We start from the raw sequence: 252,433 nt of genomic DNA on the forward strand, positions 1-252,433 counted from the left end.
ATTCCAAGCGAATTAGAGACTGTTCCAAAAAAGTTATGGAGCACAAAAGGGACCAATGTGGGATTATTGCTGTCAGCAGAACCTGTGTATATAGAAACAAAAATAGGAAAGCCTCCTGCGGTAAAACACTATCCAATACCCCATAAGGCTGAGCGGAGTATTCAAAAGCAAATTGATACTTATTTGAAGCAAAGGATTTTAAAGTTTTGTGTTTCTCCTTTTAATACTCCCATATTACCAGTTAATAAACATCGTTTAGATTCTGATGGGGACCTGGAATACCGTTTTGTACACGACTTGTGTGCTATAAATCAATATGTAATACCCCTCCCCCATTCTGTATGTAGTACCTGATCCTTTTACTATTTTAACACAAATACCAGTTTGGGCAAAACGGTTTATGATAATTGATCTAACCTCTGCTTTTTTTAGTACTCCCATAGCTGAAGAGAGGCAACATTTGTTTGCATTCACTTGGAAAGGAGAGCAATTAACATGGACTAGGCTTCCTCAAGGATTCACTGGCTCACCGACTATCTTTGCTAGATTAGTGCAGAAAGATTTGTGTGATGCAGTAATATCATTTGAGTCTGTGTTAGTACAATATGCGGATGATTTATTATTAGCTTCAAAAACAAAGGTAGCTTGTATAAGTGATACTATAATTTTGTGTACTGCTTTAGCTGAAAAGGGTCATCGGGCATCCTAATCTAAATTGCAATTTTGTAAAGAAGCTGTTAAATATCTAGAATTTATTTTAACTGAACGAAGTAGGTCTATTGATCCAGAACAGATAAAGCCAATAGAAGATTCACCTCAACCAATAACAAAAAAAACCAAGTAAGGGGCTTTCTAGGAGCATTAGGCTTTTGTCATCCTCGGATCCCAGGACTAGGGGAATTGACAAAACCTTTAGTAGAGGCAACTGAGAAAGAAGAATTAGAACCTATTAAATGGACTCGACAAAGAGATTTAGCATGTAGAAAAATTAAGGAAGCATTGAGTAAAACAACAGCATTGAGACTTCCTAATTATGAAAAACCCTTTCAACTATATGTCCATGAGCATGGAGGGGGGCTGTGAGTGGAGTACTGACCCAGTTATTGGGATCTGTACCACTTCCAGTGGCATATTATTCAGTGCAATTTAGTGCTGTACTTTTAGGAACCTCCGGATATGTCTTACTAAATAATCAAATGTAATCATCACTATTAAGAATAGCACCAATCAGCATTATGTATTAACCAATAGATTTGTTTAATCAACAATGATGTAATGCTAGCAAGCATATAAAAGAAGGAAATAAAAATCAACGGGGTCCCTCTTCAGAGGTACCCAGCTCGAGCTCCTTTTCACTGCGAGTCTGATTCTTTGTACTCAGGATCCCAAATTTTTCTATTACAACCATGCATTGTGTTTTACCACATTGTTGTGTAATATGAATATCCAGGAATCGTGCAAAATCTGGGAACCCTAAACTAAGAATACATGCAAGACAAAGATCGTGGTAGGGTCATCTTGAACCACACCTGGAAAAACATCACACAGATGCCACATCCTGAAAGAATATCAGTCTGCATCTAAAGTAAATAAACCATGTTATCTTGATTAGCAAATATGCATGAAGACTGTTAACTATCTTGATGGGTGGTCTACAGATAGATAGGATGCATGTTAAAGAGAAAAGCAGCCACTGTAGGAAAATCAGCCATTTTTAGAGCAGAGATGGAATCACCCCTAGGCTGTCTCTGTGAAACTGCAAGAAACACCACTTGGTTTCCTGTGTTCTTCAGAACTGGGTATGCAGAACTGATCCCTCTGGTATCCTGATCAGTACAGCTAAGTACGTAAGTATTGTCCTGTCACTGGAAGGGAAATGCATTATTAGTATTTGGTCTCACGTTCTGCTGTTCATGCTTGGTTGGCCTGGTTATAAAGTTCAGACACAGCACTTTGCTTCCTGAACTGCAGACCCTCTCAAGGAGGCAGCACAGTGTCCTTTTCATAGAGATGAGGTTGATACATCAGTGCCTATGTATTGACTATATAATTCTTACATGCAACATACTGCTTCCTTTTTGTCCACCTTCTCTCACATTATGTTCATGTTTGGTGCGGTCGTTCCCTTTTTAGTTACACAGCCATCAGTTTCTCTAACCCACAACTTTTTCCTGGGTCATGGGTTGCAATTTTTAAATAAAAAGTGATGTTTTGACGGGTCTGATATATATCCCTTTGTTACTTCCCCTCCCTTGAGAGCTGGTGACACTAGCTTTTATATCCTTTTTAATGTTATAGGTTTTCAGCACTTGTGCCCCTGATCCATAGAGACAAGTTCCCTCTTCTTGGTTATTCCAGACCGAGAAGCATGCGCTAACTCATACCCGAATTCTAAATTTCTATATAACCATTCTGTTTGTTTAGTATCACTCTTCCCATGTGTCACAGGCCTGCAGGCAAAAGCACACCTCTTGGGTAGCACGGCCCTTAATACAGCAGGATGCACTGGTATATCCCACCAGTCGGCAATCACCTGAGGTGCCTGGGGCCTGAGGCACCACACTGCAGAGCTATGTGAAAATATAGTGACAATAAGTGAGATGACACTGCAGAAACCCTCAACTCCAGTAGTGCTACATGGAAATAGACTGATAAGAAGTAAAAACAAAAGAATCGTAAAGGAACATCAGAGCCTGATTGGATAAAAAGATAATCAGGCTTGCGCTTGGTTTAGCTGGTGCTTTTGTGGGGGAACTATAAGAGATTAACGCCATCCTATCCAGTATGGTGGACCCTGCTCTGGACGGCTGGTTTGAGCTCAGGACCTCCTACCCAGTGAGGAGGGGATGCCTGCACCATGATTCCTCCGTGACTCTGATGGGGCATCAAAGGACCCAAATTTCACAAGACGGCAACTTAGCTGCCAAGCCTGAAGCATGTGTAGAATAATATTTAGTGCCCGGCTGTAGTGAGTTAGGCTGAGAGATTTAATCTAAGAGTGAGTAATAAATGCTTATTTGCTAGGGGCTGTGCAACGCCTGGAGTCCTTGCTTTTTTACAGTCCCCCTTAAGTTAGTGAACATTCAAAAGACTCCTTGGCACAGCACCACCTTGGTGCAACACCACAGACAGGATAGAAACATCAGTCACTGTCGGCTCCAAAAGGTTACAACAAGGCATATCCAAACCCTGCCCATGGTTGTGAACCTAAAAAGAAACCTAGAGAAATGAGGAACATTTGACAGCTGGTATTACTTGTCCTTCCTGTCATCGCAAGAGACCTTGGACCCAACATCCGGACACATGCATTGTGGTGCCCAGCTGCTGGTCAGATGGCTCTGGCACCCTTGACCTGTGGCATGACTGGTGGATAGACTCCTTGGCCACCACTCATCCTGGTGCTTGTGACTGTGAGAGCATGTGAGAGTGAGACCGTTTGTTTCAAGTTTTATTTTAACAGAAAATCACCTTCCCCTCCTATGAGGTCTTGCAAAGATATTTGCTACATTGTTCACACAGTTTTGCATGAGTATTTCCTACATAACAAAGCCTCTTGAAGTCAACCCAATCTTTTTACTGTCTTCAACGTAATTGGCTTTTGAGGAGCCCTTTCCCATCCTGATGACACTACCATCATTCCTACAATGATTAGCTTTAGCATATTTCTTGTGTCATCACTGCACTTTCTCCATCATTATCTTAGTAGTATTCCAACCTAAATGCAACTTTCATGTCTAATATTCAGGTAAAAAAACTACAATTAGTGAAGGAAGCAACATCCTTTGCCAGGAAAAAATGCCTAGCATAGAAAGGAGAGAAGGGAAAAAAAAAGACCTAAAAGCACAAATCCTCTTTTAATTTCCTTTTTTTTGGAATGTACATCATCTTTAACATATTATAACAAACACACAGGAATATTAGAGCAGCCATACCACTTTGCTATGACTTACCATGCTTCTCAAGTATTTGTAATAATTTAATCTCCTACAAGGCTGATTAATAGCCATCAAATCACTGCCCTGACCTTTTACTCCAAAATCCCATTGTGAGATGATCTCGTATCTATTAGTTTCCTTGGTATTCAAGATATCCACAAGTTGACTTTAAGCTTTTTTAGCCTTTTGTTAAGAGTTTGAAATGAGCAAGGAAAACATGTACAACGTTGGCTATACTTGCTCCAATCAACGACTTTTGTTACTGTTCCATTCCTTTAATGGTGATGCATAGCTGTTTGATTGAAATTATAACATGTAGTAAAACAATAAACTAATTCAGTTAGAGCATTTTAGACAAGGGAACTCTTTCCTGGAGACCAACTCATACCTTAGATGACCTTGCTCAAACTGCAAAACTTATTCGTTTTAGCCCCACAGCAGTCAATAACACTTCCTTCTGTGTGTATTTAACATCTAGTTAAAAGTAAATGTCAGTAAATATGTAAATTAATTAAGTGGACTTTTATGAATTCGTTAGGTCTACTATGCTCTATGTTTTTCTTCATTTACCTATTGATGACAGTATAATCTTAATTAAAGCATTTTCAGCAACTGATATAAAAATATCATTTCTGCAATACCTTAAACTCTCTTGCTTCCCATTTCACTGCAGGGAACAGAGAACCAGAGCCCAGAACTTGCCTTCTAGCTTAAAAGCCTGCCCAGCCCAAGTGGCAGGAAGAGAGAGCAAGTGCTCCCAGAGAGCAAAGCAATGGAAGAACAACATCAGGCTGCAATTTAAGCAGAAGAAATGCTCTCATGGGCACTTCAGTCAAGGCTGCCGAGGTAAGATTTTCAAAATTCCTGTCACTGGTTCCACAGAGAGATTATGAACACGCTTAAGTGGGTTATTTTTCCCCCCTGGACATGCTTGGCGAAGTAATGTCTAACAATCTCTCGTAATTAACTAGAGCAGAGGATAGATTAGTAGGTAGACTGGTTTAATCATCTGGAACTAGGCTTCATATAAATTGGTTTAAATAATTTGGTTGCTACGTTTTGCTATTATTAGGTTTTTTTCCCCCTGGGAAAACAATGCCTGTGCGAGAAACTAAACCCTGGGAAGATTTCAGCCTCCTGTACATGAGGAATGAAGAAATCAAGGTTGTTCCAAGAGCACGTGTTGGATCTGTATATTCCACTAAAAGGCTAGACTTGAACAACACTCTTGGTATCCTTTTTTAGGGCAGTAAAAGAAATAAGCTCTGTCAAGTATGTGCTTGAGAGCTTTGCAGAGGGCTATTAAGGAGAGGAATTTAAAAGATGTTTCATAGTGCAAAGTTTTGGATAACTAGGACATTAGCATGCCTAGTCTATATTAAGCTAGCAAAAGTAGATCTGTTGGCAAAGCAGTACAAGACCAGCCCTCTTATTTCCACCTTGTTCACTTCATTGCAGTGACTGGAAAGCTATCTTACGTCCACACAGATGCAAGAAGCAGAAGTACTTGAAGGATTAGCAGAAAAACAAAAAAACATACTCATTCATGCTATGATAACAGTAAGCCTCAGCTACTCAGTGGTAAATGTTAGTACAGCTACATAGAAAACAGAATGGGTATGAAAAGGACTGATGTATCATTTTAAATATAAGACTGAGACACAGTTTTTGTGGTGTTTTTCACTCTACTCACAATTATGTTTCTATTCTTTTAAGAGAGTAACTGTGAGATAGAGCCATCTGGAAGGAAGAGGAGATATTCTTACTGAGAAATTAAGAATAAAAGAAAATGTTCAAATTGTATTACTGCTAAAATTCCATCAGTTCTGTTTAATTACAATGATTTTTACACTCACCCGCTGCATTACTACCAGGGCGCTGCTCTGGGCATGGAAACTCCCCGAATGGAGCAGGTTTTGGGGCCCTCATTGGTTTCCCCAGGCTGAGGCTGAATTTATATGTTTGTGTTTTTAACATAGAATGAGACATCCACCAGCCAAGTCCAAAAGGAAAAAGGACAAGAAAAGGTATTCTGTAACTTTATACTCAATCCTTATGAGTTCCTGCTTTTGGATGAGGGAAAGAGGTACATCACATTATTCTATACATCATATCAGTGGAACTGTCTGACTGAAAAATATATGACATCATCATTTACCCTTGACTTCTGTGTTGTACAGCAGGTGCCATCTGTTACTAGTGTTGACTCCTGGTGCTTTACGTGACTTGTCAGTTATTACAGTTTAATTGGTATAAGCACAGGAGATCAGATAATGAGGCCTAACCACTTCCTGAAATTCAACATTTAAAGAGAAAGACTTACCCATTGCATACCTAGCAAATCCTTTTGCACTAGCTGCATTTTCTTTCCGTTCCAACCAGCGATCTCAGTTCTGCTCAGACATATGTTACTCATGTTCTCAGAAACTGCAAAATTGCACAGATTCCTGTGTATCACTGCAAACCTTACCTACCTTCCTAAAATCTAATTTCAGATATTAGCAAACAAGCACAAGACAGGGAGACCACAGAGCCTGAGAAGAACGTAGACCTTGTCTACCTGTGTGTTCTGCAAGGTTTCGATGTAAAGTGTAAGTACAAAGGTCTTGGGGCACGTATGATGCTGGCCAGCAATATTAAATCAGAAAGTAGAAGTGGCAGGCACATTCCCAAGTCCAGCACTTAGAAATAGGGGATGGGGTACTGAAGGAAAGTCGTTTTCTATTAATCTATCTGTGCAGTTTTATGAATAGCTGTTTGATATTACAGAGAAAAGCAGCAGAGAACCAGTTGTACAACCTTTCTTTCTCACACACAACAGAAACAGTGTGATCAAATAAAGTCTTTCTCAGCCAGAGAAAGAGACTGAGCCCAGAAGAATCCGTCTCTGATCTTACAGGGAAACCAATACATCAGGACACCAGCTCCTGGCACTAAATCACTTTAGCTTCTCCTATAGTAAAGTTCAGATACGATCGATAAAACTCATAGATCTTCCTCACACTATCAGATGCCAATTGTTTGATTCAAGGTGACCTAGGAACTAAGGAGCGTGACTGAAAAATGGCTCCCCACTTTTAAGCCATTTTTACTACACATAATAACTGTTAAAAAGTAATTAAGTAGACTTACAAATAAAAGAGTAATTCAGATACCCCAAAAAACTCTGCTCTGCAATTCAGTGATTATAGTTTTATCGATTAATCTTGCAAAACTTTATTCAGCAATGGAGAATAACCATTTTAATGGGTGAATAAAATGTATCTAACTTCATCTATTACTTTTTATTGTGCTCATAATAAGTGTCAAGTTAATTCATTTAAGTAAGAACTGCCCAGCAAGTCAGGTCCTCTTTCTAAACTGTTAAACGTATTTGAAGATTTTCCCATTGCTGCAGGGTAAATTAGAGAATATTTGAGCACACAGTATTTGTTTTCTCATAATTTAAGAATAAATGTAGTGTTTTTCTCCAAGTTTCAGATACAAAACAGTGTGTCTAAATAGGTAAAGTGGCCTTGTATGTGAAAAAACTAGGCAGCAGGTAATAGAGCAGTGTGTGAGAAAGTCTGTGGGTGCGTTCACTGAATCATAATACTAGACTCTTCTGTAAAGAGTTTCGCAAAAAATCTATTCTAAAGTAGAAGTAACCTTTTTCGATTTTATTTTTGTGGTCAATTTCGGTAAGCTACGTTTAGTTCTCAGTTCCCCTCCCCCCCACAAAAGAGGAAGACACTTAAAACAGATTCTTCTCATGCCACTTTCACTACTGTATAACTGTGTACTTACATGAATTTGCTCCTGATTTAACCTAAAATAAATTAGGCTAATTCTTACAGATCTCCTAAGTGTGAAGTATTCTTGAAATGAGGAGACCAGAAGGATTGGCAAGAGACTGGATATTTGAATAAAAGAAATATCCATATTTATGTTAAAGTATACATTTGTAAGTGATGAGAAACCTTTGAGCTCTGCTGAAAAAGCATCAATTGTCTGAGAAAGATAGGGGAAAGATTTCCCTTCAAGGCAAATTATTTGTGAATTGTTGCAAAGGGATTTCTTCCAGCCTTCCTTTGCAATAATGAACACCGACCACTGTCCCACTGTCAGAAACAAGATCTTGATTAGATGGACGATTGCTTTAGCCAGCTGCTAAACAGAATAAGTGCTCTGGACACTGAGAAAGGATTTCTTTTCTTTTGGAAAACACTGAGATGACAAGGAACAGTTAACAATTTAGAGAGAGACAGAAGGTTTAATCACCTTGATGTGATAGCAACCTTAGAGGTTATGGTCATGTTTCAGGAATAATGGCAATATCTATTAGTGAGAAAAAGGTAAACTGGGGATAACAACAGGTTAATGAATGCCAGGTCACTGAAAGAAGACCAGGAGCTTGAAGAGGTGCCATTACATGGGGTGCTGTTATGCTTGTAAAGCTATCAAGGAACAGCAGCTGTGGGCGTGCTTATGATGTTATATTTAGATAGTTTAAGATGATAAAACTGATGAAACAAAAACAAACAAAACTAATTCAGTAAAATATTATTGCTATTTCAGTTGAGAGTTGTGTTCTCAAGCTCAATGCTGTCAAATGTATACGCAGATAGGACTGCCTAGTAACCAGAGACGTCTTTACTTTGTATATTTGGTATTCTCGCACATTCACAATTCAACAGTAAACTGTCAAGTTTTAGGAGATTTTTGCCGTATCTTACATTTTTTCTGAAGACTATACGCTGAATTTTACCTCTTCTTTAATGAAGAATAAGATTTATACTCAACTCTCAGATTTACCTAAAGCCACAACTAAAAAAAAGTAGGAAAATATCAATCCTGAGCATTTTAGTAGTATTAGAGTGTCCTTTGCATTCCCAGTTGCTAAGCAATATTAAGTAGATGAGAGAAAAAAGTATTTTTTAAGCATCAACCTATGGAGACAATGATCCTTTTACCTCTGAAACCATAAAAGCCAAAATATGAACACTAATCACTTGTTGCTTTTCAAGCCTTCCCATCCTTGTATGTGCCTCTTCCAGACCCTCAAGTTTCCCAGCACTCGCAACATCCACAGTGTGACCTAATGCACATGTACAAAGTTCAGAGAATCACATTCTCTGAGTGACTGTTTCTGTACATGGCCTTAAAAGCTGATTGGACCACTATCTCAGATCTTACATATGTCTGAAGCGGGGTGAAATGAATCCTCTCCATGTATCTGGCAAACCTTGAATTCATGGCATCACAGAATAACACGTGTTGGAATGGGTCTTCGAAGATCATCTAGTCCAACCTCCTGCTCAGGCCAGGGTCAGCTCTGAGCTCACACCAGGTTTCTCAGGCCTTTATCCACGTGGCTCCTGAAAACTTCCAAGCACGGAAGCAGCACAGCCTCTCTTGGCAACCTGTGACTGTCCTCATGATGAAAAAGGTAATCCTTACATCAGGTCAGAACCTCCCCTTTTTCCGTTTGTGTCCACGTAAAAATCCACACGAAGTAATCAGGAAGACTGCCAAGGAACTTCAGATAAATATCTTTAAAGCATGGGAAAACTAGAGACAATCGAAGGTGTGAAGCTGGAGTAGAGTGAAGTGGTGTTTGTGATCTATTTTAAAAGGCTCAGAAGATCAAGATGACCAGCCTCGATTAGTTTAATTAATTCAAATGCTAAGCAGTCTTCAAGACAGATAACATCAATCCAAGAAATAACCCAGCAGTTGTAGCTAGCCAAGGAAGCCAATTGCCATATTAGCATTGCAATTAATATTGCGATTAAAGTGATTATTATCCCTTTGACATATTAACACCTTATGATCCCTTGTGCCTCAACTGATTTGCCACTCTGAATGGTAACTCAAAAGCCACAAAATTCACAAGTCCTTTGTAACTTTGTAGTGGGAGCAAAGCATTATCATCTCTTGTTGCTTGGGGAATCAACAGCCTCTGAGGACTTGAGGACCCATGACCAGCCAAAAGCATCTCTTCTCAAGAGCTACATCCTCAACTGTCTGCCATCTGTTATCTCTTCCTCTGAGAGATGCACTACTCTGAAGTCTTCTGTCTGGTGTAGGATAAGCTACATGGTTGTTGACAGGTATCCCCCAGCTGCTTTTCCTCCAGTAGACTAATGAAATACTCAGTGAAAATCTTTCCATAGGGTTTTTACTTTGCTTTAAATAGAATACTCTAGAAATTCAGCAAAGCTTAGAAATATATTAAATTATTTCTATTAAAGCTTGGCACAAGATGGTTACTTTTGTCTGGCATGACTACGTAAGATCTTCCATCTCTTCCTGTCTTTGTGGAAAGGTGTCCCGTCCCCCTCACCCCTTCCCCCAGCAACAAAAATATTACAAGCTTGCCAACTTCATAGTAACACCGATCAGCTGGAAGTTTGGTGCTTGTACAATTTAACTGAAGTACACAACAGGAGGGGCTAAAAGGACTTCGAAGAGGAGGACAAGGGTGTGATATTCACAGACAGGCTGGCAGTCTCAAAGCATTAAGCTTAGCAGAAGGAATGCTGCTGTGGCAAAGCCGAGAGAGAAGGGGAGTGGAGACACAAATGCAATGACTCCCGGCTGATCCTGTCCTCACAGAGGCAGTGAGGTTACAGATCATGTTTCTCTCCTTCCCATCTGCATCCAGCATCTCCATCATGGTCAGCCAGCAGAACACTTGCCTGTAATAGCCCTGAAATCACTGGTAAATGCCAGGACGTTTGGTAAGAATTTGGTTTATGTTAATTTTTCAAGTTTATTTGATCAAAGAACAGAACTTTATTTGCAAGAATTTTCAAATATTGCCAGTTTGACAGAGGTTCCCAAATGAGGCACAAAGAGCAGAACAAAGTCATTGCAAAGTCTTCGGTTGCAAGAGAGTTACTTTGAAGAGAGAAACTTGAGAACCTGCTGTTGATGAACAGTGTTCCTCCGTGTTGCTCTATAATTATATTTCTTCATAAGAAACTTGCATCGCTCCAGTTACTCTCCCCTTCCTTCATATATCCGTGTGCTTTACATACCCTTCAGATTTTAATTCATTTGAGAGTCTTGGTACTATATAAGCCAGCCAATCATCCTTGACTCATTCTTGTACAGTTCCTAGCAGCAACCTGGTACATCCTTTTCCCAGGAAACGTTTATCTTGTATATGGTCTGAGCAGCATTCTCCCGCTCATCTGTTTTGCGGGACTTAAAAACCACCCAGAAGAATTACATATGCCTCACAAAAGTTTTCATAACTGCTACCTCTTCTGCTCATCATTCACAAACACCTGAGCAGCAGGGACACTTCATTCAGCTGAAATTAATCACTTCAAAAAACAGCCACAAGTATTTACATATTGTGCCTATGCTAGCAAAATTAGGAAGCTTCCACAGATACTTCTAAGGCACAAGCCTTTAGTTGTTTATTATTCAGCCCTGGGGCCATACGTTCACCTGTGACCAAGCCACTTCCTACTAAGAGGAGGAACAGCACATTTTGGAGCTGGCCTCATACTGGCCTGGGAATGTGACACAAAGCCCCAAGATTCCCACCACCGCATGGAAGGAAAGAGATACATGTCACCATAGCCTCAAGCCCTCACTGAGCACCACAAGTCTTTTAAAGCTCATAGAAATTCACTTTTACCAGCATGGTACCCCTTCTCACCTCTACTGTCCCATGTACACCATTTTGTTTCAAGGTTGCTGTCTTTTTACAGCACGCACAATTAAGTTGTCATTCTCATTCTCACTGTATAATAAGTAAAGTATTACAGCAATACAGCCTTATTTTTTCCCTCACTTTATTACAATTCTCAAGATTTGAGTGGCTGTACAGATCAGTTCACAGAAAAGAGTGAAGATAAATCTAAAAATCTGCAATGCAGACCACTCATAAGAGGATAGCTGTCCTCTTACATATCATAATTTCAGAAGATACTGTAATTTGCTGAAAGCAAAACAATCAATGGGCGCCTGAATCAACAGATGCTCGTGGTCATGAAAATCAAAGTCATATTATTTGTGCATATCTAGACAAAGGAATTAACCATTTCTGACTATTTTTGTGAGTGAGTAACACTAAGGCAGACATTCAAGAAAGGCAGAATTTCATTTTCAATATGTAGGGTCTACAGCATCTCAGAGATCAGCAAACATCTGTAAAATAACAGGAAACAGATGAACAGCTGGAAGATATCTGTTAAAGAGGAGACAAAAGGGGCCATAGATGTTGATTGGATCATTACGAGGAGATTAAGTAAAAAGGCAAAGTGTGCGGGGGACATCTGTGTGAACATAAAACTGCAGAAAGGAGACAGGACACAACATATCCCCCTGCCAAGGAGCACTGGGGAAAAAAGGTGAAAAGAAATTGAGAGAAAAGAGCTACTCTGGGAGCCCTAACTCCATGTATTCTGGAAACATTTACCACAATGGCACCCCTCACTGCATAAGGACGGCTCATCAGCTCTGCTCAGCAAAGCCTTCACTCGCTCCTTGTTTTAGTCCTGCCCTAGACCTATATCAGTGCCCACTTCTGGGCCACGCTCTCGGTCTTGCCTCAGTGCCCTTCCCCAGACCAGCCTCAGCTCCTTGGCTCCCTAAGCTACTCCAGCCATAAACTTCATAGCTGAACTCTATCTGCAGTCCAGGGTTAGACAGCTCATTACTGAGAGGTTTCCTATTGTCTCCTATGTACTAGTCAAAGATTATAACATTTTGGCCTAAATCTCTTCTCTACAGAGCTACTTTATTTAAATAAACTTGTAGAGTAAGTATGGACTGTATCTGTCATCTAACACCCATTGCTTAGGATTCACGGTATACATACTTGGCCATGTTACCAAATAACCACAGCTTTCAAAACTGCAGGCTTCCACATCCACCTACAAAAGGCTTACAATCCTACAGGAGCTTCAACCCTGGTGACATTATATTGAGTCCTCAAAACAAATGTTATTTACTCACCAATCTGACAGCAATTCTCACCCCCATATTGAGTCTCACAAGCAAAATCTTCTAGCCACCCTAAGCAGCAGCCTCTCAGACTTCAAGCCCTTATCTTAGGGGCTAAAGCCTCTAGCATTATATATCTCTGATACTTGGCAACTGGCAGCAAACTGCTTAGACCCACCTTCCCTGATTCTAAGCTTCTGGCTCTGGGTATCAGAGACTTCAAACCAGGTCTTGACAGTCCCATGCAGGATATATCACATTTGCTAGCAAGTCTTGCTTTGCTGATTTTGATCTCCTAGAAGCCTCCTGCTGTCTGTCAACACCTATCCATTTCCTAAAGGCTCATTCCATTAACAATCTGCAGCTGCTTAGACTGTAGCTGAATGGCTTTTTTTCTGCGATGCAAGTAGCCATTAACCATGGTAACAGAGAGCAGGCACAATCCTCAGCAAAGCAGTGATCAATCATTCAGACCAATTTCCACATTAATCAAATAGAATCATACACAACACACAGTCTGCCATCAGCAACGTTATGTTCCACCCCAAATTTCATATCATCACATTTTCCTTCTCCACATTTTCTCCTCAAAGGAACTAATGAGGTTGTGGTGTGCTCTTTGATATAATTGTGCCTACTTTGTCTCCCCACGTTAGACCATTTCTGAAATTGCTGGAGAGGAACAGCAGGAGACATGTTTTTTAGTTCAGTCACTGCAGAATTCACTGTATCTCAGCACTGCTTGTGCCTTCCTAAGCAAACTATACATCAATTCCAGTTGTGAAAGGGGGGCCATACAAGCCATTATCCCCTTACCTCTCTGTTATCTGTAATTTGGACCTGCAGTAAACCAAACCAGGAGATTGATCCATTAAGACCTTAAGGTGATCCCTTGAGAGAATCAAAGCAGGACACCAGGTCTGATTTCTTACTGACACACATCAGTCCACTTCCAAAGGAAGTCCACAGATCAGACAACGTGAATCATACTGGCTAACAAACAGCATGAGATACTTTGGCCTGAGAGAAACACTGTGCTTGTTAACATGGAAGAAGAGTCATATAGTTCATACAGGCTAATGAACCAGACAGCAGGAGGAGTTAATGACCGTTGGGCGAAGAATCCTTCCGGTGTTAGAGATAAGGCACGTGCAGCACCTCTTAACTGTAGTGGGAATCAAGGTAAGCCAATCTAAAAGAGCACCCTCAGCAACAGACGATCAAGAATTAATTGCTTGATTATTTATGGTACATATTGCTGCCTTATTCTTAGCTTATGGGAACGTTCAGGAACTGAGATGATTTAGTTATTTGGGAAACATATTATCTAACTATTGTAAGCTATTAATATGGGAAATAAATATAACTCAATTCAATATGAGACCTTATGGAAGGGGAAAATGTTTTTTTTTTTTTTAAACAAAAGTGATTTCACTCGCACTTACACTCTCATAGATCTCATTCACTCATTCTCCCATATTTGCAATCACTGAAGATGCAGGTATCAAAGTGGCTTGACCAGGATCACCTATGTGTGACAGAGAGGACACAAACAACAGCCACCAAATGCTCAATCCTTTGGGATCCTCTTGACTGGGTATGAGGGAAGAGTTTTGGTTGCTTTTTAGGGCAGGTCTTGTAGGAGTCAGCAGTAATTCTGGTGTGATCATTTGCCTTGGAATCTTGCTTCCTTCCACATCCTTAAATCTTTGGCAAGGCCGCTGTCCTTGGCCTTCTTTGCTACATTTTGTTTATCTTCAGGCTAGTTGTCTAGGCTATGTCTTCCTGTTGGTCTAACAGAAAGAGAAATGTCACGTACGGTGTGCCATAACCTTGTTGCCATTCCTATGCTGTCAGACTGTGGGTCTTCTCCTGACGAGTCATCTGTGCTGTGGCCACGTTAGAGCACAGGTCTTCTAGGCATGATACAAACAGCATACTCCTCGGTGTTCCTCTACAATTTCTTCTGGTGCTTTCACATATGTATATTGCATATATACATGTACAAATACATATGTACATATACAAATTGCAATTCATTCATACTAATCTTTAAATTTTTATTACAAATCTCTATGTTAACAAGTCATAGCTATAAAACTTGTATGTATGTTTAACTTGCGCAAAACAGATATAAAATGGAGTATCTACCAAAATCCATATGCCCTGTATAAGGGTAAGGTGGAGACAACGCCTGGACTCCCAGCAGGGACAGATACACAAACACAAGGCACACTACGGTCGATTCTGAGCGTTCATTACCTCTGCGTCTGAGCAGGGGTTCCCCAGCAATTTCCCAATCGAAGCAATAATGGAGCAGGAGAGTCTCTGGCACCACTGAGCGTCAGTCCACAGTGAGAAACGCCGGGGGGGGCACTATGTGAGGTATTTATGGACTACACACATGTGTGGCAAGCATATTGAGCTCATCGCTAATCTCAGTTCAAAGCCCAGGTGTAGCACCATGCTAGCACGGGCTCAGCCACGTGACTATGGCACGTGCATGCCCTGTAGATGCTCCTTTTCCCAGGGAACAGTCTGGCTAGCTTGCTTCGCCTGTCTCCTCAGCATTCTTCCACATTTTCCCATACACTCCTCCCCCATGATGGAAAGCTAGTTACAGGCGGTCCCAGTCTTCCGAAGGGTGCGGGGTATGAGGGCCAAAGAGTTCACAAAGCAATGAAATCAAAACATAGCATAATACAAAGTAAAAGATAAACAAGAGTCCTCCTTGTATGAGATGGCCCAGCAATTCTGTTAGGGAGCCAAACCAGCCAGGCAGGCATCTCCACCATTCTGCTGGATATGTTGGATAGTGGCTTGTAAGAGACTGATACTGTTCTCAACAGACGCCAATTCATCAGTGACGTTAAAACAGCACATCCCAGTAAAGGCATGACATCTGTGACTATGTCGCGGTAGGAGATAGTCAATCACTAGATGGTTTTGCAATGTTCTTTGCCATACTGCTCCCAGCTCTTTATTTAAAGAGGCAATGGCTCTAGATGTCCAATTTAAGCCTTAAGCTAAAGCACAGTCAACATGCTCTAACTGTTTATAACTATGTGCCACCACCCCTGGGATCCCAGCTAGGCTTAACAATAGGCCTAAGGTTTCTGCATGAGACAATAAATTTATATGGGGGTTACAAGTGGTATCCGGGATAGGCCATGGGGTCCTTCGCTACTCCATCATAAAGGGAAGCACGCTTAAAGTAACACAACCTATGGTGCATGGGCCACCTGTGGTGTTGGCCAGCACATATGTATATGCTGTAGTGCCACACAGAAGAAACCATCCTAGTGGTAGTATAAGATGAGCAGACGCATAGGTAATATTCATAGTGTCATTACAAATTAACTATGTATTGGTTACACTCTGCAGAACAGACGTAGCATTTACAAAGCGAAAGCAAATATCCACTTCAGATATGTCAGAAAAGAGTAAGTCCAATATGTCAGCTTTTGGGAAACAAATATTCATAGTGTCATTACAAATTAACTATGTATTGGTTACACTCTGCAGAACAGACGTAGCATTTACAAAGCAAAAGCAAATATCCACTTCAGATATGTCAGAAAAGAGTAAGTCCAATATGTCAGCTTTTGGGAAACAAATATTCATAGTGTCATTACAAATTAACTATGTATTGGTTACACTCTGCAGAACAGACGTAGCATTTACAAAGCAAAAGCAAATATCCACTTCAGATATGTCAGAAAAGAGTAAGTCCAATATGTCAGCTTTTGGGAAACAATACCCAAATCATATAAATTCATGGGAGTAACAGAAATATCAAATTGTTTTAGAAAATTATAACTCTGCAATACTGTGAGTGGAGTTGGTACACCTATGTAACACGTAGTTAAGACATCATCCTGCAATACAGAAAGCAGAGAGGTTAGCTGATCTTCGTGTGAGCTGAATTCATGTATTTACATGTGAAGTTGGATGGTCTTGTAGATCAATGGCATCTGTTGTGGTCAGCAAGAGGCAACATTCCAACAGCAACTTACAGTTGCCAGCATGATAACCAACAGGAAGTTAGAAAGGCATGATATTACCATCAAGAAGAACTAGAGCAGTGGCTCCTGGACCATCTGCTAAAACAAGACCAGGCCATTTTTCCTTTTGAGGAGTTAGTATCCACACACTGGCTAAAGAGTGTATTGAGGGTGTTTGCTAAACTTGAGGCACTCTGGCACTGTGGATCAGAATTCCTTACACTCTTGGAGCTCCCTGTGAGACACTCACTGGTGTGGATACAGATACCTGGAAAGATAAATCTTGAGAAGTCAGTAAGAGTGTGACTATTTGAACAGGTATTAAAGGTGTCAATGGTCATACATACTGTGAAGGGCAGGCAAGTCTTAAATGTAAGCTTATAACTTTTTGTTCAGTAATCATAAGTTGCTCAGATATACAGAATTCTACCTCCCCGGCAGTGAGTATGCGGGGGGCAATCCCCCCTTCCATTACTGGTATCTGATCAAGGATTGCTAGGGCTGCTTTGGCTTGTACTCGCTCATAGGGAGTAAGCATTCCAACATGCCTATTGTTAAGCATACGCAGAGCTTGTGGGAGCATGCTCACCCACCCCCTTAATGTCTGCATGGTGATAAGTTTTCAAATTTGTTCTTTTAGCAGGCCATTAATTCTCTCTATTAATCCACTTGCTTGAGGGTGGTAGGGTATATGCAAGACCCAGGTGATCCCCAAGTCCTTTGCCCATTCTTGTACTACATGGCCTGCAAAGTGGGTACCTTGGTCACTCTATATTTCTTTTGGTATATTGTAAGTATACATGAGTTGCTCTAAGCCCCATACAGTAGAGGATTGATTTGCATGGGAGGTCTGCCATGTTATTTCCATACCATTTGGTCTGTCTTCACCTGCTAACCCAATTGCTACCCCTATCTGCTGCAACACATTCATCCTTCCTCAGAAGTACATCACACCCCCACTGTAGCAGCTAATTCACCTGTGGACGGGTAAGCACCTACCATAGCAGCACATAAGCATTGATATGATGTTGGAGCTTCGATAACATTTCCTGCCCCATCTTGCACAGAAGTTAATTGGATAAGATAATACTGTACTTGAGCATCAGTTGATAAGGGTCTCGTTAAATTCAGCTCCTCTCTTAAGAGGTCTTAAGCAATCCACCACCTGCATCTCATGGTCTCGTTAACCAGGCTAACAAAGACTCCCCGGGCTGCTGCTGGAAAGTAGTTAAAAATTCACGCAGCTCTTTCTGGGTAAACGTCCTAGATTGCTCCACTGTATTCCCATCTATTTGCCTCTCCCCTTCAACTGCACAAGAGGTCAGACCTGGGGAGTAGCCAGTTCTCCTTCTAATCCAAATTCAACCTCTGAGTCAGATGAAGTAGTCCAGATATTACCATCCCACTCCTCTGGGTCCCAGAAGGGTCTAATTATTATTGTTCTCACCCGGGCAACTGTAGCTGGGGCTTTACCATAGCATGCATGGCATTTGTCAGCCACTTACAAAGCCACTCTACCCTGCGGGTTAATTCCTGGCTCTTTTCAGTTTGGGTCGTAATTAACTCCTGTGCTACCACCTTTGCATCATGCAGATCTGCAATCACCTTCTCCATATCTGTTACTCATTGCTGCAAAGGTGATACCTCATTATCTAAGGCTCGGATGCCTGTCATCAGTGCCCACCCTAATAATCTGGCTAGCTTCCAAGCTGCTTCCAAAGTGGTGTGGAATGGCATAGCCCATAAAGTGGATTCAGCTGCCTTCAGAGTAACATTTTCCCCCAGTGCCAACTCTAGCCAGTCCTTGGGGACTGCCAGAGTGGCAAGCAAAGCAGTTACCAGCCTGCACCACTCAGTGTGGGGCCATCCTGGCAGCCACAGGCGAGCAGTCCCTCCTTGGTTCTCGCCCTCCCCCTTCGCTCTTCTCCGTCATTTGTGTATCCTGCCAACTACATCAATTGTAAGGGGAAGGTGGGGGCAACGCCTGGGCTCCCAGCAGGGATAGATACACAAACACAAGAGGGGAGGAGTGTATGGGAAAATGTGGAAGAATGCTGAGGAGACAGGCGAAGCAAGCTAGCCAGACTGTTCCCTGGGAAAAGGAGCATCTACAGGGCATGCACGTGCCATAGTCACGTGGCTGAGCCCGTGCTAGCATGGTGCTACACCTGGGCTTTGAACTGAGATTAGCGATGAGCTCAATATGCTTGCCACACATGTGTGTAGTCCATAAATACCTCACATAGTGCCCCCCCCGGCGTTTCTCACTGTGGACTGACGCTCAGTGGTGCCAGAGACTCTCCTGCTCCATTATTGCTTCGATTGGGAAATTGCTGGGGAACCCCTGCTCAGACGCAGAGGTAATGAACGCTCAGAATCGACCGTAGTGTGCCTTGTGTTTGTGTATCTGTCCCTGCTGGGAGTCCAGGCATTGCCCCTGCCTTACCCTTATACCCAGTCATTGTTTTAGTGATAAATATCTATTACTCTAGTGAACTTAACTCAAACAGACATTTATTTTTGCAGTTAAATGTTAATTCTGTATCATGGTATATTGCAATAAAGAGGCAGGTACTTTTGGAAAGGACTTGACACTTTCAGATATTCCTAGACTGCATATCACACGATATACAGTCCAAGGCGCACGTCCATTTCCTGGACAAGAAATGCAAAGGCTGATGGTCAGGCAAAGAAAATGTTTGAGATGCCTGAGCCCTGTTGGGAGATCCATACAAGCCAGAGTGAACAGAATGCACTCTGAATCTATAAAAGCAGCTGGGGACCAAAAGCTGAGCTTTTGGTAAAAAGATCATCATATCTCACTGCAACGCTTGTAATAATGGTGAGAGAGTGGCTGGAGAACTGTAAACACTCTTTTTCTTTTTTAAAAGGGAAAAGGTTTTACTGGAGTTCTCTTTCTTTAAAATCGCTTCATAGCTGAGCAATGCCTGTCTTGAAGCCCAAGTCACAAATGTGGATTCAGTAGATGTAGTGTCATCAGGATGAATGTGGTTTTATCTGGAATGGAGATGGTAGGACTAAGAAGATATTGGAAGTGAAAATGGATAGAATAAGGAGACTGATACTTAGAGGTACCGAGAGTAGGTTCATTGGAAGTAATTAGGCAAAGAGTGACCTAAATCTATTTTATATTATAAAAATAAAACTAAACTGCCTATTTCAACAATTCCTTTAAGCATTGTTTTATAATGACATTTCTAAGGATGGTGAGGACCGCCTTTTAGAATTGTCAGGCCAACAGAGCCACAGCATGTGACCTGCATTAATAAGAAATGTGGTGAACTGTGCATTATAATGTTATTTTCACAATGAAATCATGCATCACCCTGCTTAACCTCAAAGCACATAACTGAACATATTAACTGAATACAGTGCACCAGTCTGAAGAACTCAGTGTGGTTTTATATGAGAGAGTCAAAGAAAAATCTAAACTTCTACAGGAAAGTAGAAGTTCCTTCATATATGCTGCGGAATGAAAGACACTACCTAAGAAAAGTGCTGTAATATGTAGAGAGTGAGCAATCACAACATCTGCAGTATAACAAAATGGAAACAATTCTGAAGGTTTCAAGTTAGGTATGACGAATGAACAAAATGCAATCTGCAGTGTAATGACAGTCTGCCAGTTGTAAATAAATGATCAATTGAAAATTACTTTGGGATATCCAAATGCATCTTATTTTTTTTACAAGGCTATTCAGTCAGATGGGCTTATCTGTATATCTTATTCTGAGACAGGAAAAGATTTCATCCTTTACAATGAAGTCATTCAAGGCACCCTGTACGTGATACACTAACTATGTCTGAAGCCTGTAGTCTCCCATGCAGAGATGTCATTGTATCAATCACTCTGAAGCTCTGCAGCTATGCTGGCGTGACGAGAGCACACCTCTCAACACCCCACAGTTGCTTCACAGGCTCATAAGCGGGTACTGAAACCGTAGGTTTTTTTAAGAATCCAGATCATTGCTGTAATCTTGCTATCTTTCTCATCTTTACTGTCCTACTCTAATTGCTGGATGCCCTGGCTGGAGATCTGCAGTATAATACAAAACATCTGCATTAGAGATCATTGCTATTTGCTTTCCACTCCTCCTCACTGTGGAAAGACCGCAAGAAAGCAGGCGTACGACTGGGACGACAAAACCAAGGGGATTTGTCATGTGTTTCTAATTATTTCTGGAAACCAGAGACTCAGCTGCTGCCACCATAGTTTTGAAGTGGTGCCATCTCTTAAAGAGATGGTCATAGGACAGGAAGAAAGGAATCATGGGCTATTTAGTAAGTGGCTCCTGCATAAAGATGGGAACGCTCCCCAGTCACTCCCCGAGTGTATGTTCAGTCCTTGCTGCAGCAGCCACCCCACAGGGCCTGACGGACAACAGCACAAGTGACCGCGGATACGCACACAACACCATGAGCACCTGATCTGGGTGGTGAATTCCACCCACATGTGAAACAATGATTTGTATGTGAGAACAGATACAGCCAGTTGCATGTGGGTGTCAAAAATTTGTTTATCAAGTTAAAATTGAAACCTCTGAAAAACTGAATCTCTGAAAGATGCCACTCATTTGTTACTACATCTAAACATGTCTGAACTCAAATATGCAATTCTTTCTAAATAATACTTTTGCAGGAAAGGTAGAGTCTCCCTGACTTCTTCTTAGGTCTGTGGAAACCTGTGAAGTAGACAAGATAGTTGATATAGTAGCTTTGTACAGAATCATCTGTTTTCAGAAAGGAAAAGCAAATGGAATTTACAATTGTTTACTAAGGCACACATGACTCCTTGCTAGAGTTATATAAAGAACATAGTTTAGGAAACATCCTCTGGTATCTCCCTCATCACAGAGCATGTATTTTCAAAATCATTGAAAATAAAGTCCTCACTGAGAGAATCCCGTCGTTCGATATGCTTAGAGAATCAAGTCGTCACTCAGGGGAGAGAAACTGCTGTCGTGAAAGACATAGTAGTGTCATGGATGAGTGAGGAGTGATGCACTTCACTCGTAAGAGAGAAGCAGCAATATGTCTTATTGAGATAAGACAGTGATTTAACAAAGTTCAATCATAAAATAAGACAGTGATTTAGCATGGGTCAATGGCAAGGTTCACTCGGTTATTTACTGTGTGGAGGATATAGTAAGACAAAAGTGTCAAGGAGACCCTCCTGTTGAGTCACAAGGTTCAGAATGGACCCCCTTGCTTTCTAAACTCTTTCTCAGAGGAGTCTAGGTGTGGCTGGATCCAATCTTAGTCCCAGACTTGGTCAATGGTTTATGTCTAAGGATTAGGTGCACAAAGAGGTAACTTAGCAAAATTACAAAGTTTCAGCACACTATTAGTCACTCATCGAGGATCTGTCACGGGTAAAGAATCTCTCAACCTCAAGGAGGAACCTTGAGAGGTGTCCCTGCGCAACAGGGGATCCTGGCCTGCAGCCCGCTGCCATGCAGGACAGCTCAGCAGGCTCTGGGCTACCCCCTATTTATGGGGTAAGATAATTGACTTCTAGTCATACTTGCATACCAGCCGTATTTTGATTGGTGCGTGCTCGGTTAGCCCTTGGTGATTGTGCTGTTATCTGTCTCCCCAGATTCCACTCTGAGTTGGATGCAGCCATCACGACTGGATGCAGCCATCACGACCGCTGCTGATGGTTTATTGCCTAAGCAGGGTTATGGGTGAAAGGTCAGGTTGGGGGGGAAGGCAAGGGGGAAGCACACTGTCACAAGAAGAAACTATAAATTTTTTTTACTGCTATTCAAAGTCATCTGTCAACCTCTTTTCTTACAGTTCAGTGACCTCCTGGATCCTTAAGCACTAGCAACAGCTCTGAGGTGCAAGTGAAGTAAGATTTATGATTACTTACTTCAACATAGGCCCATCTAGTGCTGTAACTGAAAGGGAATCAAATTCATTTAAGTAAACCATTTTAATCAATGTAACAGTAACAGTGACATAATTAGAAAGATATTAATAACAAGCAGTAGCAGTAGCATTATGTATATATATTCTCTGAAAGAACCATTCTTTCGCAGAACACATTTTTAATGGTTCTAGGACAGGAGTGTGTACATGACCTATTCAGTGACCCTAGAACAAGAATGTATACTATGCATGAGTAGAATGTGCTACAGTTGTCAGGAGGCCACATCTGGAAAACATTAGAAAACTGTATCTTGAAAGATAATGAAGAAAAACAGGAACCGCCTGCTGGAAAATCAGCCAGCTGCTGTACAAGAGTTGCATATCTTTCACACATATACAATTGCATACATCTATAAGTTGCTACCTATTGAAGCAGAACCATCTTTAGACTGCATGCAAGGCTGCAACAAAATTAGCTAGTTGTGTGGGTGTCATTGGCTCAGAATCAGGTATGCAGAATTCGTCACTGGTAATCTTTAATGCTACATTTGTAAGTTCATCTTACCATTATTAAAGAAAACAAATCACAAATGCTTCTGTAGGATCTAGTATCCTACTCTTTAGGCTTCACTGCAGTGTGGATTATGCAGTGTGGATGGCAACACTGGATTATAACACCTTGGGACTATTGTCTAGTTTCACAAAGCAAGTAAATGTTCTCTTATATCTGTAGGTCCGATCTCATCAATTTTTCCTAAGAAAGTCTTTCAGAATCATGAGCTCTACCTTAACAAATGAAATGCAGAGATTATTTTGGAAACCAGGTTTTAATCAAATAAAACTGATCTTACAAAAGTTAAACACAAATCTTCATGAGTAATGGAGCAGAGAAAGTTGGTAACTGTTGATAACTCTGTCAAACAAAATATTGCATTGTCACAAGGAGGAAAGGAGCACCAAACAATGTAACTCTGCTAAGTGCAATTTATTAAGAGGACTGAGAGAGGGTAAGCTAGGCCAAGGAAAACTTCTCAGTCACCACGCACTCACACACGCAAGCCTTGTCATCTGAGACTCAGCCCAGTTACCACTTGACTGGATGGCACAGTCGAGCCCAAAGGAATGTGACACTTCCTCTGTCCAGCCCAGCTCAGTGTCAGGCTCTTGGGTGCCAGCTTGACTCCAATATGCAACAGTTCCACCTCACACCCTCTGCACAGAGCCAGACATCCACCTAAAGTTCTCTGCTGCTGCTGAATTTTATATGCAGATGTCAGCACAGGCTGCCAATCAGATCAATTCACAATGATATCATGATGCACCTTTAAAACAGTTTCTGGCATTGTTCTGTAGGAGGAAATTCAAAAGTAGCAGGAGGTCATGGACCCAAGGCATGGGAACCATTGTGTTGAGATGGGACAGTGACCAGATTGTCAACCCAGCGCAGATACATTTAGAATTGTTGCAGTGAGACAGTGACTGAACCCAATTTAGCATAAATGTATTTAGCATTTGGCAAGCTATAAAGTAAATAAAGTACTAACATAACAGTTAAGTTGGCTGCACGATAAGCTCTAACAAGCTCTGTCAGCTGTCCTTGATCAAAGGTGCTTGGAGCAAAATTTTGTTCCAGCTGACCCCTGATTAGGGAGGGTCAAGCACCCTTTTAGCCATTGCTGGGGAGAGGCATATGTAGGAGCTGGGCCCAAAGTATAGTAGACAGGTATAGCTGCTGGTGTAGGAGGGGGCTCTGGTGGGGCTGGCGGTTTTTTTTTCTTCTTCTTCTTCTTCCTTCCTTCTTTCTTTTTCCTGTAATGGCATGTGCTTCCTCAACAATGGTTAACAGCACCATGGGGCACAGTCTCCAGTAGACTTTGAGGTAACTTTCTCTGTAATGTCAAATGCCTCAACCCAGATAGAGCTCCAGAAGGAGAATGCAGGGCTGGGGCTGCAGGGATCCCTGGGGTCTCTTGCTGTGGCTGTAGCAGACGATCTTCTAGCTTGTGTGATTGTTGAGGATCTGTGTCAAGCTCAGGAATGGCCTATCCTAATGAGCAGAAAATCCTGCCAAGGTGGCAGGGGGCTTGTGTGGATGAACAAGGAGCTCTTGGCTATGCTCAAACATCAAATGGAAGCATACAAGGGATGCAAGCAGGAATAGGTGACCTAGGAGGAATATTGAGACACTGTCTGAGCATTTGGGGGTGGGGTCAGGAACTCCAAACCTCATCTGGAATTGAATCTAGTATGGGGTGTGAAGGGCAACAAAAAGGGGTTTTACAGGTTTATCAGCTGACAGGAAGACTAAGAAAAAGGTGGGCCTGCTGCTGAATAGGGCTAGGGCCCTGGTGATAAAGGACATGGAAATGGTTAAGGTACTGTAACAGAAAAATTTGGAATCTTGGGAATAAAGAGTCAGACTTGTAGTGAAAAGCAGCTCTGAAGAGGGACCCTGTTTTTTATTCCCCTCTTTTATATGCTTGCTAGCATTACATCACTGTTGGTAAAGCAAATCTATTGGTTAATACATGATGCTGACTAGAGTTGTGACAAATTCATTGGTTGGTACATGATGCTGATTTTGTGGTTGCTGATTACGTTAGATTACTTAGTAATGGATGTCTGTCTTATGTTTTCCTTCCTTATCAACAGTCAGTTCTGTTTGTTCCAAGTTGTGCAGTTTGGTTCTTAATTTATCACATCTCCCTTCTCTAGAACATTTGGTTTGCTCTAAGTTGACCACATTCTCTTCCTCTGGAACATTTCAAACTTCCTCTTTCTGTGTCAGCAGTTCTGTTTGCTCTTAACTTGCATCCGAAGCTTGGGTTAAAGTTAAAAGTTCATTACACTTATCTTGCAGGTACTGAATGCTGCTTTCTCCTTGGTCTTTACTGGTAAGATGTGGCTTCAGGAATCCAAGCCCCTGAGATGGGAAGTCTGGAGCAAGGAAGGCTTACCTTTGATTGGAGGAGCATCAGGTTAGGGAACGCTGAGGCTGCACATTAATAAATCCATGGACCTGATGGCATGCACCCATGAGAGCTGAGGGAGCTGGCCAATGTCACTGGGAGGCTGCTCTTGATTCACTTTGAAAGGTCATAGTGATCAGGAGACGTTCCTGAGGACTAGAGGAAAGCAAATGTCATCTCCCCCTTCCAGATGAACTAGGGAACTATAGGATGGTCAGCCTCACCTTGATCCCTGGAAGGATGGTGAGTAAATAATCCTGGAAGCCATTTCCAAATGCATAAAGGACAAGAAAGTGATTGGAAGTAGTCAGTATGCATTTATGAAGGGGAAATTCTGCTTAACCACCTCAATAGCATTCTATGATGAGATGACTGGCTTGGTGGATGAGGGGAGAATAGAAGATATTGTTTATCTTCATTTTAGCAATGCTTTCAACACTGTCTTCCATATACTTCATCAGCTTGCCTGAGGATGTTATGGGCTAGATAAATAGAAGTGGACTGGAAACTCTTTACCCTCTCTCGCTTAGAGGGTGGTGATTGGTGATATGAAGTCCAGCTGGAGGTCAGTCATTAGTCCCTCAGGGGTTGATATAGCTCCAATACTGTTGAGCATCTTCATCAATGATCTGGATGATGAGATGAAATGTACCCTCAACAAGCCTGCAGGTGATACAGAATTGGGAGGAGTGGCTGATACACCAGAGGATTGTGCTGCTATTGAGAGTGACCTTGACACGCTGTGGGCAGAGAAGAATCCTGTGAAGTTCAACAAAGGAAAATATGCACCAGTAAAGGCTGGGAGCTGACTGGCTGCAAAGGAGCATTGCAGAAAAGACCCCAGGGGATTGGGGGGGAGGGGGATGACAACAAGTTGACTGTGAGCCAGAAATGTGTCCTTGTGGCCAAGGCGGCCAACAGCATCCTGGGCAGCATTAGGCAGTGTTGCCAGAAGGTCAAGGGAGGTGATCCTTCTCCTCTACTCAGCACTGGTGAGGCCGTATCTGGAGTGCTGGGTCAAGTTCTGAGCTCCCCACCACAGCAGAGACACGGAGCTCCTGGAGGAAGTCCAGTGAAGGGCTACTAAGATGATTAAGGCACTGGAGCATCTGTCACACAAGGAGAGGCTAGGACAGCTTAGCCTGGAGAAGAAAAGGCTCAGGGGATCCCACCAATGTGCATCTATACTTGATGGGAGGAAGTATAGAAGATGGAGACAGATTCTATCACTGGTGCTACTGAGGACAAGAGACAATGGGCACAAAATTGCATTTTTAATGGAATTTTTGGTATTTCAAACTGTTTTTGGGTGGCTGAACACTGAAACAGGTGCCCAGAGATAGTGGAGCCTTTAACCCTGGAGACCGTCAAAACCTGTCTGGACATGGTCCTGGGCAACCTGCTCCAGGTGACCCTGCTTTGAGCAGGGGCGGTTGGACTGGAAGGTCTCCAGAGGTTCCTTCAACTGTCAATTTTCTGTGATTCTGTGCATTCAAGCTCTTCCTGAATTGCCAGTTAGTCTGTTTTACTGGTGTATTTTCTCATCATATTTAGCAGGTGTCTGCAGGAGAGCATCATGTAACTGTTTTCTGAGGCAAGCTGGTGCAAATTCTGGTTTGACATATAGCACTGGTATGTAAGGTTTTGCAGTTCATGAGTTACTTCAGAAGCAACCTCCATCTGAGGTGATCAGCTGAAGGCTATAATCAGGCTAGTAATTATTTCCAACACACAAGCTGTGGAGTAGTAAAACTGATTACGTGACAATCATGTAATCAAAAGAAGCCACACACAGCATGTGTACGCATGTGCACGCACACTTCATGAAGTTTCTCATTCCCTTCACAAGCACCAAATTTTTCTCTTATCAACAAATGTGTCTTGCCCTTCCCAGAAACTCGCTCTCAAACTACCAGCAGACCAAGTGCTGTCCTGTGCTGTTACAGGTGTTAGAGGAGGAAGCTGTAACTCATTTAGCTTTAACTTAGCATAAGCCTAACTCCTCCTGCTTAGCACTAGTATCTAAAGTAGATGGAGCATGTAGGCCCAAGGCTGAGCTGTCAAGGAACTCAAGAAACATTGCTGATGATGCAACTGCAAAACCAATTAAAAGCAGCTAATGAGGATGCAAAGCAGGATGCAGGAGATGAGATGGGATGCACCTGGGTTTTGGCTGACCTTCAAGTGAGATAAGGGACTGTGGAAGACAAAGACATGGTAACCAACCTGGGATGTAGGCCAGGACCAATCAGAGAGACCACTGACTCAGTAAAGAAGACTGAAAGAGACCTTCCCTGGCAGGGGGGAAATAAGACTATAAGGGGTATAACTACTCCAGAATTTCTTTGTTTTGATGTCCCTCCGTGGAGGCACCCGGCTCGAGCTGCTATTTTTCCCTGTACTGCCAATCAATAAATAATTAATTTTGCTGCTCCACTTGTGTGAGACTCTGCTCCTTGGAAACCCAGATTCAAACTGTTTCTGCCATGCAGGTGAGCGCCTGGTCTTCACAGCTGCTGGGGGTGACTGGCGGGCTGGCTGCTGTGACCTCTGCCGCTCAGGGATCTCACTTGTGCTGCAATGGGGGGAACAAACAAAATGGGCCCCTCCAGGCTCACTCCACCTCCTCCCTATCCAGGCAGAAATGTAAAAAAGAAAATGTTTTAAAAAAAAAATGGAAAAAATAAATTGCAATGGGAAAGACTCAGAAGACGGCAGGCTGTAGTCTCAGCAGAGCACCAGCCACGAGGGGAAAACCAGCCCTGTGTTCAACTGACGCTTTGCTGACGGTGGCAAGGATGGAAACTGCGGTTAAAACAGCTGCGCCCCTCTGCCCGAGGGCTCCTAAGCTACCCGGGGCCGACGTGGAAGAGGGGGTAGACCCCCGCTGGTGAGGGATTTGACGGTGTTTCTGGCCGCTCCCTCCCCTTCCCGCCGGAGGCCTGAGGCGGCGGTGGCGGGGCGGACTACACCTCCCATGGTGCCATCGGCCTGAGGAGGCGCCGCCATTTCGGCGCTGCCCCCGGTGGCGGCGGTGCCGCGCTGCCCGTTCCCCGCCGCCATGAGCCGCCTCAGCGGCGGTTGGGACGGTGCCGGCGGCGAGGTCCGACTCCTCCTGGACCTGTGAGTGCCGCCGCCGCCGCCTCCTCCGCCCCTTCGCCGCTGGGCTGCGGGCGGGCGGGTCCGCCCGCTGCCCCCTGCCGGGCCGGGGCCGGGGCCGGGGCCTCGAGTGACGGTGCAGCGGGGCCGCGGTGTCCCTGCGGGGAGGCGGCGGGAGCCTGGGCTTGGCGCGGCGGCCGGGAAGGGCAGGTGGCAGGGCCTGGCAGGAGTAACGGTCCGGCGGGTGGCGGGGCTTGGCAGGGCAGGTGACAGCGCTTGGTAGGTGTGACAGAGTGAGGCGGGTGGCAGGGTCGAGGTGACAGGGTCTGTCAGGGGTTTGACAGGAGTGACGGGGTAGGCGGCAGGGTTCGGCAGAGTGACAGAGTTTGGTAGCTGACGCAGTTTGGCAGGGTGGGTGACGGTCTGGTAAGTGATGGGGTTCAGGAGTGATGGGGGACAGGGGAGGTGACAAGGTTTGGTGAGGTGACAGGATTTGACAGGGGTGTCAGGGTTTTGTGGGGGGACAGGGTTTGGCAGGTGTTTGACAGGAGTGACAGGGCAGGCAGGGGTGGCAAGTGACAGGGTTTGGCAGGGGTGACAGGGTTTTGCAGGGTGGCGGAGTGGCAGGTGACAGGGTTTCGTGGAGAGGACAGGGTTTGGCAGTTGTTTGACAGGGGTGGCAGGGTTTGGTGGGTAGGTGGCAGGGTACTCCCTGACAAGTCTGGACGTGAAGGGGTGGTTGAAGGCCACTGGCTTTTCCTGGCTGTAGTGAGTCCGTTGAATAATGTTTGACTTGAGTTTTTCATGATGTCAGGTTATGTTTGTGTTTAGGAGGGAGTCAACAGTCAGCATAGGGATAAAATCCTGGGTTTTCTATGTGAAAAGTGTACCAGAGATTTGCTTTCGCGAAATTGCTCACAAATGGTACAGTTAGACCTAGACTTTTACTCATATTTTAAAGAAAAAAACAACTGCCCTAATTTTTAAAAGGGGATTATGTACTTCCATGGTGGAAATCTACCTTCTTTCCTTGTTTAAATCCATGCTGCACTTCAGGTTGCAGCAGTAAAAATATTAATGTTCTGTAGTGAGTTTTTAATCAGTATAAATTTAATTTGCTATGATTTGATGACGTTCCGGTTATAGACAGAGTTCTATAGCAAAAAAAGTTAATCTTTAGGGACACAAAAGCTGTGGTTATTTGGCCAGGCTGCAGTTACTCGTAGCCCCCGGCCACATGTACTGGCACCATCATTTCGGTGACTTCTCAGTTTTAATTGGGTGAATTTATGTTCAGCTCGGTTGCCCAATACAGCTCAGTGTGCAAATCTGTGAATTTTAGAGCCAGCATGAGGGAGGCACTGTAGAAAGTGGTTGGGGAGGCAAGGAGGATGAAACTAGTCTTTTCAACTTCACTCTTGACTTAACAACCAGTTGGAGTGCTTTGTAATGACAGCTGAACACGCTACTAGAAATTAATTTAAAGGATTCTGTTTCAGTAATAACTTTGTGCTTTTGCAAAGCTAAAAGAGTACCCATACTTTTCTATTTTACGTGATTAAACTATTAAAATAATGTTTAAGGCCTGTATTACACTACATACAGAGTTTTGACCCCCCCCAAATGACACTCTTAGAGCAACACAAATGAATGAACAAATTTAAAGGTGTTTTAGCTGAGATTGTAACTACATGGTGAAGAAGTTTCTGCACATGTAAGTCATAATGAATGAATGTAGTTAGATGTTGCTAAGGTTTGATTGTTCAGTATGTCACTTACAGCTCCTCTGTTACTGATATCATTAACAGGTGGCCAGCCTGTTACAGACTAAGGATAACCTAGCCTGTTAGTCTTTTTGAAAGCTAAGGTGTTAAGGAAGATATCAGAACATCTGCAAATGGGTACTTCTGCATGAACAAGAAGTGAGGACAGAAACAGAGCTTCAGTTTCAGATGAGAGCTCCCTTTTATGGTCTTGCTGCAAATATAAATTAACCAATCCTAAAGAATGCAGGAAGATATATCTATTTTGTTGTTTGCTATCAAGTCTATTTTACTATCTGCTCTTCTGATTCATTTCTTCTGACATTTCTCACTTCTGACAACTGTTCTGCTATTCTGTTTCATGTGACATAACTTAGCGTAAGCTGTACTTTGGTGTAAGTTAGGCTGTTTTAGTACAACTGCTTACAAAGATATGGACTCGCCTGTTAGGTTTCTAAGTGATGGGGTGGGAGGTATCTTCCCTCCCCCATTTCAGCTCCCTCAATTTTAGCTTTGCTGTGCTGTAGTACTTTTTAAAGTCTTGGCATTTTCTGAGAAGTACCTTAGGAATCTAAAAAGATAGGACTGAGTAATTACTGTCCCTCTACAGTACTCTGTAGTAATCAATTGTACTGAGTTGCTTGATTTAAGTCCTGTGTGTTTGAGATTTGTTTGGGATTTCTCATGCATCAGTATCTTGGAGTGGGAATTCTGAGTAAAACAAGTTTGAGTATCTGGAAAAGTGAACAAATATCTCAAAACAGGGAAACAATTTTGACCCTGGAGACAAAAGGTGCCCAGAAAGCAAGATGTTTATGATATATAGAAGAAGCAGGTGAAACAGTGTACGTTGGCCTTATTGTTGATTCGAAATTTGTAGCCCAGTGAGTATGATAACCAAGCTGTTCCCTTCAGCTTGATGAATCATTCTGAGAAATAAGCATTATGGGGGAGGGAGGAGCCAAAATATTGGTCTTAAAAACAAGAATGGCTGCACTAAGTCAAACCAACCAGTAGTGCTGGTTGCAATAGGATTTTAGTCAGCTGTTCCTCCGTGTAAAGACCATCCTTCTCATGCCAGGGCAGCTCAGTTCCTTCAGCAACCACTGCTGATGAGTCTGGCTGAATGCCTTGTAGAAATCCAAATAGATTATATTAATTTGAGCTGCGTTGTTCATACTTTATCGATTGCCTTTACAAAGTGTGTTCGCTTTTCCCCAATATATTGTATTTTCCATGTGTTCACTAATTCTGTCCTTTAGCTAGTTTGCTTGGTGAGGCTACAGGCTGGTTGATCTGTTATTTGCTGGACCCCACTAAGAGACTTGAGAAATTTCTATCGCAGGTGCCAGTCCTCTGCTATCAGGTCCAGTTTTAAGCACAAGGATACACAGAACCTTTCATATAAAGAGAGTATTACAGACTAGACTGTAAACAAAATATTACATCTGAAAACATCTTCTTAATGTTTTTGTTTAACGGAGGTGAAAGAGAAGTGTCCCTTCTCTGGAACTAGCTATCCTAACTGAAGATTTTTGCTCTCTGCCAACTAGAGGCTCAGCTGGTAAAAGGGCTCCTCTTAGTGCTCACAGATAAACTACAAGCGAAGTTGTTTTGGTGAGCTGGATTGGTGATCAGAGTGAATATGGCTAATTTTTGCTTACTGTTAACTGGGCGTGAAAGATTAGGTGATTGGCCTGAAAGGACAATAACTGAGCTGGTGGTAGCATGGAACAGCTGGAACTGATAAGGTTTGGAGCCAGCATAGCTGGATGCAAAAGATGACATCATCTTATGGCTCGAATGTTCTTGTTCTACTATGCAATACCTTTTTTTGGTTGTTCTGTAACTTTCCTTTATTTCAGATGCCTGCAAAGTTTGACAAAGAACCTTTCCAGATACACTGCGGATATTAAGTCATTGCCACCCAACATAAAGGATGAACTGATTAAATTAATGAGTAGACAAGGGCAAATAACTGATTCAAATATCAGTGAGGTAAGAACCAATTCAGAACTACTCTCTCTGTGCTAGTTTAATACACAAAGGTGAGCCAAACTGAAACTCTGTAAATGAGTCAACAGATAAATTCAGGACTGCTTACACTGTCCACATCTTTACAGTTGATTCTTTTATGTATTTCTAAGCTCCGTAATACTAGTAGTCCTGTATTAGAAATAATAAGACTGTGCCTTTAGTGACCAGTAACTTAACATATTCTGGTCAGTGATGATTGACTTCTGTTTAATCAGCTGACATACCATCCCTTTTCAGTCTGGGAAACTAGACTCTTGCAGATCAGTCTCTGTTCCTGAGTGTAAGATACTGTGCAATTTTTAAGGGGCTCAAGCCGATATCGGATTGTACTGCAGGCTACATTATCAGTTTCTGGTAACTTATCTGACGCATAATATACAGTATACTGCAGAACTGTGGCTATAGTAATGGTATTTGGAATTCGTTTTATTTGTTTTTGTTATTTTATAATTTATATTTAATCACATTAATTAGAATTTTTCGTATAAATATACATTATATGAAATAATTTCATATTATTATTGGAGATATTTAATATCCAGGTGGCGGCTGGAAGGGTTGCTGATTTTTGGTTGTTTTTAAGTGCTTCTAAAAAAACCCCTTCTTGCACTGTGGAAATTTGTTTCTCTACTCAGTGCTGGTGACAGAGAAGCTGCCTCCCAGCAACAACAGCAGATTGCGCCCCCAGATATGCTACTGTTTCCTCTGATGATGACAGAAGAATAGTGTGTTTCAAGAATCAGTGGATAATGGAAAGCTTTTAGAAACTTGTTAGATTTCTTTTAGGCTCTATGGACTTTAAATACATGATCTCAGTACAGTGTATTTAAATTTTGATTCTTTTAAATATGATGATGCTAGGGCTAGAAATTGATAAATCCAAATTCTCTCATCCTTGTTGCTCACTGATGTCTGTCAGCGTTTCAGAATGAAACTGGTTCAATGACTCTTCTTCAGCTGCAAATTGAGGAGTACAGCCATTTTGGTATCTGTCTCCTGTTTTCTTGTTTAGTCTCTAGGGAGGCGTGAGAACTGAGGAAAGCTAAGGTTGGCCTTGGTGAAACAGGGGAAATGAATGACTCCCTGTTCATTCCTGTTTTGATCTATAACTCGAAACAGGCAAATAGTGCCAGTTTCTCAAAGTTGTAGTAGTGAAATTACCGCTAGAGGCAGAATCGGAAGTATTGTGGAAAACTTTATCTTCAGAATGGTCCACATTTTAAATAGTGAAAATAAGTGTTTACGTAAAAAATAGAATCATTGTATTTATTTATCTTGTTTTAGCATGTTTGAGTTGACACAATTTGTTTTTAGCTATTTTTGCAATAAGTGAGCCGTCCTAAACATCTTGAGAACTGTATATAAAGAAAAGCATGTGATTATGTATGTGCAAACACACAAAAGCTATTAGGTTAGACTATTAGGTTAGATTATCTTTGGTCTGGGAAGAAAATAGAGAGTTTAAGTTATAATCTTTTTCCTCTGGCTCTCTACAAATCTCAGGTTTCCTTATCTTCATTCAGCAGTTGATCAGTGCCTTCTCTTGGAGCCTGTTTTCCAACGAATACTTGGATATTCTAATTTTGTTCTTTCTTGTGTGTTTTTCCTTTCTTTGTTTTCTTCACACTTCCTGCAATTCTATCCTTAGCTGTCATCACTTTTGTGACATTGAATTTTTTTGTGACTTAAATTGTGACTTCAATTTTGGTTCTAACAGTTTTCAGGTTTGTCTCATTTGCATTTTTTAACTGATAGACACCTTTTAGGTTTTGAATACATACTGTTTCTCTGCACCGTTTTGCTCTTCAGCTTTCCTGTTCTTTCATCTTGCTTTTGTTCTTCTTGTTGCTCAGTGCAGCAGAAATGGCGTATGTTGCTTAGCTCTCCTCGTTATTCCTTGCCCGCATCATGTATAACTAAAGTGTTCTACATACTCCACATTTGCAGCGCATCTCAATTTGTCTTCCATTTAGATAATGGAATTTTTTGCCTTGTTATTGCTTCTGTCCTGCCTTTATCTTTCACACTCTTCACAGTATTACTGCTGGATCTATTCTCTTCCCAGTTTTCTAGGCTATGCTATGTCATTGGCTTTTGTGCACATTCTTTCCTTGCTGTTGTCCCACCTTTTGCTTAAATTTTAAATTTGTTGCAGTCAAAATACTATTCATCGCCTCTTATGTATAAGCTTCTGTTTCATCTCTTAACCCTGTTCTTGGCCACATTTGTGTTATCATCCATTCTTTTCTCTTCTTTCTCATCTGTGCTTTTTGCATGGAGTGGCCTCCAAGACATGTGTGCTAAACTCCTTATTCAAAGTCACACATGTACCATAAAGATCTATATAGCCTTTCAGCGTTTGTTGACAAACTATAAACCTGTACTTCCATCTCTTGTCCTCTGCATACAAACAATCCTTACGCTAGCTTAAATTCCACCTGCTTTGAGACATAAGAGTTGTATAAAAGTATGTAGTGAATGTGAATCTCTGAAGAGCAACAGAAAACAAACCTTTAAGTAATAACTCAGTCATTGAAAAATCATTGGCTGGGGAAGCGTAATGCTCAAATTGCGCTAAATAAACAGTATTCTTATAGTAGTGTTACTTGTCATGTAGAATTCCTTGCATCTGAAGCTGTCTCCGCACCCTTTTTTGCAGTCCTAACTTCTAAGATTTCTCATGTGTCTTCAAGATTGGCAGCTTGCTCACTTTTGTTGTGCCTTAGGCAATCAGCAGTTGTAAAAGAAAGCCGGCAGTCAGGGAAAGCGTCTTCAATGGATTTAGATGGTCACTTTGGCTTCAAGTAGGTCATCTTTGGGTTTGGATGTATTATTTCCTTAGATATGAATTCAGAATTATCTATGAAATAAAACTTGGGTGTCATTCTCTTGAAAATTGCTCACAAGTATAGTATGGAATGTATTGGTGGTTTTATGAGATAAAGGGACATGTTTGAGGCTTTTAGCTTTGACAGCTTTTTTTTTCCCCCCTGAATGACTTCTGACATGTCACTCATTTTGGCGAAAGGTTACAATTGTAATCTACTAGAAGTTGTTACTTTTTTCAGAAGGCTTTTTTGACTCTTATCAGTAAAGATTTTAGTCTCTTCTATATTTGTGTAACAGAAGAACAATATCTTTGCCATGACTGTTCACTGGTGAACCTGAAAAAGGAATAGGCTTTTAACAAGCCTCTCAACCATGCTGTTATCTCTTGTGTATGGAAATTTACCATAAACAATTACCTGTGTGAGGCAAGGGAGGGAATGACAGGCCGAAGAAAGATATTTGGGTGATACGATAACCGGCTCCAACGTTCGATCTGACATTTGACTTGCTGGTCTGAAGGACAAAAGGTATGCAGTCATTCGCTTGCAGTGATACTTGAGCTGAAGAGAGGAGGCTATAAGTGTTTCTTACAAAAATTAGCAAAACTAGCAAGAGGGAGCTATAAGTGGTTTTTATAAAAAGTGACAAGAGTCCTTGAAACTGAAATTAGAGGCAAGGTCTGTGGCCTTCCATTGCTTTGGCTTTTAATTTCATAAAAGCTCTCTTGGGGAAGATTTCACAAAAACTCCAACCTTTGGTCTTGTGGGAGTGAAAGAGCCTGTTTAATGAGGATTGGATACCTCTTCATGGTATGATAATGAGGTTACTTGTTTATGAGAGAAAGACTGTGTGTGTATTTTGTGTGTAGGTGAGAAAAATGCTCTGGGGTAAAATATTTTTCAGCTCTTACCTATGTCTGTTAAACAGATTGAAGTTTTGACCAAACATAGCCGGTATTTGTACTTCAAACTTCTGCCATTGTAGTTGTTTGAGGGGTTGAGCCTAGCAGGTTTGAGGGGATGAGCCTTGGTAGACATATCTGTGCTGGCAGAAACACCAACCTCGTCAAGTATACCATCAGAGTAGTATTTTCACTGACTAAATTTGTCACTCTGGTAACAGCTGATTTTGGCTGGAGAGGTTACAAAGTACAGCTTTGCTCTTGTTGTAGCTAAACTAGGAATGCTTTGTCAAGGTAGTATATCAGTATGCTGTAGTTTTATATCATTTAAGCTGCGGGAGATGAACTGTTACTGCAAATATAGCATATCTGCTTCAGAGATTTTAGTTGCCAGGTCTGGTAACTCCATCCTCTAGTGAATGTTTTCAAGTTCTATGTGATGTCTAATATAACAACTATTTCGGATTAAAATATGCATGCTTCATAACATAGCGGTGTTGACTGAAATACTGTTTTCATTACAGGTATTGCACCCTGCTGTAGAGTCTCTAGACCTCCGAGACTGTGACATTTCAGATAATGCATTGTTACAGCTTTATAACTGCAAGCAACTGAAAAAAATCAACTTAAATTCTTGCAAAGAAAACAGATTGGGAATCACTTCAGAAGGTATGTTATCTGTGCACAGATAACCCGGATCTTATTTGTGTTTTATTTTTCTTGTAAGATTGGAATAAATTGCAAAAATATGTAGGGTAAGTATCGTTTTAAAAGTTCCCAATGCCACAGGCATATATTGCTGAAGTGACTTTTAATTAGTCAATTATAAATGTGATATCTAACTGATTGTCTTATGAAAGAAAGAGAGCTATCAGGTTACTCTCATGTTAGGTTTCTGGGGTAAAACTGGTACATTTGATCATATTTTCAACTTCATCTTCTTAATTATTCCTTGCTCAAAATTGGTTCCAGAGCCTTGCCAGTACCACTGGGGCTCAAGTTTCTGGCTTGTGGTTTCCTAGATCACTTTTACCCGCTGTCTCATTTAAATGTATTTGTTATTCTGCAAGCATCCCCTGACTTGAACGACTTCCTTGCTTTGGGACTTCTGATTTCAGGTATTACTCGTAAACTCTGTTCTAAAGTCAGGAGTTATTGACTTAAGAGCATTAAGCTTGCTGAGTTTTATTTCCCATTTAAGTTTGGTCGTGTCTTTCCATTACACTTATTCCTTCGCTCTATCATTGTCATCTTCATTGAAAACTGAGGCAAAACATTAGTTTAGTTTAGAGTTAATATATGCCTTATTTTAGATCAGCCTCGGTCTGTATCTGGTTTTTTTTTTAAACCACTGCATAGTGATATACTTATCTTTTTAGTTATATATTTGATTAACCTTTTGCTAAGTGATTTATTTGGAAAATTTCACCTCATCCTTATGCTTTTTCACTCTAAAATATAGATTGCAATGGTCTTCCCTCCATACCTTCATCTGTCTGCTAATTTCTGACATGGTTCATAAGGAGCTGGCTAAGCCTAGAGCTCTGTGTATATTTTTCCTCTATTTGGATACAGATTCCTGATCACTTTGCAAGTAAAAATGGAAAGTCTGGTTCTTCTTTATTGGCAAGTTCCTACTTGCCAATCCAACTTCACTAACTTTCCTACTGAGCCCCTTTTAAACTGAGAATCTACATTACAAAGCCTTTACTTTTAATTTAAGCTGAATCAACTCTTAATTACTCATCTCAATTACATACACACACAAAACCAGAAAAAAAAAAACAGTTTAAATTGGTGTTGTCCTGTACTAACTCACTAGCGGTTTCTTCGGGCGAAGGGGGAAACAAACATTGGCTACCACATCTAGGAATATCTGGGCCCTATCATTACTAGTAAATACTTGTTCTGTAGGTAGCTTGTGGGACATTTATGCTCCTCTAATACAATATCCAGTAGTATTTATTGCTCCATCTAAATTGATTTCCCGGTACTGTCTTTTCGACCATTCTTTCCAAAGTGGTTTTGACTCAAGCAAGTATTCTTTGCAGTTCTTGCACAGTAACATATTTTAGCACATTCAACTTTTTATTCCTATCTTTCCAGGAAGTGATATAATATTCTGTACTGCTGAAATCATCGTGTTTCCATAATCCCTGCAATAAATTCCTTTCACAACTTAGATCTATAGTCCATGTTCTCTTATTTTTTTGGCTACCTCCTGACGTTTCTGTGCAAATATTTCCGTTGTTACTAACTTTCAGGGCTCTGAGAGCACCAATAGACCTTAATGGCTCTGACCAGCCCCAGCTGGAACCCACGCCTCCATGGACTCGGGTGCTCCATTTAAGCTCAGGCCTGGGCTGTCGGTCCTGTCCTGGTCAGAGCTGTGTCATAGACGTACCTGGTCTGAGTCCTACAGAAGTAGGAGGTTTTTTGGAGTGACCTTGGACCTCACATGTTGCCTTGCTTTTGCCTGGTGATCACTGGATCACTGGACTGTCATGGGATCTGTTGCTAACACCAGTCTGCTCAGCTCACCTAGTTCAGGCGCTGTGAGACTGTGGCAGGTCAGTGAGGGCACTGCCTGGCCTGTGTTGTGGCCACCCTAGGCCCCTGGCTCATCTTCCCTTGTGGAAGCTCTTCTCTTGCTGCTCCCTGACACTAACCACACCTTCATCCCATGCTGGTTAGATATAGTCTTCTTACTAATTGTAGTGCCACCCTGAATATTGTTCATATCAGATTTTATGCTCATTTTCTCTTCCTATCTGTTGATACTCCCGTATACACTGCTAAACCTTTGTTTACCTGAAATGAAGACTGTGTATATGAAAACCTGGTGAAAGTGGAGAGAACTGGAATAAGCTGATGCAATAATTTTACAGTGTAAAGCCTTTTTTTGCTGACCATTCCCAGATACTCTTTCCCTAGTCGCTTGAGCAGAGTCTATTTTAAGGAAGATCACTCTTCTGATGAACATGTCCCAGTGTTCAAACATTCCAGGCCTTACAGCAGATGTATTCTTTCAGGAGCCAGTAAAATATTGCTTCAGTTTCGCTGAGCCAGTGCTTCTTTCTATGTCTGCCACCAATCTAGCATAGTTATTCTTGATTTGTCCCAGTAAGGGTTTTGTAGTTTCACTCATCCCAGCCTGACTAGTGGATTTTTCCCTCCTACCGTTTGGAGTTTTCTTCTACTTCAGATCCACGTTTTAGGTCCATGCCTCATTATACATTGCATGCCTTTCTTTTTTACAGATATGCTTTGGTGACCACTTTCTTGGTGCTTCTTGGCAAGGACTTTCCATGCACATAGATCTGCCAAAATAATTTTGTTGATATTATGTCTGTCCTTTCCATTCTGATTTCTCTAGAAAATTATCCACTCTTCTTTTACTGCCTCTTCTTCTCCTTTCTTACTCTTCCTCAGGTTCCCCAGTCTCTGCGTATCCTATCGACTCCTTTCTCTTCCAGGGCAGTTCCCTCCACCTTCATTCTTACTGTCCCAGGATGTTACTCCATATTCTTTCTGTAAGTTTCACAAGCCCATTTTCCAGCACAGCCATAGTATTCCTTCACTTGATTTCTCATCCACTAGCTAATCCTTCCGAGTTGCCCTTATGATCACATGCTCTCATGAATCATGTTTTACCTATTATCTTTGTAATCTTATTGACCAGATGCCCAAAATAGTTCAGTTGTATGAATGAACATCCTTCTTTGAAAGATTTTCCAGATCTTCAAAACCATGACACAACTCCAGAATTTCCAGAGGCTTCTCAAGGCATTGTCTAGTTCTTCTTCTTCTTCTTCTTTTTTTTTTTTAATGCAGTCGTTGAGGTGTTACTTCATGTATACAGTTTCCCTCATGTATCCCTCTACACTAAGGAAGGGAATTCAGCATTTAGAAACCTTTCTTACCTCTGGCGTTCTTCAGTAGTGCCATTTTCCAGGTCTCCATGTCTATTTGGTATTGTGATTTTCTTTTTCTCACCATTGAATTAAAAGAAACCCGCCACAAAATGATTTCCTCTTACAGAATCCCACTGGCTTGGCATAAAATGAAAATTGAGCAGAGTGTAGCGTATTGAATTCAGCATGGTGGTTAGTTAAAAAATGTTTTTTTCTTTTAATTGGTGTGTTTCTTTGACAGGTGTCATAGCTCTGGCCTTATCCTGTCCTTACTTGCGTGAAGCATCTTTTAAAAGGTGCTGCGATATAACTGACAGTGGAGTTCTTGCTCTTGCGCTAAACTGCCAGTTCCTACAAATAGTGAACTTAGGCAGCTGCTCGGGCATCATGGACGCATCCTTGCAGGCACTAGGAGAGAACTGCAGATTTCTTCACAGTGTGGACTTTTCATCTACGCAGGTAAGCAGGGTGGCAATGGGCTAATTGAAATTTATTTATTCATTAAGACTGACATAATAGAATTGAAAGAAGATCTTTTTAGCTGTATTTTTGACAAGTTTTTAGGATCCCGAACCACAGTTGGTTTCCGGTTTCCTCCTCTCAGGGAAGAGATAAGTTATATTTTGCACCTTGATAAGAAAAATACACATTTCAGTATTGCAATATTGATTGTTGATCAAAAATACATTTGTTTCATTAGAGTCTACTTATTAATGAAAGTGTTTTTTCAGTGTGTTTTATTTAGTTTTATTTTCTTCAAGTTGTAAAACATGCTGAAATATTTCATATAAAGAAAGTGGAATCTTGGAGAAATCATTATGCGCTTGTGATTAGGACAAACTGACCTGAATAATAAAAATATACGTTGTCAAACAATATAAGCCCGTGAAAGAAGTAAACACCACGTAAGTGGTTCTAGTTCCAGAGTAACTGTGCTTTCTGGATGGCCTGTCATAGTCACGTAATGGAGTCAACAGCGAAAGAACGATATTAAAAATGTTTGAAAGGATAGAGGAGTTAGCACCAGTTGGTATTTAATATGAGGAGAAGGGGGGCATCAGCTGTAATAACAATATTACAACAGACTTTGTAACTGCAGTAAGATAATGAAGTTGAGGAAGGGAATTCTTGCGATAATGAAGTATAGCATTCAGTTGACTCTGGTGGTAAGTAATTATTTTATGTTGAATATGAGCCAGGCCTAGAGCATTCATAGCAAAGTCTCAGATCTGAAAAGCACACAACAGGTTCTATATTTTCAGTGCTGTTGTTCCCCTTTCAGTTTTTCCAGAAGTAGGGCATCAGAAGTCATTTCAATCTTGTATTTGTTATTTATTTATTTATTTATTTAAACTACTTCATGACTTTTTTGTTCCCTTCCCTCTCGCCCCTCTCCCTGTGTCTGAAATAGATAAATTTCCTACTATCTGTTTTAGCTGAGTTGAGAACTTCTTGAATAATTAAATGTGTCAGTGTCTTTTATTCGTTTCTGATAATCAGTCTTGTGGTGACAGTACACTAGAATTCAGAATTTTGTTTGGCTAAGATAAATGGAAATGTGTATCAGACATCAATGAAATAATTTTACAGTACATCCCTGTGACATTGTCCATGCAGACTGAAGCAGAGAAACTATAGGTGCTCATGCCTGTAGAGATTGCAAGGCTTAATCATGTGCTTGTGTTTGAGTGCCATGATGCATATTAAAAATATGAAGAGGAACCAGCAAACCTGTATGAAGGAGTAAAGTAAAAGAAGGGAGTCAGAAATAAATGAACGTGCAAAGAAGGTCACAGCTCACTAGAGGAACAAGGAAACAGATGTAAGCAAAACTAGAAAGGGGTCAAAAACCAAGAGATGATGAAACCGGTTTTAAAATAGGATCATGTGGTGAAGCCAGAGAGAAGAAATGTAGTTAAGTGGAAAGTGTAAGGAGTGGTGCCAAATAACTGAAAGTGGGGCAGTGTGGAGGGAAGGGAAGGACTGAACTAGGAAGGAGATATGGCCTCGTATCCTGCTCCCCTGTATACACAGAGTGTGAATGGGAGCTTGGCTGAAGAACTCTGCTGCATTGGCCCAGGACTGCGTAAGAAATCCATTTATGCTTGAGTGTATATGTAGTATGCTTATGTATCGGTACGCTTATGTTACTGCTCTGAGGGGCACGTTTTATAGGTAAGCCCTGTGCCTACTGCTGTACTTTTAGTCTGCCCTGTGTACCTGTAAATACTGACAATGTTGTAGGTAGAAACCCAGGTTCAAGAGTCCAAGTTGCTGCACTGATTAAACAGCACTTTTTTTTTTTTCTTCTGTGTCCGTTGACTTAGGTTATGGCAAATAATTGTAGGAAGACTGTAGCCTAAATGGGCTGTACATGCTACAGCAGTGTATTTATGTAGGATGTGGGGCAGTTTAGCGCTCTGCAAAATGCGTTAGCAAAAGCAGGAGGGTTGTGCCTTAGCCGCTGTCTGACAAGACACACTTCTCCTGTAGAACAGAGCCGAGTTGCTTGTGCAGTTAACCGTGGGCACCTGGGTATGTAAGCCTTTGTTAGATAAGGAGTTTCATCACAACTTGTCTCTGTCAAAAAGCTGAGGAATTTTTGGCTTAATACTACAGGTGGTGTATACGAATTATAAGAATGTATCCCTTAATGAAGCTGGGCAGATGTGGATTGCAGAGAATGCAGATAGATACTTGACAATACAGGAAACAATGTTGCAAGGCTGTAGTAACAGTATAGCAATGCTTAATGTGTGCCCTTAGGGGAAAGGGAGATCATTTTGTTTTAATACGGAACTGGTTTCACTTGCTCTTGCTGTCATAGCCGTATGCTCACAAGTGTCAAAGACGCTGGTAGCTAAGTGGCTGTCCAGTGTTCAGGCATCAATCAGGCAGTCTGGTCCAGGTTTCTTTTGCTGACATGGACAGTAAGGGACACGGGCTATATCAAATCGTCATCGCATCACTTGCGTTCTTCCTAGGTTGGTGACCATGCACTGGTTTTGGATATGCCTTTTTTTATACCCTTTGTCTCATGGCCTGGGTTCCCTGAGGAGCTAGATGCACTGGCATCTTGATGACCTACTGATCTAAGTACTGTCAATACCTGCCATTCTCATAGCTCTTCTGCCTCCACACCCCGGCATTCCCATTCATTTTCCCTTCACTCCAGTCTTACCCTTTCTATTACACTTCTGTACAATAGACTTGCGATAGGAGGCCGGAAGTCAATAGGATACTCTGTGCAATGGAAACAATCGTATCGTTAGAGAGAAACGGAGGTTTTGGTGTATGGATTCTAGCTGTCAAATTTTGCTGAGTATCCCTATGTATGTTTGATAAGTACAATCAGCATGATGCTTGACATTTGATATGAGGTCTGTGAAAGAAGATCTGATATCCAAGTCAGCTTTTGAAGTGGGGAGGAGGCTTAATGAATTTGGTTCCTGGAAGAGGAAGAATTATAAATAAATGAGCAGCTGACTGTGGCCAGTGATTAACCATCTATGCTTTGCAATGCCATTAGCAGGCAGAGTCCTTAGAGAGCTAAGAATGGCCAGTGAAACATGTCAATTCCTTGACATGATGTGGGGACCAAAAGGAGTCCAAAGAATCTGTCTCAAAGTCAAAAAAATAATTTAAATGATTGCATGTAGAAGAACATACTCTAATCTTTAATCATTTAAGTTAAGTACTGTAGTAAGTATTTGTATTATATTTCTATTTTCTTTTATAAACTTAACAGACATAAATTAGGTTTAATTTGACCTTAGAGTGTCTGTTAAAGATAGTGCCTTATTCAGAGCTCAGGGATTAAGTCACAAAGAAGCAAGGGTCATGGTGGACTTTCAAGGGGGACCTTAACATAGACAGTGTTCCTCTAATACTGAACTTATGTGCCAGGGAAATGTCCTCCTTTGTCATCTGATTGCTAATACTGAAGTGTACAAATGTGGCACACAGATATGCCTTTTTTTTCCTGCTTAGTCCCAAACAAATAGAATCAGCTTCGGCCTAATTTTTACTTGTGGTGTTTACCAGAATCAGCTTGTTCTTTAAACCCTGCAGTTAGAATTAACTATCGAAGATGAAAAGTCTTGCTACTTCTAAAATTTTTTTACCTGTGAGCACTTTCTCTAGTCACAGAATCACAGAATCGTTTAGGTTGGAAGGGACCTCTGGAGATCATCTAGTCCAACCTCCCTGCTCAAGCAGGGACCTCTAGAGCATATTGGCCAGGATCACATCCAGACGGGTTTTGAATATCTCCAGGGAAGGAGACTCCACCACCTCTCTGGGCAACCTGTTCCAATGCTCTGTCACCCTCACAGTGAAGAAGTTTTTCCTCAGGTTTAGGTGGAACTTCCTGTGGTTCAGTTTGTGCCCGTTGCCTCTTGTCCTGTTGCTGGGCACCACGGAGAAGAGGCTGGCCTCATCCTCTTGACACTCCCCCTTCAGATACTTGTACACATTGATGAGATCGCCTCTCAATCTTCTCTTCTCCAGGCTGAACAGGCCCAGCTCTCTCAGCCTTTCTTCATAGGAGAGGTGCTCCAGCCCTCTAATCATCTTTGTAGCCCTTTGCTGGACACTTTCCAGTAGTGCCTTGTCTCTCTTGTCCAGTTCTGGGCTCCCCAGTACACAGTGCTCCAGGTGAGGCCTCATCTGAGGCTGAGTAGAGGGGCAGGATCACCTCCCTCGACCTGCTGGCAACACTCTGCCTAATGCACCCTAGGATGCCATTGACCTTCCTGGCCACAAGGGCGCATTGCTGGCTCATGGTCAACTTGTTGTCCACCAGGACTCCCAGGTCCTTCTCCGTGGAGTTGCTTTCCAGCAGGTCAGCCCCCAGCCTGTCCTGGTGCATGGGGTTATTCCTCCCCAGGTGCAGGACCCTGCCCTTGCCTTTGTTGAACTTCAGGAGGTTCCTCTCCGCCCAGCTCTCCAGCCTGTCCAGGTCCCTCTGAATGGCAGCACAGCCTTCTGGTGTGTCAGCCTCTCCCCCCAGTTTAGTATCATCAGCAAATTTGCTGAGGGTGCACTCTGTCCCTTCCTCCAGGTCACTGATGACTATATTGAGCAAGACTGGACCCAGGACTGACCCCTGGGGGACACCACTAGCTACAGGCCTCCAACTTGACTCTGCACCATTCACCACAACCCTCTGAGCTCGGCCATCCAGCCAGTTTTCAATCCACCTCACCGTCCACTCGTCTAGCCCACACTTCCAGAGCTTACCTAATCCTGCATCCACTGGCCTCACTTCCAGACCAACTAGACTAAAAGTATAAAGCTGTAGAAGAAGACTTACAAAGCTTCCTAAGCCCTGCTGAGAGGACTGAAAATAGTCTATCGGCTGTTTCACATCTCTTCTGTCTTTCTTTATGCATGTATATTGCTTCCTCTTTGGAAGAGGAGTACTCTGCCTGTACAGCGTTCAGCACAACAGGGCCTTGGAGCGTGACTGACCCTGTAGACTTCTGTGTGGCTCAGAGGGAGACCAGACTCAGTGGAGAAGTAGACCTGGCATGGAACATCCACTAGGAATTAGTTTGGATGATAGCATTTCTCAAACCTTCTGGAAAAGAGTTCTTGGATTATTTTAATGGAATAATATAAACTTGGTCATGTTTTGGATTCTTTCTCATGTTTGTAAAATAGAAAATCTGTAAAACTGTAGGCTAGGAAAAGAATACATCTTCTCGCAGGGTCTTCCCCTAGGAAGGGTAGAAATCTGTGCTTTCCCTGTCTTGCCTCATCTGCAAGCATCTGCTAGCTTTTTTCCAAAGTTATCTTCACTAACAACTTTATGTTCACTTGGGATTCTTTTTCAGAGACAAACACAGACAAAGTTCCAATGCTGAATAATAAATATTAAATAACGAGCTCAATTGGTTTGACTAAAAGCTTTCTAGAGATAACTTAAGTCTCTTAAGAAGGTTGGGTTAGGTTTTTTTCTTCCCGCGGGTCTTATCTCTGCCAAGAATTTTCAACAGCTTCCCTAGAGCGAGTACAACTTCTTTTGTTTATCAGCAGCAGAAGCACAAGTTGAGGACCATAGCCAACATTTTTGCCACTGTGACGCCAAACTTATATAAACTATATCATGATTTGTGCATAGGTGTATTTGGGCAAGGCTAGTGGTGAGAGAGACCCAAATGCTTTCAAAATATATGCAGTATTAACATTTCCTCTTGCTAAAACATGTTGCAGGAAATCTTTATTCCATTTCCTACCTGCTTTTCTGCCAAAATGTTATTTGTATGTATCAAAACATATAGTTCCCAAAACACTCATGCTTTCTCTTCTCCTCTTCTTCCCATCCCAAATTAGCAAACTGGAGAAGTTTATTCTTCTCTCAAAGCTATGGAAGAGAACATCATCATGAGTGCTAATTCTTAAAATGAAAAAATAGACTGGAAAAGCTTTTTCAGAGTTGTCAGCTCTCAGAAAAAAAACAGGCATTGTCTCAAGGTAATCTGTAAGGCTAAGCTACAGAACGTTATTTTTATTTTTAGATAATGTAAGCTGTGTGACAAGAGAGTACTTGAATTACCATGTTTAATTTTCTCACTTATCATATTTTCACCCATTAGGCACTGTGGGTAAGATTTTGCAAACCCTTATATGGTTGCAGGCAGGAAAAACACAAACTTTTATCCAGCAGTTGCCAGAGGCTGCAAAATAGATGTTAAGAGTAGCAATCACTGTACTCTTTCTCTGTATTACAGATGAGGAATTGGAGAACATCTAGGCAGATGGACTTACAGAGGTGCTAGGCAACAGGGACCTTGATAGATCAATGGAAGTACAATCCATTGCTATGCTTGTATGAAATGAGGCCTTGCCTGTTGTTAGGCAAGTGGCTAAATACTATTATTTAGTGTTGTATCAGAGAGTTTTTCTGGTGGCATAATTCTTACAGCTCTATTATGCAAAATGTATCTCTTCCTGAAAAGTTGCGCCTTACCCTTGCGGCTAGATCCTTCAGGTTAAATTAGTTTTAACTCTGGTCTGATGTATTTTCATTTGAGTACAAATGTGCTTCATGTTATAGGGTTTCTATGCCTGCTCAATTTCTGTGTCGTACCAGCCTCACTTTCCCCAGAGTATTGTTTCTCCAGGGCCAGACTTTGTAGCATCTGTCTTTGCTCAGACATAGATCTCTCTAACTAGTTGTACGCATAGGAATTAGGAATTTAAGAAGGCCGAATTAGCTTTGCTGTGTAAGTGGGGAAAAAATTCAAAACATTCGGTTAAATGGAAATCAATACAGTCATACCCTGTATCGGTCTTGTTCTTTATTTATACAGAAACTCCATTTGTGTGTTGCGTGATCAGTGTTTTAAAAGATAAATATGACGACTGTCTTCTTCAGGTTTTTCTCTGCTTTGTCTAGGTTAAATTAAAGGATAGACTATATACATTCTTCTAAAGTCTTAAATTATTGTAAGTTGTCTGAAGAAGTACGTTCTGCTTGTCCACAAGTAGCGGAGCTGATCTGATTGCTCTCTGCCACTGAAAGGGAGAGATCTCGTCCTGTTTCTTTGGTCCTTGCTCTCTTCTCCTCCACTCTGCCATGTGGTCCTGCCTCTGCGGTGCGCTCTCTGGCGGTTGTGAAACCTCTCTGAATCAATTCAACTCACTAATCAAGAAAAAACTTTTCTGTCAGAATTGAGGTCATAAGCAGCTTACATTTTATTGGGCAGAGAAACAAAATGGGAAAAAACTAAACACCTTCCTCGTATCGATGGAGGCTTTGGCCCTATGTCACGAAAATCTGGCACATTTCCCAACTCTTTCCAGGAACCAGCCCAGGAAGAAAGGCTTTTAGTCACTGAAAAAACAAACATAGAGCAAGGTTAATACTCTGTATATGACTAGGGGCTTAATGTCTGGACAGTTTTGAAATTCTTTATTAGGGTTTTTGTTGTTGTTCTGTTTTCCTATTTTTTACTCTTTTTTTTTTCATGGCCAAGGCCAGTTGTTTTTCAGTCCACACAAGTAGTCACACCCTGTTCAGAAAAGCGTCAATAGATGTATATATATTTGGCCTTTCTTGCTGTTCTAAGGAAAGGGAAGTCCTTTGTCTCTCTCCTGTCTCTTACGGGTTGTCATTGCTTCATGGCTGTCTGTAGCCACTTTGATGTGCTTTTTAGTGCCGATATACGACTGGTTCTGTAAGACTGCTTGTTCGGAGGAATTTTGGCATGTATAACTGGTTTACTTCAAGAGTAGAAGTAAGACTGTAGATACAAGACTCCTGTAATTAATTTTCTTTCTGCACCCGAGACACAAGCACGGTTCTGGCAGTCCTGAGAACAGGAGGAAAATTAGTCCAGGTAGAGCACAAGTGCTTTAAATCTTATGAATTAGACATGCCTGTGCCTTCACCACTATGGTGTACCCACTAGTACGTTATTGTAGCTACACAGTTGGAGTTACCCCAGTAGAAAGCTAGGCTAGATCACATGGCAATAAAACGCAGCAGTGTTTAGTAGACTGAAAAAAAAAATACTTGGATAATCTTTACAAGCTTAGTTGGGAAGAAAATATTGTGATGTTAAATGTGGTCAGTGACTGCAGGGAGAGAATACATTAGTATAAAAATCTTTCCCAGGTAGCCATTTTCAAAAAAAAATTTGAGCTTTAATCTACTGTACAAATAACAAAATTGTGTTTTTCTAGGTAACAGATGATGGCGTTATAGCACTAGTGAGTGGAACATGTTCAAAGAATTTAAAGGTAACTTATCTAACCTAATACAAATAAATGCAAAAATCAAATATTTCATTTTTTAATTATTATTTCTAAGGGGTGGTTTTTATTGAGGCCTTTATGTTTGTCTACGTGTTTGCTCTGATTTTGGTCATGACTTGAATATTTTCTGTCTCTGTAGCAGTGCCCCAGACAAGCCTTTTGAGAACTGCAGTCTCTTTTCAAGAGGAATTTTCTTTTACTGAATGTAGCATGCTCATTTTAACTTATATTGTTTTAGAAAAGTGTATGACATGCAAATGGTTGCTTTTCCATTGGTTTGTTTGGAATTGTTTCTTGATTCTATTGAATCATTCTATTCAAGCACAATTAGTAATGTGGAGAATTTCATGGATGTAAGAAATTAGCAACTCTGGGTAAAAATCTAGCTCATTAAAGCAGCTGTGAAAATGAAGTCCTCTTTGCAGAAGGATTCTCTAGACACATAGACAGTGATAAAATGATGGAGAAGAGGCATCCCAGAGTCCCATAAACGATCTACTTTTCTAAACAGTAATTTTGTTGCCTGTCTGCATGTTTTTGCTTTCATAAAGAAATCTAATCTAGAAGTTAAGATGGGAAACAAGTCATACTCTTGTTGTTGTTGTTTTTTACGCTATAAACCAGCAACAACAAAACAAAGTAGAAAATCTGGATCAACTGACAGTATTAACAACCTGGAAAAAATATCACTGTTCTTGTTTTATATGAAGGGTGTACGTATGTGATTTTTTTTTTTTAAGCTGATGTTTTTTCTGGACGATTTGTTTAGTCTTGGTAAGTCTTGTGGTAGAGATGAAAATACCATTTTTCAGAACGTGGCAGTGAGATAAATTCTTTTTGTCCTAGAAATGACTTGAAAATGTCTTTGTCTTTTAGCTTGTTACAGCATTAGCCATAACAAAGCATTGACTCCAGATTTTCTAAACAACTCTGAGAATATTCGGAAAGCCTTCGTATTACCTTTCTCTTATCCGGTCTACAAATATGAAGCAATGTGTATCACTGTAATGTGGATCAGGTCATTCTCAAAAGCCTTTAGCACGTTTTTCTTAAAATGCAAAGATTTCTTCACAGAATTTTATCATAATAAGTTTTGATTAAGCCATTGACTAGAGTGAGGTTCTATAAGGATTTAGAGAGTCTTGAACTGTTTTCAAGCAATGTTGGTGTAATTACTTTGACAGTATTCTCTTCCCTCTTGTATATTATCACTGCCCATGTTTTGCAGAGGATTATATTCTTGCGGGTAAGCCCTTTTTCTTCGAGCCATAGAAATTAAGTTATTTTTAATAAAAATGTCCAGCTTGCAAAATGTGTTCCTGGTTGCATTGCTATAGATACCATTTCTTTGAAGGTGCACAGGTATTTTTATGGGCTGTGGATGGATGCCTGTGGAGCAGTGCTCTGTCAGGGAGAGCAACTTGGGTAGCTTCCATAAGACCTGTCTCATGTATAAGGGATCAAGAAAGGTACCTGGTGAACGCAGCTAAATTCAGAAGCAGCTAAGCAGCTAGGAATTCCAGGGACAGGAGAAAATGCCTCTAATGCACTGCAGAAGGAAAGAGGCAGACACAAAGTATTAGAAAATAGAGCGAACGAGTACAAGACAGTCCCTTAGACCTGTAGGGCCTGAAAAATTCTCAGTGGAGAAGACTGCTGCATGGCAAACTTAAGCAAGCCTATTGTCAATAGGTTTTATCTTAGTTACATTTTATAATAACTGAAATATTTCATGGACTACCATGAGTCTATGACTTTTGGGAGACAGGCAGAGAGAAGCAATTTTGTGGTAAAGAAAGTAAAAGACAGTAGGAATTTGTTTGGAAGAGAAAGGATTTTAAAATGAAGAGTAATGATTGGTATCAAGAAGAGATACAGTGGGATCATAAATATGACTAACAGTATGAAAATCCTCAGTTTATCTAATAAAATGATTTATATCTGCTAGAGCTTGAGGGCTCCTTTTATCAGTTGTCTTATCCTTCTTTAATTTCTGTTTAATTTATATGAGGATTATTTAAAAAGTGACCAAGTGTACAGGCTGTGCAAGTGAAGTTGTATAAAAAATAAACTTTCTTATCCCTTGCCATACAACGTTAGAATATTAAAATGCTGGCTTTGATTTTTTTAGAGGAACTAATGGAAAATTTCAGTCATGCCACTTGCTTGATTGGCTTCCCTGTCTGCAAGACTGGGGTCATACCAGCCTGATGACATTTTTAAAAGTCCTTCAGGGTGGAAGTGGTATGGAGAGAAATATGTTGAAGAATAGTCTAGATTTGGTTTGTTTGTTTTACTGTGCTTAGTACTGACTTCTTTCTTAAAAGCTGTATTTTTAAATGCTTTTGCATTTAGCTTATTTTTGCAGTTTTAATAAGTCAAACATTTTAAGTTTTTATGTGGAATGGCATAATTTTAGAAACCAAAGCTATGCGCTATCTGTATAAATATGCAGCTGGAAGGGTTTATATCCCTGATTTATGAGCAGTGGGAAGAAGAAACTTAATACAGAACATCAAGATATTTGCTACAAACTCCTCTTTTTTTTCTATTCTAGTCTAGTCTTTTTTTCTATTCTATGTCATTAACATCTAACCTCTGCTTCGTGCCATCAAATTAAAATGCAAATATATAAACAGTGATCTATTGTCAGGTACTCGGGGGAAAAAAGTAGTATCTTAAACTGTGACTACAAGGCAGATTTATAACACTTTTTACTTCATTCAGAGGTGTTCAAATCTCGCATTTCACTTATCCATTATAGTGAACTAAAAACGATACATACGTTAGCTTTTTGTATTTCTTGCTTTTATGAACACAGTTCTTGTTTTCTGTGTCATCATTCTGTATGATATTATATTTATTACAAAAGGTCCCTTTCATTCATATGCTCTTTAAATATCCTTGAAGTTCATCATTTGAAAAGGTACTCTTTCACAATAAAAAAAATTCTTATTTCTTTACCTTGGGCTACTCAAAGTACATTTTCCCAGATCTCGTGTTCCACTAACTTTACGCTTCTCTTTTTGCATTTTTTTGGTATGTTATATATATTGATATAGGAGGCAGTTTAGAAAGCGCCCATTCAGCACCCCTCTTCCGCCCCCCCACCCTCCCCCCCAAAAAAAAAAGTTAAAGTATACAGATGCACATTACCAGGGAGAAGAAAGATGACTTTGGGTGTGAGTAACAGACTAAGAGTAAGGGGATTGGAGTCTACTACTATGTGAGGCTGGAAAAAACATTTTCTTCCTCCTTCGCATCCATAAAAGAAAGATAATAATCCTTCCTTTTTTCAGTCCTCTGTTTTTTCTTGCATTGAGACAGCTGACAGAGGCAAGGAGTGTTGGGTGGGTTTTTTGTTATTTTTTGCTTTTTAAACCTGGATACATGCTTACCCTCTCAAATTGCATGTGACTAAACTTAAATTTCTCTTTGAAAGCTGGAATTTTCATCTGTGAACATTATATTGAAATAAACGTGAGTTTTCTTCTGCAGATAAAACTAGCCACTCTAGGAATTACATCTGCGCATAAATCTTTAAGCTGTTAGCCATTTGGAGAACCACATCTGATCAGCAGAGAAAGGACTATAGTATCAGAGCATACACGTTTTAAAATCTCATACATTGCTAGGTGAGGAAGAAATTTAGCTTAGCTATAGCTTCCAAGAACAAGCTTCCCAAGTCAGCAACCACTCTCAGAAAAAAATTTTGAGGGGCCTTGTTAAAAGTATGTTGTACTGTTTCTCAAGATCTTTTTATAAAAATTAAGTAGCAAATTTTTTTTTATTGAATAAAATTCTTGATCACCGACAACTGCTGAATTTATTCTCTCTTTACTACATGCAAAATGTATAGTCTATTCTTGGAAGAGATCTTAGTCTTCTTTTAAGAACTATATAAATGTATATTAGGAACCTAACAGAGACTCATGAGTCCTGGCTGTTCTGGGAAGCCCCAGGCTTCAATTGCACTCTATCCTCTTGGACAAGAAATTACTAGGGGAGCGTGTGATGCAGGAAAACTGATGGGACTCAAACTCTGTAAAATGTCTTTGAAGAATTTTTTCATTTATTTTGAATGATATATGTGTTTTGGGAAAACTCAAATTTGTGTTTTTTAGTGTTGATTCTTCATAAAGAAAGCTATCTTATTTTTCTTAAGGGTATCTGTACAGGACCATATATGGGATCAATGCACAGAGGAGTAGAAGGTCAGAATTTCTTCTGGGAGGGAATCTCTGAAGTGAATAATAATAATGGTTGGTAAAATGAAATGATACCTCCAAAACTATGGATGCTGTAACAGGCTTGTATTTTTACTATTTTTGTAACAGGAGATCCACATGGAACGCTGTGTGAATCTGACTGATGTTGCTGTGGAAGCAGTCCTCACTTGTTGTCCAAAGATACATATTTTTCTGTTCCACGGATGCCCATTGATAACAGGTGAGTCAAATCACTTCTGACCGTGTCTTCTTGCTGTCTGAAAAAGCAAATTATGTTTTGTAAATACTCCCAAACAAATAATAAATGATTAGACAATGTGATCATCATACACTGGGGTTTTCCAAAGCAAGGTGAGAGCTTTGTCTTGAAACCTGACAACCTTCAGAGGTTCCTTTCTCAAAATGTTGATGTAGACTCAGATTTACGAGGAGACTTCATAAAGAGATTTAAGCACATAAAAACCTACTGTATTCAGAAAGTCTGGTACAGCCTCCATTCAAGAAACAGTGGAATAGACTAGGACTGATCAGCCTGAAAGAAAACAACTTCAGGGTTTTATGATAGAGGTCTGAAAAAACAGTGAGGGTATGGAGCAAAGGATAGTGAACAGTATTTCTTTCTATAAATGAATGAAGGATATCAAATAAAATCTGGATTTAAAAAAAAAAAAAGGATTTAGAAAAAGCAAGAACTCTTCATGTAGCAGATGACAGACCTGTGGAACTCATTACTGAAGGATGTCGTCCATGCTAAAAGTATACAGAACTCGGAAGAGAAATTCATGGAAGGTTAAATACAGGGAAACCGCGTCCAGCTTAGGAAATTCCCCTCAGCTGAAAGTAATTGGAGAATGGAAGGGACCTGGGGAAGGTGTCTTGCATGTTCTGTTCTTGTTCTTCTCAAGGCATCTACTCCTGATCACTGTTCCCTTACTGGTCATTCTTTTAGCCACAGGGAAGTCCATTCTCAATCAATCCTCAGCCTTCTCCAAGAAGGAAGGGCCAAAGAAGGCAGGGGAAAAAAACCAAATGAGTTTGGGAAAAAATGAATGGAAAAAGAGAGGAGGGCGAGGGTCACTCAAAATATAAAAGGAGTGATGCCAAGGCCTTTGGCCACTAACTTCAGCACAAGCAGTAGTCACAAGGGCCATGCTGACTATTTGTTTACTAAGCAGAAAATAACCAATCAGATGAAACAGCAGTTGAGAGTATAGTGGTTTAATGTTGTAATGGGATTAGAAATAGTTAGGAGGAAGCAGATATTTCCATTACTTCAGATCACTATTTTAGCATAGCGCTGTGTTGCCCAACATTGTCAAATGCAGTGTTACCACAAGATCTTCATCATGCGTATCCCAAACAGTGCTGATACCAGTGGTTAATGTGCAGCCCCATGTTTTCTTGCAATGAAACATTAAACTTATGCCTGCCTGGTATACAAAAATGAAGCCCCCGAGACTGCTGAAGAAAAAAATCAATCACTTTGGACTACATAAATCTATACTAGAACAGAAAGAACTGACCACCAGGATCCTACTTCTCCTAGTGAAGAAGACCGCACCTAGCCAGTGATGTATGTTTGCTCAGTTAATTCAGTATGTGGGCATATTAAGCATCAGCTGCCAGATAGGCCAGTCAAGACAGAGGAAAGTCTTGAGGACCGTGGAGCTGAGATGGCTGCACAGATGGCAGTTCTTGATGCACTCATTACCTGAAGCCCACAGGCTGAGTCAGGAACTGCTCAAGCTTCACCAGGTGCTCTTCAGGTGTGTACAGCTCCTGAAGGAATCCCACAGAGTGAATATCAAAACCGGATGCCCACAGGGAACCTGTGAGGTGTCCACCCTGTTAAATGCCTTCTCCTTTTTGAGGGCAGGAAGGGAGATAACCGACCATCCCCTATATACCCCTAGTAGACGTCTCTGGCCTGATAAAAAGTTGTCAGAGATTCTGCGGCCCGGAAGCTTATGCAGAGAGACTGGGACAAACTCTGGTGGTGTGGTCAGGGAGTGGTTTTCCCTCAGCCTTTTTCCCATATCCCAGTTTCCCTGCTATTTCTTTGCCATGATACTGGGTCTGGGAAGGGAGATCTGAGGAAGGGTAGTTTTTAGAAGAGTTTCAGCTCCTCAGACAGCACTGCAAGAGAGGCCAGACTGGGGATAGGTGTAGAAAGGAGCAGGGAAGAGACTGAGGGAGGGCAGTGCATGCTGTATATGGGAACCTGCGCAAAAGGAAGTGGGAGAAGGAGGGTGGAAAAGCACCTGTGTGCTGCATCTTTTCTGTTTCTTTTTTTCCCCTTTTTTTCTCTCTCTCCCTTTTTTCTACCTCTATTCTTCTTAACTAAGGGGGAGAGGAAGGAGGATAGAGGAGCAATAGGCGTTGGGAGGAGACTTCTTCCACTCGCTCTGGACAGCTGTTTGTGGGGCTGCAGCTAGCTATTGTGCAGTCTGGGGCAGAAGGAGCAGGGAAGGTCCTTCTGCAGCTAAAGGCATTGGATGTAGCAGTGACCACGGAGCCCCTGGGGTGCTTGAAGTTATGGGGAGTGCAATCAGGTATGCAAGGGGAGGCCTCCATGGTGACAGTGATTCTTATTCTTTTTTTCTTCCCTTCCTTCTGGAAAGGGGAGAAGTTGGAGCTGGAGGGGCAGGGAGAGAGCTTCAGCACAGGAGCTGCTCCTCGGGCTGTGTCCAGAGCTGCCTGCCTGCTGACTTGCAGGAAGCTGCCGGAGCCCCCCTTCTCTACCTACTGGCTCCTGTTGGAGGCAGAGTACCAAGGGGGATGAACTCCGGTTGTTTTTATGCATCATATAAAAGTGATACTGTATCTGAAGGGATTTACAACCTAGTGAACCTGTACCACTGCTCTAAACTGTGCATTTTTATGTCACTAACATAAAGAGTCATTACAGTATCATTAACAGAGGTTGGTTGACTGCAGATCCACAAGTAGATCAGCTTTCTCGGACTGTTCTGACTTTTTCACCTCTTTTATTCTCGTTTTTCCAAATATAGGATATACTTACCCACTTTTGCTTGTTTGACAACTGACTCTATAGAGATTGATAAATACGTTCACTATATGAAACCAGATTTTTGATTTTCACATCAAAGCAAACTATAAGAAAGTCCAAGGAAATCGGAGAAAAAAACGGGCTATCAGTATTACGTACTGCTATATATGCTCAAGAGAGCTGAATTACAGCTGCTTTGGTAACCATAACTTTGTCTTTCCTGAGCCTTACGTGATTAAAGCAGCCATTTTTTTAAATTTGCATTAATGCCATGGCCTTGCATTTGTTGAAACTGATATCAAGAGAAGCCGCTTAACCAGGTGTGAATAAGCAAACTTGATTTACGATGCAATGGTAATCAATGTTGATCCAATTTACCTCTTCCCTGAGAAAGATGGGGAAAGAAAGGTTTTTTTCAGGGAAATGATTTCAATCTTCTCTTTCTGATTTAGAAAAATACCCTTATGCAAGGAAGTGTTTAAACACAGGGGTTTTTTATGTTTATTTTCCTTTATTAAGGCCAGACGTGGCTTACCTTTTTTTAAATTGTTGCTTAGTCTGTTTTTATTTCCTTTTATCAGATTAAATTTCTATTTTGAAAATAAGACCATGAGATTATTTTCCCAATGTTTTAGCTGTGAGTGTAGGAACGTCACTTTTTCCTTTGTGGGCGCATCACTTGGACAACATGATCCCCATGAGTGCTAATTTGAAGATACTTAGCCATCAAACAGCGGTGATCTCTGGCCTTTTCATACTCTATATTTAAAAGCAGATGACTTGCAAAAAAATGACCTGTTGTTAGTAGTCCAAAGAAGTTATTTACTGTTTTAAGTTTTAATACAGTCTTCTTGCCCATCTTTCTGTATCACTCCCATTGCCATCCTTATGTTCTGTGGCTTTTTTCCTTTGCTTCAACTTCAAGCTTCTTGTCTTCGTTGCTAAGGCTATTTGTAGCTCCATACCCCTTTTGTCCTCTCATTTCTTTGTTTTCCTCATTCTTTGCCACATCTTGTCAGATAATCAGTTGTACTAGCCTTTTTTCCAGTTTTCTTGATGTTTTGTCACCATCCCCATGCTTTCTTTAATGGCTGTCCTGTATATTAATGTTGTCTAGTTAACTCATATTTCCTCTTTTTTTTTTTTTTTAACCTCTGAAAGATGTTCTGCTTCTGTGATACCTACTAAATGTAGGCTAGCTAGAAAGGAGCAACCTGAATAGCAGCTAATCATAGCTGAGCGTACTCATGAAATTCTAAAAGGAAGAAGAGACATTACTCTCCCAAAATCTGTCTTTTTTTTGTTATGTTGGGTTAGGTGATGGTGCTTTACAATTATGTGATTGAAGAAGGAACTGAATGGTTTTGAATTATTTCAGCTATACCTAAAGCGTGTCCTTCTAATGGCAAGCTAAGCATAAATACAGATACAATTGAATGCTTTTGTTGTTTACCTAATTTTTGTACACCACTTATTTTTATATATTAAAAAAAATGTATATAAATGTATATATTCTGAATGAATAACAAGCAATTCCTTGTTTCTTTTGCAGATCGTTCCCGAGATGTTTTAGAGCAGCTGGTTGTATCGAACAAAATCAAGCAAGTGACATGGACTGTTTACTGATGGCTATTTGTCTGTGTACATACAAGTGTGAAGTTTACAGATGAGAGAGCTGTTTCAGAAAACAGCCACCTCTGGAGAGTAGCTGCCCCGCTGGTGACTTTTGTATCAGCAGATGGCTTCACTCCCTGTTCCCGCCAGAGGTCTCTGTTGCCATTCCAGTCCTCACTCTGTGAGTCAGGGCTTTGTAGTGTCTCTGCTTAGAGCCTGGTCTTTCTTTGCATGGCTGGTCATACTGCATTAAGAAGAAAGTTAAATTATAATTAATATTACTATATCATCTCTCAGCCTCTTTGAAGGATCAGATTAGGCTACTACTTAACATCTTACTCTTAGCTACTTATACAAACACATTTTAAGTAAGTTCCTGTCCTGAGTTTATAACCTGAGAGGGTAGTCACAATTAAAAATATCAAGCCCAAACATAGTATTAACACTTACACAGAAGTGTTTGTAAAATTGAGGCTTAAATCTGAAAACGGTGAGCAGACAAAACTAATAAATGAAAGTGGCATTACCAGCAGTGCAAGTATATTTTAAGTAGTAACAAGTAGTCTCCTTTCACTATATACTTTCCTGGGTCTGGAGGAAAAACAGTAGATACATTTATTTATGGTGGTACTAACGCTGCAATTTTGTTTTTTATTTACCATCAAATACTTACTGGATCTTTACAGTTCCAAAACTACAGTCTGTGAACATATAAGCATAAAATTGTCTTGAAATTATCATTGTCATTTAAGGAGTTTCAGAATAGTAGTCATGACCAATAAGGGAATTCTGTATATTAGCAAATACTCATTTGCTTGGGTTTTTGCCTGTATTTCTATGTGAAAATCTTCAGCAGGAACAAAATGCTGCTGCTCGTAAGCATAGCTGAAAGTGAAACAGGACCAGACGTAGGCTCTGCGCACATGAATCTCAGGATGGTAGAGTTCAGTTCAGTTCATTACATCTACAGTGGCCTACAGAAATTGAAAATATATTTATCTGTATTGTTCAATTATAGTCATATTTAAAAGCAAAGTTCAGTTTCTGAAGTATAGATAAGTTTATTACATGATGTAGCAAGGGTCTTACCAAAATTGTAAGTCATATTCAGCGGGTCTGTTGAAGCAAGAAACAGCTAGAGATCTTTTATGATTTCTACATTAAGCTTAAAAATGCTAGTCATTTTAGTGTTACACAGGGTGGGGGGTAGCACACTATGTTGATGTTCTGCATCTGGAACTAGCAGGACTTAGCTAGGGAGGTTTTACATGGATCTGGTGACACTTAGAAACCCATGAGTTTAGGTAACCATAAGGAATATGTTTACTTTATAATCCAACACTGTCACAGGCCACACTCACTTCAGGTGTCACAGAAATAAAACAGTCTTCTAATCTATTTAAAGTTCAGGTCAAACTGCATGGAAGATAGTAATACATATACATATACATATATATATATATGTAGTAATACATATATATACATACACACACACACACACACGTAATATATATGTGTGTGTAGTAACACACACACACACACATATATATGTAGTAATACATACATACATACATATGTATGTATGTATGTATGTTGCATCCAGTAATATTAAAGGATATTATGAAGTCTGACAACAATCTCTGTTCTTCTCTTGGTTATACGGGTTATGGAGGAGCAAATTCTATTTAGTAAATGTGCTAATGCATAATCTTCTTCAAACTCAGGTGCCTAAATTCCTAACTCTGGGTACCATGCAGTACTATGGCTTAGTGCAGAGAGGACTGTGTTCTCATGATAGCTATAGGTAAATTGCACCAGTGCAAACCAGTCCTGCAGACAATAGTTGGTTTTGCTACAGTCATAGCAACTCGCACCTAAAGGCTGTAACTGCAGCAAGTCCTTGGACCAAATAAAGACCTAAGAACCTAAATATATATTTAGTTTTAACCATCCATGTTTGAAAACGGGTTTTATTCCTTCTTTTTTGTCTAAAGACAAATTGCACTCTTTCCATAGTGGTGGCTGTAGTTCAGTAGGTAGCACCACTGACACGCTCAGTAGTCTTCTCAAACAACACACAAAGCTAGCTGTCCTTGCCGCAGGAAGTGTGCTGCAAAAAGAGTAAGTAGACTCATAAGATGGCTGAGGTTGGAAGGGGCCTCAGGAGGTCTCTAGTCTATCTTCCTACCCAAAGTAGAGCCAGCTCAGAGCTCAAACCAGGTTGATCATGGCTTTATCCAGTTGGATCTTGAAAAACTGAAGAGGACACAGCCCTAAGCAACCTCTCCCTGCAACCTGTTCCACTGCTTGACTGTTCTCACAGTGAGAACTTTCTTCCTTGTATCTAGTCTGAACCTCTTCTGTTTCAACTTGGCCCTCATCTCTCGTCTGTGCACTGCTGGGGAGAGTCTGGCTCCTCCTTCTTGATGACCTCCTTGTAGGTATGGGCAGGCTGCTGCTGGGTCCCCCTGAAGCCTTCTCTTCCAGAGGCTGACCAAGCCCAGCTCCCTCAGCCTCTCATTGTAGGGCATATAACCATACTATGGTTGCCAGATTGCCATTTCAGGTGCTGCATCCAGAAGTAAAATTACAATTGGAGATAAAGTAAAGCAGCTAAAGATGGAAGACCACCAGAGTTTCTAACAGCAAAGGAACCTTAAAAAAAGAAATCCTATCTGCAGTGCTACGTGTAGTCTCACAGCCTAAGGTGGCCTTTTTTCTCCTTATTACCGGAACCTTGGTTTGTTAAGTTGGTGGCGAATACAGTTTACATTCTTTCCTTAAAAATGCATGCAGATGTACTGTGTTCTCCTACCACCCCCTTCTAAAGGTAGAACGTTGTGGCATATCTTCACCTTGTGCTTAAAAGCCTGTACAACACAGACATAAATGATAATGCTGTATTCTTAGGTTTGGAAGTTTAATCTGGATCACTTTAAATCCTGCACTTCCAGAGGCTGAGTCTGCTCTCTCATGGGTTTGGTACTAGCTTAACTCCACTAGATTTTTTTTTTTTTTGATTCAGGTTAAATCAGAGTCAGTGTCAACAAATGTTTACAAGTATTGTTGGAAGTGGGAGAAGAACATCATGTATACCCTTACCACTCCATATTCTGTATTGTATTTGGATGTTGTTACTATTGTAAATTGGTGGATGAGAATATTTATGTGTTGTTTCGAAGATTAAATTTTGTCTCTGACTGTTTTGGATAGTTTTAAAAGCTTGTTAAATTATATATTTGTGGCCATGTACATCAGCGTGAGTTCATAATCCTCCCACCTCATAAGCACCATGGTTTTCTGAGTGACTGTCATAAACTTTCTCACATCTTTAAGCTTCTACTGTATCACCTGGTATGTGGATAGTTGTAGATGCAGTGTGTTTCATTCTTCAGTTATTAGTTCTTCATTTTTGCTTGTTCAGTAGTTTACTGCAAAGGTGCTAATTATTGCAAGACTGCTCTGAAAACTTTGGTTTCTTCACAGTGTGGTGAGGATGATTCTGGAGGTGGTTGTTCAGACTCTCTTCGGGAAGAGAAGAAAAAGTAATTATATTTGATTTTTTTTCTTCTCATTCCCTGTTTAGAAGCATCATGGAAAGAAAGATTTCTTCATTCTGCACCAGTTCCCTATCATGATAGGTTGCCTTTTTTTTCCCTGCAAGGTTAGGGAGCGTAGATCATTTGAATGTCCTGTCTAAATGCTAAAGTTACCCTACAGCTATTACTACTTAGTAAAAGTTACTAACAACTGGAATAACTAACACAGTCAAGAAGGATGTCTTAGAATTATGCATGGTTCCTAAATGATCACTCTGGGGCTTAAAGGAAGAGTTGACTTTATTTTAGAGGGGAAAAGGGAGATCCCAATTAGTTACATTCAGAAGGGATATCCAGGTAAAGAGCAAGGCACTTTGAGTTGAGTATGATATGAGCTAATAATCGAGCAGAGAGAGTTTCTTGAAGGATAGCAATAATTTTCTTTGTAAATGAGCTGCAGAAGTCTGAGAAGGGAGCGCAGTTATCTTTCAACCACCATCCTCCTCCCTCCCCACAGGTGTATAGTGGAAGTCTAAAACATTTCACAATACCATCAAAGAGCGAGACTAATACATTAACATACATGAAAAACATCAAGCATGCAAACTCCTGAGCATAATTTATCTGTGGATTGGCACTTCAGTGCAGGTCAATTCAAATAAAGTTTGCCTGCTGTTTTTCTCAAACGGAGCCAAAGTCTTGACAAGTATAGCTGAAATCAGTACAGGAGAGGAACAGTAATCTACTGTGCATCAACAGATCTGTGCCAAGTTTAAGTCCCGTTTTCATTTTATACACTTTAAAAAACAAAACAAAAAACAACAACCAAGTGAGACCAAATTACCAAATTATAAAGTGAGCCTTAACAGCTTTTAAAGCTATCTGAGGGCTGATAACTCCAGACAATACTTGATGTTAATCCATTGTTTTCTTGTCTAGTAGATTCAGGAAGTGAATATTCTACAACTTTGTGCAATTGACTGTGAATTCTGTGCCGTAAAAACTCATGCCTGCCAGGGTCACCGATCAGCACTTTAGTTTGCCGTACCCTGATGCATTTCCTCAGCCAGTGATGAAGATCATCAGCAAGTTGTTCATCATAAAACATATCCCCTAGAAAAATGAGGTCCCAGTTGCCCACCTCTGAATTAATGATGTTCTTAATGGTGATGGGGAAGGGATTCAGATGGTTCAATTCACAGTTTAAGATCATTGCCATTCCTGCAACTGAAGAAAAGTACATGAAAGTTAAGTTTTAGGATTCTGCCTTTCAGCCTCATTACAAATTTCAAACACTTTGACACAACTTTCAGTTTCAGTGCTTAGAGTATTTTTGTTTATCCTGTCTCACGGCTTCCATAGCCTTCACTATGCATCAAAATCTAGCATAAAAAGGTGGAATTTTATCCTCATCACACCACTACATGGGAAAGAGCTATCTCATATTGGAAACCAGTGGCACTCCTGGATCAAACTGGGATATTCAGCTGCCTTATCTGTGGATACACTTCCTGCCTAATCAATGAGTAATTAAATTATGGATAGACTGAACGCAGAAGTCATTTAAGGGGAAATAAAATCTGAGAAAAAAATAGCAAAATCTAGGCCCTAACATATGAACCTGCAGCAAAATGCTCTGCTCAGGTCCTAGGGAGAAACTAATTTATCCACCCGCTCTTGGAGCTCTCTTCCAAACCAGCTGTGATGAGGTGTAGGAAACGTGGTAGACACTTTGCTGTTTATTCTTTCTAAAGAGCTGCTCACATGGAGATACACTTCGTGTAAGGGAGCCTGGTACAACCCAGCTTCTAATACTGGCAAAATCCATTAATCTTTTTAGCATTCTTAGAACTCTATTTGGAAACCAAGTTTCTCCCAAATGGGTCAAAGAAAAGTTAATGCTAAATGTGCTTTAAAAAAATAATAAAGATCTTTGCAGAGATTAAAAAAAAAAATACAAGGTCTTACTAGGGTCAATGTCGTTAGCAAGGACTTGGGATGCGCCACTCATCACAGCAGCTATTGCTGTTGCTCCACATCCACTTCCAAGATCCAAAACTGATCGCCCTTTAACAACACACGGATTGTCTAAAATATACCTGAAGTCAAAAGGAAAACTGTTAAAGCTATGAACACATTTATGCAGATTTCTCAGCTTTGTATTACACTGCACGAGCTTTCCTCTCATACATGTAATGAAGCATGATATTCTATAAGATAGATTATTATTCCACATATGCTGCCGGCACGTAGCTCCTTGTTTGTCTCTGCTCATATAAAAAACAAAAAAACTATCCTCCTCCCTTCCTCTTCCCCCACAAGAAAAAAATCCAACCAAGTAAACAAGTTTGATTTCAGTCAGCTCAGTCTCTGACAGGTGAGCTTACGTAATAAATGGACACAAACTGTAAGGTGACTAAGATGCTTGGTATCAAAAGCAGGAAATGGAAAACTGTTGATAAGCATTTGTAGAAATTGCAAGCAATCGGCCTGAAGAAACATGAAGATGGATTTGCAGTGAAGGTTCCACCCTCAAAAGACAAGGCTTCCCCATGCCCTACCATACTGCTTATACAGCTACTTGGAAGAAGATGATTTTCTCCTCTTTCTGAGTCATGCGCTTACATATGCAAATACTTCTAGTCTGCTTAATGTTCCTGAGTAGCAACAAGAAAATGAGACTATAGCAACGGTGAGCAGAAAGAATATCTTGACCTAATCACTGATACCCACCCGCCAAGAGGAATCGGCGAGCAAAGCCTCTAGGCTGGAAATGCACAGGAGGAACAGACACAAGGCAAGCAGCGGTAACTATGAAATACTGTGGGTCATATTGCCATTATTGTGGGTTCAGAACTTAACCAAAGGCCTAGAAATTCAGTCTTTTGTAAGGGTGCAGAGCCTTAGGTGACATAAATTACTGTAAATTGCCATTATGTCTGTTAAACTGGAAACATGAAAGGAGTCTACATTTGTGTCATCTCCTAGCATGGAAGCTGATGGCTGACTTGAAACAGTCACAGGCTGCTGGTAAGCACAACTTTCACAGATGTTCTAACGTAGAGAACCGTAACCGAAACGTTAAGACTGCTGTAAATGGCGAATGAACGTAAATGTCCAGGCGTGGAATCACCAGAAGGAATGGCAGAAGTAGGCCTAATAAGAACGTCAGGTGTTGCTGGCACTGAGATCCCAGCACATCTATATGCAGCTTCCCAGGAAACCCCGACTGAGAAAGACAAAAAGACACCCTACCCTCAAACTAAAACAAAGGTGCAAGGCATTAAGAGATAATGGCAGGGAAGCAAAAACCAGGACTAAAGCTATAGAATACCCAGATTAGGAATCCAGGAGACATGATGAGGATTCAACATCGCATGCCTCTTGTCTTCTGTGTCATCACAGGGAATCCTCTCTGGGCTGTGTGCTTGGACACTCACTACTTGATGCTTGTGAGTATGTGGCTATGAAATGAGTGAGTGAGACCGGTTTAGTTTTAATAAAAATCTCCTTCTCCTCTAAGGTCTGGCATGGGGCTTTGCTGCATTGTTACCCCAATGTTGCAGCATTATTGGCTACTCTTAAGATGTACAGATATGCCCTCTGATTCTGAGGGTACTCAGGAAGGGCATTTCTGCAGAGGCTCAGCAGCTCACCTGTCTGACAGTACTCCTCCTGTGGGTTTTGGTCCTTTGAGGACAGCACATGGTTGAAACAGGTTGGAGGAGAGGGATGGGACCTCCACGGGAAGTGCCCTACTTCCGCTTTCCATAGAAAGGGGCTGTACTTGCATTTGCAATGACTTTCCTGCAGTAATGTCTTTAGCCTGTGATCTGACCTAACGCTCTTAAGTGCCCTGTTTCTAGCGGAATGGTTCTCAAGTTACCTCTAATGGTTATGGTAACTCAAAACAACTGGAATGTACTGTATACCCTGGCATGAACAGCGTACCTTATGCTGATGTTGGAGGCTGTTGTCAGACATGCTAGGTTAACAAGGGGTCTTAGGTTACTCTCTGAGGAATAGTCTGAAATAAATAGTAAATTTTTGATGCTGTGGAAATGCCAACTGTGAAATAAGCATAGCTGCAGAAACAGCATGTTTTCATGCTCCCTTTTTTAATTTTTAATTTATTTGTACTTTTCCAGGTTATGCAAGTAATTTCTGACATTCCCATGTCATCGTAACAAGTGCATAAGCAATAGTCAATCATTTAGTGTTGCTACCAAACTATCTGGGCCTATGAATCATATGACAACAAAATGTGTAGATTACCTAATCCAATTATATGATATTTAAGAGCACTCTAATTCATCTAAATGGCAGGGTAATCAACTCACAATTTGGAACTGTAAGACTCTTTCCCGGTGGGAAAAAGCCTTCCTGTTTCTGCTTTCTTGCAGAACAGTAAAGCCATAGCTCAGATATTCCCCTTTCATCTATGTGGGGATGACTGACAGCTTGTGCTCTTCTGTAACAATTAGAAACTTTTTCAGCTGCTCAAAGTGAGAGGTTTGACTTTACCAGAGAAAGGAACTCCAGCTAATTCCTGGGAATCAAGAATATCAAACACATTTTGACAGTAAGTGGCCAGAATCAAAATGCAGATTCTTACGTGACTAGAAGAAAAGGAGGATTCTTCAAAAACTCATTTACTGTTGGTCTATGAGCACTGAAACAATAGAGCTGCTGAAATCCTAAATGAGGAGACTGATTCAGGCTAATCAGCACTACAGAGTGCATCAGCATAAACCTACTTTTCCCAACAGAACCAGATACACATTCACACTTCTGTTTGTCTCCTACAAAAAAACGCCTTGTGCTATCACAAAATAAAAATTTTCCATTTTGTATTGACCATGAATGATATAATTAAACAGCTTGCTCAGTTTTGATGGCAACTGCATGGCTCTCCCAGAGATCCAAATTCAGCCCTGTTGGCAACACATGCAGCTCCACTGAAGACAACAGGATTTCAGAGTTACTCTGCATATGGCAGGTGCTGAAACTTCACTGCCAGCCAGGAGAGATTGCTTCTCTACTGCATAAGGTCTGACATGCTCGCCAGCAGTGGACCTTACTTTATCAACTTTGGTGGTTTGTGTGCTGCATACCTGGACAGGGCTTGGCCTCCTGGCCAGTAAATCGCCCAGAATGGGTCCCCATAAGGCCACAGGTCAAGTTTTTCATGCCAGAACCTGCAGCGAGGGGTGAGGAGACGCAGTCGTATCTCTGGCGTGAGGTTCCCGCTGCTGGTGACCTCCGTGTTCTCCTCCAAAAACGCTCTCACCTCGGGGTCCACAGACCTGCCAGCACTCCAGTGGCAGCAGCGTTTCCAACCCAGAGAAGGGCTTCCCTTCCTGCTCCTCCAATCTCTGGCAAAGGGGTTCTGCCTGCCCAAGAAGAGGAACTGCTTCCAGCCTTGGCAGGCCATGTCTCCAGCAAGGATAACTGCCCCTGAGAACAGCTTGGGGAACAGATTATCTGAGGCCGGTGATGAGGGAGAAAGCTTGAAACAAACTCATAGGATGTTGTTTTTCACAGTAATGGGTGAGAACTCCTGAAAGGAGAACAAGGTTGTGTAAGTGATGTTTCAGTGACTTCAAGGCTATGTACCACCTTTAGGAAGAGGAGGTTGACGTGCGGTTGTACAGTCAAGAAAGGGTGCTTTACCCCTGCACTAGAGAGCCTTTGAACACGTTCAATGAGAAGCAACTGCTTAGTGGGAGAGCTGACGGAGCTGCAAATTAAATATGCAGTCTTTTAACATTCACCTCCTTCTGCCTTGCAGATATAGCCAGAGCAGGCTACTCCCATATAAGGTTTTTCCACCAAATCCTTAGATTTTACAGTAGGGCTTTGGTATTGCTGGGGCTATGGACATAGCAAAGGCTGTCAGGAGGTTTTTGGGGAGGAGTAATTATAGGCTTTATAATAGTGATAAGTCTTATATTAAAGCATCTTTTTGTATTGAAGGCTAGCAAACAATTTCCTCAAATGACTTTCCTTTCTACTTCATATGTGTCAGGGTGCCAGCTCTGACCCAAGAACTGGTTTCATCAGAACACTCTAATTGGTTGCATTTCAGTCTATGCTTTAAAGGATGAGATAGACTTATAGCATAGTAGTGTCATATGGATGCTCTCAGCTGTAGTAGAAAGTAGACCTCCATCTACTGCTACCTCTCAGATAGTTTCTCCCGTTCCCACAGATAAACATGCTCCAAGCTCTCTAAAGCAACAGCAAGTAAATCCAACACATTCCAAGTCTTTAGAAGCTGAGGCTTTAAGGCTGGATGAGTTCAGACTCAAAGGCCTTCTGAATCCACTTAAGGCCAGCTTTAAAGTCACAAGTAGTGAAGAAAAGGAGAAAGGAAAGCCAATGTTCCAGAGTTTAGACTCATTTAAGAAACAGAACAACTGACAGCTACCACATTCGGGTGAGAGCAGAATGAACAAGCGCAAGCTTTACCATGCTCTTGTCACCTACCCTCTCCTGAAGTCTCTGGGTCTTTCTTATTCTGAACCTGACAGCGTCTTTACCAAGGGGTGGCCAGAAAAGAAAAAAACCAACTTTCTGCATTCCTGCTCAGATCTTCTTTATCCACCTTTTCCTCTTTCACTGTCTTTTCTTTCTCCTCTTGCTCTGTGATTTCTTTTCAGTAACTGGGACTTAATTGCTCCAGGGCACAGCTTTTCAGCCTCCCTCCCCCCCCCCCCCAGCTGATGACCAGGGAAGTAATTAAAATCCATGCTTTAAACAGTACACTGGCATATGTTTTCCAGGTTTTGGGACATTTGATAAGACAAGGGGAAGGGCCTCTGTTTCCTCAATAGCAAGACTACAAGTAAAAACAGACATGAGACAGAAACTGTACTCTGTGTCTTTCCTGTTGTTTCCCCTCTTCCGCAGGTTTTCAAGAAAAAGCAGAACGATGTACGAAGAAAGCTAACTTCGGCCCATTTCAGCCAACTTTTTCACAATGCAAACGTTGTGACCAGCTTCACCTTCTAAAACAGCATAGATTGTCCTTACAAAAACTAGACAGATAAATGGATAACAGCAAGAAATATTAATAAAATAAAGCCTTCTTTAAAACTTCATACTTCATATGATTTGACTTTTACTTTCTTTGCCTGTATCGCTTTTAAAAGTTAATGCAATTTTAGTGGCACTTGTGTTGTGTGCTGACTTCCGCTTCAGGTGCCAATTCTAATCCGACTGCTTACTAGAATAGTGAGTTGCGAACTAAACTCCCGCCATGCTTTGGTGCTCAGGCCAACAGTCCAGCTGAGTCTTTGCAAACTTCTGCTTGCTTGACTGTTTGAAGTTGATTAAACCACAGGGCTATAAAGGCTTTGCCTCTTGACTAAAAATAAATATACGTGACTGAACGTTTTGCATTTTCCCACATTCGAGAAGGTCATACAGCAGAGTCCCTGTAATGGACGAATGCAGTTAACGAACGCTTGCCTTCAGGAAGGCAGAACTACATAATCCCCATCTGCTTAAGGAAAACATGATGTTAACTGACCTCAGTCAGGGTGTATAAATCTTGTCAGCTAATGCCGTATGCTGTTCCCCACCCTGACACACACACACACACACAAATTGCTGCAAATGAGCAGGGCTAACATTTTGGTAGCTTATCTTTTGCGTTGCCTGTCGCGGTAAGTCTTTCATAGCCTTAATCAGCAAAATTGAGGAGCTGGCTGATTCATAGACCGACACGTTGGGTTTCCGCTTTTAAATTCGTCGTCTGCAGAGAACAGACCAGCCTGGAGCGCTGTACGCAGAACGCCAGGCTGGATTTAACCGTTTAGCGCAGAAAGGTGTCAGGACAGATATCGTTACGCTGGACATTCGCGGCCACCGCATCTTATGCGACTGGAATCAACGGGCAAGGAGAATATTCTCCTTGGAGGACCAAGGAGAACAAGAACAGGCAATCCACCTGCAATTTAAGCTTTTTTTGGGGGGGGGGAGGGGGGTAGCAGCAGGGGCCCCCCAAGACCAGACAGGGCGCGGCGGGCGTCAATCCCGCCCCGCCACACGGCGCCGCGTGGGCCGTCAGTAAACCCGCCCGCGGGGGGCGAGCCACCGGGGAAAATCACCCTTGTCATCCCCAAATCCCTAACTCCGCACCCCCGCGAAGGCCAGCGCCGGCCCTCGCGGGACCACTGGCGAGCCCCAACGGCCCCCTGCGGGCGCGCGCCCCCCCCCCCCCCCGCCGCGAGCCCCAACGGCCCCCTGCCGGCGCGCGCCCCCCCCCCCGCGAGCCCCAACGGCCCCCTGTGGGCGCGCGCCCACCATGGCCACGGCGGGCGGCGGGGCCTCTTCCCGCCCAGCCGCCATGGCCGCCCGCGCCGCGCCGCCCCCCGCCGGGGCGGGACCGCGGCCGGGGCCGGGGCCGGTCCACACCTACCTGCTGCCGCTGTCGCCGTCGCCGTCGCCGCCGCCGGACGCCGCCGTGCACGCAGGCCGGGCCGGGCCGGGCTCCCCTGTCCCCTCCCTGCCTTAAAGCGGCAGCGCCCGGGCGGCCTGGCGCCCGCAGGCTCCTCGGCGGCCGGGGCCCCGGCGCGAAGAGCAGATCACTTTTCTTTTTTTCTTCTTTTCCACATCGCCTCAAGGCCGCTGCCAGACGAGCCCCGTGTGGCCCAAATGAAGTTTCCCAATCTTTCCGGAAGGACAGCAGCCTGTGAAGGTGCCGACGGCTAAAAGACCAGCCAGACAACGCACCCGGGCCCAGCCTGTCTGTCACGCAAGCTAAACCTCTGTTTTCCTTTCTGTCTGTTTCTCTTGAATTAATATTTCTGTTGCTCTAAAAATCCCTCCATTTCTCTCCTCCCCGATCTCCCTCTTCAATATGCACATTTCAAAGGTGGTGGTGGGGGGGTCTTTCCCTTAAAACACTGTTATTATTGTTACTCACTGAAGCACTTGTACAGCTCTGCCAAAGCCATGCGCCTGATAGCTTAACAGGTGTTTCGTTTATTTATTTTTTCTCCAGCATTTCTCTGAGGCAGGAAAGTGCGTTTCCACCATCGTGGAAATAGGGACTGGAGCCAGGCAATGACCGAGAGACTTGCCCGTGGCTGGACAAGGACGCGAACCTCGCTGCGTCTCCCCTCCTCGCCCGGCCTCTGTCGAGGGGGGATGGAGGATGGATGGGCACGCAGGGACGTGTGCGTTCTCCTCCCTTTCGCGTGGGTCCACCTCCCAGGGCCAGGCCCCAGCTGGCGGTGCTGCCCGGCCAGGCCAGGGGTCGAAGGTGATTTCCGGTTTCTCCTCCGAGTGTCCTTCCCTGTGGGGACTGACCTTGCTCCGTTGATTAGCAAGTCCCACAGAGGGGCTGGAGAGCCTCCCAAGGTTCTTTGATGGCACCCACTGGGTCTCTGCCTTCTCTCCCAATCCCATCTGCTGGGGTTTTGGGAATAGAAGTGGTTTCTGACAACACGAGTGACAAACGTGGTTTTCTCAAGCATCCCCTGGCACTAAGTGTCCCAGCTTTCAAACACTGGCTTTTGAGAAGGCCCTTGTGGGAGCCGGATGATTATAAATTCTGCAGCTTTTTGGGTGCCAGTTTTTAAAAATAAATCTGGTGATTACACAGCCTAAGCCTGGATCTGCCCAAATCGCTTAGGCTGTGAGGCCATCTAGTGACCTGCTGGCTTAGTACAATTAAATTGCACTCTCCAGGGTGTGAAAGCTGCTTACAAAGCAGGGCCTTTCATTTCGATGTGGATGATCCCAAGTGTCCTGAGAGAAGATGGCCCCTCCATACAGGGCTGCAGAGAGGTCAGGACCCAGCCAGAAGCTGGTGTCCCCTTGCCACATGAAGGGGCATGAGGTCCACTGACGTGTTAAGCTATAGGGACGCTTACATGTCTTTTACGCTTGCCTTTTGTATACCTGTAGTGCAAAGCAGAATTTACCCTCAGTCGTTTTAGAATTGATCCCAAAAGTTGACATGGAAGTGTAGACTGATGGGGATTGGGCTCAGGAAGGACACTACTGCTTGGACCCTTAGAGAAAACCACAGCATCTCAAAACTCTTGAGTCTTTCAGCAGCTCCAGCTGGTCCGCTCCAAGAAGGGAAACGTTGAAAGCACTGATGATACCCAAAACTGCATTTAAAATTCAGGACTGAGGTCTTTGTGCCCTTTAGATACCCACAACTACGCTAGGGAAAAAAGAAAACATGCATGTGACAGAAGAACCGTTGCCAACAGCTCAGGACGCCAGGCTCATGTAAGGTGTGCTACTGGCTTTAGGAATACTGGCAGGTGATACAGGTCTATTGCACACATTTTATTTTATGCCTGAAAAGAGTCCTGCAGAATAATACTGATGCTATTTGAGGATTCTCAGAGAAATTTGAAAGGAAAGCTTTTTTCACTTTGATCTTCAGTTTCTTTGATTTGGCATTTTAACAAGTAACTTCTCAGGTCTAGTTTTTCTGAACTCCTGATATAGATAGCTCTTTGAACCTCCGTGAAGTCACTACCATCTAACTCAGACCAACACCAAACAGGAGCAGTTAAAAAATATCTTCCCTAGCTCATTCCAGCCCAGGGACTGCTTTGCTGAAAAAGGAGGAGTGAAGTCCTTGCTTCCTAGTAGTATTGTCTGGGGCATTAAAAACAGAGATTTGCTCTTTCTTGAATTTAACTACAGATAGCTAATTAGTATTTTACAGACTCCTAGTATGATATAAAAAAGTTATAATTACTAGTGATAACTGCCAACCCTCACACAAAAGTCCAGGTAAATCACTTAGACTTTCAGGCCATGCTTTGTGATGATTATTTCAGGGAAAGTTTCAAAGCCCGTTCCCTGTGGAAAAAAAAAGTTTCATTTGCACAGGCTTTTGGTTTAACTTGGAGGGTAACATCTTGAGAATCTCTGCTGATCAAATGTATGATGTAATTTGCAGCCAACTGACATAACTGCACTGGAATTTGCTCTGAGGACAAGGAGGACTTTGATCACAACTTAAAATGGATTTTATCTGTCATAGAGGAGTGCTAAACTTTCAAAACGCAATTGTAGAGCAGCACACGGGGGACTCGTGCGTGTCCAAGGGAATTACTGGATTACTGACTGATGATCCAACTCTCCAGGTCTCTGGGGAAATTTGGTTTGAGCTAATTAACAACAAAGAAATGTAACTGCACAAGGACAGGAAAAAAAAAGACAGCGCGCAAAGCTACCTTTGCATTAATTAGCCAATGACTCATGATTCATTGTAGATCCAAAGGTTAAACAGAAAGGAAGAAAGGCCTGCAGTTCAACTGACAGGCGACCACCTCAGTTTTGTTCCTTCTCTTCTAGCTTTTAAAGCTGAAGCTCCAGCCTTCTTTTCCAGATCTCTTCGCAAGGCCAACTGCCACAGCTTGTTGCGTCAAAAGCATCTCAGTGGAAAGTCGCAGAAGGGGAGGATGGATGGATCCAGAGTGCTGTTGATTGGTTAAAAGCATCCTAACAACTCAGTATTGACAGTCGGTGGTTTTGCACATCAGGATCAATTTGTGGTTAGCTAGAGGCTGCAGAAGCAAGGCATTATCAAAATGTAACTAACTGGCACATTAGCTGGTAGCTAAGGCAAAGTTGGAGATGAGTCCTCTGGCCAGGTAAGAGAGAGACAATTCAATTATTCTGTTGTGCCTTCAGCTACAAAATCCACACCTACTCATTTCGGAATCACTGTACATCTTTTGCATTTGAGGAGTAAATATCCTGACAAAACAAATCGCACATTACATATAGCGTGCCCTGAAAGCATTAGGTGTGTCTTTCATAGGTTTACCTTTCCCTGCTGCTTGGCCAGCTGTGTCAGGTTAGGAGCAAGAATGAGCAGCAGCCAGCAGAGATGAAGGCACTGGGCATCCTCCGGCAGCGGGTGGGAGCAGGGGAACTGCAAAGTGCTGCTCGCCACTGGGTGATATGAGCAGAAGCCACATTAATCTGACCCTTGCTCCTCAGTCCTCCTGAGGTGAAAACTGTCATCTCTGAAAATGTCCTGGACACATTTCATCCTTGTCCACGCATGCAGCTAAACCACACTTGGCCTCCGCCAGCTGCTCATGTTCACACACAAGCAGACGTGAGAGCATTTTTGTAGCACAGGTGAAGCCTTGGGCACAGATGCTTTGTGCTTCTCTTCATATTCACTTCTTTTCAGATAAAAGTATTTATTGCTGATACAGCTGTGTGCTATTCCAGATGTAGTCAACTCAAGTGAAGGTATTGTCATATTAAAAACTAGAGGATACATATTTTCAAGAGCAGCTTTTTGAACAGCTGAAGTCTCCGTGGAGTCCTGGGACTTTGACTTCCATATGTCTCTTAAAATAATGAAACAGACTCCTAAGTTAAAGGTCCCACTACTATTTTGTGACAGTCTGCTAGCATATATTAAACCTCACTATAAAGGGAAATTAGGCTGAAAACAGTCAGTCCAACCCAACAAACATATCCATAGCTAATGAACATGTCCAGAGCTGTGTCCTGTGAAAGCAGGTGCTACATATCTTCTGGTGGTTGTAGCTGTTCAGCAAGAAGATTGCAGCACAGGCAGCAACTAACAGGAATCAGTCACAACATTGGCACAGCCATGTCCAATCAGCCACAGGTGATACAGCTGCCTGTATGAGTACACTAACAGAGGTGCTGGAGGTGGATAGTTAGCATTGGGTTTTGTTTGTAGCTCTCTTCACTCTTCCACAGACTCAACTGTCCCTGCTGTACTTTTTATATGGTTGTGATGTTACTGTAGCCACTTGTAAAAGCTTTCTTTATGCCAGGCTCCCACAGGGGGCAGTCAGGGATCTGGAGACATTGCAGCCTGTGGGAAGATGTAGTGGTAAGGGGTTACAGGTCAAGGTAGCTGGGTGCCTATGCAGGTTTTTTAGGTGTGCCCTGGGCCTGGGCCAGCTCAGGAGCCAGTCCAAGGTGGAGCAGAGCCGCTGGGGGAAAGGAGGACCCATAACTAGAGCTAAATGATGGATATGGCTGGTGCCCCATGCCTTTGGTCCACATCCCCCCCACACGTGATATTCCAAGGACGACCTACAAATCCCATAATTTCAGTGTATTTATTAAGACCTTAGCTTCTCCCAGATCAGGCAGAAACATTGCCAAACAACTGAGCTAAACCAATATTTTGTTTGGAGCAGCAAAACACAGCCCAGGTCAGGGGCCCTAATCCAGTGCTTCCCAAGCATAACTCTTGCGAGGTAGGCTGTTTTCACTAGTGTGTTTAAACTCCTGGTAATTCTCTCTTCTCTAGGCAGTACAATTACTGCAGAAATAAAGCCTGAAGCTGTAGCACATTTGGTTATGAGAGTTTAAGGATCATGCCAAGAGCTGTTAGCACCAGGGATAAGGTGAGCAGATCAAGTTTTTGAGGAGCTGCATTAGTTCACAACAGCAGATTGATTTTATAATTCACCAGTGCCAGAGAGCTGTGTAGAATTTTTTAGTTCCTCTTAGGTGCTTAGAGCCTGGCCTAGTTAGACATCACCTGACCTCTTCCTTTGACTTTCCTCATGGTAGCCTGCCAAACATTTGGACTCTCACAGGGGTCTCGGGACAGAGGAAAGGATGGAGATCTGAGTCAAATGCAAGACTGACAGGTGGTGCTAAGGCTGTTTGCCTAGGACTTCATACAACTTCTTCCTCTTTGTGCTGGTGTTTGCTATTGCAACTCTGGAGAGTTTCAGGATCCTCAGGAAACTTCGTTAGGAGTAAGGGTTATGCTCTGTCAGGAACTCTGCTCTTCACTGTTTTGCACTAGTATCCGTAGGTTGTTGAAAACAAGTGATATAACAGCAAGAATGCCCAGAGGAATGGAAATAATAATTCCCCTGCCACGCCAGGCAGCTCATTCACATGATGAATAGTATGGAGCTTAATTTCAAGGTAATTGAGCGCAGAAGAGCTACTATTTAGGCACATGGAGGCATGCAATGGTCAAAAGAGGCTGGAGAAAGACTCAGTCTTTGGCCCTGCTATTGATTTTCAGTGGTATCCTACAAAATGTTAGTTCCACTGGCTGCACCATCCTTATTTAGTCATGAAGGCGTATCCTCTAAAAGGCATTTGGCACCCCACTTCTTAGGATATAGGCAACTGTGTCTTTATTGTATCGGTAGGTTTCACATACACACACAACCAGGTCCATGGAGATTGCTCACAGAACAGGTTAAACTGACATTAACACACATGTGATTTCGTTATTTGTTTCAGGCTTCTTTAAGTTGGCTCTGTGCATTGGCAACACACTGCAACTTCCTTCGCCTTGGCAGCGCACGTACACCTGAGTGACTCGGTGGGAGCTGGCTTGGTCCCAGCACAGCCTGTTATCTCGGCACCCACTGTCAACAGGGCTGGGCAGTTTGCATGTGGAGCCACTTGGATGTCCCCTTGTTATAGTCCCCAGGGCTCCTAATAATGAACACAACGTAAGAGACCTCCAGCTTTGCTCTCTGAGGGGTCATCTCACATCTAGGAGTTTTTATCAGCTCAGGTGTCAGGTTTCGTGGAAGTGGTTGTGTCCTGATCCGAGCTGAGTGTGGAAGCAGCGTCGCTGTGACCATGTAGCACAGCTCCTGGGCTCAGATGCCCTGAACTTGCTCTGCAGGGAACCAGGATAGATGTGTCCACACCTGCAGGGAGCTTAATCCTCAGTCTGAATAAACGGCCCAAAGATAACAGAGCAGACAGACTGCTATTTTCCAGACAAGAAATGAAGTGCTTCAGTGGGTGAGATGTTGAATCAGCACATCCCAGCTGTATATGCTGGGTGTCAGAGCCCTGAGTGTACTAATGGGCCTTGATGGCCCTGACTAGCCTCACCTGAGACCTCCCCCACCCTACCTAGGCCCAGGAGCTCATGTCAGCCCAACCCAAGGCCATCAGTCTCTGCCCTTGTCACTGTAGTGGTGCTGGTCTCCAGCTCTGCCATGGCCTTGCCTGGCCATGGACACCCCCTGCCTGACTGGACTGCTTGACCTGGCCCCATCCCCATGGTGATGCCCAGGGCTGGGGCTGTCCTGCTCTCTTGTTAGTGGTGGAGTGAGTCCTGGCTGTGAGGCCCAGCCCTGCCACCATGGGGAGCCCCTGCTGGTACTGGCCCTGGGGAGCTGCTGGCCTGTCTAGTTAGCCTGTATAGTGCCCTGCGGCTGGAAACAGCACATGCCACTGATGCCCTGGGGGAGCTCCTGCTTCATCCATCACCACTGCCCTTTGGTGGGAGCCAGCAGCAGGATGGAGTCAGTTGGACCTGCTGAGAAAGGCTTGGAGTGGCTGGATGCAGTGACAGGGCTGGGCATCAAAGACTGAGCTGCTGCTTTCCTGCCTTCATTCCTAGCAGGTAGGGCTGAGCGCCAGCAAGTTGGTGGCTTTGGTTTTGACTGGAATGAAGCTTTATTGGGATTATCCAGTAATACCTGCATTTAAACCTACATAGAGGCACTGAGGGTGAAGTTCGCCACATCAGGTGGTATGAAATGCTCGCACCCCCAAAGGATGTGCTTGTGAGGAACTGGCTGGGAATTGCTCAGTGTGGTTCCTTAAATAAGCTGCTGGTATAGCCCACAGGAAGCTTCCCCCCCCCCCCTCCCCGAAACATGATCCTCAAGCACAAGCAAACCACTTTGATCTCTATCCTTCTGTTAGATCTGACCTGGGGCTAATTTCCAATATTCCTAAGCTAAAGCATGAACACAGTAAGCCAATAGAGAAAACCTACAATCTAGCTGTCATCAGTAGTAAGAATCCTAAGCAGCAAATACTTCAGAGCAATTCTTTGGTTGATCTGGAATGAAGAATGAGTGGCAAAGAGATGTGGCTGAACAACAGGATATAAATGTTTAGGCTTCGGCTAAGAAACGCTACCTGTAACAGGGAAACTGAAACGGGCTCTTTAATGCTTTTATCTGCAAGAATTGCTTTTATATTCATAAATTAACATAATTGACATAATCGGAGCATTTTTTTAAGCACACGCACACACACATGCACGCACGCACAAGCACAAAGCAGCAGCCCTTCCTAAATGGGGAAAACAATTCACTGTGCATATTCATTCCAGGAAATACTTTTCATCTGTCCTTGATCTCATGTTGTATATTGGCTATGGATTTGAAGGATTTGGATTTCTTTAGCGTGCCCTTGGGCTTTCAAGTGTGCTAGGATGCATTATAATGTAGATGTGGGGTGTCTGGCACTTCTTACTGAGTAGGGCTTCAAAGGGAAGCTGGGAAATTGAAATCAGGAAAGTTCAAATCAGGCTCTAATTATGCTTGTACAGAGGCCAAAGGCATTTTGACAGAAAGCTTGCATGCTGCTCATGGGCAGGTTTTGTCCAGAGTGCATGAAAACGTAAGGTCGGTTCATGTTCCCATTGGTGTCGGCAGATGTGGGACTGGGCTGATTTTGGGGGACAGAGATAATGGAAAAAAATGTTTTTGGCTAGGCTTTGAACACAATGCTTTTACTGAGGTACGCATGGCATCTTGAGTACATCTTCTCTGAAAGCTTACCCTGGGCTAGAGATCAGTTAGCCAGGAACACAGACCAGCAGCACAGCTGTGGCCAAACCCCCATGCTATTGCTATAGATGTGTAATCCAACCAGCTACACAGAAGCTACTCGTCCAGGCTTTCCCCTTGCCTCAGTGTACCTACGAAGCTTAAAAAGCTCTATTTTTTTTTTTCTTAATAAAAAAACAGGGCCCTTTTCTCAGGCTTTTATTTGGGCAGAAATTCACATGGGTGGGTTATTTTGCAAGACTCCTTTACCTCCTTAGGGCTTTCCCAAGCAAACGAACTCTAAGATACTGGGGTCTTGCTGCCTTGAAACCAGAAGAATAAGAATTTAGAAGTAGGCAAACAAATACCTTCAGCAGAGCGTGCACCCTTAGCCCAAAACTTGCAGTCAACTTCAGAATGAAGAATAGCCAAAAGTTTACTATCCAGATCAGAAGGCTTGCCTCATCTCAGGACTGGTGTGAAAGGTGTCTGTCAGCACACTACTACGTTGAGTTGTGTGCGCTGGAAGGACTCGGCACTGGGACTCCTGCCTGTGTAGAGGTGCATCTGCCTCGCGATGCGACGCCAGCAGGGCTAGCTTTGGGAACAATAGTGCTTTGTCCTTGGCAGATGTTAGGGGAAGCGGAGACGCAGCATTTGCTTTATTTTCCTAGGGGCAGTTGAAGAACAGGCAGTGCGCTGACCTGATTTCCAGGAGGCTGATGCTTCTGAAAGTCAGGCTACGAGTGACTTGACCAAGGTCGTGCAGCAAGTGAGTGATGCTGTCAGAGATGGATGGAAATCTCTGTGTGGGTGGTTTTGCTTGATGCTCACAGCACAACACCTCCATTAGTACATGACATGCTAGTGATTTATACAAGCAGCATACTTTGCTGATTAGGTTTTATCGCGGTAGCAGCTGGAACAGGCTGTGCGCCTTCTACGACCAAAGAGAAGAAGGTGCACCTTGCTCTGAGCAGAGTATGGTCTTTGCCCTCCACGTGTTGGCACTGACTCAGAGGAAAGGTAATGGCTGCATGTGATCCTATTCCTGACCTTAGCAGGGGAAAAGAAAAGCCCATATAAATGGTTACTCGGCAGGAGAAGGTGTGTCTTGGAAGCTTGTATAAAATCAAAGATGGAAGTGGAGTGAAATGGTGGACAGCAGACAGGGATTTTCGCTGTTCTGCGGCCCTGAACACGTGCGGGGGAAAGGGCAGGGCGGCCGCAGAACAGCCATTGGGAAACTGGGCATGGCAGTTGCTGGGCTTGCCTGGGCATTGTTTCTGAGGCAGTGTTCGAAGTCCACGTGTCCTGCCTGCCGGGGACGTCCTTGCCACTGCTCCTTTGGGATGTGAACCATGGAGGGTGCCGGTCAGGGCTGGGGAGAGGTTTTAAATGTAGGTGCTCAGGCCAGCCCTGGAGAGGAGGTGCCCCTCAGTAGAGGGCCCAGCTGAGTGCTGTAAAGCTCGGCTTGCAGTACAGAGACCACATGAAGGAAAACAGCAACCAATTTCCATCCTTGCCCACGCTGTACAGTCACTCAGCTATTAGTCTAGAGCCCAGTGGCTGTGGGAAAGCCCACAAAAGACTGTTTGCTGCTGCAGTTCATGCATGTCTGAGAAGAACAGCAGCGTCCCAGTCCTCATCCAAAAGCTGAAGTGTCCATTCTGCGTGCCACAATTGCAATACAGACCCCGAGAGCCAAAACTCCCTACCATCTCACCCTTTCCTGAGGGGGAGGTCCTGCTCCCAGCCACATGTTTGCTATCTTTCCTTGCTTATGCGTTTGACCCTGCAATGACCCTGCCAGACTAAACTGGCAGAAACTGTTCATTTGAGGGCAGAGGAAGGGCCATCAGTTTTCTGAAGGTGAACTGGACCCATTCATCAAGGAGGCAGACCAGGCTGCAGTTTTCCTGTGAAGGGAGCAGCAGGAATGCAGGGCTGGTAGTGGGGGGCAGCGGGAAAGAAGGTGCTGTTAGATCACTACAGTTGCCTTGTGAAACCTCTCCCCAAAGATCCTCTTTGAAAGCAGATAGGAGTGGCATGTGTCTATATGTGTCTGCAATGTAATTGCATGCCTATGATGGATGTACATAAAATGAATAAAATGCAATGAACTGTAATAGGGAATTAGAGATTTTGTATCTAAATTTTAAATCACAGAAGCTTCAGAGATCCTATGACAGAGGATGCAGGAAAGTAGTCATCTTTTACTTTGTTATCTATAATGCTGCTGTAGGAATAATTATTGCACAATGAGACAGAGGAAAGCCATGTGCTTTTATTCAAGCTTAATCTTTATAGATATGAGGCCAGTATAGAAGATGAGCTACTTGCTTTAATGGTATTATAATTTGATTTAATATTAAAATATGTGCCTGCAGTATCTGCTTTCTAAGTAACAATGAATTGTGCTGGAGGAAATGTTCCTTGTCTTATGGCTAGTGATCTGGTTTGTTTGGTTTTAAACCCTAAGGCAGCCAATACCTTTGCAATACTTTAAGAAGCTTTCTTGCATGAGCTACTGCTCAGAGAATAAAAAGCGCTTTCTTCATGAACCTTGCTAGAAACTCTTGTGCTGTTCTTGTTTCTTTCCTCCTCCTGCTTCATGCCTTTTTTTCTGCATAGAATGACTTAAAGACTTTCAGTCTTAAAGTCTGCCCTTATAAGCTGCCCATTGCTTTCAGCTACCTGTTTTAGCTTCTTCTGAAGTAGGTCACAGCACTTTGAACTGCTCAGCTGAAAGTAAGTCCAAAGTAGAAAATTGTTATCCTGAGTGTTATGCACATTCACTTTGCATCTTACTTATTTTGGCTCTCTGTTCCACCCTACAGGACCTCATGACTACATAGGTACCGGAGCAAAATAGGGCTTTCGATGGAAAATCAATGTGGCTTGGCAGCTGGTAAAATTCTTCTACAGAAAAGTGTAGAGCTGTGTTAAGGACTTGGTCAATCCATCACCAGCAGCACAATTTCCAATTCATTGAAGAATTTTGAAGAAAATAAAAATATGAAGCAGCAGAGTCATGGCAAGGAGAAGCAACGTAACCTTTAAATAGCAGGATTTTTCCACCTCTCTGACACATCAGACATTGGCTCCTTGCAGAAGTAGGACAAAGAGCTTGACAGACCTGTAGTCTGATCTTTTATGGCAGATCCTAAGGGCAGGGGGGACTGACACGCTTGTTAGCATTTGACCCAGTTTAAACTAACAGATTTTTGAAAAACAAAGACTCACTGTGAGATTAAGCAGAGGGAAAGCTGAAACAACTTGATACTGCAGAAAATACTCACTACAACTGAAGAAACAACTATCTAGGGAAGAACAAACCCGCCAAGCCAAAAAATCTTCCTCTGCTGTGTCACACAGCTAAAAATCCAGCTGGTAATCGGACAAGGCTATTGCCACAGGAGAGCAGAGTAAATTGAAAAGGTCCCATGGCAGATCTGGTCTACAGGATAAGGTTGGGTTTTTTGTGCTTTTCTCAATCCCACCATATCCCTGTTCCCAGGAGAGTTCCCAGGGGGAAGAAGTAGGAAGCTCCCACTGCTCTGACACTGCTTTGAATCCTGCTGTCCAAGGGACAAACCTAATAAACCCTGCTATTACTGTTAGTTTGCTTTGAATGGGGGACACCCGTCACCTCTTGTGGAGCTTTAATGCGCTTTGATGGTGAAAGGAGAAAATACTCATAATCCTGCTCTGATGCTACCTCTGATCATCCCAGATGTGCCTCCCAGCACAATCCTACCATGCACTGCTGTTTTCCAGGCCAAAGAAATGCTTTTCCACAGCATTTGGTTGGCCAGTGAATATGCGCAGCAGCTTATGCTGCTTTGGAGCCTCATGTTCATTATCCTCTCACTCTGCAAGAAATTCCATATCTCCTTCATGGACCCACCTGCAGCTGCTGTGAAATTTCAACGGTGGGTAGAGAAGAGCTGTTTGGCCTGCCTCTGGAGCCAGGCAGCCTCTCGGGGCGTTGGGGAGAGGCACCTGTTCAGAGTGTGTGTAGATGGAGAAAAGAAGGCAAAAATGGCTAGATCCTGGAAAAGACAAGTAGCATGAAAAGGAATCTGTGGTATGAAGAAAAGGGAAGTGTGGATGTTGAGGGAACACCTCAGTGCTGGCATGGTGTATGTGGAGATGCCATCCCACTTTGCTCGACCCGATATGGGAAGAATCCAAGGCACAAACAAGAAGACTGGGTAGGCTCTTACCCTGGCAGCACAACATACTGCTGGGTGCTGTAAGGCAGTAAAATGCAGCCTGGCACTGCTCATCTGGGCAGGCTTGCTGCAGTCACAGGCAAAGGCAGTGGCTCCCCGTTGCTTTTCCCTGTGAACAGTTATTTATACCTGGATGGAGGAAGGAAATGGCTGACAGCGGACTTGGCTGTGTTGTTGTCCACTTAAGGCATAACTGTAAAGGAAGAGTGAAAGAAGTCAAATGAAAAATCAGCTGTAAAGGGAGTATCCAGTCTCCCTCCTGGAGTGGAGTAAGGTATTGCCATTGGGCAGAAGTAAAAGGGTCTTGTTGCAAATTAAGATCCTGCAATCAAGATCTGAAATTTTGTATTACGCTTGACATTGTTGTCCAGTGAACCAACTGTCAGCTTACTTTCACTGGTAAAATCTTCTAAAAGTTACCAGTGCCTTGAGATGAGAGACATGACCTGGGGGGCCCAACTGAATAACAGAAGCTACCTGAGGGCAGCATGCTTTGTCTAAAGCTAGGCCAGCTTGGAGGGAAAAACTGGAACTTAGATGGAGAAAAGTGCAGTCTCAGGGACATAACATAACTTAGCAGAGCCCACACACACTTGGCACAAGCGAAGTCTGCTGGCACTGCAAAGGAGCTAGGCGGCCTTGTTGGGATGATGTTAGGCCCAAAGATCTGTCTTAGAAGAAGAAACCACTACCCATATGAAACTCCTTGAGGAGTGTCTGTGGGAGCTGTAAATAAAAAAGCAGGAGTGATGGTTTAACCTTAGAAGTGCTCCAGGAAGAAGAGTGAGTTTATTAGATTTTTATACCTGCAATTTCATGTGTTGTGCTGCAGGCTCATGTTTAATGCTATGTTTATTACTGATCTTGTTGAGATTGCTATATCTGTGCATTAAACTGTGCAACAAAAAAAAAATAAATACTGTCCTGCACAGGAGACAGCTAGAACAAAGCAATATAAAACCACACTCTACCCAAGAAAAAAGACCTGGACTGTTGTGTTAAATCTTGGGTTACTTTTGGAGCATCCTATCTCGGGCATCCTTCAGGGAGACTGATGCAGCCCATATCCTGGATTTCCAACTTTCTGAAGACACCCAAGCAATCCTGTCTGCAGTGGAGAAGCCTACAATAAGAGGATAAGATGGTGCTTCTCCTCAGTAAGAGCAATTAGTTTTGAATGAGAGTCGGAGATGACTTTACTCTAGTAATCTGACCTAGAGCTGAATGAGCACATAAATACAAGTTAATAAACAAACTAAACTAAATAAAGCAACCTAGCTATCAGTGCAAAGTCGAGAAAGTAACCAGTCTCTCAGCAAACTCCTGCTTGGGTCTAGCAAAGTTCAGCTTGTTATTCTGCAACCTGCAGAAAAGTGATCGTGACAGAGGACTCGTGTCCTTTTTTCCTTGGTATTTGTAGAGGGGAAACTGGTTCAGTTCTCATCTGCTTTCCATAGAGCACTATAGGAAGCTGAAAAGTAAAATGATGTTTAGGAGGGCATATAACTTATTAATTCAAAGGGAAGAGGAGAGAGAGATGCAATTCTGGGTTGCCTACAGGTAGGAAGGAACAGTTCTTCCACGTGCCTCCCTATGATGGACAGCTGAAATACCAAGTCTTTGCAGGCACTTCATTATCAAAGGGGGCATGTTGAATAAGGACAAACGACGTAAATCATAGCTCACATTGCTAAGTGATAACTGAAAGGGGTCAAAATCCACAGTAAGCGAAGACTGAGATCGTCATTATTGCGTACTGCGTGGATCAAGACTAGCAAACAGATAAACGCTGAAGGCTGAAAGTGCAAATGCAGTTCTGCAAACATCCTCTGTAAAACATGCAGCTGGTAGAATCATCCTCTAACAAAAGCAGGGGGCTCATCAGTTTGGATAAGAGGTCTCAGGACCTCAAAATGATCCTATCTGCCTCTTTAAAAGTAGGTGCCACTCCCAGACAGATCTGCTAGTACTTTGGCTTCGAGTAATGATAATGGGAAGGGTTTACAGAAACGGGGATAAAAGAATACTGACGCTTTCCCGGACATGGCAGAGTGGTTACTGAGTCTTTAGGAAACTGTGAGCGGAGAAACGTTTGAGATTTTGCTTTGAAACAGAGTGCATGTAACAAAGAAATAGTTCCCCTTCTAGTTCTCCGTAGTGTAAATTATGTGGCAGGATTCCCATCAATCACGGGTCACTGAGGGAGGCTCTCAGCCCCCCTCCCCGCCCCCAACCGTTAGCAAGATCCTCGCTGCTTTTTTGTTTCGACAGCCGCTGCGGGAGCAAAGCAGTTTCTCCCTGTGTGATCCCCGCGGGCAAGGCAAAGCGCAGGAAGCGCGTTGGCTCCCTCCCGGCCGGTGCTTTCTGGCTTTTGTGTTTCAGGCGTTCCTGCACAACCACCAAGTGGAAACGTACCTTAAAAAAAAAAAAAATATATATATATATATACATACGCACACACATATATATTTAAATTCAAGCTACCCTCCCATAGGCACAGCTTGGCGGGGGGAAGAGGGGCTTCGAGCACGCACCCGGGGGCGCGCACATCGCTACGGCGGTGCGAGGCAGCCCGGGCGCCGCTCACCAAGAGCCGCGGAGACAGCGCGGGGCTTTAAACGCCCCGCGGGGGCGGGCAGCTACCGGCGCCGCCCGCCCCGCTCAGCTGACGGCGCCGCCGCCGCCGCCGCCGCCCGCCCCGCTCAGCCCGGTGCCGCCTGCGCGCCGCCGGCTGGGGGCGGCGCGCCGTGAGCCGGCCGCGGGCGCGCCCCCGCCGCCGCCGCGCAGAGCCGCGCCGCACCGCGCTGCCGCAGGGAGCCGGAGCCGCCGGGATGAGCGGGAGCGGCGCCCCCGGGCCCGGCGCGGCGCCCTGCCGCTTCGCCCACTACTTCGTGCTCTGCGGCATCGACGCCGAGAGCGGGCTGGAGCCCGACGAGCTGGCAGGTGAGCGGCGCGGAGCGGCGCGGGGGCCTCGGCCGCCCCCGCTGCTGCAAAATATCCTCCCCCCCCCTCTCCAGCCGCTCTCCAAAACGAGGTGTCGCCTGGGAGCCCCCTCCCCCCCCCCAGCAGCATCCCCGCCGCCGGGCGCGGGGAGGTGCGGAGGTGCCCGTTCCCCCCCCCGCCGTGAGCCGGGGATGCCGGCAGGACGGTGCGGTGGTGCCGCGGGGTGGGATCGGTGCGGGGAGGCTGCGGAGGGTCGCGAAATTAAAAGGAGCCCAAACGATTGAGCTTTGTGCCGGAGCAGCTGTGTGGTTTTTTTTTGTTTTTTTTTTTTGCTCCTTCGCGATGTGGTCTGGAAGGGAAGGGGGGAAGGGTCTGGAGGAGCTGCATAAATGAATGGAATCGCATCTTAAATTACGTCTCTTCCCCCCCCCCCCCATCTTATGTCTGTTCAGAAATACTCTTCTAGCACCTTCCCCTCTCATTTTTTTCCCCGCAGAATCCTCCAACGGAATTGTTATTCTAGGGTCTTGGAGATGCTCACTCGTTTTCTAAAATGCTTATTTTCTTGGAGAGCCTGTGACTGGGTTTGAGCTGATTATGTTTGGAAAGTCAGTGTTCTTCCCTGGATGTCACTTGTGTTTATCTAAAAGGAAGTGTTTAAGTCAATTTTTACACACAAAATTAGATTGGCTATAAGCTTAGCATAAATTAATTGCATAAAAGCTAAGGATTTGTCCAAGCTGTGAGTTTGAAAGCGCTTAAGCTCGTACGCTTGGCTGTTTGTGCGTGCTCACGCTGAAGATGACTGAGCTGTATGTGAATAACGCCGAGCCTGCATGTAGCTGTCACTGTAGGAACCTCTGCCTGATGATGGGATCCCAGCAAGGTCTCCGCTAGTATTGCGTTGAGAAGTGTGTCATCTTCCCATTATGTAAGGGAAGGACTTTGTGATCTACATCACTGATCAAGCAGAGCTGTGTACTCTGGCTGAAGTTAAGGTTTTTGTCTACCATAAAAGCAGTAGATACAAGCACCTGGGGTTCCAAGGAGCTTTATCTTAATGTAAGGTACCTGAATCTCTTCCTGGGAAGTGTATTGTCTTTGCACCAAGAACACACCTGCAGTTGTCTGGGATCTCACTTTTGAGGCATTAGCCAAGCATGCTTTAAACACTGTTGGCTTTTCACAGGTACGTTTCGGTTATGCTACTTTTAATAGAAAACTCTGGTCATGAGCTATCTCACAGCTGATGGCATACAGCATTTCTCATTTGCATAATATGACTTACTGGGGTTTTAGTGACTTAAACTTTGAGTCATCTTGAACGCTTCTTTCTGAAAATAAACTATTTTTAAAACCATGTTGGCTAGCAGGTTGTGCCTTCACTGATGACTACCTTCACTTCAAAATTTGTCATTTGCTCACTTCTCCTCTGTTTCACAATAAGATGAAGAGGAGTGTTCTTGAGGAGCGCTGTTCAAGGATAGACCGAAAGCAATGGGTTTGTGTAACATACTGGCTCAGTTAAAGGTCTCGTCTTTTATGGTAACTTAGTAGGATCAGCTGAATAGTTCCAGCAATGTTAATGAGATTTAAAAGCTGAAGGAATTCTCTTTCCCTTTTCAAAATGAAACACTTTCCAGTAAAACAAAGAGGTTTTGACACATTTAAGATATTCTCATGTACAGAATTGAGTGCAAATGTGAAAATACTTTCAAAGAGAATTTACCAGAAGTGGTTGTTTCTAAAATAAGTGAGGCTTCACTTTGGATTTTTTCCTTTACTAGAAAATAAACAGTAGAAACGGCTTTATAACTGGCCTAAACTAGGTAAGGTCCAGCAGTAAGGTTTGAGCACATGAAAACTGCTGGAGATGCAAATCTGGGAGGCGTTCCCTATACCTAGGAGGGTATAGGGAATCCTAGGGTTGGGATATCACAAAGGAAGAACTGGGATAATAGAAATATGATAGGACTTCATATTACGACTGAGCAACGTTATATTTTTAGAGACTTGTGACAAGAGCTTTCTGCTATCAGCTGGGAGCTCAGCAGCTGGAAACATTAGAGAAGAACAGGGAGTGCTGTGAGCCGCAAATACAATGCAGCCACGGAAAATTTAACCCTGGTTCTAGATGTAACTGAGAAAATATTTCTGCTAGAGCTTGGGGACTATTAATGTCACTGTAGACTGTACTTGTGAGATCTCATCTCAAATTCTGCATTATAGGTTTCAGAAACCAAGCTACCAGAATTGAATTCTTATCTGGAATAGGTAGGGAGAAAGATGCTAAAGGGACCAGAAGGGCTATTATGTGACAGGAAACCCGTAAAGGAAGACTATTTATTTCTAAAAATGCTTTCACAATGCTTTCTAGAAATGATCCTCCTATTCCAATACCGAGTTACGTAGCTGTCCTAGCATCTTACTATCTTTGTGTTTAAAGAGGTTGTTGAGGTAAGTCATGGCTTCAAATGAAAAGTTGTCATGACTTAAGCTGCCACATAGATCAGCCTAATTTAGCAAAAAGTAATTAAGAACCTGTTTAACTCTAAACATGCGAGTCTCTTAGCAGCCCCTGTACACCGAGTACCTTGCCTAAATGCAATTTGAATAAACTGAAGCGAGCTGGGACCAAGTACCGAGTGTGCAAGTTGGAAAGTAGACGAGGGGAACTCTTCCGTTGCGTGGCCCCTGCGGCAAGCGCAGGAGCAGAAGTTGCAAAATCCACAAGGATTTCCAGCTGGAGTGGCTCGTGCCCAGCTGCGGGGCGGACACCTCGCTGGGGTGCGTGGCCAGCTGAGGAGCTGCCAGGCTGCTGGGTGAGTCGGCTCCCGCGGCTCCCCGACGTGCTCTGGCCGCCAGGCCAGCCTGCAGGCAAGGGCTTCCAGCGTGACATGCTTTAAGCCTCTGTTGTCTTTGCATGCAAACCTTTTGCAGTAATGTAAGGCATCAGGCATGTAAAAGGTTGCGATGGCACTTTGGAAGCAGTGCAAATAACTGTCTTTTGAGACTTTTTAATTCTTATTGTAGGGTTATTAGGTTTGATCAGTAAAAAAAAATGAAGTAAAATCAAAGTTTTAAAGGTTTTATAAGGTCTTGACCTGTTTTCAGGGAAACGACTTGCTTTGCAGTTCTCGTTCCTACAAATGCTGAATGCTTAAAATACATTTGGGAGATTAGAGTTTTCCACCATGCAAATACTTCATTTTACCTAATTTTTTTATTGTATGTATGCTTTTTTTCTAGTATAGATTTTTTTCCTAATTTTTATTACATAGGAGGCTAAAGTGTCTATTTACCTAGTGCTCAACTTGGTAGCATATCCAGGTGTGTTGCAAAGTACTGTATGGTTTATAATACCATGATATAGTGCTCGCACTACTGCAAAGCTCTTGGTTGAAGATGGGAGAAAAACAAGTCCTCTTTCTGGGGACATGAGGGAGGGGAGGAAAAATACTTAAGAATTGCCTGGCACTTAGTATTTGAAGAACTCAAAAAAAGGAAAAGCGGTGTACTTGATGTGAAATATGTCTTGAAAAGCAAGGACATTTCGGTATTGATTTCTATGCCTTGCTGAGGCCCACCAAAACAGGGCAAAGGAAACTCTTCTCATGTTAAGGGCTGATGGAAAATACAATTCAGTTCACTTTCATTTTCATGCCTACTTCTTTCAGGTAAAAACTAAAGCCGTTTTGAGACTGTCAGCCTTGGAGTTGCGTGGGCTTAAATGAACTCATTACAGGAAATATTTAACACTACCTTAAACAAAAAGACCTAATAGTTCATTAAATTGGTTTTATTACATATTTTGTGATACTGTATGAACTTCATAAGTGTGTGTGAAAGGCACAAGATTTATCTGGTTTTACTTTGATAACATATTAAGTTCTGTGACGCTCTGTAACAAGATATTACAAAGTACAGCTTTAAAAAATCCAGAGCATGCATGAGTCAACTGAAAGGAAAACTACACTTCTTTCAGTAGAGAAAGTAATTTGGTGTTCTGGAGGAAAGCAGGGAGAGAATTACAGATAGATATTGTGGTTACAAGTGGAAGAGCTGACCTGAACTCAGCAGAGGGATCACCTGTTGCCAGGATGATTTGGAGGGAGAGGGATTATTAGAGCATGAGGATGCTCTAAGTCAGCACTGGCACTTGGGCCTGAGGGACTATACTGAGTGATGCCTTCTGCATTTTGAAACGTGAATATTGCTGTAGTTGTATTAGCCCTCTCTCTGGGCAAAAGAGGAAGTGTTTTATAGCCTTTTCCAAGTGCTTTATGTGTTTTCCATAAACCTTAAAATATTACCTTAATGCTGTGCTCATAGTGAGAAGTTCTAGTTTTTACACCTCTGCTAGGAACATATTTTGCACTGTCTAGTTTTGGCTGTTACATAAAGATTGACACTGTCTTATTGTCCTGGTTCAACTTATACGTTGGCGCATTAGAAAGCTTCACTACTCGTCAGACTTACTATTATTTTGCTAATATGACCAGCAAAGCAGTTGCTGAGAGTGCTTCCTGGGCATGCTTATCAGAAATGTTGAATGTCACGGGGGAAATAAACACTACTTCTGCCTCTTGCGGTTTCCCTGTAAACAAACAGATACTGGTAATTAATTTTCTCCTATCAAGGAAATGCCACTACAGTTCGTAATAATATTGAAAGACAAGCAGTCTGCTTTACTGTCTGACTGTGCTTCTTGTCTAGTGGGCTCCTGTTTGTTAGGAAGCCAAACAATTTTTTAGTTCTTAAGCGGCACCTTTAGTTCTTCTTGGCACCTGAGCGCTCACTTGTTGCAGTCTCATTCGATTGAGTGCCGTAGCGGGTTGCTGACTCCCTTCATGCCGAATCGGGCCAGAGAGCTAGGATTCATGCTGAAGAGGAAAATTTGATGGCATCATTACAGCAATGCAACTTCTTGTATACATGACTTTCCCAAAAATAAGTGATTGGGGTTTTTTTCTAGTTTACTGGAAATATATTAAGAAATTTCCCTTAACCAGGGAATGTCTAAGTAGTTGCAGTTCCTGTTCACAACTTACTCAGTTGCCTCGGATGAAAAAATGGGCTATAAAGTTTTGCTTTTTGGTTTTTTGAAGTACAGTCCAAAGTGGTGTGAACCATTTGCAGAGGGACTCTCCAGGTTAAGTAGCCCAGATACAGATGAGAGTGGGATGGGCAGAGGAAAAGGTGGCTGATGCTGTACAGCTTGGCAAAACTTAACTTGCACCTTAAAAGCAGTAGGCTACTTAGGATTTTTAACCGTTATATGGCTTCTGGAAGGGGTGGGAGTTGAATATTTCCCTCCACGCTCTCTCTCCCCTTAGCTAAGAGGAGATGCTCAAATGCAACACTAAGTCTTCTAGTTTTATGGCTGGAAGGAGAACGTCTCATTGATGAGGGACTGAATGGAGTATTTGGCTCATTGAAATAGCTGTTTCATAATATAAATGTACAAGCAGATATTGGAAATACATTTCTGAAAACTTTCTGATAGAAAGCTAAGCTGGGTTAATACTTGTTAGTGTGAAAACAAATCTTTTGATTTTGATATGCGTAAGTAAAATGTTGCTGTTTTAGTTCAAGGAAATATGGAGATAATCCCCACTTCTATGTAACCTTGACTCAATGCTGAAACAGAAATAATGTTTCTGCTCTCTCCTACCGCTTTAAACACAGAGGCATGGACAATTGCCATAATGACTTATTATTAAACACATTTTTTTTGCTACTGGGGAAAAAGAGAATTACAGTGTAACACAACACATTGATTTTTATAGTTTTCTGAATTATATGTTAAAGACTTTTGCTTCTGTAGGGAAAACTCCTGCAGCCAAAGGAAGCAAAGTGATCTTTATAGAAAGCTGTCAATATTATTGACAAATACAATATCCAGCTACAATAACTTTTAATAAGGAACAACTTTCTTGTTTAGCTGGATAACAGATCACTTGTGGAGTTGCTAATGGCTAGGACATTATTAATAAGCTTTAACGATAGCACTTTCATTCTCTACCTTTGTATGTGCCAGAGAGATCCTGGATTCAAATGCCCCCTACGCTTCCCCCCTCCCCCCCCCAATGTGACTATCCTGTCATGCGTTTGCCTTCATCCAACTTTTTATATTGTATTCCTTTGAAAATAAGGCATTGATTGAGTTGGAAAAAGTCATTATTTGTATCAATATCCCTGAATCACTAATGCTATACCAAAGAAAATTTCATATACTTTTTGCCAGCTAAGCTGCTGTTTTAACTCCTACTTAGAAAGACAAACATTTGCGTGCTCTCAGAGGGCTGTTTAGCTGTCAGCATCTGCTGCCGTAGTACAAAAGCACAGAGCACCTAGCAGTGTGTGTGCTGGTGCAGGTGACTTCTCAATTACAATTCTAGTGACTCTTGTAATATCGGGGTGTGTGGCTGCTTCCCTTTGCCTGATGTGAACTGCAGTTGTAACAAAAGTGCTTGCAGGCAAAGCATTTGAGCTCTGAATGAACTTGCTGCAAGAGCTTAGCTCCATGCCAGCTCATGGCCAGCTGGCACAGGGTGGCATTTGTGTCGGCGGGATCCTGGCCCCGGGGCTGGAAGCGGATGGCCTTCAGGCTGAAGGATGGGAGAGCCTAGATGAGGTGAAGAGCACAGAGAGGCAAAAGGTGCAGGACGCAAACATCCTGAAGACTGAAGCAGCGCTTAAAAGCTTGCTTGCAGTTATCAGATCCCATCAGATAAACGTTGGAAAGGGGAATAAGAGATAGTGTTTTGAAGCCTACACTGAAAGTGAAGATGCCTGTGGCCAGCAGAGGGATGATCATATCATGGTGGAGCTCTTCATGTGTCTGGGGTCCAGGGGGAAGAGGTGGCCCCTGCTCTGAACCTGAGGCCTGGTAGAGCAGAAGAAGTAAATTTGTCAGAATTGCTAAAAGTGGTGCATGGCTGCAGTATTGGTTTATTTTATTATTATTTATATTTATTTTATTAGTATTATTGGTGTTCTGGTATTATTGGTTCTATTTTATTAGTATTATTGGTGTTCTATATATTATTAGTATTATTAGTATTATTTATTTATTATTGGTTTATTTTATTATTATTTGTTATTATTATTTATTTTATTATTATTTAACAGCTCAACTGTTTGCCTGAGAAGGTTTCCTGTCCTTGCCCAGTAATGATGGACCAGTGCTACAGGACCAGCTCTGGTGCCCAGAGCTCTCTCCTATTTGAGCATGGAGCTTGCAATGGAAGCGCCTCCAAAATGCACTGTATCAGAACAGGTTGAGGTGCCTGCAAGCCCACAATGCAAAGACATGGTGGCTCTCTTGCCTTTTTTTTTTTTTTTTTACCTGTTTTTCATGGATTAATAAAGCAGTCCTCAATGTCAGCTAGTCTGTGAAACATGCTGGCAAGCACACAAGTTGCAAAGCCTCTGAGTAGTCTGACCCTGGATGCGCAGCTGGCATGCTGCTCCCTGCTATGGCTGCTGATACAGTGTGATGAATGTTGAGGTGAACGAGAAGGTATTGAGAAATGTGAATGAAAGAAAAAATAAATAGCCCGTGCACTTTGGTCCAGCTAATGCTCTGACTTAACAAGCTTTAGTGGTGCTGTTTGGCTGTTACTACATGTTTGGCTGTTTGGATCATGACCCTTTGCATACCTGGGAATAAGATTACAAATAGCTTGTTCAGCCGCATCTTGTGTATATGGGGAGGAAATGTAGTACCTCAAAGTACATAAAGCTTCATATAATGAAAAGCCTTTCCCCTCCCCCCCCCCCTAGAGCTTATTAAAGGTGTTAAAGAAAAGATTTGAAGTTCATTTTATCTACCTCTTGACCAGGAAATAGCAAAACTGCTTATGGTATATATTACGTGGAGGAAAAATTTGGTTAGGAAACAGTTGTCTTTCAACTGTAGTATTTTGGTCACATTAGCCATATAGATGATCTCAAAAGTAATTAGGGAAGATACTGTGAGGACCCATCACCATTAAAGACACTAGGGCAATAACTAATGTGTGGCAAATTCGTGAGGTGTCAGACACTGGGATGGTTGGAAGAACCTTTTGTTATTTTTTCCAGGATGAAAACATAAGCAACTTCACCTGTGCTCCGTGCTTGGAGTGAATGATGGTTTCACTGAAGCTGTCTGATTGTTTTATCTAAAGTGAAAGCCAGCCTTCTTGTTAGGGTATCTTAAGCTTGATGAAAACACCTGACTTGAAAATGGGAAGCCATGCTCCTTCAAGGTTTTGGGATTTGTTTCTTCCTCCTCCCTCCACGTACCGAACCACTATGGTTGTCTTGTTAGTGAGCGTGCTGTGAACTTCTATTTTATAACCCCTTTAATGTGAAACAGTCGTCTTGTGTCAAATCCACAAAAACTAACTTCAAAACATCTAAACAAATACCTAAAGGGTAAAATGGAAAGAATATTCCCTTCTTGTGTCCACTCTGTGTACAGTAGGCTGAAAGGCTTTGCTAGATCTCGGTGACCTGTTTTGAGTGATAATGCAAAAATTAACTCTTAGCTGAATGTAATACAAGGGGAGAGGAGTTGTTTAGTTTTGGTGGATCTGCAAAGAAAACTTGCTCCCTGGCTAGAAGACAACCTTCAAAACTCTGTATAAAAATGTCATCATTCTTGTTTTGTGTTCAGATTCAATGTTTAAATATGTCATTCTCGGAGAATGAACTTTTTTCCCTGAGAGCATGAACTTGGCTTTGCTTTACAGTTGTATTCATCAAATTGCAATAACTTCGGGAGCTAGCAAATCTTGTGGGGGTTTTTGTTTCTGTGTGTTTTTAACAAGCTGCATGTCAAATAGAAGTAAAATGTGCTTCGAAGCTATGTGAGTGGTAGGCTGCACAGCATGAAGGCTGGAATCCTCTCTCCACCCTCTTCTTGGTATTCCCTTGTCATGTTAAAGACTTACATATGGAAGGGTGAGGGGGCTTAATCTGAAACCATTCTGCGTTAACAATGATGGGATTAAAGAAATGCAAAGCTAAACTGTCATGGGTATGTAGTGGCTGCTGCTTTTCATGGATGGCTGAAATTATTTGTATAAATTTGCATTTTTTTTAGTATAGATATAAATTTGTGCTCATTTCCATGCATAGCTATTTTCACCTACAAACTGATTGCATTACGTTGCATACCATTGCGTTGCCAATGTTACCTATGTTAGCAGCTGTGGTTACAAGAAAAAAGCAAGTGTCATTGTGGATGCCTCTTAGATTGGAGCACCCAGGTGTAAAAGGTGCTTGCAGCGTCTCGTGCCTAAGAACAAGAGGCCAGAGCTGTTTGTAATGAAATCATGGAAGTAAGCACTGGCTTAATGGGTAACCTGTCAATGAAATATTGATCGAATGGCCTGAGCAGTCTGCTTTGGACTGAGGTTGTGGATATAGTTGGAGGCTGCTGGGACAGGAGAATGCTGCTACTGTTCAAATATGTATTGCTTGTACTGATTTTTGGCTATCTAACAGGATCCAGAGTCCAGATTCGCTAGCCTGCAGATGCCCTGGAGGGTCCTGTCAAACCCCCACCTCTCCTGCCTTGTGTCCAGGTTGCTGCTGAGATGGATCGAATTCGGTGGTGTAAATTCCCCTTGCTCCCCCAACAGACGTTCTGGAGAAAGCTGAGAGCTTTTATTTGTTTTTAAAACTCAAACTATGAAGTATGTGAGCAAAGAATGCAATATATAACTGAGTAAATATTTGGCTTTTCATTGCTGAGGGAGGGGAGGATTTGCTGATCAGTTGTTTATTCATACAATAGTGTTTTTTCCATCTGTATTCCTACTTAGTATTCTTCTTTGCTTTATGCTGTCAATACTTTGACATGAATTTAAAACTAACAACAATTTTGTGCTTAAGCAGCTCTGTTAACTCAGACTTTGTCTCACCTGTGTTGCTGGCTCATGTAAGAGCGCTGAAGAGCTGTTTCAGTCTCTAGGAAGGCACCTTTCTGTAGTCTGGATGGTGTGCTTTCTCATTTTGTTTCTTCCAGTATATCAGTCTGTAAATACACCAGAGCAAGTATTTGGGACAGAACCCTCACATTCTATATTTTAAAAAAATAAATAATAATAATAAGTGAAGATGAAATGGTTGGACATGATGCAATGCTTAAATTCTCAGGTACTTTGTAATGCTACTGAGCATGTGTGTGTGCTCTGTCACAGAGCTGCATATAGCCTACTCTGCCATACGCTTTGCCTTGTAAACATTTCACGAATGTCAGGGCTGGGAACAATGGTACTAAAGTGTCTTTATTGCACCACTTTGCAGGTTGTCAACCTTTGCCTCTAATGACTACTGTTATGAATCTGTTAAGGGAGAATATTTATCTCTAGAAATCAGGATAGCAGTTGTTTGGCACAAATGAATCGCATCTTTAGCCTTTTCCCAAGATGATGCTACTCTGAATAGGTTTGTCTAACTAGTATTTGCAGAAATGTTGACTTTCTCTGGCCTTAGTGAGTGCGATAACAGATGTTGGTTGACTCCCTTAATGCAAGCAAGGATGTGTGGTCTAAAGTTTCTATACTAAATTGAGGAATGACTAAGAACTAAAGGATTTCAATGTGAGCAATATTATTAAGTAATAATAATAATCTTATGTAAATATGAACATCTGCAGCTGTAGTGCTGCAGTGGGACAGCTGTAGCTGTGATCTTATGTCATACTTAGAAAAGGTGGCTGGAGGTACTTTTGGTGGCTGGTATTAACTTTAACAATAGTAGATGTGGTTAATGACTTCATATAGTTTCTGTGCTTGTGACTTTTTTGTTTTCTTCTCGGAGCTACCTATAGGGTAGTGAGGTAGAAGGCGAAGAGTCCTGCTTAAAATTGTTCAGTCTAACATACTGTTTTTAAAAAAAAACAAAAAAGAAAAACAAAAACCCCACCCCTATAGCTCCCTGTGGGGAGTCCCATGAAAACCCGACCTGCGTGAGCTGGGACCCCTCGGCCGTGCTTTGTCCCAGGCAGCGGGTGAGAAGAGGCCGAGGTCCCAGCGCCCTGGCTGTGACCCAGGGCTTGGGCGATTGGTCCAGCTCGCCTGCTTTCGGCCGGAATAAGAACGAACAAACGTCCCATCCTGCAGCCTGACACATCCACGCTGTGCCGGCACCGCTAGGTGCGTTTGTCCAGGAGCGGGGAGAAAAGGCACAAGTCTGGCTCTTTCCTAGAGCTACAAATGAATTGCTCAGAGTGGCTGGCACAGTGGCACATCCAAGATAAACCATATGTGTTAGTGGTTAAGATCTGAAAACTACTTGTGACTCAGAAGTTTTTCTTGGGTTTCAGTTACTGGTTAATATTTTTGTCACAACTTTGTGACAATGACTTCTGCCTGCCTCCGAGCATTCACTTGTGGTGTGCTGCCCAGCTTGAAAAAAGGGAAGTTCAAACTAAACAGGGGCCCAGCTGTTGTTAATATTGCAGTATTATCACACTCAAAACTAAGGTTTGTGTGATAATGCAATCACTCTAGACAGGTTTCCTTTTTTAAAAAGTGTTTACAAAAAGAAAATCTGTTTTTTTTACTGACTGTTGAGCCCATAGGTCAACTTCACTCTCATGTGCCAGTGGTAAAATCTAAGAGATGTGGGGGTGTTTTTGTTTGTTTTGTGAAGTTCCTCTAGTCAGAAGAGAGATCCCAACTAGCCTCCTAGTAATACAAAGCCTGCAGAAAAAGCAGCGCTCCTTTGGAAAGGCGAAGAAGGGCCGTCCGCGTCGGGACGCTGGTGGGCTTATTGGCAGCTGTGTAGCTCGGATCCAAGCAGAGCGTGTGTTGTCCCTTGCCCATCTGCTAGTTCGGGGAGTGAAGGTGAGCTGGAGGTATTGAGGGGCAAGGAGGAGAGATGGGAGCTAGCAGGCTGGTGGGAACAAAAGGCGCTGAAGATGAGAGGACTCAAGTTGCTGCCCCCATGTCCTGCCATGTAGCCCCTAGCGCGCTTCGCCGAGATCTGTGAAAACACACTGCTGCGTCTCGTGCCAGCTTAGTCTCTCCTGCGCCATCGCAGCCCCAAGCGAGGAGTATACGTTAGGAGAGCAATATCACTACGGTGCCTACGGCGTGATAGCAGGTGGTGGGAGCAAAGCTAAACTCGGCAACAGATGCCGATGCAAGGAGAGTCCCCTGCTGGAGCCAAGTCCTACCTCCTCGTGTAGCTGAGGCCGCGCTGCGGGGCCGGAGTGGGGAGCTTAAAAATGCCCCTGCAGTTGCACCAGCCCATGGGGGCCCCGGGGGCCAGGTTGCCCCACCGGAGGTAGGAGGTGTCCCGAGTCAGCGAGGATCAGGCCGTGTGGCCCCGTTGCAGGTGCTGAGGTCGGTGCTGGCAGCTCTTGGTATTGCCAAGATACCCCGGGCCTGGGAAATGGTTGTGATTCCCCTCCCTCCCCCCAAAAAAGCAGCCCAATATGTTTCACTGGGGGTCGTTTCTACCAATTCAGAAACGTTCACAAACCGTAATTTGTGCCTGCTGCACGTCTGCTGAAAACACCTTGCCGTGTAGGACGCGGCCAGTGAATACTGGAGTGTCAGGGTAGGGTTTCGAGGGTGCGAAGGATGAACTCGGGGCTGGTCGCTGCTAGAGCCCGCTGAGCCTCCGAGGGGTCAGAGCAGCCGCCCTGGAAGGGGCCGAGCCTCCCCGAGGGCCTGGCGCGCGGTCTGCGGGGCCGGCTCGTCCTGTGGCGCGAACCCGATCAACCGCTTCGTGACGGCGTGCCGAGGGCCCCGCGCGTTGGCGATGCCCGGCGGCCCGCGAAGCCTGGAAGCTGTTCTAACCCTCAGAGAAACCATTTCAGGAGGCTGCTTAGCTTTCGCAGGGTTGGTCGTCTTCTGGTTTTTTGCCTTTCTGAATGTGTTTTAATAAAAGTAAGATTCTAGCTGAACTTAAGTGAACGCTCACGTTTCTGGGCTTGAATTCTGCTTTTCCTTCCTTGCGGTGGATTACTGCTAACTGTCTTATTAATCTGTTTAAACTCTACTCCTTAGAAATGTATTATCTGATTTATTTTGTGTGAGGTCATCTGTTTCACAATATTGTTTAAAACTGAAACCAAATCCTCCTGCCTACAGCTGCAGTGTTAAATAGAGCATCACTGTCATGTGATGAGCATGGCTGTCAAAACACTTCGGGCAAAGTGGGTAACATGAACAGTTCTTGTATGTTAAATATTTATAGAAGAAAATGCAAACTCAGAGGAACGCTGCCAGCAGGCAGTCTTACTACTTAAATACATTGCTGTGGTAGTAATGACGTGGATCTTCGTACTGTAACTGTGGAAAGAATATAGCAAGTTGTTTCCACTTGTGCAGGGTCTTAATGGTGTGCTTTTTCTGTATGCAAAAACATAGGAGAAGGAACTGGAAGTTTAAAACTGCAGAAGAAAAATGATGGTTTTACATAAACAAATTGCCAGCGAGCTGCTCCAGAAAGGGTCACCTCTCTTTCCTCACCAGGCTCCTGCTAGAGAAGAGCCCTAGTAAAAACTCAGCATAAACAGTCTCTTGCACATCTAGCCTCTGAGTCCGGCACATCTTTATTTCAGGTCCTCTGGTGCAAACAAGGGGTGAATTGCAAGCTTCTGGAGGGATACTGAGGAGAAAACCATATAATTAAATCTGGCATTGTGGTATAATAAATCTTCATTGTATTCTTTAGCTTTCTAGACATCTTCCAAGCAATACACAATGGCTGTGATTAATATGACTATTGTACTGCCTTGAATCATAAGGTTGAGCAGTCAGATAGGTGACATAATGTAGCGGTAATGAGCATCGGCTTGGTGCGTTTGATCTCGACTCTTTGAATTTCAGCGTCGTTGTTGCCGTGTCCTTGAGAGAGTGTTTTATGCTTAAGGAAACGAGTAAAGGGAGGCAGCGGGTAATTTCTATGAGAGTGTGAAAAATCTAGCTAATATGTTGCTCCAAGGACAGAGACTTTTTTGGTTGTATTTTGTTTTTAAATATGCAAGGTGAAAGCCATTGGTTCGTTCATAAGCTGGACCCAGTGTCATTTAGAGAGATTTTTCTCTTTGGCAGATGTATTCCTTGCTGGGAGGTGTCTGCTGACAGTACCAGCGATGGGTATTTCCTTTTGCGCGTCAAGCTGTAACGCATATGTACAGTGAGGAAAAGGCTCATCTCTCCTTTCTCCGCCATTGCTCCATCCCTCCCCTCGGCAGCAGGCTTCAATGCCTGCTTGAATGCCTGTTCAGTGTCCTTCCTTGACTGAAGGCAGCAGCTCTTTGACAGGCGTTCCCATCTCTCCACGTTTTTCTTTCCCCTGCCCGGACTCAGCTAACACAGATGAGGCAGGAGAGAAAACGGTAACTATTTTTTTTCCCCCTGCAGCTGCCCGTACAGAGCTTTCCCCGTTTCTGTGCTGCGTATCCACACAGCTCTTCTGCAGAGCTGGAGAGGGAGGGCTAAGAAACTACAAAGCACACCAGACCTAATTATTCATCTAATATAAGGCCTTTGCTTTCCTGCGCTGGGTATTTGCTCTTGACTGTGTGGGTAGTTTGAGTGACAGAGCCTGCTAACTTCAAAGCTGTTGCATAGAGCTACACAAATGCTTTAAAACTGCATCCGTCCTTCTTAAAGCAGCCTGGCTCCAATGGGCAGCCCCAACGGCAGGTTTGGCACCGCTCACAAGCCAGGGGTCAACAGAGGCTCTCCCCCCTGTCGTTACTTTGGGGGTGGGGGAAAGAGATTGGAAATCTCTCACCCTTTCCTATTAAGTCTGGCTCATTTTGTTGGGTTTAGCGTTGTGGTAGAAAGAAACATAATGGATTTGTTAGGGTCAGTGCTTCACAATGTGATGGTTGACTTTCATGGGCAATAGGGCCTAGTTTGCCGTACCAGACAAAGGATTTGTAGGTCTTGCAGGCTACCATCTGTTTCCAAAAGCAAATTTTTTTTGTGGGGAAGTGATGCAGTTTGCATGCAGAAAAGTTGGATTTTGCTTGAGAAATGCTGAGCCTTTGTATTTGAGCTTTTAATTTCAAAACTAAGCACAGTTTATTAATAGCAGGTCTCTTCTCTCCCCCTCCCCCAGACAAGCTGGACATCCAAATCTCATTAGTGATGGATTGATGTCTTCTAAAATGCTTGTATTCACCCTTAAATTGTCCTATTCTTATATCCACACCCCACCTAAGCTATCTGAAATGTAGTGGCAGATTGCATTCAAGTTGTTTGCGTGTATCTTAATACATACATATTTAAGAGACTAGGGGAAAGAAGAACAACATTCAGCAGTCATTTGACACTTTTTTTTCATTTTATTCTGAAGCTTTGGCTTATGCTCTCTTAAAATCAACAAAAACAAATGTTCATACGCTGCCCCTTTAATCCAAACTGCAAAGTTTTACTTTCCTACAGTGATTTTATTGCATAGAGTCTCTTAAGATGGTTAACCTAACTGTATGGCTTAGACGTGCTGATGAGTGCAATCTATTTATGTACCATGTGTTAACCTGACCTGTTAATTGGTTGTTTCTATGTATAACTACTGGAGGTAGCACAGAGCTGCGCAGTCCAGGTCTGGAGGGCAGGAAAACATCCTACTGCAGGACTTAGCAAAAATAATGAGCACAGCCTCTGCAGTTCCCCTCTCTGCAGCCAGAGAGGAACGCAACTGGGCAGTGCTGATAAAGAGGTCCTGGCTCACAGTCCTGTGCTGCTCGTTTATTTAGCCAGTTGTTCTACTCATGCAACTGTGTAGCCAAGGTTGGCTTTTGTGCCTGTTCCTCTGCAGTGCTGCCAGGGCACTTTGGGACAGAGCAGCTCGGCTGCAGCAGCGCTGAAGCCTCAGTTTAACTGCAGCTTCGTGAGAGTGTGGTTGCGTGCTCTGGCCAAATAAGGGGGGATAAGGCAGGGCAGCTTCTCCTCCCCCAGGCTAGCAGCAGAAGAAAGGTCCCCTGTTCTTCCCTCTGAATTAGATGAATAGGGCTTTCCCCTTCTGTTTCTTGGCGGATGCTCTTATGCGTCAGCACGCTTTTATCCTGAAGCGTGAGCTCCTGCGCTGTGTGTGTGGCTCCTCTCCAAAAGGGATAACGCTTGTAAGTGCGGGTGGAGCGAGGGACCCTGCCCATCCCGTGCGCTGGGGCGATGGCAGCCGGGGCTGAGCCATGAGATGGGAGGGAGGACTTTGGACCCCTGGGTAACAGTTGGCTTACCATGGAGGGAAACATTGAAAAAGGACAATAATGTGAGAAGGACTGATCCATTCTTCCTTAACACTCTTTTTTTTTTTTTTTTTTTTTTTTTTGGATGAGTGATTAGTGTGGCTGTGCAGGTATATACATGCATCTCTGAACATGGGGCTGGGAGTGCAATGCTCATCTTGTGGCAATCAAGTTAGTATGCCACTGATGAACGTAACACTTAAGACTGTGGTGGCGGCCAAAAGAAACTGGCACCTTCTACTCAGCCTCAGACACAAAAGCCAGTGCATCTTGCCAGAAATGCCTGCTTCTGTAGCAATCCCGGGCACTCCAGCACCCTCCTGCGAAACAACATTCGCCACCTACAGTTTTGCTTTGTTGCCAGCCACTAGCAGAAAGCTGGCAAGCTGCACAGAGACTTTTATTCTCATTGCCAATCCAAGTGTCTTATTTCTGGCCACTCCTTAAATTACCCTTTCTCTAGACTTGCACCCTGTCCTCCACAAGTAGCACAGCACTCTGGGTAGGCCCAGGAGAGCAGATTCGAGGCTTGCCCTCTGCTCCCGGGCTCTAGCCCAGGTCCTGCAGTGCATGGAGATGTTTCAGCCTTCTGCAGCCACCGGCTTCTGGCCAGATGGAAAAAGTGCAATCAGCTGGTGAGCAGCAGAACAAGCTCTCATTCCCTATCCTGGCTTTCCTCAAAGCTCTGCAGCTGAGCCTCTAGTGCTGCCTAGGCAAGGAGGGCTTTTATTTCGTGCAAACAGATGATGAAGGGAGGAAGACTTTGGAAGGCATTAAATGAGTAAAATGAGTGCCTTTGTAATGGCCTGGTTATATACCATACGCTCTGCCACGAGAGGTGACAGCCTGCCTCTTTACCAAACTCTCCTCATAAGTCTATTAATAATGGTTTCTGCAGAGCAGCCCATGACTATTGTGGAAATTATGTGACTAATATGGCTTTACTAAGGACAGCTCTTTACCCAAGAGTGGGATACTTCAGGCTTCATCTTGAGAGATGAAGGCAGCCTCCATACTCCTTGATGATCACATCTTCAAAAGGGTCAGGAAAATGTTTGTTGGAGAAGAGTCTAAAGCCAGTGTGCAGCACCCATGAGCAAAGGTTATTTTTGGTAGAAATCTGTATCATGCTTCCAAGGAGCTGAAATCTTCAAAATCCAAAGGGCACAACAGGCCTGGAAATATTCTAGATAAATTAAATATCTAAGGCCCAGAGAAATGGCATTCCTGGTCAATGGGAACAGTGTGAATGACAGACTACCCAACTCTTAAAGACCAGAGCTCCTATGGAGGGGGCAGTCTGATCCCCTAATGTAGGCTAATGTAGGCTATTAGGTACTTTACCTAGCCAGCTTGTGGGTTCAAAAATCTTATTATGGGATGACTTACCAGGTTCTGCCACATAATCCAGGCATCTCAGGGTAGATGATGCTTGTGGTTTTCTTTGGAGACATGTGGTGGCTCAGCTGTCAAGTATGTGCCTTTTCAGGCTATTGCCTTTATAAGAAAGTCAGCCGAGTCATCTCTTTCACTCCTTTCAAGCCACAGAAAAACTTCCTGTCACCTTTCAGGTGCAAGAGTGCCACAGTGTCAAGTCCAGGTCACCTGCATGGTGGTCTTGGAAATATGCTTGAGGAAACTTCTTGGAAGAATCCCATGGGATTGGACCCTAGAAGGAAGAGGAGTCCAAGAGCTGGTTAATATTCAAGGATCACTTCCTCCAGGCTCAAGAGCAGTGCATCCCTATGAGCAAGAAGTCAAGCAGAGAGGGCAGGAGACCTGCATGGATGAGCAAGGAACTCCTGGCAAAACTCAAACATAAGCAGGAAGCATACAGAAGGTGGAAAATGGGACAGGCCACTTGGGATGAACATAGGAATACTGTCAGAGAATGCAGGGATGTGACGAGGAAGGCCAAGGCCCATTTTGGAATTAAATTTGGCAAGGGATGTCAAGGACAACAAGAAAGGCTTCAAACACATCAGTAACAAAAGGAAGCCTAGGGAAAATGTGGGCCCACTGCTGAATGGGGCAGGGACCCTGGCAACAGAAGACACAGAGAAGGCAGAGTTGCTGAATGCCTTCTCTGCTTCAGTCTTCACTGCTAAGGCCAGCCCTCAGGAATCCCTGACCCAGGAAACCAGGGAGAAAGTCTGGAGAGAGAAAGACTCTCCCTTGGTCAAAGAGGACTGAGAGATCAGACAGTGTTAGAGATCATTTGTCCAAACTTGACATCCACAAATCCATGGACCCCGATGGGATGCATCCATGAGTGCTGAGGGAGCTGGTGGAAGTCGTCGCTAGGCCACTCTCCATCCTCTTGGAAAGGTCCTGGAGATCAGGAGAGACGCCTGAGGACTGGAAGAAAGCCAGCATCACTCCAGTCTTCCAAAAGGGCAAGAAGGAGGAGCCAGGAAACTCCAGGCCTGTCAGCCTCACCTCCCTCCCTGGAAAGGTGATGGAACAGCTCCTCCTGAAGGTCCTCACTAAGCATCTGGAGGACCAGAAGGTGATCAGGAGTAGTCAGCATGGATTCACAAGGGGGAAATCATGCTTGAGCAATCTGATAGCCTTCTATAATGGGAAAATTAGCTGGATAGATGAGGGGAGAGCAGTGGATGTGGTCAACCTGGACTTCAGCAAGGCTTTTGACACTGTCTCCCATCACATCCTCCTAGGCAAGCTCAGGAAGTGCAGGCTGCGTGAGTGGACGGTGAGGTGGCTTGAGAACTGGCTGGATGGCAGAGCTCAGAGGGTTGTGGTGAATGGCGCAGAGTCAAGTTGGAGGCCTGTAGCTAGCAGCATCCCACACGGGTCGATATTGGCTCCAGTCTTGTTCAATATATTCATCAATGACCTGGATAAGGGAGAGAGTGCACCCTCAGCAAGTTTGCTGATGATACTAAACTGGGGGGAGAGGCTGACGCACCAGAAGGCTGTGCTGCCATTCAGAGGGACCTGGACAGGCTGGAAAGGTGGGTGGAGAGGAACCTCCTGAAGTTCAACAAAGGCAAGGGCAAGGTCCTGCACCTGGGGAGGAATAACCCCATGCACCAGGACAGGCTGGGGGCTGACCTGCTGGAAAGCAACTCCACGGAGAAGGACCTGGGAGTCCTGGTGGACAACAAGTTGACCATGAGCCAGCATGTGCCCTTGTGGCCAGGAAGGCCGATGGTATCCTGGGGTGCATTGGGAAGAGTGTTGCCAGCAGGTCGAGGGAGGGGATCCTTCCCCTCTGCTCAGCCTCAGATGAGGCCTCACCTGGAGTACTGCGTCCAGTTCTGGGCTCCCCAGTACAAGAGAGACATGGCGCTACTGGAGAGAGTCCAGTGGAGGGCTACAAAGATGATGAGGGGACTGGAGCATCTCTCCTCTGAAGAAAGGCTGAGAGAGCTGGGCCTGTTCAGTCTGGAGAAGAGAAGACTGAGGGGGGATTTTATCAGGGTGTACAAGTATCTGAAGGGAGGGTATCAAGAGGATGGGACCAGCCTCTTCTCCGTGGTGCCCAGCAACAGGACGAGAGGCAACGGGCACAAACTGAAACACAGGAAGCTCTATCTGAACCTGAGGAAAAACTTCTTTCCTGTGAGGGTGACTGAGCACAGGAACAGGTTGCCCAGAGAGGTAGTGGAGTCTCCTTCGCTGGAGACAGTCAAAATTCACCTTGATGCAATCCTGGGCAACCTGTTCTAGATGACCCTGCTTGAGCAGGGGGGTTGGACTAGAAGGTCTCTAGAAGTCCCTTCCAACCTCAACCATTCTGTGATACAGAAGATAACTGCCAAGTTTGTTCATTTTGAGCAGTTTCACTTTTAAGTACTACAGCTGACAATTGCTTGGTTCTCTCCCACTGAAATTTGCTGTGACAGAACAAGCTCCACAGAAGCATTTTCATTCAGTTTTAATCTGTTCTCCTTAAACTGAAGGGTTTTGTTTAAGGAAAATCTTCAGAATGGGATGCAGTAGTCAATACATCAAGTACCTGGTGATTGTTTTATTGCTATATTTTAAGTGTGTTTCATTTAAGAAGCCAACATGCTATTTATCATCCATTTCTGGTCTCTGGGCTTTTGGCAGTGTGTGTGTGTGCAGTGGTAGCTGTACCTTTACTTTTGTCTTTTTTTGTGTGGCCTTTGCTTCTCATAGAGCTTTGAAAAAAGAAGATAAAGTAATTAAAAGAGCAATAAGGACAAAAGAATGGAAACATTCTTATGAAGAGCCATCAATTTAGGTGGCTTATCCAAAGGATCTTTGCCACTGTCAGAGTAGAACTTCTCTGCTATAATTAATCGAATTTGCCAAACTGGAACAAGCCCTGGTATAGTAGTTTCAACCCCTGCCTTAGCTAGTGAGCAGCATTCAGACTTGCAGAGAGGTGAAGATAAATGCTGAGCAAATGCTATGCAAGCTGGAGAGTCAGCACTGAAATGCCTTCTTGACCTGGTGGTGGTAGTGGGTCACTTCCTTCTGAGTCAGTTTGGGACATTTGGGCATGTGTCCAACACACAGAAACAAGCTGTTTACCGCATGCGGTGTGGGTTGCCACTGCAGGAGTTTTGTTCCTTGTGGTGGTCTGTGTTTGCACTCAGTGCTCTGGCCCTGCTGTTCAGCTGGGTGCCTGAGCTCCTCTGAAGAGTACTGTGGATTTGACTCGATTTGTTTTGATTCTCCTTTATTGAGAAGGAAAAATTAGATTACTTAGGAGCTGGGAGATGAATCCAAGAGTTTTCATATACTGTTTCATAGGAGAGTTATTTGTGTCTGCAAGGATAAGTGTAAGGTTGGGGATGTGAAATCCTGAATTTTCATCCTGACTTGCTGTTGACTGTAGGTCCCAAGGAGCTTTATCTTCTGTCTTTCCTGCAGTCTGCTGAAAAAAAATGTGCTGTTTGTACAGGGCATTGAAAGTGTTAGCTATGAAAGGCTGCAGTTATTTACATGGGCAGTAGGATTTTATTTTTTTTTAGCGCTATGTGGTTTGAGCGTTCCAAGTGGGATGATGGGGGACTAACTTCCTACAGAATTAGTTATTGTTTTAATAGGGAAGGGGAGGAGCTCTGTGCAAATGAATGCCTTCCACTTGATTTCATTTGGAGCAGTGGATGTAGGGGCTGCTGCTTTTGCTTGATAAACTTGATAAACCCAATCTGCTGTAACAGTGATTTCAATTGAAGGAACATAAATTGAGGTGGAGAAGGAAATCTGAGGGCACAGACTCAAGCCTGAGCAGGAAGGCTGTTTTAATAACCTTGTGTAATGCATGTTGCTTTTATTTGAGGTTAATGCCAACTCTTCAGAGTTTTTCAGGTAAAAAGGCCGAGACTTAAGTTGTTTAAGTATATTTGTTTGAATGTGTTTGAGATGTCTCTGAGAGGTAAGCCAAATCTCACACAACCGAGTACGATGGATTATCTAACTTCCTTGTGGAAATAGGCAAGCTCTCTGCTGGCTCACTGCTTGTGCTCTCAATCCTAGATTTCAGATTTTCTCTTTGTTCTGTTCAAAATACTGATTAGTCGGATGTGCTGACATAAAGGAGGAATTTAATACAGGCACATGAAGAGTGATGGGATCTGGCACATCTGTGGGCATGGGTGTGCCCGTGTGGGTGTGCAAGATTACTGTCCTGGATTAAAGGAGATTGTGTGCTTCTGTTGGACTGAGGAAAAAATGACTTGTAAAGAGCTGTGAATAGTATTGTGGGTATGAAGAATAAGAGGCAATGTACGCAAGTCTCCTTCTAACTTAGTTTTCTTCTGGGTTTGTTTTTGTTTGATGCACTGCCTTAAAATGGCCCAGATACAAAGCTCGAGGTTGAAAAGAACACTGTAAAACTGGAACAGAGACTGTTTGGAAAAATGAACTTGCAGAAATTCTTTTTTAAAAAAAAAAAAAAAGTCTGTAGCCTAAGAAATAGGCAGAAGGAATAAAAGACACCTTATGGTTTTGTAAGGTTATGAAGGAGAATATTACTAAACAGAAGAATGAGGGAATATACTTGGTGACACTGAATTCAAATAGTATTACACCACTATTAAAAACCATAAAGCAGAGATCAGCAACATCTGGGGGGCTGAGGATGGCAATAGTAGTTTTTCCCCCCCTCAGAGGGGACATGTGCACGTGACTTGGTGACGTTTTCCCCGGAGGCAGCGGGACGCTTGATGAAGCTGCGTGGCTGTTGGCGCCTGTGGCCGCTCCCTGGTGGGCTGTGCAGGTCCCTGCCTCCTACCGCAGCTCCGAGGACCCTACGTAACCTGGGTCGTTAGGAAATGCTGTTCCTACAGGCTCTCAGCTCTGGGCCCTTTCCCCTCACTAGCCTCCCTTCATAATTTAAGAGTTTTCTGGTGATCCTGAATTAGAGGAAGAGAGAAACTTTATAGCCAAGAGAGAAAGCTGCAAGGAGAAACGCGGCATCTGAGTGGCTTCTTGTGTGGACTGTTCTTGCACCAGATCTGGAAATTAAATAGCTATAATAATTTCTTGCATGGGGTGTTCAGTGAGTAAATACTGAAAACAAAGCCACCTGCTGCTGGTGCCAGGGTTCTTGTGGATGACGTTTGTGAAATGGCTTCTCATTTGGTATGTGACAATTCATCCTGGTGCTTGGTCAAGGCTCTCTTAAACATGTCACTCCACCACGAGTGGTATTCTAAATCTCTGTCAACTTTTCACTTACTTTAAGAATAGATATCTTAGCATGCGATTTCTTCTCTGGCCCTCAGTTTACTGGCAAAGCTTGGGGAAACATGAAACAAGAAATCTATCTTTTGGAGGGAGAGAGGAGTGCTTATGTTACATCAAGATAGCATTCTTAATGTCCTGAAGACTAAGATCCATATTTCAAAGTCTATGATGTAAGAAGTAAAAAGAAAAATAGAGGATTGTTCTTGCTAAGTGTTTCTAAGAGGATTTGTTGAGGTGGGTGAAGCATATGGATTACCTTGTACATTTGTACTACAAGCTGAACTAATATTTAAATCTCTCACAAACCAAAACACAGTATTCCTTAAATGGATACAGGATTGGTATTTTCCTGAGCTCTGATGGCAGACTTATTTACCACAAACTTATTCAGAAGGCTAGGTTTTTGCTATGAAAGCATGAGTTCCATTTCATCTCCAAAAAGTTTAGTGGTCTTGGTGTTAGCAGACAGCATATCATCAGCCAGCATGTCATTGGGGGCTGTGTCCTCTGTCCCTACAGTGCAGGTACCAAATCGTTCTGCAAAATGGTGGGTGTGTTCTGGAATAGCCGTAGGCTGCAGAAAAAATCTCACTGTTGCAGCAGTGGCTGAGGACCGAGTTACCCATTTTAGTACACTGGTGACAGTTACTGCAGTAGCAAAGCCGTGATCTGAGGAAGAGAAAGTTGCAACCATCCATGACAAATTTTCTGGAGGTGTGTGACTTGATCAAGACTGGTCTGTCTGACACTTAACTACACAAAAAAGATTTATTTAGCTGACCTATAGAGCTACAAATCTGGTTGGTGGGTGCTCATAATGCATCTTAACAGTTTTTAAAGACTTAAATTCACATATTGGTGAATGAACTTCTTTATTTCAAAAACAGTTTTCAAAGCAAGTTTTCTTACCCTTCAATTTTTTTTTTTTTTACTCTTGTACTGGAGTACTAACAAAAAGGAGTGGGTTATTTGAGAGCCTATATAAACCTGCTTTGCAAGAGAAGAGTGTGTATGGTGAAAAATGTCTGGGGACTGTTGCTTCAACAGCAGTAGATGCCCTTCAGAAGAGTCCTTCCCTCTGCAGGCACATTTTTCTTCACAGTCCTTAGATCAGAACCTGTCCAGTAGGCAAAAGAGTAGACAACTCATTTTTTTCCTTCTCTCAGGCTCTTACCTTGATGCATCTCCAAGGAAATGTAGTTTCCTGTTCAAAACAGAGCTATTCAAGGTAAGATGACCAATAGTAGTTGTTGCCATATGTTACATTACTGGGTTAAGCTTAGTTGGCAGGCTGAATTAAAAACTAGGTTGTCCCATTTGAGCAATCCCACATGTTGGTTAAGTAGCTTGAGCTGTAAATGCTGCTCATGCTGCTCCATGCTGCATATCAATATCAGCTTTGAGCGCTGAAGGGTCAGCTTAATGCCTTCTTAAAAACCTTCCTGTTACCCAATAACTCACATATGGCAATTCCTGTGCTGGTCAGATATATTTTCTGTCTTGTCTAATAGCTGATACTAGCTGTTGCTGTAGCATATGATTCACAGACAATTTTTATAAAATAACGCTAAGGGGCAAATCTTCATGGTTACCCTTCAGAGAGGTTGACTTACATAACTGAAATACTAGGGAGTGTGTGTGTGTGTGTGTTTCTGCTGGGCCCTATGTGCTATGGATGGATGGCCTGTAGGCAATGGCCATTCAGCTTTTTATCCTCTACCTATATCAAAGGGAGTTTTTTCTCCTGTCTCCTATGTATCTAGAGTTATTCTCTGCATGAAGATCCCCAGCTTGTCAAATAATGCAGGCAACACCTATATAACACTATTCAGCTGCTTATTGGATGGAATTTGTCCTCACCACTATATTAAATTTGTGTTGCAACCTTTAACCTTGCTTTGTAAATGGCTTTGATGCTTCTTAGTTGGCTGAGGGGGTTTCCTAGCTTGTTGAGACGGGAAGGTATCTTTGGAAGTGGGAGAGAGGATGATGTAGCTATTTGGATTGGTTCACTGAGGCTGCCAGATTGACTTTCTAAAGGCTGTACCAGTGTAGGCAGAATTGACGTCTTTGAAAAATATACCTAATGCTCTGTCACACAGTGTTAGGAAACTCTTCTAGCTTAGGAAGCTGGGCTGGACCCCTCCAGTTATCTAAGGAACTGCAGGAGCAGTGTGTGCATTGCCCTTGAAATGGCACTGGTGCTCACTGCCATTGTGAAAGCCTGTGCCAAACGTTACGGTGCTCTCGCAGTACATGATTACTTATGCTCAACAAGCTGCAGTCCTCCACACTGTGGGTAGAATTAGAAGAAATAAAATACAAAGCAGACTGAAGTTCAGTGTAATCACTGCATTAATCAAAACTGAGCCGTCATTTAGCACAAACGGTTGAAACAGAGTAATGGACCCATCAGTATGGATTTCATTCATTTGCAAATGGTTCCATCAGTACTTTGCTCTTTTTATTAATTCTATTCAGTTCACTTGTTATGTAGCTGCTATTTCTCACCAGAGGATCTCAGCCCTCCATTGGAGGCAACTCTCTATGGTAAGACGAGCTTATCAGCTTGTTTGCTTGCTGTAGGTCTGCCAGTGAAGTCTGCAGATAGTTGTTTACAAGCCTTAGATTTGGGGTGGTCTATAGAAAATTACTGAGAGCGCCACCGGAATCCCTCTAGGAGGAGAAAAGTGAAAAGAAAACTTTTTTTCATATGGGTTTTCATGTTCTAGTTGGCTGAGGATTCAACAGGACTGAACCTCTGAGGCACCTGGGAACACCTGAGAAAGGAGTTATGGGCACTCCCTCCCCAAACCTGCACATGAGCTGCCGTATTACAACTGCACACGCTTTCCTGCTGTTCCCTTCTTCTTCTTTTTTCAGACGGTATCTTTGAGTTGTGATAACTCAAGGGGAGTGGTGATATTAAAACCTTGTCTTCTGACGTGAATTGTTGGACAGCACCTGTGGGGTCAAGGAAGGAGACTGAGACTGTCTTGTCAAATTCTTCTGACAAGTGGGATGTTAAGTACTTATCTATTCTAAGAAAGCTTAAGGTCACACAGTTTAACATTGCTGACCACCCTAAGGAAAAGGTTTCCCTTTGAAAGTTGTAAGAGCCCATGGCCGAGGTAGGACTGGATGTTGGGTGGCTTCTGAGTAGCTTCTCCTGGACTAGTCATTGTTCATCATGAGATAAAATATCCTTAGGGTATAAAACACGTTAAGGGGATGTATCTTCTTCATGTGACCGTGTGGTTTGTGGTCCAAGGTCCTATCACAGCTTTTGTTTATATGGACAAACCTTTCAGTTCTACTGCAAGGCTACTAGCAGCTGCAACGGACTGCCTAGAGAACTGCGTTCTCCTGGGACAGAATGCAGTCACTGGTTTGTGTTTTGGACAAATTCTCTACCTAGGTTTATTTAAAAAACAAAACAAACCTCCCAAAACAACAACAGAAAACAGCCTGGTTCAGCATGAAAATGATCCTGTTGCTATAGACTCAAAGACAACCAATCCCTGGGTATTTTTGCAGTTCACTAGTTAATGGTAGCACACTGAAATATTAATGTTGAACATAAAATCTTGGTTTTAAAAATGCATGTTGAAATTTAATTAAAACAAGCATGGTTTAGACACCTTATTAAAATATCAGAGCTTCACGTTCAATGTATGAGTTCAAGCAGGAGTAATTTTCTGGAAATACAGATGCAAACATGGCCCCCCACCCCCCTTAACAATAATAGGGAGGAAGCTATCAGAAAGGGAAGTATGACATTAACAGTGCCAGTTACAGAAACTCCATGCATTTAAGTCAGTAAGCTCATATCCATAAAATGACTTGCCCCAGGAAGTAAAAAGCAATTGTTCATGGTCTTCTGCTTAATGGGGCCCATAAATCTCTGTGACCCAGTGAAAACTACAAAGCCCAGGAGAATTTCTGATTCTGTAACCCAGTTAAGAGGCTCAGCATAAGAGTGAGGAAGTCTCTGTCCCCGCTCCTAGGGTCTGTCTCTGTATTTTATCCAGTTGAGGACTGGTCAGATATTTCATGTTACGACATGGAGCTGGAATCCAGAAGTCTTCCCTGTCAGATGAAGGGTCTCGCCAGGGAGCTGCGGGGTCCCATTCCCCTTATGGGTGTCGTCTGTGGCCTTTTAATGCTGATAGTCCTCTACATCTGATCCTACAAGCTGTTTGTTTTGTTTTGTTTTTTAATGTATCTAAAAAGAGAGAGAAAGAGAGCAAAATCTCTAGCTCATCGTAGGGATGAATGTTCCAAAGCAGTGCAGAGCCTCAGGCTCTTCAGGTGCAGGCTTTTCCCACTGCAGTGGTTGTCCTGATATAAATTATAGATTCAGTATCGTCAAACAGCAGGGTATTATTGGACTACCTTAGAGTAGCTTGTATGAATGAGAGTGCAAGTGAGAGCAGAAATGAGTAGTATTCTGCTAAGAGGAAGTTGTGGGCTAAACATCTGGAAAACCCCACAATTATCCCTTCATAAGCTGCTGTTTGGTAAGGTAGCTATGGGAACTCTCTTTCAGAAAGAATTAACTAAATATTTTTCATCATCATACACTTCCAGTTAAGTTTTCATGGGTTTCATTCTCCCTTTCTTCTGTGTGCAAGCACTTTTGTCTTGAAAGTTTGGGGTCTCAAATACTAGAGAGAACTTCTTTTCTCTTTAATCAAAAGAATCCATGCACATTAAAGTCTTTCTTCATAAAAATAAAAAATTCTATTATCCTGAAATTTAAAACTTCTTCTACCTTTGAAATCAGCAAGAGCTTTGCTAAACTGTTTCAAGCAAGTACTTCTCGCTTTCTTTCCCCCATATCCTCCCCATCCTCCAGGTGTTTTTTTAAACAGAAGAAAGACTGAAACCCTCTATGAAGCATCACTAGCCTAGCATGCGATCCAGTGGAGCTTGTGGAGACTTTAATATTGTAATTAACTCGCAGATGTTTAACATGAAAATTTAATACGCAAACCTAAATGTAGTATCATTTACCATCAGTAAATAAATCAGGGACAGGGCTTTGCAATAATAATGAAACTCATCAGTCAAAATGAATATGAAAATCTGAAAGGGAAAAGTTGGATCCTTTCATAGAACTGTTAGCAAAGTAAATCAACTCGTTAGTTATGCAGGTGCTTAGAGCAACAAGAATATAGGAAATAGAAAACGTCAGTTCCTCTCTTGAAATAACGCCAACATTGCCTAAAAGCACAGATAAATGGTGCCTATTTCCAGGCAGTATAAGCGTTGCTGGTGGGCCATACGTAATCTCCTGCTGCCTACAGCACAGCAGTAAATGTAGCCTGTTCAGGGTTACATGTGCAGAGCTTGAAGCGATGAGGGCCTGCATTTATTTTAATTTCTCTAATGACACAGAGATGGTAATTCTGAAGCTCCGGTGGCAACTCTGAGGCTACTGAAGGTTACTGACATTATACAGAGCATAAGAGGACTTTGCTTTTTCCAGGTTACTTAGTGCATCAGCTATACCTTTGCTGGGAGCTGTGGGGTCCTGAACTCTCCTGAAAATCTGATCATTGCAAACAAGAAAGTGATTTGTGGTGAGAAAACCTCAGGGTTAATTAGTTAAAATCAATAGGAGCACAACAGACCTGACAGTTTGTTTGAGCGATAGAAACTGATAGTGAATAAGTGGACCAGTGAAATCGTAATGATTCAAGTTGAAAGAAAAATATGGGATGTGTTTGATCCTTGCGAAATACGTGGCCAATGATCCTAGGGCAGGTTTGAGAATACAGCAGTCACCTGGTCTTTCTTCTTCTGCAGCTATAAGCTCACAGAGCTATGTGACATGGGTGAGAAATGAAGATCGTAGCTGCTTTAAGGACAGTAAATCCTGTTCCCTAAAGCAAACGTATACAGATGGTTACTGAAGTTTCATGTTGTATCCTGCCTGATCTGTGATACTACCTCACAGAGATCCTGTAATTCGTGTAACCGCTTGAAATATTTCAACGTTCCTTCTGAATTAAGACAATAAATTGTATGGATGACTACTGAAAGATTATGTACATATTCTTTAGATTACATATATATATGTATATATAAAAAATTAGAAATAATTGCTTAAAAGTTACTATGCTTGCTTATTTGTAAAAATGGGGAAACTACTTTTCTATTACATATAGGCCTCTCTGTTGTGACTGATGTTACATGAACATGTTTCCGCATTTCTTGTGTGGTTGGTTCTTGTAGTGCAGTATTTCAAAAAGCTGTCACTGGGTAATTGCACTTGTCTTTAAATATACTTTGAGATGAGTCTTACTGCTACTGTGTCGAAGGCAAAGGCTTTACGGTAGCTGTTCTTAATTTTGTTTAGAAGTGCATAATTCCATAGATACAGTGTGTCTAGGTACACAGTTCTGATCCATATATATATATAAATATATAAATAAAATATATATATATATTTTCCCCCCCACCAAGAGATTTTAAAACATCTTGCTCCTAAGTGCTCCGTTTGGCATGCATAGTCTACGTGAGCTATGTATTTGGTTGGCTATACGTGTGCTTTCTCTTCAGTTATTCCTGTGGCTACATTTCTTTTAACATAGATGACTTGTGCTTTTTTGTAGTTCTTTAAAGCAGGATAATGATTCAGAACTGAAAAATTTCCTGTTTTGAAGGATTAAGTAAAATATGGGTTATTCAACGTACTGGTTGTGTGTAGTGAAGTTGTCGCGTTCCCGAGGACTTTCACTAGTTGCTCAGTCTTTTTGCTGTTCCGTTAAACAAAATGACAGCTAAGGAAACATATGGTTTCAGTTGTTTAGTGACACAACATGTCAAGCAATGTGCGCTTGGTGTTCTTAACCTGTTCACTGAGCCTGATTTTGGTAACCTCCGTCAGTAGGGGTGGTTTGTTCTAGGGTTGCATGTGTCAGGCTTCCCCTTGCCAATTTATTTGCGGGACGCTGTGTCTGTTTACTCCACAGATGTCTCTCTCCTACAATACAGTCGTACAGCGCCCATTCAAACTGAGCTTTTTTTCTTTAGCTGTTGAAATGTTTTTAATATTCTAGCCCATTGCAGGCTCATAACTTAACCTACCAGCTCAAGTGAAGGCTTTTAAATGAGACTCTTCACTGCTGTTTCTATGGTTACACTGGAATAGAAACCTGCTAAACACCAGGCAGAAGGGCACCGAAAACGTTCTAGTGGCAGCTGCTATCATCATTGCAACTTTACAGTTTCCAATTTATTCTTTCATTTTCTTTGCAATATTTTCTCTGCAAGTGGAAGCATATATTCTGAGGATTAGTGGTTGCTGCGATTAGAAAACAGTGATTAGTAAGACAAGGAGACACAGCCCCTGGAAAAAGCTTCTTGTTTTGCTTGCAAGTGGATTTTTTTTCTTCTATCAGAGGCAGCCGAAATTGCAGAATGCTTTTTATGCGCGATTCTGATAGATACTGCATTTTCCTGGATTAGTTATAGCTGACTTGCGTGCAAGCTACAAACCTCCTTCAACGTACACGTTCCTGTCAGACGGCAGAGGTAATAAGTGCTATGTTAACTGCTATTGTGAGGAAATAATACGTATTTGAAGCAAACACCCAGCAGTTCCCTGAGCGCTCGAACTAATGAGGCCTGGGCCTCCCGCGGGTTTGCCTTGTGTGTGATTGATAGATATATATATTTTATATATATATATAAAATAATATATATACACACACAAAAATAAATAAATGTATATATATATTTAATATAGTTGTTTTCCCTCCTGTGCGCGAGCCTTTTCTCGCAGCCAGCTGTTGTGCAGCGTTGCCTCGTGCCATGTCTCTCTTGACCCTCCCGGCAGCAGTAAGATGCCCCTCTCCTGCCCTCCAGGTGTCTTCCCCGAGCGGGCTCTCTGCTTTCCTCTGCCTGATTTTTGGCTGGGCAGCGGGTTCAGGAGTTGCCTGCTCTCTCACGAAGGCTGCTGAAGACGGGCAGTTTCCGCTGGAAAGCGAGGCGAGCAGTAACCGCGTACAGGCACGCTCTTCCACCTGGAGGTTGAGCTCTTGGCGCGCGTGACTTCTGTTCAAAAGCACTGCCCTTGCTAAAAACGTCCTCAAGCCTTGTAGCCCAAGAGCAGTCTGAAGTCAGCTTTTGCACTGTGAAAAGCCCCAGGGTAATAAGGCACCTGTGTAAATAGCACTGGAGGGCACATGAAACAGAAGAACGTTTATTTTAGCAGTTTTCTGGATGCTTGGGTGTGCCCAGCTCTCCTAGACTGTTGAAAGGGGCAGATATAAACTCGCCGCAGAAGAGGAGCAAAGAAGATCAGGTCATTCATTGCGCAATGGGAGCGTTCCTTCTGTTCACTAGGCCTACGGTCGGTGACTCAAGTCAGAGGCTTTTTGTAAGAGTTGGCAAACAAAAGGAAAAACGCTGTACAGAAATGTGAAGCTGTGACAGATGCTTTGGGAGGGACGGAAGGGAAGGTGGCAGCACTACAAATTGTGAATTTAGGGATCCGTTTCCTATTCAATTATTTCAACCTCGTGTGTTGCCCACTTGAGCAGTCCAGCAGATACCTGGGGTCAGAAGGGTTAGAAATGGCGGTAAACTGCTGGGGGATGAGAAGGGGCAGTGGCAAAGCAAAGCAACGAACCGTGGCAGTGTATATGCTTTTCCAATCCGCTTTGGGGTAAGTTAGCTGCTCTCGGTGGCAGATTCTGCCCTTTGGTCAGCAGCTGAGCTCTGGCTCATGGACATTACGTGATGCCTATGCTGGAGGCTCCTTGGGGTCCAGGTGCTCTCACCTGCTGTCCTCCTGCTGCCAGGAGCTGTCCCGGCAGACGGTCGTGCAAGAGTGGCCTGCCCCCTCCTCGTCACTGTTGTGCTTTCTCCAGGATATGCAGTGGGTAGTGGCAGTGCCCCAGTGCCCTTGTGTCTAGGTTATCCACCCTGGAGAAAGGGAATGTCTCGAGTCCATCATGTGGCTCGAGATCTTCTCTATTGTAAGTCAATTGGTGGTAAATATAAATTTGGAAAAAATCGCAGACCTGAAATGTGGACAAAGCAGTTGCAAAGCAACAGGTGAACAGGAGTGAAAAGAGACTAGGTGTATCTTTTTTTTCTCTTGGATTTTCTGGATTGCCTTCTTCCAACCAGCCAACTGGCTGCCCACCCCTGCCCTGGAGACCCTGCTGCCCCTCTCACAGCCCTGGTGACTTCTTCAGTACCAAGTCAGGTATCTGCTGCTCTGGCACTTGGCTAAGCCTTGTGTGCCAATGGGGCAATGTTAGAAGCACTAGTGTTTTCCATAGGAACCTTACAAATGTGTATGGGATATAACCAGCTAATCACACCCTACAAGGTAGCGTAACTGTGATCGATGTATGCAGCGTGTTAGGAAGTTTCATTTGAGACATTAGGAAGTTTCATTTGAGACAGCAGTGATGGTAGTCAGTCAGTCACTTGGGGTGATGATGGATGTGAAGGTGACTTGTGCAGCCTAGTCGCAGGGAATACCTTAGCAAAGTGATTAACAGAAACTCATTTCGCTGCCTGTTCTCCAAGGAATGACAAACGTGCCGCTTGTCCTGCATCAGAGCTGAGATTTCTGCTAAGCGTCTTCTGTAATAATCTTTCAGCAGAGGAGAATTTCCAACAGTGGTGCAGCAAATAACTCTGTCACAGTAAACTTACTGAACTATTTAGTGATGGCTACTGACTGCTAAGAGAGTTGGTCTTTCTTCCCACTCTGCTGCTGTTAGGAAAGTGAAATTACTATTCCACAAACTAGTGGTTTATTGATGTTCGTAATGATGTACTTAAAATCCCCTTCCGTCTTTGATATGGTTATCTTTTTATAAACAAGATAAGTCTTGGAAGTGAAACTGGACACTTCGGAAATGCTATCAACTGCATAAATAAATTCTGAATTTAAAATTAGTTACATTTTTGTCTTGTTAGTACATAGATATATTCAAGTTGACTTTGTAGTCTCCCCACGGCTGTGCTCACAGCTGCCTTTTAACAAATGTTTTCTCTTTCTTACCATCATCAGTAGGACTGATCTTCTTTTGCCTTTCTGTGAAGCTATCTATTGAATGAAATAGCTGTTGAGAGGGAAAGGTGTTTTAACTGGGATATGAGGCCAGTTTGTTTATTGTCAAAGATAGCTGCCAAAATCCTTTTGATAAGCACTTTTTTTGTTGAAATGGAAAAAGGCTACCCTTTTAGTTAAGGCGCTCCAAAAACTTGGTGCCATACCTGTGTGAAAAGGAGGGACACCTCTTTAAAAAGGAGTAGGAGTTAAGAAAATAAATTGACTGATAAAACTTCACGTTTGACTCATTTATGTTTGGTGTATGTAAAGCAGAAGTTCTGTAGCCCCTAACAAACTGGTAAGAAGGCTTAACTTATGCGTTTCCATTTCACTCTTTCAAAGAGACAGTTTCCTTTCCCCACCTCACTCCTCCTTCCTTTGATCTCGGATGAGATTAACGAAGAGACAAATCTCTCCTTTCCTTGCTCTTTCCGCTGTTAAAAACCTCTGGGACCCAAATCAGGACTGTTAATGGCGGGGAGGAGGGGGAAGCTTTTTTAATGGACTTTGTAATTAAGGTGGCATATTCCTCTGGAGTGTGCTAAGTGACAGATGAAGTAAGCCCATAAACTGAAGGAATAATTTTCTTTAGCTTCCTTTAGTCTCTGCGATCTCCTTGTTCCTCGCTGGCTAGACCCGTCACTTGCCGAGGTACCGCTGGAGGCTACTGCGCAGCGTTCTGGGTTGCAGCCCCTGCTCTCGGGAGTTATCGAAGGGCTGTTTAGGAGGCTCCCATGTGCGGGAATCGAGCAGGGAGCACAACCCAGGAATGTCCGTGCACTGACTGCAAATTTTGTGATTCTTCTTACATATCTCCTCCCACGGACTAATGGTGTGTTTCCTTTCTGTAGATTAAGCAAGATGCCACGTTTTCTGAGAGGTGGGAGAGGGAAATTTAAACCCAGTCTCTACCCCACTCCAATGTGCACAAAAATGTAATTGAACACAGATCTTTCATGCCTTTAAGCTATGTTAAAGCTGACCTTAGGTATTCTCTTGGAAAGTAGCTATAACTGCATTTTGTAAGGATGTGGTGCTTATAAAACACACTAAGTTTGCTTGCTGAATGGGGCCATGCCAAGACTTAAAAACTAGGCAAAGTGATGCCTAGTTCGGCAAACTGAACTCAAGCTGAGTCTTGGGCAGGAGCTGTGTCCCTGGCTGCTCAGGCTGAGACTGGCACGGGAAGGAGCCATCCTGCAGAAATGGAGGTGCTCAAGGAGTTTTCAGGACAAAGGAGGAATTACCTAATGAGTCCATAAACCTCCAATCAGTGACCAGCAAACTCTGCAAGTGCCAAAACACAGACTACATATACATCCAAGAAAAATCTTATGGTACCTGAATCCACTTCTGGATATGGGTCTAAAGTTTTTTCAAAGGCTGGAGAACTCAGCAGTATGACTCTTCCGTTAAACTCATTTTGTAAGAGCCTGAGTAATAGTGGCTTTGCTAAAGATAACTTTGTGCAAACAATTCACGTGCAAGTGTTGACTCTGCATGTGATGCCTCAGGAAATATGATGGATGCTGTAATTCATGTCAAGATGTCTTTGCATCATTCTGAAAACTGAGATGATGCTTCAAACCCAATCAATGGATCACTCTTAAGCTGTAAACCTTCCCAACAGGATACCCTCTGCATTTTAAAAGCAAACGTTATAGCTGGTGCCAGTATGTAGGTATTATTGACAGCATGCTAACAAGGGCATCTTATTTTAGAAACTTTGGTAGCTTCAGAGTTTCTCCAAAGAGCATCTATAAAGTTAGCGAGCATCTCTTGCACGTGGAGAGCAAGACCACACTAGCCCAAGATGCTCCTGGGGATGGGGGAGAAGGAAGAGCGCATTTAAGCGATGACAGAGGTCTTCCTTCAGACTACTGTTGTACATGAACAAATAAGATGAGGCATACCCTGAACTTTTTGCTATTTGGGCAACTTTTGAAGCTAAGCATAGTGCAATGTTAGCCAAAACAGAGAACAGGTGAATGAGGAAGATAAGCACCTTGTCAAAAAATAGCTTGGTTCCTTCTCTTCTTTTCAGATGGAATCTTTCTCAACTCTTTCTTGTTGTTCTTTCCCAATTTCCCTATCTCTAAACCAAAAGCAGCAGTCATCTAAATGAGCCTTTACTTAACACTGCTTCTCTCAATCTTGATTCATCCTAATTTTAGTGTTCTGTGGCCTTAACAGCATACTGTTACTCTTACTGTTTTTACCCCTAAAGACTCCCTGTCCCTAAACATACACCAGAGCAACGAGCTGGAAATGCCTGTGTGCTTGATAAACTTTATACTGCTGCTCAGTACCATAATATGTAAGCATCTTAATTTAGTGGGATAAATACAGACTGATTCTAGGCTTTTGACATCATTCAGAATAGGAGGAGGAAGAAGTAGTGGGAACAGAGCCTATCACTGATTTAAGAGAAATGGAGCTGAAGGCTTCTCTGTTCCTAGAGCTGGAGGGGAAAGGAGAGAAGGGGAAAAATATGCTCGAAGTAAACTATGCTCTGGCTGTCACTCTGGCTCCGAAAGTTGAGGGCATTTCCCCCCACCACCCCATCCTCTTGTGCACTTCACATAAGGCTTACGCTTACCCCATGCCTTGCTTGAGTCTAAGCCAAGTGGCCTGAAAAAGCCACGCCTCTCACCTTTGGACTAGGTTGGCGTAGCTGCCGCCTTAGGATTTGCTCTGTCCTTCTGTCTCATGCTGGGCTAATTTAGCCTCATCTTGGTAAACAAGAAAATGGTTCTCATTCAACAGATTTGAGCTGGAGTGACTGCAGCTGTCGTCTGGCCTCTGTGCAAACCGATTTTGTTCATTCCCTTGCCTGGCAGGAAGCCTGCACCAGAATTGTGTCGGGACTAATCAGCATTAAACCAATGTCAGGAGGGCTGCGGAAAGCTGCCCTGTAGCAAGGCAAGAGCAACAAGGCTGTTCAGGAGGGATTAGCGTAAGCTCTGCCTGGGATGCAGCTGTGCAAGAAAAGGCACAGAAACTGTACAGAGTATTCTTCTCAGGCCTTGTCGTGGTGAAAGTCCCTAGCCAACTGCAAAAGAGTGGCTTCACAGTGAGTATCACACAGGGAAATGGTCATGATTTGCTGCACATGGCCACAAGCACAAAAGCAAGAGAAGGTGCAAAATCCCTGCAGCTGTATCCTTGTATGCCTATCCAGGAAATACAGGGGGTGCTTCTAAACATGCTGTGTTTTATTCTCCTGCAGAAGCAACGCAGGGGAGAATAAGTTCAGTGTGTGGTCTCTGGTCAAAAAATGATGCTAGTGGTGCTGCTGCTGCTCTTGTATGCGGTACAGTGATAGATCTGTTAGTAAGACTGGGAGGTAGAAATATTTCTGGTGGAAGACCTGAGGCTTTGCAAAGGGTGATTTGCAGTTCTAATTGCTTAAAGTCTTTGTTTTCTTGCCTGGTATTTACGCTGCAGGTTCATAAGTCCATTCTGATTTGTACTGAAAGCATTAAATAAGAGAGAACCTGACTTCTGTTTTTTATTCTGGAGATGCTGGGATGCCAGTGTCTCACTCTGCTCTCCCCTCCCTATAGCCATTGAATAGTCTTTGCAGTTCTTCCTTTTGAAAGTGATTTCTGTTTCTCTCTGTTCTGAGCAATATGATTTAACTTAGAAGTCGCCTCTGCTTTTCATGGGGGACTGGACCAGATGATTTCCAGAGGTCCTTTCCAACCTAATTACGCTGATACCCTGAATCCTGATCACCCTGCTATCAGAGATACGCGTTTTTGTTAATGTTGTGCCTAAAATTCTCTAATTTCACCTCAAAATCTGTTAGGGCTCTGTCTACCTGTGTAGTAGATGAGTATCAGTCATCCCTGCTGGCTGTAACTAATAACCACATATCGATTGTATCTTCTTATATTGCCCAAAGTGGACACAGCTATGCTGTAGATGCCTTCTAGTCCTCCTAAACTTCTAGGTAACTCTATGTCTGTGTAGAGTTACACTCATGTCAAAACTGATGTCGAATACAAAGCTAAGCACATGTGAACTTTTGAACCTTGTCTGTGCCAAGTGTTAAGCGTGTTGTCATGGGTTGGGAAGCTCATTTAGGGAGAGCAAGCAGACCTTCTGGTCTAGGATGTCCCAGTTAATTATGAGCTACACAACTTAAGAAATCCTCCTTCTTAGGGAAAAATCATCATCAACAAACCTGTCTCCGACAAGCTTTTGGAGACCCAGGAGTAGAGCAGCTTTCCGAGTGCTGTCATCACTGGGAAAATCCTGCAGGTCTCGGTGAAGAGGCCCCTGAAGCAGCCAGCCCTGTCCTTAGTCATATGTGAGTTAGCATGGACAGGGATCGTGGGAAGATCCATGCCTTGTGTTTCTTTGGGCATGAGCGTGTGCACAAGACTTAGTGCTGTGTTACCAAAGCTGATTTAAAGCCTGAGCTGCCCGAAGCTCTCCGCTGAGGTCTCCAGGGTGGCATCCGACAGCACTGTGTGTTTGGCTGCATACAGGGCTGCTAATGAGACACAACAGTAACTGCTGCCAAGTGAGCTTTCTGAAACACCGCTTTCCTAAAGGGAGGGGAAATGGGATGGAAGATGCTCTTAAGCAAGAGTAAAAGGTAAAAATCCTGCATTTCAAAAAGTTTGGTATCTGCTAGGCCCTCAGAAATGACCAGCCTTTCAAAGGTGCCTGCAGTGTTGACCCCTTGGTTACTGTAATGTTTGGTCCCAACCGTGAGTGTGTGGAAAAAATATATATGAACTTCTCAAACTCTCCTATGTCAAATTTCTTTGCCGGGTGGCCCAGTCAGGGGTAAGAGGAGACCTGGCTTGTATGGGAACGCTGCCTGTGCCGCAGGGGATAGCGCAGGCCCTGGAGAGCAGTGGGGAGGCCCTATCTCCTCTTGCTCCGCGTGCCTGTGCTGCAGAGTTGACCTGACCATTCGGTGCAGAGCATGCCTCCTTTCAGGTTGCTTTTATTTTATTTTTTTAAAGACTTGTATTTCTTCTAAACAAATTACCAGTTTTTCCAAACCTCTCTTTTGGTGTACAGATCTTCAAAAACGAATTATCCAAGTGCAGTGTTACGCTTCGATTCTGGGGGTCTACTTCTTGCACTTAACCACATGAGTTATTTCGCTCTGCTGAAAGCCAGTAAATTCCAAGTGGTTACCCTCACGCTGGCAGCTCTTGCCATTTCTACACGGGCACGCCCTCATTCTTTTTAACCTGGGCCATTTGACAAGTTTGAGGCACCTTCCTGCGGGAGCGCAGATGGCAGTTAAATGGATACTGGAGCCATTTCGCTCCTACCTTGGTGGTGACAAACCGGCTTCCAGGAGAGAGCGGTGAGGTTGTCTGTGCAAATCTGTTTCAACAGATCTCTTGCCCCTTACAAATGTGGAAGAGATTTGACGTGCCCTGTGACAGCTAGCGCTGCAGTCTAAGGTTTCACCTGCTTCCTCTTACTGTCCTGCTTGAAGGTTACGGCCAGGGCGCCTCTCTTGTCCAGGTTTAATGGTTTCTCAGTTTCTAATGCTCTTCTGGAGCTGGCACGTCTCCTGTTAGGTAAATCCCTTCTTGGCTTTGTGGGTTTTTTGTTTTTCTTTCCTTGCCTTGTACAAGACTTCAAATGTCATGATTGTCTATTAAAAGGGGCTTTTTAGCATTTGGTGACCTTTTGAAGTTGTGAGAAGATGGGGGAGGAAACAAGAAGCAGCACTTTTGGGAGCTGAAAAGGTCTGCTGTATAGGCTAGAAAGGCATGCTGGTGTCATAGAGTTCAGGCTGTGAAGAAAGTGCTAGATGAAACACGGCTGAAGTCCTGTTGAACCTGCCTGCATGAAGTCGTGGCTGGAGATCCTTTTTTCATGAGTGTAAAAGGGATCATCCAGAGCTGACTCGCAAACTTGTCCTGGAGGAGCAAGACTGGCCTGCAGTACATGGCTACCTCTTCTGTCTCCAGGTATCCATGACAAGTGGGGAGCTGCTCGGGTTTGTCAGGGAGTTAATTATTCATCATCTCACTGAGAAGAAGGGCTCTTCAGGAAAACCTGGCCTGGTGCAGCTCACTTATCCACCTTAACTCGAAATCCTCACCTGGGTCTCTTCTATGTGTCCATCTCATACAGAGCAGGGATTGAAAGAAGGGGATGACGTGGAATTGAAATGTCTGGAAACACAGCAACTTCTAAGTTAAAGTGATCTGACTTGCATATTTTGCTTTGTAAATAATGCTGGGAAAAAAAGTTTTAGTCAAAAACTCCTCTGATTAAAATTAGGTATTATAAGGTAAAAAACACACACACATACATTGGCTTTTCTTCCTGTAGTGTGCTAATATTGTAGTGCCTAGCTTTCCTTGTGCTCTGCATGAGGTAGGTGAGCTGGTGCTTAGAAGTTCATTTTGTAGGCGTGCAGAAACTGAGTTGTTTTTTCAGTTTTTGAGGTGCTATGTTTTCTTTGGACTTGAAGGTATTCCCTTGTTGTGGGAGCAGTGCTAGCGTGCCCCCTTCCTCCTGCTCTCCTTCACCTGCTCATTCCCACCCTCCGACAGTTTTGAATAGATACAGTGAATTTGGATCAGGAAACTAACCCAGCTGAGGGGTGGAAAACATGCGTTACTCCCTGTTCTTTGTCCCCTCCATCCCTCCCCCAGGGATGATGGGGTGATGATCCAGCTGAAGGATCACCCATGCGGTTCCTCAATAGAAAACCTGAGCTGGTAAAACAAAACATTGATGCGGGGCTGAGAATAAGGAGAGGTGAGAGGAGGAGTCAGGAGCTTCTCGCAGTGCCTGGAGCATTGCTGCGGCCGCTCAGCATTTTTGCAGAGCGCCGACACTGCGAGTTGCCAGCTGGGCAGCAGGTGATTACCAGTGACCAATTGTATGGGGCTGAGGTAACGTGTGGTCACTTGGAAGTTGTACACCGCTAGGAAGTAATTCATTGCAGTGTTCCCTTTGTAGCCACTAAGGTTAAAGCTGGAGAGAAACTTGTGTGATTTCCTCCCCTTTTTTTCCTGCTAATTACAGATGTAGACTGTTCTTAGAAGGCACTGTAGGAATTGCTCGTTGGGTGTCTTTGCAGTAGTTTTGTATTGTTGTGTGACTGGAGGACACTTCTACTGTAGTTTGATTACTCAACTAGGACTGCATAGGGTACAGTCTTTCTCCAAAGGGCATGATTTCTAAAATATCAGGTAAGAGGAAGGTTAGGGAAAGAGGAAAAAAATGACCTTCTGTCAGGACAGACCATGTATTGAAATATGTGCTTTTGCTTCTACAGGTTGGCACAAGGTTGTGATTATATGCGTTTTCAAAGCAGAAACTAGAAAGTTGTGGGAAGCACAAGTTGCTTGAGACGATGTTGATTGCATGGATTCTTAGACATGCCCTGACAGTTCAGGGAGATGTAGCAATGTTTTCATTTGCCTAAGAAAGTGCAAATCTCTATCACAGAGGCAGCCTGGATACCTATTGCAGAGTCATGTGAGTCTAAGCATATTATCATCTGGGTAGTGCAAGGCTGAGCAACCACACCTTGAGCCAAGTTGCAGAAGGAGCTATACCTATACAGAGCTCGCATTTGGCTTGTGATTAAGTCGGCTGCTCTAGCTCTATCACTGCGGCAAAACCCGTCATCTTCTTAGGCATGGAGGAAGCAGTGAGACTTACGGGAAGCTGATATGGGATAGTGCCCTGGTAAGATTTCTTTTTTTTTTTTTTGCAAGGGCGTCCTCCACCCTCACTGCAAAGCAGAAAGTGTTGCTAGCCCGGATGAAACCAACCTCAGCTCTAACCTACAGCCTGACCCGGCTCAGTCCACAAGGGAATGGTGGGAACTGAGCGGATGTGGTACCACCTGGATAAACACGCCAAAGTCGGACAGTTCAGATCTCAGCGGCACGTGGCAGCAGGATATTCCCTAATCCTTGGGGAGCGGTTAACCAGCAGCAGCACGAGAACTGGAGCAGTATTAATTTTATAGCTTACTTAAAATAGCCGTTTGCTCAAGCTGTGTATAAATTGATATGCTAATGACAGAAAATATAGATTTGGATAGAAGTTCAGTGTGTATTAAAATAAATCATATTCAGGCTGTCATAGTGGTATGGAAACAGAGTAAGCCTTGCTGAAATCAAAGCCCAGGGTGGAGTCCTATTTTAACAAGCAGACATTTTCAGAGGCAAAAGTGTATTTTTTGGAGCTTGGTTGCTTTTGTTGAAAAATAGGCTGAGCTGGAAATTCAAATGTTCTGTAATTCTGTCATGACCCTTGAATTTGTAGCTGTAAAATCTATGTAAGTGCTCAGATTCCTTTAATCTGGTGTACATACATACTCTTGATTTTTAAGAGGGAATTCTGTTCCCTGTGGGCATTGCCTATTTCTGTGAAGACTTTGAGACTAGCCCCGTTGGACTGCTTCTCTGTGTGTGTGTGTGTGTGTGTGTGTGAAGCCTTTGAAATATTCATTGTGGTCTATGGTAATCTAATATCAGTGAGTGACCTTGCAGTCCTCTTCAAGAAGATATTTTTTTTCAGTGAAATAATAAAACAACAGGCTTTATAATAAGGAAATATCCAGTAATCCTCGTGCTCAGCTATGCTTTACTTAGCTTATTGCTAAGTAGACTCACAGCAGTGTAATTGCTGAGATTTGCATTGTTCATTGTCACAGATAGTTTGGGTCTTTCCTTTTGTATGTGTTGGAGTGTTGGAAGCTTTCCTCTTCCTAAGAGGAGAAAATTCCTACATAAGTATCAAAAAAAAAAAAAAAAGTAAATTTGTTTCCTTCAGGTAAATATTTGACCCAGTATACACAGGCCTGTTAACCTTTGCGTGGAAGAAGTATCCATCAGGGACTTTCTCGGTGTCTTTGTGTGTTACGTAATATATCACCAGAAGCCCCTGTCAAAGCCGGAGAGATATGCAAGCGCTTGCGTCGCTTTAATCCAGCATGAGCGTATCCTGTTTGATTTGAAATGGGTTTTCTAATCCTAGGGGAGCGCTGCAGGAACGCGTGACGCTACCGCGGCGTTATGAGGAATTACGCACCAGCTGGTGTCCAGGTTTTCGGACCGTCTCTGCCGTTGCTTAGGCAGCCTGGTTAGGCGGGAAGAGCCCCAGCTGCAGGGAGCAGCTTTTGAAGCTGTAGCGGAGCGCTCCTGCCGCTGCTCTCTGCCTGGGAGAGCCGGAGCGTGCACGCCTACGCAGTTGTGAACGCATGTGTGTGTACTCTTTCTTAAAGAGAATAATAGCCTTTAGTTGCTAGGCTTATATATTGCAGGGAGTATTAGTGGCTGGACTGTTGAGCCTTGTCTCTCTGCCCCAGAAACAACCCTCCCTAGTCTTGACTGAAGGAATAACGACTTCTTCCCCCTTGCAAAATGGTTATGCTCTTAATTGTTTTTTATAATTGCACGCTCCGATTTAGCTCTCCCACACTGTTATCCTGACAAGTGCCACCTTTGCTTGCAGTCATGTTGCTAGAGCCATACACTCCGGTAACTCTTTTCTGGTGTGCCTTTTCCTGTGCTTATGAGACACCTTCCAGACCTTAGTACGCTCAGAGAGGGTGGATGCTGAATTGTGTTCAACGATGAAGCAGTCTGTGACTAATCCAGCCTTGATCTGCTCAATATGAAATATTTGGCTTTTAACATATGCCGAAACAGTTATTGAACTCTCCAAAACAGCACAGCACGGCCTCTGCCATTACATGAAGTGTTCCACTTAATTCCACAAACTTCCCCTTTATGAGAGTGACATGTTATAAAAAATAACACCTGTTATTTTTGCATGAGATGTTTGTGCTGTGGCCAGAATGGCTCTTGTCTGCTTGCTGTGGTTATAAATGCTTTCTTTTTGAATTAGCCTTTCTGTAGTCGGTGACAACTCGCACTTACTTAAAAGTGAGAGCAACAATTACATACCTACATACTACCTACAATTACATACCTTCTACCTACGATTTTAGTGTTCCTGTCAACCTGGGATCCAGGCACTAAAAGATTAGTGGTAAAGAGGAAACGTTTGCTTAAATGCCAGATAATTTTAGGGCTATTGAGATCTCTGTTCTGTGCTGCTCCCATCTCTACTAGCAGGGCACTAAAACAACAGGCCAAATATACAGATGGGGTGCAAGTGGACTTCTCTCTCTTACGCTCTCCTTTTTGCGCCTTTCTCCAGTTCCTCCTCTAGAGTCCTGCTGACTCTGTGCAAACCTATTTTAGACCAGGAAAAGTTCCCTGCTCCTTTTAGTGACTCTCCCTGGTCCTTTTACCTTTAAGGTCTAAAAACTCCCAGAAATGTGTCCCGGTTGTTACACGGTATCTACTGCTCTGCAGAGGAATTTACAGTGGTGTGGCAGTGGAAATTTGAGGGGAGAAGGTGCAAGATGCTATTTTTCAGAGTTGAGCTTTGGCAGAGGAGAGACTCGTTGAGGACAGAGCCCTTTGCACAGACCTCTGTTTGCCTCTTTGGGTTAGACTTTACCTTCACCTCTGAAGAGATTTTGCTGATGAAAGTGGAAGGCATATCCTGAGGTTTAAAGTCGGGTTGCTGGAAGAGCAGGCCACCCCAAAATATCTTGGAGAGGGAATTTGGTAGGAGCCTTGAAGTAGGATTTTGAGCGGATTTGTGGTTAGTAAAGCACTTACAGAGCTGCCTCTGCTCCCAGGTTTCTGTGAGGATGTGTGGGACAAGGGAAGGAAGGACCTGATGTGCCGGGGCATTTGCGAGCTGATCCTAGAGACGGTTATTTTTCTGTCCCTAGCCTTCTCAATGAAGACCCAGCTTTACAGAGAGGCTTTGGCGCCTGATACTCTCCAGTGCATTAAGAGAAGCCAAAGGATTTGGTTCTGGGCTCCCTTTTGTTAGGGATGTGAACGAAATGTAGAGGCATGGTAGAAATGTTGTTGTGCTCCGAGTTTTCCATCTGGAGTACAGTCTGGATCCAGAAATGAAATTAGCAGTACGGGTCTCTGTCTTTGAATCTGAATCCTGACACTTTGTTGTGGTATGGTGACTGAGCCCTGGTTTAAGCCTTCTGTATTTTCACGAGGCTTGGATTCTGGCCACAAAACAGTCAGCAGTTATAAAGCATAAATCTGATTGTTTATGCTTTGTCGGAAATATATAAAGTTCTGTTGCAATTAAAAGAAAAAAAAGGTATCTAACTAGTCACGGTTTACTTAAGGCATAGAGAATATTTTTCATGTGCCTTAGGTGCGCAATTACTGTGTGCTTACAGCTTTTTAATGGCCCCTTGTACAAATTCATTGGCAGCAGCCTGATCTTCAGGTAGTTTCTTAGCGCGAATGGTTTTGATCAATACACAGAGGTTACTGCAGAGGTGCTGGTGGCAGAAGATTTTAGCTGAAGAGTTACAAAAGTTACAAGAATTGGTCTTCCTTTCAACATAATGATACTTGTTCCTCTTAACATAGTGTTTTAACGTTTTTAATTGACCGAACTCCATTGCTGGTTTTTTTTGAGCGCTAAGAGGAAATGTCTCACACAGCATGTTGTATAAATCTTTTGTTCTTCCAGTAGCAGTTTTGCACACAGCAGAAGCTTTTACGGAGATATGTTCATCTCCAATTACTGTAGTCCAGTTGGGCTCAAGCGTGTGAGAGTATCTTCCGAACCGAAACGGTTTCTGGAGTGGTTTTTGACCTAGCAACATGGCAGCTGCGTGAGCCGCGGTCCTCGCTCCCCTCTCCGCTCGGGGTCACTCGGAGCCTGGCCTGCAGGCGCGTGTGACTTCTCAGGATGTGGAAAGATTTTTGGCTTTCCTTTTTGTGAAAAGATGCAGTCATTGAAAACCGACAGAAGACCGGCTCTTGGAGACTGACGCAAGGACAATCTTTTATTGGCAGTGGCTTGAACGGCAGTTTCTCAATAACCCTTGAACAATGTCAAGTTTGTGCCACACAAGGGAGTGTTTCTATTTCACGCCAACAAAAGAGCTTTCTTGACTGCAAGTTGCAAAGTTCTCTCCCTGCTGGACCCATCAAACACATATATAACAAAGCTTTCGTAATGCTTAGCAGGTGCAGCCTTTGACAGGCAAGTGTTGCCTTGCAGTAAATCCTTTGATAAAGGGTATAAAAAAGCGTAACTCCGTACAGCGAGGAGCTAATTCTGCATCCGCCCTCTCTAAATCCGCCTCTCCTGCCCTGCTGGTGGGATCAGGTGTCTGAAGGACTTGGACGTGGGCAGGCTCTGCAGGGAGCGGGGAGAGGCCATCCCTGCCCCAGGTGTGCGGGCTACAGGTAGATTGGGGGTTTTGCGGTCTGAACCAAAAAGGTTTTTTTTCCAGAAAGAAGGGATAACTTCCCTCTGATCACTGCGGTCTGTATATCTGGAGAGTGCTAATGTATGTAAAAGATAGCATTTTGCAGGCTGGCTTTGAAGTGGACGACTGAAAAAAAATGAAGTCCTTTGGATCTTTTCTTTGGCTGAGCACATCAAGGGATCAGAGACGCAAATTACATCAGAAAACAAGGACTTTCTTTAAAACAGAAGTGTGTATCGGCCAATGTAACAGTACTAAGACCTCAAGCTTGTGTGAGACAGGTACAAAAAAAGCCCCCCAAAAGCAAAACTGAAAACCAGACCTATCTGACTGCTCAAGCTGTGGGATGGGCATCTCTGTGTCCCGTTTATGTCAGCGTTGATTAGTGTTGAAAAAGATCCAGGACAAATTAAGCTTCTTTCTTTTCTTGTACTGATTTGCCAGCCGCGCTTAAATACAGTGACAGAAGGTGTTACCAGTGAAGTTATTCTCACTCTGCTGTTGTAACAACACAGCTTTTGGAAACTGCCCTTAACTTCAAGTAGGAGAACACCTGCAACTTGCCGTCCTGATGAGTAAGGGCGTTCAAATCTCAGCGCGTGATGTGTGGAGTGAAATGGCTTTAAAAAAAAAAATCTATCTTAATAGAGCCCAATTTAAAAGATCTCTGAACATACTGTAACTAAAAAAAACTTGTTGTTCTTGTACTAAAAAAGCCCCAAAGCAAAATTTACTGGAAAATTCCCCTTCTTTTCCAGCATTCTTGCACACAAACCTAACCAGTAATGGTATGGGAATTTTAGGATGACAAGATTTTTTTTTTGTTTTTTTCCCCTGTTCTCATCTCCAAAAATACCAACTGTGATAAAGCAGATCAGAGACAACTCTTGTTACCAGTATCCTGATGGAATAGAGGACAAAATCTATTTTAAGATTTTATATACATATATATATAGACATATATAGATATATAGATATAGAAACTGCTCTGTGTGTGCGTGCGTGTGTGTGTTTCCAAAACCAATCTGAGAATGTCACTGTGTTTTAACACAGAAATCTGTTATGTTTTAACTTGATTGAGTAAATGAGTAGGAAAAGAGCAAACATCAAGGGAGCCCTGTATAAAATGTCCTTTGCGTTGGGTACTTCATTCTGTATTCAGTCCATGGAGGGAGTTAAATTTGTGGAGCCAGGAGGGAAATGGATGTTACGCTGAACATGAAGCCACCTAAACTTCATAGCAAATGTGGTGGCCTCTGAAGCGCCCTTTCTTCCTTAACAGGTCAGCCTGAGCCTGCAGGCAAGTGCCCCTGTTGGCTCCCGAGCCCGGCTCCTCTCTCAGGACATGCTTTGGCCTCTCTTTGCCTACGGAGCTGGCTGGCGCCTAGCGTGGTGCCGCTGATGGTGGTGGCACACGCACCCTGCGGTAGTGACCAGCCCCGCTCAGCAAGCAAGACCTGGCCTCCGTGGGAGACTTCCACATGGGCCTCCAGGTCTTCTCCTTTCCTGCCCCAAACTTGTTTCTGCTGGGGCAGGTTGATTTCTGTGTCCAGAGGGCTAGTGAATGGGCACCTAAAACCCCCCAGGACCCACTTCAGTAGGTCTGCTCAGAGCACGCCCTGTGCCTGCAGGATTAGGACTACTGTCCCAGTCGTCTTGGATTGTGCCTACTTTTAACGCAGCTGGTGGAAGGAAAGATGAAGCTGGGCTTTCCTTAGCAGCCTAACCATTAGCGTATCTCTTGAAACAGACTTGGATCCAGTCCTGTCCTCACCATGAATGGAAGATGCAAACTCATATTTCCTGCTTTGTTGGCAGCAGGCTAATCTGAGATGCCTTCTCCCTGAAGATACGATCTGTTATGTGATAAAGAATGCAAAGCTAATGGAGCCAGATTTAACACAGACATTTAGGATATTGGCTTAGGAGCAGGGGAGGAGTCTCAAGTTTTAGCCTGTCCTCGATTGTCTTTGATCAATGTGTGTATGAGTTAGAAGGGACTTAGGAGGGGTTAAATTTTCAGAGCTTAGGGCACATTTTTCATTCATGTGAGTTCCATCATTAATGTTATTCTGGGAACCGAGAGATGGATTTGAAACCCTTTGGTTTCATATGGTCACATACATTGCTCATTTGCTATGTAAGTTCTCTAGCCAAAAGGTTAACAGGCGGTTTAAAAATAATTAAGCTTAATTTAACTTTAAATTTTTGCTCAGTGTGTTTTCCAGATTGGTGCAAATGCTTATTCGTTCTGTAACCAGTATCCAAAATGAGCACTGGATTTGAGTATAAAAGTGCAATAAGGAGATAAATTTTGCCTGTACTTTATACAAACAGGACAGGCCAAAGATCTTTGGGACCTGCTCTCCGTATAACGCAAAGCGGTGGATCAGGAGTGTGTGCTTGGAAAATCAGCTTGGCAACAGGAAAGTCATGAGTGAATTCTGTATGTCTTCATTTCTAGTGAAAACAAAGGCCTGAGACATCGATAACAACTTTCTTCCCTATATTTACAAGTTTAGCTTCAGTTTTACACCTGTTTCAGTTTTCTGCTAATCAATTCAAGCCTCTGGGTCAGACTCCAAGGTATATGAGTGCTGTGCCTACCTACCCGTTTAGTAACCCCCCCTCCTTCCCTGCCCCCCAAAACAACCCCGGAACCCATATAACTTAAGCCATGACTTTTTTTTTTTTTTTAATATGGGAGTGACCAGATTATGATGCAGTTTTAAACAAAGCAGACTGTGTAATTCATGCTTGTTTTCCCATGTGGCGGGATGTCTTTGTTGATCTGTTGGCGGCTGGGAGCGTGGCTATTTTGGGAAGCTGACAGCGTTGGTACTGTATAATGTTACTCTGCAAGCAGATAGGCGGTATTTTAATCAAGGTCAGAAGGAAGGGATGATGGGCAAACTAAGTTGCTCATGTTAGTTTTTCACCTTTTCTCTTTATTTAGACTTAAGCAGTAACTCTTTTAGATGACTAAATCTCTTTTTAAAAAGGATTGTTGAAATATTAAGCCCTTTCTGAGTGCAATTGTTTTGTGGCAATAACCATTGTGTTTCCCTACAGTGTCTTCGTATAAAGAACACGTTTGTAGCTCTGTACTTACACCTCTGTTGTTAATGAACGTCTGCCATTTGACTTCTTGTGCAGGGATTTCCATAACTTCTGTGGCTGCTTAGCTGTATGATTGGTATCGACAGCCAAAATACTGGAGCAGGTAGCAAAGCCAAAGAGCCTGCCCTGGCACATCTGGCTGTCCCAGCCAGGCTTCGTGCCCCAGCTGTAAATCTCTGCTGTTCGCTGCTTGCTCCTGTTGCGGAGGTGGTGGCTAGGTATAGGGAAGCTCAGTGCCTTAATTCCCTTTGAATGACAATTTTGGAAAGGACGTTTGGGGAGAGCTGTGCTGGCAGCATGTCGGTTGTAAAGGCGCTGTGGTTATTTGGTGGTTAACAAGGGCGGTCACCAGCTTTGGCTAACAGCTTTTAACCAGAAGGGTTTGGAGTCCTGATTGTGGCCGAAACTGAGACATGACTCTGTGTCAAAAATTAGATAAGCTTTTTGTATTCTTCTGGACTGGGAGCTTAAAACAAATGTCCTGGCAATCTGTTCCCACAACAGCTGCAGGCAATTGCTTGTTTTGTTCCCTTTACATTAATATTTATGCAACTTTTAAATTCAAACAACTCAAAACATGGGATGGAATAGCTTGACACCTGGAGTAGAAAACCATCGTCCTGCAGATTTGAATATGAGTTGTTTTCGGATGTCTCCTACAGGAACATGAAAATTATTATGCCAAAGCACAAATTCTAATCTGAAAATCTTTATTGAAAGTATTTGTGTCTCCTGCAGTGGGCTGCACTTCCAGAAAATAGTGCTTAACAGAGTCCTCTGGGCCCTCTAAACCAAGGGTGCCTTGATTATAACAGCTCATAAAGAGGGTAGGAGTGGAAATCTGCTGTAAATTTATATCTAGAAACTGAATGACTAGAGAGGTCTGTGATATTAATATATGCTTCAGGTTTGTAAAAATAAATTTAGCCCAAAGACGATTATGAAAAGCCTTTACGTAGCATAAGACTGGGACCTTTTTTTTTTTTTTTTGTGGTGTGGTGTCTTTGAAACATTTTTGCTTTTCTGCAGGAGCTGGGGTAGCTGTTATGGGAAGTTTATTCATCCGAGTTATAAATATAGAGCTTATCTATTTGAGTCTTTGCCTAAAAACACCCTATTATGAGACAGAAATGATGAATGTAACTATTAGGTACCTTTAAAAAGTCCTGAAAATGCAGTATTGAAAGTGTAGCAACATGTCTAACAGTATTATACTAAAGAAAACCTCCTAGTTTTGATTTGACATCAGTTAAATAATTTTTGCCCAAGTTTCACAGGCTCTGGAATGGCTTAAACATGAACCAAGCTGTCTTTCGTAATAGGGGAACTCTGTGGCAGTAAGCTGTTTGAAGTACTTAGAATTTAATCTTGTTGCTAATTTTGACAGGTATTTCCACAGTGTCTGTCAATGTGTTCAAGGACTTCATACTAATACAGTCACTGAAGTTTTTATTTATGGCATGAATTTACCTATTGCCAGTAGTGGGGGGAAGAGACGTTTCAAAGGGGAGTGTGCTTGTTTCACATTTTTTCCCTTCCCCCAGTACATTTGTGCATCTTTTCATTTTGTTCATACTTGCTTTTTTTTTTTTTTTATCTCTGTTATTTGTGTAGTCTTGTACAAATGGCTAGAAGCAGATCTCCATGGCAAGAGCTCAGATGCTACAAACAAAGCCTCAGGTAAACAGGGGTTAAGGACAAAACAATCACCAGACCCTCTGGATCTCTCTATTTTCCATCTTTCAGTTTCCCTTGGATCAAATTAAGGGTCAGATTTTAAAACTGCACCTTTTCATTCTCTTACCTAATTTGAATCAATATCTGGTAAATTTTATTCTTCTCCCTGAAGCTCTCTTGGCAGATGTGTTTCCCCTCCCCAAAGAAATGCCTCTAGCAGCGTCAAGTGAACTGATGGGTATATGATATGCTAGCTTTGGTGTGTGCTTGGTAAAGGCCAAAAGATATCTTGTATATTAGTATACTAATTTTATTTATTAGTATACTAATACTAATATACTAATTGCGAGGATACTGCAAGGTCCATCTCCACCGGTTCTTGCTAGATACTCCTTCAGACTCAGCTCCTGAAACCTAAAGGCAGCATATTTTAAATTTTAGATCTAAATAACAACATTAGTGAGGTCTACATACACACAAATAAAAAGCTAAACAGCACAGACGTATTGGTGGGGCACACAGCCCACTGTGCATTCCTGCCTAAATCTGACCCATTGAACCTTTTAAACATTGAAATGCAAGAGCTTCACTAGGTGGTTTAAACCTTGCCCACCTCCTCAGGCCTGTCCCCTCCTCTGCTCCCAAATTGCTCTCCTACACCCCACCCCTGCCCCCAAGAAAACCCAGCCAACTATCTTACAGACCAAGGTTTCCTGCTGAATGAACGTCGGTCTTAAAATTTTGGGAAGAAAACTGTTTTGTCTGCCTCGTCCCTGTCCTCCTCTTCATATCACTTCCCTCCTGCACCGTAAGATTATGGGAACACATGGTAGAAAATACTGCCTTTGAATTAATGTCCTTGCGTATTGACTCGTGACCCACTGGTTCCCCGAGGGGAAGAGCAGGAGAGCACAATTTCGGCGCTACTCGAAGTCCTCGGCTCTGGCACCCAGCAGCGAGCAGCTTAGATGCTCTCCAGCTAAGCATTATTTTTCCTGTTCCCGTGTTGTTTTCTCCATTCTCTGTTGTACAGCGCTCGCCTCTCCTGCGGGGTCATGCCGATATCCGGGAAGCTTCACAGAGTTCAGTCGGCAGTGGAACAACATAGCTGGATGTGCTGAATGTTTTTAATTAGAAATAGCTATCAAAGAGGCTGTCACCATGATGTACAGTACTGTGCATATTCACGTTCCAGCAGGTTCCTCTAAAGGAATAAAAGATATTTTTATTTCTGTGGTCACGTGGATTCCTGTCTACGGTCCAGAACTTACAAGAGGCTGCAGATAGTTCATGTTCCCTGCACCAGAGGGTGTGGGGAAAGGATGCCTTTGCCTATTTAGTACCTATTTTCATATGCCTCTGGAGCTGCGATAATTAAAATATACATGCTTAAATCTTAGAACTTCTAAATTTTTTAAATATGATTCCTCACATGGAAGCAGTCATGGCTGACAATCTCACAACTCTAGGAAAATTATCCTTTACCCAAAATAGCAAAGATGCTCGTTTTCTGGTTTTGAGTTGTTTCTCCTTTGAAATGAAATTAGCATAGTTTTGCTTGATCTACCATCCATTATTTCAACATTTGCTTTAAAAGAGGAATTAAATTACTCTTTAAAAATGAGTGCCTTCAAGGGAAGATGCAAGTTGTTTGAAAGTGTCATTAGATAGGATGTAGTATCCAACTGAAATGAAACTTGAATCTGACACATTTTACATAATTAAAAAAAAATACTTCCATGATTTTTTTTCTAAAATATTCTGAAAGTTAAAGGAGTTCATTCAAAATTAAACTTTTAATTTACTTCTGAGTGGCAGCTTACTCTGAGATATGCTGTTTACATGGATGGGTATCATGCATCAAATACGATGTTACTCTCTGTATTCATAGTACTGTTATCTGGCCATTAATATTTTAGAATATGTATTCAATTCACATTTGATACTTGCTTCATTTTTAATGTGCTTTGCTAATTCTATTTTGCAAGTTAGCAAGCAAGCACTTAAAAGTGTGTAGTAGATTCAATCGAAATTCACTGTTTGCCTAAAATACAAGCTAAATAAAATTTGTCACATGTGACTCAGCAGCTTGCAGCCACCAGTGCTGAGGGTTGATAATATAAAGCACATTTCCAGTATGGATGCTTTTCCTCAGGTTTGCCAAGAAGGTTTTGCTTGCTGTGGGGTGCTCTTCTAGCTGCTTGTCAGTGTGGATCTGAGTGTCATGTGCCGAGTCTCTCATCTCATTTCGGGGTCAGTTGTGGCATTTTCTGGTAGTTTGGCTAAATGATGATATTTCACCCTGACATGCAGGTTGCTTTCTGTTATAGCTCTGTATTGTTTCTTATCTAAATTGTGCAACCTCTTTAAAAGCTTGCCATGCCTGGCTTTCCAGAGCAGCGATGTGTGTGAGGTGCAATGCTCTGTCCTTTCACACTAATGACTCATTGATTCACTCCAGTATGGTTTCTTGGCTCTTCTCTTTTGTCCTACGATTGTTTGTTGAGAAAATTGTATTGTGGGGGAGTGGTCTTTCTTTCTTTCTTTCTTTTTTTTTTTTTTAAGACACCGTAGTAAAAAAATGCAAATCCTGCCGAGACTCAGTAAAGGTAAGTTATTTGTGCCACTTACTTTCCTGGATCATAGGAACTCCATGTTATCACTTTACTAGGACATTGTTACTGCTGTCTTCGAAAAAGCCAGATTTCTTAAAGCCAGGTTTGTTTCAAAAACAATGTTTTTTACATATCTCTGACATCTAAATGACTGTACAAGTATTTGCAGTAGCATACAAATTACTGGTCATATCCAAAAGCTGATTGAAATCCTAAGTTTTTTTCATGATTAGCGTGGCTTAAGGGCAAATATGCCTTCTTTTTTTCCAGTTGTTCAAGATTATGCTAGATTTTTTTGTCTATCGGATTGTTGGAGAATGATTATTATGGAAAAGGAGATGAAGACAGTAAAAAATATGTGTGTGTATTCCTAGTGATGTAATTCCTAAGGCTAACTTGGAAACAGAAGTAGAAGGCACAGCTGTATTTGGTGGGGTTAGTAAGTGTGCCACCTACTTCCTATGGCAAAGTCTTCCAGGATTGATCTGCCTGTTTTTATGAGTAGTCCCGATGTGCTGCTCTGGTGCCTGGCAGTGCTGCTCTGGTGTCTGAGGACTGCTTAAACTCAAGATAGCATCAGGCCCCATGCAACATTTACCCTTCCTTTTTCCCTCTTCACCTCCACCGCAAACTAGGACTGTCCAACTTGCAGAAGATTCCCCAGACAGGTAGGTAAAGCTCCACTTCTGTGTGTACTGGGAGCTTATATAGGTCCAGGCTGAGTCCTTTGGTGTGGTGCTCGCTCACAGCGCAGTCGTGTCCCCCGAGGTGCCATTGACCCTGCAGGGGCTCAGCCCTGGCTGAGAGTGTGTCCCAGCTGTGCTCCTTTCATGAAGCTCTTCCACCACAGACACTGATGTAGTGTGGTAAGGGAAGGAAAGGGAGCCTACAGGGCCCCTTGCGAAGGGGATCTGCTCTCTGCCCCAGGATGGCATGTGGATTTGGTGCGAAACTCCCATTGGATGGAATTAGCCAGGTGAAACTCTTTTACCCTGCAGGAGAGTGCTAGGAGGACCTACAACAGGCAGGGTGTTCCTCCCATCCTCGCCTCTCCCCTGCTCACACGAGTCCTGCGCTTACAGCGTTGCCACGGACTCGTGTTCTGCTATGTCAGAAATGTCCCAAGCGTGCCGTCCCCACGTCTCGGGCATGCTGAAGCCAGCACATTAAAGGTGCAACAGGAGCACAGCCAGAGCATGGTGGTGTCTGGCTGCCTTTTGTGGTCCAGGTGCAGCACAGCAGCGGTTGAGCTTGTTCTGCGCCTCAAGGTTGCCTGTGAGAGACCTCATCAAAGGCAGCCAAAGCTTGTGGTTGAGCTCAAAGCTTAGAGAAATTGTTTCCTACTGGATGCTGCAGCCTTGGGCCCTCCTCCTGGAGTTGGCATTGCAGGAGGGCTGCCCAAACCCTGCCAGCTCTGTGCGTGGGGCAGTATGCAGCGGATCTCCCCTGGCCCAGAGGGAGGGTGGCCAGGCTTCCCTTGCCCACAGCGCGCTACCAGTGTGAGCCCCCATCAAGGTGGCAGAAGCCTCTTGCTCCTGCTGGAAACTTGGAGAGGTTTTCCCAGTCCTCCATGCTTCTATATCTGACCTCTCCTCTCCCCGCTCCTCTCCCCAGATCAGTTTGTATCTGAGCAGGGAATGCTCAAGGGAAATGGAAAACATCGTGCACAAGTCTCAAGCAACTGCAAGTAAATAGAGGCACATGTTCATTTCTCTTACCTGTGAACTGCTTTACAGGCCTTGGATACAAGGTGCTTCAGAAATCTTGTGCTCAGGAGCAGGTGCTGGTGCATATCAATAATTAATTACTGCCAGATATACCCTCTCAGACAAGCACCTCTATATTCCATTGCTGCTAGCAGAGCAGCGTTGTTGGGACACAGACAGCTCTGGTAGTGATAAAGAAATGTCATATGCAGCCTTAAACGCTATAGCAGTAGGAAGCTTTTCAGTTACTGCTAGATTAAACAAAAATAAGAAGAAAACAGATCAGTGGTTGTGCTAGATGGACGGAGTGTCACAGCTGTCATTTCCTTTGGCAGTGGCTGGGGAGGCAGCACTAGTGTTGGGATGCCTGTCTGAGCAGCGAGCTGAAAAGGCCATACAAGTAAAGCAGCCTCTTCAGGGCTCTTTGAAATTTGTGTGTTTTTGCTCTTTTCCCCCCCGTCCCACATGCTTTCAAGCCTGTCTTGAAAAATCATGGCTTTCACTCGAAAGTGCTCAGTTAATTCAGCTCTCCGTAAGTCTTCTACCTGTAAAGAGTCGGTTACTCGCCACAGTGGAGGAGATGCAAAGCCTGCTGCCTGGAGGTGTGAAGCACTGATAACTCATGTTATCTTTAACTTAGTGAAGGCCTTGGGAGCAGGTTCCCTCTGCCGTTACTTCTGAAAATGAGGGGTAAAGCCTGCGGACTGAACTGACGTCATATGGTCTGGCCTTTGAATGACATGGGAATGCCAGTCCCCTGGCCCGAAGGAGTGGCTAACTTAGACGGTGGCAAAGTGGCAGACTTAGCTAAATGTATTTTTTCTGCATTTCCCCCCTCTGCCCCCACAAACTACCTTCGCACAAAAAGCCAGACAATTGTCAGTTGAAATTCTGATGGGAGAAACCACAAGCCTGATTTCTGCTAAGGGGAAATTGCAGCAACTCTTTCATTTTTCTTAAGAGTAAGAGGATGACACCATGATCTTTATTGGACAGGATTAGCCAAGTACTGAACAGGGGGGCTGCACTATTTAAGCAAAATACAAATGTATGACAGGAGTGCAATTAAAAGTGGAAGTGAATCACTTGAGGAAAACATAGCTGTGGTAAGGAAGCATTGATATATATAATTCTTTTTCCCCCTGTCCAACCTTGCATACCAGTATAGGTTTTAACTCTGGTTCCTATACTGTGGAAACAGTATCTGTTTTAGAGAATGAGCATGGAAAAGTGATTTTGGAATTGAAAGGTTTATCAGGAAAATGTATCTGATTCTTAATTGCATGACTCCCTTCCACTCAGATAGCTGTAACTACATAAAACTTTGTCTTTTGCTAAAAGTTCTTAGCACGTTGATCTCCTTGGGGCCTACAGATGAGCACAGGCGTTAGAAAGAGTAAAAGACGTGATTAAGTTGTATTGCTACTAGGACTCCCATTTGCAGTTATGCGCTGGCACTAGATGATTAATCAATGTAGTTGTTAACTGTCATCTCTGTGGCCTGTTTATCAAGCAAAAGGTGTTTTTAAAACACCTGTGTAACGTAGGTGGGAAAATTGCCCCCTGAAGAATCTGCAGAGGACCGGTCCTGTGAACGAAAGTGCTATTAGTGTCACTGAACCTCACGATGACATTTTTCAGTCGTGGAAAGGCGAACCCTTACACAGAGCTGGACTGCAGCAGTCGCCTTCTGTTAGCTATGGAGAACTTGAGGAAATACTGTAGATGCTCTTTGAAGTTATAGTAGAAGCACCCAAACAAATTTACCATTGAATATCTGCTTTTCTGCTAATTCACAGTTCTAAGGTAGATATGTGAAGAGGGTTGAAGAGCCAATTAAGAAATAACCTCATGCCTGTTTACTTGATTATGCAAGCACATTAATTACTGTTTGATGCTAAGAATCAAGAATGTGGCCAAGTACATTTAAGTGCCTACCTGGAGAGAACATTTCTGCTGGCTTTGCTTGCTGAGATTTTTATCTTATAGAACTCGGTACCTCAACAAAGAGCTTCTAGACAAAAATAAGAGATTTCTTCTAGTGCTGTGTTCTATAATAGAGCAGTATTCCCTGTTTCTGTGTACTTCAGTCAGCTGAAGTAACAGATCATGAGAAGGATCTTCATCTTGTACTCTAGACTGCCAGGGAAGTTAGTGCCAACTCTTGTTCAAGTTGAAAGATGTGGTAAGCTAATCAGCTAAACCGTGAGATCTTTTAATTTGATCCAGTTTTCTTCATCATTTCTACGATGCACATGCTTTTGCTGGATTTTTGGGTTGCCTTGAGCAGAAGCAGGCTGGATTCCCCTGCCAGAGCTCTTCACATTTTAACATTTGCATTTGTTCCTGCCCCAGGAAATATGCCTGTAGCATTGCATCACCTTGGACATTTTTCCTCTCAAGTACAAAATATCCTTGTAAAGGCTTATTTGCTCCCCTCCGCACCAAGCATCCACCAAAATTAAACAAAACATTCAGAGTGCTAGAAAAAATAATGCAACAAAAGTATTAGATGGGTGCATGTGTATAAATTACATGGTAAAAATGAGCACATGTTTAAATACTGTGTTACGAATGAGCTATTGAATAAAAACACCTCTATCCTTAAAATCCCAAAGAAATCTTTGGAAAGAAAAGGTTTTAAAGCCGTTCTTCGAACATGTTTGGAACTGGGGTAGCGACCCTCTGCCTGGCTCCTGAGGGTGGCCGGCGCAGCAGCTGTCACAGCGCGGGAAGTGCAGCACCGTCAGAGCTGACTCGCAGATCTCGAGGAACTTCCCACCACCGACGCATGGCCTCGCAGAAGGGAGCGATGGCGTAAGCCTCTGCTTCCTCTTCCCGGCCAGGCGGGTGGCTGGCGTTGGCGGTGAGGTCGGTGCAAGAAGTTCCCGACCTTTGCCTCTTGTTCCTCCAGCTGTTCCTCTTGTGCTGGCATCGCTTTTGTGGCATTGGCCCTATAAGCAGGGTCAGAGGAGACGCCTGCCTTTTTTAAAGGCAGGGAAGTGAATCCACCTCTGACAGTGCTGATCCTGCTCTCTAAACTGAAGGCATTTTAAAGAGTTTCTATGCATTTATTATTCTAGTACATAGCTTTTTTCCCCCCCTCAATCTGGAGGAAAAAAAAAAGAAAAAAAACGTATAGTGAGGAACTTTAAAGCAATATCACAAACAGCAAACAGTTTGTGAGGCTTTGCCAGGAAATGTGCATTGCAACTGTGTTTTTCTTTACTATCTGGCGTTCCACTCAGTAGGCTGCAGATTTCAGCTCTACAAGGCAAGGACTGAGAAGCATTGCTTTAAGAAGCAGTTTGTGCAGTAACTTCCTTCAATTAATGCTGATGCATAGCTTTCCTGTATTAAAAAATGTGTATTAGCTCACCGTGAACCAAATGATTGTGTAGACTGTGCTTCTCACGGAGCAAAGGGCATGTGTCAAATGTGCCAAATGGCCTCAGAAAGCTTTGGGTAACTCCTGAACTGATTTGCAACACCACTTAGGACGCTATTAGCTGTGCTAACGTTGGGTTGTGACATGTAACTTGGCAAGCACAGATTACATTTCCATAGTCCACTTTGTCTTCAGAGAAGGGCAGAGTGACGTTAGTAAACTCATAGTTTTTATCTTTCTTGCAGGAACGGTGGGTTGCCTTTAGAGCTTGCGAAATAGTTGAATTTTTTTTTCCGGCCAAAATAACCTACCATTTAAAAAGAGTAAAATCTTGGTTCTATTTTTAATTATAAAGAGAAATCAAAATATTTATATTTTAAAGAAAAGAGATCAAATTCTATTTCATAGTTTTTTTTTTTTTTTCCTTTAAGTATCTCAGTAACACATGGAAGTCTCAAAACAAGCCTTTGAGTGCCAAGTAAGTTTTGGTGAAAACATTGGTGAAAACAGCTTGAACTTAAGGCTTTCGTCCTGTTCTTGTCTCCTAGGTGAGAAAGGAACAGAATGGGAGATGATAGTTCAAGACCCACTTGTGGCCTTCAAAGAAAGAAGCCCGAAATTAGTAATTTAATATCTTGATCAAGAATCAATGCTTGGAAATGCAATGGAAAAAAAAGTAGTTGTATGGTAGTGTAATTAATAGATTTTAAGAACTTCTTATTTTGATTACTATGTTGCGTACTGTAGACTTTCCAGCAGTGGAAACTCTTTTAACAGTATCACCTTGAAATACACTATTTGTATCCTGATAACTAGATGCGTTTCCGCTGGAAGTCTTATTTTAGTCTTTCTCTTTGCACTTTCTGGAATCTCTGTGTGTGGCAAAAGTTTGTCCTTGAAATTTGACACAGAAGAAATACATGTTTAATCTTCATGCAGGACCTGCAATATAAGAAGCATTTATAGTGAAGCCTTGAAGAATTTGGAAGAGCTGAGAGGTGTTTAAACCTTTTATGACCATCAGATAGTTTCTTAGGCACTTTAGGGAAAATGCTCTTTCAGTGTTTAAGGAAAGCTATCTCTAGTATTCAAACTGTAGGGGAAAACGGAGATTCAGATGACTCTAGGGTCTTTTCCCTTAAACTCAAGCATTAATTTTTCTCTTACCAAAAAATTGCCATGCGGTAAATACTAAGTTGGAAGCTATGTTGCAACTGTGGCAAGATTTTTGTGGGAAGGAAGGGAAGACTTGACTGAGTGTGAATCTTTGATGTTTCTCTTTTGAAAGTTGGGAGTAAAAAAGCGCTTCAGATCTCATATAGCCGCTCGCTAGTGAAACAAAACTGCGCAGGCCAGCTCCTGCTGAGGTACTGCTGTTGCGACAAGTCATCATTTCTTCGTTTGTTGCAGGAGAGAACTTTGACCAGAGTCCCTTAAGAAGAACTTTCAAGTCCAAAGTTTTGGCTCACTACCCGCAGAACATAGAGTGGAACCCCTTCGATCAGGATGCCGTCAACATGGTAGGTGGAGAAATCCTGCAACCGAACTGTTCCCCAGCAGCTTCCGCTCTGAAATGGTTCCTGGGTTGTTTACAGCAGCACCTGCCTCCGTGCTCGGTGGTTTAATTCTGCTGGGCCTGAAGGCACCCGCTAAGCATCCCAGCTGATACGTCAACGGAGGAAGAGGGATCGTAAATATACGGAAATACTTACAGGCAAAACAAAGGCTAAATACTGTACTTCTCTCATTAACTCTAATTAAATCTAGTGTGTGATGAAATGAGTCTCAGTGACTGGGTGAGAAGGAAGAGTAGTCACCCGGGATACATGTCAGCAGGTTTAAAGGAGATATACTAAGGAATTTTTAAGATACTAATATCCATGAGTAATTTCTGAGGACCAAAGTTTTTGATACTGCATATAAAGAGGGAGAGAGGGTTCTTTGCTCAAAAGCTGGAACGTGCCTAAACTGTAGCTTTTATGAGGTGCTTGTTTTTAATGGCATCTCTGCACCAATGCAAGCCTTTTCTGTACTCTTTCCTGTCAGCGCAGTTTGAGATTAGTTAGTTTGTGTGGCTGAAGTCCCATGGATAGGGCAACAGAGGACAGAATTTCTGGAGTTTTGTGTGTGTGCAGGGAGAATTAAAAGACCAAGGATCTAGTGGAAATTTTCCCAAAGAGCTGGTATTCAAGGATGTTTCCAAAAATCACCAAAGTCCTTGTTAAGAACATAATGCTGACAAGAGCAACCAATTGCTGTCATGCGAGATAAGCTTCCCAGTACAGAAAATGCTCTTTGTTTTATAATTATGGCATCTTGCATCAGTTATTACGTTTTAGAAGTAAGCAGATGTAATAATAATGTTATAAAGCAGTATCACCAATGCCAGCTGTTTTCGAAACTGGGCATTGGATCTAACTCATAACTGGACAATTGGGAAACCCCTTCTCCCCAGTCTAGTTTAGACTTGTGTCACATCTGAGGAGAGCAGGATTACATATTAGCTGTATCAGAATAGAACTAGCCTGAAATATTAATTCCAGATAATCCCCTGGCCCTCACCCTTTTGGAGAGATGATGAGCTAAGGAGTGGCTACTTTGGACCAGCCTGCCTCAGGCTACCACAATAAAATGGCTATTGTAAATACAGTCTGAATTATACTTAGGTCATGTTTTCAGACTGTTCTCTGCAATAACGAAGGTCTGGAAATTTCCAAATGAGATCTCAATTTTCACTTTTTTTGTGTGTGCGTCAAATTATGCCAAAAATTTAGCGTGAAAGCACAAACTAGTAGTAGCGATGACGCTGAGAGCTGATACCATGGTATTGCAGTCATGCCTAGAAAGGCAGAGATGCCCCTGATGCCAGCATTGGTCCCCCTGCCCACTGATGGTTGAAGATTTTGCGCTCTCTGCTTCCAAATGCGTACTGTTGGAGATGATGCGATATCGGAGTAGGTCTCCACGTTACTTTGGATATACAGAAAGCACGAAGGAACTGGAACAATGCTTGATGAACACAGCCAAGGTGGTAATAACTCAGCTACTTAGGCTGCTCCTGCCAGTTAGTTAGTGGAGAGGCAGTTTTGTTTTTTCCTGCGTTGGCGATGCTGAGAGGAGAGGAAGCGAAGGAGGGTAGGCGGCAGGAATATGGCAGCAAGTGGCAACAGTGAGAATTGCTGCATTAGTTGTACCTCATATTACCGTTGAAAATGTCTAGTGTTCATGAAGTGTGATAATATTATCATACAAAAATGGAATGCTGAAAACCAACAGGAGACCTATTAAAACAAAATAATTGGGCTGAACTGCATTCAGCTGAAATCAAAAAGCTGAAGAATACATCCTTCATTTGCAATGTGTCTGGGGAAAAAAAATCATTTCTGAACAGCAGCGGTGCTTAATAGTCTTTTAAATTATCTTTTGGAAAACTTTTTTATTGTTTTGATCCAAAACATCATTTAAAGTAATACCCACCTCCCACACAATACCCACAGAATCCCTTGAGGCAATTATTGGCCTTTCTGATCTCTCCTTGCTGTATTAGTTCTGCCTATGTGTTTTATGTGAGTTTTCCAGAAGCAATTTTCCTCAGAGAAGAAAGTGCATAAATCCTTGAAGGTTAACTTGTGAGAATTCTGGCTTTGCTAGATGCCTAAGGAATTTCAATTGCCTTTTGAAGCCATTCTATCGCTTTAAAAATATACCTCTGAAGTCCTGAGAAATCACTCTGCCTACCAGCCATGTTTTATCTCCCTATTATACTATTTCAAAGTAGTATAGAGTTCTATTTTATAGAGAAATATTTTTTTTCCCCTCCCTCCACCGCTTGCTGTGATTATCGCTGCCTAATGTCACAGGCTATTTTCTGTGGCCATTCTGTGGCAGTCATGTGATATACCAAACTGAAGTCCTCACTACAGAGGAAAGTGAAATTTTTAAGAAATAACTCCTATTTTAGTCCTCTAGTTCAGCAAGGTACATAAATATTTGCACGTATTTCTGGAGTCCAAGGCAGTATTGCATATTTTAAAAAAAATCATGTACCCAAATAAAAGAGTTAAAGGATACCCAGTGTCATGTTGGAAGAGCAGGCTTTAATAAAAGCTAAAGTATCTCCATCCTCTCACTCAAGGCCCAGTTTAGATGTGGAATCTGCTGACACGACATGTTGCAGACGTGAAAAATACACATGGATTAAAAGGGGAAGTAGAGGATCTAATGGAGAGTAGGGGAACCCAGTGCTACTGTGATCCAGAGGGAACCTTTGGTTGAGGAACATCTGAAGCTGCTGGTTGTCCTGCTTCTGCGCTGAGGGAAGGGGGGCATCTTCCGCTCTTGGCTTCTAGAGACAGGATGCTGAGCAGTCTGTATCTTCTTGTCTTGCCTTGTGCAGCTGCTTTTGCTTCAACAAACCCTTGTTGTTGGTTAGGGGCCTTACTGCCAGTAGGATTTAATCCTACTTTTTTTCTGCTGATAGATATGCTTAAATATTCCTGTGGATAAGTGCTCTGAAAACGAAGACTCTGTCCTTTGGCCAGTCATCTTGGATTGTTTTCTGTGTTTCTACACAGATGCAATAAAGATGACTGACTGTCTTCTCACTAGCTAGCTAGTCAGCTAGCTTTACCAGCATGCAAAGCTTTCAACCCCACTAGCCCATCCCAAGCTGCTTTCCTCCAACGCTCTCCTAGGACGTATGTAGCAAGCACAGATGAGATGGAAAGTGACTGATGTTCCAGACAGTAAGATGAAAGTTTTTGTGCATTAAGTCTACTGCAAGTTTGAAGCTTTCTGTGTTGCTTGAAAATGAGCGTTGGCCCTTTCCTTTCTGTATGAAGCTTGCTGCTGCTTAAGTGACTCTTGGTCGCTCTCCCCTTCCGCAGTGCTCTCCTATCTTGTTTCTCTCTCTGCCTTTCCTCTGTCCTGTTCTAGGTCTAATAACAAGGGCAGTCCCTTTGCCAGGGTTGACAGGGACTTAAAACGTTGAAATTCTGCATATACTAGGCTGTGGCTGGAAGTTAATAGATGCGTGTTCTTGCGTCTGTGTGTGGAATGAGTGTACAACGGAGGAGGGAATAATTTTTGAGGCCTGGAGGAAATCTGTCTAATGCAGCCTTCTGAAAATGTCTCTGTTGGTCTGAACTTCCTTGATGCTTGTCTGCTTTTGATTATTCCAGTACATATAATTTGCTTATCCAGGTATTTGGCTGTAAAACGAAGAAAATATAATCTCTGATAGTGTTGCAATTAAAACCTATGACTTCAGACTGATCAGATGTGATAAGGCACTATCAAAGGCTCGCAGTCTAGAAATAAACTGTTATTAAATAAGTCTGCCAAAAAATGAGGTTGAGAGCCACTTATTGTACAGAATAAATTTAAATAAAGTGTGAGGAATAAAGGATTTTCTGTTTCTGCTTTGTTGGACAATTTCAACCCAGCCTTAACCGTGGCATCACTGTTAATGCCTCAATAATAAAAACTATAAACCTTTTGAGTGAAAATGTGGCTGCTGTTCAAAAATGGCTCAAGCTGCAATTTCATGGCTTATGTCAGCAAAGCTTGTCAATTGAATTAAATCCTTCTGCCAACTACAGGCCACTTACTGCCCTATACATTCTCTTTTAGAGCAACAGGTAAGAGTCAGCCTAGATAACTTAGGGGCTTGCTGGTATGTTGTGAGGTGTAAAGTCTGGACCACAAAAGCTGAATGTTTTTGTATGATGCTTAAATAAATGAGACAGAGCCTATTTGGTAGTGAAAATAATGTTACAAAGCTCTGAAAGTAACATCACAAAGTTGACTCCTAGTGCTCACCTTTGGAACAGCAGGAACATTTTGAAGTCCCTTTCTGTCTGTTTTTCTCCCCCACCCCGCTTTCATTTTCTTCAGTTGCAAGATACAAACGAAGCTTTAAATCTTGGCTTGTAGATGTACTGATTTAGTCAGAACGGGATGAGTTTCATGCTGACGCACATCCAAACATGTTTTGCTGGAAATTTGTTATTTTGTATTAGACAGCTGATAGAATTTGTGAGGAGTGTCTGGAAAAATGCCTCAACTTATCCCTAGGGGTATGTCTCAGATAAATGCTTCAGTGTAATAGAATTACTGCAAAATATTTTGCTGACTGATAAATCAAAAACTAGGCTTGCGTAGATTTTTTTTCTATTCTTCCTTCTGCCAATCCAAGCTATTTTGTAACACTTAAGTAAGAAAGTAAAGGTAACAGCTACCTGTCGATTATTTTCTTTTCTTTTAAGAAAATTAGGGATGATCAGTCATTTCTTTTCAAGAGTTGCACATAATTTGAATTTAGTGGTATAAGATGCTCCCTTGACTCACTGAATTTAGAGTACAGTGAGCACAATATATGCTGCTGAGAGCAAAAGCTGAGTATTTTTATATAATGTTTAAATAAATGAGACAGAGGCTCTTTGGCAGTGAAAAGCACTGAAGATAAGTCCGCAATAACTTAGTAGATGGGTGATTTTTGGAGGATATTTTCCTGGTCATGACACTCTTCTAAGTAGCACCAGTTCTAGGTTGTTCATTCTTTGGGCTTATTTTCAGGGGGACTGTGTTTAACAATGTGAAATAACTTGTTATGTTGCAGTGGAAAAAGAATGTGTCTGTAAAGCAAAAGCAAGGACGATAGAACTATTGCTCAGATAACTTTATCTCTTTCTTCTCCTCTTCCCTTAGCTGTGCATGCCCAAAGGGCTGTCTTTCAGAACGCAGGCAGATAGCAGAGACCCGCAGCTCCACTCGTTCATCATCACCCGAGAAGATGGCTCTCGTACATACGGATTTGTGCTCACTTTCTATGAGGAGGTTACAAGCAAGCAAATCTGTACGGCCATGCAAACGCTCTATCAGATGCACAATGCCGAGCAGTACAGCAGTGTCTGTGCCTCGTCCTCGTGCAGCATGGACTCCCTGGCAAGCAGCATTGATGAGGGAGATGCCACTTCCCTCGCCAAGCTCCAGCGGTACAACTCCTATGATATTAGCAGAGACACGCTCTATGTATCCAAATGCATATGCCTCATCACTCCTCTGCCCTTTATGCAAGCTTGCAAGAAGTTCCTGATCCAGCTCTACAAGGCAGTTACCTCCCAGCAGCCGCCACCTCTGCCCCTGGAGAGCTACATCCACAACATCCTGTACGAGGTGCCCCTGCCGCCTCCGGGCAGGTCGCTGAAGTTTTACGGAGTTTATGAGCCCATCGTTTGCCAGAGGCCTGGCCCCAACGAGCTCCCGCTGTCTGACTACCCGCTGCGGGAGGTCTTCGAGTTACTGGGCCTGGAGAACCTCGTCCAGGTTTTCACATGTGTTCTCCTGGAGATGCAGATCCTGCTGTACTCCCAAGGTGGGCCTTCTGCCGACAGATCACGGTTCTCACCGTACCAGGCGGTTTCTAGGCAGCTGCCATGGCAGGAGCTTCAGTAAAGCTGTTGATTTTTTTTTTCAGTGGGTTTGTGAAAGGCAATAACGTAATGAAAAAATGGAAGAGAAATGAATCTGTCCTAACGAAAGCACTAAATAATTGTTTCCTCCAGGCAGTCTAGGTGCCGCTTGTTTAATTATGCATCATATTTATCACTTGTGACAGCTAGTGATAGAATTCCCTTAATTATCATCCTTACATTGCCCTTGATCATGCTGCAAGGCAGCAAGAAACTAATCCTATCTTCTGCAAGAAATACCAGCATAAAGTAACACATCTTGCAGAAAATATTCTCACTGCTTTCTCTTTCAACTCTCAGCAGCGTATTGAAGTTCAAGGAAAATTTCTTTTTCCTGTATGGTGGGATAAATGCTGGTTAAAGCAATGACTGCTTCTTGTAACTTGAAGGCCAGAGTTTTCAATGCTGGCTGGAACTGAGTGGAGATACGGTGTCCAACTTGAGGTATGGGGAGCTTTTCTCACATGGGTGCTGGTACTTTTTATTTTATTTATTTATTCTGAGAAGATTGCAGTTGGCAAAGACTAGCTGCTTTGGCAGAAGTAGTTTGCACAGAACCAGTCCATACTGAAATATGCTAGCAAGCTCTGGAAAATCTGGCTTGTACCTTTTGTCTTCTGGCTGTGTTTCTCTGGAATAATACAAATGCTACAAGTTTTGGGAATCTGGAGTTTGTGCTGGGCATGCTTTGAGGTTTAACCCTCCCATTACTATTTCTTTCATGTTGATGCTGGTTGCAAATCTGGCCCTTGTGGTATTTAGGAGCCAAAAGGCGCGTGTTGCAGCTGTTGCAATGCAATGCACCAGAGAGCCTGGCACGTCAAGCTCCAGTTTCATACAGACATTCAAGGGGTTGCCCAGGCTTTTCAGAGGTTCCTTGAAGTCTCACTGGACGCTATCCAAATTATATGGATTCCTAAATATCTTCTGTGATGCTGACCCCAAAATTACTAAAACATCACCTAGGTAAAAAGTTAGGGAGCTTTCATCAGACTAAAATGAACAGTAAAAAGCCAGGAGTTATGCATGTTTTAACAAACACAAGAAAAGATGCTGAATACCCTGACTTCTCGAGAGGTGTGGTTCAAGCAACATCTCAAATGTCACACAACTTGAGGTGGAAAGAAAAAAGAGGATGGGAAGTCACCTAAAACAAGTATGGGGAGTGAACCTCAGGCTCAAAAGTGAGTGTTTGGGTTTGTCATATAAAAAGAAAAGTCAATAAGAGCGTAGTAGTAATACTAATGAATGAAAGACTGAGAATAGAAAAATGTTCAGGGAGGTGGAAGGAGGATAGCTCTTCTGAAAGTGACTGAAGTCAAAGAATTGTCTGTACTTTGTAGAGCGTTTCTCCACACAGGCTGTGGGGATTCGCTTTCAAGAACGAAAAATGAAGGGCTTTATCTGTTTTCAGTTGTAAGTGTGAGCAGAAATCCTGCTGTTGATTGGACTAGACTGGTTTCCCACTCCCTTTTGCGCGTCTGTGTGTGTGCGCGTACGCGTGCTTACCTCTTTCTTTCTCTGTTTGGTTTTTTTCCTGCCTTTGCCACTTGATGCTGGGGTTCGACATTAAGCAGCAATGCTGTCAAAACACCTCACCATCCCCACCAGTCATTTCCACCCTGGTCTTTGGTTGCAGACTCGCTGAAAACAGAGTTTCTTGCGTAAGCTAGTAGCATTAGTGAAAAAATCCTGCTTGTCAGATTACCTTTTAGTAATATTCTGTGCAGATGGAGAGCAACCTGGATATGCGTTGCTTTTGCAAGAGTCCTTGAAAAGGACACAAGGTATCCCCTAAATAATTTTGATTCCGCTTTCAAAGTGCCACTAGAAGTTAGTTAAATAAATGTGGTTTTCTTCCAATTATTGGCTATAATTTAAGAGATTAGTTGTTCTCATTTTCACTGTGTGTTTTTTTTTAAAGAAACATGTGAGAGAATTAATCCCCTCCACCCCCCAAAATTCTGAATTTTTTTCTTCCCCTTCTACTGAAGGATCGAGAGATATCCTTGACATGACCTTTACTCGCTATCTAATTTAGACATATCTTGATGGAGCATGAGGAAAAACATACATTTAGATGTAGCGGGGAAATACTGTAATTATGTAAATAGCTCATTCCCAAAGGTGAAGAATGCAGAGTGGAGGTCAAGTGCAAAGCTTCAGTATTGGCAGATCCTGATAGTTGAGTGCTTGGTTAATTGTACCCTTCTTTTAAATGTCATTTTTGTGATGCCCAAAAGAGAAAACAAAACAGCTCTTTTCCTATTTAATATATAGCTAGCCAGATACCACCGAAATCTCTTCTCTGAGCTCTGAGGTCCACCAGGGGGAAACGCTTTCTTAACTCCAAGTTCTTTCAAGTAAAAGCTGTATGGAAGTTTCTGGCTTAAATATCTCTCACTCCAAAGTAATGAATGAAAATGATCCTGCAAATTTGTCCATCCTTCCCTTTCCAGTGTGAAGAGGATGGATTAGCTGTGACTTTTTTCCAGTGTGGTCCAGCCTTACTTCAACCTTCCAAACTCAGCCGCAGATTAGAGATGGTCTTGGGTCCACAGGGTGCAATTTCAAGCAAGCGGCATTATTACATCCAAGTCAGAGTTCACTGAAATGCTACAATTGCTACTCGAGAAATAAGAGCGCTGTACCAAAACCTACTTCATTCCCTGAATGACTTCAGAGAGCTGCTAATAACATATGTGGGGGGAAAATAATGACCTTTTTCATGGTTCTCCTAGCCCATTTGGAAAGAAGCTTTTCATTCAAGCTTGCCAATAACTTTTGGTTTTTTGATAGCGTTTTTTTGGAAAGTCGAATGAAAATATAAATATAAATTATTATGCAACCCTGACTATCCAATGACCCTGCTGGCTGGCTGCTGAGAGCCTTCAGTTTTCTCTCTGACCATCTGTCCATTAAAGACAGATTAAGTTTTCGGTCCAGGAAAGAGCAGGAGGAATATGAAAACTGCAGACGTGTATCAACTGGCCAACCAGCTTTTACTCCTAGCTTTGTAGGAAAGCACGACTAGCAGGCAGCCGGCGGCAGGGATGGCAGTCGAGCAGGGGTGCACCTGGTTGCTAACAGGGTTGGCGATGACTGCGGCAAAGGGCTGGGAGGAAGGTTACACTGAGATGGGACTGACTTTTCTGGAGTGGCTTTTCCCTAGTCAATTAGGAGCAGCTGATGACAAAGTTTATTTTTAACCATGTAGCTGAGGCATGACGTTTCCAGCAGCCTGTACAAAGGCATTCAACTGCACGAGGAGGTGAGGGTGTGCGTTGACTCTACCCAGAGCACCCTGGACTTGTGCCCGGCACGATATGAGGGTGCCTGGCACCTGTCTGCAGCAGGATGGGACCAATCGGTAACTATTTCAGTCATGGCTGCTACAGCCAGTTTCTGTAATTAGTTGCTGTGTTTGCAGTGTTTTATGGGTGAACCGTATCCCATCGCTGGGGCAAATAAAGGGATTGGAGCGAACTGTGATTTCGCTTTGCAGCTGTGGCAGTCGAGCAGGAGGGTGGAGAGATTAACGCAAAAGAAGGATGAGCTTGGTTTTTCTCAAGCTGCTTGATTCCCAAACTTTTTTGGACTGCAAGCAACTACCTTAATCCTCAATTTGTCTCAAGCTTGCAACTGAAACCTTAAAGTGGTCTGGTGCTATAGAGCTCTTACTGTGGCTTTGCAAACCACAATTTGGAAACTGCTGGTGTGGGTAATTGTGTCCTTCTAGTGCAAAAGGGGCTATGACCAAAGAATTTCAGTGCAAAGATGTGAAACAGCTGGGTTGCTTGGGAACGGGAAACTGTGCTGTGGCAGTATTAGGGTGAAGCTCGGGAAGTAAGGAGAGGATAGCTTGATAACTAGCAAAGACCCGTGCTGGCTCATTAAATGACAAGACTCAAAACCCGCGTCTTTACTTTTATTGGAGACAACACGTGGAGTTTCAGGGAGTTGGTCAAAATGATTTTTGTTGGGTAGGTGCAATAGGCTGCCATAAGCGTTGACGTTGGCCTGCAGAGGTGATCCAGGAAGCCATATCCGAAGCAGAATTCCTTTGACTTCAGGTTACAGCTTCCTGTGAATACTTTTAAGTTTAAGCCATGCCAAATTTTAACATTGGGCTCCTAAAAATCAAGGGGAAGGAATGACTGGTCCTCCCTCCCCTCCTTCCCTCCTCCCCCACACTTCTTCAGGGTGCGTTTGGACTGCAGCCTTTCAAACTCCATCTTGTAAAAATTAAAGCTTGGATTATGATGTAGTCTTACGCTTTTCAGAGGAAGGACATAAGGATCACAAGACTCTCAATAAAACAGCAAAAGCTGGTGTAGAGAGTCATACTTGTTAGCACTGAACAAGGCACGCTGTGTAGCACACATCTAACACATTGTGTAAGCTTGTGACTTACAGACTTTCCTTTATGAATCAGACCTGCTGTTGTGGTTTTGTTATAGTTTATTCAGTCTCTAGAAATTAATACTTTTTCAAGAGCTTTTTATTTTAGATTTCCCATGTGACTGTAGAGAGGCAGTAATGCTGCAAATGTCCAGACTTCCAACAGTTTCCAAGTTAATAACATTGTGTGATAGCTGCTGCAATTGCCCAAGGATCAGTAGCAAAAAAGCTACTGGTGCGAGATGTCTGCTGGAAGAAGATGAATTAAATTGTGGGCTCTGTGGAAACCTTGTCAATCCGTTTTGTATGTCTGCCTTTCTAGGGATTTAAACATGAGAGAGTACATGTGGGTGAGACAAAGATAAACTTCTTATAGCTTAGGCTGTTTCTACTCATTAAAATTTTGAGCATTTCCCAAGCTATTTTTCAAAGGGCTTGAGTAATTGCTCCTCAAAGATTGAAATGTTCTTTGCGTTCTTTTTAATCTTAGGGATTATAATACAAATGACTATGCATATATAGTTGTGGCCTAGAAAAGGTTGGTAGCTGAAGAATCTTATTTTTGCAGGGTCTTTTAGGGGGATATATATATATATTTTTTTTTTAACAAAATAAATGCATGCTGTGCCTGTTAAAGCATTTTTACACCAAACAGTTGTGTAGAACATCTTTATTCTTTACTGCTCATTGTTTAAATAGCTGCACTCTAAACTTGTATTTACAAAAATGCATTGGAACCTATTACGGAACTAAGACTAGACAAGTTGTGTGGGGACAAAGCGTCTGTAACTGTGTTAGAGAGCAGTGTTTAAAGCCTCAGTGGTGCCACAGTCATAGGAGACTGCAGTGCTTGTTCTCTTGGAAAGGAGACAAGTAATTGGATAGAATAACTGAAGAATCAAATATCCTTTTGAATATTTTCAACTTAAATGAAAAAGCAAAGCTATTTTTCATTTAAATATTCTTTATTTTGTTAGAAGAGTCAATGTGGCCTGGAAAATCAAGTTTTTACAGCAGCTGGAAACAAGGAGAAACAAATAACATAGCTCTGTATTACAGCATCACTCCTGTTTGTATCAATAAGGAAGTATAGAGGAAGATTGGCAACCACTTTTATAACTCCACACACGCAAACACGCACTCCATCACCTCTTCATTTTTTTTTTTAATTGTATCCTATAATTTTTCGGTTATAAAAACATCTTTACCTTTTGAGAGCAGGAAAAAGGTACGCTAGGCCTTTGCATTCCAGATGTGGCAAATGCCAAGTAAGTGCTATGGTCATCAAAAGCGATCTTGAACAAAGTCATTGCCCAATAGCATTGCGTTTATTTCGGGAAGGATGTCCGGTGATGTGGGGCTTGTTTTTCTTTTCCTTTTATGCCTGGAATAATGGTAGGAACAGTAGCTAACTTGGTGCATCCTTTACAGTAAGGACGGAGGCTGTGCCCTTCCCGTCATCCTGCTCCGCGCAGAGTGACAGCCACCGCTGCCGGGAGGGGGGGCTCTGCCAGCCCCATCCGCCGGCGGGGGGAGATCGAGAGGCTACCTGAGCTGTCAGAGCACATCTTCATGCCCCAGATCTTGTCCCACTGCTTCCTTGTGAGCTTGTCTCAGGCTTTCAGCCTGCTCTCAGAGGCTTAACCATGTCAGTAATGGGAGCTAACTGTGAATTAGTTCTTAGGGTGGCTCTTAGTCAATAAATTAATTTATGCTGAACCGCTGATGGCAGGCTGTGACACAGATAAATCGTATAAATGGAAATTTACAGAAGTGGAAGTGATTTTTTTCCATTAAGCATTTGTCAAAGAGGGGGAAAATGGCGAGAATTGGCCTCAGCAAATGTTGGCCCCCGAACGTTTTCCCTTAGGGCAGAGCTGACCCACAGTTTGAGAGGCTAATTCCTAGTCCGGGCAATTAGATGCACACTTGTCTTGATCATGCCGTTAGCTTAAAAAAAATTACATATTTTCAGATTTGCATAAGTTGCTGCTCTGCTTTTATCTAGTAATTTATGTGTCGTATCCCTGGCTGGTAAATCCACTCTCCCCCCTGAGGCAGGAGGCAATGAGCTGCGGCATGGTGTTTACCCACGGCAGTGAGCTGGTTACAGCTCCCTCGCACTGGTCTGTTACAGTTCCCCAAAGGCAGTACATGTGCGAGGTGACTTCTATGGAGAATAAGTGTTTCCTGAGGCAAATGTGTGTTTTCTTGAACATTTCCATACCAGCAGGTGAAAATCACCTGGTCGGACTTGTCAGTCATCACAGCTGCCAGGATCTAAAGCAAAAACAACTTGGAAGTTTCCCGGGCTCTTTGGAGTCTGTAAGAGATATATGCCTTGCTCCCATAGATCTGTTGAAATCTGATTTTAAAAACTTGGCTTTCATAAACAATTTTTGTCTTGGAAGTAAATTTCAGATTTCCTTTTTGATGTGCAATGTATAACCATTACACATTAGCAGGTACCAAGCCACTAGACAGGGCTGGGGTTGTTGTGCATCCTTTTTGACTCATGCTTAGAGTACAAAGCAAAATATTAATTTTTGTTTTCCAATTTTCCCCATATACCTAGCTCAATGAATTCATATCTTGTTAAAGAAAGTAGCTGTCCAGCAGCACTTGTTGATAAGACTTTTTTGTGTTGTTGTTGTACTGTTTTGTTGACTCAAAATGTAGCATAAGGTAAGGCTTTTAGTCACAAGAATGTTTTATTGCTGATTGAGGTGTTTCCCTTTGAACAGTCTTCCCTTATTTATTAAGGTCCATTGACTTTTTTTGTTTAATGTTTTTGTTTTAAACTATTATTTAGAGTTTTGTTCCTTTTGATCAGGTACACTCTATGAATATGTTCTAAGTATCCTCTTCCAGGAGGCATCTTTGAACACGTGGTTTTACAAAGTTTTTGTTATGCTTCATGCATGTCCAAAAAGCAGTGGAGAAAATGAAATGGTGTCCGGGTAAACCCATCTTTTCAAGTACTTCCAAGTACTTGCAAATTGCATATAAAGCAGTGCTTTAAAAGGAAAAGAGGAAGCATGGCCTACTTTTAAAGCATCGTACTGGATTTAAAAGATTCAGGTTCAGACTCCAGCCCTGCTGTAGGCTTTCTACATTACCCTTGGTAAGTTACTGGAACAGATGGTCTGAAAACTGCCAAATTGATCTTTCATCAGAAAGCCTGATGTATTGAAAGTGGAATAACAGTGTACTGATTACAGCAAGAATGTGGTTTCTGGTTTGAATGAGTGTGTGTGTGTGCTCTTTCCTACACATGCAGTTTACTCAAAAATCGTGTGGTTGGGCATTTGCTGAGAAGGTCCCAGGTGAAACTCCCTTCTGCTTGACTATGACTGTAGATTTGAACCTGTTTTGGGGGTAGCACCTGAACGAGGCAGGTCTCGGCTCTCCTGAGCAGAGGTAACATTGATGTCGTCTTTCCCTTCTCAAAGGATCTTGATTTCTCTTTGCTGCAGCGTGGGAAGGATTTGGAGAGATCAGACTACTTTGTATAACAGGAAAAGCAATTTTTCCTTTGAGCTTTGTGAACTATTTAACGTCTCAGAGGTTCTATGTCCAAACTGTAAAATGAAAAGGATAGGGATTTTTTTTGTTTGTTTATTGTCTTTGTCTTATGTGTTTGGACCGTCTCTGGGACAGAGACATTTCTGTATGCACAGTATCACTTGTAATATCATGCTGATTCGTTATTATCCTTTTACTGTATTATAAAGAATCAACACCAGGACCAAATATTTGCCAAATATTGTCCTCTTTCAGAAAAACATTTATAGTGAGTTGATGTTCAAATGTTAAACTGTTTCCATCTCCAGCACAAAATAGTCATTCATAATTCTGTAGGAATCTTCAAGTTTTTGTATTTTGGGCGTTATGCTGCGTTTTGTGAGCCATGTGACTATTTCTGGAACTTTGTAAAGGGTGGCTGAAACGTGGCTCCCGTACAGCAGATCTGCCAGCACGCGTGGAGCGGGTCAGCCCTGCCACCGCCTTGCCGGCACGGAGCAGTGAGACACAAGGACGTGCCTGGAGGCACCTAGCAGACGCTGCCAGAGCCAGGGATGGGTCCAGAGCGCTTCAGTTCAACTCCGCTGCTCCAGAGCGAAGGTTAAGTGTGAAAGAGAGACCAGTGCCAAGTCCAGCTAAGGTGTCAGGAGGCAGCAGTTGCAATAGGAGCTGTAGGGGCTACTTTGCCCCTGGATTATCTGCCTTGAACAATTTTTCTTGGAAAATGCCCTGTGTATAGATTAGAGATTTAACTTTGAACGTGAAGAACTTTCTGGCGGCTCTGTGCTTGCTGGTGTTGCCTACCCTGAGAAACATATCCCAAGAAGGCAGGTGAGGGAAGCAGCCAAGCGAAATAAATACGGTGGTATACGCTAGCATTGCTCTGGGAGTGGGGATAAGCGCAAACTGAAGGGAGAGAGGAGTACAGCAATGGAAATGAGAGAGGAGAAGCAATCGGCTGGAAAGGCAGATCCAGGGTAAGAAAAATTTAAAGCAAGAAGCCCATCTGCACACTGCAGAGCAACACGGCCGGTGTCTGGGACGTTCAGTAAGTCAGCAGGTCTCCTGGGTCCTTCCTCCACTGCCCCAGGCTGCATGGCAAGGAGGAGAGTAGGCACTGCCACGGGCATAGGTCTCCTCTGTATGCCAGGACATAAGTTTTGCCTGTGTCTGCACCTAGGGGTGATTTTGCACAGCTGTCTGCTCTGGTGGTGGCAGCTGCTGCTCACTGTGGGCTGTCAATCTGTTCGTGCTTTTAGAGTCAGATTTCCAGAGCCAGAGCAGCCTTGGTGGCATCACGGGATCTTTCTCTGTGTTGCATGCATGGCATGAGGTGGGTGAACCCTGGGAAGAGGAAGGCATTTACTTCACAGGTCTGAGGAAACTGCCTTGTTTTGAGCCTTTTGTCATTGTGAGTTTGTGACTTCTCATGGATAACACCCAGAGACTATTCTTACTTTTCATACCTTTTCCAGATATAGCTTAATGTCAGATAGGCAGGTGAGAAAGGGGACTGTTGTGTGCAAGCTCTGCTCAACAAAACAGCCTTTCTCAAAACACACTTCCTAAACTGGTGACTACTGTCTAACCAACTACTCTAGCTCTAAAGGTTGGAGTAAGATGAGACTGGTTTTCCCTCCTAGGCTGTCATTCATAAAATATAACAGGCAAAGCTTGACTTATAGTTGGAGAATATCACTGAATGCTAATAATGATGATGGGATAGGATCTGGAAATTTTCTCCCCCTTGACACAACCACATTCTGTCTATGCATACATTGAATTTTGCTTCCACTTTCATTCCTTTCCTCCTTCCATTTATTTCTCTCTGGTTTGGGGAAATGGATTGATCTGCTGTTTCCAGGTTGTCCTCAGTAACTATGTAAGCCTCCCTCAAATGCTGATGGATACAAGAATCTGTTAAAAAGGACTTTGTTCCTTACAGGGAAATTTAAGAAGAGGAGATGTCTAACCTCGTACAGGCTTGAAAATAAACACAAAGTAACTAGAATTTCTTACTTTGTTAAAGAAATATCGAAGAAAAACATTTCCAGGTTTTACTTTTTTAGGGGAATGTGGAGACTTCCTTCCCTTCACCAAAAGAAGAGAAGGGCATGATTGATTTTTGTCTCTGCTCATCACTAATAAGCATTCCTAAATGGTAACAAATAGCCTAATAATATGGTTATACCTTTTTTTTGGTGTTGTTTAAAATGATTTTCTTCCCAGTAAATGGATTACAAAACTTGTATTAATGAATGTGTTAAATCTTACCAATAGCACAAAAAAAAGTGAGCCCGCATTTGCAGTATTGAATGCCCTTATCAAAAAGACATTTGCGATCTTTATGCAAAGATCTGTCATTTCACATGACCATGAGATCAGAATAGGCTTTGAAATCTTGTCGTGTACATACTAACACGTACTTTCTATATTTGATTTTTTTAACCTCTAGAACTCACGGAATTATGGAATGTTTACATAATATCATAATTCCCGAGACCCCTAAGCTTCACTAGCAGGTGTTGAACACTGATTTTGTATAAATGCTCCTCAACAAGATGGACCAATGCATGTGTATCGTTATATATCATTTCATGGGGAGGGATTCATAAATAGCTGATCTTTGGTATAAAATTAGTAGCTAGGAATGGTTTTGAGGTGTAACTTTGAGACTAGGTTGTATGTATGAAAAACGTTTTTAAGATCAAAAGACTAGCTATTAGTAAGACAAGATGAAAAATGTTTTTGCCCTGCTAGCTGACCTCCGTAGATCAAGGCTAGTTTTCTGCAGAGAGGTGCTAGCAGGAAGGAGAAAGGGTTATGCAACTTGTTGTTTTAATTTGCATATTTATTCAAGTGCGTCTTCCCAGTGACCTCCTGAAAGTAGTGCAGTCTCAAATGACAGCACTTTCGCTGTCACTGATGTCTGCCAGAGTATCAGGCTGCCTGGTTCAGGAAAGGGGAAGAGCCAGACTGAGTTCCTGTCGATATGAAAGCAGTCTGTGGACTAGAGAAAAAGCTTCCTGCAGGACTCGAAACCAGCATGTTTTTATATATATCTTTAATTTCATGGATCAGTGAGGAGGGACTGAAAGAGGTGGGAAATGACCCAGGTATTAGCAGGGATCTGAGTCTGGCCTTTGTGACTGTGAAAACTTTTTGTGTGCTCAAGCCAAAGCTCTTGAGATTTGTCCATCGTTGCTGAGAATTTCTATTTTTGTGTATAGCCAAAGTGGAAACGTCCCGTCTGTCACTCTAGCAAATTACTGATTAAGTACCTGTGCACTGAAGGGGAACAGAATAACTCTGAGTGAATAGTAAAGAACAAGTAACTAAGCCCAGAATGAGAATCAGAACTGACTTCAGCTCTTGTGTGTGTAATATACCTTGCACAATTTCAAAGTAAGTTAAAAATATTTGCATTTCAGTTTTCCTGTCTCTAGCCACTGCCATTAAATGAGGCATGCTGCTGCTTCATGATAAGTCAAGATTCCTAAGGAATTATGTTTTAAGTACTTTTGCGTCCTTAGAAATTGTGGAGAGGTTGTTCTTGATACAGAGGCTGCTTATAATATGATGCAGAAGCAATTATCGGGTTTCACATTCATTAACAGCTTACAAGACCCAGTGGTCGCTACCTGTTTGCCGATGGATTGTCTGCAGGCTGAGATTTGCCATAAGGATGACCATCTCTTTAATAGCAATGTGTGATTTTTACTATGTTCTTAAATATAGATTGCCTCAGGTGTACTAAAAAATAGGCAGCGGTGTTACATCATGCCAGATGAATATTTGAGAAATACTTATTTGAGAACTTATATTGAGAATTTGAGAAACTCTTATTCAATTCTAAAATATTCTGGCTCAGCTGAACCTAATTAAATTTTGATTTAAAAGAAAATGCACAATGCATTTACCTGAACCGGAAGGAGTATAAAGCAATAAATAGATGAACTAAATACAAATTTGGGAAGAAATTGTGATATAGACTTGCTAGCTGTACAGAATATTTTTATGAAAACTGAATTTTTGTTAGTTTTTTTGGTTTTACTTAAAGGTGCTTAGGGACTAGAAACTTCTAGTAGGCAAGCAAAATGTCTCTTCTGGAGAAATAATACTCAGCCTTAGACGTAGTAGCAAGTGGAGTACAGGTAGACGGTTAGGATCAAGGGAGAAAGTTTATTCCTTTCTCCTCCTTTTCCCTTGTAAAAATATATGCTTTTTATAGAATCAAATTATTATTATCCTGTATTGTAGAGAGAACTTTTGGTATCCTTTTAATAAATGAATTTAATGACAGAACAGATCTAGATAAGTTATGAATATTTATGTTCAGCAGTTTCTTCCTAAGGGTAGTGAGTTTTGGTGAACTAAATGATTTAGACTTCTAAATGTTGATAGTACTATCTTATTTTCAAAAGAAATCTTGCCATATAAACATGCTTTCTGACTTGTTTTGTCCCTGATGTCCTTGTCAACCAGATCTCCAATGCGAAACCCAGAAAGATCCCTCAACATCTTTCCCTCTCCGTTTAGATTACCAGCGACTAATGACGGTAGCAGAAGGGATCACCACGCTCCTGTTCCCGTTTCAGTGGCAGCACGTGTACGTCCCCATCCTTCCCGCCTCTCTCCTGCACTTTCTGGATGCTCCCGTGCCCTACCTGATGGGCCTGCAGTCCAAGGAGGGAACCGACCGCTCCAAGCTGGAGCTTCCCCAGGAGGTAGGTCCTGCCTGTGGTGCTCAGCCTTTGCTCTTCCTGCCCTGAAGTACCCATGTTACTAAAATTTATGTGAATCCCTACTGGAAAGTGCAATGTCCTGTGTTGTGAAGCTTCCCTGGCACCGATAAATCTGTTTGCAGAGCTCTAGACCACAGTGTTTCCCATCGGGAGTGAGGGAGGGGGAGACGTCCCTGCAGTGTTTCTGGATGTGTTTCTGGATTTAGTGAGGGCTGCTAATTACATTGACTTCTAAATGCTTCCTCTTGTGTCATTAAAGTTTCTCTACTTTCTTTCCATCACACACTTACATATTGTGTTACTCCTTGTCAATGTCAGTCCTATCGGCAGAGGACTAAAGATTATTTCATTTGGGGATGGTCTTTAGGAAAGCTGGACTTCAGGTGTACTTGCTGAATGGTATGAATTAGTCCCTGTCTCCACCTTACCAGCAAGAAGGTGCCCTGTCCTGTTCGTCCATACCTGTGCATGAACCCATGCACTCCTGACTGCGTCTGGGTCTATTACTAGATCAGCAGCCTGGTCAAACAAGCTCGAGTTTCATTCATACTGTGACTGTGCACCACCCTGAAGCATGCATACTTTCGAAGTATTGACTCACTCCAATGGTGGTTTTTTGGACTGCAGATCTTGTCTTCTCCTATGCGATGGGAAATGAAACTTCCCTTCACATTGCCCTATCTACCTCTTTTTCCCCAGAGCGGGGAAAAAGAACAACTCCTCCTAATCTAGGTGTTGAGATCACTGGTGGTAGAATGTGAAATGGAGATTATTCTACTCCAGAGTTGGCCAAGATGATTAAAACTACTTCCTATTTTAACCTAGCCGCTAAAGACTGAAATCACCAATTAAACTCCATACTGCAATGTTTTTGGTGTATTGCTAGCGTGCTCTATGTTCAAGGTGGTGACATTGCTTTAGAGCCCGTTCTTGAGCATGGCACATATTTTATTTAACATGGGTTTCCTGTTAAAATTGATGGGAACCTCAAGAACAACTGTCTTTATAGCTGTAATGTCTAGCAACTGTAGCACTGCTGAGTCAGGCTCCGTGCCAAAACTTCTTCAAAGGCTTGAGAATAGGTGCTCCTACCAGAAATTGGCGGTGAGGAGCCAAGTGGAGGAGACTGTTCCTCGGCGAATTTATACGTGGAAGTGGAGAGAGAAACACAGGGGGCAAAGATAACTTGTTTTTTAGTAGAGATCTATTTTAGGCATTAGGCAAAGGAGACTGATCCTTAGCCTAGGTGGCATGTAACAGAGCAAATCAGGTCTTACCTCTTAGATACAATGGCCCGATCATGTGAAATTTGTACTGGCTTGGAAATGAAATTGGTATCTAGCTATGCTTTCAGTAAAACCATGTTAATGTTACATAATTACAGTGTTTTTTTTTTTTAAGTTATTAGTCATATGCTTTTAGTTAGCAGATTAAGCTGTCATTTTCCTTAAATTAAAATTTTAATGTGATGGGTTTTTGCTGGAATAACAAATTAAATATCCCCAGTGAGGGAAGAGTAATACTGGAAGAAGAAACTGTTAGAATATTTAACAAATGGGTAAAATAGTATCAGCCCAGCATTTATGAAAACTACAGTTCCGATAACTGTGGGAGAGGGCAAGAAGGGGTATTGAAGAGGGAAGATCTAGAATATCAAATTCCTATAGACAATAAAAAATAGAAAATCCTGTAACACACAAGCAGTGATGAAGGACTGTTCACTTTAGCATTAATTTATTGTTCAGGCCAAGGGCTAGCTTTTCAAGCTCTTGGTCTAAATATAAACCATTTGTATGTTAGAGATAAAAATTCTAACAACTGGCCATCATGCTGTCTTAAGGTTACTAATCTCTTTGCATTAACTTTAATCATCAGATGTTTTTGAAGAGAGAAGTGAGACTAATTTCCTGAGGGTTTTCTGAATCCAAATCTCATTTTTCAAATTTTGTAAATGATGTGCAGAGCTGAAATTAAAAAGCCTTTGAAATGAAATATTGATAGATAAGAAGACGATCCCTGAGCTAAACAACTGTACCAATGCATACCACAACTCTTTAATATATGTTAAGTAAAGCAAATTGTTTTGTATGAAGAAATGATTTTATTTGTGTGCTTCAAATTTATTATGGAAAAGTGAGCTGAAGGGGCACTTTTACTTTGCCAAATGAATCCTAATACCCTATAAAGTATCTGTGTGAAATGTGATTAATGTCAAACATGTCCCTGAAATATCCAAATGATTATAACCACATTTGTTGTGGGACTGTGTTGCCCCACTGAAAGTTAACCTTTACAGAAAAGGAGGAATTGTCCTTTCTGTTCACATAATCTGAAGCTTTCTGCAGCGTTCTGTTAGAAGCGAAGCGCAGTAGAAGTCCGGGAATCAGAGCAATGGCAAAGTCAGCCCAGCAAAGACCTGCTTCTGCTGCCCTGTGGGTAGCTGCATCTCCTGCTTGGCAGCTTTATGCCAAAGTAAAGCCCTTCAGAGCCTGGCACCTTGGGAATCTGACCTGGTTTTAGGATTTTATTCAGCATAGTGCACTCAGCCAGTGAATTTCAGATGTAAGCTGCAGTTCAGAAGATCAGTTACTGTTTTTCATTCTGCTATTATTCCTGAGGGTGCAATTGCAATGTGATTAATATGTATGCAAGGTTCTTTCCTCTCTCCGTGAATGCTTTCCTAGTAAAAGTATCTTCTCTACTAGATTCATGCCTCCACTTGGGTTTACTGTTACGACCGAGATCCATCTATATGTGTAGAAAAGCTCTCTACGAGCGCTCTGTTTAAATCTCAGGGAGAGGAATTTCCAAGAGTAGCTTCCTTGGAAGCAGGATAGAGAGAAGAAAATCAGATTTGGCTTCCTATGGACAAACTGTACTCAGACGCGATCCCGAATGATTTGCATGGGACTCTTTTCTGAAGCTTTGCTTCCAGCAGCATCATTTTCCTCAGTGACCTTCTTGTTCCTTGGTAGCTACCAGAGGTTTCTTGCAGCTGAGTTGGATCCTGCTAAAGTAAACAGCCTTGAGATGCAGTGATTCACACAGCTAGTGTTTGCGTGGGCTGAGAAGTGGTGCTGCACATCCTTCTTACAGGTGCATCTGTGGCTGTTCCAGGAGGGGATATCCAGTCTTTGTAGCATGAAGTGTAGGATCTGAAAGTCTTGGGAGAATGGTGGAAAGAGGCTGATTGATTGGTGATTGGGAGAGGGTTGGGGTTTTGTTTTATTTTGTTTTTAAATTATTGCCGTTCAGTTGGCCCCCAGCTTTACCAAAGTCTAAAACGTCATGCGCTGGACGACACAGCTTAACAGTCTCTTGCCAATGTGTGCTATGATGCTGGTGCCTGGAAACATCCTGGCAAAGTATGGCTTACTTAGCAGAGGAACTAATTCAGTGCTGAGTGTCCATTTTGAAAAAATGTTCTTTGTATTTCAGGCAAACTTGTGCTTTGTGGATATTGATAACCATTTCATAGAACTGCCGGAAGAATTCCCCCAGTTCCCCAACAAACTGGAATTCATCCAGGAAATCTCCGAGGTTCTCCTCCAGTTTGGGATCCCCCCGGAAGGTAACCTGCACTGCAGTGAAAGTGCCACCAAGCTCAAGAATCTGGTTCTCAATGACTTGGTGAATGACAAAAAAAACGGGAACATCCCCAGCAATGCCATCAGCATGTACGAGTTGCTAAAAGGCAATGAAACAATCGCTCGCCTGCAAGCTCTAGCCAAGAGAACAGGGGTGACGGTGGAAAAAATGACCATCACAGCTCCCCTTGTGGAAAAAGAAAGGGATGTGAAGCTGCAGTGTGAGGAGGTGGAGCTGAGGGACTACAGACTGAACGTACAGCTTCGTGAGGTTTTCGCCAACCGCTTCACACAAATGTTTGCAGACTACGAGGCTTTTGTCATTCAAGCTGCACCCGATATGGAATCGTGGCTGACAAACAGGGAACAAATGCAAAACTTTGACAAAGTAAAAATAGCTACGCTTTTTATTTACTTACTTTTTTCCCTCCATCTCAAAGGGTTTTTGAGCTGGGTTGGGGAGGGAATAACTATATCATGTCTGTATTGCCTAGGTACTCTTTAATCTTCTATTCCTCATATACCTCGCAGACAGATTTGTCCATTCTGATTATACAGGGCCAGATCTTCTGCCAAAGTAAGCTGGTACGGACCCACTGAAATTGTCAGAGCTGTGCTGACCAGCACTAACTGAGTAGATGCAAAGCTGAGCCGCTGACGGGGTTTTACCTGCGGATTAGGTGGAGGGGTGGCAATAGAAAGGGACTTTTTTCTTTCTTCACGGACAGGAGAGATTCACACATAAGACAAAAAATGAATCCAGCTGTTTTTCATGTTTCTTGTTTCCTAATCTCATGGTAGAGTTTAGGATTTTGTTAATAGGTAACATTACTCCAAAGAAGGCTACCACATCGTTACGTGAGAAGACTACTGTTATGACTCCATTGTAGTGTGTACAGAAGAGTGATAAGCAAGCTGAGATTAGAAGTGGGGAAATAAGTGGTCTGTAGACCAGCAAAAGGAATGAGAAATGTTCGGAAGCTTGCACAATTATTTTTTCTCAGTGACTTTTCGAACTAGATAGTGCTCCTAACCATCAACTCTTTTAGATACAAGTCCTGCTCTAAGGAGCATGTTCAAGGGATAAGCATTAAGGAAGGAACAGGCTAAATATCGATTTCTGTCAGTTTTTGATCAAATGCTGTGATCAAACACTGCTGTGGCTTTTTCTTTGATTGTATTCAGGTGTTGAACAGTGTAGTGTTCAAAAACAGGGAGTTGTCTATGCAGTCTCTCCTAGCACTTCTACAATAAGGTGGGCTTCTAAGGTTAGGGTTTTCGAAGCTCAGTTAGATTTAGGCACACCGCTCAATTTTTATTTGGAATTTCGTGATTAACTGCCCTTCTTAGAAAAGAGCAGTAGCTAAAGAGCATTGTATACTCTGACATCTTAATAGGTGATCCAGTTGCAACCAAGGATCAGCAGACCAGAGGTCCCAAGAAGACACAAGTGGTGGTGGTCTGCCACAGGTCCCACGCGGTCGCCTTCCTGCACGTAGTAGCTGCTATACTTCTCTGGAAATGCTCGCAGTACATGAACTACTTCCATATATCCATATTCCCTTTACTATAGTTGTCACAAAGCCCTCCCCTGACTGCTTGTTTCTCACCACCGTGACTGAAGAGATGGCCCGTGAGGCAAATGCCTTTGTAGCTGGCTCCTGCTGTCCTCACGAGAGGTGTTTTTGTGGTGGGGAAGCCTTGTCAAAGCCTTGGCGTTAGCAGCTGCATCTGTTTTCTCCCATAGGAAGGCTTTTTGTGTTGAAGTGAAGAGGGAACGTGGCACTAATTAACTCTTCTATATTTCAGGCTTCCTTCCTTTCGGACCAACCTGAGCCTTACCTCCCATTCCTCTCACACTTCATTGAAACACAGATGTTTGCAACCTTCATAGATAATAAGATAATCTCTCAGTGGGAAGAGAAGGACCCTTTTCTGCGAGTTTTTGACTCCCGAATTGAGAAAATAAGGCTATATAATGTAAGGGCTCCTGCACTGCGAACATCCAACTATCAGAAATGCAGCACTTTAAAAGAAGCAGGTATGTTCAGCCAGGCTAATGAATTATTCAAAAGTACAATGTCAGCCACAAAGAAATACAGTTTCTCACTCATCTGAGAGTTGCAGCCAGCGAGGAAGTCCAAGAGTTGCAGCCAGCGAGGAAGTCCTAGGGTTACCTGATAAGTACTTAGCAGTGTCCTTATTTTCCCTAGGTGAAATCCTCAGTATTCTTTTAAATGCTAAAATTAGAGGGAGCCTTTTGCTCTTTCATTTGAACTCTCTTAGGCTGATGCCTTTAATAAAAACAAACCAAACCATGGAGTTGCATACTGAGACTTGCTCTTTCTCATTTCACACAACTCACGTTACTACTGCAATGAGAGCTTTCCTTCCCTTTAGTTGTTGGGCCAGCACTGCCTAGAGGGGCCGAGTCCCTGCGTCTGGTTCACTGACCTTGCTTTTTCCTTCCTATAAAAAGAACGTTTTTTTGACCTGCACCATTTGGCCAGAGCGGTGGGGGATGCCAGAGACGTAATCCTGCATGTGATCTTTAGTAGTTCCAGCAATAGAAATTCAGTGTTGATGCACTATATGCTGTGTACTGAAGATTTCAATTTTTTCAGTATAGTCACAGGGCACGTTTTCAAATGATACCACAGTTTTTATTGTGAAAGTATTTACTTTGTTTCCGAGTAATTTTACTCAGTGGGATTATACTCTTAAATTTGGGTAATGTATTAATGAATTGAGGCAAACACATTTATTTTGGATTTTATTTTATTCTTTCAGAGCACTTTACTTACTACAAATGTGGCAGAAACACAAAAGAAATCTTATATCTGGCTAATTTTTCCTGTTAAAAACAATTTTAATTTCCAGGTCGACTGTCTATTCAGCGCCTACTTTCAGTAGATATTGTGGCACCGGAACCTCATATTCTGTATCGTGAGAAGCAGCAAACTGATAGTAATACCGCCTTTCCTTCGCGTTTACCAGTCACACATACAAAAACCGAGCACCAGTCCAGCACTTGTTTGTTTAACCTGCTCTTTTTGGAACCTTTCAAACCTTCCCTCCCGACGCTACCCAGGCCTTTTTAGCTTCCTCCAAAAGAAAACAATGCAAACCCTCTGCGTTTCTTATGATAATATATGTAGATTTTTGACAGTTTCTTTCCCATCATGGTTTTATAAAGTAGGTCATGGGCTCTAAGTTGTTCTTAACAAATGGAAAATGGATTTCACTTCCACATTTTGCATATTTATTCACTATCCGTGATAGGTTGAAAGAATGGGCCTGTGTGTTAATGGATGGGCTATAAAAAGTGGAATAATCAAGTTGTTAATTAAATGCCGATTCCACCATACCCCTCCTTTCCCCTGTTGCTTGCGGTGTATCTGCATCGGTGTTAAGAGGCTGACAGATTTCTTTTCAGTCTGTTAGAGATTTGAGATGAAATCCTCACATCGCTGAAGTAAATGACTGAACTCCATTAATCTCAGTGGAGCAGAGCTTTCCAGGGGACCCTCTCTGTTCCTGTCGTAGCCCTCAGGGCTTCCCAGCTTCTGTTCACCTTCGGTACCCCTCCTGCCCTTCAGGCCTTACTACAGTTACCTGTGACTTTTCAAAGCCTATCGAAGAAGGATTTCCCTTCAGAATGAGTTGTCCAGTAATAGCGTATCCAGTTGCAGGAGGAGGATCTCATAGTGGCGAGGTGTTTGCAGAATGTGGGTTTCGCTCCCCATGTGTTTGTCCGTGAAACGTTATCTCAGGCAAAGGGAGGTGCCCAGCCCTTGCGGAGAGCTGCTCGTGTCGCAACCGGCCTAAGAAGTCTCAATTTTGCAGAAAGAGCCTTAAAGCCAACCATCCAATTGCAGGAAAAGAATGCACAGATCTTTTAAAAAATATTTGTATCCATTTTGTCCAAAAAAAAAAATTTTTTTTTAAGGGTTGTCCTTCAGCAATGCATCTTGTCACCAATAAGCTCCCTTGAATAGTTGCTTGTTTAACTGCTAACTTGTTTGTCCCAATACTAATTGCATTCAGCAAAGAAACTAAAAATGAAATAACAATGCAGATGTTTCCTTACTTTTGTAAGTGACGGATTTCAGGGACTAAAATGAATATTTAACTACTTAGCTTTTAGGGATCAAGAGCATGACTGCTTTTGTTGTTGTAGCACATGTCTTCAGGTAGCTCACTAATGTGGTTGCTCACCTGTGAATATAACTTACAGCCCAATCCATTGAGCAGCGGCTGATGAAGATTGATCACACGGCCATCCACCCGCATTTACTTGATATGAAGATTGGTCAAGGGAAATATGAACAAGGGTTTTTCCCAAAGTTGCAATCAGATGTCTTGGCAACGGGACCTACCAATAACAAGTAAGCACAGTTTTTATTTTCTGGACTTGAGAGTAAGTTCTTATTATGAAAGAGCTACATCAATGAACGGCAATCCTAATTTTAATGTTTTCTGACCGATCTAATTAAACAGCAACTCTTTCCATTTCTGCTTTGTAAGAGCTGCAACTTTGAAGTTGTAGCCATAGTTTGGGTGATGCTAGAAGCTGTTAGCTCTGGTTTTGAGAAGATTCCTCAGAAATATATTCTGTTCATTTTAGTGGTAAGTACTGTGTCTTCTCATACATATTTTAAGTTTTGTCATTGCCATAACAAATTTAAAATGAATTTCTTCCTTATTAACCACTGAATAGAATAATTTGGAAACCCAAGCAAAAATCCAGATTTTGAAGGAAATCCTGATGCTGAAGCAATCACCAAGTAGAATGAAATTAATGTTCACTCTGTTCCTTTCTGTTTTTTTAACTGTTATTTCGTGGCCCAAAGATTTTTAGAATGCTCTTTCAGAGTAACCTAGAAGAATAACCCAATAAGATGGGGTAAAGTACGTGGTTTTGTATTTGGGTCACCCTTTTGAATCTGATAAGGTCCTTAGTGTATTTTGGTGTGATGGTAGGGGTACCTCTACCTGTGAAATCAAGCATATCATTACATTACTACTTACCTAATCCAAAATGAGAATCTGTAGCAACTAATATACATTAGAAAGTAAGTACTGAAAGTCACCTCCCTCTTCCCCTCCAAGCCAGGTAAGAGATTTTTTTCCCCCTCAAAAAAATGGGAGATTTGTTGTCAATGGTTACTTCGTTAAATCACTACCTCGGGCCCCAGCTTCCAGCATCGGTGGCACGTCTAGGTGGAGTGCAGATAAACCTCAGAGCTCCAAAAGCCACAGTTGTCTACGTTTTGAAAGCTAGGTCTCGTTTCAGAAAAGAGCCTGCACTCATGCTGCTTGGAGCTCCTTGAGGAGGTGCTCTGAAGGCCCACACAATCCTATTTATACATCTTCTCAGGCCCAATGCTAGCAAGTCCCATTTGAAGAACCTATTATGCATAAGACTTGGAAATGATAACATGTAGTGCTTAAGGATACCTAATTTTTAAAGGATTGCAGTTAGTTTTTGAGTTGATACCCACAAAAAATAAAAGGAGGAATGCATATTTCAGAGTTCCTTTGTTTGCAGTCGTCCTGCAAAGTCAGACTCAAACTGAAAGTTTACAGGTAATGATCCCTTGAGAGACTGAAGATTTCTTCAACTTCAGGGAGGTTGGGTTCAGCAGTCTGCCCCTTTTCCTCATGGTGAGCTTCGGTTTTGCAGTACTATTAACAGTATGGGCATGCCCGCTTACTCAAAGTTACTTACATTTCTGGCTATGTTACAAAATCTTAGTGGATCTATGAATAAACATTATATGTAATATAGGCGTCTTTGTGCCTTTGAGCTGCTTCCTTTAGATTACGAACTATTCTAAAATGTGGCTTTAGCTCCTAGAGTGCTAATTTTGGTTTAGATAGCTGATTGTGGTCTTCAGGTTGCAGCATGTTTCAATTTGTAAAAACCAAAAATCCCATTACTTACCACCAAGTGATGTCAATGTGACAAATGTCTGGAATCCCTCCAGTTGTATATTGCCAAAAAGGTTTGCAATTGGAAAATCTCAAGACCATCTGTTTACATCTTTCTGCTTCCTGGCATTTTATGTGAGCAGCTGAGAAGAGTCTCTTTCTCTCTCATTTAAGACATGTAATTCTGCTGAATTTACACCCACGTTATAAAGTAGATAGCCTTTTCATGCTCTCTGCAAATATAGCGTAGTTCTTTTGACCACAAAATCAGTTGAGCTACCGCCTTCCATTAATTTGAATTTCTCAGTATATGCCTCTCGGCTGTATGTTACGCTTGCAGGCAGGTTTGGGCCTTTGCGTATGGGGACGAGAGAAAGAGCAGAACATCTCAGCTGCCTTCCCAGGCACTTCAGATATAGCTGTTGTGTACGTTCGTGAGGTTAACTGAAAGGTTATTAATATAGTTTAATATGTTGATCAGAATTATTTTTGCAAACTTCGGTTTATAAAGCAAATTTTGTCCTGAATGTTTCAGGAGGAAAAAGAATTATTCCCCTGCTCCAGTCAACTTTTGTTCTGGTGGTTGCACAGTAGCAAATAAACCACTTCGAAGCTATTTTAATGAAAACCTGTCCTTGCTGGACAACGATCAGATTTTTACTGCTTCTATTTCTGGAGAAATAAACTAACAAATATGTGTCTAGAGCTCCTAACGTTATTCAGCTGTTCCCTTCCTGTATCCAGGCAGAACCCTGGAGGTACTTCTCCCACAGTTACTCGGCTGTAATATGTATAACTTTAATATCTAGGTCAGGAATGTAACGCGAAGAACAAACTTTTTAGTTGCGTTTAGTTTTAAGCCTAGTCCGTGATTTTGGGAAACAGTGTGGCCTAGAGGACTGTAATAGGCAGAAATCCAGTTTGTAGGAGAAGGTATCTGGTCCTCACTTGAAGGGCGCAGGAAGCGGGGACAGAGACAAGGGAAGGCTTGGCAGTCAGGCTAGATCACTTCAATCTAAATGCAGCTGGAAACACGTGCCAATCACATTACCATGTGTAACTGCTAAAACACTGAAGGTCTGTTGTGCAGGTGATAACGTGTTTCACCTGTCAGCCCACAGCTGTGTGTGGCTGCGCCTTGCTCCTGTTGCTCTGCTGCCTCCTCCCAGCCCGAGACGCCCTTTCAGGGCCGGGACAAGGGGTAGACCTGGGTTTGTCCTGCCTTAGTGAGCAGTACAGTTCTTGCTGCTTTTGCTCATCTGCTTGGTCGCTTGCGGGTCAGGAGTGCAGCTTTTTAAAATTTGCTCCTATTTCGGCCGACTCATTCAGGCTGCAGGTGCATGCTTGGTGTTATTTGAGCTTTTCTTTACCTCCTCCCCTGTGGTGGTCAGGAAATGTCGACATATTCAGCTAGTGAAAACTTTAATGAAACTAACTTTAAACTTAACTTTACTGGAGGAAAAATAAAGGGGGGGAGAGAGAAAAGCAAATCAAAACCAACCAACCAACCCAAAACCAAAAAACCCCATAGAACTGAAGAATAGGCTCCCAGATATGCAGTTTCCCTAATCATCTTTTTGATCAAAACTGCCAGAGCATGGAAAGACTTTATGTACAGAATATGCAGACCTAAACTTAAGCAAAAGATAATAACTATCCAAATACGTCTATAGTTATTTTAGCAGCTCTTGGTTACAAGACAAACTTGGAATATGGGAATGCATGATTTTAAATTATCTTGAAGTCTTGTCTACGCATGGACATGTGCTTGTTTAGCTATAGATATCTTAATATTAAATACCAGATGGCCAGTTCCCACCCCAGAACATTTCTCCTCAAAGTTTAAAGCAAGATCCAAAAATGGTTACGGAGATGTTGCAGGGGGTAACTGTGACGCTCTCGGGCAGCGTAATAGCCACTGAGCTTGCATGGAGTTTGGACTTTTTGCATGTGGATGCCTTATTGCCGTTGAAAGGGTACCTGGGGTGACCAGTTATCAAGTGATGGGAAGAGCCTGCAGGCTGAATGCAACACCCAGCAGCTATGGCTATGATTTCTAGGACTGTCGCTCCAGTGAACAATGTTTTAACTGCTCTTTTCAGTCCAATGAGAGAAAAGAGCAACCCTGCCCAGCTGGTAGCCGTTAAAAGCTCCCCATGTTCTCTCATATCAGGCAGCAATGCCTCACTTGTAGGACGCGCTCTGCACTCGCTTCCTTTGATACGTCCCCGTATCAGGGGCCCAAGGACGATACTGTTCTCTACTACCTGCTGGGGAAAAGCTTCTGAATCTGCAAGCTGCAGCTGCAGATTCCTCCAGGTCCAAACATGGCCCGTCTAGCTGCTTATAAGCTCATAAAACAGTGGCTTCCACGTAAGTCCAGCTGCAAGTTGCTTTGGCGTTTTGTCTGTCAGTCTGGCGTAGGTCAGTGGTTTCCTGAGTCCCACTTTCCTTTTTCAAATACCAGCACCGCAGCGTGGCTTCCCCGTGTTCCTCCCTCCCGTCCCTGCGTGCCTTTCCCGGCGGGCTTTTAAAACCCTAACGGGGACTCTCTGAACTGATACATTTGCAATGGTTCAGGGAAGGAATCTGAATGACAAAAAGCAGAGCTACGTGAGCACTTCATGGTTTTTGATTAGCTAATTGTTAAATTACGGTGAATATGCTTACAGTGCAAAATTAAAACAACTAAACAAGCTGTGTTTTGAATCTAATTGATTACCTTGTAACTTAATTTGCACTAAGAAGCTTGATAAATGAGATTAAATACTGCAGAGGAAAACATTGATTGCGCATCAAGCATGGGAATACATTAGCATTTTGGCAATTTCTAGTGAATGCCTACAGAGAACAACCAAACTGACATTTCTTTCATTGACCTCTTCTATTTTTTGAGGGAAGGTTTTGCTTTATTACGCATTTACTAGGTGGCTTAAATTATCTTTTTTTTTTTCTCTCTCCTTTTCTCTGTATTTAGCTCTATTTTTTGCTCTTTGTTCTCCACCTTCTCTGTCTACTCCTCATTTTCCTCCTTGCTTCGTTTCCTGACTGAAGCATTTCCTCTTTCCACCCTGGCCACTTCTCCTTTCCGAGTCCTTTCGCTTGTGTTCTGGCCCCTATGAATTTTGTGCTTTTGCCAGTCCTGTGCCCTGCCTTTCCTGCAGTCATCCTCAAACGAGAGCGCGGACCAAGTCTTTGAGCACAGATCACTCCATACGTGGCCTTCTAACCTCAGGGTTTAGCTAAGCCACCTGTAGTTGTGGCTTACCAATAAAGCCCGTTTCAGGAAAAGTTTGCTGCTTTCTCCAAGCGTTTGTTCCTGTGCTGTGTTTTGCCGACCTCACCGCAGTGTCAGTACAAGTATTTGTAAAATCATGCTTTTGGGAATCTACAAAACTGATTTGTGGCGCAGTTCATGGCATGGCTCCACAGTTGTGTAGGTGCCAGCCTGTGGCCACCGTCCCCCTGCCCCAAAATGTGAACTGCCCAGGGTTTATATAACCACTGCTCTGGTTCTCCTAAGTTTTAGATAGAGCTACTGCTTTCTTATTCACTAACATTAACGTGGCTAATCTTTTTTAAAGAAAATGTGATCTTTGATGTATGTAATGCAAAGTGGTATCCTTTTGCTGAATACCACTGGAAAGTGATCCATGTGTCTCACATTGACTGCTTCATGTTACATGTGGTTTTTTCCAAAACCCCCCTTGTTGGGTACTGTTTTTAGGCTGGCTGTCTCTAATAAACTTTTTTTTATTATTATTAAGCTAAGCAACTGTACTTGCTCATAGCATCGAAGAGCATCTCTGCATTGCATCTGAATGAGTCGGCAATGAGTCAGCAATGAGCCATCCTCACAAAACACTGATCTTATTTAAATTTTGCAAGTAGTAAGGGCTCACCTTTTGTTTGATTGTGAAAATCTGAAAAAAGGGATTACTATACGTTAATTTAACCTGGTATGGAAAACCATTGACAGGTGCAATGAAAATATTAACTGTTTCTGTTCAAATGCATTCATTTTCAAGAATAAAAATTGACTGACCTTGACAATATGCCCTTAAAGACAGTTCCTGAAGTAGGAACTGTGAGCTTAGGTAGCCTGGAATCTGAGGTGAGTCTTTTAGATACTGATCCTTTGCTTAACTCCGGTGCATGGTGGTACAAGAGTATTTTAATCCTTTCAAGTTAATAAATCATTTTAAAAAAATCTATGTAGAATTACAGTTTACAGGGAAAAAAATGTATATTGAGTCCTTACCATGCCCCTGTATTTCATTTATTATGCCTCTCGCGCTGCTCAGGAGCACGTAACAGCGTCACCATCGCAAGGGAGTGCGTGATCTAAATGCCGCTGGGGACAGCGGTTCCCCAGGGCTAAGGGGTGCCACTGGCAGACTGCTATTGCTGTTCCTTGCAGAGGATGATGGCTGCGGGTGCTACCCTTTCAGGTCACTCCTTTCCATGTGAGTTGACAAGCTGGCCTGTCAGTGCAAAGCGGCTCCCTGCAAGAGGTTTTACTCATTTTTTTTTAACCACCCTATCAGCAGTTTTGAAAGCTTTCCTGTTCAGCCCTACAACAAAGAAGAGCAAGGCGTATTATTCTCTGTTTCCAACTTCATCTTCCTTATCCCAGCATATCGTGTGCACAACAGATACCTAGTGCAGAGCCCTAGCCTGGCAGCCTGGCAGTGACCAGCCAGTGTTGGTCTTGGATCTGACCTTCCTTTGAATTTGTTCTATCCGACATGGATTTGACCTTGGACTCCTTGCAGAGTCCTGCACGAACTGTGCACAAACTGCAGATTAGGAGCGTGGTTTGTGTATTTAAAGCGTGCAGCTGCGTGGGCGCGTTAGGGGTTTTCTTGTGGAGGTACGGCGCATCTGTACGGCTAGTTTGTGAGTACAAAAACCCAATCTGGCGACTGTTGGCCAACAACTTGTAGCACAGCGCTGTTGGCTGGAAAAAATCACGCTCTCTTAGGCAATCTGCTCTGAGGGAAGTATACAGGTAAAAGGTGTGTCGTCATGTTTGCAGAGCTAAACAGCAGCTTGCCTCAGGAGACGACCTGTGTGAGGAGGCCTAGGTTCTGTCCTGTAGACAAGTGTTTGTCGCCTTCCTCCTCTGTCTTTGTTATCAATAGCTTTATGATTTTTCACATGATTTTCATGGTGATGGCAACAGTGGTTAAATCAGTCTGTGACCGAAGTTGTCTTCCAAATGCACGTCTCTTCAGTTCTTGTTCTCTAGCGGCATGTGGCGAGTACTGCAGTGTATATCCTGCCCTTTACACCCACGTCTGGTTTGGTTAGACCTCATTTCTTCCTTGCACTCTGGAGCTTTAAAGAGGGATGGGGGGGGAGAGGAGAGTGTGTGTATGTATGTGTGTATATATGTAGTACAGCCTGTCCAGTCCTTGGTATGAGTCTGCTGTCTCCCTGGATTGACTTGTGACAGCCCAGCTTTGAAGCTGCCTTTCTCACCAGTTTTGTTACGCAAGTTAAGCAATGCAGGAAAAGTGTCATCTTTCACAAGAGAACGTTATTCCTCCACCCTCTGCAAACCTACTGCTATGCTTGTGGAGTTTAATTTGGCATTAAATTACACCGAATTCACTGTCCGCCTTACAGTCTTCACTAGCAAACCTCTGGGCTGGGGGCAGCACGTCCCTCCGCTGCTCCGTACTAGGCAGCGGTGGCTGGTCCTCCGTGGCCGCAGTAGGGCAGCCGGCTCCATCCCCCGGCACGGCTCTGCAGCATCCCGCGCGAGAGGGGTGGGCAGCCAGGAGGTTTATTTGGAGAGCCCGAGAATAAGGACTCAAGGCAAGCCCAGACCTGCCTGGGCCGGCATAGCTTTCCCTCCTCTTTAACAGCGCGGGGGCAGAGGTGTGACGTTTCCCCGTAAGGAGCAGGCTAGTGGCGGGGCTGGGAAAGGGCTCCAGTGTCAGGCACCCAAATGGGACGCCGGAAACCGAGAGGGGCCGGTGGGAAGGGCATCGCTCCCCGTATTTAAGGCTAACAATAAACCCCCTCTCAGGGTCATTCGGAGCGACTGAAGGGAGAGGAAGAATAATTTAAAACCTAATCCCTGCTGAGGCGGGGGGAGGGAAGGGTTGTTGTAATATTTAAACATTATTGCAGGAAAATTCTATATGGCCCAGAAAAGAAAAGGCTTAAAAAGATTTAGCTGCTTAATCCTACTTGTCTGCTGTTAGAGCTTCTCTAGGCTTCCTGGCGTGATTCGATGTGCCGGCAGGAGGCACAGGCCTCACCCAGCTCTTTCCCCCCCCCCCCCCCCATAAACAGCTAATAATCTTCACTTTTGTATGCCAAAAATGTTCAAGTAGTCTTGATTAATAATCTGGGGAATGATCTGCGTACTTTCCCAAACGGAGTACAGGGCTGGAATTAGCTGAAGATGCTCTAACAATGGTGCATTACTTGTAACTATTCTGTGGGCTGTATTCTGCCTTCACCTCCGGGGAGACATGTTCCCTCAAAGCGAGCCGGCAGCAATTCTTAAATCTTTCAGTAACTGCAAGAAAGGAATCAAACCTTGGCCTAGAAATCAGAATATGAGACATCAATTGAAACAGAGTTAAATGCTAAAGATCATATAAAATCGAATTGCCAATGTGTTATTAGCATTCTGTTATGTGATATGTAAGCAATTAAAATTTGCAATAAATAGAAGATATCTGGAGACAGATAGCTAAAGTTATTTTTACTTCCACTACCCTCTTACGTGAGCTCTTTGAGGGGGTAGTTTTTTCTGCTACATTTCTACTTGCCAAGATTATCAAAATGTAATTTTTTCCCCCTCAGTTGATCTCATCAGGCATTAGCTATTATTTTTGAAAAATGCGATGACTTGCTAAAGTCTGTATATTTTGAGAACTTCTGGTGAGGTGCAAAGACGCTTATGTCAGTAATGTATTCCTCAGAGAAGGTATAAACGTTTGCTCCTCGGACACCTCTTGGTCTCTTTCACTTAGGTACTAAGAGACTTGAGGTTGCTTTGCTTTTTTTAAAAAAACAAAAACAAAAAACTAGCAATCTTGCATACGGTATGGGACGATGAAGCGCTGCACCATAATTACCTGCAGACCCCGAGGCCTTTCTCTTGCATTGTACTTGTTGTCTTGATGCTGTTTGAAAGATGGGAAGGGACTTCAGCCATAGAAACTTTAGGTCCCGTGTTTTAGGCCTTTTGACCCAGACAGTTAGCCAAAATGTCGTCTTTGATTTCCTCTTGCAGGCAGAGCCTTGCTCGCATGTGGTGCCTGACACCGGCGCGCCGCACCAGTGGGCTTCACGTTCTCGCCCGCTTTGGGTTCGCTCTTTAACTTCTGAGCACAGGAGAGGGGCGGGAGTGACTTAATGAAGCAGCTAAAAGGCTATGTGCTTAGGGTTGCTTTTTTTTAGGATTTTTTTCACGATATTTAGAAACTTGTTTATAAACACGACCGCAATCAGTAATATCACTTTGAAGATGTAGCCTTTGTGGGCCTTAAGATGCTTATTTTTAAGGTTTTATGGAATGCTTTATACAATGTCTTTTCAGCTTTCTTCTGTAAATGATGTATTGATTTATTCTCTGCACTAGTTGAACTTTTTGGTTTCAAGGATTTGATGGAATTTTATGATATTATCAGGAGTTGTACGGTCATTTAAGATTGTAAATTCTCTGGGACAGAGCTTGCTTGTGCTGTGTTTTGTGCAGTATCTGGCATAAAGGAGCTTGGACACTTGGGAACTTCAAGGTTACTAGATTTCAAATCAAGTTACCAAGTGGCTACTTTCATTTAGTAGCTTAAGATGAGAAAAATTGAACTGGACATAAATGAAGATGTAGCAAAAATGCAATTTTTCTCTGCTATTTAGAAACCCGATATGATGAAAATATATATTGGAAAAAGAAAAAAAGCAAGGAGCAAGGTGAAGGTCAGCAACATGATTAATCCCAGGGATCTTAATATTGTTTATATCCTTTAAACATAGGTGCACCTATATTGTGGTGCTTACTATCATAACAGCAGGGTTCTCAGCGGTAATTCCAGCTATAGAAGTACCAAGAAAACCAAAAACCTCACAAAAGAAAGGAAAACTGCTTGAAGTTGTTACTCAGCCTACATCATCATATTTTGTTGGTCTGTACAGACACCGTTTTTAGCAAACCTTAGCAAATAAAGGCGTCGCTGGGTGAATAAGTAAAATGATTTACCTAGTAGTGGCGTCAACGTTGCGCATCCCAAAGTAGGCTGGTAGAAAGGGGAGGAGGCTTTGAGAGGAAAACCTTCAGCATGGTCCGCAGCCGATGCTGCCTGACAGAGGGCGGCACGTGGCTTCTCACCTGAGATCGCGGCAGGGGGCGACACGTTTCCATCGGGGTCGTGGTCCCTTTGGCGCGGGCTGGCCTCCCATCCGCCACGCGGCTTTCCCGGGAGGAAACGGGCCACCGGCTAGCGCAGGCGTTTATTGCAGCGTGCAAGTTCACGCCTTCACCTCTCCCGTTGCGGATGCAGCAGACGTTCTCCAGGCTTTGTCTCCTGATCTTTTTTCCCCTCACGCTGTGGCTTGTTTCTCGCTGTCTTTCCAGCCGCTGGGCCAGCCGCAGCACGACGGCGCAGCGGAGGAAAGACCGCCTGCGGCAGCACTCGGAGCACATCGGGCTGGACAACGACCTGAGGGAGGTAGGTGGCAGCACCGCAGGCGGCACCGGCTTTTGTCCAGGAGCCTGCGTTTAAACAAACGATGCTTTAGCACTTCCAGTGATTTTGTTGTTACCAGAAAGGTGTCCGTGGGTCTCTGCAGGCATTTAAACAGTTTGTCGCAGATGCTTGTATATGCTGTGCAGCTTCAGAACACGCAATATAAATAAAATAGCTGTGTTACTGTGTAGTAAGAGAGCCCCTTTGCTGCCAGGAAAGTGGCATATCTGCCGAGTTAGACCCCAGGGCTGAAACTGCACGAAGACAGCAGAGCCCTGGCCCCCGCGTAGCTGCAGCTGCAGACCTGGCCAGTGTGACGGTCCTGGGAAAGGCGAGTATCTGAATAACCGTCAGCCGTTTACAGGTGACTGAGGCAGCACTCTCTCTTTTTTGAGGGTTTTTGGTTTGGGCTTTAATGTAGGTTACTGACAAAGGTAAGCCTGCCTTAAGAGTTTGGGGCCCTTTCATGCCTAAAGCTTGGAGACTCCCACGCATCCTGTGAAAGTCAGTCACGTACGTGCGTTTCTTTCCTAGCTTTTCAGTTTCTTGTCCTTCATTTAAGTATTTTCTGCCATATTTTTTCATCGATGTCCATGTGCTTTTTCTGTATGGCGCTAGCAAAAATACAACATTCGTGCTGTTTTGTGGTAAATCTTGCTGAATAATTTTGACCAGGGTCGTCGTTTTCAGTTCAAAAGAACTGGAACGCCTAAGCGTGCTCTTGAATCACAGCTTCAGACGACGTTTCGTGGAAACGCAGCAAAACAGCCTTTGTAAATGTCTGTTGTTATTTTTGTTAACAGGACGTTGCAAGTGAGTCTTAAACTTTGCCTTGCGAGTACTTCAGCAGAGCCTTTTCGATGCTTTGTCATGTATTTACTTTCTTCTCTCGGGCTGTGGATCATATGCATGCTTCTTTTGCTTTGTCTCCTCTTTCTTCCTGGCCATTCGGCCGTCGGGGTATCTGCCCCCTCTTAGCCATCGGAGGAGCTTTTGCTTCGCCAGAACTCAATGGCCTTCTGGGAGTGGGATCAGGGGCCACCCCCTCCTGCACGGCCTCCCAAAAAATCCTTCTCTGAATGCTGCCTGGTATGTTTTGGTTTTTCTTGTCGAAAGCTGCTTTTGCGGTGTTGCTAGCGTAAGGAACTGCTGCCGTGGGCACGTCTCGAACCTCTCCCCCTCCTCGTAGAGCGCGAGCACCTCCCTGTAGAGATCGGAAGTGTGGTTATAATCGGAAAAGTAATGGGAAATCGGCTCTCAGGTGTCCGCGCCAGCTCCCCGGCAAACGGGACAGTTCTGAGACTGAAAGGCGAGAATTTTGCTTTGTTTCCTTTTTCCCCGTGTTGGTGGCTGGCAATTCAGCCTCGGATGCCAAATCCCCAAAGCATGGCTTTCTGACTGCTGAATTTTCTCAGCCCAGCGTGGGGGAAGGTGCCAGCGGTGAACAGACAGATAATATGGTTTTCTCATACCACGTTCATTCTTCTGCTGAAGTTCTCAGAGTGAACTATATTCATTTTTTTTAGTATAATAACAAGGCGTACGATGAATGAAGTAAGGTTATCGTTTTTTGCACTCTTCAGACTATAACCACACTTTGCATTTTCTTTATCCCTTCCTTTTAAAAAGAAATATTAGATTTCCTAAGTAGTTGTTCCTAGCATTACTTTTTCACCTTTTTTAATTGCTAATTTGTGCACTAAGTTAGATGAAAGTCACTTGCGAGGTTACTTATTGAACAGCACGCTTTTACCAGCTGCGATTTTTATTTCTGTATACAGTAGCTTTTCAACTATTTTTAAGTCCTTACAGTATCAATGAAGTTGTAATTACTTCACTGAGCACTTACTAACTAGTTGGACACAGTTTTCCCTCTGTCAGAATCCTGCATTCCTGTTTGACCTCTTGAACTGATGTTAAGTTGCTCCTGTCCAAATTTGGTAACCCAAAAAGCCAAATGAATCCAAACATCTACGCTTCCATTACTAAAAATTGTTGAATAATTGCAGTTGAATAATTCAGCGTGATTGGATTTTACTTTTGCTAAAGAAATGATTTTCTCCCCAAATAGAAAGCTCCGTCACAGCACACTGCTCCTTCCTCAGAAACCCCACCTGAACAGCAGCACTAAGTGCCTGGCGGGGTCTGATCCGTTCCTCTTGGGCAGAACAGGGCTTGCCCCATAACGTCCCTCCAAAGAGGCAGCATTCATTGGATGAAAGCATACGGGCAAAATCACAGGGCTTGCAGGAAAACAGAGAATTCCAGCAGCCGAATATGAGCACTGTGGTTTTTTTGAAGTCTGTTCTATTCAGCAACATTGTATTTACTCTTTTTAACAAAAACTTTATCAATAATGTTTGGGCAACTTTTTGATAGACTTCACATTTGCACACCTAAATGTGGCCAACTTCTTAGCTTTGCTGAGCACGTAGACCTCTTACTGATGTTTGGGGTAGCTGACGCTTGTTGAAGGATTTGGGTTTTTTGCTTAACACTCCCCTCCCTCCAAAGTAGTGGAACAGGAAGGTTTAAAAGGCTTTGGTTAGTTTAGTTCTTTTTTTAAACAGCATAGCCATTTTTTTTGTCCATACTTCTCAATTTTCGTACTTCTAATTTTTCATACTACTCATTTTTTTCCACGCTTCTCAACAACCACTCCACAGTAAAAACATGAGTGATCCTACAGATCAGTTTTGTTTAAAATAAGCTTAATTTATAATTAAGGGTTGAGATAAAGACAAGTCTGGTTTTTTCCACGTAAACTATCCAGATGAAGGTCCATTGAAAGGTAACGCATGAAATCTTCCTTCTTCACTAGGTGTAGTTCTGCTTTTTCTAATTTCTTTAAAAAGGATGTTTCCACTCATGTATAGTCTGGTCAACAATTAGACAAATGGCTTTTAATTCTTTTTTTTTTCTTTTTTTTTTTTTTTTGCTAGTGAAAATCAAATAGCAATGGAAAGACACTTTAATTGGTGTTTTGACTTTAATGCTGAATGAGGGCATCACGTTTTTATGCACTTCCTTCAGCTAGCTTTGTGCTAGTGGTTAACAGCAGAGTTCACTAGCTAACGTTGACAGTTTTGCTACCACACAGGAAAATATCTTACTTTTTCTGCTGTCATAAAAGAGTATTCCACTTATCCAACACTTAAGCATCAGGCAAATCACAATGTTGTTCCTGGATTAACAGTAGCTCATTCCTTTTTGCTAGCATTTGCTTGCCTAGGATTAGCATGAGGAGCATCCCTGTGACTTGTAATATCTAAAATAATTCTCTTTATTTTTAGAAATACATGCAGGAGGCAAGGAGTTTAGGAAAAAATTTAAGGCAGCCCAAACTCTCAGACCTCTCTCCAGCTGTGATTGCGCAGACCAACTGCAAATTTGTGGAAGGGTTACTGAAGGAATGTCGCATGAAGGTACCTTCTCCCCCTCCCTTGTGCATGCTCTCTCGTTGCTTAAGCTGAATGTAAGTAGCAGCTGTAAACTGTGTCCTGAAACTCCTTCACAGCTGGAGCAGCGTTGGTCTGTTGGTATCCCACACTATTACAGAGTAGATACTCCTTTGTGTTATAATTTCCAACTGCTAGAAAATAAGAATATATATACTATTACCCTTCTGTTTATGCAGTCAAGTTGATGGAAAGAGTAAAAAGGACAGGAAGGTGAATCAACACAATCAGGCATCTCAGGGAGGATTTCCTTTAATTGTTCGCATTTAAATGTAGCCAAAATATTCTGGACTCGAGACCTTCTGACAAAAAGGAAGCATTCAGCGTATGTGATGCTTGTGCATGTTGTTAATGCAGAGCAGATGAAGTATCGCCATTCTTAATGTTAAAGAAGTTTTGGTAACCGCAGAAACATAATTTCAGTGTGTCTTGGTGTCAGTTGCAGCTGGTGAAATACTCTCTTACCTGTGTTTTAAAGTTTAATAGCTGTAACCTAAGCATAGTGACACTGGATGAGGCTAAAAATGTGTCTAACTTGGTATTCTGTCTTTGATACAGGTCAGTATCAGATAAAGCTATGGAAATAGGACATTGTGGAGTATTAATACAAACTTTTTTTATTATTTTTTTGATGTACAATCTCTGTAGAAAGATTTGTTTTTTCTGTAGCCAGACCATTAAAGAATATCTCTAGATTACCTTCCCTAAGCATGTTTAAGTAAATTCAATGTATAAGTTCTGTTCTTTGTGGGATGCCACCCTTAGAAACCTTTTGGGATTTTTTAGACTAAACGCATGTTGGTAGAGAAGATGGGCCATGAAGCAGTGGAGCTCGGACATGGAGAGGCCAACATAACAGGTCTGGAGGAAAATACGTTAATTGCTAGTCTCTGTGATCTGCTAGAAAGAATCTGGAGCCACGGTCTGCAGGTCAAGCAGGTTTGTAACTGAGACTTTGTAAATACAATACCCTTTAGCAAATACGCAATGACGTTTGTACCTTTTAAGCTGCAGCTTAAGCAATAATTTCAACATAACATGAGAGGGATCTCTGGGCTCAGAGAGCCTGGTTCATATCGTGTGAATTTTTGGAGAGGCACCTCACAATGTTGTCAAATAGATTCTTGGTTTCTTCTCTTTCAGCCTCCAGAAGGGAGACCTGGGGAGAGGACTGAAAGAAATAAGGCAGGCAGCGTGCCTGCAAGCTCAGTGGGGCCGTCTTCCCACTTTTGCAGGTCTCCTGGCCCAAGAGAAAAGGAATGACCCAACTTCTGGCCCACAAAAATGCCAGGCCATCCCATTGTCTTGCCTTGCTCACTGGGCTTTCTTTTTCCTGATTTATTTAAATCTACTTACTACATATATTCAATTTTCAGGGGAAATCGGCTTTGTGGTCCCATTTACTTCAGTTCCAGGAGAGAGAAGAGAAGCAAGAGCATAGTGCAGAGTCCCCAGGTGGGTACTTGGCAATTCTCTCCATGTGGGATCCCAATGCAACAAATGAGGTTAGGTCTGGTAGGAACAGTGCAGCCATGTAAAATCCATGCAGTACTTTCAATGTATTTGTTTGCTAATATCACATTTAAATTTTGAGACCTTTCAAAATCATTGTGAAGTTCCCTGGGCATCGTTGGAGGCAAATGGACGTACTTATTATCCCTGTCTGGAAAATCACTTCCTGTCTATTCACTGCATTTATTCCCTTTTAACCCACCCTAAGCATTAAGTGAGGTGTGAGAAGTAGTGCTTCTGTAGATTATTTCTGGAATAGTTTAAGTCTGGAGCCATGGCTGAGACAGCTGATGTTTTTTTTTTCAGTGATCGTAATGTATCTCAAAACCCTATGTGAATAAATCCATCTTCAATAAATCTCTGTACTAGTGGACGGTACGGTTTAGAAGTTGTGTAATTAATCTCTATCCACTGGTCGTAGACTCTCAGTGTTGCTTTCATGTGGCCGTTTACAGTCACTAAATTACCTCCCTGTTGTGAGAGAGGTCGGTTTTCTGGCGACCTTAAGATCTCGCTGCCCAGCGGCTGCTGCTGAACATTGCAGTAAAAGTCTCTGAACTTAGCAGGTCATCTCCCAGTGACTGTGCCTCCTCCAAGTAGCAGATCCAGCTGGATACTTCACAATAATGATATTAATCTCCTCATAGCAATAGTTATTTAATTACAGAGTGCCTTTTGGATTAGGCATTCCACAAAAAGCTTAAAAACTGAAGTATGTGTTCAGCGCAAGAGTGAGCCCATCCTGACCCTCACTAGTTGGCTAATCGAGAACAGCCATTTGGAAGGGGATTGAATGTCAACGTTCAGCTTTCTTCGAAGTCCTTCAAATCCTACTGATGGGAACATGTATGCTCAGTCCTAAAAAACACATCTGGGGATAAACTAGTCTCAATTATTAAAAGGCCTTTAATAAGCTTCGATGAGTAATGCGCTAAGCAATGTGACTGACAGGCACAAATTCCTGAGAGCAAAACGTGTCACCACAAAGCAGTTTGATCCTGATACCAGAGGACAGAAATGCTCGAGATTCTTGGCATCTGCTGTGCTACTATAGCTTCTTTAAATTTATCATGCCCTTCTCAGCTGTGTTTTCCGTAAGAACATGGTGTTTAATAAAACTCTTCACTATATATCTCTGTTTGTCTCTATGTATTTATTTGAATGTATTTCACATACAAAAAAGGAAGCTTTTAAATCTCCAGTTTCAGTGCTGGATTAAGGAAAGAATGGGTAGTCAGGTAACGTCATTTTGTCAGCGTCCGTGTTCCAGGATTGTGTTAATGATAACGCAGAGAAACATTGCAGTTCTCAGTGACTTAAGATTTTCAGTTTTACATTAAAAAATGCATTGCAGACCATTAATATAATTTCATATTAACTTCATATATTTTCTCCACTACAGTGGCTGTTGGAACTGAAAGAAGAAAGTCTGATACAGGAATTACTCTGCCTACTTTGAGGGTTTCCCTGATACAAGATATGAGGTACATAATTTAGTTCTGAAAGCGTTAATTGTTTTAATTGGGTAGCATCAGGTAAAGATCCTCACTTTGGGTTTGCAAAGACAAATCCATCATCCTCAGGGTTGCGTTCAAATCTAGAGAGTGTTGCCTTTTTATTTCACAAAATGTCTCATGTATTTACTTGATTTATTTTAGCTAAAAGACAAGGAAAAATGCACTGCTTTTCTTGGTTCTGTTTCTGTTTACCCCAGGGAGTTTCTTCTGATGATAAAGCTAACGTCTACAGATAAAGCTTTAGCAGATGTGTCGAATTACTTGGTGCCCTCTGCATTTGTTTCTTCTTGTTTGCTTTTATTTGAGCAAACAAGTATAGTTGATAGACAAAGCAAAGGGACATAAAAATCTGCTAGCAATGTCTGAGCAATATTCTTCTTTTCAGTTAGTATCCCATGACAAATAGTAACGGGCTGTGCAAATTTATAAATGTGAGTAAACCCTTGAAAAATACAGCAAGAAAACAATTTGTGGACTTGAGTGAATTATCATTCCTGAATTTTATACTAACATTTTTAATTTAGAGTGAAATAAAAAAAATGCTAAAAACCATACCCACTTTGTTTTTAAGACCCAGCATAATAGTTACTGGATCATTGGTTTATTGCACAGTTAATGGCATATATTACAGGATCAGCTGAAAGCTGTTAATGCTAATAGCACCCATCTATCAATCTGTCTTGCTGGAAGAGAAACCCGAACCGCCTGATCATCGAGGTGTAGCCGTGAGCAGGGCGGGTGGGAAACGGCCCAAGCGGTCTGTGCCGTGCGGTGAACTCCATGTACAGCAGTGGCTGCTGGCTGTGGGTAGGCAGCTGGCAATCTTTGCTCTAAGCAGGTTTCACCGCTGAGCTGAAAAGGAAAGCCTTTGTGGTAAGGACTGAGATTCCCTGGTCGTTTCTTGGGTCAGGAGGAGCGCATCGCTCGGCCTTCTGGACGGAAGGAAACTTTGATTTTCCTTTAATTGGTGTAGAGACATCGGATGCTTTTCAAAGACAGTGCTCCCTGGCCTCTCTGCTGTCAAACATCTTAGTATTTCACGACATTTAAAGTTGGATTATAAAATACTTAAAGCGCTCTGTAGGGGACCGCAGTCTAGCTTCAGGGAGTATGTTATGTAGTTTTATTCGGAAACCTGGCTGACTGAGGAGTAAGAAGGGTTGGGGGCTGACGGGTTGGGGGCTGACGGGACGGTGCCAGACAGTCATCCTTGAGGGCAGCTCCTCGGTCAAGCACTGCCAGATCCAGCCACCGTTGTGATACTTCGCTTGCCGTGGCCAAGCGGTTCGGCAGGGCTGAAGCTCTGTAGACACGAAGGAAGGAATAACGCGATACTGCTCATCTGTGCAGAGCTGCTAGCAATTTAATGTGTGAGGGGACAACACTCTTGTTCCTTGTACTGCCACTTGCCTCTTCCACGTGAAAATAAGGCACAGTTAAGAAATTAATTGTGGTTAGCTCGCAAAAACATGGGTAACAATGATGTGACTTAACCGTGTGCCTAATCACCAGTTTTTTTCAGATGTGACAGCACATAGATTAGTCAGACTTTTCTGAAAGAAAATGACTTTTCTTCCCACCTGTAGCGTGCAACTAATTTGTTTTATGTAACGTAGGTTAAGAATCTCGCGCTCTGTTTCCAAAGAATATGACGTGCCACGTAGGGCTAAAAAGGAGGCACAAAGGAGGAGGGAATAGGAGGGAGACTATATGCAGCGTAATTAGGAATATAATGTCAAGAGGTCATTTTGAGCATGTGTCTGCCATTTCAGTCTCTCTCGTGGGGCATGGCAGCTATTTATTTAACTGTAGCCCGTGAAGCCGACAGGCCTGTAGAGGGCCAGTTAGGGGAAAGGCTGCAGAAGGATATGGAGCCGAAGCTTGCGTGCGGTGCCAAGGGAGGGAGGCCGTTCCTGTTGCAGGAAGACAGACGTGCTCATTGGGGCAGGCGAGCTTTTGGGCTCCCGAGCCGTTGCAGAGACCGCTAAAGAAAGTCCGATGCGAATTTGAGCTTTGTTGCTTGAATCACAAGACTGAGTTTGCCACTTTTCAGGGGGAAAAAAGTACAGAGACAGAACGCTACCTTTGTAATCTCTCGTGTATTTGTGACTGTGTGCAAACGTGTCTGGTCGTATCCGATCCCAGACAGATGGTGAGTTGAATTTGTCATACGTAATCCCACAGCATACTTTCTCCTGCTTGGAAGGAATGCCGTTGAATGTTTGCGCACACACATATACGCTGAAGTTAGGAGGGCTAGTTGTTAAATTGCCGGGGTCGTGGTGCTAACTGAGCTAGTGGCTAGAGGACTAAGCGTTGCCTTAAGGCCAGCTTGTTTTTGATGGCTCACGCAAAGTGGTAGGAACAACTTAAAACGCAGGGCTGAATCACAGTCATGCTCTGAATGTGTGACGAGCCTATGCTATATGTAACGTTGTGTGTCCTCCGTCTCCCTCGCGAAACCATGCATCTTAGGTGTAGTAAGGAAAATGTTTGAGAGGTTTATTTTGGTTCTTGCGCGGACAGTCACTGCACAAGCGTGGCTGGAGCTATGCCCTCTTTCCCCTTGGTGGGGATCGCCGTAGCGCGCTCTTCCGGCGTCAGCAGGCTCCTGCTGCAGCCCGTTTCGGTCCTGGCCTCCCCTCGGGGCCGGTTGCTGCACGCCCGGCTGCACGGGCAGCAGGCATGCAATGCACGGGAGCCCTTGGTACAGCTGGGCCTGGGTTTCAGGTCCTCCCTCTTCAGGCAAGCCCGTGCTTCCCGTGCTGGCTCTTGTGCCCATCGGCGGGTGGCCAGTCCCAGCTCCGCCACAGCTGCGTGAGCCTGCGCAAGGCGCTCTCTCTTTTCCTTCCCACCCTTGGGGGTGTTTTGGCTTGAACTCTGCCTCTCGAGAGCTGTGCTCTACGAATGCGAGCGAGTGCTTGGGATGTTGGCACCCTAAAGGAACTGGAGCCCCTCAGTGTCGCTATCAGTAGATTTTCAGCAGGGCTACGGACAGATTTTTCCCGCAGCCGCATCCCTACCCTCGGAAGTGCTAATTTAACCTGTTGCAGTCAGAAGAAGCTGGGTTATTGGAGACCGGCTGCCTCTGCGCTGTGAGCTAATCAGGCTCGCTTTTGCCTGCGCTGGGAACAGGAGCGTTCATCCGATCCTCGGGGGCACGGTGATACTGAGCAGTGGTAACCTCCTCTCTTAGCACAGCTGTTTGCAAAGGGTATGCCTCGCCATACCTCAGGCTTGCATTTGACAGGGAAAATAGATTTTTCTTTATTACTAATGGGATTAAAAGCTACTCCCAACCTAGGGGGTTGCATGGAAATTGCCTTTCAGTGTTCTGACAAAAAAAATTTGCTGTGCAGTGGCGAGTGCGCAGTACTTGCAGTTAGGTCACTGCCAAAAGCAGAGCTGTTCTGACTCTCGCAACGGAGAATGAAATAAATGTGAGTTCCTGAATGTTCTGTTAAGCTGCCTTTGCTGACACCGAGATTGATTACTGAACCTTTTTAATGTTGCTGTCAAGCTGCATGGTTACAGAGCCTTATTTTTCCCAAATGCTCAGTTTATGCAAATATGGTCTGAACCAGAAACAGGTAATGAAGACGTACAGAGCATGCCTGGAATAAGGTGTGGGTCCATCTGTAGTTGAATCCGCTCGCAGGAAAATAACACAGTCTACTTGCTTTTTATATTAGATGTAATTTGAGCCAAGCACTGCGGGGAGATCCTATGCTTTGATCTTCCCATCTCAAAGTCTTTGCATGTCTAAAGTGTCTCAGCATGATGTAGTTGAGTAAAGTGCACATCCTATTTCTCGAGGACCTCTGATCACATGCCCGGTAGTCTGTGCTGGCAGGTCTAACACTCGCTGTCGTGCTCTGGGCCAGGAAGGGGGTTGCTTCACAAAGTGCTTTCCTGTGCCAGCAGCGAGGATCTGTGCAGTGATTCAGCCAGTAGGCATCTCTGCTAAAGAGAGGCATCATGCTGAACTTGCTTATAAAGGGCAAAGACCTGTATGTGTGAGTGTAACGTGCCCTTCTGGTGCCCTTTTTGCAGTTCACTGAGAATGAGTGCTTCTCATCTGTTCCATCAGATAGCTATCCGCACATCATGTTACAAAAGAGGAAGAAAGTTTCTTTTTAAAAACTTTTTTTTTTAAGGGAATTGGAACTAACCTGGGTTTTGCCACTGGCGAGCTACCTTTGCTCCAAACGATTGTCTATTCCTGAAGGCGATGCAGATATGTACTTACAGCACAGAGCAGTGTGGTACAAACATCTCGGCTTGTATTGCAAAGGCACACTGATACCTGGAGAGCTGGGGTAGATGAGCCTGGGCAGAGGACAGTGCTGGGCGCTGCTGAGCTGCCTCTGGTATCCACCTCATTCGTTCAGTGCAAATGTGTGTTTCTGGACAGCACTAAGCTGTACATTGTAAATCTGCCTTTAAGGCCCTAGTCCTGTTATGTTAGAAGCTCTGTAAACATGAGAGAGCATTTTTCCTAAATAACGCCCAATTTAAATATAACACAAAGCACGCGCTTGGATGTAACAGACAGATGGGAAAAAGCACGAGACAGTGAGACTATACTAGTCAACCTTAAAAGCATCAGTCACAGCATGACTTCGTTGGATTTTCTTTGGAGTAAGCATAGCCAGATTTCCTAACACTCTGCAGTGCATAGAGGGCCTTAAAGGATGATGTAGGAGTTGGGAAGTAAATGGCAGCAAAGATCAGTTCAGACTCAGCTGATGAGACTTTGAGCCTGCTACAAGGTTTTAGTGCTGAATTGCCTGTGCACTTAACATGCAAACTGAGTAAAAATTAAGAAATTGCAGCCCTTTCTTTCCTCTGCTGGAAACTGTTACTCATTTTTCTTGCTATTTATTTAACTAAGTGGGGGGTTTTTGGAAGCAGCGTCAGTCTGCCATGGCAGATCTCTTCCTCCTCTAAAGCTCCTTGTGCTCGAGGGCAGAGCTTCTGGCTTTCTCTGAACTGAAATATGGGCAGTTTTAAAAAGAAGATAGGCAAAACCGAAGAAGAAAGCCCCTATGAAATAGTTCTGCTTTCCTACAAACCACGCGTGTGGAGCTTGTGGGCTAATCCCTTACATGACGGTCTGTTACGTCCCTGAAAAGGGGAAGATGTTGCTGTAAATGTATTGCTCGGGTAAAGGAAGGACCTAGTATTTTAAATGCAATCTGCACTGTTTCTGCTGGAAGGACTTTGTTTAGACTCCCAGACCTGTCTGATGCAGGGTGGCTAGGACCAAGCTTATGTTAAATGTTTCTGGAGTGTGCCTGTCACTTGTTTTTTCTCATAATCCTCTTTTCCTGGGATTTCCCATTACTGCTGCCATTGAGGGGTATGTTAGAGCCGAATGAGTTTCTAATCACGCTTACATTTAGACTTATGTTCAGACTATATTGTGGTTTGGAGAAGCTCTTAAGATGCCTGTCCTGTGCCCTCACAGATGTACCTGTTTGTGTTGGCATCTTGAGGGAGCTACTGCAGTGTGACAGGACCTCGTAAGGTGGCTGCTTTTTTTTTTTTTAGCAGCGTAAGTAGCGTCTGTGGGGATGTCCACCCCAGGCAATGCAGCGATGCGCAGATCTACCCCGCTCGCTCGGCCGCGCCAGCGCTGGGAAGCAAAGTGGCTGAGCAGTCCCTCCGGCGTGCAGGCGCAGGGGCTGGCGGGGGGGACCTGTCCACGGTTAGGTTGGACTCGAGGCTTCTTTGTAAGCAGTACGGTTTCTCTGAGAGTTTTCTTTCTAGGGATCAGCTTCTCTAGCAGTTGATTTTCAGGCAGGTTTTTGAATTTACCAGTAATCGTGTGAACTTTTATTGCACTTCCTCTGGTGGGCAGGGAAGCGGATGGGATTTGGCTCTGTCTGCGCTGCAGCAGCTCCTGTCCGGAGACATTTCCCAACTCAGCTGCTGCATCATGCTGGATGCTGCCACATGGAGCACGTAGGATATTTTTGTGATTGATTTATTATTTCCCCCTGTTTCAGGCACGTTCAGAACATGAGTGAGATAAAGACAGATGTGGGGCGAGCCCGAGCCTGGATACGGCTTTCCCTGGAGAAGAAGCTTTTGTCTCAGCACCTGAAGCAGCTGCTTTCCAACCAGGCACTTACCAAGTAAGTCAGCTCTTGTTCTCAAAGCTTCGGTTTCACGTCTTCAGGTATTTCAGGTACTGTGGTTTCTGGTTAGGCAGGACTGAACAGCAGAGCATGGCTGATGAAGGACGTACTGCCCATCGAGCAGGGCAGAAGTCTGCTAATCTGCCTGGAAGACTAATTGCACTTTGGAGGGAGGAGGGGCTCGGTTTTGAGGCAGGTCAGTGCGTTTGATCCAATTCACTTTACAGCCCTTCAATCATTTTATCCTGTGCAAATGAAGCAGGAGGGACAGGAACGCCCCATTTCTCCCAGCAACCCTGCATTAGGCTGGCTCAAGCAAATTGCAGGCCCTCATCCTGACTGCAGATGAGCTGGGTTAGAGGCCAGCCCTTCCAGTCTCTTGGCTTTCCTACTTTTTCTTCCTTTTGCAAGCACGTACACACAGGCTCTTCAGGCTTGCCGTGATCTGCCAGTGTAACTGCTTGTAGAGGTGTTCCCCAACTTCATCCTCTCAAAGCAAGCCCTTTAGATAAAACAAACCCTCTGAAAAGAAAATGTCCAAGCTAAAGCATGCAGCTTGTAGCAGAACTGGCACTGTCACGAGTTATGTGGGTGATTATACTAGAAGCTAACAAACACTCAAATCTGCTGGTGGGAAGAGATGAGGTGATGTGCACTGGCATCTCAGAACCGAAGGAGTGGAGGGATGGTACCTAGCACAGTTTGGTGCTTTCTGTTGTTTGATGCCTTCTGTTTAGCTTTCTCATTTGGAGGATGGAGTGGAAGGAAGATTAGGGTATTAGGCAAGCTTATTCCATGGTGGGGAACATAAGGGAAAAGCCTGAATGGGCTTAAATGGGGATGCTGTGTGTTGGCTCAGATCTGCTGTTGTGGGTAGTGCTAGTTTATATCTGTGCTTTGATGCGACATGAACAAAACTGATACTTTAAAGAAATGAACTCCATAGTCTAGCCAAGGCACCACAGAGCTCAGCACGGTCTGTAAAATGCATGCATGGCGTAGAGGGTAATGCTCAGATAGCCGGTCTGACCTAGGCTCAGTGCTCAGCACGGCACTTGACTTAGCGCAGCACTGACGCAGGGGCGTCTGTCCTTCAGAGCCGTCGTGGGACTGTCTACATCACCGATGTGCCCTAAGTCTTCTGTGCATTTAGCACAGCACTTATTTTGATTGGGAAGGCCATTGTGTTTAGACTTACTTATATGTCAGATTTCTAGCTACACGTAGGCTGGTATTGCTGCAGGTGAATAAAGTTGGAAATAGCCAACAGGGCTGAAGAGCTGACTTCTGTGCCCCTGTACTTGCGTGGTCATATGCGTACGCTCCCTTCCCAGACGTTTTTTTAAAAAATCTGGTTAATGTTGTTCTGTGTTGGTGGTCCTAGCCTATGGATGAGCAGGAGAATAACTAACATTTCTGTAAGGGGTTGCATTTGTTAAATAAAAATGATTAGAAATGGAACCTACATAAGTAAATGTGTTTTTATTAGCTGTGATGGGTTTCCAGCAGCTTATTTGTTGGGGATCTCACTCTACATGCTTCTAGTGAAGATCAGCTCCTCATCTGGTGTTCCAAGATTTAAAGACCTGTTAAGATGTGTGGTGCTTTTTCAATGAGACAGCAATATATTTGTTTCTATCAGGAAACTTTACAAGCGTTATGCTTTTCTGCGCTGTGAAGAGGAACGGGAACAGTTTCTGTATCACCTACTCTCACTCAACGCGGTGGATTACTTCTGCTTCACAAGCGTCTTCACCACAATCAGTGAGTTGGAGAATCAATTTTACTCCCCTTGAATAAAAACTAGTTGCTGTCCTGATGTGTATGAGAGGATATTGCTGCACTGTTGTCTGACTAGCTGAGCCCTTATCTGGAAACCTTGGCTATAGCTGCTGGGATTGTCGGGGCTGGGTGTTGCTCTGGGAAACCAGCTGGAGTTCAAGGTTGTGTGGGAGTGTTGTGGATAAGAGCGGAGGAGAGTAATTGGCAAAGAGCGCTGTAGCACTTAGACTTTTTTTTTTTTTTTTCCTCCGAGTTGGTCTGCTTTCATCTTTCTTCCAAGAAAAGCCATGTACATCCTAATGCTTTCTGGACTTCACTAAGTGTACATCCTAGCAGCCTGCTCTCTGCAAACTGAGAAAGAGGTGGAAGTCTTGGAAGATGAGATACAAGGCACTTTGTGCTGCTTCGTATAGTTTTCATTTCTTCCTCTCTCTCATTAAATGGCTGAAAGATTTCCTTCCCTCCTCCTTTCCTGTAAGAATGAGAGGAGAGATTGGATCAAAACCTGAACACAAATCTTATTGTCCCTGCAACACTGAACACTGCTGAGAAGGCAGGACCCCATGAGATGACCTAATTTTTCTGATTGACTTTGATTTTCATTTTCTTATCCATTTAGAGTGAAGTGAAGCAAGTTATGCTTGGTTGTCAGAATAGTCACTCATTCTACTCCTCTCCTCTTAAAAAAATAAATCCCCTCAGAACTAGCACAGTGCAAGGAGATTTATTCATCCTTCATTACCTTGTTTCTCTGGGGCATCCTGCTTGGCAGCTTTCCCCTGTAGGACAAGTGCTTGGAGTTTGGGGATTTTTTCCTGAGTGCAGTGTCATCATATTGCACATTTAGAAAAAAAAAAAAAAACTGGCTTATTTTATCCAAAAGCAGCTTTTTAACCATAAGGAAAAACAATCTTGTAGTGCTAGTATGCAAAATCTTGCAGTCAATCCAAACTGGAGTGGGAGGCTGTTCCTGTTGTCTCAAGCAGATATAAATGGTGCAGGTTTAAAAAAAAAGGGGGGGGGGGTAAGGGGCGTTCACAGAGACACCTCAGATTTGAGGCTTTGGTCTATGTTGTTACCAGCCTTGTCAGTATTTCTGGTGTTCCCAGTTCCCCCTATAACCTTCTGTGTTATATCCACTCTCACCCTACAGGAGGTGGCTTGACGCAGGTGAGATTTATTCCTTTTTCTTTTTTTTCTTAATTTTTTTTTTTTTCCTCCGATAAACAAGAAGGTCGCCCTTGCTTTGAAGGGCTTTCGCTGCAAGGTGAACGCTTGCGCCGGTCGCAAGACTGCAGCACCACCTTGCGGCACCCGAGCCCGGCGCGCTGCGCCCTGCCAAGCCTGGGACCTCCTGCCCCGAAAGCCCCGAGTGGCCCGGGGATGGGCTCCCCGGGGGCTCTCGCCGCAGCCCCTGCAGAGCTATGAGAGCTGCCGTCTGCTGATGACGGAGATTTAAGAAGCAGTTGCGTGAAGACCGCTCCTAGAGATTACTCGCAGAAAGTAGCGCGCGTGGAAACCACCCAAAAGCGGCACTGCAGAGCAGCCTTTTCTGCCTCGTAGCTGGCCGGCTGTCTAGGCTGGGAGTGCCGCTGTGACCGTCTGCGAGAGGAGAGCGTCTGCCTCCGCAGCAGGGCGCTTTGTCGGTTTGTCTCACCCTTTACAGGGAGCACAGAGGGGATTTCTACTTATGACGCTGCTGAGACGTGGAACTCGTCTCCAAGGGAGAAGCATGGTTTATTCTGTAAACCTTATTTCCTGGAAAAAAAAAATGGTCAAGACTAATTTTTTTTTTTTCCTCTCCTCTCCTGTTATCAGTGATCCCATATCGGTCAGTGATAATCCCCATCAAAAAATTAAGCAATGCAATAACCACATCAAACCCATGGATTTGTGTTTCGGGAGAACTAGGAGATACGGGCGTAATGCAGATTCCGAAAAACCACCTAGAAATGACGTTTGAGGTGAGCACACTCTCGTTCCGTTTTACTTCCAGTGTGAAATGTGCTTCCAAACACATCCACACTTATTTGGTGAGGATTTATTAAGTTAAGAACACAACATTTCACATTCTGTCCAGGTTTTCCAGGTTGCAGAACATTTAAAATAAAGCAGGAAAAAAGGGCTGCCTGCCCCTCCTGTGGTAGATGAAAATTCATACGAGCATATAGCAGGGTTTCCCGCCGGCTCCTCTCCTCTTCCTATCTCAGCCCAAGCCTACTCTTCTCACCTCGCCAGGCTATTTCCACTTTCCATTCCCTTCCAGGTCTCCTTGCCAGCTATTCTAGTTTTCATTTTCTGGATGCATTTCTGACTTCTAATTTCCTTCCTAGCGTCTATTCCCTTCAGGGTGTCTCCCCACTGACCTCCACCCTGGCCCCTTTTCCAACATTTGGCCAATCCCAAATTTCCTCTCCCCCAGCTCCTTGCTGGAGGTTGCTCCTGTCCTCCCAACTGGCTGGTCTAGCCCCTGTGCCCTGCAGCTCCAGGTGTGACCCTCTGTAAATCGTAGAGCTCCCATCTCTCCTTCTTCCCTACTTGCTGAAATTTTTTTCTTCCGCTTTGCCTTGGACTGCCCCCTGCACTCCCACCCCTGGGTTACAGCTTGGCTCCGCTCCAGCCCTGGTAAGGAGGGATTGCTTAGGAATATGTGCTGCTGAAATTGAAGTTACATCACTTAAGCAAATGCGAGCTGATCCAAAGCAACAATAAAAGATAGGTGGATTTTGATAGGGATGTATTTGGACGAGGTCCGAACATAGGTGGATTTTGACAGGGACAGAGAAGGTATTTTCCTGTTCAAAAGCCACCTCCCGTTTAGATAACCGTATTCTGTAGGAAAGATCTCAAGACTTCTAACAGGCAGAATAACAGACATTTCGAAGGACTATGGTAATGCTGTTCTGGAATACTCTTTTGGCTGAAGTTTTCCCAAAATATTGACTTGGGTAGCCACCCACTATGGAAAATGTCAGCTTGAACTGCTTGCTTGGCAGTGTTAGAAGCAACGAAAACCAAGGTCTTGTAAGGGAAGTGTTTAGGTGACTTAATGGATGTTGCTGCCAGCCCCACCTACAATTACATATTGCACTGGAATTCAAAGTCCCTTGTTTTCCTTATGCCTGTCTCTTTGTGAGCTTAAGCTTCTTATATTAGTGGGTTTTGTCTTGCCCAACAATATGCAGATTGATCTTTGACAATCATAAAGGATCTACGGACGATTTCCTAGTGTGGAGTGATTCCATTGTAGCAAAGGTCAATATTAAAGATGCTACTTTGAGAAGCTGTTTGTACTGAAGATTTCTTTCTTCTACAAAAGCACACCTTTTTATCACCTTAGCTCAGAAACTTGTAATTAACACAGAATTATTCAGGGTGAGTTCTTGCAACAAAGCGTATATACTCTTCCCGAGGTTTTAACAAGTTTATTTCAAGGTACTTTTTTCCTGTCTTACCCCAAAACAGCAATTATTCTGTTTTTTTTCCTTTTTTTCCTCCTCCTTTTTCAAAGCATTTGGTTGAAAATGCCTGCTATGTAAATCAAATAAAAAATAAAAACATAAATTTGAGACTGTCTGTGTGCATGTGGTACGGGGTGGGGGGAGCGTGGTCTGTTGTTATTTAAATAGAGTAAAAATTGTTATTCATTTCAGTGCCAGAATTTAGGAAAAATGACGACTGTTCAGATTGGTCATGACAACTCAGGGCTATTAGCCAAGTGGCTGGTTGATTGTGTCATGGTCAGAAATGAAATAACAGGACACACGTACAAGTAAGCAACAAGTTTCATCCATGTTCTATTTTTCTTTGTCTGAAATTCCTAGCGGTTACTCAAGTTTACCAAGAAAGCATTTGTCTTCTCCTCAACTGGGCAGAGCTCCGATGAAAAAGAGTGGGCTGATTTGAGTAGCAGAAAGGGTTGGGGTTAGTTTACCGCACCCCCACTCCTCTGATTTCAGAAGCCCCAGTTGAAGCCAAATAATCTGCTAACTATTACTTGAGACTTGAATGTCAGATTTTCTTCATATCACTCTGAGATAGGACAGACTGTTTGGATACTTTTGAAGTGATTCATATGTTTCTGTCCAGTAATAAATCTCTTGGTTTAAAATAGTGTGATACAATTGTGCATAAATGAACTCCTTAAACCTCAAGAGCTGGAATGATTGTTTTGGGGCAAATCTTTGTCTTTTAAAAAAGAAGCCAAAAAATGAAAGCATTTGCATGCCTAAATACTTTAACAAATGTACAGAAATTTAGATTTCAAGAAAACTAGAGGTTTTGATGATTTCTTAAACTTCCATTATGACTCCATGCTTGTGTAGAAATAATCTCCTAATTCTTCACTAGTTCAACTGTCTAAGCAGACTTAATTCTTTTCCTAAATGTGGATTTGGAAAATTAGCTTTCAGAGAGGTGGGCTCCAGAGCTCGGAGTTGGCCACAGTACATGGCGGGGAAAAGCAGAAGGAAATCGGTACAAGCGCTAGTGGTATGTGCATGTGCGCCAGAGTTGATTGACACTGTGGATGGCATCAAGAAGTAGAGCAACCGCATGTGAGGTTTGGATATTAGATATGAGGAGATATTACAGCTTCATCTGCCTGGAGACTCTGCGGATTTTATTTTTAATCATAATTCTTTAAAGGCTCAATCAAGGTTGCAAATGAAGAATAACACTAGCAGAAGTCTAAATGTGGCCCTTTAAATACGTATGTAACATATGCTGTGTCCAGTGCTTTCAGACAAGCTTTGCATAGTTCTCTTTCCCTAAGGACGAAGGCGAATGAGTGCAGTGTTTTCTGGTTTTGCCTTTTTAAGAAAGTTGAGGTGAATGCTGCCTTCTCAGTTCCGGTTTGTGAAAAGTTTTTGGCTACAGAGTATTTCCTGCCCATTAATAGTGTTTATAGGTGATAACTGTTCCTCTGGCTTTGAACATGCATCTCACCAAAGCATTTGTGCTGGCTGGTACTGCAGGTTTCCGTGTGGACGATGGCTGGGGAAGGGAGTCGACGACGGCAGTTTGGAGCGAATACTTATTGGGGAGCTGGTGTCCTCAACGTCTGATGAGGAGCTGGGAAAGCAGTGCCGTACCCCACCCCAGCAGAAGTCTCCTACCACAGCTCGCAGGCTGAGCATCACTTCCCTCACTGGGAAGAATACGAGTAAGTCCTTCTCTTTGCTCCCAGGGTGGGGCAGTGACTGCTGAGAAATAACCCTCTTTAACAGGAGAGCTCCCTGGCGAGCAAGGCTTGGTGGAGCAGGCAGTTGCCACCTGAGGGACAAGCTTGCTTCTGCCCCGTCTCCATGTCCGCAGCTTGCCCTGTGATCCTGCGCCTTACCTCTCTGAATTTTCCCATGTGGCAGCAGAGAGAGAATAACCCCTTTCTCCTGGAGCATGGGGATTTGAGATAGGGGAGGAGGAGGAAGCAAGGCTGGCACTAGCTAATACTGTTCAGCTTCATGGGCTCTCTTTGCAGTCAGTGGGGAGATAGCCTCTCTGGAGGGCACTTCAGAGCCACAGCCTGATGTGGATGCTCTGAGCTGCCTTTTGGAGGAGCCCTTCTCCAAAGGGAGCCTTGGCGAAGGATCGGCTTCATGTCCCTAAAATTATTTTTTGTGAGTAACTCCACCTGGCTACAGCAGGGCATGGGGATGTAAGGGCCATATGGGGCATTGTCAGCTCAAGCATACGGATGAGCCCAGTATGGATCCTTTTTGTAAATTTGTCTAGCTTTGGTAAAACTAGAGGTCATGACTGCTAAAATGTTAAGCAAGGAAAGATTAGCCTCTAAGAGTAATGCAACATTTAAAAATTGTCATGGAATCAGTGCAGCTCTCTACATGTGCAAGTCCATATTAGCTCAAGGTGTAGGCATCATAGCTACTTGCAAAGAGAAAAGCAAAGCCCAATAATTCAATTTTGAACCACCTGAGCATGTATTTTAGACCTGCCAAAGACTGTGGAGATCGTCACATATTAAAATGATACTGAATTACACCGTGCTTCCAAAATAACAGTTGTAGGACAATCTCATGATAACCTATGTATGTCTTAAAAACTAGAAAGAACTTATAGAAGACTTATGAAAATGATTTGAGGTTTGGAAGAAGTGCGCTCAAAATGACAGGAATTAGAAGCTCAGTCTGTTTTATCAGAAAACGAATGAAGGACTTGAAGACATTCTTCAGGCAACTGCATAGGAAGAGCAATGGTTGAATAAATTAGCAGGCGGAGGCATAGCATGATTCAGTAGCAACATAAAGCTAAATGAAGTCGGAGCAGAAATAGGGCATACATTTTAACGTTGAAGATAACTTAAACTTGGATCCATTCCAAGCATAGAAATATTGGCTTCTGCTCCCTCACACCGGTACGATGACTAGACGTTTCCTTAAAATACATACTTCTTGTGGCTCGGTAAAATCTTGTGGGTTGAAGCCAGGAATTCATGGGTGCAAGGCTTTCTGGCCTGTGCCATATAGAACTGAGTCAAATGATTGGGCTGTAACCTTCCAGCCCATGCCTCTTAGCAAGAGGATTGCGGTGCACTATGTGATAGGCAGGATACGATTAACTGAAATAAAATATTGATCAAGGAAGATCCTTGGGTTGTGCATTTTTAAGCGGGGCAATTTATTTGACTATTCCAAGATTGCTCGTTGCTTGCTTATAATTAAGGCTCAGGTTTACTCATGACAAATGATTCCATGAACTCTTCCCTGTTAAAGACACAGACTATTTCCTGCAGTTCAAGCTATGTCATCATGAGACTTCAATGAATGTTTTAAAGTTAGTATCTTCCACTACCGTGCTCTCCATCGTTTTACAGAGCCTAACGCAGGACAGATCCAAGAAGGAATTGGAGAAGCTGTGAACAATATTGTGAAACATTTTCACAAACCAGAGAAAGAGGTATTTCCTAATTATCATTACCTGCTTTGTACCTGCAATAAGTGTAAATATTTTTATGAACAGAAATGGAATTGAAGCACCTGTAGAGACTGCTAACCTTTAGATCTGAAGCTTCTGGCTTATAAACAGGGCAAGTTGTGCTTACAGCCTCTCCCTTTCCCGCAGAGAGGGAGCCTTACTATCCTGTTGTGTGGAGAAAGTGGTCTGGTTGCAGCCCTGGAGCAGGTCTTCCACCATGGATTCAAATCATCTCGCATTTTTCATAAGAATGTCTTCATCTGGGATTTCATAGGTAAGCGTTGCAGGTTATATGGTTTGGAGGCAGAAGGAGAAGAAAGATGAGAGCAAAATGACTACTCACGCACAGACCTCAGGTCCTTATCAGCAAGGCTACCATCTGCTCCTGCCTAGGACTCACTCTAGGTTACTTGAAATAAATGAGAAACAAGATGAAAGATTAAAAATGATAAACTTTTTATAAAGGATGAGTGTAAATCTGTGCAGAAATTTAAGAGCACTTTGAATTCTAGTCTTTCACTGAAACATGAGTGCTCAAACAGCTGCTTTTCTGTCCGGAAAGAAGGCAGACTGGAGGCTGCAGCAGGGTAGCTGCTGATGTGAGGGAGGTGGCTGGGAAAGGGCAAGGAGAGGAAGACTTAGATTTCTATTTGTTTGGGAGACCGATCCTAATCACTGGTCTGGTCACCTTATCTGTAGGCCTGTGTTGTGGTAATGTAAAACTTACTGTCTTAAAACGTGCTTACAGGTTGAGATTGTTAGCCTGAGGGTAAGTTCTCACTCAGAAAGAAAGAAAAATCACAGCTGATGGTATCACTTAGAATTAAACCACTGACATGCTCGTGTGGCTCATTGATGTTACGTAGCTCTGTGACACATCAGTCAGTCTGCTCACCACTGCCATGTAGCAGAGGTGGAGTTTTCCAACTACCTATTATTTTTAGAATGAGGAAACTATGTAAAAACTGCAATAGCTCTTGGCAGGCTATTTTTTTAAGGCCTCCCTTGTGCAATTCTAAGTTGCAATAAGCTACTTCTAAAAGGCACTTTTTGCTCACTGGGTTCTGAATTCTGTCCTTCCCCAGAAAAAGCTGTTGCTTATTTTGAAACCAGTGACCAGATTGGAGACAACGAGGAGGGCCTTCTGCTTCAGAGGTCTTCATGCAAATCCTTCTGTCATTACGTGACTGCCATCAATACAGCTCCAAGGAACATTGGGAAGGACGGCAAATTCCAAATTCTGGTTTGCCTGGGGACGAGGTAACTAACTGTTCTTCATTATATGTGTCTTTCTGCATTAGACTAGAAGAATACTTTACACCTTTATTATATAGCTTTATCTTCCTATTTTAAGATAACTTATATTTGTCAGTTATCCAGCTCCTATTTTAGGTAGCTTTAATAGTAGGAAGGAAACTGCAGCAAAGAAGCAGTAGTAATACATGCCTAGTGTCTAAACCTCTAAGAATGTTTTTGACTTTATATAACTTTTAGCTTGACAGTCAGAGGTATGAAATCTGTCTTGAAATTGTGCCTTTGAAGTGCAGGCTTTGGGAGTTCAGAGTTCCTTTACAAGAGCTGGTGCATTTCTAGATTCTCACTGAATCATTTTGCATACGAAAATGGAGTGTCTATTATCATTTGGCAAAACTAGACGAGATGAAGCTTTCTTTCTGAATGCTTTCTGTCTTGGGCTGGGAGCGTTGATTATATGTGAGGGAGAAGGTGGTATATCTAGAAATAAGTACCGGTTTTATCTCATCTGTCTGGACATGCTGAAACCTAGCTGGAAAACAGTCTTCTGCTTGTTTTTTTTCTTGAGTTTTACTTTCCCTGTTACTGATTTCTTCAAAAGTTATTTGTCCGTTTTTTGCTGATATCTTTCCGTCTTCATTCCTGCAGCATGGTCAGTTATTTCTGTCATATTTTACTAACAAAATTAAGAGTCAGAATTGCACAGGAAACTTTTTTTTGTAAAACACTGTGCATCTCACACAAAATATGTGTTTTTAGAGAAGAATTTCAGTTTGAGAGCTGTTGTCCTTTGTGCTAAAATACTTCCTTTTGTGCCTTTTCAGGGACCACTTGTTGCCCCAGTGGATCCCACTCCTGGCAGAGTGCCCACCCATCACGCGGATGTACGAGGAGAACGCCCTCCTGCGGGACCGCATGACTGTCAACTCCCTTATCCGGGTCCTACAGACATTGCAAGATTTCAACATTGTCCTAGAAGGATCGCTCATTAAAGGAGTGGATGTTTAGCGTGGCTTTGCCGAGAACTTCATTATTCCTTTCCTGAGCAAGCAAACTGCAACCGGAGACCTGTCAGGACTTAAACGCAACGGTAGCGCACCACTGTAAGGCAAAGCCGCCTTCTGGAGCGTGAGCGGGAAGACCCATTGATGCTAGAGATCAGGACTGTCCTCTGAAGCTGCGAAAAGCTAAAATGCAGTATTGTAGTTTATTTGAAACAGAAATTTAGTATAAAATAGAGTATTTTCATGTGTTAGATGTGTGTAAATATGCTATCTTCTTTAAGAAATTATATTACTCTAAGAAAATTTTCTTAGACTGAATGTTCTTGTTCTGGATATGAGTAGCTTAAGCCCAGGGGAAGGACTGGGGGGAGGGAAGGACTGAGGCAGAAAAGGATGCCGCTACTTGCTTGCAAGGAAGAAGCCAATCAATGTGTAAATACAGTGCAAACTCAGCAGGGCTTTTTCAGGTATTGCAAATGAATACAGCAAATATCCGTATGTTGCCATTGTGATTGTCTCACTCTTGGAAATGTTGTAAGCGTATGCCGTTTGCCCTACTGTACCTGATCTCCCTTTGGGTTTTTTGTTTGTTCAAAGACCCAACCTTTTCCATGCACAGAAGTCGTGAGTCGTCATTTTTTTCTGTAAGGTCTTTTGTGTCACTTCTATTGCTCTCCAGAGGGGAGACAAGCGCTGAAATGCTGAAACACTGGAGATGGGAACTGCTGAGCCTCAGAGCCCAGGAGGCGCCGAGACCTGTTTAAGCTGCGCAGCTGCAGCCTGAGGTGGGGGAGCAGTGGTTCGCTGGGCTCCTTGGTTTGTCCCTCGCCTGCCTACATGTTCTGATGATCCCCCTTCATATTCCCCCCCAGCCCACTTGTGTTGTGGATGGCTTTTTTTTCTTTCCCATATTGAGGAATTTGGTTCATGAGATGTACCAAATTCTTGCTGTACTTGAGAATAATCATTGTTGTAGAGCCACAAACACCGATGTTGCTGTGCTACTGAACAATCTCAGCTCGTTTTGAAATGCTGACAGGTTACTAGTCTTCCTCTATCCTGCAGAATGTGTGTTCCTAGAAGGTATGGAATCTTTGATTACTGCTTTTTCTTTTCCTTTTTTGTCATCCAGCTACAAAACAAGAATGAAGTAAAAGGAGGGGGAAAAAATCCCACTTTGGTCGTTTGAGGCTCTTCTCCCACAGTCTTTCCAGTTAATGTGTTAGTAATACAGTACATTTATATAGATCCAAGTCTTGAAGAGAAACTGGGAATTGGTGAAATCCTGTACACTAAAAATGAACAGCAGATTCCATTAAAATCAACTTGTGGATACCATGCAGCAAAAACGGGGTATATTTTCCTTTCTTGTAGATGGAAGCCGAAGGGGTCTGAGGGAATAGTTAGCTTCATTTGATTTTAGTTTTCAGAAGTTGGTTTAAATAGGTGTGGTTTTGCTTTCACTTGTTTATCCCCTTTGATCTTGGCCAACTCTTCAGTAGATGTGGACATCTCACCGCTATAACGGTCAGCTGTGGCTTGCAAAGGCCCTTATCTGGTATTGTAAGTGTATTGCCTTGCACTTTGTTCTCAAATGGCAATAGAAAAGATTTGGGAGCGCTGGGCAATAGTACATCTCTATATGGTATGCACATAATAGAGAGAGGAATGAGAGCTAAGGCAAAGGAAAGAGGATTAAAATTAGGGTTAGCGTTCTCGTTTGCCTGCTGTCCAGCTTCTTCACTTTCCTGCGGTCCTTCTGCTGTACAGGTCTTGTAAGAGCGCTCATTTTGGTGTCAAGGTTTTGGATCACGTTCCTGGCCAGAAGAAAATTCTTGTTACGGCTCGATGTTATTAGAAGGGAAAGCGCTTGCATGTCCTTAAACTCATCCCAAACACCACAGGCAGCGCTGCAGGGTCTCTGCTGCGGGCGTGAGTTGTGAGTAACGAACGTAAGGGCTGTGAATGGTGTCATGAGTTTGTAGCCAGAGCTCATAGCTGCCTGACGTCTCCCTCACGTGTCCAGAAAGGTGGAGCTTGAGGCGTTAGGTTTTTTGAGTGGCTGGGCAAGTCTGCTTAAAAGTCAGCAGAAGATGCATGACAAACCTCCAGCAGCAATTTAAAATGCATTGCTAGTGCTTTTCTTTATCAATAAATTATACATTTAGTACCAGAAACCCTATGGCAGCGTTATTTGGTAATGACTGCTTAGGATGTTTTGTTTTCTTTTACTTACAGTTCGGGCATTCTGTGTCTAATAACTGCTATACATGATTTCCTCATGCCCAGCCCAGTCTAAGTGACTTTCATTTTACTGAGATAATAACCTCTTCAGTCACTGCATTTCTTTGCAGCAGCATCTGCATCTGCTAGCTGAATGCCTTTTCCTTCTTCTCAGAATAAATTTAAGCATCCATAACGTTCACCCAACGTGACACAGTTTAAATGCAAGCAGGATGAAGTAAAAACTTTGAGCATCTCTAAAGGTCAAGCACAGATGAATAAATGATACACACAGAAGGCAGTCTTTCAAAAGAGTAAGTCAAAAAAGTTAAAATAGTAGGTCCAAACCTGAGAAATTTGAAAATTCAAAATAGGGACTTCCTCCATTTCAAACTAGGTTAAGGAACCTTTAGCACTTAACTTTAAGACAACTTCACATCAGCTTCTTTAGCAAGTATTGGCTTGTTTGTTTTTGTCAGGTTTCACATCATATTAATGATTCAATAAAAATGATGTATTTGTAATATTTCCTTGTAGTAGGCAATAAAGCACCCTAAGGTGTGTTGAAAGGGGCACATCTGAGTACCTCTGATTTGTAGAAGACTAGTTATTTGACAACCTTGGGAGTATGGTTCTTTGTAGTGAATTTTTATCCTTTTTTTTTTTTGGTAGACTACTTTTGTTTATTGGGAACTGTGAGGTTTTTTTCTGTGAGGTTTACAGAAATCGTTCTGTCTGCTAGAATGGTGAGAAACCCATCGGGATTCTTCTAAGCTGACACAATTTTTACTTCAGTGTTAAAGCACCTTCATTGGTTGAGAAAGGGAATCTTGGAGAAGACCAAAGCTCTCTGCTTTTACAAAGTTTCCTACCCAGCATCTGTTTGCAAATGTCTGAGTTTGCATAGTCCTGTTATACTAACATTAAATATAGAGTCAGAGAAATCAAAAGAGAATCAAGGAGTCAGAGACTCAAATGCCTCACTGTGTACAAATGTACTGTGCAAAAAAAGTATTTACAAGTCTCTGAAACTAATGAAATCGTACTGTTTAGTGAAAACTCTATTCACGTTTGTTTTGAGCTGGCATGTGTAATTAGATACCATTGTTCAAAACTCTCTTTTTAAAATAGTGGTGTAAAGGCATGTTTGAGGAAATTCCTTCTTTCAATCAAATGAAGGTGTGCATCTTAAGGGGAAATACTGATGTTACACTTGAAATGTACAAATGTGCCCTGTATAGCTCAGAATGGCCCTAAATGTCTCCATTAAGTATATTTTGTCTTTGCGTTATTACTAACTGAATAAGAACTGGATTATTTTCAAGAAGACAACATTAGTAAAAGTATTGTTATATCAAGCACTTTAACATACATATCACAAATTGACATGGATTTTTTCAGGTTTTGAAGTACATTGAAATACAGCTTTTCATGCTATGTCCTTTACAAATAAAAACTGTGAGAATAACAGCTTGTGTTGCTTTCTCCTTGCAGAACAGGAACCGAAAGATTCGAGTCACAAGCTGAAGAGCTGAGCTAAATTGGGAGCGTGCGTTTCGTAAACGGGACAAGCTGAACGAACCCATTCCCGATACTGGGAACTCACTGCAGTGATGAGGGGGTGCAGGGCCCCCTCTTAAAATCTTCCCGTCTGCCTCATGCAATGCAAAAGTCTGACCTCACTGGGCTTGCCTGACTCCTCTTTTTGAAGGCTTACGTGGAGAACTCAGCTGAACGAGAGGACCGGGGAGCACAGCGAGGGATAGCTCTTAGGCAGGTATTTGCTAGGTAGCCTAGGCTGCTCTCCCGTAACATCTGGAGTGCCAGGGAGGAGAGGGGATGGGGTGGGCCTGTTGGCAGCAAAATGGGAAGCGCTAGGATTAACTACATCTGAGGATCTCTTCTTTGCAGCTGGTTTGCTTTGATCCTTCAATGTGAGGTTAAGAAGCTTGAATGAAACTCTTGCCATCCAGTCTGTTAACATGCGCTATAATAAGAGAGGTTAGTAAAGGAGAGGAGAGATGGATGCTAGCAACAGAAAAGGTGCAAATGATTGGTAGATAAATGGCCTTGCCTAATAATTAAAGGGTTTTCTGAGTTGGACTGGATTTTCAGAAATTCCTCCCCACCCTGTCTCCCACGGCTCTGGCTTTGCTCAAAATGACAAAAATAGGAGAATTTTTTGAAAACTGCACATTTAAAATGCATTCACCTGAATGTGTGTCTGCAGCATGTGTTTGGGGTGGGAGAGTGATTCATTTTAACTCTTGGTTTTGAAAATGCAGAAAATCTCAGGAGGATTGAAGGTGTCAGGGCCTGGGACTCTATATGTGACAATCCTCAAATACATCACACTTGTCAACAGTGTGACACCACAATTTACAGGCTCCTGTAAATGTGGATAAAATCAATAGAACTTGTTGCTGACAAATTTCAAAAGGAGTGACCCTGCTTCATTTCCTTACTAAACATATTAGGCTTAAGTATCTAAACCAGACATAGTGGAGTCTAACTGGCTTTCTGAAGACAGTAAATAATTTAAGTGAAGCAGGACTAAACTTGTTGAGATGAGGAAGTACAAATAACTTCCCCTTCAATATACTGTCATTGATCCAACCTGGGAACACTCCAATGCTTTCTGCAAAGCATACATAGAAGAAAACGTGCACAGGTAGGAGTTGAAATTGCTTGCTGATCTGATTTGTTGCTTTTCCGCGTTTCAGGTAAGCTTGTTGGAACAAACCGTGCTCCAGAGAGTAGCTACTTCTCCATCTGTCACCCCATCAGCTCAGAAAGGGAGGCTCTTGTCAGTGCAGCCAGGAGGCATTTCATTGCTGGCATTCAAACGTCCTTCCCTGCTATTCCCTCAGACACGTATCGTTATAAGGAGGTTCGAGCTGAGGGGAGGATGTGAAGAGAATGGGAAAATCTCTTGTATCACTCTGCTATAAAGTGACTGGTTATGGTAAACTAACTGCCTAAGCTACTGACAAGCTGATTTGTCACTGGAAAGCTGCCGTTCTGCAGGAGGGTTTGACACCTTAATGGGCCCATCTGTATTCTGCTGCAGACCTCGCAGGGCATCTCGGCTCCTCAGGAAGAGCTTACTCTGTCAGAAGACGACGCGGTGGCCAGACAAATTATTTTCTCCTTTAACCAAGCCCACCTGTGTCTCAAACAAAAAGAAAAAGCAACCAACAACACCCCCCCCCCCAAAAAAAAAACCCCAATGCTTGTACGCAGCGTGTTTCCCCAGAAATGTTGTTATAGTAGTCCTGGTTGCTGTGTGATCGAGTGACAGCCTTGATAGCATTCAGTAGTTGATTCAGTGGGATTCAGAAATGTAAAATAATTATGGCTCAAGTATTCCCAAGAGTTACTCTAATGTAAGTAATCAAATGATGTTGTTTCTGCTGCTTGTAGTGGATAGCCAAGACTTGTGCAAGTCTACTTGTCTCATAGGAGGGGTAAAAGTAGAAAATATACAGAACTTTTAATTCTGGCCCTTTGTACAAAGTAATTGTCCTGTCCTTCATATAGAACCCTTAGTTCTATACGAGCGTTTCCGTCTATGATCCATTTACTCTTAGATCTGACAAGAATAGTGAGTTTAAATAGGTGAATCATAGAGTGGTCCATACCTCAAGCCTCAAGTGTTCCAGTCCTGCTGTAGGGTAAGTACTAAACAACCAAACATGGTGAATGAACAATCAAGTTTTTTTTTACAGAGTGCATTTGGCAGGACTATGCAGCAGATTTAATTCCCGAGGAGCTCAAATGCTTATCACAGAGCACTTATTCTCCCCGTGAGAGGCAGGCATGGAGAATGCAAGAGACAACCCAATGTTCACCCCGCACGTTCAGTGCCAGACTCCCTCCCGCTCCCACGACCAGCTGATACAAGCCTAGGCTGAAATAAAATTAAACTTCTCCTTCAGTAGCAGACAGATGTTGGATTTGGTGCTCTGCAGTCCTTGCATTCTCCTGCTCTCAAAGAGAAGTTTTCACAAAGGCTAGTATCAGCCTAGGAAAGCTGTTTTCCTTACACTGCCTCTGTAGCCAGAGGGAAAAGATGAGCTGCTGCAGTAGGCCTTAAGAAGAAAAACCTAACTCGGCTGCTTCTAATTATGTCTAGAGAAGTCCGGCAGGGGCAGCTTGAGGAGGCTAAGCTAACATTAATCTTTATGAATATCCCCCTCAGTATCGTCCTCCCATACTGAGTTCATTTCTTCAAGGCTGTGGTGGATCCAAGTGATGCATTAGCATGTTCTTTACACATCAAAAAATAGGAGTTTGCAGGCAGTGAAATATAAGAGCGGTTAGTGGCTGAGTTAGCGGGGTTTTTTTAACAATATATTAGCACTTTAGATATGAAGATAAATTCTTTATTCCTCTTGCAGAGGCACCAGATAGAAACCAGAAAGTGTGGCTTCAATTCCTAGGTCTCCCTGACTTCCACTGAGACTTTTAAGCAACTTGCTTACAGGGTATCCCATTTTGCAGCCAAAGAGCTGAGGTACAGCATGGAGGGACTTCATTTTGGCCATTCTTTGCCTCACTGGTCTAGATGGTTCAGCCTTTGGATTAGTAACTGCTCATCCAGAGTCCACTGATGTGTGACCGAGAGAAGTTTTCAGTGCTGCTGTGACATAAATACCCTGAGGTCTCATCTGTGGTTAATTCCAGTTGAAAGACACTTCTAAAGCCTGTTGATTTGTGATATGTGGGCATGTGTAAGTCTGCCTAGCTGTGTATGGTTAGAGAGTTTCCTAATTTTTAGGGCAGAAGAATAAGCTTTCTTTGTACAAAGTTATGATACAGTGATTATGGTTGCCATTTGCAATGAGATTAAGCATTACAAGAATGCATATGAAAACATGTGTAGCTACTGCAGATTCCCTACCAAAGCAGAGGAAGAGAAAAGAGCTGGTGTGCGAGAGCAGATCACCACAGCTTTTCATCCCCGGTCCAAAGCTTTTCTAGGAGGCATCAACTGTCCTTAAGGTCACTTCAGAAACTCTGGCTGCTGGGATGAGACAAGCTGCCCAGACCAAGAGGCAGTAGTTATGTTCGGGGGGGAGGTAACAGGGATGTCCACAAGCTTAGCTTTTCCTGGATTGGTTTTTGAGTTTTTTGAGAACAATATGGGAGATCTCCCTGCTGCCTGTGGCTACATTAGGTTAAGCCTAGCTCCTCTCTGGCCCATAACATATCCCCGTTTATCCTAAGTCCAAATAGATGATCAACAATACTAGGAAATGGATGGTGGAAGGTACTTTAAGTGCTGTAAGAGATCTCCAGTAATGGTCAGAATATGCACAATATAATTGGGGTTCATCTTCATTGTTTAAAAAAAGAAAAAAAGCATGGAATTAACTTCAAATGAGCTGGGATATCAGCCTAAAGGCTGTGCTACTGTACTGGAGATAGCTGCGAACTCTTACTTTAAGTCTCCTTAGCCTATTTCTTCTGATCGGTGCTCTCACTTGAATTAACTTTACCTGTTTTGCACGTGTGCAGCTTTTGAACTGACATTCCCTGATGAGATAGATGTGATGCACTCTAAATCAGATCATGTAAGATGAACAGCTTGGAATTAGCGTGATTCTTGGTTTGCCTGAGATCTAACTCTCTTGCAGGAGCCTCTGTGGCTCCTGACTGTATGACAGTGTGAAGCTGGCAGAGCGTGGGTGCGGTGCATAGGATGTTTTTTTCTTCCCTATGTAAAAACAACTTTTAGAAACACTGCAGTCGGGGAACTTAAATAGAAATATCACCCAGTGGCTCTACCCAGCTTTCATGTTCTGAAAGCTGTGGAAAAGGTTTCCATTTGCGGTAATGGGAACACAAAACTGAGGGAAAACTTTCAGACCGGAGAAGCTATTTAATTCATCCTCTGAATGGACTTTATTACACAAGAATTCAGATGTCAGCATAAATTGGTGCTAGACAGGGGTCGTGTGGGTAGCTATGATGAGTGAGAAATGGGATATCTGTTCCAGGCTTAGTCATTTCTGTTTAACTGGTATACCGCGAAGAAGCGAGGAATGAACAATTATAGAAAAGCCGTGAACTGTCGAACCTTCAGTTCACATGTATGTCCTAGGAGGTGCAAGTACAACTTGATCCACCGTGGTGATCATATCTTGGCCTTGCTGAAGTCAGTGGAAGTTCCTAAAACCAAAGAGTCTAGAAAGACGTTCATAAGCACTGTAGTCTACTAATCTATTAGTCTGTGCATAGAAAAGGAGCAGTTCTTGGATGGGAAAATAGTAAAGTGATTATTGTTGCTGCTTGCAACACTTGATATTTATTAAGTCAGTCCTGCTTTTATGCATTAGAATTTGCTTCTAGGTGATTTCAATATTTTGAGCATAATTTGTCATCTCTTCCTCCTCTGTGCTGTGCTTATCTCTGTGAAGGCCAGGCTCGTGCTAATGGAGATATTCAAGAGCCCTGTGCCCATCTTGTTAGCTACAGATTGACAGCCTGTAAGAGAGTAGTGGCAATATGCAGTGTCTGGCAAGTGGGAGATTGACTGTAAAACTTCTTGGCCCTGGGTAGAGTTGTGAACAACGTGTTTTGTCTTATCGCTAACTGCAGGATGTACTGGATAGATCCTACTCAGCCCAGCATCCCAGAGGATATTTCTGCGGGCAAATGTGAGACCTCATTTTCCATGGTAGTGGCTGGAGCTGGCAGCACAAGGAAATGGTGTAGGCATGCCTTTCATCTCCCTCCCACAGCCTGCTCCACACTGTAGTTACTTTGCTGGCTGGAGCCTGCATGCCCCAGTCCTTTTTGTTTGCATTCACCCAAATGAAGCTTTCCCTCGACGTTGGAAGTTGAATCCGTTTGCAATGGGCCTAGCTCCTGCACATGGCCAGAGTGTCACTAAGCATTTATCACAAGATGATGCTGGGGTGCGGGCAGTTTTCCCAAGAGCTGCTCTCCTATTGCTTTGCCCCAGGCGAGCGCAGCCTGGTGTGCCCACGCTCGCTGTGGTGCCCCTCGAGCAGGGCTAGGCTGAGCAGTTGGGTGGGGGCCCTCCTCAAAAAGCCTCCAGGGATGCCCCCTTCCCCCCAGACACTGGTCCTTCTAGGTTTCCTAAGCAGGTGGCTTCTGAGCGACTTTTGCTTTTGTGGTGAGAAGAGGGGTTAGGAAGGGAAGGAGAAGGCAGCTGCAGTTTGCAGCAGTGAAATGGGGGAGGAACAAGCCTGAAGGTCCTTGAAGAGGCTCTTGGCAGGAGGCGCTTCCATCCAGGCACCTCCCCTGACAGCCCCCCAAAGTGTTGCTTGGAGGGGATGGCAGGAGGGCTCATGCTCTCTTCTGCTCCTCCCAGGTCTACAGAGACTTTCTGCCTCTGGCTTAAGCAATGAATCAGGTAAGGAAAAAAAAACTACTGAGGATTCCATACGCCACACTGACTGTAACGTCTTCATCGATTCCCTCCTCCCCTTCAAAAGATATTTGCCTGCAAGGGCCTGTACTATTTTTAACTTGTTTTAGCTCTGCTGGCACAGGAGCCATGGGTAGGGAGCTGGGAGATGATGGTAGCAGTTCTGTTTGAGTCTGTATAATCACTCATGGCTCTTTTACTGAGCTAATTAAAACCAAAACCCCTCTAGCTACCCCAAAAAATGTAAATAGCGCTTATTAAAACATTGTTCTCTGGTATAACCAGCACCTGAGTTACAGAAAGGCAGTTACGAAACAGGATTTTGCTTGTGAAGAAGTGGCTGGCTGCAAATCAAGCGAATGCCATGCTTGCTTCGTGAAAGCATTAAACTGGGGACAAATAGAAGTATGTCCGATTAAAAATGCATGAAATGCACAAAGACAAACAGCTGGCAGGGACCAAAGCTGTCTGAACACCTTCCTAGTGTGCTTTGCCTAGCTCAGCGTTTAGCACAGATCTCAGGGTGTGGGATATGCAGCAAGAGCTTTCCAAGGCCATCCTGTTCTTAGCACAAGTAGCGAGGAAATAGAAAGGCAAAACATATTAAAGCAAAAGAATAAAGTTTTGGTGAGGCAGAAGCAGTGTTTGTTCTTAAACGTCTGGCTAAACACACAATGTGTGTTCAAGAGCAGATTGGCCACAACTTAAAACAAAAGGACAAAACGTGAATGTGAAGCCGATAGCAGGGCCGAGTCCAAAATAAGGGCACTTGGCTTCTGTGTCTTCACATTTATATCAAAAACCAAGCATGTTTTGTATAAGCATAAAATGAATCCTTGGGGCAAAACAAGCAAGTAAAGCTTCTTGGTTGCTCCATACACCTGATAAGGATGTTACAGAATATGCCTGATTTAATTCTTCTCAAATTGCAGCAATGTAAGTCTGGCATGAAAGGACTCAGTCCAACTTCTGAGTATTCTAATCGGTGTCAATAAAACCTTTAAAAGTGATTTTAAAGATAACTGAATGAAGAATTACGTGGAATTACACGACTATCTAAAGCCAAGTGCGTTCTTCAGCCTTTGCTGAGCTGAACAGCCTATGCTGGAGTTTGACGCTCCTCAGTCCCCCATTCCTGAAATGGAAATCATGGGGAAATACGTAGAGGTTGTTTTGCTTTTATGTAAATCTGTGCGGGTAAGTATGGCTCACCATAAAAGTTGCACATTAACTGTGCTGCTTTATTCTTGCTGAATTCTTAGTTTTGAAGTTTTTAAGTTAGTAACGCCAAAGTCTCAGATCTGAGATGTGCTCAAATATATATTTAAATATTTACAACTAATCTAGCTGTGCCAGAATAAATTAACCTTTCTGCTCTTTACCAGAATGCAACTCTGTGCAGAAAGTAAGTGTTGGCCATTCCACACCTCCCAAAGAATCTGCTGGAGTTAAAGTATTTTGCATTTATATGTAGAGCAGTCCTGGCTGATCCCAACAGCTATCCCAAAGGATGAATCCAAACAGAGCTGCCGTGCCAAGGAAGCGGAGCAAAAGAAGTGGGGTGACCTACAGTTATTGAGGATGTAAAATGAAAAAAATGTGAGAAGGCAGTGCAATCAAAATAAGAAGTAAGAGAAGCTCTGAGCAGAGAATGCTAGAAAGGCTCTTCTGATCCACAAAGAAAAAGACTCAGTGGGCAGCAGCCGGGGGGCCTGTGAACAAAATAGCAAATGGAAGCAATCACCAAAGTACAAGGAATTCATCTCCTCTTCCTCCAGTGTTGCCCTCCAAGGCCTGATGTTCCCCTGATCTGTCTCGGCTATGGCCAGAAAGAAGCTGGTGGATGTCTCCTGAGATTTGAGAGGGCCCCGGATGGGCAGTGTGTGAATGACTGGGAAAAAGCAGAGCCAAGCCTCTCCAAGGCGGCCAAGGGGCCATGGCTGTGGTGTACAGAGTGCGGACCTCACCTGCCTGGGCAGGAGAGGGGCTGGGAGTCCCCACAACCTGCTCCAGCCTGCTCCAGCATGCAGCTCTGCAGAGGAACTGCGAACTAAAGCTGCCAGTAAACTGTCCTGTCAAGCTGAAATAAAACCTATCCCAACTGATAAAAGGTCCTGTCATCTTGTATTAAGGTGGGATATGCGAGTTGTGTAGTTAATCTCACGGCACAGCCTGGAGACCAACCATGTCCATAGCCTTAGGCTGGCCTGTGTAGTGGTGCAGAGGTGGCTGGGGAGCTTGTCAAGGGCAGAGGCATACAAGCGGACAGCCAGCACGCTCCCATGACATCCTTAAGGTGAAAGGGGTAGGGGGAAATAAGGCTTGTATCTTTAGCACACTCGGAAAGGAATACAAGAGATGTATCAGTTGTAGGGGCCGCCTGGTTTTGCTGCCTGGTGTAGGAGACCTAGCAGTATTTGAAGGCCCCAGCTTTCTAGGGCTTCATGGCAGCTGCTCTGCACCAAGGCCTTGAAAAAGGTTTCTTCGCCCCGGTGGCTACAACAGACCATCTTCCCAACTCTGATAAAACGCCAGCTGCTGGGTAAAGCCTGGAGAGCTCCCTCCAGATCAGAGGCTTGGAAGCAAAATACTGGGCTTGTGGTTTGGGGGCTGTTCAGAAACAGCACAAAAGCTGTAGGGAACCTAGGGAGAGCTCTCCTGCCACCGCTGGGCTCTGAAGCAGGAGGTCAGGAAAGGGTGACAGTAGTAGCACACGACTGATAGGAGAGCATGCTAGCTGCAACTTCCTCACTGCTTAGTAGGGGTTAGGTTTGAAGAAATCTCCCAGATCTAGCAAGAGAGAGAAGGGCTTTACTGGGAATCCTCCCTCATGGGATGGATTTTCCAGCACCAGAGGCAAGGGGACTTGATCCAGCAGGTCCCTGGAGGGCCAGCAGCTTAGAAGAGCTAAGGAAGGAGCCTTTGGGGAAGGCAAGGCACAGGCCATAGGATAAGGGACCAGCAACACCTACAGCTGCCAAAGACACTACCTGGCAAAGGCCTCAAGGGAATAAAGCAGTGCCAGGAGGGCAGGAGAGCCCAGAGAGCTTTCTCCCTTCTGCTGTGCTGGAGCGTGAGTCAAAGCCTCAGCGGAGGCAGGTGCAGCCAGAGGAGGAAGCCAGAGGCCTGGCTGTGAGGAAGACGAGTTTGTCATGGCTTTCGGCGCTATGTTGTGCAGCTGTAGTGCAATGAGTCACAACTGAGTGCAGCAGCGATCACAAAAACTTGTTGACAGAGGTGGCTGTGGAGCCCCTCCAAGCAGGAAGCGAGGACTGGGGTGAGGACATACCTTTATATGTTTTCCCCGACGAATGAGCAGTGGTGCAGCATGTAAGTGAGTCTAGCTGAAATGTAACGATAATAGTGGATGTAAAAGTCTGCCTTGAGGATAGGTGACAAATCAGAGGTCTTACGTGCTTCAACTCTTTGGCAATCTGGAGGTGTAACTGCACCTGAGAGACCAGTCATGAGCTCCGTCCACAGTGAATAGATCTGCAGTCTTAGCCAGAAAGGTTACTCTGCCACCAAAGTCAGAGTCACACACACCCTGCTCTACATTTCAAATAAGAGCATGCTCACAACTGAGCTGATTGTCTTGGATGTGTAGGAGGAAGAAGGGTCTCTCATGTAAGGAACTCTCTTTTCCCTGTTACCTGTTTGTTTTCATTCTGCTCACCATAACATGACACTTATCTGTCATGAGGACAATCAATAGCACAGTCCAGATTTGTTCTCAGCTGAAAGACCAGTGTTAAAATCCTTAGTATAAAAAGCTTATGTAAAGTTTGTTTCCTTTAAATGGTGGTCACAAACATTATTGGGGAGGGAGGTGCTGCTCTGACATGGGCTACCGGATGGGAGATGAGAGAACAGCAGCCCTCCAGCTGTGAGCATTCTGGTTTGGGCTTCTGTTAGTGTTCCCACAGGTTTATTCAACCTCATGTCATTCATTCTGGATAGGAAACATTTACCCACGCACAGCACTGAAGTCTCTAGCCCAGCAGCAGACAGGCAGCATCAGCCTCTGTGGAACTGACAGATGTTTAGCCTATATACTTATTTAAGAGGCCATTTCTGCTCCCAGCCTTTTGAACGGTCTTGCAGGATTTGTGCAGTAGGTAAATATGAACCTATACACTCCTATGGTTGGATCCAAATCATTCATAAAGAGTTTGGAAAAGTTGAAGGTGAGAATAGGTGTGTGAAGATTGGTTTGCTCTGAATAGTCTAGGAGTTCATCTCATAGCATGACCTCAGGTTAAGTTACTTGTCCTAAAGTAGCAAATCCACTGCCACAAACATCCTACTGAGGCAACAATTTTGCCATCTTACCAGCAGACCAGAGCCAAAGATATTATCATACGCTGTTGTCAAACCAAGAATCTCACTTTCTGTCTTGTTTTACTATTGGAAACTGGCTCTATCTCTGTGTCTAGTGGAAAAATATCAGTCAGAAATGTTGCTTCTGAATCCCGCCCTATCTAATGCTCGACGCTTGCACTGCAGCCAACAGGAGTCCATACCGAGCAGGCCGCTCATGGAGCTGTTATGCAGCCCAGAAGCAATACCAAGTAATGGTTATCAGCTAGCTTTGGTCTGTCACGTTCACTGTCTGTCACATCCTAAGCATTGTGCCTTGGTGGGTAGTACGGGATATAAAACCTGGCAAGTTTTGTGCTGTTCTTACCAAGCTATAGGTGAACATCTGATACAATCCAGACCAGACGGTTTTCAGCAAGTCAAAGCAGTCTCCAGTTCCTTAGCAGAGAGTGACTGGAATGTGCTTAGCTTGCAGTGGAGCCAGTCTGTACCAGTATGAACACTGCTTTATTCCTTCTTCAAAGGCTAACACCTATTGGCTTTAGTCATGTGGTCAGGGACACCTCACAACCTTATAGCAAGGGGCAGTCTCTGCCTCTGTGACAGTTCCAGCTCCCTGGTAAGAGATCAGGTTTTCCTCCTGGATGCAGTAATGCAATTTGCTTTCCTGAGACAAGAGATTCTTCACTCTCCTTCAGAAGCTGTGCGCATTTCTATAGCTCTTCTGACAGTTGCATGGATTGGACATGGTAATTCACTTGAAGAATGTTTTGGAAGGTAAGTGTTTCGTTGTAAGATCATTTTGTGGTATGTATACTATGCCATTGGTTAGATCCACATATTTTTTTCTAATTTTCCAGGACTGATGTTACTATGGGAGTTGTCACTCCAACTGAGAAACAGTTTTCCAGCAGCAGGTTAATGAGTGACCTCAGAATATAAGTGAGTTATAGAAGCGCCCAGCACCAACAGAGAACTGGTAGGGAAGGGAACACACCACGCTGCTTCAAGATGGATGTAACGTTTTCAACTCTAAAGGAGCTGTTACCCTACCACATCAGCCTGAACCCTTGTTACCCTTGAACTCAGTGTTACCCTGATCACCGGTAATAGATTGCACTTCGGTGACTTTGCCTAATTTTCTCTGAGGAGTGTAACTAAGATACTGAAGCCAGCTACTGTCAGTGTTAGGGCAAGGAAGAGCCCGTATGTATTTTGCATAGATGGGAGAGAGTCTCTGCTCCTGTGGAGCCCTATAAAGGGACCTAGGCCATTTTATGTGGGGCTTGACGGAAACACAACTGCATGTCCCTATTGCAGGGGAGTCCGTGCCCTTCTCTGGGCATATAAAGCATTAAAACACCCAAAGCAGGAAGCAGTGACAATGGTGGCTTGAACAAGCCCTGAGGGGAGGAACACCGTTGCACAGCAGGAGCCGGCCGGCATGAAGACCCACCAAGGCAGAACGTTGGAAGGCAGAAAGTTGTGGTGGAATCGCAGAGCCCTGCTGCCCCCCAGCAGGCAGGGTGGTTGTAAAAGGCAGCTCAGGAGCGTCCCAGCAGGAAAGCAAGAGGCAGGCAGAGGCTGGGAGCAAGAGTGCAAGAGGGCACTGTCATGGCATAGAGGTTACAAAGCGACCCGCTAAGTAAGCTGTTATTAATGGCAGAGGGACTTAAGCAGAGGTCGCAAAGGAAAGTGGACCAAGGCATGGAAATGTTTTGGAGCCGCTCCCCATGAAGCTGGCTCTCTGGCCCGCTCTGGGCCAGCAGGCCTGGCTCTATTTCTAGCCAGATCAGGATCATTCCTGAGCTATTCAGGGATAGACAGAAAGGTGCCACTGGTTTGAAATGGGCTCTAGAGTTTATCGCTTAGGATCTGTCCCCGCAGGTCTCCCAGTACACCCTCAAAATGTTGCTTTCAGTGCCTCAGTCTGCATCTACAAACTGACACAGAGTAAGCAGCATGCCGGGAGCCTATTTATCACGGCATGTAAAAGAGGCTTTAAAGGGCTGCTGCCGCCTTAAAGAATGGCGCACACAAAACCCCTCCTATTTTGCAGGCCTGCTATGAATGGCTACTTATTCCGATTTGCTGCAGGATGTGTTTCATAAGAGGTTAAGCTTGGCACCACTACTCAAGTGCAACACCCTTGCACACCTGTATGCCCGCACGGCTGGGGCAGAGCAGGGCCTTCACAGTGCACAGCCATCTTTGCTGGCTGGGCACCAACACATCCATGAGTGCGAGGGTCGCAATCGAGTTGCCGCTCTCACCTGCTTTGTGTGTCCAAATGAAAGTGTTGGCCCTTCTGTTTTGGAACAACCTGAGGCTCTAGAAGAGGAAACGTCGGGCCAGCCACACACAGAGAGCAGCCTCATGTCTGTCCAGGACAGTGGCTGGAGCTGATATCACAGAGAAAGGGGCATGAAACCTTGAGTTGGTCTGCTCTGCACTGAACAGTTGGCAATTGGCCTAAGCAGGAGGGTTGCCCAAAGTTGTATTTGTATTACATAGCATGAATTGGACGTTCATGGTACCATTTGACGCTGCAGGTAAGCACTCAAGTGCAGCTTCCCAGGGCAAAGAGGGACCAGCTCAAGAGGTCACTTCTGTAGCTATCCAGCTGTCCCATCTCCATCCTTCAGATAATGAAAATCAATCAGTAAACATGGCTTTGGCTTTTGAAGCCTTGCGTTAGGACTAGTTAAGCCACTGCTAAGGGTCGTTGTCCTGACAAGAAAAGTCAGTCAGTTCAGTTCAGCTATGGATAGAGATTTGTTTTGACAGCACGCCCAGAATAGCATCTCGGAAACCACACCGCTAGCTGGTTTTAGAAAGGCCAGTTTTTGAAGTGTTTCTGACCACTCTCTCCTCTGTAAGTAGCAATCATATTGTGTAGCTCTTTTTCAAAGAGTACCATGGCAGAAGGGCAATGCCAGCCCAGGGCACCTCCCCACGGCCCAGCATGGCCCTGCAGGTTGCTCCTGTTCAGCTTCCCCAGGAGCCCCTTAAGCTCGTGAAAGGGGTAGGAGCTCACTTGGGGACCCCCACTATGCAACGAGACACCCCACACCTGCTCACTGGCCTTCTGCATTTCCCAGCTGTCCCCTGTGAGTTTAGGCCCAGGCACCTCCCAAATCCCGCACGCTTTGGGGCACTGCTGCTTGGCTCGCCCCAGACCTGTTCAGGCTGGCTCAGTCCCAGCTGGAGTATATTTACTCCCACATCAGCCTTAACACCTCCCAGATGAGCCTGGTCACCTCAGTTCAAGCCAGGGGTGGGAGAGAGAAACCCAGCCCTGCCTCGTCCACTCTCTAAAGACATTTATTTGGGACCTGAAGGATACACGGCCTAGATGTCCCAAATCCTCCTGCTTCCCAAACTATTACTGTCAGCCCTCTTCCTTCTGAGAGGGCTTCATACCTCTTCATAAAGTTACAGAATACCTCCTCCTGGGCCTGTACAGGGGCCTGTACAGGGCCTGTACCCTATTGCATCCCTTCTCTCCTGCATCTACCCAACACTGGTCCCAGCTTCCTGAGTCGCCTCTACATCACGGGGCCAGCAAAGGCAGGGGAACTTCCTTAACGACCCCAAAAGGTCTATCAGACCACCCTGTGCCTATATAGCACAGACTTCATACTACACACCAGCTCTGTGTCTGAGGTGCTGCCACTTGTGGACTGGAGGCAATGTCTGGGTCTCTTGATTTCTTGGCATACCATAATGTGCCATATGAAAAGGCAGGCAGTCTGGCAGGAAGTCACTAAGGTCGAATGTGCGCTGGTTAGTTTTATATAAGTCTCTCTTATTCCCCTGTAGAGCTAGTTCCTGACCATGAACACTCTTTATTGCACCCAGCTTGCCTTTGGCGTTTCCTGTGATCAGTATCTGCTCAAGTTTTGCCTGAGGCTTCCCATGCCTGCTTAACTGAGCCTGCTTCTGTCCTCCCTCTCTCTATATGCTTTTGTGAGTGATACTTCCCCCCCAAGAAAGTCTTTCACCTTTCCTTATCTTCATTTCATTTTCAGAACAGGATGCCTCTGTCCTGAGGAGGAGGATGGATCCTACAACCTTCCCACTACCTTCTCCTTCAGTGCTGCTTTCTCCTTGCATGCCCTTTTCCTCTGTCTGCCCTGGCTTGGTTTTTGGAGGATGTTAAATACCAAATCTGGTTGATTTGTTGCAGTCCAATTAGCTGATTCAATCTGACTAAGCTACCTGAAGTTATCTGTGTAATGTGGTAGCTTTGTTAGCCAACTCCATTCCCTCTTACTCTTGCAAGAATTTTTGCCTCGAGCTCCTCCCTCCAGATCTCAGTAGTAGATTTCCACTTTTTTCTTGGCTGCTTGATTGGAGTCAGTAATCTGGGATTCCTGGTTCTGCAGATTTCCTCCATAGTCCATCTTCTCCCACCTGCCTCATTCCCCTGGTTAGTCAAGACTGCCTGCAGCTCTTCTTCCACACCAGGTGACTTGCATCACTGTATGCAAGTACTATATGCATCACTGGCAGCTTAGCAGTAAGATCTTGTGCCTTTTGGCTTTCCTAGGGCTATCTCTGTGTTAGGTTGATGTTATTCTTCAGCCAGCTCCAAACTGACCTGAGAACATCTCTTTTTTTTTTTTCCTGAAAATGGACTTTATTGACCTTTGTCCTGTTTCCCAGTACTGGAGTCAGAAAGAGGTGTCACTGAGAACAGACCTGCAGGCTAAAAAATCTCCAGAGATGGGATGCTGGTGGGTGAAGACTTTAAAACGCACAGGTACTGCCTCAGGCTGCTTATGTTTGTTTAGCGGAGTTCTGGTGCAAGCATGGAGCATTTACACCTGCGAGAACCACCCCCCCCCCACCAGCAACTCCAAGGGATCCTGCTGCCCTCAACATCAACTGTGCTTGCCGTTCTCTAGCACAAGATTTCAGGCATCAGGGTATGGCCTGATTCCTGGGACACGGCGAGAATCCATTAGCTTTCCTAGGTATTTCTATTCCCAGTCACCCGTTACCTGTTTGATTTCTGAGCTTGCATGTGGAGAAAGAGGACAAGAGGAAAAGCTTATCATGCTGCTAGCCACCATGGATGCTCCTCTCACTGGCTACCCTGGCTTTTCTCTTTTCCCACCCAGCTACATCTGACTGCAAGGCCATGCAGCAGCAAATAGGGTTAAGGAGATGGATGCTTTTGATCAGGAATGGTAGGTTGCTCAGGAAACTTCAAAGACCCAATTCTTTCCCCTAAACGGTTCTACTTGAGCCCAGGCCTACACAGCACCATCCAAGCAGTTCGCAACTTTCTCTTCACAGAATCACAGAGTCACAGAATCACAGAATGGTTGAGGTTGGAAGGGACTTCTAGAGACCTTCTAGTCCAACCCCCCTGCTCAAGCAGGGTCATCTAGAACAGGTTGCCCAGGATTGCATCCAGGTGAATTTTGACTGTCTCCAGCGAAGGAGACTCCACTACCTCTCTGGGCAACCTGTTCCTGTGCTCAGTCACCCTCACAGGAAAGAAGTTTTTCCTCAGGTTCAAATGGAACTGCCTGCGTTTCAGTTTCTGCCCGTTGCCTCTCGTCCTGTTGCTGGGCACCACGGAGAAGAGGCTGGTCCCATCCTCTTGATACCCTCCCTTCAGATACTTGTACACCCTGATAAAATCCCCCCTCAGTCTTCTCTTCTCCAGACTGAACAGGCCCAGCTCTCTCAGCCTTTCTTCAGAGGAGAGATGCTCCAGTCCCCTCATCATCTTTGTAGTCCTCCACTGGACTCTCTCCAGTAGCGCCATGTCTCTCTTGTACTGGGGAGCCTGGAACTGGACACAGTACTCCAGGGGAGGCCTCATCTGAGGCTGAGGAGAGGGGAAGGATCCCCTCCCTCCACCTGCTGGCAACACTCTTCCCAATGCACCCCAGGATACCATCGGCCTTCCTGGCCACAAGGGCACATGCTGGCTCATGGTCAACTTGTTGTCCACCAGGACTCCCAGGTCCTTCTCTGCAGAGCTGCTTTCCAGCAGGTCAGCCCCCAGCCTGTCCTGGTGCATGGGGTTATTCCTCCCCAGGTGCAGGACCTTGCCCTTGCCTTTGTTGAACTTAAGGAGGTTCCTCTCCGCCCACCTTTCCAGCCTGTCCAGATCCCTCTGAATGGCAGCACAGCCTTCTGGTGTCAAAAGCTTTGCTGAAGTCCAAGTTGACCACATCCACTGCTCTCCCCTCATCTACCCAGCCAGTCATTCCGTCATAGAAGGCTATCAGATTGGTCAAGCATGATTTCCCTTTGGTGAATCCACGCTGACTACTCCTGATCACCTTCTGGTCCTCCAGATGCTTAGTGAGGACCTTCAGGAGGAGCTGTTCCATCACCTTTCCAGGGATGCAGGTGAGGCTGACAGGCCTGGAGTTTCCTGGCTCCTCTTTCTTGCCCTTTTGGAAGCCTGGGGTGACATTGGCTTTCTCCCAGTCCTCAGGTGTCTCTCCTGATCTCCAGGACCTTTCCAAGAGGATGGAGAGTGGCCTAGCGATAACATCCGCCAGCTCCCTCAGCACTCGTGGGTGCATCCCATCAGGGCCCATGGATTTGTGGATGTCAAGTTTGGACAAATGATCTCTAACTCAGTCCTCTTTGACCAAGGGAGAGTCTTTCTCTCTCCAGACTTTCTCCCTGATCTCCTGGGTCAGGGATTCCTGAGGGCTGGCCTTAGCAGTGAAGACTGAAGCAGAGAAGGCATTCAGCAACTCTGCCTTCTCTGTGTCTTCTGTTGCCAGGGCACTCACTCCATTCAGCAGCAGGCCCATGTTTTCCCTAGTCTTCCTTTTGCTATTGATGCATTTGAAGAAGCCCTTCTTGTTGTCCTTGACATCTCTTGCTAAATTTAATTCCAAAATGGGCCTTGGCCTTCCTCATCGCATCCCTGCATACTCTGACAACATCCCTGTATTCCTCCCAAGTGGCCTGTCCCATTTTCCACCTTCTGTACACTTCCTGCTTATGTTTGAGTTTTGCCAGTAGTTCCTTGCTCATCCGTGCAGGTCTCCTGCCCGCTTTGCTGGACTTCTTACTCAGGGGGATGCACTGCTCTTGAGCCTGGAGGAGGTGATTCTTGAATATTAACCACTTCTCCTGGACACCCCCCTCATTCTAGGGCCCTACCCCATGAGATTCCCCTAAGTAGGTGCCTGAAGAGGCCAAAGTTAGCTCTCCTGAAGTCCAGGGTTGCGATCCTACTTATTGCCCTGGTTCTTCCTCATAGGATCCTGAACTCCACCATCTCATGGTCACTGCAGCCAAGGCTGCCCCCAACCTTCACATCTCCAACTAGACCTTCTTTGTTTGTTAGTACAAGGTCCAGCAGCACACCTCTCCTCGCTGGCGTCTCCACCACCTGGGTCAAGAAATTATCATCAATCCTCTGCAGGATCCTCCCGGACTGTTTGTGCCTAGCTGTGCTCTCTTCCCAGGCAGATACCAGGGTGGCTGAACTCTCCCACGAGAACCAGGGCCTGTGATCGTGAGGCTACTTCCAGCTGTCGGTAGAAGGCCTCATCGACCACTTCCTCCTGGTCAGGTGGCCTGTAGTAAACCCCCACAACAGTGTCACCCATGTTACCCTGCCCTTTAATCCTTACCCATAGGCTCTCAACTTGCTCTTCATCCACCCCGAGGCAGAGCTCCATGCAGTCCAGCTGCTCCCTCACATAAAGGGCAACTCCACCACCTCGCCTTCCTGGCCTGTCTTTCCTGAAAAAGCACATAGCCATCCATGACAGCATCCCAGTCATGTGAGCTATCCCACCATGTCTCTGTAACTGCAACGAGATCATGGCCCTGCGACCGCACACAGATCTCTAACTCTTCCTGTTTATTCCCCATGCTGCATGCGTTAGTGTACAGGCATTTCAGAGAGCCAATCGAGCATGTAAGCTTCCCAGGAGAGGTGCAAGAGGAGCCTCCATAGCCACGTTGCATGCTGTGTCCCCTGGCTGCATGCACCCGCTGGAGGCATCCTGACTCGAGCGGTGTTTTACTGACTACCGTGTCACTATACCATTCCCCTTCCCCCATCTTTCCTAGTTTAAAGCCCTCCTTACTAGGCTGGCCAACCTGTTGGCAAAGACACGCGTGCCCCGCTTGGTGAGGTGGATCCCATCTCTCCCCAACAGCTGTTGATCTTCAGACAGGGTCCCATGGTCACAGAAACCAAAAACCCTGCTGCCAATAGACTAATCTTCCCTAGAGATTAGTCTGACTCTGCCACTATAAAATCTTGCACTTATCCATGTGCATCTGGGAAAGACTGGCCTCTCGGTTCAGAGGAGAAACATCCTTTGGGTTTGCAATTATTTGATCTCCATTTTCAGAACTTCCTCAAATGACAGGATAAGAGGGGATAACTTCCCTCACAGGAAAGAGCCTGGCAGGCAGAGAGGGCTGATCTTCTTAATGGTGTCTTCAAATCGCCTTAATATAAATCCTCATAGAATAGCCTTATTGGTTTGAATAGGGATGAAAGCAATAGCGTTGCAAAGAAATGAGTAGTGTTTGTGAGAAGCTGCACTAGAGATTTTTGCACAGTAATAGAAATTGATCTTTTTTGCTATAGAATTTGAGCAATCCTTAAGAATTTAAGAGACTTATTTTCCTGTTAAAGAATTCTAAATATCAATTTAAAAAAATTCTTCAAGGTGATCAATCTCTGTTAAACCATCAGGGCTTTCTTATTTGGGATGGGCTATAAATGTGCTGCCTTGTTCATAGGAGTGAACCAATTCAGGAGTCCTGCCTTGGTGATCCGCAGAACTTAGGTGCTCCACTTCTGGCAGCAGGTACTTCACTCTGGCAGCATGAGTATCTATTTTCATTATCACCAGACTTTGCTATCACTGTATATTTGCAGCCATCTGACACTTAGCCTAAAGCATAATGGAGAAAAAGATCGCATTTCTTCATTGTCCTGTTTGCTTCAAACTATCCAGTCCTACGAACTTTTGTGCCTTTGAAAAATTAATATGCTGTTACTCATACAGCCCACCAGTGCAAGCGAGCGCTGCAGAACTGATCTGTTGATATCTCCCTCTTAAATTTTACCCCTTGGCAAATCTTATTCAGAATTGTAGGTGAATCAACACTTTAGTTTCTGAATGAACCCCTAGTAATTTTTCAACAGGATTTTAAACAGGATTTTAGCCAGTAAAGCACATTTTAAAATGACTCGAGTTGTAAAAAGCCATTTACTGTGACATCTTAAAGCAGCAACAGCTGCCTAGGTTTGGTTCTGACAGCTGCTTTTCACCTAACAACAAGTAGCCTATTCATGTTTATTTATTCATTGATATTGAAAAATAACACAACAGGATCAGGTGCCTTAGCTGACTAATGTCTTACTTTTTATCTGTGTTAGCTCCTCTGTCCCAGTATTCATGACATATGTATATTTTGTATTAAAGACAAACCTTTTGGTTAGCTTTATTATTATAACATTGGCATATTTTAGCTTTTCGGCTAAAGCAATTAAGATCCCATCCAGAAAAGGTACATGTTTAATGGGAAAACAGCAATAATCCCTCTAGCTTTCCAGGGACCACATGCAAACTTAAAAGTAAGGTTTTCAAGTACTGTCCTAGACGAGAGCAAATCCTCTGGCCTAAGGCTTACATTCCAGGTCTCCTGGGATCTCTACAGAGTCCCATATTCCTCGTTTATACCAAACTCAGAGTGCAAATATACTTAAGTTTTTAAAAGAGCATACAGCTAAGAGCCTTGTCAAATAAGGCTTTTTCTGTAACCTTGGCACCCCTGAAAAACAGGAGCAGGTACTTTTTCACGTATCTGCACTTTTCATATTAAACTCCTTCAGGTTCTTCCATATTTGGGGCAATTGTTAATCACCCTCTTTCCATGTAGCGAGGACAGACAGGGTGTCCCTCCGGTGCTGTGGGGAGCACAAGTGGCTTGCTCGAGGTCAAGGGGCTCGAGGAACCTCAGTGGAAGCTCATTTACTAATTAAATACCTGTTACTTGTTTGCAAGCTGGCAAGCTTTGGCCTGCCAAAGCTGAAAATTCAAATCACTGTGAAGTAATAGGATAGCTCTGCAATGTCATTGGCAAAAGGAAGCCTGAGGTGTTTCAGAAGTGAAGATTTTTGCACCATGTTTTCATTTATATGTTCCTATTGGGACTTTTGTGGAGAGGAGCTGTTTTGCTTTGAGAGGGCAGGAATGGCCAAGCCGTCACAGGCCAGAGCAGTACAGTGTTCAGAAACTCACATTCTCCCCTAGTTACACCATCAGCTGTTCTTAAGCACCTTTTTCTTTATTGTCAGTTAGAAGCCTACATCCTCCACTGCACTTTGGGATTTGTAGGAGATTTGGAGTGTAAAGATATGAAGCTGAGAAACAAGTATTTGAGCAGTCGCCCTTGCCCCAGTTTGTAGGCGGTCAAAGCCTACTTTTGGTCAGTCCGCTCCTGTTCAGTGTGGTTAGGGAGGGTGGTAAATGGCAGGCACCAAGAGATTATTTCTGTTCAACCTGGTGCACCCATTGCTCGATACGCACAAGGAGTCTCCTTGAAAACGCCATTTCATCCTCATCTGGAGCGCTAAAGACTGTACGAGATGGCCCCTGCAGACACATACAGGAGCTAGGCTAAAAGGTGAGTCGCTGGAGGGGCTTCACAATTGTAGAGAAGAAACAAAGAGATAGCACTGAAAAAAAAAACCCTGGGAGAATGGCTTCCACACCCAAAAAGAAAGTGGCAGATAAAAACGAGCAGATGTTATATGCAAATACTAAATAACTAAATACTAAATAACATAGTATATTCTTGGTGGATCACGCTTGCAGATAATTACAAGAGCTACTGAAAGAGCTGGTAGAGTTCTGTAGTATTAGTTAAAATCAGTAAAATTAAAAATATATACATTTGGGGAAACCATTCAGCAGCAGTTACACTCACGTCTCAAAAGTTTAAAGTGGTTTGATGCCGCCGTGTCGGGAACTAAGCACAGGCAACAATGAAGACACACTGTGATCATTCAAAAAAGTTCTCTCTCCCAGCTAAGCCCGTCCCGTCTCCTCTGGAGAAGGCCTCCTATGCTTTGTGCCCAAATTGACTTGTTTTGGTAGCACTGAGGAAGGAAATGGCATGGCATTACCATGGATTTGCAGGCAAGTAGGGCTAATGTTAGGTGCTCAGCCGAACATAAAGAAAAGTAGCCAGGCCTGCTCTCATTGAAAACCTCGGGGTGGGGGGGGGGGTCAGCCAGGGCTGCCGCAAGCGGCAAGAGACTTTCGCCAAGTGGTCCAGGTGATTTGCTAAACCTGTGCCTCAGCTAGACCAGAAAGGTCGCCATCAAGTTAAAATCATTTGTTGTAAAGTTCCTCATCCCCGTTATTTTCATCTTATGGTGTATTAAACAAAAAAAAAATGCCCCCTGTGCCTGAGCTGCTGCAGATTCTGTGGGAAACTTTAGCGTTTACCTCGCTAGAAAGAAGGTGCTCGGTACTAGGGCTTGGCGTGAGTGTAAGCCCGAAAGGGAGTAGCTTGTGGTTTTATCATAGTTGTGCGCTGTAGTGGCGCTAAGGAGTAACTGCCTAAGCGTTACCTTGTATATCACACTAATCCTCCTGACGTAGATGGTTTTTAAAGGAACTCTATTTCAACACAGCTCGCCAGATGTACAGTGGGGCCGCGCTTCCCGAATTGCACAAAGACCGCGAAGAAAAGGTTGCAATGAGGTGAATTTTTAAACCACTCATTCTGACACACTACGAAAAATTACGTGAGGCACGCCGAGCATTTTCACAGCGCGCTAAACTGACTCCTACGGGGGGGGGGGAGGGGGGGGAGGATCTTCCCGCCTCTTACGCCCAGGAGACGTGACCCTTAGCCAATGAGTTCATTGAGTTTTATCATTGGTGTCAACGTCGCCTGGGAGAGGAAAACCTAGGTGCGTTTCGCAAACCTAAGGCTGGGAGTAGAGTAGCTGCGAGATTTTTGTTTGTTTGTTTGTTTGTCTACTGACAAAACAGTGTCAGCGTTTTAAAAAGGAAGGGGACACGTTGCGCAATGCTTAGCGATTTGAGAGCCCCCCCCCTTTTTTTTTTTTTTTTTACTTCTGTGGGGTTTTGTTTGTTTGGGGAATTTCGCAGGCTGAAAAATGCCCGACGCGAACGGGACGTAGGGGGAAGGTGAGCCCGCGCTGCCCGCCCCCCGCAGCGGCCGGCGGCTCGGCTCGGCTCGGGGCAGGTGCCCGGTCCGCGGAGGCAGCGCCACGCGCGCGCGGGGGCAGCGCGGGACTGGCGGCAGCGGCCCCGGCCCCGGCGCGCGCGCGCGGCCCCGCCCCGTCCCGGCCGGGCTGTTTGAGTGAAGTCATCTCCGCCGTCACAATGGGCAACACCTCCCCTCCTCCCCGGCTTCCCGCGCGGCCTTTCTCCCTTAAAAGGACAATGGGGCGCGCGAGCGAAAGGGCTCGATTGAGTAGAATGGGGGCCGTGGGAACGGCGCGTGCGCAGAGCGGCGCGCGCCGCGGGGAGGGGAGGGCAGATGAGAGGAGGGGGGGGCGCGCGCGCGCGCGCGGGCCCGGAGGTTGCATGCAGGCAGCGGGGCGCGACGGGGCGGCTGCGCAGAGCGCGGCGCGGCGGGGCACGCTCGCGGTCTGCTGGCGGGTGCACGGGGAGCTGAGGTGAGTGCCGCGGGGGGCAGAGGGGAAGGAAAGTCTGGGCAATGAGAAGCGAGAGGCTCGGGTTTGAATTTCTTGTTCTCTTTTCCTTTTTTTTCCCCTCCCCTTTATTTTTTCTTTTTATTTTCTTTTTTTTTTTTTTGCAACAGTCGGTGGTTTGTGGTCGTTGCAAGTTAATCCTGGAGGCTGTCCTTAGTTTTGGTACAGTGAGAACACTTTACCGCCCGAAACAGTTTGACACGCATGGCTCCTGTGTGCGGCGTTCCTCTCCCCCCTCCCCCTTTTTTTTTTTTAAAAAAAAAAAAAGGTAGTGGAGTTTAAAGCAGCCGCTCCGGTCGCGAAACGCCTCCCGCATTGTTGCACACCCCCCTCACCGACTTTGACCCCCCCCCCCACTCCACCCCAAAGTGAGATGAAAACGTTAAACCCCCGAGAGGAAGCGCGATCTAGCTGCAGGCGACGGAGCCGCGGAGCGCTCCGGGGCCGCGGGCGCGGAGCCCCGCCGCCGCCGCGCCGGGAGGGCGGCCCGGCCGTTGCGCGGGGCGCGGGGGCGGCGCAGGTGCGGCGCGGCCCTGCGCAGCGCCCGCACACCTGTAGCGCTGCCGCGCACAAGTTGGTGCCCGCTCGGCGGCGGAGCGGAGGGGGCACCACGGGCGCCCCCCTTCCGCGGGGGGGGGTGGGGGGCGGCGGCTTGCTGACTTTTTAGAATTTTTAAATTTTTTTCCCCTGTTGTTGTTTTTTTTTTTCTTCTTTAGAGCGGTCAGGGGCTCTGCCCGCCCCGAAATAGGGGGGGGGGGAAGTGTGCGCGTGCGGTGGGGTGACACGCGGGGCCGCTGCGCGGGCGGTGATGGCGCCGCCGCCAGCGCAGCGCAGCGCGGGGGCAAAAGCGGCTGCCGGACGCCGCCGCGCCGCACGCAGACAACGGGCAACTTCTGGCTTCCGCGGGGGCCTGCGCGCTCCCTCGCCGCCTGCCCCGAGCCCCGCGGAGCGGCCGGCCGCTCCCGGGTGCCGCACGTCGGCGGGAGCCGGCGGAGGGGAAAACAAAGGGCTCCCATGTGCTGCCGGCGCCGCGACTCCGCGTGTGCGCCCGACCGCGCGCGGAAACGCGGAGGGGAGGGAGGGGGGGGCGCCGACCGGCCGGAGTGAGCGTGCCCCGCGCCGGGGGGGGGTGTTTGAGGGGCTGGCTGCAGGTTTGGGAGCACTTTGGAGGGGCGGCGAAACTTTGGATGCGCGCACGCTGCCGCGAGGTACCACGCCGCCGCGTGCATGGAGGAGGCGGAGGAGGAGGGGGCGTGTTTGCGCGTGTGGGGCGCGCAGGGAGGGAAGCCCCGTCCGCGGTACCGGGGTGGGGTGGGGGGGCTGCGTTGGCGCCCCCGGCCGCGGCGGGGGGGGGTGTTGGTGGTGAGGGGGGGTATCTACCCCTTCTGCCCTTTGAAGTGGGGCTGTTGCCATGTTTGAATTACGTCAGGGCAAAGCCATGAGGAAACAGCGACGGGCGGGGGCGGGGGGGGGCGCCCGGAGCCGCGGCCGCGCACCGGGGGCGGCTGCAGCCCCGCTCGCCCCGGCTGGGGCCAGCGCGGCCGGGCCGGGGCCGCCTGGTCAGTCCCGTGTCCCCCCCCCCCCCCCGCACTTTTTTTAAATTTTTTTTAATATATATTTATGTGGGCTTTCTGGAAGTTGCACGTTTCGCCCTTCGGGGGCAGGGGAGGGGGCGCGCGTTGCGGGCGGGCCGGCGGTGGTGGTGGCTGCTCCTACGGCTCCCGGCCCACCTGCTCGGCGGAAAAGTAGGTCGTGGGCCCCGCCGCCAGCCGGCGGGGGTCTTTGTTCGCGGAGGGCGGGCGCGGAGCCACCGCGCTGCCCCCGCGCCACGCGCTGCTCGGCGGACAACCGGCCGCAGCCTCCGCGTGCCGGCAGCGCGCCTCCCCCGCGGGCTGCTCAAACTGTACTTTGCCGGGCATCCCCGGTTATTGTTACTTTTTTTTTTCTTCTTCTTTTTTTTTTTTACTATTATTTATTTACTTGCTGTTTTGAGCCGGGGAAACGGCTTCCATTCAAATCTCTCATTGGATTAAAAATTGCCGTCTCCTTTTTACACCCATCGCCGGATGCGTAGCTGAAGGGGTTTAAAGGGGCCTGCCAAACCTGTTGTTTACCCCACTGCGTGTTGGCACAGGGCTGAATGCTGCCTGCCCCGTGGCTCCCCCCAGCCCCGCAGGCGAGTCTCTCCTGGCAGGAATAGCCCCAGATCATCCTGCCGATGGCCTTGTCCCCGACCATCCGCTCGCTCTCTAGGGACTGGCAGTCCTGTGTGCCCAAATTATTTCATAATCGTTACAATTGCAAAAAACTTTAGAGCTGTGCTCCAGCACCGTAGGGTTGCAGGCAGCTGGCCTAGGAAGCAGTCCCTCAACCTGGGTGTGTACAGCACGTGTCTTTTCGCTGGGCTGAAGGCAAGGCCCCTGCCACCATCCCCGTGTGGGTGCAGAGAGGAGAAGGCCAAGTGTCCTGAACTGAGTCCAGAGCTTCAAGAGCTTTGCATTGGAGGCTTAAGGAGCATACTTTTAACACATCCTGATGCAGTGCTATTTTTCCTTTCCGATTTTAATTCAGGTGAAGGGGATAGGTTGACAGCTGTGGAGACGCCTGTTTACCCTCACGCAAGGCAAAGCAGGAGGTTTGACGGTTCCTCAGCAAACCCCGCTGCTCCCGTGGACTTACTTCTAAAGGTGAGACTGTTTCTGCCGCGTGCCACGATACGCTGCGGAAACCCCCTTCTCCTCAGTGTGCACGTAGCCAGCTTCACTGTGTAGTTTTCTGTTTTCTTCAATGACCAGAGAAAGTTGCATGTGCTCTACAGCATGGGGCAAGCAGTGAACTAGGGGTCTTTCTGCTGACATCCGTGGGCACCAAGCTCTCTTCCCCCCCCCCCCCCCCCCCCAAAATAAATTCCAGGTTTCTTGAAGTCTGCAGTCAGTGGTAGTGAATCAGTAAGTAACAAGTCATGGGATTTTCAAACACATCTACAGGCATGCAGTATCCAGCTGCCCCTGAAAGTAGGTGGGATCAACTTTCCCAGAGCCTCTGGGAAAAATTCCTCCGTGCTTCTCTCCCAACCAGTAGGAGATTCTCAAAGGGGAGCTAGTTGCCTACAGCTTGCAGTCTTTCCTTTAAAAAGAAAACATCCTTTACTGCTTAGTAGAAGAAAATGAACTGATAAATTCTCACATGTTAAAAATAAACAATGTTAAAACTGTGATGGTTTGTTATCTTAGTTGTGCTGAACAGCTCTTTCTGGGTCACCAGACTGCTTTGCATTGATTCTAATTAGCACTTGATGATTCGTACTTCTTTCGGAATGCGATGAACCGCATGCAGTCTGAAGCAGAAGTTGGTTGTACCTTCTCTAGCACTTGCTTTTTAACAAAAGAAGAAGCCAGCAAGCCTGGGGTGGGAACAGAGGGCTGGAAACTGGATAGATTAGCAGAATGGAGGGGCAGGACTCCATTTCACCACTTGGGCTCTTGCATTTCTTTAGAAGGTGCTCAGTCAGTCCAAAGTCCAAATGAAGTCTCCAGTAATACTTACGGATACTGTAAATATATCCTTTATAATGAAGTCACTCCACTCATTTTGTTACATGTATCCTTTTCCTCCCTTGCAGACCCTATCAGATATTTTATCTTCTTCTAAAAAGACCTTTTCAGTGTCTAATGACCTCAGCTCTCCATGGTGCTTTTTCAGCAGCAGGTGGATACAAACAACATCATAGCAGCTGCAGTCACTGCTCTCAGATGAGCAACACAGACTCAACTCCAGCACTTACTTAAGAGCATCCCAGCATTTCCCTGCCATGCTCCTGGTTAGACCGCACATAGTGTTATGTAATAGGATTTTCCAAAAAAAAAAAAAAAAGCCTCTTTCAAAATGGAATATCTGCAGGTGTGACAGGTTTGGGATTTTTTTTTTTTTCCTATGCAAATGTTACTGATTACTGTTTTCATCCTTTGGCCTGTCCCTTCAGGAGTACTAGCTGCATAGCAATTTGCAGGAACACCCAAGTGGCTTAGCCTTTCACTTTTTTTCTTTGCCTAAATGGGTTAGGTACTTATTTCCTACTGAAGATCAGTAGGTCATAGGCTCTTTAGGCTCCTTTTCAAAAGCAGTCAAGTTGCAGACTTCACTTGGAATAGCTTGTGACTCAGCCTGAATGCTGTAGGAGGCTCAAACATAGGAAAGAAATGTTGGTTTTAATTTCTGATACGTGGTCTTGTAGCTGCTGCTTGTTACATCTGGTATGCTAAGTTTTCATGGCAGCACAGAGCGTATACAACGGTAGCTGCAGAAGACTAGCAGTAAAAGAGTTAGCTTACTTATTTTGGCAGAGGAAAGATTCCTGAAGATCTCATTTGACCTTTTACTGTATTAGCTCAGCTCATCAAGTGAAAACTCCACAGGATGCTATTTATTTTGATGTGCCTGGACTGTATTAGTGGCCAAATACAGCTTTCTTCCAAATGAAGTTGTTTTGGGTGGAGAGAGGAAGGGAAGCGGGGGCAAAGTAATGAGGCTATAAGGGAGCAGAGGAATGTATAGTACATGCGGAATTCCAACTTTATGGTTGTCAGAAATCGGTCCATATGTTTTGAGCTAAAAGGCAAGATGTCAATGTAAAAATGATTTTGTGAAGATTGAAGTTATGTTTTTAGACAGCACCAATTAGTTTCATCTCTTCTTTCCTTGAAGCATATTGGCTTTGGGCATGTTAAGATACGGTTTTCTGGAGTCCAATTTTAACTTTTTCTTTCTGCTCTGAAGCTTCTTTGTGGGGCACGTAAACTCAGGTGGCATATGTTTACACTGAGTATTTGATATAGGCTAGCTTTTTTGTTGATACACAGTTGTATTGCAGTTCATTTCAGCAGACTGACAGGCCCAAGAATTTATTAGCCAGACAGCTCAACTCCTGGCACCCTAGACAGCTCTGGAAGCACTTTTCGTGTGTGTGCATGTGTCTGGGCGTATGCACTTAGAGATGCAGAAGTCATAGCTTATATGTGCACATATATATGTATCTTTCTGTTTTCTCAAGGCTTTTGATTCCTTAAAAAAAAAAAAAAAAGCACCAGTTTTGGCTGTGTTTTAGTTCCAGTGAAATACTGCCGAGATCAGTATTGTGAGATTTTTTTGACAAGAACCGGCTGTATCAACATATGTAGGCTAGATCTTTGTTTGTTGTAACTCTGCTTCAGGGAAGCTGTGCCAAGGCTGTTTTGTATGGAGGAGGAGGAATCAAATTAATTGCAGGGGTTGTCCCTTTCTCTGGCAATCTACTGGAAGTTTTGGGTTGCACAAAGCATAAGTGATCCAGGGTTAGAAGGAGGAGAAGGGAAGTGAGGGAGTGGTTAAGCAGATGAACTGCCATCCCTCTGCTGTCCTGTAACCCCAGAAGTGTTTCTCTTTCAGAGTCACAAGAAACAGGTGAGCCGCTTCCTTTTGAGCGGCTTGATGATTTTGTTAAAAAAGGGAGACATGCATGTCTTCTAGGAATTCCTTCCTTTCTATTGTAAAAGTTTTTCATTCTTCTTGGGTGATCAGAAAGAATGCAGGAGGAATCTGGAAGGGCAAATGGAAGTGGCTTAGCTTTCCTTATTTTCAAATCTAGAGAGTTTGGAAGTTCTTCCTTAACTTGAAAATTTAATGAGCGTTTGAAGCAATACCTCCTTCTGCTTCAGACTGTCAAATTAGATTTTGCAAACAGAACTGAGTCCCAAATTCTAGTCCTGACAGGTAACCAAAGTGCTGAACAACTCACTCACGTGATGCACACTGCTTTGTACCAGCCTTTCACAAATACGTGAGCAGGGTTTTTTCCCTTCCCCTCCTAGTTTACTGCTTTCTGCTCGACTCCAATTTTTTTTTGGAGTGAGGCACTAGCCTTTCTCAAAAGTGAGAGGGCGGCAGGATGGAGAAAAGTTGTTCTGCGGTCCTCTCTGGGTCTCTGAGTCTGTTCAAGTTGCTAAAGCAGTTCTTTGAAGCAGGACTCTGAGGAATAGCAGCTGCTTCTTCTGCGTGTCTTTGACCAGGCAGGATAACTCATCTTCTCCCTAATTTAGGAGTTCCTTCACATAGTCACTCCACTTCTGCAGAATGGCAAATATGCTTCTGATTTCTTGTTGGTGAGTGATTCCTTTCTCTTCTGTGCAACTGGTCATGTAAAAGACTTCTTATATTCAAATAACAAGTTTAAATCTGGCAGAAAAAAAATCTGTTGTAGTCCTTTGAGTTCTATGGAGCTACGTTCCTACCTACCGCTTTTTTTGGTGTCCGGAGTTGTGCGTGGTTATACTTCCACAACCAAGATTGAGGCATTGTAGAGTCACTGTGCTGCATTACAGTAGCTTGCAATCTAGCTCCCTGTTTCTAATTTGAGATCAAAGTTATAAAGCTTTCAAGTTAAACCTTTCAAAGGGCCCAGTCATATGCCGTTTTCAAGTACACTTGAGGCTATAGAAATGTAATGTCAACAGCAACACTAGCACTAGACGTGTAATTACATTTTAGAATGGAAGCTGAGACAGACTGCTTTAAGTTTAGCAGTGCTGATAAGTACTTCTAGACTCAAATGCAGTCTGTATTAGCTATTAAGCTCTCCAGCTGACAGAATATTTAGTATATAATGGTTAAATGACAACTGTTTAGGATTAGATGTGTAACTGGACTGCCGCCTTCCATTTATAACTGCACTTCAGTGCAGTTGTCAGAAATCTGTTTTACTCGTGGTTTTGCTGCTAGCTCTTCCCCATTCAGGAATGATATATGGTAATACCGTTGCTGACCATTCATCAAGTGGGAAACAGATGGCACTAGTTTCCCTTCTATTGAAAGACTGTGTTGAAAGGCTGCTCCTGTGAGAATGGCAGCAACGATGCAAGACAAAATATTTTCAGCATATACATGTCTGATGCCAGGCCTTGCGCAAGCATGAATTGTAAAACATGCAGCTTGTTCTCCTATGGTGTAAATACCAGCTGGTGATAGAGATCATCTCATCAGCATCCAGATTTCTGGGAGAAACTGGATTGGAGAGTAAATCAAACTATCTTGCTGCTTAAAAGTTTGTGGTCCGGATGAACCTAGTTAGTCCTTGATTTTCTAAAGAATAGCACCACAGACTTAACATTGGGTGATCATAAGCAAAATCCAGAGTTAACTGGTAGCTGGAAATTCCCAAGGGAACATGCTGTTGGATCTCCAGAGGCTTGTTAAATGCAGTAGCCTGAAGAGACTCTCTGTTGAAGAAGCACGCTGGCTGCTAAGAAAGAAAATATATACTCTACATGTCTGCCTGAACACTTCATTTACTGTGTCTTGACAGTCCAGGGGTATGAACCCGATTTGGGTGTGCAGTCAGATTCATCGGTTAAGTTCCTTTGAAAAGATATCCCAGCAGAAGTAGAGAGTAGTTTTGAGTCGTAACAAGCTCTCTAAAAGCCTTTTCAGCAGGTCACTAGTCAGACACCTTTTACTTGCTACAGCTGCTCCTGGCCTTCAGGCCCATGCTGTCCTAGTAGAGGGGGCAGTGAGTGGGTCTTGTAAGAAGCCTAGCAGTATCTGGGGAGACTTTGCTGGGTATGCGCACAAGTCATCTTTGAGAGAGCCCGGCCATAGGTGAGCTCCTTGTGCTGCAAATGTGCACTGGGAAGAAGGGAATCTAATGCTTCAAACCTATGTCAAATAGCCATGCAGTAGCTTGGGTTGGGACAGGAGAGAAGGAAAGATTAATTCCCTCCATTTTCTCCTAAGCCTGGAGGATCTCCTCAGTGTTGAGCTTGCGCAAGTCCCTTGCGTGCAAGGGGTTCGAGCAAGACGAGTTTTCTTTAGGGTAGATGTCTTTTTACATGTTGGTGTAATTGCAAGGAGAGACAACCCCAAGGGGCAGCAAGTGATCTTGTGCTGCAGCATGCTAGACTGAAATGCAAGTGTGCATTAAGGGTTCCTTAACAGGTTTTGTGCAAGAGTATTGACTAGCAGTATTATGTAAAAGATTTTCCATGTTTTGTTTTTATTAGGAGCCTGGGAACCTTGTGCTTTTGCTTTGCAGTGCTGCCTTGTTCTGATGTTTCCTGGGAGGCGGGGAGAGGGAGGGAAGAGAAGGGCTGATGCTGAGAGTGTTTTCAGTTGTGTGTGGAGGACTATGACTAGGCCTAGGCAGTTCATTAGCTCTTACTTTGGTCCTGCAAAAACATACAGTGTCTTTTTCCCCAAGTGAAATCTCTGTAAGCAAGCAAGGTGCTAGGTACGGCTGTTTTATGGAAGCATAATCTCAGTCTCATCTCAATTTACGTTCCAAATTGTTTTACTGTTACGATGATGTGACAAGGCTCAATGTTAAGTACCAAAGATTTCAAGTTAATTTCTTCTGTCTGTCTGGTGGAAATTAGAACTTCTTCCCTTGCCCTCCTGCTGGTGAATATGTGGGGACAAGACCCCTATGCCTCATACTTCACCAGTGACCCAAGATCCCTTGGCAGTCCCTGGGACTGAGAGGTGAGCGAGAGTTCCCTCTCCCCAGACTTGTCCACAAATGATGGAGATGCTGCCTTTCTGAAAATCCTACCTGAGCTACTGGGTCTTTTGATAGATTTTTGTTGAGAGAAGTGGGTGTGTGGTTTTTTTTTTCTTTTTTTTTTTTTTTTTAGCTTCTCCAAGAATATGCCTTGGCCTTTTAGTTAAGGGAAGGGAGAAAGTCTTGTACTACTTGCATGGCTGTCTGCTAGCTTTTATAAGCAGAATTTCTCAGGGGTGAAAACCTGTTCTCATGGAGCTGCGTGCTGGCACTGATCACAAGCAGCAGAGGTGGCTGTTCTCTGCGGTGGGTTGTTTAAGTAAACCTTGCGGTGTTGTCTGCTTGAAAGAGAACCCTTTTTGGAACAATCTCTGCATCTGTTTGGACATAAAAGCTAGAAGTTCTGTATGACCTGTAAAAACTTGCCTTGTGTCCAGGCCCGGAGCCAGGAAAGCACCAGTTTTGCTCACTTTGGAAGCAGTCTGGGAGGAGAAGGAAAGGCAAACCTCTAAGAGCTTTAGCCCATACTGAGCTTGCAGAGCTGGTGGTTAAGGAAAAACGACTTGCTTGTAAACAGAACACTTTCTGGTCTGGCATCATTGGCTAGGGCTAGGGTGCGTGGTAGGTGCATAATGTGCTGTGCCCCAGGCTTCTGCTGCCTGAGCCCTCTTCTAGCCCACGTAGCTCAGTTTCCTTCCCAGGGAAAGCAGGGCGGGGAAGGCAGGAGGGTGAGAACTGAGCCTGTGCTGACACGGAGCTGGGATGTGGCTGGGATGCTCACCCAGACCGGGGAGATGAGAAATGCTCCCGGGTCCCGCACTGCAGACATAGCCACTGAGAGCTAGGTGGATCTCCACCCTGCTATAGAGTGGCTTTTCATGTATGTCTGCCCTACAGCCTAGAGGTATGACTGTAGCTCATTTAAAATGACTCCTACTCACTTTCAGCAAAGTTTGGCAGGGATGTTTCCAACAAACATTTGGCGATGATGACAACGCAATTCCAGTGACCCAGGGTTCAGCTGCCAACCACTTATCCAGGGGCTCGGGCAGGTTCCTACAGCTTGTCCTGCTGCCCGTTTTGCCACAGGTGTATGGCTTTTGTTAGCTGAGTCAGCTGCATTCCCACTTCTGGATTGCACTGTGGTAGAGGTGCCCTTAGAGTAAAATTGTGCAGTGAATGACCTTGTCACGGGTCCTGCTGCGTGTTGCTTAATATTCCAACTGTTTTGTTGTGGCTGTTCTTTTAAAATAAGACAGTGTATTTTGGGTGCACCTGCTCCTCTGAGGTGAGGCAGGGTAGAGCTAAAGCCTAATCTAGCAGTTTCCAATCCTGAATTATAATCTAGTTTTGGAATGCTTAGTGAATTGCACAGGTTTTCCTTTCAGTATCTGAAAGTGATAAGTAATACCAGTTCCTGTTTGTTTTCACAGGCCACAGCAGGGAGGAAAAGATGTTTGGCTTTCACAAACCGAAGATGTACCGGAGTATAGAGGGCTGCTGTATTTGCAGAGCAAAGTCTTCCAGTTCTCGTTTCACCGACAGTAAGCGTTACGAAAAGGACTTCCAGAATTGTTTTGGGTAAGATTCTCTCTTTAGTCAATGCTGTGGTCAGTCATAATTTCTGTCGCTAAGCTTTGAACCTGGCGCACTTAGCTGTTCTGCTCTGAGGGAGGGACTGAAAAGATTAGACTGGTTTGGGAGGGGGCAAGGGGAGCTGGTTTCAGCTTCCTCCAATTCTCCCACTACAGGCCAGGCCAGGAGGGACTAGAGGCTCTGCTGCTGCATGTGATACCGTTTGGTTGCCAATGTATTGTTGCTATCAGTGAAGAGCTTCTATAGATTACAACAGTGAGAGGTCAGGCTGCCTCATCTGCCCTACAGCACGTGCAGTGATTTTCGGACACATGTCAAACAATCCATTTTGTACTTTTTCCTTAGAGGTGAAAATCCCTGTGCAAGGTGCAAGACAGCACAGAACCACGGAGGCTTTCTGTAGCTTTGAAGATTCAAGAACGTTAGTCAAAATTCAACAGGTTATATTTAGCAGTTCCAGCAGACTTTATGCACAGCTGTTTTTTTTTTTTTTCTTTAAGTGGTGGGGCCTTTGCTCAAATAGAGGATATCAATATATTACTAGAATTTTTCAGTCGGAAATGCGTTGCGATAGAATGTGAATGCTGGGTAAGTAGCTTTCCAGTTAGGTAATGGGGCAACTAATGCTACTTGAAAGCATTGTTAAACAAATCTACATAAATATCGATGATTTCTTGTACGAGCTGCTATGACCTTTTAACTTTTTGGAGCTACTTTCTAACAACTTTGAAATTGCATCTAATTAGTGTCATCAAATTTTCAAGAAAGCAAATTCCTGTTGACAGCTTGTAGTTATTTTTTTTACTTTTGTTTATTTTTGAAATTTGGCTGAGATAATCATTTCTCCTGTTTATGCTGTATTTTTCCATTAAAGTATTTTCCCTGGAACAGTGTCGAAGCTGTCACTATTCTTGTGTTTTTCCTCCCAGTCTAAGCTGTCACTGTTCTTTTGTTTTTCCTCCCAATCTTGTTGGATGAACTCTCGTGAGAATCTTTGGCCCAACTGGAACTTAAATGTATTATATTAAAAATATATATGCATATAGCTACTGCTGCTGACTTGAGTGCTTCATATACATAAAACTTTGCAGTCTTTGTAAATCTTTTCCTTGTTTTTCTTTTCCCCCTTTATCTAGAAACACTTCTTTCATGTATGATTTTATAGGCCTTCTGTATTTCTTAACCATGGGGTTTTTTGTACATAAATCTGATGCTGATGATTTTCCCTGGCATATTTCTTGGCTGCTATCCTTGGCAGTGGAAAGACCGTGTAAAGGCCCATGGCCTTTTTATATAAACTGCAGTAAAGAAGCTTGCAGTATACCAGGCCTTTTGGTTTTGTGCTATCTGAAATGTTCGCTAAGGTAAAAATGCAGTCTTTAACACTGAGCAAACACTGGCTTATCTGAGCCTGTCCCATTCATCTGTAAATGCTTCAAAGTCCTCCCATTTAAATAGCTGAAAAATTCCACAGTGTATCTCCTTTCTGTACCTTTTAGTGTGGTTTAGCCAAAGGGATCAGCTCTGAAGAAAGCTTGTTAGAAGGGAGCAAGTACTGCTGTCATTCCAGTGACTGTTGTATCTGAACCTTTATCCTACGCGTATGCAGGGGTGCGTTAGGTGGTGTTTGTTACTCATCCTTGAAGCTCCGTGAGAAAGCTAAGAGCTGAATAAGCTTTTGTCAGATCTCCAAGGTTTGTTCTCAAATGTGCATTCAAGGAATATGATTATTCCTCCTCCCTCCCAAACAAACCAACCAACCCACTGGAAGTGTAGTTTCAAAAAAATAACTGGAGGGGATAGGGCTGTTTTTTAGTGCCCTTCTGGAGACGCTCTTGATAGCTTTTATTTCAGTATAAAAGAGTGTTTTCCAAAAGTTAGAGCCTGTTTTTTAGATGGCACTGTTTGAGCACCCCAGACTAATTGTCATGTCTGAAAAACAGGACATGGGAGCTTCCCTCCCCCGCCTTCAGTTTTTATGCTTCTTGCTCTGTTAAGGAACTAACTGTTAACAAATTATTTTTACTTTTTCTTTTTTGCTAGGCTCCATGAGGCCCGCTCAGGAGATATTTGCAATGCCTGTGTCCTTTTGGTGAAACGATGGAAAAAACTGCCAGCAGGATCCAAAAAAAACTGGAATCATGTTAGTTGGTTATTTATCTATTTCTCTCATGTTCCTGAAGTAACTTGTTTTCTGTCTTGCAGCCCATCCTGCTAGAGAGGGAGGCACTAGCAAGATTTTTGGGTTTGCTGTCCTCCCTGGCCCGGCACACACGTGTACCCACCCACCATCTCTAAACTCTGCCCAGAATATTTCCTGCTATATGGCTCTTGCCCGTCTTCATCTGGCTTATGTGCAAATTGTGATTGTGCAAGCCCTGGATGGAGTCGCAGACTAGCTTACCTTGTAATTCCTCGTTTTCACAAGCTCATAACTTTGTCCAAAAGTCTCTTATGACACTCAAAACGTTCCAGATTTGGCCTCTGTCCAAAAATTGGCCATTCTCCTCCTTTTTCCTTTTCTTAATAGCTTGAACAAGCAAGGTGACTTGCTCAAGCAACATATAAATCAAATCGGCTTAGTCAGATAATTGAAATGACTAATAACTCACAACCATTCCCACTCATAAAATCTACTGTGATATACCTAATTCATTTTGGGCCTGAGACCGGGAAGATGATCGGGATTCTTTGTGTATGTTATAATCTTTTTGTCAGGAGGCCTTGATGATAACAGGGGAGCCAGAGCTATGGTAATTACCAGCACTAGCCTTTTCGAAAGTGAAATTGATGATTTAAAAACAAACAAAAAAACCCACAACAGGGCAAATGCTTGGTAGACTCTCTTAACTGAATCTGCATTGGCTTAAACAACAGCTGTCCACTGAACTGAGTCTGTCCAAATAGGAGAAAGACAAAAGTTTAACTGAATGTGCTTTTAAAGCTGGTTTTTTTTCCCCTCTTCCTGTAGACTCGGCCTCTTATGAGCCAGATTTAAATGAAATATAAGAGTGGCAATGCACAGAAGTGCCTCAGTTTAACTAAGCTGGGCTTGAACACCTCAGCTAAATCTGTTCAGGTTCCTTGATTCATGCAGTATCTGAGCATGATGCAGAAGTATTAGGTACAGGTTTTCTGTATTCTAGGTGGTAGATGCCAGGGCTGGACCCAGTCTGAAAACAACCCTGAAACCAAAGAAAATGAAAACTCTCTCTGGAAGTAGAATAAAGAGCAATCAAATCAGCAAACTGCAAAAGGAATTCAAGCGGCACAGTAAGTTGATCCAAAGAGATTTTGGCAGTAAACTTTGGCCTCCCCTAAAATAGCTTATTGTTAACTGACTCAGTCAAATTACTGTCTAGATTCATTTGTGTTCTCAGACGTCTTCCCTAACTGCTTGGGGAGAGGGTAGTGGAATGAAGAGGAAGAGTGTTTGAGCAGGGTGTGTTGTGGGGCAGAGGTGGGTTGTGTCAGGTGGGGAAGTGGCAAGGAAAGGTTATGGAGGTGGGGAGCGAGGACACCTGGCTTTCGAGAGCAGGCAATTGTAGTGTATGTCCCACACTTAAGCAACATGTTCCTGGAAGGTGCTTGGGCAGAATCCTCATTGCAATTGGAGTTGGAATAGTTCACCCTCTGGTCTCATTAATGCACAAAGAGGGTTTTCAGCTGTCCTTTCTCAAGGAAGACTGTTCTGCTGATATCACTATCAGTCTTTCTTCCATATAGGTTTTCAACTTTCTGTTTAGCCTAGATTATTTTTCCCTTTAAATTCTTGCCGTCTTTCCTCTGTAGCAGTTTCCTTACACCTTCCTTTGACAGTCTCAGTGATTTCTTCCTACTAACGCTTACGCTCTTCAAATAGATTGGGATTCATAGCTTCCCAGCAAAACCATCTGCCAGTCATACTCTAAATGGATGTCAGCAGTTTAGCTCTTTCCTCTAGAACAAACCTCCTAACCTCTTAACTGTTGCTGTCTTAATCCTCTATTTCAGTTATGCTACCTGACTTGAAGGAAATGCATATGAAGCAGACTTTGGAAAACTAAGGGGTTCTTTATTGTTTAAAAAGCATTTATTGTACTGAGCACAAATAAACTCACCTAAGAAAACTTGGAAAGGCCCTGACCCAAAGAGCTTTTATTTCTTCATCCAGCATGCTGTAATTAATTCTTAATTGTGTTACTGTAGGTGCTAGAGATAACAACTAAATGGTAGGCCAGCAGTCCCTCTGTTTAGGTGTGCATCTGCACTGAGTTTGTAGTTTGGTCTTGATTCAGCAAAAACTTAGTCCTACCTAATGCAGTGCATGAGGAATAATCACTAATGAGAAGCGCTTTGCAAGATTTTAATAGGATGGATAAGAAACGAGATTTGGGGCGACAGAGGAATTACTGGGTTAGGATCATCTGCAAGAATGTTGCAGTGATACCAGAGAGGGACTAGGATTTTGTCCAAAGTGTGACCTGCACGGGCTGCGTTTGAGAGCTAGGAGATGAAGCCCGAGTCAGCCACTTTCTGGTCTTTTGGGTACAAGGGCACTCTTCCAGCTCTGAGGCCTGTCTCCAGGATGCTGCCAGGTGTTCTCTCAAGGCAGGGGAAAGTAAAAATGGTGGTTGTTGTTACCCCCTCCACCCCGATTAAAATGCTTTCTCTCTAGTCCCAATCCAAATGTGACCGTTTATAGATGAGGAGGAGGATGACTAACTACTTGGATTGTATGTCTTGATTCCTGCATTTGTGCCTCCCTCCTTACAGATTCTGATGCTCACAGTACCACCTCAAGTGCCTCCCCAGCTCAGTCTCCCTGTTACAGTAACCAGTCTGATGATGGCTCTGACACAGAGATGAGTGCTGGGTCCAGCAGAACACCAGTTTTCTCCTTTTTAGATCTCACATATTGGAAAAGGTAAAAAGCAGTACCTGTATTCCGTGCAACCAGCAATTTGCCTCATTTACACAGTGCTTGATTCTGGTTCCTCGGGAATTTGCAGGGTGCTGCTGAACTTAATTTGTGTTAAGGATGTCATTTAAGCCACTGGCTATTCAACGATATGGGAGCCTATCTTTCTTTGGAAATAAGTGCCATGTGCTTAAGACAAGTTTTCCCCTGTCTCCCCTTAGTTCCCTAAATGCTTATAAATGTTCTGGATAAAAAAAAATTTATATTTTGGGAGTAATAGATAATGACAGTCAGGAAAGTTATCTTTTGTCTTAAAACTATGCTTTGTAGATGTGATGTGTTATCCAATACATAGGTGCCCTCAGCCTGGCAGCAAAACATAACATTGGATTTGGTTGACCTGTGATGGTTGTCATTTAAAAAAAAATTTGGAGCGGGAGGAAAACCACAACACTTTCTGAGAGCTGATCGGTTTTGTTATCTTTTATTACACATTGTGATACGGTTTTCCCTTGTTTAGCCAATTGCTGCATTGAAGTTGTTGTGACTTTGCTGCCTCCTCTCAAACAGTGTTTGCAAGTACATTTTAGTCAAGGTTAGTTCAGCTCAGATAGCTGTATATGGAACTTCTCTGGGAAGAGAAATGGGAGACAGTTTTGCACAGGCATAGACTTTTTTCGAAGTAATGTTGTGGATTTAGACACAGACTTGTTTGCTCTTTCTGAGCAGCCTTTTCCCTTCTATCCTAGCCAAACAACGTTGGAGGTTCAGAGAAGTAGTGTATCAGTCATACTAATTTTTGCATTTCTGTAACTTCTGTATATTCTAAACACATAAACGCTCTCTCTCTCTCTCCCCTCCTCTCTCTCTCTCCCTCTCTCTCTCTCTCCCCCCCTCTCCCTGCCCCATCCACTGTTTCCTCCAGGCAAAAGGTTTGCTGTGGAATTATTTACAAAGGGCGTTTTGGGGAAGTCCTCATAGACACTCATCTCTTCAAACCTTGCTGTAGCAATAAAAAGTCTGCCACTGAGAAGCCAGAACAAGAGGGACCACAATCGCCATCTATCTCCACCCAAGAGGAGTGGTGACTTCCTTGGATAGCTGCAGAAGGTTATACAGATCCTTTTATTCTCTGGAAAAATACTAGAAAGTGATTCTGTTCACTTTGGACACCTGCTATGCTGCCAAAAGACTATTCCCTAGAACTGTGTTGGGTTTTACTGCTACAATTCCACAAACTCTGAAGCCAGTTTGTATCCTTACAGAAAGACTGTACATAAATATTTAAGACGCTATGGAACACTTAGCAAAGCTGAATGCTGCTGCAAGGTTGTCCCTCTAATATTTTTCCCCCTTCCACTCTCTTCACAAATGAACTTGAAGATGGGTTTTTGTATATTAAAGTATATGTAGTTCATGTTTCTGTATTGAAAGAAGCAGTGGTTGTCAGGCATTTTTTTTTTGAAGTTGGTTGGTAACCTTCCTTAAATCCCCAAGAAAATATTTCATTCTTAGACATGTATGAGTTGATGAGATGGAGTAATACATAGAAATGTTATAAGTCACCTCTCTAGTTATATAAATATATATTTTTTAAAGGTGTGGAGTTCTCACCCTATACTACTGACATTGTAACAAAGACAAATAATGCATCCCTCCTACATGACACTGACTGGTACCTGCAGACATCTGTAGTGTAAGCAGTAGTTATCTGAGAAGGCCCCCAAAGTAAAATGCTCTCAAGAAGGAGCAGGAGAGCTCTCTTCCTCAGCTAAGGAGGAAGATGTACTGAAGAACTGACCATAGAGAAATGGAAGGCTACTTCCTTTTAGCCCAGCAGCGGACACCCTAGGCCTCCTGTAGTGACTGACAGGTGATTAGAGGTGGACCAAGGCAACAACCAAGTTAGACCAAGTTAGGTGTAGATGAGGGCCAAAACTGAGTAACTGGTATTTGTTGGCCCAAGGTAGCTGAAATGTGACCATGAAACAGACTTCTTGCTGGTTTTGAATGTGACAGAACCAAACCCCCTGGCTAAACAAGGCAGGTTCTAGTCTGGGGACATAACTCAATCCTAGCTTGGGGTCTGGATTCAAGATTCCTGTTTTGGAACCCTTCCCCTGCAGTGCTTCTGTGTTTCTTGTTAAACAACCAGCAGATCAACAATTCTGTGAGTACTGGACTTACTGCAAATTATGAGGAGTTCTGTTAAGAATGGTACTGTACCGAATAGAGGCAGCTCTCTGCATATGAGATCAAAAGGTAGTATTTCCTACACACGTTCCCAGTCAAACTTCTGTACAGACCATTGTGACGCTCCTTCATGCTCCTCTTTGCCTTTAGGGTGAAAGCAGCTTCCTGGAAGAGTGTGCTGCAGTTTTAGCTCCCAATTGCTTCATGTTCCTTTTATGAAGGTTTAATTTGTGTACCCTGGGAATTCTGCTTTTTTTATTTGTTTCTGATTTGGGGGGAGGGGATTTTTTTTTATTATTACTCTTTTGGGATATTCTGCAATGGACTGCTACAAGCTTTCCTTTTTGTGTGAGTTGTCAGCATAATATTTTGGTGGGTAGGGCTTAGGACTGGATTTCCATGTAATCTCACTTCCTGCAATGGGAATGATTAGCAAATAAAAACATGGGTAGGGAAAGGTGCAGGTTTTAAGAGGAGCCTCCACCCTCAAAGCTCTTTTTTTCCTTGTGATGGGAAACCCAACCTCTGAAGAGAACATCAGGGGAAATGGAGCTTTGACTTATCACAGCCTTACAGCTTTCATTGTTCTTATTTTGCTTTTCCTAAACTCTCTGAGATTCTGAAGGGAGGATAAAGCTGCATACCATGCTTTCATCTGCAACCAAATAAATGGATACTTGCTTGTGTAACTGCTTGACTAGGTTGGTCGTGTCTAATGAGGGCTGTTTTACAGATACCTTCTTCCATTTGAATTTGTGTTTTCAGCATCAATAATTCTGTGCGCCTAAGGCTGCAGTGTTGGTGGTAGGATATGCTCTGATATGGATCATCTCTTCTTCTGTATTTATTTATTTATTGCTAGATTTCAACTGCCAACTGCTTCCCCTACTCCCTCCCACCTCTTCCATTCCTGGTAGTAATGCAAGATGAACTGTATGTAGTCATGCACTTTGTATTAATGTATTAGAAATCTATGGAACCTGTTTTTTTACTTTTATACTGTTCAGACACTTGTAATCCAAACTTTTTTTTTTACTAGGGTAATGAATAAATTTAGACTTATTTAGAAAATAAACATTTTCTCCTCTGCTTATTCCAATTCTATCCCATTCCTTAGACTTAGTGTTTGAACCAGCCCAGGTAATCCATTTTTGTATTTGAACAAGACTTCAAGACTTTTTTTGTGTGAAGAAAGGTAACTGTTCCTTGAAACAAGTGATTTACTGTTTAATTTGGAAAGAGGAGCAGAACAAAGGAATTTACTGTGATGGATAGCTGTCTCATGGCAGAATCGCAGAGTTTTCCCTTGGCACTGTGCACGCATAAGAGGTGTTTCTTTACTTGAAATGAGTGATGCTGAAATTTGGTGTTTTTTTGGGAGGGCTTGCTGCCTGTCTAGCTCTCTGAGTGAAGGCCAGCTGAAGCAACAGTGTTACAGGTTTGGTGCTTTGACAGTATGTGAAAGCATCCCTTTCGAGATCCAGCCAAGTCAGTGGAAGAGGCTAGTGCTCCTGTACTGAAGCTGGAGCCGGAAGTGTTTCTTCCTGACAGGCAAAGTCACTCGGATAAGTTCAAGCGGACTGGTGGGAGCAAGGACTCCTGGTAGGAGATGACGGTAAGTAACTGAGTTCAGAAGATGAGGCTTTTCCTGACGATGGGGAAAGCGTTGCAACCTTAGCACGATTTTTGTTACAAGATACTATTCTGGACTTCAGTGGAGCAACTCTTGATTTATTCCTGCTGCGATACTGGCTCTTTCCTAACTGAGCAAGATGGTATCCAGAGGTGAACGTCAAAGTCCTTTCAGTGAAAATCCTTCATAGACTGCAAGATTAGTGAGTGGCACGTGATTTAAATACAACAAGGTCTATTTTGGGCATATTCGCATTATCTGCTACAGATGTTTAAAAATATCTTAGGCATGATTCAGTTCACCTAAAATGAAAAGCTTTGCATGGAGTCATTGAAGAGAAGTAGGTGCACCAAAAGATGATTTAAATCAAGTACGTAAACTTAGTGCAACTTCCTTCTTTGCAGCTTCTACCCTCTTTCAGATTTCTTTTCTCTCTTTATTGTTGCTTCACTTCTGTGACTGCAGGTGCTGTCTGGGTAGCCTCAGGGTGCTGTGAACATCAGTTTTAATGGGAAAAGTGTTTTCTGCATGAGGCAGATAACCAAATGGAGGAGTGCAGCTGTGAAGGAGGAAGCTGCTCCTATGGGGACACTGGGTAGTATGGACTAGCCATCTTCAGAGCAACGGTGGAATGAGATGAGGAAGCAAATTTCTGGGTGAAGTCCTCCTGTGCATCACCAGAATCAACGATCACAATAAGTATGACAGCTACTAAAATAATAGCTTCCAGTGCAAGTATTATAAAGCTTCATTACAAAAAAAAATGTGTTATATCAACTCTGAAGACAAGAAAAAGGAGGCATGTACTTTATATCAACTCTGAAGACAAGAAAAAGGAGGCATGTACTTGCTTAAGTGATTTTTCTGGAGGTCACCAATAGACCAGGAATAGATCCCAGATTTCCAAAGCCTGCATTCAGTACTTTAACTGTGCTATCAGTAAAGCAAACTTTGTCTGTATCGTGCTGGATGGCAACTAATTTTATTCTGATTATGTGCTTTGGAGATTTCTTTTTATGTGACTTCTACAACACTGAGTCTGTAACATGCTTTCTGAGTAGAGGCTTGGGTGCTCTCCAGCACCAGTGACTAAACAGTTGCAAGTCTTCTAATCTGAGGTAGTATAAACATTTTGTTTCAATGCCATATAGAAAAAAGGGAAGCTCCTTCTAAATGGTTCTCATAGCATGTGATGTCATTATTTAGGCTGTCTAGACTAGGGGTAAGAGCACAGTGTATTCTGCACACCTTGTCATACGGTTGCCTGTATTGGAGATACAACTCCCTTTTGGCTCATATTTTCCTCTTTCCTTCCCATAGAAATCAGGACACAAGGAGGAAGATGACATGTGTCCATGTCTCCTTTATCAGATGCAGCTGATGAACACCTGGAACAGGCACCTGGGAAATACTCCTATCTTCCTCAGTATGAACATAGTTGGCAGTAAGCAAACACAAAGCATGTGCCTTTGCAGGTTAACTTGTCTCTATATTGGATTTGTGAAGGCGTTAAGGTATCCATTTCAAATGGCATTGGGTATCAAATTAGCCTTTTTGCTACAGCAAATAACATTTTGCTGTTGGAGAAGAGTGCTGTTAGTATTCCCATTGCAAAGTACGCGTTTGTGTTGACTTACAATGACTCAGAATGATATTGGTGCTGCAATTACACTATTGTGGGCCTAAAGAGGAAGTAAAACATTCTGAGAAATAAAAAAACAAACAAACAAAACAAAACTAGTGTTCTACCTGCTGAATATATATGAGGGGATGTGATGCTGAAATCTGACGCCGGTTACCCTGAATACTTTTGGTTTTGTTTTTCTTTTTAAGCTTTATATTTACTAGTGCGAATGGTTTGCAAGACTCTCTCGTGTATCGGAGAGATGTCGTTGTTATAGGGGACGGTGACACCTGCTTTGCCCTCATGTCCTGCCCAGTAAGAGCTTGCGTGGCGAGGAGCGCGCCGGCCTGGGTTCGTTAACGCCGAGCCTGGATGCTCAGACCTCATGT

The 252,433-nt window shown here is 43.6% G+C and overlaps 4 protein-coding genes and 1 long non-coding RNA gene across 25 annotated transcripts; 4 read left to right on the top strand and 1 right to left on the bottom strand.

Annotated features, from left to right (window-relative positions):
* Window positions 1–28,513: 28,513 nt before the first annotated feature.
* Window positions 28,514–61,111, top strand: AMN1 (antagonist of mitotic exit network 1 homolog). Of its 4 annotated transcripts, none has more exons than XM_009679880.2 (7): window positions 28,514–28,636; window positions 32,474–32,606; window positions 36,900–37,044; window positions 40,531–40,748; window positions 48,981–49,037; window positions 53,390–53,501; window positions 57,844–61,111. In XM_009679880.2, the coding sequence occupies exons 2-7, from the start codon at window positions 32,565–32,567 to the stop codon at window positions 57,915–57,917; spliced, it is 648 nt and encodes a 215-aa protein (XP_009678175.1). In that variant the 5' UTR covers window positions 28,514–28,636; window positions 32,474–32,564; the 3' UTR covers window positions 57,918–61,111. The 4 variants fall into 4 exon arrangements, with proteins under 4 accessions (XP_009678175.1, XP_068802371.1, XP_009678174.1 ...); XM_068946270.1 differs by lacking the exon at window positions 28,514–28,636 and adding an exon at window positions 28,682–28,869; XM_009679879.2 differs by lacking the exon at window positions 28,514–28,636 and adding an exon at window positions 29,448–30,559.
* ETFBKMT (electron transfer flavoprotein subunit beta lysine methyltransferase) lies at window positions 57,891–70,032 on the bottom strand. 16 transcript variants are annotated; one of them, XM_068946234.1, is made up of 6 exons: window positions 69,870–69,977; window positions 69,080–69,249; window positions 66,559–67,004; window positions 63,413–63,543; window positions 62,586–62,671; window positions 58,013–58,149 (listed from the first exon to the last, which is right to left on the bottom strand). In XM_068946234.1, the coding sequence occupies exons 3-6, from the start codon at window positions 66,876–66,878 to the stop codon at window positions 58,036–58,038; spliced, it is 651 nt and encodes a 216-aa protein (XP_068802335.1). In that variant the 5' UTR covers window positions 66,879–67,004; window positions 69,080–69,249; window positions 69,870–69,977; the 3' UTR covers window positions 58,013–58,035. The 16 variants fall into 16 exon arrangements, 14 of the variants coding, with proteins under 14 accessions (XP_068802330.1, XP_068802322.1, XP_068802335.1 ...); XR_011141536.1 differs by lacking the exon at window positions 69,870–69,977 and adding exons at window positions 61,257–61,430; window positions 65,396–65,471 and having other exon boundaries at window positions 58,018–58,149; window positions 66,559–69,670; XM_068946212.1 differs by lacking the exons at window positions 58,013–58,149; window positions 69,870–69,977 and adding exons at window positions 68,322–68,484; window positions 69,755–69,817 and having other exon boundaries at window positions 61,727–62,671.
* Window positions 70,033–70,064: 32 nt separating this feature from the next.
* LOC104147296 (uncharacterized) lies at window positions 70,065–83,130 on the top strand. Its single transcript, XR_011141543.1, has 4 exons — window positions 70,065–70,196; window positions 70,455–73,077; window positions 78,654–80,730; window positions 80,820–83,130. It is a non-coding gene; the product is annotated as an uncharacterized lncRNA (long non-coding RNA).
* A 1,865-nt stretch (window positions 83,131–84,995) lies between these two features.
* DENND5B (DENN domain containing 5B) lies at window positions 84,996–205,892 on the top strand. 2 transcript variants are annotated; one of them, XM_068946134.1, is made up of 22 exons: window positions 84,996–85,160; window positions 135,168–135,233; window positions 144,350–144,459; window positions 149,648–150,314; window positions 162,877–163,064; window positions 166,521–167,057; window positions 168,479–168,710; window positions 170,907–171,057; window positions 181,203–181,296; window positions 184,608–184,739; window positions 185,559–185,711; window positions 186,149–186,227; window positions 187,687–187,768; window positions 193,813–193,941; window positions 195,587–195,708; window positions 197,545–197,690; window positions 199,380–199,498; window positions 200,703–200,890; window positions 202,559–202,641; window positions 202,807–202,933; window positions 203,745–203,919; window positions 204,738–205,892. In XM_068946134.1, the coding sequence occupies exons 1-22, from the start codon at window positions 85,049–85,051 to the stop codon at window positions 204,919–204,921; spliced, it is 3,876 nt and encodes a 1,291-aa protein (XP_068802235.1). In that variant the 5' UTR covers window positions 84,996–85,048; the 3' UTR covers window positions 204,922–205,892. The 2 variants fall into 2 exon arrangements, with proteins under 2 accessions (XP_068802235.1, XP_068802242.1); XM_068946141.1 differs by lacking the exon at window positions 135,168–135,233.
* A 25,491-nt stretch (window positions 205,893–231,383) lies between these two features.
* SINHCAF (SIN3-HDAC complex associated factor) lies at window positions 231,384–249,862 on the top strand. Of its 2 annotated transcripts, none has more exons than XM_068946453.1 (7): window positions 231,384–231,535; window positions 234,143–234,258; window positions 241,532–241,679; window positions 243,738–243,837; window positions 244,841–244,967; window positions 246,450–246,600; window positions 247,520–249,862. In XM_068946453.1, the coding sequence occupies exons 3-7, from the start codon at window positions 241,552–241,554 to the stop codon at window positions 247,680–247,682; spliced, it is 669 nt and encodes a 222-aa protein (XP_068802554.1). In that variant the 5' UTR covers window positions 231,384–231,535; window positions 234,143–234,258; window positions 241,532–241,551; the 3' UTR covers window positions 247,683–249,862. The 2 variants fall into 2 exon arrangements, with proteins under 2 accessions (XP_068802554.1, XP_068802564.1); XM_068946463.1 differs by lacking the exon at window positions 231,384–231,535 and adding an exon at window positions 233,050–233,130.
* The last annotated feature ends 2,571 nt before the right edge of the window (window positions 249,863–252,433 follow it).

The sequence above is a fragment of the Struthio camelus genome, chromosome 1 (genome assembly GCF_040807025.1).
Source record: "Struthio camelus isolate bStrCam1 chromosome 1, bStrCam1.hap1, whole genome shotgun sequence".
Lineage (NCBI taxonomy): Eukaryota > Metazoa > Chordata > Aves > Struthioniformes > Struthionidae > Struthio > Struthio camelus.

What these genes read in the sequence shown, in the direction of transcription:
- AMN1 (XM_068946270.1), top strand. Translation starts at nt 28,808, where the DNA reads ATGAGCCGCCTCAGCGGCGGTTGGGACGGTGCCGGCGGCGAGGTCCGA. An exon ending in CTGATTCAAATATCAGTGAG is followed by an intron (nt 32,607 to 36,899) that starts GTAAGAACCAAT and finishes TTTTCATTACAG; the next exon opens with GTATTGCACCCTGCTGTAGA. An exon ending in CATGTTCAAAGAATTTAAAG is followed by an intron (nt 49,038 to 53,389) that starts GTAACTTATCTA and finishes TTTTTGTAACAG; the next exon opens with GAGATCCACATGGAACGCTG.
- ETFBKMT (XM_068946188.1), bottom strand. Translation starts at nt 66,878, where the DNA reads ATGGCCTGCCAAGGCTGGAAGCAGTTCCTCTTCTTGGGCAGGCAGAAC. An exon ending in GGAGGCCAAGCCCTGTCCAG is followed by an intron (nt 63,544 to 66,558) that starts GTATGCAGCACA and finishes TTTTGACTTCAG; the next exon opens with GTATATTTTAGACAATCCGT. An exon ending in TGCTAACGACATTGACCCTA is followed by an intron (nt 62,672 to 63,412) that starts GTAAGACCTTGT and finishes ACTTTTCTTCAG; the next exon opens with TTGCAGGAATGGCAATGATC.
- DENND5B (XM_068946134.1), top strand. Translation starts at nt 85,049, where the DNA reads ATGAGCGGGAGCGGCGCCCCCGGGCCCGGCGCGGCGCCCTGCCGCTTC. An exon ending in TCCCTGATACAAGATATGAG is followed by an intron (nt 187,769 to 193,812) that starts GTACATAATTTA and finishes CCCCTGTTTCAG; the next exon opens with GCACGTTCAGAACATGAGTG. An exon ending in CTGGTTTGCCTGGGGACGAG is followed by an intron (nt 203,920 to 204,737) that starts GTAACTAACTGT and finishes GTGCCTTTTCAG; the next exon opens with GGACCACTTGTTGCCCCAGT.
- SINHCAF (XM_068946453.1), top strand. Translation starts at nt 241,552, where the DNA reads ATGTTTGGCTTTCACAAACCGAAGATGTACCGGAGTATAGAGGGCTGC. An exon ending in GACTTCCAGAATTGTTTTGG is followed by an intron (nt 241,680 to 243,737) that starts GTAAGATTCTCT and finishes CTTTTTTGCTAG; the next exon opens with GCTCCATGAGGCCCGCTCAG. An exon ending in GATCTCACATATTGGAAAAG is followed by an intron (nt 246,601 to 247,519) that starts GTAAAAAGCAGT and finishes TGTTTCCTCCAG; the next exon opens with GCAAAAGGTTTGCTGTGGAA.